Source organism: Ranitomeya imitator, chromosome 4, assembly GCF_032444005.1.
Source record: "Ranitomeya imitator isolate aRanImi1 chromosome 4, aRanImi1.pri, whole genome shotgun sequence".
NCBI lineage: Eukaryota > Metazoa > Chordata > Amphibia > Anura > Dendrobatidae > Ranitomeya > Ranitomeya imitator.
In genome coordinates this window covers 201,856,793-202,145,150 of record NC_091285.1, presented here as the reverse complement: position 1 = coordinate 202,145,150, position 288,358 = coordinate 201,856,793, and the positions used below count along the sequence as shown (strand labels likewise).

Here is a 288,358-nt window from a genome sequence, read left to right as displayed (position 1 = left end):
CTCTAGACGGAAACTCCAGTATCTGGTCAAATGGAAGGGTTATGCTCAGGAAGATAATTCCTGGGTTTTTGCCTCTGATGTCCATGCCCCAGATCTTGTTCGTGCCTTTCATGTGGCTCATCCTGGTCGGCCTGGGGGTTCTGGTGAGGGTTCGGTGACCCCTCCTCAAGGGGGGGGTACTGTTGTGAATTCTGTGGCTGAGTTCACTTCTGTGGTCACAAGTGGTATTGCAGTCTCTGGGCTTCCTCCCTCAGGTGTTTTGGTGAGCTCGTTGGCTGCCTTGCTATTTAGCTCCACCTGAGTCTGTCTTCCTTGCTCCTTGTCAATGTTCCAGTGTTGGATCTGAGCTACTGCATCTTTCCTTGGGCCTGCTGCTCTGCTAGATAAGTGCTTCTAGTTTGTTTTCTGTTTTTTTTCTGTCCAGCTTGCTATTGTCTTTTGCTGGAAGCTCTGAGAAGCAGAGGGGTGCACCGCCGTGCTGTTAGTTCGGCACGGTGGGTCTTTTTGCCCCTTTGCGTGGTTTTTGTTTTAGGGTTTTTTGTAGACTGCATAGTTCTCTTTGCTATCCTCGCTCTGTCTAGAATATCGGGCCTCACTTTGCTGAATCTATTTCATTCCTACGTTTGTCTTTTCATCTTGCTAACAGTCATTATATGTGGGGGGCTGCCTATTCCTTTGGGGTATTTCTCTGAGGTAAGTCAGGCTTGTATTTCTATCTTCAGGCTAGTCAGCTCCTCAGGCAGTGCCGAGTTGCATAGGTAGTTGTTAGGCGCAATCCACTGCTGCTTATAGTTGTGTGAGGATAGATCAGGTACTGCAGTCTACAGAGATTCCACGTCTCAGAGCTCGTCCTATTGTTTTTGGTTATTGCCAGATCTCTGTATGTGCGCTGATTACTGCACGCTGTGTTGCCTGATTGCCAGCCATAACAGTCAGGTCTATTAGCCTGAAATTTTTGCAGCACCCGCCGCAAATCAGGGGAGATGGCAGACAAAATTACCCCCTCTTTGAGAATACCCACCGGCTCAGACAAACCCGGAGAGTCGGGCACAAAACTCCTAGACAGGGCATCCGCCTTCACATTTTTAGAGCCCGGAAGGTACGAAACCACAAAGTCAAAATGGGAGAAAAACAGCGACCAACAAGCCTGTCTAGGATTCAACCGTTTGGCAGACTCGAGATAAGTCAAGTTCTTGTGATCAGTCAAGACCACCACGCGATGCTTAGCTCCTTCAAGCCAATGACGCTACTCCTCGCTACTCCTCGAATGCCCACTTCATGGCCAGCAACTCTCGATTGCCAACATCATAATTACGCTCAGCAGGCGAAAACTTCCTGGAAAAGAAGGCGCATGGTTTCATCACTGAGCCATCAGAACTTCTTTGCGACAAAACAGCCCCTGCTCCAATCTCAGAAGCATCAACCTCGACCTGGAACGGGAGCGAAACATCTGGTTGGCACAACACAGGGGCAGAAGAAAAACGACGCTTCAACTCTTGAAAAGCTTCCACAGCAGCAGAAGACCAATTGACCACATCAGCACCCTTCTTGGTTAACTCAGTCAACGGTTTAGCAATACTAGAAAAATTATTGATGAAGCGACGATAAAAATTAGCAAAGCCCAGGAACTTTTGCAGACTCTTCAGAGATGTCGGCTGAGTCCAATCATAAATGGCATGAACTTTAACAGGGTCCATCTCGATAGTAGAAGGGGAAAAAATGAACCCCAAAAATGAAACCTTCTGAACACCAAAGAGACACTTTGACCCCTTCACAAACAAAGAATTAGCACGCAGAACCTGGAACACCATTCTGACCTGCTTCACGTGAGACTCCCAATCATCCGAGAAGACCAAAATATCATCCAAGTATACAATCAGGAATTTATCCAGGTACTCTCGGAAGATGTCATGCATAAAGGACTGAAACACTGATGGAGCATTAGAAAGCCCGAATGGCATAACCAGGTACTCAAAATGGCCCTCGGGCTTATTAATTGCTGTTTTCCATTCATCGCCCTGTTTAATACGCACAAGATTATACGCACCACGAAGATCTATCTTGGTGAACCAACTAGCCCCCTTAATCCGAGCAAACAAATCAGACAGCAGCGGCAAGGGGTACTGAAATTTGACCGTGATTTTATTTAGAAGGCGGTAATCAATACAAGGTCTCAGCGAACCATCCTTCTTGGCCACAAAAAAGAACCCTGCTCCCAATGGCGACGACGACGGGTGAATATGACCCTTCTCCAAGGATTCCTTTACGTAACTCCGCATAGCGGCGTGCTCAGGCACAGACAAATTAAACAGACGACCTTTAGGAAACTTACTACCAGGAATCAAATCCATAGCACAATCACAATCCCTATGCTGAGGTAGGGCACTGGACTTGGGCTCATCAAATACATCCCGGTAATCCGACAAGAACTCTGGGACCTCAGAAGGGGTGGATGATGAAATAGACAGAAAAGGAACATCACCATGTACCCCCTGACAACCCCAGCTGGACACAGACATTGATTTCCAATCCAATACTGGGTTATGGACTTGTAGCCATGGCAACCCCAACACGACCACATCATGCAGATTATGCAACGCCAAAAAGCGAATATCCTCCTGATGCGCAGGAGCCATGCACATGGTCAGCTGGGTCCAGTACTGAGGCTTATTCTTGGCCAAAGGCGTAGCATCAATTCCTCTCAATGGAATAGGATACTGCAAGGGCTCCAAGAAAAACCCACAGCGCCTAGCATACTCCAAGTCCATCAAATTCAGGGCAGCGCCTGAATCCACAAATGCCATGACAGAATAGGATGACAAAGAGCAGATCAAAGTAACAGACAAAAGAAATTTCGACTGTACCGTACCAATGGTGGCAGACCTAGTGAACCGGTTAGTGCGTTTAGGACAATTGGAGATAGCATGAGTGGAATCACCACAGTAAAAACACAGCCCATTCTGACGTCTGTGTTCTTGCCGTTCAGCTCTGGTCAAAGTCCTATCGCACTGCATAGGCTCAGGTCCATGCTCAGATAATACCGCCAAATGGTGCACAGTTTTACACTCACGCAAGCGTCGACCGATCTGAATGGCCAAAGACATAGACTCACTCAGACCAGCAGGCATAAGAAATCCCACCATGACATCCTTAAGGGCTTCAGAGAGACCTTTTCTGAAAATTGCTGCCAGCGCACATTCATTCCATTGCGTAAGCACAGACCACTTCCTAAACTTCTGACAATATATATCTACCTCATCCTGACCCTGAGACAGAGCCAGCAAATTTTTCTCTGCCTGATCCACTGAATTGGGTTCATCATACAGCAATCCGAGTGCCAGAAAAAACGCATCAATATCACATAATGCAGGATCTCCTGGCACAAGGGAAAATGCCCAGTCTTGAGGGTCGCCACGTAATAAAGAAATAATGATCTTAACTTGTTGAACTGGGTCACCAGAGGAGCGGGGTTTCAAAGCCAGAAACAGTTTACAATTATTCTTAAAACTCAGAAACTTAGCTCTATCTCCAGAAAACAAATCAGGAATAGGAATTCTTGGCTCTAACATAGAATTCTGAACCACAAAGTCTTGAATATTTTGTACTCTTGCAGTGAGATGATCCACACAAGAAGACAGACCTTTAATGTCCATCACTACACCTGTGTCCTGAACCACCCAAATGTCTAGGGGAAAAGAAAGACAAAACACAGTGCAAAGAAAAAAAAAATGGTCTCAGAACTTCTCTTTTCCCTCTATTGAGAAGCATTAGTACTTTGGGCCTCCAGTACTGTTATGAACAGGTGATTCAGAACCACAATGGACCTAGTGGTTAAGAGCACACAAAGTGACCTGATAGTTACTAACATAGGACGAGCTCTGAGACGTGGGAACTCTGCTGACCGCAATCCCTAATCTTATCATACCACACTAGAGGTAGCCGTGGATTGCGCCTAACGCTCCCTATGCAACTCGGCACAGCCTGAGAAACTAGCTAGCCCTGAAGATAGAAGAATAAGCCTACCTTGCCTCAGAGAAATTCCCCAAAGGAAAAGGCAGCCCCCCACATATAATGACTGTGAGTTAAGATGAAAATACAAACACAGAGATGAAATAGACTTTAGCAAAGCGAGGCCCGACTGTTAGGAGTCGAGTTTCCTCTGCTGCACAGGGGGAATCTCGATCCGTCTCCGCTGCGGTCTCCCATTCTTCTCCAGCCGCAGTGGAGTCTGCTCAGCAGGGACGTCGATCCCAGCGTCTCGCTCAGTCTGACTCTGTGCGAAGAGTTACTGCTGCTTTTCCTGCGAATGATTGTTCGCGGAAGGTGTATGTTTGCTATCTAGCCCCCGACTTATCCAACAGCACGTAACACACATTACAGCTACCAATTGCTGTGTCCGCCTGTACGGCGCCGTGCGCTTGCTCTGCGCTTTCCTGACCCAAGCCTGGGTTGTTAGTGGCGTCCGTCAGTGCGGCACCGCACGCACTCTTGTGCCTTTATATTATTATTTAGTTTCCTTACACACCCAGTTGCGGTGTTGTGCCAGCAAGTGTCTAATCGGACTTCAATCCTAGTTGGGGTTGAGTTCGCTGACTTCTTGCTCGCGCTCTATGTGCGGTACCGCGGTCCTGTGACGCAACAGGATCGCTTCCTTCACGCAGGGTGAAGTTAACTCGTGCGTGTATACTTTAGTACCACCATATAGTCCGTCTTACTAGCAGCAGGGTTTTTACCTGCACGGTGGACCTCGGACTGCGAACGCACCTAGTTCCATTTCATCTTGTACTTGGTGCATTCCGCCAGTCCTTAACATAATACTAGCACCAAGGTCTGGCTAGTAAATGATGGACGATCAGCGTTCACAGCGGTACATCCAGCAGCTGGAGGGAAGGTTGGCGGCTCTTGAGCGTTCAACCTCAGCTGTGGATGTCACTGCTATCGCTGTTCAGGCTGCTAGTGTTGCTGCAGTCACCTTGTCCACTGCCGCTCCTGTCCCGACTCTAACTCGCCTCCCGCTTCCAGAGAAATTCTCTCGTGACAGTAAGTCTTGTAGGGGTTTCGTGAGTCAGTGCTCTATCCATCTCGAGCTTCTGGCCTCTCGTTTCCCTACAGAGCGGGCTAAGGTGGGATTTATAGTGTCTCTTCTATCGGACAGGGCGTTGCAGTGGGCTATGCCGCTATGGGAGCGTAGCGATCATGTGGTGCAGAGTGCTCCGTTGTTTCTGAGCATTCTGAAACAGGTCTTTTTAGGACCACGTGTCACCCATGATACGGTGCTCCAATTGTTGCCATTGACTCAGGGCTCGTCCTTGGTCAGTCATTTTGCCGTCCACTTCCGCACCTTAGCATCTGAGCTGGAGTGGTCGGATAAAGCCCTCATTCCAATATTTTGGAGGGGGCTGGCTGACCACGTTAAGGACGCCCTGGCCACTAGGGAGATTCCCGCCACACTGGAGGAATTAATAACTCTATCCACTCGTATTGATCTCCGTTTTCACGAGCGGAGGTTAGAGCGAGCCCAGTGTAGGCAGAGGTTTCGGCTGGCTCCCACCTTCGCCAAACCTTTGGAATCTCCAGACCAGGCTCCTGAGCCCCATGAGCCTGTGGTAGAGTCACGAGCGAGATCTAAGTCCCGGACCGCTCGTGCACTCCAGATTTGTCATCTTTGCCAACAGTCAGGACATCTTGCCTCCAGATGTCTCCAGCGGTCGAGGAAACGTCAGCGTCTAGTGGTAGTTGGTGGAGGTGCACTAGACACGGCGACGTTTGCCTCCAAATTGTCCTTTAAGGGGACAATAATATTGGGCTCATCCTCTTACTCGGTAGAACTCTGTGTGGATTCTGGGGCGCAGGGCAATTTTATGTCTTCAGCCTTCGCCCAACGTCACGCAATTCCTCTGGTCATGCTATCTCAACCAGTAACGGTACGAGTGGTGAATGGGTCGACACTGCCCACACAGATTACACATCAAACTATCCCTTTTACTCTGTCCATGTCACCATCTCATCAGGAGATTATATCTCTACTCGTCATTCCTGAGGGAATTGATGAGGTTCTCTTGGGGATACCTTGGTTACGGTACCACTCTCCTCACATCGAGTGGTCCTCAGGCAGAATTCTGGGATGGGGTGAATCTTGTGGGAACAGGTGTCATCGAGAGTGCGTTCAGGTTGCTACTACAGAGGTACCCGCAGATCTTTCCTCTCTCCCCAAGCAATATTGGTCTTATGCAGACGTGTTCTCCAAAAAGGCAGCGGAGACCCTTCCGCCCCATCGCCCCTATGACTGTCCTATTGATCTCTTGCCTGGTGCTGAGCCTCCCCGGGGTCGAGTCTATCCATTATCTCTCCGGGAAACGGAGGCAATGTCTCAGTACATTCAAGAGAATCTGGCAAGAGGGTTCATCAGGAAGTCAGTGTCACCTGCTGGGGCAGGGTTCTTTTTCGTGCAGAAGAAGAATGGAGAACTATGTCCATGCATAGACTACAGGGGTCTTAATGCTATCACAGTTAAGAACAAGTACCCTTTGCCTTTGATATCTGAGCTTTTCGATAGGCTTCGGGGAGCTAGAGTGTTTACTAAACTAGATCTGCGGGGTGCTTATAACCTGATTAGCATCCGTGAGGGGGACGAATGGAAAACGGCATTTAACACCAGAGATGGGCACTATGAGTATCTGGTGATGCCTTTCGGGCTCTGTAACGCACCTGCCGTTTTCCAAGACTTTGTCAACGACATCTTCCGGGATATGCTTTCCACCTCGGTTGTAGTCTATCTGGATGATATTCTCATCTTTTCTCCAGATATTGACTCCCACCGGAGAGATGTTGGCAGAGTCTTCGACCTCCTACGGGCAAACTCTCTCTTTATGCGAAGTTGGAGAAGTGTGTGTTTGAGCAGGAGTCCTTACCTTTCCTGGGCTATATCATCTCCGCCCAGGGATTGGCTATGGATCCCACCAAACTACAGGCTGTGATGGACTGGCAAGAACCCCATCCACTTAAAGCGGTTCAGCGCTTTATGGGGTTCATTAATTATTACCGCCAGTTCATTCCCCATTTCTCAACTTTGGTAGCTCCCTTGGTAGCCCTCACCAAGAAGGGAGCAAATCCCAAAGTGTAGTCTGAAGAGGTCTCCAGGGCCTTTTCTTCTACTAAGTCTCATTTTGCTAGCGCTCCCATCCTACATCGTCCCGATGTCGATAAGCCGTTTATAATGGAGGTGGATGCCTCTTCCGTTGGTGCTGGAGCAGTCCTCTTCCAAAAGGATGCTCAAGGTTGGAAGCATCCGTGCTTCTTCTTCTCCAAGACCTTCACACCAGCGGAGAGGAATTATTCCATCGGGGATAGGGAGTTGCTAGCGATTAAATTGGCTTTCTCAGAGTGGAGACATCTCTTGGAGGGGGCTCGTTTTCCCTTTCAAGTTTTCACAGACCACAAAAATTTGCTATATTTGCAAACAGCCCAGCGGCTAAATTCTCGCCAGGCCAGATGGTCCTTATTCTTCTCCCGATTCCACTTCACCCTCCATTATCTCGCTGGGGAGAAGAACATTCGAGCTGATGCTCTTTCTCGCTCTGTTGTGTCATCTGAGGAGGAGGAAGGAGAGCCTCGGCTTATTGTTCCTTCTGAGAGCTTGAAAACCGTGGCTCCGATGTCACTTGAGTCTGTGCCTCCGGGCAAGACTTTTGTGCCCATAAATTTGCGAACGGAGGTTCTCTCTTGGGCTCATTCCTCCAGGGTGGGTGGACACTTTGGGACAAAAAGGACATCTGAGCTGCTGGCGAGGACGTACTGGTGGCCGCATATGCTCCGAGATGTCAGAGATTACGTTCTGGCGTGTGTCTCATGTGCCAAAAATAAGTCTCCTCGACAACGGCCGTCTGGGTTACTCTATCCCTTGCCGGTCTCAGACAGGCCATGGGAGATGGTCGGGATGGACTTTGTGGTGGGTTTGCCCAAGTCTCGCGGCTGTACCGTCATTTGAGTCGTTATCGATCATTTCTCGAAAATGGTGCATTTGGTGCCGCTCCCACGGTTACCTTCTGCACGGGCCTTGGCAGCGTTGTTCATAAGACACGTCTTCCGCCTACACGGCATGCCAAACAAAATTGTCAGTGACCGGGGTCCCCAGTTTGCGTCTCGGTTTTGGAGAGAGCTTTGTCGTCTTCTCAGCATTGAGTTAAATCTCTCTTCCACATATCATCCCGAGACGAATGGGTTGGTGGAGAGGGCCAATCAGACTCTGGTCACATATCTGCAACATTTTGTTTCTGCCAGGCAGGATGACTGGGTATCTTTATTACCATGGGCAGAGTTCGCCCTTAATAACGCTGTAGCTGACTCCACCGGTCAGACTCCTTTCCTCCTTAATTACGGCCAGCATCCGCGGGTTCCTGTGCCTATGCCCGTGTCCTCTGCTGACTCCAGGGTGGCAGACTGGGCAGTGGAGGCACGGGACATTTGGGACCGCACTCAGGATGCCATTCGGGCCTCGAAGGAGAGAATGAGGTCCTCCGCCGATGCACATCGGCGCCCTGCCCCGACCTTTGCTCCTGGCGATTTAGTGTGGCTCTCCGCCCGTAACATCAGGCTGCATGTAGAGTCCACTAAGTTTGCACCTCGCTACTTGGGTCCCTTCAAGGTCCTCGAACAGGTTAATCCTGTGGTCTACCGTCTGGCCCTTCCGCCACGCCTGGGTATCACCGAAACCTTTCATGTGTCCCTCTTGAAACCCGTGTATATGTCCCGGTTTTCCGAGTCATCTGCTGGGACATCGGGTTCATCTACGGACGATTATGAGGTGAATGCTATTATGGGGTTCAAGGTGGTACGTGGCAAAAAATTTTATTTGGTAGACTGTAAGGGTTATGGCCCCGAGGACAGGTCCTAGGAACCTGTTGAGCACATTCGGGCCCCGCAGCTCATTGCTGCCTTCGAACATAGCGAGGCCCAAGGAGGGGGGGCCCTAGGAGGGGGGGTAATGTTAGGAGTCGAGATTCCTCTGCTGCGCAGGGGGAATCTCGATCCGTCTCCGCTGCGGTCTCCCATTCTTCTCCAGCCACAGTGGAGTCTGCTCAGCAGGGACGTCGATCCCAGCGTCTCGCTCAGTCTGACTCTGTGCGAAGAGTTACTGCTGCTTTTCCTGCTTCTGCCATTGAAGCCAGTGCTGGGCAGCGGCGAGTGGACGTTTCTGGATCTAAGTCCTGCTTATCTCTGTCTGAGCATGCCCAGGGCAGGATCTCCCGTTGGAGATCGAGGGTCACATGTTCAGGTACTGCAGCACATCCCATTGGTCCTTTTGGCAGGTCCTGAAAGGGCAAAACTTCTGTAGCTGTTTCCTGTGCTGCAGCTATATAAACTGCGCATGACCGCACGGCCATGCGCTAGTATTGTCTTGTAAATATGTGTGTGTGTTGTGAGTGAAAGTCGCTCTTTGAATAACCCTCCCTATTGAATGATTGTTCGCGGAAGGTGTATGTTTGCTATCTAGCTCCCGACTTATCCAACAGCACGTAACACACAATACAGCTACCAATTGCTGTGTCCGCCTGTACGGCGCCGTGCGCTTGCTCTGCGCTTTCCTGACCCAAGCCTGGGTGGTTAGTGGCGTCCGTCAGTGCGGCACTGCACGCACTCTTGTGCCTTTATATTATTATTTAGTTTCCTTACACACCCAGTTGCGGTGTTGTGCCAGCAAGTGTCTAATCGGACTTCAATCCTAGTTGGGGTTGAGTTCGCTGACTTCTTGCTCGCGCTTTATGTGCGGTACCGCGGTCCTGTGACGCAACAGGATCGCTTCCTTCACGCAGGGTGAAGTTAACTCGTGCGTGTATACTTTAGTACCGCCATATAGTCCGTCTTACTAGCAGCAGGGTTTTTACCTGCACGGTGGACCTCGGACTGCGAACGCACCTAGTTCCATTTCATCTTGTACTTGGTGCGTTCCGCCAGTCCTTAACACCGACTTACTGAATAGACCGAGGATAGGAAAAGATAGCTTTGCGGTCAGCACAAAAACCTACAAACAACCACGCAGAGGGGCAAAAAGACCCTCCGCACCGACTAATGGTACGGAGGTGCTCCCTCTGCGTCTCAGAGCTTCCAGCAAGCAAGAAAAACCAATATAGCAAGCTGGACAGAAAATATAGCAAACAAAAGTAACACAAGCAAAACTTAGCTTATGCAGGGTAGACAGGCCATAAGAACGATCCAGGAGAAAGCAAGACCAATACTGGAACATTGACTGGAGGCCAGGAACAAAGAACTAGGTGGAGTTAAATAGAGCAGCACCTAACGACTTAACCTCGTCACCTGAGGAAGGAAACTCAGAAGCCGCAGCCCCACTCTCATCCACCAGAGGAAGCTCATAGACAGAACCAGCCGAAGTACCACTCATGACCACAGGAGGGAGCTTGACCACAGAATTCACAACAGAGGTGAGTTAGAGAGGTTAGATAGGCAGTAGAGGCGGGTGAAAATGAGGTCCAGTGTGTGGCCATCTTTGTGGGTGGCTGTAGAATACCATTGAGTGAGGCCAAAGGAGGAAGTGAGAGATAGAAGTTTAGTGGCAGCTGAGACTTATACATTTTGTCATCTTAACTTTGCCATAATGTTGAGCAATTACTCACTTTTCTACCTTCTGAAACCATTTCTGTTTCTTACCATACATAAAGAAATAAAAAAATGGGCATCACTAATCATATAGACAATTATAAAGGTGCATAACTGTATAATAAAATACATTACAATGACTATGAAGTAGATTTGTCACTAGAATTTATAATGTAAATGGCATTCGTTACTAATTAGAATTTAGCTCTATTACATCTAATAAGGCAACAACATGCTTTTTCACTTTCAAAATGTATAAGTCCATATCAGAAGGACTATTGTACTCCTTTTTGAAAGTTGAACTCAAGCTGCTCCCACCCATCCTGATTGACAGCCCCTTATTTCAATACACTTGAGCTATTGCATTCTATAGCTGAACTCATTTAAAGAGGACTTTTTACCAAATTTTTCATATTGAAGTGGGTGCATAAAAATGAAATTGTGGCTGCAGAGTTGAATAAAATGTTTATTGTATTTGTTTTTTTAAATAATGTTGTCTCTTTGTTGCAAAGATATTAGCAATCAAAGTATTTGGCATTTAATGAGTTAACGCTTGTTAAGTCAAAGAGGGTGTTATCAGAGTTTTCACTAGGGGTGTGTATTTCTCACCCCCCCCCCCCCCCCCCCCCGTATGATGTTACTCAATCATAAGCAGGCATTACCACTTAGGGGAAAGAATATACCACCACCATAGCTTACAGCAAGTTTCAGTGTGTGAGTGTAATTGCACTTTTTTCTGTTGTGCTTAGGCAGTTTGTACTTGCACTACAGGGAAGTCAGGCTGTCATTACATCTCACACAAGAGCAGTTTGTTCTGTGTTTCTCCTCTATGAGATATATTCACACCATGCACTGATCTTGTTTGCAGAGCTAGTACAAGTTGAGAACAGCAGACAAAAGTCTGACACTGATACATCACTGGAAAGAAATAGTGAGGAGGAGGGGTAGTACAGCAGATGTGGCCATACTAGGAGAGGAGGAGAGCTGATAGAAGGGTTTGAAATGTGGCAGAGCTAAACTCAGCTGTGATGCCAATCCCCCACACGGGCTCATGCAGGAGGTTAGACCAGGAGATCAGGGCTGTATCTTTACATATCATATACTGAGAAACCTACTCTAAGCTGTTTAGAGGCTGTGTTCTTTTCAGCTGTGTTGCTGCCTGTTTATGATTGGTCAGCATCATTCAGGGGAAGAAGTACACGCATACTCAGTGAAAAAATATCTGATAACACCCACTTGGACTCAATAAAAGGTAACTCCTTAAGTACCAAATACTTAGATTGTTAACGGAGAGTGAAAATTTTAATAAAAAAAAAAAGTTTTATTCCGCTCTGCAACAACTATTACCCCCATGTGTTCAACATGAGAAATTTGAAGAAAGGTTTTTTCTTAATATCAAGACTCGACATTCAATCTAAGGTTGATTTTTAAAGTAAATACACCTATTCCATCAGAGACACCAAAGGAAAATAGAGCGATACAAGTCCCAGATAAAATGTAACAAGTTTTATTTAAACCAGAAATTTTAAATCATAGCAAAAAAATGTACAAGGTGACACAATGACAAAGTGGGCAATATGGAACAAAGGTGCAAAGGAAGAAAACCCACAGTAATTAAGTGGATGTGCTGTCACAGCTCCCCCCCCCCCCCTTCATGAAGCCCACACGAAACGTGCGCTGGGGTTGCCAGCATCAGACCCTGAGTGGAGAACATGGGTAAGATCTATACTACAATACTTAAAGTGGCACATACCGTTTGATTACTGATCATTTCCCCATCTGTGATCTTTCACATTGGCCTCTGAGTTATTGTTACTTATTCTGAGTCATTTTTATACATGTTTACTGCTGAGGCTTAAATGTTTAAGACACATTGTGGAAATGTATCAGAATCTGGTAGGGACTATATGAAGCACTGACAATATATATGAAATGCTGCTATCTTTATTGGTCTCCCCATTCACTTAATTACTGTGCTTTCCACTTTTGCTCCATACTGTCCACTTTGTCATTGTGTCATCTTGTACATTTTTTATGATTTAAAATTTCTTATTTAAATAAAACCTTCTACTTTTTATCTGGGACTTTTGTCGTTCTAATTTTCTTTGATGATTCTGATGTATATGAGAGTGTCCTATGGTACTTTAGCCATTTTCACCACTCAGTTTAGGGTTTGACTTATTATGTTTTCTGTTCTTGTTTATACCTATTCCATCAAGTCTAAGAGATCTACACTGTTCAACAATAAAACATTAAAATGATCAATGTAAATCAAAATGGTTTACTATCCCTCTCTATCCCCCACCCCCTAAAGATGGCTGGACCATCATTGTAAATACATCATTGTAAATACACTCCTGTACTTTGTAGCTTCCCCACCTCATTGTAGATTGTAAGCTCTCTCGAGCAGGGTCATCTTATTTTGTTTTAATTATTGTATTGCTAACGTTATTTCTTATGACTGTTGTGTTTGAAACTGTTAAGCTGTAAAGCGCTGCAGAATATGTTGGCGCTATATAAATAAAGATTATTACTATCATTATTATTATTATTATTATTATGAATATCCGATGGAGGTCTGGATTTGGAATGATACTCAAAATCAAGTGGAAAATCAAACTACAGGCTGATCTAACTTCAGTGGAAATGCTGCAAGACAAGGAAATGATGCTCAGTAGTGTGTGTGTGGCCTCTATGTGCTGTATGACATCCCAACAATGCCTGAGCATGCTCCTGATGAGGCGGCGGATGTTCTCCTGAGGGATCTCCTCCCAGACTTGGATTAAACCATCAGTCAACCCCTAGACAGTCTGTGGTGCAAAGAGACATGATGTCACAGATGTGCTTGATTGGATTCAGGTCTGGGGAATGGGTAGGCTAGTCCGCACTGCTGACACACATCAGACACATGAGGCCTAGCATTGTCATGCATCAGAAGGAACTCAGGACTCACTGCACCTGCATATGGTCTCACAATGGGTCTGAGAATCCCATCCCTTTATCTAATGGCAGTCTGGGGACCTCTGGCTAGCACATGGAGGTCTGTGCGGCACTCAAAAGAAATGTCTCCCCAACATTATTGACCCACTGACAAACTGGTCATACTGGAGGATGTTGCAGGTAGCAGAACAATCTGCACGGCTGTCACGTCTGTCACATGTGCTCAATGTGAATCTTCTCTCATACGTGAATAGCACAGGGCACCAATGTCGAATCTGCCAATCTTGTTCTCTGCAAATGCCAATCGCCTTGCATGTTGTTGGGCTGTAAGCACAACACCCACTTGTGAAAGTTGGACCTTCATAACACCATCATGTAGTCTGTTTCTTACAGTTTCAGCAGACACATGGATGTTAGTGGCCTGCTGGAGGTCATTTTGCAGGGCTCTGGCACTGCTCCTCTTGTTCCTCCTTGCACAAAGGAGGAGGTAGCGGTCCTGATGCTGGGTTATTGCCCTCCTACGGCCATCTCCACATCTCCTGGTCTACTGGTCTGTCTCCTGGTGTACTGGTCTGTCTCCTGGTATCTGCTCCATGCTCTGGACACTGTGCTGACAAACACAGCTACCCTTCTTGCCACAGCTCGCACTGATGTGCCATCCTGGATGAGCTGCACTATTTGAGAAATTTCTATGGGTTTTAGACACTGCCTCATGCTACTGTACAGTACTTCTAGGGGTCAGAGCAATGACAAAATGCAAAAGTGACCAAAACAGCAGCCAAAAAGGATGAGAACAGAGAAATAGTCTGTGGCCACCCTCTGCAGAACCAGTTCTTTATAAGGGTTGTCTTGCTAATTGCCTATCATTTTTATGTGTTGTCTATTCCAATTGCACAACAGCAGGAGAAATTGATTCACAATTTTTGGAGCAGTGTATTTAATAATATATGCTTTAATTTAGTACTGTGTTGATTGCATGCTAGCAACATTTAAGCATATGTTTCACGTATTTTATGAGCTATTACCTGCTGTGACAGGAAGATTTAGATGCTTGTCTGGCTGCCAGTAGATGGCTCCAAGGCTTTCCGAATCTCAAACTATATTCTTAAAATAACCCGGCAAAGACAAAAAGAGTCAGACTCTGAGCTTGTAATAACAACATCATGATCACATTATACATGAATGCTCCAAGGCCTCATTTGGTCTCATGTTTGTATTGATACTGTTCCATTCTCCTAAGACTATAAGCCTTGCATTGTCTCCAAAGGGAGAATTTATTTTTAGAGGAGGAATCTTGTACCAATAGGGCAGAGAATGTGATTGGGGAAACAGATTATTTAATTTTTGTTTTACTATATGTCTATTATGGTACAGTATTTCTAAAATATATTTTAATTATATTTTGATTCCTTATATCAAGGCAGCAAAAATTGAGACAGAGAGACTCATTGCCAGAGAGAGTAAAAATAATCCCAAAATATTCTTTAACTACATAAATAGTAAGAAACTAAAAAATGATAGTGTTGGCCCCCTTAAAAATAGTCTGGGTGAAATGGTGGATGAGGATGAGGTAAAAGCCAATATGATAAATGACTTTTTTTCATCAGTATTTACAAAAGAAAATCCCATGGCAGACAATATGATCAGTGATAACAAAAATTCCCCATTAAGTGTCACCTGCTTAACCCAGCAGGAAGTACGGTGGCGTCTAAAAATCACTAAAATTGACAAATCTCCGGGCCTGGATGGCATACACCCCCGAGTACTGCAGGAATTAAGTACAGTCATTGATAGACCATTATTTTTAATCTTTAAAGTGTCCATAATAACAGGGTCTGTGCCACAGGACTGGCGTATAGCAAATGTGGTGCCAATATTCAAAAAGGGGACAAAAACTGAACTCGGTAATTATAGGCCAGTAAGCTTAACCTCTACTGTGGGTAAAATCCTGGAGGGCATTCTAAGGGATGCTATACTGGAGTATCTGAAGAGGAATAACCTCATGACCCAATATCAACACGGGTTTACTAGGGACCATTCATGTCAGACTAATCTGATCAATTTCTGTGAAGAGGTAAGTTCTGGACTGGACAAAGGGAACCCAGTGGATGTAGTGTATATGGACACACAAAAGGTTGATACAAAAAATGAGAATAATGGGGATAGGGGAAAATATGTGTAAGTGAGTTGAGAGCTGGCTCAGGGATAGGAAACAAAGGGTGGTTATTAATGGAGCACACTCGCCCTGGGTCGCGGTTAGCAGTGGGGTACCACAGGGGTCAGTATGGGGCCCTCTTCTTTTTAACATATTTATTAATGACCTTGTAGGGGCATTCAGAGTAGAATTTCAATATTTGCAGATGACACTAAACTCTGCAGGGTAATCAATACAGGGGAGGACAATTTTATATTACAGGATGATTTATGTAAACTAGAAGCTTGGGCTGATAAATGGCAAATGAGCTTTAATGGGGATAAATGTAAGGTCATGCACTTGGGTAGAAGTAATAGGATGTATAACTATGTGCTTACTTCTAAAACTCTGGGCAAAACCATCAATGAAAAAGACCTGGGTGTATGGGTGGATGACAAACTCATATTCAGTGGCCAGTGTCAGGCAGCTGCTACATAGGCAAATAAAATAATGGGATGCATTAAAAGAGGCATAGATGCTCATGAGGAGAACATAATTTTACCTCTATACAAGTCTCTAGTTCGACCACACTTAGAATACTGTGCACAGTTCTGGTCTCCGGTGTATAAGAAAGACATAGCTGAACTACAGCGGGTGCAGAGAAGAGCGACCCAGGTTATTAGAGGACTGGGGGGTCTGCAATACCAAGATAGATTATTACACTTGGGGCTATTTAGTTTGGAAAAACGAAGACTAAGGGGTGATCTTATTTTAATGTATAAATATATGAGGGGACAGTACAAAGACCTTTCTAATGATCTTGTTAATCATAGACCTGAGATAGGGACAAGAGGGCATCCTCTACGTCTGGAGGAAAGAAGGTTTAAGCATAATAACAGATGCGGATTCTTTACTGTAAGAGCAGTGAGACTATGGAACTCTCTGCCGTATGATGTTGTAATGAGTGATTCGTTACTTAAATTTAAGAGGGGACTGGATATCTTTCTGGAAACGTATAATTTTACAGGGTATATACACTAGATTCCTTGATAGGGCGTTGATCCAGGGAGCTAGTCTGATTGCCGTATGTGGAGTCGGGAAGGAATTTTTTTCCCCAAGGTGGAGCTTACTCTTTGCCACATGGGTTTTTTTTGCCTTCCTCTGGATCAACATGTTAGGGCATGTTAGGTTAGGCTATGGGTTGAACTAGATGGACTTAAAGTTCTCCTTCAACCTTAATAACTATGTTATAGAAAACACAATATTAGTAAACATTACTTTTAATACAAGTCCAGTTATCAAATTAAGGAATACATTTGTTTCAATGCTTAAAGAGTACAGCCCCGATCAATCAAGACTGGGGATTTCTTTCTTGAGGGGGAATGGTGGAGTTCAGACGTTCTTCATGCAGAGATACATGCCTCTTTATGAATCTGGAGTCTGATGAGTGGTATGTGCTTCCATACGCCTCACCAGAAATCTTGCTCCAGTCAGAGACTGGAGTGAGATTTCTGGTGTATGGAATGCCACAGCTTGTCATCAATTAGATGAGCTGTGGCATCGCACCCCTGCTGTGCTCCAGCCTGTCTACGCCCATTATGGTGGAGCTGAGAGAAACTGTCGTGAAAATGCCAAAAGCCGTTAAATTTTGTGGGGTTGTGCCAAATTTTTCTGAATTTTAAAAGCTTTTATGACACTTTTTGGAGTGAAAGCTTTAATAAATAGGGCCCTATGTATTATTTCTTTTTTTAATGATATGTACTAATTTACATGTTTAGTAGATTAGTGGTGGTCAAGGTCTTGAGACCCTCAGTGCTCCAGTGTGAACATTATAGCAAGCAGCGGTGAAATGATATTTAGCTGTTGCCGGGTATATTTTTGAATTGACGAGTAGTAGAGAAGGGGCAACATTATGATCAGCCGTGGCAACTGTACGATTGGACAGAAAGGGAAGTGAGAGGGGAGGAGAGGTAAGTGGCCACAAGTAGAAGACCCGATCCGACCCTAACTCCATCGATTTTAGGAGAGCTCGGATAAACTGGCAGAAGTGGCAAAATGTAGATGCAGCTACGAGTTAAATCTAAATTTTGCAAATTTTCACAGCTTTTATGCCAAAATTCAGGTGTGAAAGCATTCATGAATTGGGCCCTTAGTTTTCAAAATACAATTTTTTTCCAGGTTTAAGGCTGCACTTCAAAACATTCCCTAGAAGCAGTACTATAAAATAGGAATATAAATGATAAATAGGAGCACTTTAAATGTTGCAGGATACGTGCTCACAATCAAGAATTGCTGCGGTTTTGGCGCTGCATATTTATGCATTTATGGGGAAACTTCACACTAGACCTCAAACAGCTTGGATTGTGTGCCTCTCCACTCTTCCTCCAAACTCTGGGACCTTGATTTCCAAATGAAATGCAAAATTTACTTTAATCTGAAAACAACACCTTGGACCACTGAGCAACAGTCCAGTTCTTTTTCTCCTTGGCCCAGGTAAGACGCTTCTGGCATTGTCTATTGTTCATGAGTGGCTTGACACAAGGAATATGACACTTGTAGCCCATGTCCTGGATACGTCTGTGTGTCGTGGCTCTTGAAGCAATGACTCCAGCAGCAGTCCACTCCTTGTGAATCTCTCCCAATTTTTTGATTGGCCTTTTCTTAACACTCCTTTCAATGCTGCAGTTATCCCGGATGCTTGTGCACCTTTTTCTACCACACTTTTTCCCTCCACTCAACTTTCCATTAATATGCTTGGATACAGCACTCTGTGAACAGCCAGCTTCTTTAGCAACGATATTTTGTGGCTTCCCTCCTTGTGGAGTGTGTCAATGACTACCTTCTGGTCATCTGTCAAGTCAGCAGTCTTCCCCATTATTGTGGAGCCTACTGAAACAGACTTAGGGACCTTATTAAATGCTTAGGAAGCCTTTATTGGTGTTTTTTGTTAACTATTCTAATTTACTAAGATAATGACTTTTGGGTTTTCATTGGCTGTAAGCCATAATCATCAATATTAACAAAAATAAACACTTGAAATAGATCACGCTGTTTGTAATGACCCTATATAATATATGAGTTTCACTTTTTGTATTGAAGAACTGAAGTTAATTAATTTTTTGATGATATTCTAATTTTCTGAAAGGCACCTATATATAGTATGATGGCCCACTTTCCATATATATATATATATATATATATATATATATATATATATATATATATATATATATATATAGTACGATGGCCCCAGTTCCCCCATATATATAGTATGATGGTCCCAGCTCTGCCCATATATGAAGTATGAATGCCCCCTTTTTTCCCATTATATATATAGTATGATGTCCTCATTTCCTTTCCCCCACATACAGTATAAATATGATTGCCCCAGTTCCCCCCATATGTATAGTATGATGGCCCCAGTTTACCCCATATATGTATTGTATGATGGCCCCAGTTCTCCCCACATATATAGTATGATGGCCCCACAGCCCGTTCATGTGAAAAAATAATGAACATTATACTCACCTCATACTGATTCAGTTGTCATGTCAGTCTAGGCCAGATGGGAAAGACGGGAAAAGTGGGCGACCCGAATCAGAAAGAACTTCAGCCGTAAGTTACTTTATATAACCGCAATGTAATCACGAGTATGTTCTGCGGGACTAGAATCTACCAATATACGGATACTGTAAGGTGGCAATATTGCTCTTTTTAGAAGCGTTTTTTTTTCTTTTTTTTCTTTAGTAACAGATTAATGTGTTTCAGTCAGTATGCAGCTGAAGCTGTATGGTGGTATTATTACTCTTTGTATAGAGTATTTTGTTATGTAGAGGTAATGGTCATATATTATGTATTTGCTGTATCGTGGTGATGGTGGTGGGCATTGTGTAGCCATATTGGTCTTTTATAGTAATAATTTTAATAATATTGGTCATTGCATTGTGTGTTTCCACAACGCTTTACAGTTTTTGCACACATTATCATCACTGTCCCCAATGGGGCTCACAATCTAAATTACCTATCAGTCCCTACGAGAGAACCCAGAGGAAACCCATGCAAACAAAGGGAGAACATTCAAACGCCTTGTAGATGTTGTCCTTGGTGGGATTTGAACTCAGGACTTCAGGAATTCTGTTCCCATATCTCTGTAGTAAGCTAAATTCTGTTCCCATATCTCCGGAGTAAGCTCGGTTCTGTTCCCTTATCTTTGTAGTAAGCTCGATTCTGCTCACATATCTCTGTAGTAACCTCAGTTCTGCTCCCTTATCTCTATAGTAAGCTCGGTTCTGCTCCAATATATCTGGCTTCTATACAGAATGTTTACAGATTCTTTAGTAACTGGTACAATGCCAAGTAACTGGCACAAAACTAATGTGTTGCCCATTTTTCAAACACAAGTCTTTGCCAGATAAGTATAAACCATTAAACAGAAAAAAGAAATTAAGCACACCACAGCAAAAACTGGGTACTTGAGAAAGGTCTTCATCCAGGACCGAAACATCACCACATGGGCCAATAAAGAGCACCTTATTATTGCCATATGGAGTGCTGTTTCAGAATTTTTTTACTCTAGAAACCATTACAGTTATATTAAGATAAATACATCCCAAGATGGAAACATTAACCCTCTTATTCATGCTCAACCTCAAGTGTATGAGCTAATGATAGAGAGACCACATCAAAAGACTAGGACACTCCAAATTGCAATACATCATTCTCAGAAAAAATGGAGTAATGATCCAAAATAGTACAAAAATATATATAAATTTATTACAGAATATATCAACCAACACAATTTACATGATACGTCAACAGGAAGAAATAACATGCTCAGCAAGGAAAAACAAGATGGACCAAAGCCATGTGGCCGCCTAACACTGCAAGATATATCAAAAGTAAAGTGCCATGTGCTATATAAGTGAATAGGATAAGGAGACCCTCCAGGACATAGTGATTAATATGTCACGAATATAGATCCATGGAACAACCCACAATCACACAATCACAGCACTTAGGCTGATGAGACATTTGTGATTGTGGGTTGCTTACTTTTTATATATCTTGCAGTGTTAGGTGGCCACATGGCTTTGGTCCATCTTGTTTTTCCTTGCTGAGCATGTTATTTCTTCCTGTTGACGTATCATGTAAATTTCTTTGGTTGATATATTCCGTAATAAATTTATATATATTTTTGTACTATTTTGGATCTGTACTCCATTTTTTCTGAGTATGATGTAAACCATTAAAGTTAACAGTCATTGTGGGAAAAATAATTGAGGACTATATACAGGAGTATGGGGTAGAAAATAATATTATAAGCTATAGCCAGCACCGTTTTACTAAGGACAGACATTGACAAACCGACCTGATAAGTTTTTATGAAGAAGTGAGTAGAAACCAGGAGAAAGGGGCAATTATGGATCCAGGGCCCGATTTGTAAAGACTGGCATTTAATGTATTAGGTGCATTTTACAACTGGCATGCACCTCTGTTGTGAATTCTGTGGCAGAGCTCCCTCCTGTGGTCACAAGTGGTACTTCGGCTGATTCTCTCTGTGAGCTTCTGTTGGTGGAGGGAAGTGGTACTGCGGCTTCTGAGTTTCCTCCCTCAGGTGATCTGGTGAGGTCGTTAGGTGCTTCTCTACTTAACTCCACCTAATGCTTTGATCCTGGCTTCCTGTCAATGTTCCAGTGTTGGACTTGTTTTTCCCTGGATCATTCCTGTGGCCTGCTGCTCTGCATAGCTAAGTTCTTCTTTGCTATTTGTTTGCTATTTTTTCTGTCCAGCTTGTCTAATTGTTTTGCTGGAAGCTCTGGGACGCAAAGGGTGTACCTCCGTGCCGTTAGTTCGGTACGGAGGGTCTTTTTGCCCCCTTTGCGTGGTATTCTTTAGGGTTTTGTGTAGACCGCAAAGTTATCTTTCCTATCCTCGCTCTGTTAAGAAAGTCGGGCCTCACTTTGCTGAATCTATTTCATCCCTACGTTTGTCTTTTCATCTTACTCACAGTCATTATATGTGGGGGGCTGCCTTTTCCTTTGGGGTATTTCTCTGAGGCAAGGTAGGCTTATTTTCTATCTTCAGGCTAGTTAGTTTCTCAGGCTGTGCCGAGTTGCATAGGCAGAGTTAGGCGCAATCCACGGCTGCCTCTAGTGTTGTTTGGAGAGGATTAGGGATTGCGGTCTGCAGAGTTCCCACGTCTCAGAGCTCGTTCTATGATTTTGAGTTATTGTCAGATCACTGTATGTGCTCTGACCGCTATGTCCATTGTGGTACTGAATTGCCTTTCATAACACACCTCTGCCAAAATTGTTTTTCCAGTCTGTGACTGAAGTAACATTCTGGCATAAGTTACACTAGTAAAGTGGTGTAACTTTTGATGAAGTAGATAAGGGGGTGTTGCACCTTCTGGTTCCGCTCCAGCTCTACAAGTTATCCAGCTTACTTTGGTAAAGTTGGCTATCTTTGTGTTACGCTAACAGTTAGCAACATGTGAAGGTGTTTTATGCCAAAATTCTGACAAAAACAACTTCATGAATCAGGCCCACACTTAACGTGACTTTGACTTTGCAAAGGCGTTTGACATTGTCCGACACAGACTTATAATGGGTAAATTAAGGTCTATAGTTTTAGAAAGTAAAAATTGTGAATTAGATGGAAACCTGTCTCAAAGACAGCTCCCAGAATGTTGTGGTGAATGGCTGCTACTGTGAATGCTCTCCCGTTCAGAGCTGGGTCCATGGTTCAGTGCTTGGTCATCTATTCATCTATTTATTAATTACCGTATGTAGAAGACTATATTAATAGTGTTGTTTCTATTTTTGTAGATGATATCAATCTAGTATTGTACAGTATATGGATGATGTTCACAACCTGACTTGGACAAACTACAGTAAATGTTTGGTCATCCACTTGACAAATGAAGTTTAATCAGTGGATATATATAGCACTGTATCTGTGCACTATAACCTGGGAGCACCATATGTTCAAGGGAGAGCAAAACTATGGGAGTCACTTAAAGAGAAGGATCAGGGTGTACTTGCAGATCACATACTAAATAGCACAATACAATGTTAATTAGGCCAGCAGGATATTGTCATGTATTAAAAGAGGTATGGTCTCATGGGACAGAAACGTAATACTACCAGTGTGACCGCCGACCTCACTTGGAATATGTAGTTCAGGACTGGGCACCAATTAATAGAAAAATTGCCAGGGTTAGAGAAGGTTCAAAGAAGAGCAGCAGAACTGATCTAGTGCATGGAGGATCTTAGTTATCTTACCTCCTTCGCCCCAAAGCCTGTTGTCCCCTTCCTGACCAGGCCAAGTTCTACAATTCTGACCACTGTCGCTTTATGAGGTTGTACGGTACTAGCAGGAACGCGGGATGCAGTGACGGACGGGGAGACAGAGCAAGGGTAAACAGATTTGTTAACAAGGGAATACTCCACACGGGGAGGTAATGGGTTAAACGGTATAAATGGTAACGGATGGTGGGGGGTAAAGGGTACACAGGGGAATAAACAGTGTAAATGGCAAAGGATATGTGAGTAGAAGAACGATGGTTCAGATAACAACAGTTTCTTGTGAAACACTATTGTCAGGAGTTCCGCAAACTGTAACTACTGCTGGGAATGCAATAGCATCGGCAACGGCTGGCGCGGTGTCTTTTCCAAGATGGTCCTGATGATGACGGTGGTCTGACCTCTGGCAGCAGTGGTCGGTCTCCGGTACCTTCCTCTGGGCCTAATCCATGAATTGCAGCGGCCGACAGAGGCACGGGCCACAGTCCTGTAAAAGCCCAATGTGGCTCTGCAATTATATTCAATGGTGAAGTCAGGTCACAAGTGTCTGGGCAAATAGTCACTGGAAACATCAGGGCGCAAGTATCAGTCCCATATGAGGTCACTCTTATATGGCACGTGTACTGTACTCACAGTCATGAAGCACACAGCACCTCGATCTCTGTCTGCTATCGGGCGTGCTGCCTGGTCCCACCAAGACTGAAGCACCGACAACCACTGGCACGCTGCTTCTCTGGCGGTGTACTGCACCCGATCTCTCTCTGGCAACACGCTCTTAGTACTCACTGGTTCCTGCTGTGCACTATCTGGCTCTGCATGGCTTTGCTCTGCACGGCTCTGCTCTCTGTGCATGGCTCTGCTCTGTGTGCATGGCTCTGCTCTGCAGCGGTCCCTCTCCCCTGCTTGCTGTAGGGCACAAAACTTCCCTCAATGCAGCAGACCCCATCCTGCTCTGCACGCTGCTCTCCGTTCTGCCCTCCGCACTGCTCTGCAGCACCAGACTCTGCTGCTTAGCGCGCTTTCTCCTCTTATGCCTCCGATGCTGCGTGCCCTTTTTAGGCTCTCCCTGCCCCCCTTCGTCAGGATAAAGGTCCGGCTCACTCAGGTTTCCCTCAGGCAGCAGAGGAAGGTCCGCCCCCTTCAAGCTTCCCCCCGGAAACAGAGGATGCAGTCTTTTTAGTTCTGTATCCGGTATGCAGGTATCCACTGACCATATGGCGGTAGCATGGTCCTACAGTGCTACAGTCCTACAGAACATGTAAGAGATCACAGCACAGTTATAGATGGTGACTGTTAGGGCTAGCGGAACGCACAAAATAATAAGAAAGATAGAATAAGGTGCGTTCGCAGCCCAGGGTCCACCATGCAGAGATGGAACCAGCTGCTGAGTAATGACGGACTATATGGCAGTACAAAATGGATTCACACACGGGTTAACTTCACCCTGTATGAAGACAGTGAACCCTGTTGTGTCACAGGGCTGCGGTACTGCACAAAAGAGCGCAAGCAAGGAGTCACAGAACTCAATCCCAAGACTCTGGATTAGAGTTTATCTAGACCTCTTGCACTCGACACCGCAACTGGGGTGTCAGAGTGAATGAAATAATAATAATTATTTAGATGCACGAGAGTGCGTGCGTTGCGGCTCTGGTGGACGCCACTAACCACCCAGGGGTGGGTAAGGAAAGCGCTGTGAAAATGCACAGTGCCGCACTGGCGGTCACAGCAATTTGATGCTGTTTTGTGTGTCACGTGCTGATAGCTAAGTCGGGCGCTAGATAGCAATCATCCACCTTACGCGAGCAGTCATACAAAAGGGAGGGGATAATTAATGAACGACTTTCACACGTCAAGACACACACATTTACAAGTGTACACTAGCGCATGGCCAAGCGGCAGTGCTACAAGACCTTCCAGATGGTCCAATAGGAGCCGCAACAGGACCTGAGCATGTGACCCTCGACCTCCAATGGGAGGTCGACCTGTGGGCATGCTCAATATAGGAAAAGCAGGACTTAGTCCCAGAAAGATCTGCTCGCTGCTGATCAGTTCTGGCTACAAAGGCAGAGCCTGGAAGGACAGTAGTAACCAGTCGCCCAGTATCAGCCAGAGCTAAACGCTGGGACCGACGTCTCTGCTGAGCAGGCTCCACTGTGGCTGGAGAAGAATGGGAGACCGCAGCGAAGATGGTTCAAGATTCCCCCTGTGCAGAGGCGGGAACTTGACACCTTACATTACGGCCCCTCCTTGGACCTCGCTACGCTCGAAGGCAGCAATGAGCTGTGGAGCTTGAATGTGCTCAGCAGGCTCCCAGGACCTGTCCTCTGGGCGGCAACCCTTCCAATCCACCAAATAAAATTTTGTACCACGTACCACCTTACACCCAAGATAGCATTCACCTCGTAATCGTCCGTAGATGAACCCGATGTACTGGCAGATGACTCGGAAAATTGGGACATGTGTACAGGCTTTAAGAGGGACACATGAAAGGTATCGGTGATACCAAGACGTGGAGGAAGGGCCAGACGGTAGACCACAGGGTTAACCTGCTCGAGGACCTTGAAAGGACCCAAGTATCGAGGTGCAAACTTAGTGGACTCAACTCACAGCCTGATGTTACGGGTGGAGAGCCACACTAAGTCGCCAGGAGCAAAGGTCGGAGCGGGGTGCCGATGTGCATCGGCAGAAGACCTCATTCTCTCCTTGGAGGCCCGGATGGCATCCTGAGTGCAGTCCCGAATGTCCCATGCCTCCACAGCCCAGTCTGCCACCCTGGAATCAGTGGAAGACACGAGCATAGGCACAGGAACCCGCGGATGCTGGCCGTAATTAAGGAGGAATGGGGTCTGACCAGTGGAGTCGGCTACGGCGTTGTTTAGCGCATATTCCACCCACGGTAGCAAAGATGCCCAGTCATCCTGCCTGGCTGAAACAAAATGTTGCAGATATGTGACCAGGGTCTGGTTGGCCCTCTCTACCATCCCATTCGTCTTGGGATGATATGCTGAAGAGAGATTCAACTCAATGCTGAGTAGACGACAAAGCTCTCTTCAGAACCGAGAAGCAAACTGGGGACCCCGATCACTGACAATTTTGTCCGGCATACCGTGTAGGCGAAAGATATGTTTAATAAACAACGCTGCCAGAGCCCGTGCAGAAGGTAGCCGTGGAAGAGGCACCAAGTGCACCATTTTGGTAAAATGGTCGGTGATCACCCAAATAATGGTGCAGCTACAAGACTTGGGTAAGCCCACCACAAAATCCATCCCGACCATCTCCCAGGGCCTGTCTGCCACCGGTAGGGGGTAAAGCAACCCAGCTGGCCATTGTCGAGGGGACTTGTTCTTGGCGCAGGAGACACATGCCCGAACATAGTCTCCGACGTCATGGGCCATATGCGGCCACCAGTATGTCCTCGCCAGCAGCTCAGATGTCCTTTTGGTCCCAAAATGTCCACCCACCCTGGACGAGTGAGCCCAAGAGAGAACCTCTGGACACAAATTTGATGGTACAAAAGTCTTGCCCGGAGGCACAGACTCTAGTGAAACCGGAGCCACGGTTCTCAGGCTCTCAGAACTCAGACTCTCAGGGACAATAAGCAGAGGCTCCTCTTCCTCCTCAGATGATACAACGGAGCGAGAGAGAGTGTCGGCACGAATGTTCTTCTCCCCTGAGAGAAAATGCAGGGTGAAATGGAACGGGAGAAGAACAGGGACCATCTGGCCTGGCGAGAATTTAGCCGATGGGCTGTCTGTAAGTAGGCCAAATTTTGTGGTTTGTGAATACTTGGAAGGGAAAGCGAGCCCCCTCCAAAAGATGTCTCCATTCTGAGAAAGCCAACTTCATTGCTAGCAACTCCCTGTCCCCGATGGAATACTTCCGCTCTGCTGGTGTGAAGGTCTTGGAAAAGAAGAAGCAAGGATGCTTCTGACCTTGAGCATCCTTTTGGAAGAGGTCTGCTCCAGCACCAACAGATGAGGCATCCACCTCCATTATAAACGGCTTATCTACATCGGGTCGATGTAGGATGGGAGCGCTAGCAAAATGAGACTTAATAGAAGTGAAGGCCTTGGAGACCTCCTCAGACCACAATTTGGGATTTGCTCCCTTCTTGGTGAGGGCTACCAAGGGAGCTACCAAAATTGAGAAATGAGGGATGAACTGGCGATAATAGTTAATGAACCCCATAAAGCGCTGCACCGCTTTAAGAGAATGGGGTTCTTGCCAGTCCATCACAGTCTGTAGTTTGGCAGGATCCAAGGCCAATCCCTGAGCAGAGATGATATAACCCAGGAAATGTAAGGACTCCTGCTCAAACACACATTTCTCCAACTTGGCGTAGAGGGAATTTGCCCGTAAGAGGTCGAAAACACTGCATACATCTCTTCGGTGGTAGTCAATATCTGGAGAGTAGATGAGAATATCATCCAGATAGACTACGACCGAGGTGGAGAGCATATCCCGGGAGATATCATTTACAAAGTCTTGGAAAATGGCTGGAGCATTACAGAGCCCAAAGGGAATCACTAGATATTCATATTGCCCATCCCTGGTGTTAGAAGCCGTCTTGCATTCATCCCCCTCACGGATGCGAATCAGGTTGTAGGCTCCCCGCAGAACCAGTTTAGTAAATACCCTTGCTCCCCAAAGCCTATCAAATAGCTCAGATATCAGGGGCAGTGGGTACTTATTCTTAACGGTGATGGCTTTAAGACCCCTGTAGTCTATGCATGGACGTAGTTCCCCGTTCTTCTTCTGCACGAAGAAGAACCCAGCCCCCGCAGGTGACACTGACTTCCTAATGAATCCTCTTGCCAGATTCTCCTGGATGTACTGTGACATTGCCTCCATCTCCGTGAGAGATAACGGATAGACTCAACCCCGGGGAGGCTCAGCACCAGGCAAAAAGTCAATAGGACAGTCATAGGGGCAGTGAGGCGGAAGGGTCTCCGCAACCCTTTTGGAGAACACGTACGCATAGGTCCAATATTGCTTGGGGAGAGAGGAAACATCTGCGGGTACCTCAGTAGTAGCAACCTTGAACACATTCCCTCTGACATCTACCCCCACAAGATTCACTCCATCCCAAAATTTTGCCTGTGGACCACTCAATATGTGGAGAGTGGTACCGTAGCCAAGGTATCGCCAACAGGACCTCATCAATTCCCTCAGGAATGACAAGCAGAGATATAATCTCCTGATGAGATGGCGACATGGATAGAGTAAAAGGGATAGTCTGGTGTGTTATCTGTGAGGGCAAAGTTCACCCATTCACCACTCGTACGGTTACAGGTTGAGCAAGCATCACCAGGGATATTGCGTGTCGTTGGGCGAAGGCAGAAGACATAAAATTGCCCTCCGCCCCAAAATCCACGCAAAGCTCTACCGAATGAGTGGATGAGCCAATAGTAATTGTCCCCTTAAAGGACAATTTGGAGGCAAACGTCTCCGTGTCTAGTGTACCTCCACCTACTACCACTAGACGCTGACGTTTCCCCAACAGCTGGGAACATCTGGTGGCAAGAGGTCCTGACTTCCAGCAGACATGACAGACCTTCAGTGCACGAGCAGTCTGGACTTAGATCCCGCTCGTGACACATCCACGGCCTCATGTGACTCAGGCACCTGGCCTGGAGATTCCAAAGGTTTGGCAAAGGTGGGAGCCAGCTGAAACCTCTGCCTACACTGGGCTCGCTCTAACCTCCACTCGTTAAAACGGAGGTCAATACAAGTGGATATAGCTATTAGTTCCTCCAGTGTGGCACGATGTACCACAAGGATTGCTGTTTGTCCGTCATTACTAGCCAGACCCTGGTGTATGTGTAATGTTAGGGCTAGCGGAACGCACTAAATAATAAGATAGATAGAATAAGGTGCGTTCGCAGCCCGGGGTCCACCGTGCAGATATGGAACCTGCTGCTGAGTAATGATGGACTATATGGCGGTACAAAATGGATTCACACACGGGTTAATCTCAAGACCCTGGATTAGGGCTCATTTCCACTTGAAAGCCAAAAAAAGGTCCGTAATCTGGACCGAAAAAACGGATGAAAACTGTGCGATTGTCATGCGAGTTCAATGCGATTTTTAATCGCACCATCCGTTTTACATCCGTATGACATTCGTATGCAATCCGTTTTTTTTCTCGACAACAATTTTTATACAGTCATTTACAGGACTACTTACAGTGTGCTAGGCCACAGGATGGTAAGGTATCCGTAAAAAAAAATGGATGGAATACGGATGGTCCGTATTCCATGCGTTTTTTTTCTCGCACCCATTGACTTGCATTGGTGTGTCTCGTCCGAGACTCGCAGCAAATCACAGCATGCTGCGATTTTTTTCTCAGTCCGATTTCGGCTGAGAAAAAAATCGCAAATGAAAAGACACCTATTGAATAACATTGGTCTGAGTGCAATCCGATTTTTTATCGGATTGCACTCGTCAATTTTCCTCGCAAGTGGAAATGAGCCCTTAGAGTTCATCTAGACCTCTTGCGCTCGACACCACAATAGGAGCCGCAACAGGACCTGAGCATGTGACCCTCGACCTCCAATGGGAGGTCGTCCTGTGGGCATGCTCAGTATGGGAAAAGCAGGACTTAGTCACAGAAATATCTGCTCGCTTCTGATCAGTGCTGGCTACAAAGGCAGAGCCTGGAATGACAGTAGTAACCAGTCACCCAGTATCAGCCTGAGCTAGATGCTGGGACCAACGTCTCTGCTGAGGAGGCTACACTGTGGCTGGAGAAGAATGGGAGACCGCAGCGGAGATGGTTCAAGATTCCCCCTGTGCAGAGGCGGAAACTTGACAGCTAACAGTGATTTACAGAGGAAAATCTTTCTGATGGAATTGTTCACTTTTCCCGATTTTTCCATCTGGCCCAGACAGACATGACAACTTCTTCCAGCCAGGATTCGGCTGTAGACATTACAGCAAAGACATGTTTCACTTCTCATATTCCAGCCCCATCACCATCTATTCCCAACCTACACAAACTCCTCATCCTGCTGATATCCCAAATACTGAGCTGCTGCTGCTATATGTGACCCTATTACTGGACGTTGACTGTGGAACAGTGTGCCTCTAGATGGTAAAAAAAACCTCTGGAATATAGTCATGCTGGGTGCAAGTGTCCTAGAAAACAGTGCCCATACTTTGTCCCCTATTAACCTAGAAAGTAATAATGCCCTCTCTGTGCCCCTTTGACAGTCACAGTAACCCGAGTTCTCTATAACAATAAGTGCCCACTTTACATTTAATAATGTCTCAAGTTTCCCCCTATATAGTATAATGACCCCCACCGTATAGTACCACCCACACAGTATACTGGCCACTTAGTAGCCACCAAACTGTTTAATGGCTTCAAAACTGAATGCTGGCCCCTCACTGTAATCTCCACACTGTATGATGGCCTCCTAGATAGCCTCCATATAGTATAATGCACAAGATAGTTCTCAATATAGTATAATGAACTCCTCATATGCCTCTATAGCATAATGTACTCTCCATAGGCCTCCATATAGCATAATGCATTCCCCATGGGCATACCATTTAGTATAATGCACTCTCCATAGATAGACTCTTAAGTATGATGCACCCCCAAAGGCAGACTCTATAGTATAATGTACCCCCCACATAGGCAGACGCTATAGTATACTGCACTTCCTATAGGCAGCCTCTATAGTATAATCCACCCACCCATAGGTAAACTCTATAGTATAATGCAGCCCCCATAGGCAGACTGTAAAGTATAATGCACCCCCATAGGCAGATTCCATAGTATAATGCACCCCTCATAGGCAGACTCTATTTGCTGGCGTAATTAGCGGATGCCATGTCATTTTTGGAGAGCCCCTGATGTGCCTAAACAAGGGAAACCCCCAACAAGTGACACCATTTTGGAAATTAGACCCCTTAGGGAACTTATCTAGATGTGTACTGAGCACCTTGAACCCACAGGTGCTTCACAGAACTTTATAATGTTAAGTTGTGAAAATAAAAAAATCAAATTTTTCCCAGATAAATGTTTTTTAGCTCTAAATTTTGCATTTTCATAAGGGTAACAAGAGAAATTGCTTCATACAATTTGTTTTTGCCATTTCTCCTGAGTACAATGATACCCAATATGTGAAGTAAAACAACTGTTTCGGTGCACGGCAGGGCTTGAAAGGGAAGGAGCGCCACTTGCCTTTTTGAATGTAAAATATGCTGGAATAATTAGCAGTTCCCATGTCACGTTTGGAGAGCCCCTGATGTGCCAAAACACTGGAAACTCCCCACAAGTGACACCATTTTGGAAACTAGACACCTTTGGGAATTTATCTAGATGTATATTGAGCACCTTGAACCCACAGGTGCTTCACAAAAGTTTATAACGTTAAGCCGTGAAAATAAAAAAAAACACATTTTTCCCACAAAAATCTTTTGTAGCTACAAATTTTACACAAGGGCAAAAATAGAAAATGGACCCCAATGTTTGCTGTGCAATTTCTTGGGAGTACACTGATACTCTATATGTGGTCAAAAACTACTTTTGAGGCATAGTGCAAAGCTCAGAAGGGAAGTAAAGCCATATTATAGTGCAGATTTTGCTGCACTTGTTTGAGGGTGCCATGTTACATTGGCAGAGCAGCTGAGGTGCCAGAACAGCAGAAGCCCCTATAAATGACCCCATTTTACCAATTAAACCTCTCAATGAATTCATCTAGGGGTGTACTGATTATACAGGTGTGTCACATTATACCATTGGACAGTGAAGAAAAAATAATTTACATTTGTACCACCGAGATTTTGTTAGTCCCAAGTGTTACATTTTCACACTGGGAAATGGGTAAAAATGGCACCAAAATTTGTCCCACAATTTCTGCTGAATGTACAAATACCCCATATGTGGCTGTACTACCTTGGCATACGGAGTTACTCGGGAGGGACGGAGTGCTATGGATAGCACTCATTTGATTCTTACGGTTGTCCGCAAAAGCCCTAAGAACTAATCTACTACTGTATCTGTGGAATAGTCTACCTCAATGATCAATTAAAAAACTGACTCGGAAACATTTTTAGAAATAAAATAACTTAAATGGTTATGTAATTGAGTAAAGTTATTTTCTGAATGTTTGGTCCAGCGGGTTAAATGCCGCTGTCAAACGCTGACAGCGGCATCTAACAAGCGCTTCCGGCCATCCGGACGGAAATGCACGCATCGGTGACCCCCGTCACATGATTGGGGGTCATCGGTGCATTGGCATGACAACGAGAGGTCTTCTTGAGACCTCTGTGGTTGTTGATGCCGGATTGCTGTGAGCACCACCCTGTGGTCGGCGCTCATAGCATGTCTGCAATTCAGTTACATAGAGGCGATATGAGCCTCTATGTAGAAGAGCCAATCAAGTTGTGGCAGCATTTAGACTCCCATGGAGGCCATTGAAGCATGCCAAAAGTAAAAAAAAATGTTTTTAAAAATATGAAAAAAATAAAAAAATAGTAAAGTCCAAATCACCCCCCTTTCGCCCCATTCAAAGTAAAACAATTAAAAAAAAAATCAAACCTACACATATTTGGTATCGCCACGTTCAGAATCGCCCGATCTATCAATAAAAAAAGGATTAACCTGATCGCTAAATGGCATAGCGATAAAAAAAAGTCAAAATGCCAGAATTAAGTTTTTTTGGTTGCCGCAACATTGCATTAAAATGCAATAACGGGCAATCAAAAGAATTTATCTGCACCAAAATGGTATCATTGAAAATGTCAGCTTGGCACGCAAAAATAAGCCCTCACCCAACCCCAGATCATGAAAAATGGAGACACTATGGGTATCAGAAAATTGCGCAATTTTTTTTTTTTTTTTAGCAAAGTTTGGAATTTTTTTTCACCACTTAGATAAAAAGAACCTAGACATGTTTGGTGTATTTGAACTCGTAATGACCTGCAGAATCACAATAGCAGGTCAGTTTTAGCATTTAGCGAACCTAGCAAAAAAGCCAAACTAAAAACAAGTGTGGGATTGCACTTTTTTTGCAATTTCACCGCACTTGGAATTTTTTCCCCATTTTTCAGTACACAACATGCTAAAACCAATGGTGTTGTTCAAAAGTACAACTCATCTCACAAAAAATAAGCCCTCACTTACTCACATGGCCATATTGACAGAAAAATAAAAAAGTTATGGCTCTGGGAAGGAGGGGAGCGAAAAACGAAAATGTAAAACTGAAAAACTGAAAAACACTAAGGGGGTTAAGGGGCTAAAAACTATTGATTTTTATTTATCAATTATTTTAAAAAAGGACATAATTAAAAAAAGAGATAGCAACACTTACAAACAGAAAACAAAAAATACACTGTGCAAAGGTTATATTTATCCCTTCATGACCTTGGGATTTTCTGTTTTTCCATGCTCGTTTTTCTCTCCCCTCCTTCCCAGAGCCATAACTTTTTTATTTTTCCGTCAATTTGGCCATGTGAGGGCTTATTTTTTGCGGGATGAGTTGTACTTTTCAACGACATCATTGGTTTTACCATGATGTATACTAGAAAATGGGAACAAAATTCCAAGTGAGGTGAAATTGCAAAAAAAGTGCAATCCCATGCCTGTTTTTTGTTTTGCTTTTTTGCTAGGTTCTCTAAATGCTAAAACTGACCTGCCATTATGATTCTCCAGGTCATTATGAGTTAATAGACACCAAACATGTTTAGGTTATTTTTCATCTAAGTAGTGAAAAAAAATTCCAAACTTTGCTAAAAAAAAAATTGTGCCATTTTCCGATACCCGTAGCGTCTCCATTTTTGTGATCTGGGGTGAGGTGAGGGCTTATATTTTTCGTGCCAAGCTGACGTTTTTAGTGATACCATTTTGGTGCAGATAGGTTCTTTTGATCGCCCGTTATTGCATTTTAATGCAATGTCGCGGCGACCAAAAAAACATAATTTTGGCGTTTCGAATATTTTTCTCGCTATGCCGTTTAGCAATCAGGTTAATCCTTTTTTTATTGATAGATCGGGTGATTATAAACACGGCAATACCAAATATGTGTATGTTTGATTTTATTTCTATTGTTTTTTTAAACATTTGCTTTTGATCGGCTCTGCTACATAGGAGTGATGCTCAGATGGCTCCTATGTAGCAGATTTACTGCATTGCTATTAGCGCCATCCACAGGGTGGTGCTCACAGCAAGCCGGCATCAGCAACCATAGAGGTCTCAAGGAGACCTCTGGTTACCTTGCCGACGCATCGCTGACCCCGATCATGTGACGGGGGTCGGTGATGAGCGCATTTCCGGCCGCGCGGCCGGAAGCAGTAGTTAAATGCCGCCGTCAGCGTTTGACAGCGGCATTTAACTAGTTAATAGCGGCGGGTGGATCGCGATTCCACTCGCCGCTATTGCATTCACATGTCAGCTTTTCAAAACAGCTGACATGTCACAGCTGTGATGTGAGCTCACCGCAGGAGCCCACATCAAAGCAGGGGATCTGACCTCGGACGTACTATCCAGTCCGAGGCCAGAAAGCGGTTAAGAATCACTCCCTTTAAAGGAGTTTATACATGTAGAGCCTGTAAACTAGTAAGTACCTAATACTGATGATGGAAATATATGCTGCTTTCCTAATCACACTAAAAATGCAATATACATCATAATGAACATTCAAGACAGTAAGGGTTATTACGCAAGAAACAAAGTGTTGAGTGCTTACTTCATCATATACATGATGCTGGAAGATGCTGGAGACTGTCCCAGGTGTGTGGTGCAGGCGAGATGGCTTGGATATTAGAAATAGTGCTGTAATAGTCTGATTCCAAACCATCTGTTAGCAGACAGACCAGGGACAGTGAATCAAATATGGTTTACTAAGCATATACCTAAGCAACACTCAGTATAAGCATACAGATAGACATATTTACCAGAGCACTTAAGAGGGTCCACTGTTGCAGGTTGGAGCTCTGGTAAACATGCCTCTGGAAGGAAAATATGAACATTTTACTTTTTTCATAAAAAATTTACTTTTGAACCAATTTTTTTATTTTCACAAGGGTATCAGGAGTAAATGGACCACAAAATTTGTTGTGCAATTTCTCCTGAGTACGCTGATTCCCCATATGTGGGGGAAAGACACTGCTTGGGTGCATGGCAGGGCTCAGAAGGGAAGGAGCATCGTTTGAATTTTTGAACGCAAAATTGGCTGGAGTCAGTGATGGTGCCATGTCATGTTTGGAGACCCCCTGATGTACCTAAACAGTGGAACCCCTCCCAAATTCTAGCCACAAACCTAACCCAACAAACCCCTAACCCTAATCCCAACCCTAACCATAAGCCTAACTACAACCGTAACCCCAACACACCCCTAACCCTAATCCCAACCCTAACCATAACCCTAACCACAAACCTAACCCTAACACACCCCTAACCCTAATCCCATCCCTAACCATAATCCAAACTATAACCACAACTCTAACTCTAGCCCAACACTAACTTTAGCCCAACGCTAAACTAGCCCCAACCCTAACCCTAGCCCAACCCTAACCCTAACTTTAGCCCAACCCTAACTTTAGCCCAACCCTAATCCTAAGTTTTGCCCAGCCCTAGCTCTAACTTTAGCCCAAACCTAACCCTAATGGAAAAATGGAAATAAATACTTTTTTAAATTTTATTATTTTTGCCTAACTAAGGGGGTGATAAAGGGGGGTTTGATTTACTATTTTTTTTTATTTTGATCACTGTGATAGACCCTATCAAAATTAACCAATAGGAAGAATTTCCTATTGTTGCCGGGTGCCGGCCAACAGATCTCATTGGGTGCACTGCGCATGCACCCACCATTTTCTCCCAGATGAAGACGCCGGCGGCCCGGGGACTTCACGGGGGTTGCAGGGACTCCGGAGGTAGCGGGGGGATCGGGGGACCCCATTAAATGGGAAATCAGACTTTTTTTGTGGTCACCGTTATACCATTAGTAACGGCGATCGCAACACTGGGGTCAGTACAAACTGACCCAAATCATGTTCTATGGAGTCTCAGCTACCCCCAGTAGCCGAGAATTTCTGACCCTGACACTTATTTCTCAGCGTTGTTAAAAGGCGGCGCTGAGTCATAAGTACCCTTAACTGCTGCCTTTAAAAGGCATATCGGCGGTCTGTAATGGGTTAAAATAATTATTAAATAAAAATCCATACTCTTTAGACACTATTTTGCATTTAGAGGATCCCTTATTTTCCATGTCAGTTCTACCTCTGCTAAATAGCCTTAAACTGAATGTTCTGCCAAGTCATCAGTTCAGTGGACATTACATTATTGCTTTGGTATCAAGAGCTTTGTTCTTGGCATAAGCTAGAGTTCATTATACAAGATGAGGTCTCAGCTGTCAGCACCTGGACCAAGATCTCTTGTATCACAATTGTGTAATACAGTTAGGGCCAGAAATATTTGGACAGTGACACAAGTTTTGTTATTTTAGCTGTTTACAAAAACATGTTCAGAAATACAATTATATATATAATATGGGCTGAAAGTGCACACTCCCAGCTGCAATATGATAGTTTCCACATCCAAATCGGAGAAAGGGTTTAGGAATCATAGCTCTGTAATGCACAGCGTCCTCTTTTTCAAGGGACCAAAAGTAATTGGACAATGGACTCTAAGGGCTGCAATTAACTCTGAAGGCGTCTCCCTCGCTAACCTGTAATCAATGAAGTAGTTAAAAGGTCAGGGGTGGATTCCAGGTGTGTGGTTTTGCATTTGGAAGCTGTTGCTGTGAGCAGACAACATGCGGTCAAAGGAACTCTCAATTGAGGTGAAGCAGAACATCCTGAGGCTGAAAAAAAAGAAAAAATCCATCAGAGAGATAGCAGACATGCTTGGAGTAGCAAAATCAACAGTTGGGTACATTCTGAGAAAAAAGGAATTGACTGGTGAGCTTGGGAACTCAAAAAGGCCTGGGCGTCCACGGATGACAACAGTGGTGGATGATCGCCGCATACTTAATTTGGTGAAGAAGAACCCGTTCACAACATCAACTGAAGTCCAGAACACTCTCAGTGAAGTAGGTGTATCTGTCTCTAAGTCAACAGTAAAGAGAAGACTCCATGACAGTAAATACAAAGGGTTCACATCTAGATGCAAACCATTCATCAATACCAAAAATAGACAGGCCAGAGTTAAATTTGCAGAAAAACACCTCAAGAAGCCAGCTCAGTTCTGGAAAAGTATTCTATGGACAGATGAGACAAAGATCAACCTGTACCAGAATGATGGGAAGAAAAAAGTTTGGAGAAGAAAGGGAACGGCACATGATCCAAGGCACACCACATCCTCTGTAAAACATGGTGGAGGCAACGTGATGGCATGGGCATGCATGGCTTTCAATGGCACTGGGTCACTTGTGTTTATTGATGACATAAGAGCAGACAAGAGTAGCCGGATGAATTCTGAAGTGTACCGGGATATACTTTCAGCCCAGATTCAGCCAAATGCTGCAAAGTTGATTGGACGGCGCTTCATAGTACAGATGGACAATGACCCCAAGCATACAGCCAAAGCTACCCAGGAGTTCATGAGTGCCAAAAAGTGGAACATTCTGCAATGGCCAAGTCAATCTCCAGATCTAAACCCAATTGAGCATGCATTTCACTTGCTCAAATCCAGACTTAAGACAGAAAGACCCACAAACAAGCAAGACCTGAAGGCTGCGGCTGTAAAGGCCTGGCAAAGCATTAAGAAGGAGGAAACCCAGCGTTTGGTGATGTCCATGGGTTCCAGACTTAAGGCAGTGATTGCCTCCAAAGGATTTGCAACAAAATATTGAAAATAAAAATATTTTGTTTGGGTTATGTTTATTTGTCCAATTACTTTTGACCTCCTAAAATGTGGAGTGTTTGTAAAGAAATGTGTACAATTCCTACATTTTCTATCAGATATTTTTGTTCAACCCTTCAAATTAAACGTTACAATCTGCACTTGAATTCTGTTGTAGAGGTTTCATTTCAAATCCAATGTGGTGGCATGCAGAGCCCAACTCGCGAAAATTGTGTCACTGTCCAAATATTTCTGGCCCTAACTGTAGGTGCAAATCAAAACCATGGTGTACTATACTGTTTTCTAACTGTCCTTATATACAGTTTATTAACTTGTCTGAATTTTGATGATCGAATTTTAAATCATGAGGCCCCAAAATGTAACAAAAAAATACATATTTTGCTAAGGGCTAAGGGATATAACTATACATTCATACAATTAAACATTCTATTGATAGCCAGATTATTGCATTGCTTCTAAACGAACACAAAAGTTGAAAGTGACACCGCTCAATTACGGCAACCTGAAACAATGGAAAGTTGTATCACAACCATAGTTTACTCTAAGCTGTGAGCTCTAGAAATGATGGAATCAGAAAATATAACATTTTGCAGACAAGCATATGAGTAATTGGATTCATTTAACTAATCAGTATTGAATTTTAACTATTTCCATATTGCTCACTTTAGAGGGAACCCTGCTTACAACCATTTATATGTAACAATTTTTATCAACCCGTTGGTGAACGATCACTAGTTTACAAAACTGTTGCAAGTAGTCATAAGGGGAGTATAATGTGGGCAATCTGGGCTGCTGCCTGGGCCTCAAGGATTGAAGGGTTGCAGCCATGGTCAGATTGACCCCCATTCTAATTGTAAGGGAAATGTATTTGCATGGAATTGAGTCTGCCATAAGCAAATTGCTCCTACACCAAATGGAGGAACTGGATTTACGAATATTGCAAGAACTGTTTCAAAGAGTTAGCAAATGGTCATTATAACCAGGCTGACTATTTCCTATGTACTGTATAAAGGGAGTAGATAGAGACACAGGTATTTCAAATGCAAGGTCTGGCCGCTAAATTAGCCCACTATCCAGTCACAGACATCAATTTTTAAATAGTCCAATCCAGACTGTCCTGGAAACCCGAGCCAGGCTCAAGCAAATAAAAGAGAAAGTAAGCAAAAACCCTGAGGTAACAAAGCAAAAGTGCATTTAAATAACAGAGTTTTTAGTAATACTGTTTTTTGATCAAAAAGTAGCACAAAAGCCATCCCACCGCGTCAAGGTAACTCTGATTGGGACAGTCCTACACAACATTGACACATGGTAAGGTTTTAATATTAGAAAGTGTAGGACTGTCCCGATCAGAGTTACCTTGATGCGGTGGGATGGCTTTTGTGCTATTTTTTGATCAAAAAACAGTATTACTAAAAACTTTGTTATTTAAATGCACTTTTGCTTTTTTACTTAGTTACATCAGGGTTTTTGCTTACTTTTTCTCTTGTAGGATTTAATGTTTTGTGGCCAATGTGAACATGCATTTAACTTCTGCATGTGTACCAACTCAAGTTAAGCTCAGTTTTGTTTGTTTTTTTTCAAGCATATAAAAGCTGGGTGTCATGCTCCTGGATTCAATCACTTGAGCTTAAATTCTGTGCTTGGCTTCTCTTTCCGCCGAGCCACATGAAACACACCATTTCTCTGGCTATTTGGGTTCTGCTATTCTGACTGCAGCCTGTCTAGCTTAACATAGGTGTTTTCATTCATCTGACTTTCACTTTTTGGGTGCAGCTATATATTGCGCCCCTACTGGCATTTCCTGACGGTGATAGATTCATTTGAATGTTCTGACATTCTTTTGATGTTTGGAGCCAGTCTGAGAGTCCAGCCAAGGGTTTTTGCTTTTGCTTTTTCTTTATTATACTTTGCACCTATCTTTAAAAGGATAGTGAAGCAACTCAATGTCCGTTAAGGTGAATTAGGTCCAAGATGTCATCCTCTAGTCTGTGGTTAGGTCTATCTCTGCACCCGCAGGCACCACTAGGGACAGCTGAATCAGGATATCTAGTCTGTACAAGAACCAGCAGAGTCAGTGGCAATTTTTAGTGTATAACCTATTTTCCCAAGTGAGTTACTACACAGACATAAAACTGCATTGCACAAAAGAAAGTTGTTCACATGTGGGGGCCTGCCTGTGCTGGTTGTGATCTCTAATTAATTTCTCCTTCCCTCAAGGAAGCAGAAGATAACTAGATGGAAACATTTAGATATTTCTGTTTTTGATCCCTTTTTATTTTATAACTGTTGTGCATATTTGTATGTCTTTTATTTTTACCTTTTTATTTATTTTCTTGCAAACACTGTATTTTTATATTAACGCCTCTCTGACATCAAACATACTATCCCGTCCATGTGACCTGGGCCTGTCTGACCATGGACGGGATAGTATGTCATCGCGATCGGCAGCGCACACGGCGTTGCGCGGCCAATCGCCACCAGGTGTCAGCTGATTCTCACAGCTGACACCCGGCACTAGGTGCCAGGAGCGGACATAGACCGCTCCTGGCACTTTAACCCGTGAAATGCTGCTATCGAACACGATCGCAGCATTCCGGGAGCAGGCAGAGGCCTGACGCGGGGTCCTGAATGTCATGGTAACCTGATGTTGTCAAGATGACATCTGGGTCACCACAGCTAAAAAACTTCCTGTCATGAGTAGTGCATAATCAGGAAGTCTCTCAGTGTCAGTGCACTAAGTACAGCACTGACAGCTTCTATAGCATGCAGATGCTACTTCATCTGCATGCTGTAGAAGCAATCAGCTTGCAAAAAATGATTGGCTCATAGTGCGACAAAGTAAAAAAGTCAGAAAAAAGTTAAAAACATTTTTAAATAATTGTAGAAATATAAAAAAAATAAAATAAAAAATAATTATAAAAAAATCTATATATATTCTATCACTAAATAGTTGAATGAAAAAAAAAATCAAAACAATAAAAGTACACATATTTGGTATCACCGTGTCTGCAACAACCCGACATATAGAACTTTCCCACTGTTTAACTCCTTTAGTGAACACCATAAAAAATAGCAAAAACCAATGCTTTATCATGATACCGCTGAACAAAAAGTGGAATAGCACGCGATCAAAACTACAGATATAAATAAACATGTTACCGCTGAAAACATCATCTTGTCCCACAAAAAACGAGCCACCATACAGCTCCATCAGCGGAAAAATAAAAAAGTTATAGCTCTTAGAATAAAAGGATGCAAAAAAATTATTTTTTTAAAATAGTTTTTATTGTATAAAAGAGCCAAAACATGAAAAAAAATGATATAAATGAGGTATTGCTGTAATCGTACTAACCCAAGGAATAAAGCTGCTTTAACAATTTTACCACACATGGAACGGTTTTAACCCCCCCCCAAAAAAAAATAAATTCATGAATTGCCGGTTTTTGTTCATTCTGCCTCCCAAAAATCGGAATAGAAAGTGATCAAAAATGTCATGTGCCTGAAAGTGGCGCCAATAAAAACATCAACTCGTCCTGCAAAAATCGAGACCTCACATGACTCAGTCGGCAGAAATATGAAAACATTATAGCTCTCAAAATATGGCGATGCAAAAAGTATTTTTTGCAATAATAATCATCTTTTAGTGTGTGACAGCACCCAAACATAAAAACCCACTGTAAGGTCTCTTTTACATGTCCTAATATTTCCGGTACCGGAGATGCCAGTGTCCATGTGTGTAATACTTGCGGCACACGTGTGGCATGCGTGTGCCGCATCAGTAACACAAGGACTGGCGCCCGGGAAGAAGCATTTCATTAAGCGCTGTTCCCCAGTGTCGAGTGCTGAACGCAGCTCTCCTCATTCTCCCCTGCTCTGCCGGTGATCAGCTCAAGCAGGGGAAAATTATGAGAGTTACATTTAAGTAATAAAAGAGACAACAGGCGGTGGCTGATGGGACTATAACTCCCATCAGCCTTCCCCTGCTGCTGCTGCTGATAATAACAGTAACAGCAGGAGTGGTGGATGAGAGTATTCATCTGTCGTTCCTGCTCTGTAAATAAAAACGGTAATTAAGAAAAAAACGGTGTGGGTTCCCCCTATTTTTGATAACCAGCCAGACAAAACTCACAACTGTCAGCTTCAGCAAGGTTGGATATCAAGAATAGAGGGGTACCCATGCGATATTTTTTAATTATTTAAATAAATATTTTTTTTTAAAAAATACAGCGTGACGTCTCCCCCATTTTTGAAAACCAGCCTTGCTATAGCTCACAGCTGGGGGCTGGTATTCTCAGGCTGGTAAGGAGCCATGGATTTTGACCCCCCAGCCTAAAGTAGCAGGCACATCTATTAGATGCGTCAATTTTGGCAATTTGCCCAGCTTTTCCCACTTGCCCTGTAGCGGTGGCAAGTGGGGTAATAGTTGTGGGGTTGTCACCGGTGACATCAAGCCCATGGCTTAGTAATGGAGAAGCATCTATAAGACACTTATCCATTACTAATCCTATAGTTAAATATTTAGAATTGAGAGTCCTCAGTGGTTGATACCTTTTAATGGCTAACTGAAAACATGGTAACAAATTGCAAGCTTTCGAGGCTACACAGGTCTCTTCATTAGGCTAAGACTAAAACAAATTCTGAAGAATCACATATTTAGTATAATCCTTTAGTTGTATGGTAAATAATGACTCAGCAAGAATAAAGTCTATTATTTGAAATAACACTAAACACAGCTTTCCATTTTTATTACTTCTAATTCCAGCGAAGCCCTCAATCTCCTGTAGTAAAATAATAAAACAACAATATATCATACCTGTCGATCGTTGTGTCCCACGCAGTAATCCAAGTCTGGGGGATAATTTGTTTTCAACCTGGATGGTGATGTACTGTAACTCTCATCATTTTCCCCTGCTTGAGCCAATCACCAGCAGAGCAGGGAAGAATGAGGAGAGCCTTGTTCAGCGCCTGACGCCGGGGAACAGCGCTTACTGTAATGCTTCTTCCCCGGCGCCAATGCGTGTCACGTGGATGTCATCCATGTGTGTTATGCGTATACACATGTGCAGGATGTTTTATGGCCCGTTCTGACATTAAAAAATGGACATATCAATGCTTTTTGCCCATGGGCACACGGTCCGTGGAAACACACTGACATGTGCACAGACCCATTTATTTGAATAGGCAAATAGTGCTCTGTTCCTCTCAAGTCTCTTTGCATGGCTAAGTAATACTGTACAGCCACATGTGCGGTATTGCCACATTCAGTAGAAATTGTGGGACACATTTTGATGCCATTTTTATCCACTTCTTGTGTGAAAATGTAAAATCTTTGGCTAAAACAACATTTTGGTGGTAATAATGTAGTTATTTTGTCCTCACTGCCCAATGGTATAAAATTCTGTGACACACCCATGGTGTCATTGGAGCGCCCCCAGACGCATGGCTGCAGGTTACTCGGTACCGGTCCTCTCTGGCTCAGTTCTGGGGTTGTCACGGTGGCTGGACCCGGTCCGTGGCCCTGCTAAAGGGCGTCCAATGAAAGATGATGAATAAAGTCAGCTAAGGTTTCGACCGACGCTGCTTGGGGTCCACTGCGGTGATGTGATGGCATCTAGATGGTATACCTTCCCACAGGTGAAGTATGTCCCCAGGGCTTCCCGGTAGTGTAGGTGGCAATGGTGTGAGGCGCAGTCAATAACGAGGACACAGGGTTGCAGTCTCTTTATCTTTTACTGAAGGCTTCGGGATCCTCAATCCAGAGGACTGTCAACTGGGCTGTCTGAGACCGGCCGGTCCAAAGGCACATCCAGAGTTCCCTTTGCAGGTGGAAATCGTTGCCTACCACTAGCGCCTGTGTGTTGTAGTTCTTCCCTGCTGAGCATTCGGGATAGTCCTCACAACTTCTGTTCTCATTCCTTCTCGTTCTCTCTTTCTCTCCGTCCCCCAAGTTTATCTGGATAGGACGCACCCGTTTGACGGGAAGGCTTGGAGCTATTCTGGGACCCTAGAGACGCCCCTCTCCACGCTTGCCCCCTATGTCTGCTTAGGTGATGTATGGTAGACAGCAAACCTATAATTAACTGTCCTGCGGTATTTGAAGTAAGGCATAAAGTCAGTTACTTCCTCGGTGTTCCGGTCACCGGCTACGCGCCTCAGTAGGAAGTTGCCATTCTCGGGGGAACGACTCCTACTGGCTCTCCTTTGTGCTTGATCTCGTTTCTCACTTTCCACAATATCCTTCTCTTCTTGTCCTTTCTTAGGATACCGCCGCAAGGTAGTGCAGGCGTGGTTCCATTGCTCTCTAATCGTTCTGCTAGGCCCCTGTCAGGAGCCCACCCCTGACAGGTCCTCCCTGGACTCTCCCCAGGCTGCGTTCTGTTCTAACTTCCTATCCGACCCCTAGTTTTACCAGTGTGAGGAATGGCCTAATACATAGTGCCTTTTGCTCCCCCTAGTGGCCAGAGTGTGAAGTGTAAAGTGTGCTTGTGATACCTGGTCAGGAGAACTCCTTTAGTGCAATCAGACATACAGTTAGGGCCAGAAATATTTGGACAGTGACACAAGTTTTGTTATTTTAGCTGTTTACAAAAACATGTTCAGAAATACAATTATATATATAATATGGGCTGAAAGTGCACACTCCCAGCTGCAATATGATAGTTTCCACATCCAAATCGGAGAAAGGGTTTAGGAATCATAGCTCTGTAATGCATAGCGTCCTCTTTTTCAAGGGACCAAAAGTAATTGGACAATGGACTCTAAGGGCTGCAATTAACTCTGAAGGCGTCTCCCTCGTTAACCTGTAATCAATGAAGTAGTTAAAAGGTCAGGGGTGGATTCCAGGTGTGTGGTTTTGCATTTGGAAGCTGTTGCTGTGAGCAGACAACATGCGGTCAAAGGAACTCTCAATTGAGGTGAAGCAGAACATCCTGAGGCTGAAAAAAAAGAAAAAATCCATCAGAGAGATAGCAGACATGCTTGGAGTAGCAAAATCAACAGTTGGGTACATTCTGAGAAAAAAGGAATTGACTGGTGAGCTTGGGAACTCAAAAAGGCCTGGGCGTCCACGGATGACAACAGTGGTGGATGATCGCCGCATACTTAATTTGGTGAAGAAGAACCCGTTCACAACATCAACTGAAGTCCAGAACACTCTCAGTGAAGTAGGTGTATCTGTCTCTAAGTCAACAGTAAAGAGAAGACTCCATGACAGTAAATACAAAGGGTTCACATCTAGATGCAAACCATTCATCAATACCAAAAATAGACAGGCCAGAGTTAAATTTGCAGAAAAACACCTCAAGAAGCCAGCTCAGTTCTGGAAAAGTATTCTATGGACAGATGAGAGAAAGATCAACCTGTACCAGAATGATGGGAAGAAAAAAGTTTGGAGAAGAAAGGGAACGGCACATGATCCAAGGCACACCACATCCTCTGTAAAACATGGTGGAGGCAACGTGATGGCATGGGCATGCATGGCTTTCAATGGCACTGGGTCACTTGTGTTTATTGATGACATAAGAGCAGACAAGAGTAGCTGGATGAATTCTGAAGTGTACCGGGATATACTTTCAGCCCAGATTCAGCCAAATGCTGCAAAGTTGATTGGACGGCGCTTCATAGTACAGATGGACAATGACCCCAAGCATACATCCAAAGCTACCCAGGAGTTCATGAGTGCCAAAAAGTGGAACATTCTGCAATGGCCAAGTCAATCTCCAGATCTAAACCCAATTGAGCATGCATTTCACTTGCTCAAATCCAGACTTAAGACGGAAAGACCCACAAACAAGCAAGACCTGAAGGCTGCGGCTGTAAAGGCCTGGCAAAGCATTAAGAAGGAGGAAACCCAGCGTTTGGTGATGTCCATGGGTTCCAGACTTAAGGCAGTGATTGCCTCCAAAGGATTTGCAACAAAATATTGAAAATAAAAATATTTTGTTTGGGTTATGTTTATTTGTCCAATTACTTTTGACCTCCTAAAATGTGGAGTGTTTGTAAAGAAATGTGTACAATTCCTACATTTTCTATCAGATATTTTTGTTCAACCCTTCAAATTAAACGTTACAATCTGCACTTGAATTCTGTTGTAGAGGTTTCATTTCAAATCCAATGTGGTGGCATGCAGAGCCCAACTCGCGAAAATTGTGTCACTGTCCAAATATTTCTGGCCCTAACTGTAACATCACCCTCCTTAGCGGCAGAGCGACATTACCGCAACGACCAGGTCTCTGGGGCGCTGCATCAATATGATCACTGCACCACTAGGTGAATTCATTGAGAGGTTTAGTTCATAAAATGGGGTTAGATATGGGGGGTTCTGCTATTTTGGCACCTCATGGGCTCTCCCAGTGGGTCATGGCACCTGGAAACCATAACAGTAAAATCTGGCGCTACTTCCCTTCTGAGCTCTGACATGCGCACAAACAGTGGTTTATCTGCACATATGAGGTATCAGCGTGCTCAGGACAAACTGCACAAAAACGTTTGGGGTCCAATTCCTTCTGTTACCCTTGGGAAAATAAAAAATTGGGGGCGAGAAGATCATTTTTGTGAAAAAATATGATTTTTTTTTCAGCTCTATGTTATAAACTTCTGTGAAGCACTTGGGGGTTCAAAGTGCTCACCACACATCTATATAAATTCCTAAGGGGGTCTAGTTTCCAAAATAGTGTCACTTGTGGGGGGTTTCCACTGTCTAGGCACATCAGGGGCTCTCCAAATGCGACATGGCGTCCAATCTTCATTCCAGCCAATTTTGCATTGAAAAAGTAAAACGGCGCTCCTTCCCTTCCGAGCTCTGCCTTGCGCTCAAACAGTGGTTTACCCCCACATATGGGATATCAGCGTACTCAGGACAAATTGCACAACAACTTTTGGGGTCTAATTTCTCCTGTTGCCCTTGGGAAAATAAAAAATTGAGAGCGAAAAGATCATTTTTATTTTACCCTTGGTAAAATAAAAAAAATTTAGTCTGAATTAAATTTTTTGCGAAAAAAAGTTAGATATTCATTTTTTTAAAACATTCCAAAAATTCCTGTGACGCACCTGAAGGGTTAATAAACATCTTGAAGGTGGTTTTCAGAACCTTGAGGGGTGCAGTTTTTAGAATAGTCACTTTTGGGTAGTTTCTATCATACAGACCCCTCAAAGTGACTTCAAATGTGAGGTGGTCCCTAAAAAAAATGGTGTTGTAAAAATGAGAAATCGCTGTTTAACTTTTGACCCTTATAACTTCCTAACAAAAACAAAAATTTAAAAAATTGCAAAATTTGAAAACTTTTCACCAAATTTCCGTTTTTTTCACAAATAATCACAAGTCATATCACAGAAATTTTACCGCTACCATGAAGTACAGTATGTCACAAAAAACAGTGTCAGAATCATCGGGATCCATTAAAGCATTCCAGAGTTATTACCACATAAAGGGACAATGGTCAGAATTGTAATAATCGGCTTGGTCATTAAGGCTAGGTTCACATTGCGTTAGGGCAATCCGTTAAGCCCATAGCGCTAGCGGGTTGCGCTAACGCAATGTTTATTTTGGGGCCGCGTTCGCCGTCCCCGCTAGCGCAGATCCCCGAACGGCACATCGCTAGTGCGTGTGCATGCCGAAAATGGCATGCGCTAGCGATGTGCTACAGGCACAAATCACATTGCTGTCAATAGGTGCACTAACGGACCCGTTGCACGGTGTTAATTGCGACATTTTCGCCGTGCAACGCAGTCCGTTAGCGTTAACCCATTAACGCAATGTGAACCTAGACCAACAGGCAAACCACCCTCGGGGGTAAAGAGTTAATAAATAGGTGAGCCAGAGAAAGTGTTTGTCGAGTGGGTTTTTTGCATGAATAAGCATTTTATATAACCTTGTGGTGGTCAGGGCAGCATTTCCGCGGCAGTTGGTGTGCATAGTGATTTCAGTTAGTGCCAGTGGTAATTAGATAAATTCTAAAAACACAAGTTGCTATTGGGTCTGGTGAAATAATGGAAAATAAACTCTCAGTGATATTGATTCCTATCTAAATGAATCCCAGTAGAATAATATTATTATTTGCTGTTGCTATACAGTGCGACTGCAGTCCTACACTATATTGAATAGTTATATAGATATACCCTCGCACATGCCAACTTTAAAAATTGTCAGCTATTAACCTCCATAACATGTTTCACCACAATGGCATTATCAGGGGAATGAGGTTTATAATCCTCATTATACCATTGATATTTTCTGTCTCTTCAAATTGTGATCAATTTGTCTTTTGTGGCTGCAGCGCCCCAGGGTCCTGGTCGTTGCAGTAATGTTATTTTCCTCTAGGGGGGAGTGATATTACCTTTGGAGGCAAAGAAGGACAACCGAATCCATGTATCACAAACATGCAACACATTTCGCACTCCAGGCCACCAGGGGGAGCTATGCTCCTATTTAATAGGGCACTCTTCACACTTAGGTAAAACTGGTTGCCTGGGTAGGAAGTTAGACAGTTGCTGGTTGAGCTTCGCTCAGGTAGTTGGTCCCTGACAGGGGTGGGAGCCTGTCAGAGGCCGAGGCAGAAGGACACGGAGCTGTGCCTGCCCTAAGTGCGTCAGCTTCTAAGAAAGTACACTGAAAGAGAATTGTATTGTAGAGAGGGTGAAGAAGTCATAGCAAAGGAGTGGATACCAGGAGGATTTTTGCCCTACACAGGCTTCCTCCTTCTGAGGCTCAGGATCCCGGTAGCCGGAACACCGAGGGAGCAACAGTCCTTTATGCCTTGCTCCAGAGACCGGCAGGACAGCTAATTTCACATTACTTATCCAACCCTACACCCAGGAGGCAAGGTGGCACCGCTTAGAGGCTGGGGCATGATAGAGTCCCTGTAAAACGCCTCAAGCCACCGGTCATACGGGTTTGTCCTATCCATCTGGGGGACAGAGAGAGAGACATAACATCTACAACATATGTGAGGACCTTATGAGATGCTTAGCAGTAAGGTACTACAACACCACGGCGCTAGAGGAAGGCTACTGATTTCTACCTGGACAAGGGGACTCTTGATTTGCCTCCAAACTGGCCGGACTCTGCCTTCCCTGTGATCTGGTGCTCTGGACTGTGGATGCTGAAGCCTTCAGTAAACGTTAAAGAGACTGCAACCTTGTGTCCTCGTTCTTCACTGCGCCTCACACCATCCACCATCTACACACTCCCAGTGTGTACATGGGAAGGTATACCATCCTTCCTATGGGAAGGTATACCATCTAGCTGCCATAACATCACCCCAGTGGATCCCTTAAAGCAGCGTCGGTCACCCTGACCGAATACCACAGGTGGCGTCACGAACATATCCCTTTAAAGACCTTTCCCTTTTACACGGACGTCCCAAGGGCCACGGACCGAGTCAGCCACCGTGACGTCCCCCTGAGAACCGAACGACCCGGTACCGAGTACCCCTTGCCCACGGGGGCGCTCCATGGCCATATACAGGGAGGCTGGGTATCTCAAGCTATTTAGAGATGGTCTTATAACCTTTAATTTTAATCATGCTTGCCTATAATGTTCTTTATTATCTCCAGAGACAGCTCTCTACTTACCTTTCTTTGGTCAATGTAAAGTGTGTGATGCACATCATGATACCAAACAGCACAGTGACTGCTTTTTAGGCCGGCATCACACTAGAGAGAAATACGAACGAGTGAGAGGCACAAAAACAACGCATTGCACTTGGACCAATGTTTCTCTATGGGGCAGCTCCCATCAGCCATATATTTCTCGGCCGTATTTTTCGGGATGAGAAAATCGCAGCATGCTGCGATTGTCAGCATATTACTCCAAAAATACGACAATGCAAGTCTATGGGGGCGAGAGAAATACGGATTACACACGGACCACATGTGTGACTTGTGAAAAATACGCAAGACTTTTTCAGGTGACAGGAAATGGGCCAAGTCATTATAAGGAAGCTTAGACATGCTAATTAGCTCAAAAACCACTCCAGACATCCCAGAAGAATGCCTCCACGAAGTCCTGCAGCATGTCTACCTATATAAATGTAGAGATGCTTATAGTTCAGGTCCAAGAAAGGCCAGAACTTTGGGACCAGAGGGATGCACATTATTGCGACGGGGCCAGAAAAGAGGAGGATCTGGGTCCAAATGTTTCCAGATTTTGTGTACTGTCCACGTGAGGGACAGCAGCAAATTAGTAAGTTCTCTCATGTTTTCTAAATCATATTAACTGCACTAAATAACATGTTTTCACAGTATCCCCTTAAATCCTGCTATGTGGATTTGGTGCTAATTATGTGTAATCTAGATTATGTTTATAACTGACACCTTACTAGGCCAAATGACTATGTAAAATGTCTGTAAACTTGTTGATCCAATGTTCGCAATGTCCTAATTCATTCTTTAAGTCCCCCTTGTTCACATCTGGCAGCTGTCAATTTGCCTCCAACACTTTTCCTTTCACTTTTTCCCATTATGTAGATAGGGGCAAAATTGTTTGGTGAATTGAAACGTGCGGGTTAAAATTTCGCCTCACAACATAGTCTATGACACTCTCGTGGTCCAGGCGTGTGACTGTGCAAAATTTTGTGGCTGTAGCTGCGACGGTGCAGATACCCTGTCCTTGCGGACTTACATTCTATGGGATAGTGGGGAAGAGACAGAAGGTAGGGGCGAGGCGGCGGCTCTGGCGATGGAGAGGCAGTGGCTCTGGCGATGGTGAGGCGGCAGAATGGTTATTGCAGACTGTAGGCTTTCTTGAAGAGATGGGTTTTCAGGTTCTGTCTGAAGGAGCCGAGGGTGGCGGATAGTCGGACATGTTGAGGCATGGAATTCCAGAGGATGGGGGATATTCGGGAGAAATCTTGGAGGCGGTTGTGTGAGGAACGAATAAGTGTGGAGGAGAGTAGGACGTCTTGGGAGGATCGGAGATTACGTGAAGGAAGATATTGGGAGATTAGTTCAGAGATATAGGGAGGGGACAGGTTGTGGATGGCTTTGTAGATCAGTGTTAGTAGTTTGAACTGGATTCGTTGGGGAATGGGGAGCCAGTGGAGGGATTTGCAGAGGGGAGAAGCAGGGGAGTAGCGAGGAGAGAGGTGGATTAGCCGGGCAGCAGAGTTGAGGACAGACTGGAGTGGTGCAAGAGAATTAGCGGGGAGGCCACACAGGAGGGTGTTGCAGTAGTCGAGGCGGGAGATGATGAGGGCATGCACAAGAGTTTTAGTAGATTGTGGGATGAGGAAGGAACGGATTCTGCCAATATTTTTGAGTTGGAGGCGACAGGAGGTGGCAAGAGTTTGGACGTGCGGTTTGAAGGACAGGGCAGAGTCGAGAGTTACCCCGAGGCAGCGGATTTCAGGTGCAGGAGAGAGCGTGATGCCGTTTACCATAATAGATAGTTCAGGTAGGGGGGATACGTGAGATGGGGGAAAGATGATGAGTTCGGTTTTGTCTACATTGAGTTTTAGGAAGCGAGAGGTGAAAAAGGAGGATATGGCTGACAGACACTTTGGGATTCTGGACAGCAGAGAGGTGACATCTGGGCCAGAGACGTAGATCTGAGTGTCGTCCGCATACAGGTGGTACTGGAAGCCATGGGACTTTATGAGTTGTCCTAGGCCAAGAGTATAGATGGAAAAAAGTAGGGGCCCTAGGACAGAGCCTTGAGGGACTCCAACAGAGAGAGAGAGGGATGAGGAGGTGGTGTGTGAGTGGGAAACGCTAAATGTGCGGTCGGAAAGGTATGAAGCAATCCAGGACAGGGCAAGGTCTTTGATGCCAAGGGAAGAAAGAATCTGTAGCAGTAGGCAGTGATCGACTGTGTCGAAAGCAGAGGACAGGTCAAGAAGGAGGAGGATGGAGAACTGTCTGTTAGCTTTGGCTGTGAGTAAGTCATTAGTAATTTTTGTCAGGGCAGTTTCGGTGGAGTGGTGGAGGCGGAAGCCAGATTGGAGGTTGTCAAGGAGAGAGTTAGATGAGAGGTGGGAGGAAATTTGAGCAAGGACATGCTGCTCAAGGAGTTTTGAAGCAAACGGGAGCAGTGATATGGGACGGTAGCTGGGCATAGCAGTTGGGTCAAGGTTAGTTTTTTTGAGGATGGGTGTGATGGTGGCATGTTTGAAGGCTGAGGGGAAGGTACCAGAAGAGAGCGATAGATTGAAGAGATGGGTTAGGGTTGGAATGAGCATGTTAGTGACGTTGGGGAGCAGGTGGGAGGGGATGGGGTCAAGTGCACAAGTGGTGAGGTGCGATTTGGAGAAGAGGCGAGTAAGCTCTCCTTCAGTGATGTTGGAGAGGGAGGATATTAGGGAAGGGCAGAGGTCTGGTATATGGAGTGGTTGGGGTGATGGAGCTGTAAAGGTTAGTCTTGTTTGGTCGATCTTGTTTTTGAAGTAGGTGGCAAAGTCCTTGGAGGAGATGAGGGGAGTTGGAGGAGGCAGTGGTGGGCCGAGGAGGGAGGTAAATGTGCTCAATAGTTGATTTGGGTTGTAGGATAGTGAAGATACAAGGTTAGTGAAATAGGTCAGTTTAGCGGAGGTGAGGGCAGACTTGAAGTCAAATGTAGCTTGTTTGAAAGCAGTGAAGTCGTCTGGCAGGCGTGTTTTCTTCCACCCTGGATGCTTGTCGAAGTTTTTTTGTGAGATTGTTATGCCAAGGTTGCCCGGTGGTCGGTATATGACAGCCATTTGGAGATTAGAGGGAGAGTAGATACGGACAGCGTGAACCTCAAAAGAAGGGAGGATAAGGGAGGGTGGGGGTTGGATAGGGTTGAAGGAACAGTTTTTAGAAAGAAGGATACCCACTCCTCCACCATGTCTGTTGCCAGAGCGAGAAGTGTGGGTAAATTGGAGGCCACCGTAGCTCAGCGCTGCAGGCGAGGCCGTGTCAGGGGGTGTCAGCCAGGTCTCAGTGAGGGCCAGGAAGGAAAGGTTGTGGGAAGTAAAGAGATCGTGGATCACATGTTCCCAAATACATGCACTATTATGTTGCCACAGCCATCACACAGTATAATGCCCCCACAGACTTCTGTCTACAGCATGCTACTATGGGCCTTCCACAAACAGAAGTCCCAAACAGCCCCTCACATGCAGATTGATACTCTCACAGTATTTTCCCCTACTCATGTACAGTATGATGACCCCTCAGTCTCCCTCATACAGTTTAATGTCCCCTTAGTCCCCCACACACAATATTACAGCTACCACAGCCCCACAAACAGTATGATAGACATCACAGCCCCCCACACAGTATGATACCCCCACAATTCCTCACACACAATAAGATGTCCCCACTGCCCCTAACACAGCATATTGGCCCCCACATAACATGATTCCATTCCTCCATTCCCACAATGCACTGGTCAAGTTTTTGCAGCATGTGCTCCGCAAAACAGATGCTATTTATTGATGTCAGCTTGGCTGATGTACTGAGTCTCAGACACAAGCTGAATGGTGGATGACGTCTCCCAGTTTCACCTTTGTATTGAAATGTATCTATATCCTAAGAATGCAGATACTGTTGATATCACCGGCCACATGGTGTGATATGCCACTATTTCTGCAGGCCAGACAGGAACAGCCAAAGAGCTGGACGTGGTCCACAGGCCACATGTTGCCCAGGTCGGCTCTATATTTGGTAGTTTACTTAACTATTCTTCAGCAAGCTCCACAGGAGCTGAAGTTGTGTAATGACAGTGGAATATATAGGTCAGTGTTTCCTAAATTCTAGTCCTTACGGCCTCCAACAAAATAGGATTTCCTTAGCATTGCACAAGTTATGGAATTATTATCAAGGCATTAGAAATTACCACAGGTTTCCCCCATCCTGTGTAATAACAAGGAAAGTCTGAAAACATGATAAGTTGGAGGCCCTGAGGACTGCAGTTTGGGAAACCTTTATACAGAGAGATGTTCCTCTCAAGCATTAGGATAGCTGGGAAAAAAACAGGTTAGAGTTCTGTCAGTCACATGCTTGTTCTTCTTGGGGCTGTTGAATACTAATAACTTGCTAAGAATCTGACTTGAGTGATGTACTTTCCTACTTCAGTCAATGTGAACAAACTGTATTGTTCATGTAGGAACAAGCAATAAGCTGGAGAGACAGTGCATTACCGAGTACCATAAACCGGCATACCGAGCTCAAGATTCAGAGTGATGCTGTAAATGCTGAACATTTGGAGTATGCAAGAGCTAAGATATGTAAATTGTATTGTAATCCCTATGATGAAAGGAATTAAGTGAAGGGTTAATTTATACAATTTGATCAATTTCCCAAACAACTTCGTAACACTCTACTCCCTATAACAAGGTAAGTGAACGAATAAAGCAAAAAATCTGAAGCACAAAAAATCCAATAATAATAAAATACAAATCAAAACCTCAGATGTTAGAGACACCTCGCTAACGAATCCCTTATACACATGCCATCAAATATCATGTTACTGATCTGCAACACAGGACTAAGGTAGAAGGGGAAAACCTGACCCTGTACTATGACTAGGCTGAAACCCTACGATGGAGTGGGTGACCCATTCCTTGCGAATAGACCCACCTACGATCCTAGGTTAATCTCAAGTAAAGACCTATAGATAAGGGGAAGGGGTACCCTCAAGTGAACTAAGGACTGGGTACAAAAACGGTACACCTCCTAGTAGAAAACACAGAGAAGGCTACAGAAACCAATAGAAAACAGAAACTAAGGCTAACAGAACCAGAGGTACCAGTACTGCACAAATAACAAACACCGAACACAAAGCGCTCAGCTGATTAACACTGTTGTCCAGCAAGGACTGGGAGGCAGGTGCTGGTTAATAAAGAATGAAACAAATACCTGACCCAAGACAAACCAAGCACCAGAGGAAAAAGACCAGCAGCCAGAACTCCACAAGAAAATGGCGGATAGTTTAAAACTAAACAGATTCTAGCAGTACATCCCCTTTAACGAGGATCCCCCGGATCCTCTAGGCCGGGCCTTATTCGGAAATCTCCTGTGAAAAGCCTTAATTAACCTTGAGGCAGAGACGTCCACAGCTTTCACCCCGGAATTGTCCTCGGGACCGAAACCCTTCGAGGACACAAGATACTGTAACCCTCCTCTATGCCACCTGGAATAAAGAATGCATGAAATCTCAAACTCGCAGTCCTGATCAATTGGAGGAGCAGACGACATAGCCACCTTATCTGGCGTGTCAACCTTCTTCAGCAAAGATACTGTACATGAAAAACTGAATTAATTTCCCAGGACGAAGGAATGTCTAATCTCACCGCTGCCGAATTGACAATGTGCACAACTTTGAAATGTCCTACAAACTTCGGCCCCAACTTTTTAGAAGGGATCTTCAAATGCAGATTCCTAGAGGACAACCAAACCATGTCCCCAACAACAAACCTCGCCTCCCTTCTTCTCTTGTCAAAAAATTTCTTAGACATCCTATTAGCCTGTTTACGATTATGGCGCACACTGGTCCAAACCCTTTCCAAATTTCCAGAAAAACTCTCCTCCTCTGGCACCGCCGCCCCAATCCTAGAAAAAGGACCGAAAGATCGAGTCTTCCCAGTACAACAAAAGAAAGGAGAACACTCAGCCGAAGAAGACGTACCGAATGATTATTGAGAGCAAACTCAGCTAGTGGTAGATATTCCAACCACATCTCATGATTGTCCGCTACAAAACATCTCAAAAACTGCTCAACGTCCTGGTTCTTCCTCTCGGTCTGTCCATTGGACTGTGGATGATAGCCCGATGAAAATGACAAATGAACCTTAAGTCTGTCACAAAAGGCACGCTGTTGTGAATTCTGTGGCTGAATTCACTCCTGTGGTCACAAGTGGTACTGCAGCTTCTGAGCTTCCTCCCTCAGGTGTTCTGGTGAGCTCGTTGGCTGCTTTGTTATTTAACTCCACCTGATTCTGTCTTCCTTGCTCCTTGTCTATGTTCCAGCGTTGGATCTGAGCTTCTGGATCTTTCCTGTGGCCTGCTGCTCTGCTTAGATAAGTGCTTCTTTGCTTTTGTTGCTACTTTTTCTGTCCAGCTTGTTAATTCGTTTTTGCTGGAAGCTCTGAGATGCAAAGGGTGTACCGCCGTGCCGTTAGTTCGGCACGGTGGGTCTTTTTGCCCCCTTTGCGTGGTTTTTTGCTTTAGGGTTTTTTGTAGACTGCAAAGTTCTCTTTGCTATCCTCGCTCTATCTAGAATATCGGGCCTCACTTTGCTGAATCTATTTCATCCCTACGTTTGTCTTTTCATCTTGCTAACAGTCATTATATGTGGGGGGCTGCCTTTTCCTTTGGGGTATTTCTCTGAGGCAAGTCAGGCTTGTTTTTCTATCTTAAGGCTAGTCAGCTCCTCAGGCTGTGCCGAGTTGCATAGGTAGTGTCAGGCGCAATCCACAGCTGCCTTTAGTTGTGTTTAGGATAGGTTCAGGTATTGCGGTCTACAGAGATTCCACGTCTCAGAGCTCGTTCTATTGTTTTTGGGTTATTGTCAGATCACTGTATGTGCTCTGATTGCTGGCACACTGTGTCACTGGATTGCCTACATAACATTACAAGGAGCCAACCTAATGATTCTCAATAGAGGGAAAAAAGAAGTTCTGACATCATTTTTTTTTCTCAGCTCTGTGTTCAGTCTTTTTTTTCCCCTAGACATTTGGGTGTTTCAGGACACAGGTGTGGACATGGATATTCAGGGTCTGTGCTCTTCAATGGATAATCTCGTTACAAATGTACAAAGGATTCAAGATACTATTGATCAGAAATCTATGTTAGAACCAAGAATTCCAATTCCTGATTTGTTTTTTGGTGGAGAACTAAGTTTCTTAATTTCAAAAATAATTGTAAGCTATTTCTGGCCTTGAAACCTCATTCTTCTGGTAATCCTATTCAACAGGTTTTGATTATTATTTCTTTTTTGCGCGGCGACCATCAGGACTGGGCATTTTCTCTTGCGCCAGGAGACCCTGCATTGAGTAATGTCAATGCGTTTTTCCTGGCGCTCGGATAACTTTACGATGAGCCTAATTCAGTGGATCAGGCTGAGAAAAATTTGCTGGCTTTGTGCCAGGGCCAGGATGATATAGAAGTATATTGTCAGAAATTTAGGAAGTGGTCAGTACTCACTCTGTGGAATGAATCTGCGCTGGCAGCTTTGTTCAGAAAGGGTCTCTCTGAGGCTCTTAAGGATGTCATGGTGGGTTTTCCTATGCCTACTGGTTTGAATGAGTCTATGTCTTTGGCCATTCAGATCGGTCGACGCTTGCGCGAGCGTAAATCTGTGCACCATTTGGCGGTATTGTCTAAGATTAAACCTGAGCCTATGCAGTGCGATAGGACTATGACCAGAGTTGAACGGCAAGAACACAGACGTCTGAATGGTCTGTGTTTCTACTGTGGTGATTCCACTCATGCTATTTCTGATTGTCCTAAGCGCACTAAGCGGTTCGATAGGTCTGCCGTCATTGGTACTGTACAATCCAAATTCCTTCTGTCCATTACCTTGATATGCTCTTTGTCATCGTATTCTGTCATGGCGTTTGTGGATTCAGGCGCTGCCCTGAATCTGATGGATTTGGATTATGCTAAACGTTGTGGGTTTTTCTTGGAGCCTTTGCAGTGTCCTATTCCGTTGAGAGGAATTGATGCTACTCCGAAGACATACTGATAGGGATTCTAGATTGTGAGCCCCATCGGGGACAGCGATGATAATGTGTGCAAAACTGTAAAGCGCTGCGGAATATGTTAGCGCTATAAAAAAATAAAGATTATTATTATTATTATTATTACACCTTTGGCCAAGAATAAACCTCAGTACTGGACCCAGCTGACCATGTGCATGGCTCCTGCACATCAGGAAGTTATTCGCTTTCTGGTGCTACATAATCTGCATGATGTGGTCGTGTTGGGGTTGCCATGGCTGCAAACCCATAATCCAGTATTGGATTGGAACTCTATGTCGGTATCCAGCTGGGGTTGTCAGGGGGTACATGGTGATGTTTCATTTTTGTCTATTTCGTCATCCAGTCCTTCTGAGGTCCCAGAGTTCTTGTCTGATTATCAGGATGTATTTGAAGAGCCCAAGTGCAATGCCCTACCTCCGCATAGGGATTGTGATTGTGCTATCAATTTGATTCCTGGTAGTAAAATCCCAAAAGGTCGATTATTTAATTTATCCGTGCCTGAACACGCCGCTATGCGCAGTTATGTGAAGGAATCCCTGGAGAAGGGACATATTCGCCCATCGTCATCACCACTGGGAGCAGGGTTCTTTTTTGTAGCCAAGAAGGATGGTTCGCTGAGACCGTGTATTGATTACCGCCTTCTTAATAAAATCACTGTTAAATTTCAGTATCCCTTGCCATTGTTATCTGACTTGTTTGCTCGGATTAAGGGGGCTAGTTGGTTCACTAAGATAGATCTTCGTGGTGCGTATAATCTGGTGAGAATCAGGCAAGGAGATGAATGGAAAACTGCATTTAATACGCCCGAGGGTCATTTTGAGTATCTAGTGATGCCGTTCGGACTTGCCAATGCTCCATCTGTGTTTCAGTCTTTTATGCATGACATCTTCCGTGAGTATCTGGATAAATTCCTGATTGTTTACTTGGATGACATTTTGATCTTCTCAGATGATTGGGACTCTCATGTGAAGCAGGTCAGAATGGTTTTCCAGGTCCTGCGTGCTAATTCTTTGTTTGTGAAGGGATCAAAGTGTCTCTTCGGTGTGCAGAAAGTTTCATTTTTGGGGTTCATCTTTTCCCCTTCTACTATCGAGATGGATCCGGTTAAGGTCCAAGCCATCCAGGATTGGACTCAGCCGACATCTCTGAAAAGTCTGCAAAAGTTCTTGGGCTTTGCTAATTTTTATCGTCGCTACATCTGTAATTTTTCTAGCATTGCCAAACCATTGACCGATTTGACCAAGAAGGGTGCTGATTTGGTTAATTGGTCTTCTGCTGCTGTGGAAGCTTTTCAGGAGTTGAAGCGTCATTTTTGTTCTGCCCCTGTGTTGTGTCAACCAGATGTTTCTCTTCTGTTCCAGGTCGAGGTTGATGCTTCTGAGATTGGAGCAGGGGCGGTTTTGTCACAGAGAGGTTCTGGTTGCTCAGTGTTGAAACCATGTGCTTTCTTTTCCAGGAAGTTTTCGGCTGCTGAGCGTAATTATGATGTGGGCAACCGAGAGTTGCTGGCCATGAAGTGGGCATTCGAGGAATGGCGTCATTGGCTTGAAGGAGCTAAGCATCGCGTGGTGGTATTGACTGATCATAAGAACCTTACTTATCTCGAGTCTGCCAAGCGCTTGAATCCTAGACAGGCCCGTTGATCGTTATTTTTTGCCCGCTTCGATTTTGTGATTTCGTACCTTCCGGGCTCTAAAAATGTGAAGGCGGATGCTCTGTCTAGGAGTTTTGTGCCCGACTCTCCGGGTTCATCTGAGCCGGCGAGTATCCTCAAGGAAGGAGTCATTGTGTCTGCCATCTCCCCTGATTTGCGGCGAGTGTTGCAAAAATTTCAGGCGAATAAACCTGATCGTTGTCCGGCGGAGAAACTGTTCGTCCCTGATAGGTGGACTAGTAAAGTTATCTCTGAACTTCATTGTTCGGTGTTGGCTGGTCATCCTGGAATCTTTGGTACCAGAGAGTTAGTGGCTAGATCCTTCTGGTGGCCATCTCTGTCACGGGATGTACGTACTTTTGTGCAGTCCTGTGGGATTTGTGCTAGGGCTAAGCCCTGCTGTTCACGTGCCAGTGGGTTGCTTTTGCCCTTGCCGGTCCCAAAGAGGCCTTGGACACATATTTCGATGGATTTCATTTCTGACCTTCCCGTTTCTCAAAAGATGTCAGTCATTTGGGTGGTCTGTGATCGCTTTTCTAAAATGGTCCATCTGGTGCCCTTGGTTAAATTGCCTTCCTCCTCTGATTTGGTGCCTTTGTTCTTCCAGCATGTGGTTCGTTTGCATGGCATTCCTGAGAATATTGTTTTTGACAGAGGTTCCCAGTTTGTTTCAAGGTTTTGGCGAGCTTTTTGTGGTAGGATGGGCATTGACCTATCTTTTTCCTCGGCTTTCCATCCTCAGACTAATGGCCATACCGATAGAACCAATCAGACCTTGGAAACATATCTGAGATGTTTTGTTTCTGCAGACCAGGATGATTGGGTGTCCTTTTTGCCGTTGGCTGAGTTCGCCCTTAATAATCGGGCCAGCTCGGCTACCTTGGTCTCTCCATTTTTCTGCAATTCTGGGTTCCATCCTCGTTTCTCTTCAGGACAGGTTGAGTCTTCGGACTGTCCTGGTGTGGATTCTGTGGTGGACAGGTTGCAGCAGATCTGGACTCAGGTAGTGGACAATTTGACCTTGTCCCAGGAGAAGGCTCAACTTTTCGCTAATCGCAGACGCCGTGTGGGTCCCCGACTTCGTGTTGGGGATCTGGTTTGGTTATCTTCTCGTCATATTCCTATGAAGGTTTCCTCTCCTAAATTTAAACCTCGTTTTATTGGTCCGTATAGGATTTCTGAGATTCTCAATCCTGTGTCTTTTCGTCTGACCCTCCCAGACTCCTTTTCCATACATAATGTATTCCATAGGTCGTTGTTGCGGAGATACGTGGCACCTATGGTTCCATCTGTTGAGCCTCCTGCCCCGGTTTTGGTGGAGGGGGAATTGGAGTATATTGTGGAGAAAATTTGGGATTCTTGTGTTTCTAGACAGAAACTCCAGTATCTGGTTAAATGGAAGGGTTATGCTCAGGAAGATAATTCCTGGGTTTTTGCCTCTGATGTCCATGCTCCAGATCTTGTTCGTGCCTTTCATGTGGCTCATCCTGGTCGGCCTGGGGGCTCTGGTGAGGGTTCGGTGACCCCTCCTCAAGGGGGGGGTACTGTTGTGAATTCTGTGGCTGAATTCACTCCTGTGGTCACAAGTGGTACTGCAGCTTCTGAGCTTCCTCCCTCAGGTGTTCTGGTGAGCTCGTTGGCTGCTTTGTTATTTAACTCCACCTGATTCTGTCTTCCTTGCTCCTTGTCTATGTTCCAGTGTTGGATCTGAGCTTCTGGATCTTTCCTGTGGCCTGCTGCTCTGCTTAGATAAGTGCTTCTTTGCTTTTGTTGCTACTTTTTCTGTCCAGCTTGTTAATTCGTTTTTGCTGGAAGCTCTGAGATGCAAAGGGTGTACCGCCGTGCCGTTAGTTCGGCACGGTGGGTCTTTTTGCCCCCTTTGCGTGGTTTTTTGCTTTAGGGTTTTTTGTAGACTGCAAAGTTCTCTTTGCTATCCTCGCTCTATCTAGAATATCGGGCCTCACTTTGCTGAATCTATTTCATCCCTACATTTGCCTTTTCATCTTGCTAACAGTCATTATATGTGGGGGGCTGCCTTTTCCTTTGGCGTATTTCTCTGAGGCAAGTCAGGCTTGTTTTTCTATCTTCAGGCTAGTCAGCTCCTCAGGCTGTGCCGAGTTGCATAGGTAGTGTCAGGCGCAATCCACAGCTGCCTTTAGTTGTGTTTAGGATAGGTTCAGGTATTGCGGTCTACAGAGATTCCACGTCTCAGAGCTCGTTCTATTGTTTTTGGGTTATTGTCAGATCACTGTATGTGCTCTGATTGCTGGCACACTGTGTCACTGGATTGCCTACATAACAGCACACCAAAAGTGAGCCACAAAATGTGGTCCCCTATTGGCGACAATATCCGTGGGAACACCATGGAGTCTGACAATCTCTTTCATAAATGCCCTGGCAAGTGTCTTACCGCAGGGTAAGTTATTGAACAGGACCAGATGACACATCTTACTAAACCAGTCCACAACGACCCAGATAACAGAAAAACCCCCAAGAGATCGGCAGGTCGGTGATAAAATCCATTGCAAGATGCGTCCATGGAGAACTAGGAACCTCTAGCGGGCAAAGCAACCCTGCCGCCGGAGCATGACAAGCCTTAGACCTAGTGCCCACGGTACACTGACGCACCCACTTGACAATTTCTCTTAGCCACCCTGGCCACCAGAAACTTCGACTGATCGACTTTCTTGTTTCGGCAATCCCTGGATGACCCACCAAACAAGACTCATGACATTCCGTAAACGAAACTCTCCTCAGGGCTTTAGGCGCAAATAATTTCCCAGAGAGTTAATAGGTGCCGCATCCTGGGCTTTAAGAATGTTATTTTCCAACTCAGAACCTAATGCTGCCACCACCACCCCACTTTGCAGAATAGATTCTTCCTTTTCAGTATTAACCGCTGGGGAGATGGGGAGAAACTTCAAGACAAAGCATCAGCTTTAACATTTTTTGTCCCAAGGATATATGTCACAGAGAAATAGAACCGGGCAAAAAACAATTTCCACCTAGCTTGACGGGCATTCAAACGTTTAGCAGCATCCAGGTAGATCAGGTTCTTATGATCAGTAAAGACTTGTATAGGATGTCTAGCACCCTCCAAAACATGTTGCCAATGCTCAAACGCAAGCTTAATAGCCAGAAATTCTCGGTTCCCAACATCATAGTTGAGCTTCGCCTCTGAAAATTTTTTAGAAAAGAAAGCACAGGGATGCACCCCATCCTCCCCCTCCTGGGACAGAGCAGCCCCCACTCATACTGATGAGGCATCCACCTCTACCAGAAAGGGTTTAGTCTCATCTGTCTGGATCAAAACAGGAGCAGAGCTAAACCTCTCCTTGAGATGCTCAAAAGCCTTAACAGCTTCAGGGGACCATTGGACAGTATTGGAACCCTTCTTAGTAAGATCAGTAAGGGGTTTTGCGATAACAGAAAAACTCTTTATGAATTTTCTATAATAATTAGCAAACCCCAAAAATCTCTGAATCGACTTCAAGCATTCAGGTCTAGGCCACTCCAATACCACCTGAACCTTCACCGGGTCCATCTCAAAACCATCACTGGAAACAAAGTACCCCAAAAAGCTAATTTTCTGTATCGCAAACTCGCTTTTCTCCAGTAGAGCAAAGAGTGTGTTTTCTCTCAGAATCTGCAGAACCTCACGGACTCTCTGCCAATGCGACTCCAGATCGGGCGAATAGATCAAAATATCATCCAAATAAACAATCACACTCCTACCGATCAATGGCCTCAGGATGTCGTTACTGAAATTTTGAAAGAACGCCGGAGCATTTGTAAGGCCGAAAGGCATAACGAGACACTCAAAATGACCTTCCGGGGTATTAAAGGCTGTCTTCCATTCATCGCCTTCTTTAACACGCAGCAAATTATATGCCCCACGGAGATCGATCTTAGAGAACCACTTGGCTCCAACTAATTGGTTAAACAAATCCAGAATTAGAGGCAGGGGGTAAGGATTGCGCACAGTGATCTTATTAATCTCCCTGAAATTCAGACATGGCCTAAAAAGCCCATCTTTTTTTTTACAAAAAAGAACCCCACTACCACTGGGGACTTAGAGGGTCTTATATGACCTGCAGCAAGACTAGTCTGCAGGTATTCCTTTAAGGCCTCCCTCTCAGGAATCGTCAGATTAAATAAACGACTCTTAGGGAGAGTAGCACCTGGGACGAACTCAATAGCGCATTCGTAATCTCTATGAGGTGGGAGAGCTTGTGACTCCACTTCTGAAAATACTTTCCAGAATTCCTGAATGGCTTCAGGTAGCTCATTTTTTCACAACAGCAGCAATGTGTACATCACAACATTTCCCATAACACTCCTGACCCCAGGATCTTATCGTACTTGATGACCAGTCCAGTACAGGATTGTGTATTTTTAACCAGGGTAATCCCAGGACAACTGGAAAAGGCAATTTATCAAGTACAAACAAATCTAAAGATTCCTGGTCTTCCATATTCACAGTGAGTGGAAACCCGGTGACCTTTCGAGAAACGCACCCATGCTCTAGAGAAGTGTTATCAATCGCCACTACAGGAAAAGGGCATGATAAAGGTACAGAATCAATCTTATACTTGTCTAGAAATTGTTGATCAATCAAATTAAGTGCAGAACCACAGTCCACCATCACTTGAAAATTAATCGAATGACCACGACAGGTAGAACTACCAGAAAAAGAAACTCCTGCCGATCGTAAAAATGCAATGCGAAAGGGAGGGTTATTCTGTTTTACCTTTTTTTTCTCTTTTCCTTGTCTATGCATCCTTCACATTGCTTAATAAAATGGTCAGCCTTACCACAATAAAGACATAGCGCCTCAGAGAATCTTCTCTGCCTTTCTTGGGAACGAGAGGACATCGCCCCAAGTTGCATTGGCTCCCCACAGTCAACGGGGCTCTCCAGCAAAATTGAAACCTTCTCCTCATTCTGTCTAATTTTTAATCTTCTATCCACCCGAATAGCTAATTTCATAGCAGCCTAAGCTATGCAGGTGCAGGATATGCAATGAGCAAATCTTTAACCCTTTTATTCAAAGCTGCTAAAAACTGACTCTTGAGTGCTGGATCATTCCAGCTGACCTCTGCAGACCATCGTCTGAACTGGGTACAATATCTCTCAGCGTCACCAGAACCCTGTTTCAGCCGCCTGATTTCTGCCTCGGCTGTAGTGACCAGATCAGGATCATCATATAATACCCCCATAGCAAAAAAAGCTTCTACAGACATCAAACAAGGGTCATCCGGATCCCCAAACTTGGGGCTCACCTCGCAATAACGACATAATAATCCCCACACGCTGTAATTCAGCCCCTGAAGACCTGGGTCTAAGCCAAAAATAAAGTAAACATGAATTTTTAAATGAAAAAAATTCCTGCCGTTTACCAGAAAAACATGCAGGCAAACCCACCTTAGGTTCTTCAGAGTGGATTCCAGGGCAATTATTCACGTGCTGCTGTAAGCTGACAACTTCCAACGTTAACCCTTGCAGACACTGAGCAAGATCTTGAATGCTGTTCATGTTGCAGAAATCCGGGAGGGTTTTTTTTTATACTTCTTTCTGGCTGGACAAACTCTTACGGATCTGCAACACAGGAATAAGGTGGAAAACTCACCGACCCTGCACTATGACTCGGCTGAAACCCTACGATGGAGTGGGTGACCCATTCCTTGCGAATAGACCCACCGACGATCCTAGGTTAATCTCAAGCGAAGACCTATAGATAAGGGCAAGGGGTACCCCAAAAGAACTAAGGACTGGGTACAAAAACGGGTCACCTCCTAGTAGAAAACACAGAGAAGGCTGCAGAAACCAATAGAAAACAGAAACTAAGGCTAGCAGAACCAGAGGTACCAGTACTGCACAAATAACACACACAGAACACAAAGCAAAGCACCAAGCTAGAGCTCAAGCAGATTAAGGCTAGGTTCACATTGCGTTAGTGGGTATCCGCTAACGGAATCCGTTACATAGCACCACTAACGCAATCTAATGGATACGTTAGCGCACCCATTGACCGCAATGTAACTAATGCATCCCTAACGCATGCCATTTTTGGCATGCGTTAGCGATGTTCCGTTAATTTGTGACGGACCTTGAACGCTGCTTGCAGCGTTTTTGGGTCCGTTCTTGATAGCGCAGATCGGGCATCTGCACTAGCGCGATCGCTAAACGCGATCCCTTTTTGTACATTGCGTTAACGCAGTCCGTTAGTGTATGTGCTAAACGGACTGCGCTAACGCAATGTGAACCTAGCCTAGCACTGTTGTCCAGCAAGGACTGAGAGGCAGGTGCTGGTTAATAAAGAGCGTTTCGTACAAACTTCTTCAGGGGGCGTGTTGGAGAAGAGGAAAACAGGGCTTTAAGAATTCCCGTGTGGCCAATGCGCTGTTAGGCTTGTATCACGTGATACAAGTCGGAAAATGACTCGTCATGTCCGGCTTATGAACCGCAAACAAGCAGGCAGCTATGGCAATGGCCACTGTGCGTGTCACCCGAGTCCTGTGTGCGGGAAAAGCAGAGTACAGGAGCAAGCAGTGGGAACAGCGCGCACTGTAACTGTTCTTAATGTTGCTATGTGGTCTAACATCTGAGGTCTTGATTTGTATTTTATTATTATTGGATTTTTTGTAAGAAATTTGTAATAAAAAATGGTACGTTTATACTTGAGATTTTGTTCTTTATTCGTTCACTTCCCTTGTTATAGGGAGTAGAGTGTTACGAAGTTGTTTGGGATATATGTGTTTGGCACATGATACTTTTGGATTTTTCAGTGATTTAATCTGATCAATTTCTAGATTTTTCTTGTATATAATAATTGAGTAGAATAAATATAAATATAGAAGTAAAATATTATTGAAATATAAATAAAAAATAAAAGATGGAAGGGCTGCAGAAGGAGCGCTCAGAGCTAGGGATGCTTTGTACCTTATAATACCGTCCCTGATTCCTATCTGTTTAAGTGAGCAGCTGAATATAGAAGCTCAGAGATGTTCTCATCAGCCACATGAGATGCAACAAAGATTCTTTCCAAAAGCCGAAAGAGCAGACCGTTCAGACAACAGATGGGAGAGTTCCCATAACTGTCAATTTTCTAAATATTTGCATAGTAAAACAGAGGAGGTGCCATGAGATTGATATGTCAATGCGGTATATAAAGTGGAGGAATTCCTCTCCCCCTCTGCTCAGTCTGCCCTTCCTCTCTCTCGTGTGTCTACCTGGCTGCTGGTGAACTGGTTATTGTTTTGTGGAAAGTTCAATACTCTTTGGGAAAGAGTCATTGATAGAATGCCAGAGCCGACCCAGAAAACGGGTGAGTATCTGTGGAATCATTGCACTATTTTAACATTTTCACGGCTTTAACCCATTATACAAAAACTAAATTGCAAACTACAACCATTGATGTTGTAGATGCATTTAATACATAGATCCATCAGCTCAACCATTAATACCATTACTATGTTTCTGTTTCCAGTCCCATCCATTATTAACTACAGCTGAACTGCAGGATAACGTAGTAACCCTCAGCATCCTATGGCAAAGCACAATGATGAGTACTACAAATTAGTGTTAGTGCCAATAATTTTTCCAACTCCCTAGAGCCATGTGTTGGAGCATGGACGGTTAGCAAAGCCCCTATGGCCTTAAGCCATTAGTATAAGTCATAAGCATTACATAGGTTATCTCCATCCAAAGAATCTCATCCTACTGACACTTCCATACTGGCCACTAAATACCCAACTAGTAATTGTGTGTACAATGTAGCGAGGACTGGGAATTTTGTAACGTGATAAACCAGTCATTCCAGTATTTAACTACATTGTACGAATGTGTAAGAAGAAATGTGTAACTATCCATTTAGCATTATATGTGGTCAGAATGTTACGGACCATTTCCTTTTATTATTTTTGTAAGTTTAGTTGCTTGGGTGCACAGTAGTAGGGCGTCACATCATTGAAAAGTTGTGTTTGCTATTAGCAATAAAGACTAGCGCTATTACAAAATATAAAGCAAAAGTTTACTGTAAACTCTTGGAGTCCAGAAATTTTATTTTGCACTTTTAATTTATATACTAATATTCCAAATTAGGGTTAGTTAGGGTTAATTGTTGAAATTGCTTAAAGCAAATCAGTAAAGATGACATCTTTATCTATCTATCCAAAAAAGATGAAGGTAACATTCCAAAGATCCAAAAAATAATAGTTTATTGACCCATCATGTCAGGGCTATCTATCTATCTATCTATCTATCTATCTATCTATCTATCGATCACATATCTATCGTATCTATCCCATATCTATCTATTCCGTATATATCTATCTACCCCATATCTATCTATCTATCTATCTATCTACCTATCTATCTATATATCTATTATCTATCTATCTATCTATCTATCTATCTATCTATCTATCCCATATCTATCTATCTATCTACCCCATATCTATCTATCTATCTACCTATCTATCTATATATCTATTATCTATCTATTTATCTATCTATCTATCTATCTATCTATCTATCTATCCCATATCTATCTATCTATCTACCCCATATCTATCTATCTATCTATCCCATATCTATCTATGTATCTATCTATCTATCTATCTATCTATCTATCTATCTATCTATCTATCTATCTATCCCATATCTATCTATCTATCTACCCCATATCTATCTATCTATCTATCTATCTATCTATCTATATATCCCATATCTATCTATCTATCTATCTATCTATCTATCTATCTATCTATCTATCTATCGATCACATATCTATCGTATCTATCCCATATCTATCTATTCCATATCTATCTATCTATCTACCTATCTATCTATATATCTATTATCTATCTATCTATCTATCTATCTATCTATCTATCTATCTATCTATCCCATATCTATCTATCTATCTATCTACCCCATATCTATCTATCTATCTATCCCATATCTATCTATCTATCTATCTATCTATCTATCTATCACATATCTATCGTATCTATCCCATATCTATCTATTCCATATCTATCTATCTATCTATCTATCTATCTATCTACCTATCTATCTATCTATTATCTATCTATCTATCTATCTATCTATCCCATATCTATCTATCTATCTATCTATCTATCTATCTACCCCATATCTATCTATCTATCTATCTATCCCATATCTATCTATGTATCTATCTATCTATCTATCTATCTATCTATCCCATATCTATCTATCTATCTACCCCATATCTATCTATCTATCTATCTATCTATCTATCTATATATCCCATATCTATCTATCTATCTATCTATCTATCTATCTATCTATCTATCTATCGATCACATATCTATCGTATCTATCCCATATCTATCTATTCCATATCTATCTATCTATCTATCTACCTATCTATCTATATATCTATTATCTATCTATCTATCTATCTATCTATCCCATATCTATCTATCTATCTATCTACCCCATATCTATCTATCTATCTATCTATCCCATATCTATCTATCTATCTATCTATCACATATCTATCGTATCTATCCCATATCTATCTATTCCATATCTATCTATCTATCTATCTATCTATCTATCTATCTACCTATCTATCTATCTATTATCTATCTATCTATCTATCTATCTATCCCATATCTATCTATCTATCTATCTATCTATCTATCTATCTATCTATCTATCTATCTATCTATCTATCTATCTATCTACCCCATATCTATCTATCTATCTATCTATCTATCCCATATCTATCTATCTATCTATCTATCTATCTATCTATCTATCTATCTATCTATCTATCATCTATCTTTCTATCCCATATCTATCTATCCCACATCTATCTATCTATCTATCTATCTATCTATCTATCTATCTATCTATCTATCCATCTATCACATATCTATCTATCTATTTCATATCTATCTATCTATTTCATATCTATCTATCTATCTATCCCACATCTATCTATAGATCTATCTATCTATCTCATATCTATCTATCTATCTATCTATCTGTTTTTCTATTCAACATCTATCTATCTATCTTATCCATCCATCCATCAGCTATCTTCCCATCTATTTCAGTTCTAGATAAGGTAGGGTTTCTATAGAATCTATATAGATTTCTTATCTGCATATTTATTTTAAACAAAGCCAAAGCATTGTGATCTGAGTGATCTTTCAGAACATGCCACTGGGAGTATCTTCCACTGCAAAGCATTCCAGGAGATTATTTCAGAATCCTTATATCCCACACTGGAACTTTAAATATTCAGCTCCAGCTTTATGACTCTGAAAATATCTGTAACAGGCAATCTCTTGGCTCACAATTCTTACCAAACATAGCCAGGTTGATCACTATTATAAATGTCGCCACATTGTTCATCACATACACCCTGTGGCCGCATTGTATTCATGTCTTGGTGTTAAGGATAGCAGTGATTCCGATTACTTGATGCTTTGTGGTCGATGTAATGCATGATACTTCTCATCTGTATGAATGCATTCTTTAGTCTGTCATTTGTTTTAGCACAGAATTATAAAATAATGTGAAATTCACAACTTGAAAATTAAGAAAACTCAAGTTAAAAACAGTTACGGTATATTAATGTTTGTATCTTAATATTAAGGCTAGCTTCATAAAAGTTCTCTGGACCAAGGAATCAGCTTCAGATACAATTATATGACTGATAATTCAGCATATCTGACCATGTAGTCAATGTAGTCAGGCATTCTTTGTCTATTATTACTCTATAATTTACTCTCATATAACTATCACATAGCTGTTTAGAGTTTATTGTCCAGTTTGTTATTTCGTTTGTTCACTTTTAGATTTTGCTATGGGACTTACTCAGCTTAAAATGTCTTTAAAATATTTAATGAATGGATTATTTTGTGACAAACAATGACAAACTGCAATTATTAAAATATATTTTACGGAAAATAAGAGGCCTTATAATAAACTGATGGGACGGTCCTACTTCGGTGTTCTAATTCATATAGTGTAATTAGGAAATAAGGAAATACAATATCACAGTACATGCATAGATTGCGAAATGGAGTTGACCTTTGAAAGTCTTCAGACTGTTGACATAGCAAGGTGTGGGTATACTTTCTATCATCTTGCTATATATAGTATATGCATGTTATATAGGCTAAAGATTAGCTATACAACTATTGATTTTATTCATATCTAAAAAGTACTATTTTAAGAGTTGAAAGGAAGAAACCTATCGCAAGCAGGAGTCAGGAAGTACACAATGAAGCTGTATAATATGGGACACACTGAGACTCTGCAGTGGTAGGGAAAAGCAGTTCCAAGTTGCAGATGTATCAATGCTGCTGTTAAGACTCAGAGCAAGTGCCAAAGGTCACATTCAGCATTTGGTCAATATTTTACATCAGTATTTGTAAGCCAATATCAGGCGTGGGTGAAAAATGCAAAAGTGGCACACATATTTCTATAATACTTTTCCTCTGGTTGTTCCACTCTTCGTTTTGGCTTTCAAATACTGATGTAAAATGCTGACCAAATACTGAATGTGTGAAGGTGCTTTAATGAGAGTTTGTATCCTCTGCAAACCTAGAGGCATCATAGGAAATCTAGCCTGCATTATGAGAACTATATCTGAGATCAGAGGGGAGGAAGTAATCAAAATAGCAGAAAATCAAGAAATTAAAAATCAAATGAAAAACGTATGCACAAAACACATTGACCTTCACATTATTATTTACTAATTAGCCTATTGTGAATGATTACAGCAAAACATATGATGAAGTGCTCAGGCTTAACACTAAGTTCTCTGTAAGGAAAAGTGAATAATATTTATTAACCTACAGACGTGGTCAAAATAGTTGGTACACCTCGTTTAATGACAGAAAAACCCAACAATTGTCACAGAAATAAATTGAATCTGACAAAAGTAATAATAAATAAAAGATCTATGAAAACAAACAAATGAAAGTCAGACATTGCTTTTCAACCATGGTTCCACAGAATTAAAAAAATAAAACTTATGAAATAGGCCTGGACATAAATGATGGTACCCTTAACTTAATATTTTGTTGCACAACCTTTTGAGGCAATCAATGCAAACGATTCCTGTAGCTGTAAATGAGACTTCTGCACCTCTCGACAGGTATTTTGTCCCACTCCTCAAGAGCAAACTGCTCCAGTTGTCTCGTGTTTGAAGGTTGCCTTTTCCAGACGGCATGTTGCAGATCTCAAAGATGCTCAATAAGATTTAGGTCAGGGCTCATAGAAGGCCACTTCAGAATAGTCCAAAGTTTTCCTTTTAGCCATTCTTGGGTGTTTTTAGCTGTGTGTTTTGGGTCATTAACCTGTTACAAGACCCATGACCTGCGACTGAGACCAAGCTTTCTGACACTGGGCAGCACATTTCTCTCTAGAATCCCTTGATAGAGATTTCTTTGTACCCTACACAGATTCTAGACACCTTGTCTCAGATGCAGCAAAGCAGCTCCAGAACATAACAGAGCCTCCTCCATGTTTCACAGTAGGGACTGTGTTCTTTTCTTGATATGCTTCATTTTTCCATCTGTGAATATAGAGCTGATGTGCCTTGCCAAAAAGTTCCATTTTTGTCTCATCTGTCCATAGGACATTCTCCCAGAAGCTATGTGGTTTATCAACATGTAGTTTGGCAAATTCCAGTTTAGCTTTTTTATGATTTTTTTTCAACAATGGTGTCCTCCTTGGTCATCTCTCATGAAGTCTACTTTGGCTCAAATAAAGACGGATGGTGTGATCTGACACTGATGTTCCTTTAGCTTGAAGTTCCCCTTTAATCTGTTTAGAAGTTTTTCTGGGCTCTTTTGTTACCATTCATATTATCCGTCTCTTTGATTTGTCATGAATTTTCCTTATGCTGCCACTTCCAGGAAGGTGGGCTACAGTCCCATGGATCTTAAATTTCTGAATAATATGTGCAACTGTAGTCACAGGAACATCAAGCTGCTTGGAGATGGTCTTATAACTTTTACCTTTAACATGTTTGTCTTTAATTTTCTTTTTAATCTCCTGAGAAAACTCTTTCTTTGCTTCCTCCGGTCCATGTTGAGTGTGATATACACCATGTCACCAAACAGCACAGTGAGTATCTGTAGCCGTATATACAGGCCCACTCACTCATTCCAAGATTGTAGACACCTGTGATGCTAGTTAGTGGACACACCTTTATTTAACATGTCCCTTTTGTCACATTATTTTCAGTGGTACAATCATTTCTGTCCAGGCCTATTTCATGAGTTTTATTTATTTTTTTAATTCTGTGGAAGCATGGTTGAAAAGTAATGTCTGACTTCCATTTGTTCATTTTCATAGATCTTTTATTTATTATTAGTTTTGTCATATTCAATTTATTTCTGTGACCATTGGGGTTTTTTCTGTCATTAAACAAGGTGTACTAACAATTTTGACCATGTGTGTATGACAATGGGACCACTCAATTTATGGGATCTATTGGGTAGTGAGTGGTAAGGTCTAAAAGTTGATGTGTTGCGAGCAGGAAAAATGGGACATCCGATACTAGTTCCCATAGCAGCAATCGGAGCTAGCTCTAGCTCTAATCGCTGCTGTTAAACCACGTCGTTGCTGCTGTCAATCTCTGACAGCTCCATTTAAGCTGTTCAATCCTGGGTATGGGTCACTTAAGTTGCCCTTTGGCCTCCGTATCTCAATTGTGATGTGCCGTTGGGGATGCCATTGCACTCAGGTGACTATTTCAAGCTGTGGCTGAGCTTCATAGGAAATTGTCATATAAACACTTAACTTCAAAGTATGTTATTCAATCAATATTGGGTTCAATAAATCATGGGAAATAAAATATGTAAACTATATTTGTTTTTATACATTACTTAAAAAATAAAAAACAATAATAAAAAGCAATAAAAAGTCATAATTATCCAAAATGGTACTAATAAAACAGCAGTTCTCTTATTTAGAACCTCTCACACAGCTCTATTAACAATATAACTTGAAAAGTTACAGGACAAACCAGATTTCAGAAAAAAACTCGATTTTTTTTTTTAAAAGCAATAAAATGGAAAAAAGCTCTATTAATTTGGTACCACCACAATAGTACTGATATTCAGTATCAAGTTTCCAGTTCATTTTAACCGCACAGTGAATGCTTTTTAAAACTTTTTAAAACTAAATCCTAAAATCAATGGATGAAGTGCTGTTCTTTCATCATTCCACATCACTTGTAAAAACTACAATTTGTCCTGCACAAAAGGCCTCATATGGCTAAAACTAAAATTATTAAAATAATAATTAAAGGTCTTACAAGAAGGTGTCTGAAAAACAAAATTATAAGAATTAAAACTATCTCAGACAGGAAGGGGTTATTGTACTGCAATTTATTCCCTTTCACCTACATAAATTAACCAACTATAGAATAAATTGTAAAGTGCATGTATTGTGCTGAAATTTGGGGAAGTTAGACAGTTCTGGGCTTTACAACTGGACAGATTTCATAGACAGTATAGCAGTACCCAATACCAAACCAAGCAGCTGTGGATACTTGACCTCTCGGCAGCTTGAGAGGCCAAGTATCCACACAAAAGCTTACACATGTAGGGTCTTTCATTACTTCCACTAATTCATTCAGTCATGAGATATGACAGCTGCTGAATGTCTCTACAGTCAGATTAGTTAAAGCATGATTAGTGCATTTAGATTACTAGGGAATTATGTTTGGTGGTCACACCAATATCAGAGGTCTTTTCTCCCAATGTCTTCTCAAAAATGTAACAAAATTGTTCATATTTAATGGGGACAGCTTTCAATGTAATTATTCAGTACAGTAGAAATGCTATTCTGCATGACCCCCACATTGAAATATCCTCTACCTCAAAGAACATGGTTTGGCCTCAATTTATAAAAGCAATTATTTCAGAATCATAAACTGCTTTGAAAAGTCACAACATTTTGGCACAACGTGTAGTTGTGCATAAATTGTGTGAATATTTGCTGTTTTCAAGCCAAAAAGTTGAGGCACAATGGGGGGGGTGATGCAACAGTTCGTCTAATTCATGACAAGCTGTAGCAAACTTGTCATGCACAGTGTAGGAAAGACTAAGTGCAACATGGAGGGATGAGGGGAAGGGAGCCCAACACTAGGGAAGGGGTGAGTGGAGACCCATAGGCAGATCTAAAGTCACCCGGTCTGCCCTAACTGTCCCTATATAGGTTCTGCACCTATCACCGAGCAGGAACCTAATCCCTGCCTGACCCTGGCAATAAGGCCTGCATGGGGAAGGACAGGATGAGCACTAGTCAATCCCTACTACCACTACAGATAGCTGGGATAGACAAACAAGGGGAACAATTATCTTGAGTAGACTCAGATGCAACACAGATGTCCTCCAGAAACACGATCGAGGAAGATAGCCAACTGCTATAACTCAAAGACTCAACAGGGGGAAATTGAAATATCACCGGCGATTCCCAGCAGCAGGTTGGGAGTCTATAAACTACCAGGTCGAGGTGTGTCAATTAGAGCTGTAGAAAGGTTGCCACTGGGTCAAGAGTCAGAAGGGTTAAGAAGGCATCTGCAAGGCCAAATGCAGAGACCTTCTGCTGCTAGATGCAGTGCGACTGTCTGCAGCTTCTGACATACCAGTGACAAAACTACCATGATTGACTGGAGTAAGATTTTTGACCAGGCCCACCTCACTTATTGAATCAGAAGCATCTGACTCCAACACACTGCATCATGAATACCAGAGTTGTTCAATCCGGTCTTGATGAATCGGGGTCTAAATGTGCACCCTTTTTTGAAGAAAGATGCTCTTCTAAACAATCCAATGTTGTTTCAGTAGTGTGACATTCTCTCGTAAAGCGCACATGGCAGTATTCATGGTCAAAGGGTTGCGTTCCTACGCCCTGGCACCCCACAAATAAACATTTTCCCTGCCATCAATGTTGTGCTGTGTGTTGTGCTGTGTACTCACTTTCAAATCCTATTGCAGAGATGACACAACTAACCCCTTGCATTAAGTAGCGCTAACTGAGCCCTGACACAGTTTGCCAGTAACAGTCCCACCCAGCAGTGCTCAAAGTTAGCACAATAGTCAGTAGTACTTTAGCTGGATAGATAGTAGAATACCTTCTTCCAGAGCTAAGAGCTGTCTCAGCCTCAGATTGACAACCAGTGCAGGGGCAGCAGCCAGTCTGTGCCCTATGCCATTACTAAGTCACCACTGGCTACTGTGCTGACAATGAGCGCTGGTGGGCAGGGCAGTTACTGGTTTCTCTCTATTAGTAGAGAATCGGGATAGCTGGTTCAGGACTCGGTCTGCTACAAGTTATAAAGCAGCGATGGGCACCACTTACACAAAACATTAGACAGTGATGAGTCCTCCTGTTTACTGGTAGGGATAAGTGATGGGCAGATTCAGAACTCAGCACTGCTTTATAATAATCTCACCCTTATAGTATGAAAAAAAAATATTCCCAGATTAAATCATTTACCCTCCAACAGTAATCGCACCCCTGATTCCCCGCACACAACATCCCCTGTCATATTGTAATATTCATAGCACCCTCAGCATCTCCCTTCCTTCAAGGATCAGTCAAATACCCCATTGAAATAATTATACCTCCCCACATAGAATAATAATCATAGCCCACCACCATTCCAATTCCCCATTGCAGCAATCACCCTCCAACCCCATAGAATTGTAATCTCATACAACACAGCATAAATAAATATAATCGGTCACCCTCTGGCACAACCAAGTAACGATAACATCACAAAATATTGTGGACATTATGTTTTCGGCATTGGCATCTCCATTACGATAACAACCATATCTGGCATATTGATCCAAAACTTGTTGGAAGAAGTGAGTATTACTCATAAAATCCAATCATATGACTGGTTTTATTAGTCCAAGGGTTCTATAAAATGAGGTCTGGTATCTAGTTAGCTTTTATGGGTACCTGCCCAGCTCTTCTCTTGTTTTACTTTTCCCCTTTGTATTTCTCAAAAACCCCCTGGTACCATGGAAGGAAATGTATCCCAATTCCAAGTCTGGCAGCAGATGCTAGTTAGTCTTAACACTTATTATTGCATTATCAACCATACTACATGCCTCACCTTATTGAATTGTTTTGTTAATCTTTTCAGAATCTCTAAGAATACTGCAATAAAGTCCTCTTATATAGTGCAATTATAATGGATAAGAGAAGAGATTAACTGTTACAAGACAAACCATTTTTTGAAGAACTATGAATAGCAGTACCAGCAGTACTTTGGCACACTTAATAGACTTGACACAATATTTCATACCATTAATTTGAAAAGTGTATATCAATTACAGTGTCTGCGATCCTGTCCGTGTTGCACAGTTAATGTTTTTTTTTCCTCCACCCTGTTCTACAGTTTTCTTTCTATGCAAAGATCATAACAGTCCCCAGAACTTTCTTTGGCTTTGCAATTTTTACATGTACATATACTGTATGTATTGCATTGCCAGACAAAATTCCAACCACAGTGCGTCCCCAAATACAATGCCATAAACAGTGTCAGCCATCTAATGGCAGGCATATTGCGTAGCCATAAAATATAAACTATATCATACTCCTGTGTAGTATAAGCCACAGTATGCCACCCCAAATCTAACCTCAATACTATTTCTAGTCACAATGCTTCAAGTATCATCCCCTCGGAATGTGCCACCGAACAGTGGTGGCCGTAACGTTGCTCCCATACATTGTCCATACAGTGTGCATCAATGGCTTCTGACATTGTATACCCATTTCCTGCCTCAATGTCCCTCCCTAAGCTTTCAGACAGTACCTCTCTACCCAAGCCAAGGGCATACAAAGAAATCATGAGGCCAAGCAAAAATTCTAATTAATCCATCCTCTCTCCCCCTCCCAAAAATACATAAACAAATGATTTGTCAGGTTCACAGCCCATATGCGCAGTCACAGAGAAGCATACCTCTCAACATTTTAAAGTAATGGAGAGGGACATGTTGTGGCACGTAAACTGTAATTTTGTCCCTACTGAAACCACTGAAGTGTTCTCATCCATTATTATATATTCCTTTAATGGGCCCCATAGAGTATGTTGACCACAAAAATATTTCCACACACAGTATGATACCACTACAGTGAATTTCCCCACAGTACCCCCACAAGCAGTTATGATGACCCTGCAGTGCACCTAGCAAACTAAGATGCCTCACATTGCCCCAACATGTTATGATACTGCCACATTGTCCCAACAAAACATGATGACCTCATAGTGCCCCAAAAACGCATGATGTTCCCAAAACAGTATGATGTATCCACAGTGCCCCAAGCAAAGTATGATGCCTCTACAAGTCCATAGTATGAAGCCCCTAGAATGCCCCGGCAGAGTATGATGTCCCCAGTTCCCACACACACATTATTAGTCCCACACATTGACTTCATTTCTTCACAGTATAATACCCCCAACACAAAGTATTATATATGGTATGATGCCGCCCCAGAGCACCCCCCACAGAGTATGATGGCCCTCACAGCCACCACACAGAATGATAGCCCAAAAGCCCCTTATATGGTGCAATGTCCTCACAGCCTTCCAGATAGTATGATAGCCTCACAACACCCAACACAGTATGATAGTCCCCACAGCTCTAAATACAATACTATGGTCACCCCACAGAAGTCCATAGTTTGTTGGCCCCTACAGCCTCCCACACACAGTAAATTGCCATTTCAGTGCACCCCAGTATTATGCCCCACACACAGTATGATCCCCTTATACAGTAGGATCACTCCCCACACAGTATGATGCCCTCATTGCCCCTCCCACATATACTTTGATAGTCCTCACAAACCCCCATAACATCCCGGCACTGTAGGATGTCTGACAAAATAAAATAAAAAATAATTCCAAAGCCCCATTTATCCAATGCACCATTCGGCTCTGTGCTGTGTGAGGACATAGGATCCACTCAGCAGGCATGATCTAGTGACATCATTAATTCTGCTATGCTGAGACTCAGACATGCAGAACGAATGGTTGAACAAGGAACCTATGGATCCCTGTTCCACCGTAATGTTGAACTGTATCCGCATCCTGCAGATATTTTTGAAATTGTAATGCCAGATGGGGGTGCGGAGCTGTTCGGCACAAGGCCACCCCCTCCTTTAACTCACAGGTCCCTTAGCGGCAACAAGATCTACCCATCTATTTACCTTTGGATCTGTGCACAAACAGCCCAACTCTGCACTCTTGAGGCTCATTTAGGTAATTCAATAAGAAGGAATCAAAGTTTATTAGAATGTTCATTCGATGATTATCAGCTTGTATAGACACGCAAGGAATCCCCTACAAAGGAGCAAAACAAACTTTATTGGGAGATTGGATCATTCGTGCCAGCATTAAAATCATCATTATTGGCTGCACATCATCCTGCTTAAATAACAGAATGGTATTCTATTCTCGGAGAATGCTCATATTAATGATCGTTCTGTGTGCATATAATTCTGGACAGCCATTAAGTGACAACTAATTGGCTTGTTTATTCTGTAGCCAATCAATGATCATTTATCCACGGTCAGTAGATGTAAATGCACCTATATTTTATAGATGATAGATCATCCATGTATCCAGGTTTCTGATTCCTGCTATAAGCCATAAGGTTCATAAGTGGAATCATATCTTTTATTGCTTACCTTAATATATAATGTACTAGATGGTGGATATTGCCCAGCCACATAGTATATTGCCCAGCCACGTAGTATATTGCCCAGCCACGTAGTATATTGACCAGCCACGTAGTATATTGCCCAGCCATGTAGTATATTGCCCAGTCACGTAGTTTATTGCCCAGCCACGTAGTATATTGCCCAGCCACATAGTATATTGCCCAGCCACGTAGTATATTGTCCAGCCACGTAGTATATTGCCCAGCCACATAGTATATTGCCCAGCCACGTAGTATATTGCCCAGCCACGTAGTATATTGCCCAGCCACGTAGTATATTGCCCAGTCACGTAGTATATTGCCTAGCCACGTAGTATATTGCCCAGTGACGTAGTATACAGCACAGAGCCACGTAGTATAGTGCACAGCCCATGTAGTATATTGCCCAGCCACGTAGTATATTGCCCAGCCACGTAGTATATTGCCCAGTGATGTAGTATACAGCACAGAGCCATGTAGTATATTGCACAGCCCACGTAGTATATTGCCAAGCCACATAGTATAATGCCCAGCCACATAGTATATTGCCCAGTCACATAGTATATTGCCCAGCCACATAGTATATTGCCTAGCCACATAGTATATTGCCCAGCCACATACTATATTGCCCAGTCACGTAGTACATTGCCCAGTCACATAGTATATTGCCCAGTCACGTAGTATATTGCCCAGTCACGTAGTGTATTGCCCAGCCACATAGTATATTGCTCAGCCACATAGTATATTGCCCAGTCACATAGTATATTGCCCAGTCACGTAGTATATTGCCCAGTCCTGTAGTATACAGCACAGAGCCACGTAGTATACAGCACATACACGTAGTATACTGCCCAGCCACATAGTATATTGCCCAGCCACAAAGTATATTGCCCAGCCACACAGTATATTGCCCAGTCACGTAGTATATTGGCCAGTCACGTAGTATGCACCATATCCCTGTTAAAAAGAAGAATTAAAATAAAAAATAGTTACATACTTACCTTCCGGAGCCTCCCGATCGAAGCGGCCGCTTACCGATGGTCCTCGTGCGCTCTGGTCTGAAGAGTGCATTGCGGTCTTGCGAGATGATGACGTAGCGGTCTCGCGAGACCACTACATCATCATCTCACAAGATCGCAGCATGGACCGTTACCGGAGCATCGCGAGCGGGAAAGGCCTGTTGTGGATCCGAGGGGCCGATTGACGGTGAGTATATAACGATTTTTTTTTTAATTATTATTTTTAACATTAGATCTTTTTACTATTGATGCCGCATAGGCAGCATCAATAGTAAAACATTGGTCACACAGGGTTAATAGCAGCGGTAACCGAGTGCGTTACACCGCGGCATAGCGCGATCGGTTAACGCTGCCATTAACCATGTGTGAGCGGTGACCGGAGGGGAGTATGGAGGGAGCACTGACTGCAGGGAGGAAGGAGCAGCCATGTTGCCGCCGGACTGTGCCCGTCACTGATAGGTCGTGGCTGTTTTGTCGCGACCAATCAGCGACTTGGATTTCCATGATAGACAGAGGCCGCGACAAATGAATATCTGTGACAGACAGACAGACAGACGGAAGTGACCCTTAGACTAGTAAACTAGATGGTGGCTCGATTCTAACGCATCGGGTATTCTAGGATATGCATGTCCACGTAGTATATTGCCCAGCCACATTGTATATTGCCCAGCCACATAGTATATTGCCCAGTCACGTACTATATTGCCCAGCTATGTACTATATTGCCCAGCGATGTAGTATATTGCCCAGTCACATAGTATATTGCCCAGTCACGTAGTATATTGCCCAGCCACGTAGTATATTGCCCAGTCACGTAGTATATTGCCCAGCCACATAGTTTATTGCCGAGCCACGTAGTATATTGCCCAGCCACATAGTATATTGCCCAGTCACGTAGTATAATGCCCAGCCACGCAGTATATTGCCCAGCCACGTAGTATATTGCCCAGCCACGTAGTATATTGCCCAGTCACGTAGTATATTGCCCAGCCATGTAGTATATTGCCCAGTCATGTAGTATATTGCCCAGTTACGTAGTGTATTGCCCAGTTACGTAGTGTATTGCCCAGCCATGTAGTATATTTCCCAGCCACGTAGTATATTGCCCAGCCACGTAGTATATTGCCCAGCCACGTAGTATATTGCCCAGCCACGTAGTATATTGCCCATTCACGTAGTATATTGCCCAGCGACGTAGTATATTGTCAAGTTACGTAGTATATTGCCCAGTGACATAGTATACAGCACAGACACGTATATTGCACAGCGACGTAGTATACAGCACAGTGACGTAGTATACAGCACAGAGCCACGTAGTATATTGCCCAGCCACGTAGTATATTGCCCAGTCACGTAGTATATTGCCCAGTCAAGTAGTATACAGCACAGAGCCACGTAGTATATTGCCCAGCTACGTAGTATATTGGCCAGTCTCATAGTATATTGCCCAGCTACATAGTATATTGCCCAGCCACGTATGTCACAGGTTAAAAAATAAAAAATAAACATATACTCACCTTCCGAGGGAGCCCTTGTGTTCGGTGCACTCGGCAGCTTCCGGTCCCAGGGTTGGTAGCGCAGGAACTGTGATGAGGTCGCGGTCACATGACCGTGACGTCATGGCAGGTCTTTGTCGCATACCATCCTTGCCACTGGAGAGGTTACCGGAGTGTCGCGATAAGTGGAACAGGCGGCGAAAGGTGAGTATATAATGATTTTTTGTTTTTTTAAATTATTTTTAACATTAGATCTTTTTTTGCTGCATAGGCAGCATCAATAGTAAAAAGTTGGGGACACACAGGGTTAATAGCAGCGGTAACAGAGTGCGTTACCTCCGGCATTAACCCTATGTAAGCGGTGACTGGAGGGGAGTATGCGGGCGCCGGGCAGTGACTGCGGGGAGTAAGGAGTGGCCATTTTTCCGCCAGACTGTGCTCGTCGCTGATTGGTCGTGGCTGTTTTGCCGCGACCAATCAGCGACTTGGATTCCATGACAGACAGAGGCCGCGACCAATGACAGACAGACAGACGGAAGTGACCCTTAGACAATTATATAGTAGATGTTACATTTTCATCAAAGTATAAACATTTCACTTATCAGCATAAAATATAGCTGATGTGTATATGTAGATAATTATGTGGACCATGTAGGGCTATTTCACAAAAAAAAATATAACGTGGTTTTGAGAGCTCATAAAAGTTATATAAAAGTTCCAATTTCTAATGGACGCTCACTGGTTAATGCCACCATAGCTCAGAAACAGTTATTTTCTATACACATTATATACCTAGCTCTGTGCAGCACAGTAGCTTTGATGCAGTCAGGGCTTTGGTGGCTGAGATTGCCATACAAAGATTCCAAGTACCAATGAGTCCTCTGCCCTCTTACAGTCATTTCCGCTATTTACTACTGTGTGAATGTCCCTCTGTTTCCTGTAAGGTAGCGTTATGATTGTTTTCACACATAAGCACCTCAGATCTGCTACAGAGAGATACCTGTGCTAATTAGAGGACAGGATGCACAATGTCCTGTGCCTCAGGGATGAGTAGATGACCACAAGTCCAAAGTATGGATGTCCAAATTGCAGGAGATAAACACCATGATTATGTATGTATATGTGAGGCTGGCTTGTAGAAACGTTTTACTATTTTGTTTTTGAAGATATAAAAACTCTTTCACCCCTGAAAGGCGTTATCATCCATCCACCTCTCGTGTCTCCCCTTTTCCCCATAGTTTGTAAGCTTGCGAGCAGGGCCCTCATTCCTCCTGGTATCTGTTTTGAACTGTATTTCTGTTATGCTGTAATGTCTATTGTCTGTACAAGTCCCCTCTATAATTTGTAAAGCGCTGCGGAATATGTTGGCGCTATATAAATAAAAATTATTATTATTATTATTATTATCTGGGACTTTAAGACTTTTTTGTGATGATGCTAAGGACTTATAGGCAGTTAGTTGCCTTGTGACGATCTATTCAGAACATTAATGGATCTCTCCTCCTGATGATTCTTCTGCTTTTCGGTGACATCGCATCAACAGAGTAACTTCTTCTCTTACGCTCTGCTCTGTTGATGGGGCATCATTGCTGACGTCATGCTGATGGGGCATCTGCTCTGTTGATGGGGCATCATTGCTGACGTCATGCTGAGTGACAGGTGGCTCCCCACTGCCTAATTGCGGGGATGCGGCTGTCAATCAGCAGGATGTTGGCAGTGATGACTTATCAACAGGGCAAACCAGAAGAGAAAGAGCTGCCCCACTGATGTGATGTAAAATAAGGCCAGAGAATCACCTCCTGAACCAAGAGAGATGTTGCGGGGTAGAACAGGCAGGTATTTCACAACTACCTTCTGGTATGTTCTTAGCCCCATCACAAAAAAAAACTCCTAACAACCCCCTTAAGGAGCTATTTTCTACCTTCAGGACAATTGTTTTCATTATTTTGCTTTAAGACCCATAGCTGTTTAATTTTTCAGTCTACATAGCCATATCAAGACTTAGTTGCATCTTTAATGATATCATGTTGGCTTACAAGATGTGTTGAAGGAGTTTTATTATTTGTTTGGGGGTTAGGGTTATTATTTGCATGATGAGTTGATGTTTCATTAATACCATTTTTAATATGATTTTTTTTTTCTATGTAAAATTTTGCAATAATGAATTTATATTACAAACTTCTAGTTCATAAATTGATGGCTTTACTTGGCACTGGTCAGTCTTGAAAAGTAAATAGAAGGATATGGTTCACTAATATTGTATGCTGGCACTGTAGGTGTGGTTTAGTAGTAGTGGGAACGGCCTGCAACTTTTTGACAGATGTATTAATATTAAAGTCATAAAACAGTACAAATCTGTGCTCGCACATAGAAGACATAGATTTTTTTTGGTGACTTTAGAATAGTCTAAAATATAAATGGTTAATTAAGACGTATAAACCGTAAACCAAATTTTAGGCTGTGGTTTGAAAGTCAGTCTTAATAAACGTGGGAAAAAAATGCACGTGGGCCATTCATCATGGAGTTTTTTTATTACATATTCCATAGAGATGAAATAGATTGACACTTAAATGGTTTACTGTTCCACGCAAATTGTCCTTGCATAACAATGAAAAAGACAAGCTAAAATTAATACATCCATATAAATGCATACTAACAACTCTCATTATAACAATCCGCTATTTATGTCACAAAGATCACAAGACAAGGAGCGTGTATATAGAACAGCCCTGTCTGAGCTACCCGGTAATTACATCAGGGTATCTATCAGAATAGCCGTCATGAAAAAGTGAATTTGGCACTTGTCTATGCTGCACCTGTCATAAAGACTAATAGACCAGACAATCCTTTTGACGCTTAAATCATCTAAATATAGCACTGAAAAAAAGCTTGTGAAAACACAGCTCTGTCCCTTCTGTAGGCAAGACAAGGTCTTTCTTTTTATATTTCAGGATCTACTTTCACTGACCAACAAAAGAATGTTCATGTAGCAGGTGGAAGTAGAACTGAGATCACAAGCCAGACGGTCAAGACTGGGGTGCAACTGAAATGGCAGCAGGACGGAAAAACAGAAAAAACAGTCAGCCAAACCGAGCACACAAAGCGTACAGTAATCGTTGATAATAAAGTCACCCATCAGGAGGAGTTTTCAGTTGTGAGAGGAGACGCTAAAGCAAAAGCTGGCTTTAAAGAAGGTATGGAATGGATACAATCCAAAACACATATTTGCTCAATAAAAGGACACTTTTTGTGGTTATATCTGCAAAAAAAACTCCCCAGCCTTCTTAAGGAGGTTGTCCTGGGAAATAAGAAAGGATGGTTTACCTAAAGAACTGAGCCAGAGAGCCAGCCACCTCTATCACGTGCCGACACAAAGAAAGGGTATAGAAGCCCCCTAGCTGTCTCAGCAGCAGTGGAGCTGCCAAAAGTTGGTGAGAAAAGGGGGTCTGAATTTGGGACATCAGTGTCAATTTTATTATGTAAATATAGTTGTACGTTCAAATATGTTTATTTTCAATTTCCATCATAAGAGCAGAAAACAAAAAATGATAGTAGGGTTCCATGGTATTGATCAAAATTTTGGCATTAAGAACGGCTCTTCATGCTGTTCTATTTTTTCCATCAAATATGACTGAATCTGATGGAGACCTCAAAGAAGATCATTCAACACAATAGATAGATAGATAGATAGATAGATAGATATGGGATAGATAGATAGACAGATAGATAGATAGATAGATAGATAGATAGATAGATACATAGATAGATAGATAGATAGATAGATAGATAGATAGATAGATAGATAGATAGATAGATAGATACAGTTATATGAAAAAGATAGATACAGTTATATGAAAAAGTTTGGGCACCCCTATTAATCTTAAGCTTTATGTTTTATAAAAATTGTTTTTTTTGCAACAGCTATTTCAGTTTCATATATCTAATAACTGTTGGACACAGTAATGTTTCTGCCTTGAAATGAGGTTTATTGTACTAACAGAAAATGTGCAATCTACATTCAAACTAAATTTGACAGGTGCATAAGTATGGGCACCCCACCAGAAAAGTGACATTAATATTTAGTAGATCCTCCTTTTGCAAAAACAACAGCCTCTAGTTGCTTCCTGTAGCTTTTAATGAGTTCCTGGATCCTGGATGAAGGTATGTTTGACCATTCCGCTTTACAAAACAATTCCAGTTCAGTTAAGTTTGATGGTCGCCGAGCATGGACAGCCCTTTACAAATGATCCCACAAATGTTCAATGATATTCCGGTCTGGGGACTGGGATGGCCATTCCAGAACAGTGTAATTGTTTCTCTGCATGAATTCCTGAGTAGATTTGGAGCGGTGTTTTGGATCATTGTCTTGCTGAAAGATCCATCCCCTGCGTAACTTCAACTTTGTCACTGATTCATGAACATTATTGTCAAGAATCTGCTGATACTGAGAGGAATCCATTCGCCCCTTAGCTTTAACAAGATTCCCGGTGCCGGCATTGGCCACACAGCCCCAAAGCATGATGGAACCTCCACCAAATTTTACTGTGGGTAGCAAATGTTTTTCTTGGAATGCTGTGTTTTTTGGCAGACCATGCATAACGCCTTTTTGTATGACCAAACAACTCAATCTTGGTTTCATCAGTCCACAGGACCTTCTTCCAAAAAGAAATTGGCTTCTCCAAATGTGCTTTTGCATACCTCAGCTGACTCTGTTTGTGGCGTGCTTGCAGAAACGGCTTCTTTCGTATCACTCTCCCATACAGCTTCTCCTTGTGCAAAGTGTGTTGTATAGTTGACCGATGCACAGTGACACCATCTGCAGCAAGTTGATGCTGCAGCTCTCTGGAGGTGGTGTGAGGATTGTCCTTGACTGATCTCACCATTCTTCTTCTCTGCCTTTCTGATGTTTTTCTTGGCCTGCCACTTCTGGCCTTAACAAGAACTGTACCTGTGTTCTTCCATTTCCTTACTATGTTCCTCACAGTGGAAATTGACAGGTTAAATCTCTGAGACAGCTTTTTGTATCCTTCCCCTGAACAACTATGTTGAATAATCTTTGTTTTCACATCATTAGACAGTTGTTTTGAGGAGCCCATGATACCAATCTTCAGAGGAGATTCAAACAGGAGAACAACTTGCAAGTGGCCACTTTAAGTAGCTTTTGTCATGATTGCATACACCTGGCTATGAAGTTCAAAGCTCAATGAGGTTAGAAAACCCAAAAAAGTGCTTTAGTAAGTCAGTAAAAAGTAGGTAGGAGTATTTAAAACAAGAAAATGACAAAGGTGCTCATACTTATGCACCTGTCAAATTTTGTTTGAATGCAGATTGCACATTTTCTGTTAGTACAATAAACCTCATTTCAAGGCAGAAACATTACTGTGTCCAACAGTTATTAGATATATGAAACTGAAATAGCTGTTGCAAAAAAAACAATTTTTATAAAACATTAAGCTTAAGATTAATAGGGGTGCCCAAACTTTTTCATATAACTGTAGATATGGGATAGATAGATAGATATGGGATAGATAGATAGATAGATAGATAGATAGATAGATAGATAGATAGATAGATAGATAGATAGATATGGGATAGATTGGTCCTGCCAATAAAGCTTCTTTGAATCTTGAATCTTGATAGATAGATATTGGATAGATAGATAGATAGATAGATAGATAGATAGATAGATAGATAGATAGATAGATAGATAGATATGGGATAGATAGATAGATAGATAGATAGATAGATAGATAGATAGATAGATATGGGATAGATAGATAGATAGATAGATAGATATGGGATGGATAGATAGATAGATAGATAGATAGATAGATAGTTTTTTGGACAGACACAACCCTTTTATTAGCGTTCTTAAAATTACCATCCAACTGTTATTCCATGAATGCCTTCTAAAGATCTTAAGGTAGCAGTTGCTGAGAAGCTTTTTAGACAGGGACCATAATATGATTTACTAAATATCCACATCATCTTTGGCCCCGAGGGTCGTATGATTTCTGACTTACCAGCGGTGAATTCTCTGATCAGCACCATTAGCTGTAGGTCAGAATGGAGAACTTTGGCAAAGACTATATCTCTGTGTAGCTATTGATTTTAACAGATACTTTGTAATACTTCATTTTGCCTGTGGAGGCACTGCAGAGAAAATGAGCACATAATTTTCGAGCAGCAGGAAACCCTTTAGTTAGGTTCTTAAGCATTACAATATAGTATGCAAAAGCATCAGATATAATAATATAACAAAACTAATATACATATTATAATGGAAACAAACAAAATGGCAAAGCTTTATATAGCACGGAGTAATGTAAGGTCAGGTTACAAAGTGTAGGTATAGCGCTGAAAATGAATACCAGATTTGTAACATTTAGGCTGGGGCTAGACTATGACTTTCACAATGTTACGTGTTACGGAACCACTCAGCACCCAGAATATGTTGTGCAGTTATATGTATGTATAATAGGTTCCATGTGAGATGCATGTCCCTAATGCATCAGCCCACAGGCTGAGCCCCTGGGCAGAGGGGACACGATATTCCCCTTTTGTCCGCCCCCCACCTTTGCAATTCCCACAGTAAATATCGGCAGGCTCCGGCCACCTGCGGCTATGTATGTCTGGCCTGCCGCTTTTCTATTGGCCTGCCCTCTGTATATGTGTGATATATTCTGTGTCCTGTGAGTAAAGTGTTGTCAGACTGGAAAGCAGTGAGATTTTATATGCGCCCATGTAACCATGCAATTCCAGCCAGCGTCCTTCATTCAGACTCCAGCCAAAGCAGAGTGGACCTCCGGAAACACGGGGTGGTACTGAAAGAGGTACCCCAGCTTGGTAGACCCCGTTACAGACAAGTCTCTGCACTGGGACCCACACCACACTGACAGTTATCACCTACCTTGCGAAATTGTATTTTGCAAATTGTTTTTTCTCCATTGTGGATTATGTTGTGTGCCCACCCTGTGTGAAGTTCTGATTTTGCAGTAGGTTAACAAAAAGTCAAATCTGTGGCAAATTTATGTAAGCTTGTGTAATTTTTAAGTTCTAAGATTTGGTGCAAAATTTTAAAGCGGTTTTCCAGTATCAAGTTTTATCTTCCGCACCTCTAAAACAACAAACATAGATGTGCTCATCCTTCCTGGGTTCAGCACCGCCTCTCCGCTGCGGCTTCAGTCTCTGTTTACTAGCTGTAACGGTGGCATGTATTTTGAGGAAAGTCTCATGACAACAAGGAGCAACCATGGCTCAACCTCCTACCCAGCCAAAGAAGCAATGTTACATACAACTGGATTGTGGAAACCCCCTTTAAGCTTGGAAAAAAAAGGGCATAGCCATAAATTCCTCCAAATAATAGTGTGGAGATTCCAAGATGCTGTGCCATTATGAAGACATAAATGTAACAATGTGTTCGCATTACTGGGAGACTGCTGCAGGAGACGTGTGGACACAAAATCATGCCTTACCCTGCCATTATGCCATGGCATATGTAGCGTTGCTGTAAGTTGCCAATATGCTGACAGCAGTAAGGTTTAGGTAAGCGTGTTCACAGTGTCACCATGGATTAACTAACACATCTGCTGTCAGCAGCACGCTGTCAGTACTTGTCACACCTTGTTACCACATGGCAGCTCATGACAGCACATTCTTTACTGTCAAGCCAGGAAGTAATCGCTATTTCCTTAGTTATTACCTGAAATAATCAAAAACATAAAAGACGAAATTACAGAAATGCACAAAAATGTAAAACTATTGTGAAAAACGTAAAAATATTCTGCTACAAACTACTGCTGTTATTGAGCCCTTTTCAATCAATGGAAACATTAGGAAATTTTAGTCACAAGAGCGTGGCAAGTCCTTAAGAAAATTAATGAAGCAGTGGTGCGCATGCACGGACAATGTTCTATTCAAAAGGAGCATTTAACCCCTTAGTGTCCGGGCCAAATTTTTCAAATCTGACCAGTGTCCCTTTGTTTGGTAATAACTCTGGAACACCTCAACCATTCCCAGTGATTTTGAGACTGCTTTTTTTTCTGTGATCTGATAACTAATCTGGGCATTTTATTTCATGATAAGCAGATCAATTGGCATAAATAACTTTTCAGCGATGACACTACAAAGCAGTAAAAAAAAATCCAACACAGCCTAATGACTTTTCTGCCGATATCTGCCTTCAGCTGGCACCCCTCAAAATCATTCTGGTCATAAAATAGCATTAACGGTTGCCTGAAAATGGACAAAAATCACCTTTTCACCAGATTTACTCCTTAACACACTACGTAATGTAGTACAGTTGTGGGCAATCATGTATTAGTGCGTTCAGTGTGCAAGTCAGGGCTATAGTGTGGCGTGTACTGGATTTATCAGCCCTCTCTACAACTGTTAAAGAGGTTGGTTGGCAAACGAGATACATTACCAAGCTACAGGTTGGTGATACTTGTTCTCATTGCTGGGTTCCATATCATCTCAAGAATGAAGGTCTGCACACCCCCATTTGAGTAGTGTGGTGGTCACGCATGTGTAATACCACACTATTCAAAGACTGAAGCTCTGTAGTCGGTTATCTCCATCAGTCCCATACTGTAGATATTAAATGAAGTTATAATCTGCATGTGTGATCTTACCACTGTTGCATTCACACAGGAGACACAAGCTACTCATTCTTGTGATATTGGGGTCCCACCACTGGGTCCACCAAAGAGCATAAATTTATCACCCATTGTGTGGCTAAGTGATAAATGTTGACTAATGGGCCTACCTCATTAATTTAACATTAATTTAACAGTGTATCACTAAATATAATTACTGTTGTATTAGATTACATTGTCCTACGACTTTACACAATTGGTATATTTTGCCTGATATAAGCTACAAACGACAGTGCTATTTCAATATTAAATACAATGTGTCATAAGAATTTTATACCTCAAACTAATGATGTATGTGCAGATGATTTCATGCTGAATAAATCCATACCTTGAAGGAGTATAACAGTTTCTGAGAAATCCAGCACTGAAATCCCATGAAAAAGAGCTGCAAGTGCTTCAGGGTAGGACACCTTCTCTCTCCAGCGCTGTCGGAGGCTGGGGTGATGCATGTGCAGTAATGTCCTCACGACATCGCAAGACTCAGTGTATCGATCTGCCCATGCAGTGCCCTAGGAGCTGACAGCACTGGCCAGAGATCTCAGTAGGGAGAGTAGGTCACCGAAACAAGAGTGATTTGCCAGTTTAACCCAGGAGGCAGGACACCTGCAAGTGCATTATCTGACCACAAAGCACTTGCAGCTCATTTGCATATTATGTCTCAAAAACGGCAAAATTAATTTCTAAAAGCATGGTAGCAATTTAATCAGCATGAAAGTCCCTGCCATTAGTTTGAGATATAAAATCCTCATGTCAGGTTCCCTTTAGAGGATTAAGTATTGGTTTTGAGAGTGGTTTACCAAATGACATTACACCTATCACATGAATTTTATTATATTTTATGTCACATATAGAAAATGAGAGAAATGTATCTAGTTTGATCTTTGGACTATGAATTGAAACAGTTTCTGTTTTTCTAAAGATAATAGTTATTAGTTATGTATAAAATGCTTTGTCATAATATAATCTTATGAAATCACGATAACATATTTTGCTGAATATAAGAGCATTTCTATGGTTTAAGATGATAAACTTTCATTTGTTACAGAGGGAAAACTTAAAGAGAGCACTGTGATTCCACCACCTCCTGGAGAAGGTCAGTGTGCGTGAAAAATGCTGTTGAAATCAGTTGCTTTTCAACAAGTGGTTTGGAGACTTTACTGCATTACACAGCCCCATCGCTCCTACAATACATTCAATGATTTTATTGGGAAAAACTGGTTGATTTTTTCTCCTTTAGTAATTATTTCAGAATTTGCACATCAGATATATTAACACTGCAAAAGCAAGGTTTGCCGTGAACTAGTAAAGGACTATAGATTTTTTTGTTTCAAAAGATTAACTTCCTCCATGTGTTTTTAAAGAATTTAGTTCATAAAATGGTTATTGAACTTCCTCACTGTTCGCCTTTGTACAGGCTTAAAGGGGTTATCCAGGACTTTTATTACTTACTAGATGGCAGCCCGATTCTAAAGAATCGGGAGTCTAGAATCCATATATACTTGAAATTCGGCAGGAGCTTGAAGAGCAACGTCACTGGGCCCGCCTCCACGCAGTAGATACTTGCTGTGAGGTAAAAATTCAAAAATCACACCAAAATGGCGGGCGGAGTGTGTCACAGTACGGCACGTTTCTGATTGGTCGCTCGCAGCAGGCGGCAACCAATCAGACACTGGACACTGTTGACGTCACTTATCTCCGGACATTAGCTCCGGACATTATCTCCGGACATTAGCTCCGGACATTAGCTCTGGACAAAGCCACGGAAGTTGGCACAAATTGCAGGAAGTAGTATTCTAGGCAATTATATATAAGATGTGTATGTGGATGAGAACTGATTATTAACTACCTGTCTGTTCTTCACTGGGACAATCTCTCCCAGCTCAGCCGGTGATTTCCTTCCTTCACTTCAACTCTCATCAACAGAGAAGCTCTTCCTCTTCTGTTCTGCTCTGTTGAAGGGATGTGACTGCTGGCTTCATGTTGATTGACACCTTGCTCCCTGCTGCCTACCTGCAGGGAGTCGGCTGTTAATCAGCATGACACTGGCAAAGACCTCCGATCAACAGAGCAGATGGGAAGAGAAGACCCTGTTCTGTTAACGTAACATCAGTGGAAGCTGCAAAATTGCCGGCAGCAGCGGTAGGTGACTGCTCTGAGCCAGCACATATCAGCTGATGGAAAGAACAGGCAAGTAGGTAGCCCAATATGCAAAAGTAATAAAAAGTAATGAGTTCCACATAACTGCTTAAAGAATTTTCTTGCTCAAGAACCTAGGATTCATAGATTCATGTTTACATTTATCTCTTTACCTAAACTTGATATCCTCATAATTATATATGGAGCTCCGGAGACCCATGTCTGGTCCATGCATCATGATCTGTACTCAGACCCCAGAACAGAGATGTGTGAACCTGGCCTAAAGTTGATAAAAGAGTTTTGGAACAGTTTTAATAATTTGAGGATTTTTGATCAACTTCGTAATGGTTATATTTGATTAAATCTCACATTGTTCATTGGAGTTCTATTGACATTTTCTCATGGTGTTAGACAGTGTTTCCTAGGTGTGTTTTCAGGGTGTGCACGTAGGCTGACATACCACTTCATCAGTAGCAGCCATGTTGACCGCTGTTGAGCTTATGGTCTTTCTGGATTAAGCAACCTGGGTTCTTCCTGAGACAATGGTTAATCATTTATTTTGGATTCAAAACTATATAGCACAAAAAGAGGATTTAAAGATTGTGAGTGGTTGCCTCATCGGCATTCTTGCCCATGTGTTACTGCCATCTTAACTACATGGGTCCACTGCATCGCGTTAGTGCATTTGTTTGGAGGCCTGGTCAGGTAAGGATCTCTGCCTTTTTTCTAGTATTCTTTAGAATTTTTGGAGGATCTTTTAAATCCTCTTTTTGTGCTATAGTTGTTAGTGTTAGGACTCGTAAACGTGGAGATCCGTGACGTGGGTTACGAGCTTGCGTATTTTGGCCAAAATATTATCTAATACCTCACATTTTTTTATGTGTTTTTTGCACTTTTTTGGGTGGTGCAGTTGGGCCCAATTGGTCTTGTAAATTGTGGTGTCTGTTCATATGGGATGCATTTTGATATCGCTGGGCAGCCCGCCTGATCTAATAGAAGGGCATAACTACTAGGCTGTTAACCTGGATGCTGTGCATTTCCATTGTGTGAACAGCGCCACATATAAGTCTCTTATGTGCAGTAATATACCAAGCAGCCACCCCCTCCATTGGATTGTTAGGCTGTGAGTGGTTGCCTCATCGGTATTTCTGCACCAGTGTTGCTGCCATCATAACTATATGGGTCCATCACTGCATCCTGCATTTGTTTGGAGGCCTAGGTAGGTAAACATCTCTGTAATTTTTTTTGTTCAAGAAGAGGGCCTATAAAAAAGTTAAGTATAGTTCCATGCATTACATCATTCCTGCGTAACTTCTTTTTACACCTTTGCAACCATTATTTGAAATTGTTTCATTGCGCCTAAAATGAATGAGAGGTCTTTCCAAATAGTCTTAATTAAAAATGTCCTATTCTTTGTCTATGCAAACAAATATGTTTCCATAGTAACAGACTACAAACAAACTTCATGTAGTCTGAACCTGCAATCATACCCCACTCCACCTTTTCTGGATTTCTTACTAACTCCCATTAAGTTGGTTAGCAAAAAGTATAGGGCAGCCAAATATCAACATAACTCCTGTATCCATTTGTTCGAAGTCAGAAACCATAGTGACAGAAACGTCTACATTGAGGCTTTCTGAGGGATGTTATTCTGGATTATCTCAATGAGAATAACTGTTTAACTCCATATCAGCATGGGTTTATGAGAAATCGCTCCTGTCAAACCAATCTAATCAGTTTTTATGAAGAGGTAAGCTATAGGCTGGACCACGGTGAGTCATTGGACATGGTATATCTCGATTTTTCCAAAGCGTTTGATACCGTGCCGCACAAGAGGTTGGTACACAAAATGAGAATGCTTGGTCTGGGGGAAAATGTGTGTAAATGGGTTAGTAACTGGCTTAGTGATAGAAAGCAGAGGGTGGTTATAAATGGTGTAGTCTCTAACTGGGTCGCTGTGACCAGTGGGGTACCGCAGGGGTCGGTATTGGGACCTGTTCTCTTCAACATATTCATTAATGATCTGGTAGAAGGTTTACACAGTAAAATATCGATATTTGCAGATGATACAAAACTATGTAAAGCAGTTAATACAAGAGAAGATAGTATTCTGCTACAGATGGATCTGGATAAGTTGGAAACTTGGGCTGAAAGGTGGCAGATGAGGTTTAACAATGATAAATGTAAGGTTATACACATGGGAAGAAGGAATCAATATCACCATTACACACTGAACGGGAAACCACTGGGTAAATCTGACAGGGAGAAGACTTGGGGATCCTAGTTAATGATAAACTTACCTGGAGCAGCCAGTGCCAGGCAGCAGCTGCCAAGGCAAACAGGATCATGGGGTGCATTAAAAGAGGTCTGGATACACATGATGAGAGCATTATACTGCCTCTGTACAAATCCCTAGTTAGACCGCACATGGAGTACTGTATCCAGTTTTGGGCACCGGTGCTCAGGAAGGATATAATGGAACTAGAGAGAGTACAAAGGAGGGCAACAAAATTAATAAAGGGGATGGGAGAACTACAATACCCAGATAGATTAGCGAAATTAGGATTATTTAGTCTAGAAAAAAGACGACTGAGGGGCGATCTAATAACCATGTATAAGTATATAAGGGGACAATACAAATATCTCGCTGAGGATCTGTTTATACCAAGGAAGGTGACGGGCACAAGGGGGCATTCTTTGTGTCTGGAGGAGAGAAGGTTTTTCCACCAACATAGAAGAGGATTCTTTACTGTTAGGGCGGTGAGAATCTGGAATTGCTTGCCTGAGGAGGTGGTGATGGCGAACTCAGTCGAGGGGTTCAAGAGAGGCCTGGATGTCTTCCTGGAGCAGAACAATATTGTATCATACAATTATTAGGTTCTGTAGAAGGATGTAGATCTGGGGATTTATTATAATGGAATATAGGCTGAACTGGATGGACAAATGTCTTTTTTCGGCCTTACTATGTTACTATGTTACTATGAGGCTGTAGACAAGAACTCTTTGAAAATTATTTCTTTTATATGATTTTGAGTAAATTACATTATATAACATTCAGTAAAAATATATTTTTTTACATTTTTCTATGGTTGACGCTTATACAGGAAAAAATGTCAGAGTATATATCAGCAAATGACGGAAGGCTCAAATGCAATGTGAACAGAGTCTTACCTGGTAATTTAGGTGGTTCATTCATTTGCTATATTAATCACATTTTAAAATAGTTAAAATACAAAATCAGAAAATGCAAATACAATACAAATACATGGGGCTAATGCATTAAGCTTGAAATACGTGTGTTAGCTGCACTTTAATAATGTTGCTCATAATACTTTCTTGGAAAAGCCTTTCCGCCCTTTTGTGTAAAATTAGAAGCCACTATAAGTTATCTGCGTCTAAGCCAGAAGCATTCAAACACGTGAATGACCTGAGTTCCTAGAAAACAATTGAATTAGCGCTTCTGTGAATGGCATTGTTGGTAATTGACATGTTAACAAACTTCACAGAGGAACATTAATAATGATTTTTCTGTTAAAACCTGCAAGATTATCTGCAAGAGTAGGCATAATAAAAGTTTAGCATCACATGTCTGCCGGTTACTCGTGGAACAAACCTATTAATCCCATCTAAGAAATTGTATGACACATGAAAGCATATTTGTTGGCATAATCCAAGTTCCAGTTGTCTTATTGGAGACTAGTATCTTATATTAATCAATTTATTTCACTGTTTGATGTGACAGATTGAATGATCCCGAGACCGAACATGTAAAAATGGCAGCTTTTTGTCTTTACGCATACAGTACTGCTGTCAGAATATACCAAGGCATAATAAATTATAAATTCAGCTGGGATCTGAGACTAAGTCAGGTCTGCTTCAAGTAGCAAATACTGCATCCTTAGATTTCCCAAAAGCTTTTAACACCGTAGCACTTGAGAGAGTGCCACATTCATTGGAATGTGTGACTGAAGACTGGTAAGCAATGTACCCGCTATTAGCACGACACATTGGCAGTGACAGCAGCGGCTTGCAGTGTAAAGGTGATGAAGCTAAAATATTCCAGTCTACTCCGACATAAAGCAGATGGGGTGATGAGCGGTGAAAAATCACTCACTTAAAGGGAATCTGTCAGCAGGTTTTTGCTACCTCATCTGAGAGCAACATGATGTAGGCAAATAGACCGTGAATCCAAGGATATAACATTTAGATCACTAGGTACAGCAGTTCTGACACAATCAGAGTTTTTAGATGCAGCATGAAGCAGATCTGAGAAAACTAACTCCGCCCACACCAGGCTCTCTGTGTACATTGTCTATAGACAGCTGCTTATCACAGAAGGGGCGGAGTCAGACCAGGTCTCACGCACTGATGTATTCCGGTCAATGATAATCACCAGGTGATAAAGCATTCATTGAAAGTAAACCACAGCACACAGCCTAACATGTGACACATAGTTGAGTTCAATGTTTTAACTCCTACCTCATGCTGTCGTCAGATTAAATAGCAAAAACCTGTTGTCAGATTCCCTTTAAGTAACAATATGGTACTGACCGATTGTCTTCTGGATGTTTTTGAACTTTCTGCAACCATTACATGCAACCAATAACATTCTATATATTCAATACAAAACAGCACCATTGTGAAAAAATTCATAGGACCAAAAGCAGAAGAGCCATAATCATAAATGTAAAAAAATTCCTCTGACTAAGGGGCCATTCACATTGCATTTTGCACCTTCCTTACATCTAAGTACCTGAAAAAAACAGATTCACGCAGAACTCCTGAAGGATCCATAGAGTACAATGACTGAAACAGAGTTAAAATGGAATTTTGTTCTGGTAGTATCCATCTTTTTAGAAGGGCACAAGTATGTAGTAGATGTAATAAGCACTACATTCTTTCCCATTAATCACCAATAATATTGAATATTTGATATTCTGATCCCTGCCTGGTATTCCAGCGCTCACAAAAACTTATATATAGGATGTAAAGTTTTAATCACCTAGGTTAAAATCGCAATATTGTTGTTAAAAACTGCAGTGATTATGTTATTAGAAATGCACTGGGACCACCATGCAATCTTGTCAAACGGCATCCTACAAATAAATATGAGTAAGGAGAAAAGTAAGAAAGTCAGGCAAGTCTGCGAAGAAAAGCGTGTGTCTGGGATTCTGGGCTGGATTTTGCTCTATATAGGCAAATTAGGGAAAACTTTGGTATAAATAGAACTACTAATATCATCTTAGGCTACTTTCACACATCCGGTTTTTGCCATCAGGATGGTTTTTGCCATCAAACGTTGTGATGGATCGCCAGATCCGTTGAAAATAGTGAAAAACCTGATGCGACGGATCAGGTTTTCTGCTGGATCCAAGTAGCTGTTCTGGCTGATTGGAACAGGTATGTTTCTGGAGCAAGAGAGAGAGAGAGAAACACCAGAATGGAAAATTCTAAAAATTGGGCATGTTCAGTTTCAAAACCGGAATCCGTAGCCGGATTCCTGCATTTGACGGATCCAGCGCCATAGGCTTTCATTATAGGAAAAGCCGGACGGAGCAGGATCAGGCGCTGTCTGATTTTTTGCCGGACACAAAAAAGTTCCTCTGTCTGTTTTGTCCAGCTGCCGGAACCACAATCTTGCCAGATCCGATGAAAAACGGACGAAACGTAAGGCCATCCGGCGCTAATACAAGTCTATGGGAAAAAAAGTTGTTTTTTTTTTCAAAATTCGCCTGATGGCGAAAAACGGATGTGTGAAAGTAGCCTTAGAAGATAAGGCTTCCTAATCCTAGTTCTAGTGAGGTCTCTTGTTGGTTTTGGGGTTTCCTCCTGACCTGGAAAAGCTTGTAAACCATAGATTGTAGGATTTATAGTAGCAATCTGGGAGGAAGTATTTAGGCAAATTGCAGAAACTGGGGTTCCATAACATTACTGATGAAGATAGAACCAGAACAGATTGCATAACAGAGCAGAGTTAGCTGGCAGAAACTTTAGCGTAGGTGACTCCTGTTCCTAATGAAGACAAATCATTTTTATGCAGTTCCCTATTTTTTTCCAAAATGGACATTATAAAGAGGAAGTATTTAAATATCTGATGTTTCCTGATGCCTATTCCCTTTGTATCTATGCAGTCGCTTCTTGGTATGCAGGCGATGATTTTTTGTTTGCCGTCTTCTTGTCAATCTCATTAATACATATCACCTTCAACCCTGCCTGTAAGATGAGCTAGTGTTTGTGTGCTTGAGACTGTGGCAAGCTGGACACTTGACAGCTACTTCAAGGCCGAAGAAGAAAGAATACACATGGCAATTAGAACTATGATTGACAAGCATGTTACCACATTGATTTAAACATCATAATAACTCCTTAGTGCAAAAAAATGGGTCCAATTCAACAAGGTGTTTTTGGCGAAATACTGGGATAAAAAACATGAAATGTCACAAGTGAAAGACTTTTTAGCATTTTTACAGCAGTCCTGGCCAAGCTTTGCCCACTTTTAGAAGTGGTTGGAGCTGGGGTAGTCCAGGGGTGACCACGCACTCCCCACTAATGATAATTTATGCCACTAAAGTTGCATACATGATCCAAAATATGTACTCCAGTCCATGGCTGTAGGAACATTCCTGTCAGTGGTGCAAGGCAGCTGAAGGATGTGCCAAATTCATTAAGAGGCACATTAAATTCATTATGTGCTGCGTCTTACCGCAATGCACAGTTATTTAAGACTTGCCTACAAAATGCCAGGTTTGATTATATATCTAAATAAGTCTCTTCCTAGCCTTGCGGATTTACATTTTTTATTTTCTTATAAAACCCTCTTTTACTAGAAAATGGTATACAGTACATTAAGGAAGGCAACTCCTGCCTACATGCTCTACAAGAGCTGTGGACAATCCTCATCAAGCCTGAATGCCGAGCTGCTATGTAAGAGCTGCTTCCGATCTAGCATATTCAAGTCATCCATATGTGAATGGCCATCAGGCTAAACTACATTTCTTCTGCAGTTGTCGCTCATAGAAGAAAGCTTCTCCTTAGCTAAATTGGATTTTTGCTTGGGGAGGAGTGAGCCAGATCTAAGAGACAACTCCTTCATTGAAGACCATGGCATACTTTAAAGGGTTATTCCCATCCCCAAGCGCCTATCCCAATATTTAGTAGGCGTAGTAATAACAATAATATTAGCAAATACCTTCAATTAAAAATGTAGTATAATTCTTGCTGATAGCATTGAGACGTATATATCCCAGTGAGGTTAAATAAAGTAGCGGTTTATTCAACGCATTTCAAAGTACAGAGTGACTTCTTCTTCAGGAAAGGCCACAAGTATTCACTTGTATTGCGAAATAGCGGCGACACCTACCACATTTTTGTCACGCAACAGATGGGCACTGCCAAAGTCATTGTGTAACACTGGCCTAAGTGTTGTTTTTATAATATTGTCTAGTCTTGTAAAATACACAGACACCATCAGTTCAAAAAATTAGTATAAAAGTCGCAAATCCAGATTTATTTTTTCTAAATCTGGAAAAATAATTTCATCTCAGCAGAGGAAATGAAAGCTAATGATGAAGTCCCTGAGAATGATAAAGGTAGGCCAGTAGTAGAGGACAGTAGTAGACTAGTTTGTATTTTGCACAATTTTTGATGCATGATGTCACAAAGTTTTAGTGAATGTTGTGCATTCTTTAGGCATTATCATTTTTTTTTTCTTTAAACTCTCATCTCAAACATAAAGAACTAGAGCATTTAAAGGGGTATTCCCATCTTAAACCTTTATGCCATATTAATTCATGATTACGCACTAAAAGGTGATAGGGTCCAGTGACCTCTGTTCACCAATTCTGCTGTCCCCACAAACTCCAATAAAGTTGTGGCAGCACATGCAAAAGGTTTGGAGACAAGATACCCTTTTAATGTTTTTCTAAATGGACCAGTTAGATTCAAAAAAAGCATGTGAAAAAATGCATGTTTTTTTCTTTTGACTCATATACTGATATCACTCAGTGGCATTTGGCACATGTAACAGCGCCGTAAGGACAGAATCACATGCGATATGAACAGACTACACTGTGTGCACAATTATAAGGCAATTTGTATTTTTAATGAATAATTTTATTATTGAAAAACTATGGTGCTGTGGGTCAGACAAAAAGGTTAATGTACCTATATATTTAAGAAAGTAAAAGTAAGATTTTGTCTTTCTTAGGAGAATATCTGCTTGTGCATAATTATTGGGCAACTATTTGTGTGCAGAATTATTATGCAAGTAAATCGGAAATGCAAATTTCTCATCTCAATTGTTTATTGTCATCCGATAAAGCGAGAATAATAACCATGCAACTCAAAATGTACAAAAATACACATAAAAAAATAAATAAATCAGTGACCCTAATATAGCAATATTAGTCACTGATTTATTTTTTTTAATGTATTTTTGTATATTTTGAGTTGTGTGGTTGTTAATCTCGCTTTATCAGATGACAATAAGCAATTGAGATGAGAAAAATGCAAATGCCTTATTTGCACATTATTGAAATAGCAGTCATAAGTTCCATCCATAGAGTTTGTCATTTCTTTATTGGCAATCAACTTTTTGGTCAACACTAACCACAGCCTCCCAGACACTGTTTAGAAGTCTACTGTTTCCTTTCACTGGAAATCTTCCATTTAGGAAGGGCCCACAAGTTCTCAATAGGGTTTAGGTCAGGGGAAGAGGGAGCCATGTAATTATTACTTCATGTTTAAGGACTTTTACTGGCTAGCCAAGCAGTGGAGAACTTCGATGTATGCTAGGAATCATTGTCCTGCATAAAAAAATCATGGTTTTCTTGAAAGATGCAGCCTTTTTCCTATACAACTGCTTGAAGAAAGTGTCTACAAAATCTGGCAGTAGGTTTGGGAGTTGATTTTGAGTCCATCTTCAAATATAAAAGAAGATCCAACTTGCTCATCTTTAATAATACCAGTCCATCTCAGTATCCAACCTCCATCTTACTGGCATCTGAGTCAAAGTGAAGGTATGTGCCTGTTACACATCTAGCCATGGGCCTATCTGTCTGGTCCATCAAGAGTCGCTCTCATCTCATCAGTCCATAAAACCTTTGAAAAATCTGTCTTCACATATGCCTTTGGCCGTGTCTCTGAGCACTGAACATCTTGTACTTCTGTGTCTTGTTCAGTAGTGGTGGGGTTTCAGCCGTCCTCACCTTGGCCATGTCTCTGAGCACTGAACACCTTGTACTTCTGTGTCTTGTTCAGTGGTGGTGGGGTTTCAGCCTTCCGTACTTTGGCCCTATCTCTAAGCACTGTACACCTTGTACTTCTGTCTTGTTCAGTGGTGGTGGGGTTTCAGCCTTCCTTACCTTGGCCATGTCTCTGAGCACTGAACATCTTGTACTTCTTCTGTGTCTTGTTCAGTGGTGGTGGGGTTTCAGCCTTCCTCACCTTGGCCATGTCTCTGAGCATTGAACACCTTGTACTTCTGTGCCTTCTTTAGTGGTGGTGGGGTTTCAGCCTTCCTTACCTTGGCCGTGTCTCTGAGCACTGAACACCTTGTACTTCAGTGTCTTGTTCAGTGGTGGTGGGGTTTCAGCCTTCCTTACCTTGGCCGTGTCTCTGAGCACTGAACACCTTGTACTTCAGTGTCTTGTTCAGTGGTGGTGGGGTTTCAGCCTTCCTTACCTTGGCATGTCTGTGAGCACTGAACACTTTGTACTTCTGTGTCTTGCTCAGTGGTGGTGGGGTTTCAGCCTTCCGTACTTTGGCCCTATCTCTGAGCACTGAACACCTTGTACTTCTGTCTTGTTCAGTGGTGGTGGGGTTTCAGCCTTCCTCATCTTGGCCATGTCTCTGAGCACTGAACACTTTGTACTTCTGTGCCTTCTTTAGCGGTGGTGGGGTTTCAGCCTTCCTCACCTTGGCCATGTCTCTGAGCACTGAACATCTTGTACTTCTGTGTCTTGTTCAGTGGTGGTGGGGTTTCAGCCTTCTTTACCTTGGCCATGTCTCTGAGCACTGAACATCTTGTACTTCTGTGCCTTCTTTAGTGGTGGTGGGGTTTCAGCCTTCCTTACCTTGGCCGTGTCTCTGAGCACTGAACACCTTGTACTTCAGTGTCTTGTTCAGTGGTGGTGGGGTTTCAGCCTTCCTTACTTTGGCCCTATCTCTGAGCACTGGACACCTTGTACTTCTGTGTTCTGTTCAGTAATGGTGGGGTTTCAGCCTTCCTTACCTTGGCCGTGTCTCTGAGCACTGAACACCTTGTACTTCTGTGTCTTGTTCAGTGGTGGTGGGGTTTCAGCCTTCTTTACCTTGGCCATGTCTCTGAGCACTGAACATCTTGTACTTCTGTGTCTTGTTCAGTAGTGGTGGGGTTTCAGCCTTCCTCACCTTGGCCATGTCTCTGAGCACTGAACACCTTGTACTTCTGTGTCTTGTTCAGTGGTGGTGGGGTTTCAGCCTTCCGTACTTTGGCCCTATCTCTGAGCACTGAACACCTTGTACTTCTGTCTTGTTCAGTGGTGGTGGGGTTTCAGCCTTCCTTACCTTGGCCTTGTCTCTGAGCACTGAACATCTTGTACTTCTTCTGTGTCTTGTTCAGTGGTGGTGGGGTTTCAGCCTTCCTCACCTTGGCCATGTCCCTGAGCACTGAACACCTTGTACTTCTGTGTCTTGTTCAGTGGTGGTGGGGTTTCAGCCTTCCTTACCTTGGCCATGTCTCTGAGCACTGAACATCTTGTACTTCTGTGTCTTGTTCAGTAGTGGTGGGGTTTCAGCCTTCTTCACCTTGGCCATGTCTCTGAGCACTGAACATCTTGTACTTCTGTGTCTTGTTCAGTGGTGGTGGGGTTTCAGCCTTCTTCACCTTGGCTATGTCTCTGAGCACTGAACATCTTGTACTTCTGTGTCTTGTTCAGTGGTGGTGGGGTTTCAGCCTTCCTTACCTTGGCATGTCTGTGAGCACTGAACACTTTGTACTTCTGTGTCTTGCTCAGTGGTGGTGGGGTTTCAGCCTTCCGTACTTTGGCCCTATCTCTGAGCACTGAACACCTTGTACTTCTGTCTTGTTCAGTGGTGGTGGGGTTTCAGCCTTCCTCATCTTGGCCATGTCTCTGAGCACTGAACACTTTGTACTTCTGTGCCTTCTTTAGCGGTGGTGGGGTTTCAGCCTTCCTCACCTTGGCCATGTCTCTGAGCACTGAACATCTTGTACTTCTGTGTCTTGTTCAGTGGTGGTGGGGTTTCAGCCTTCTTTACCTTGGCCATGTCTCTGAGCACTGAACATCTTGTACTTCTGTGCCTTCTTTAGTGGTGGTGGGGTTTCAGCCTTCCTTACCTTGGCCGTGTCTCTGAGCACTGAACACCTTGTACTTCAGTGTCTTGTTCAGTGGTGGTGGGGTTTCAGCCTTCCTTACTTTGGCCCTATCTCTGAGCACTGGACACCTTGTACTTCTGTGTTCTGTTCAGTGGTGGTGGGGTTTCAGCCTTCCTTACCTTGGCCGTGTCTCTGAGCACTGAACACCTTGTACTTCTGTGTCTTGTTCAGTGGTGGTGGGGTTTCAGCCTTCTTTACCTTGGCCATGTCTCTGAGCACTGAACATCTTGTACTTCTGTGTCTTGTTCAGTAGTGGTGGGGTTTCAGCCTTCCTCACCTTGGCCATGTCTCTGAGCACTGAACACCTTGTACTTCTGTGTCTTGTTCAGTGGTGGTGGGGTTTCAGCCTTCCGTACTTTGGCCCTATCTCTGAGCACTGAACACCTTGTACTTCTGTCTTGTTCAGTGGTGGTGGGGTTTCAGCCTTCCTTACCTTGGCCTTGTCTCTGAGCACTGAACATCTTGTACTTCTTCTGTGTCTTGTTCAGTGGTGGTGGGGTTTCAGCCTTCCTCACCTTGGCCATGTCCCTGAGCACTGAACACCTTGTACTTCTGTGTCTTGTTCAGTGGTGGTGGGGTTTCAGCCTTCCTTACCTTGGCCATGTCTCTGAGCACTGAACATCTTGTACTTCTGTGTCTTGTTCAGTAGTGGTGGGGTTTCAGCCTTCTTCACCTTGGCCATGTCTCTGAGCACTGAACATCTTGTACTTCTGTGTCTTGTTCAGTGGTGGTGGGGTTTCAGCCTTCTTCACCTTGGCCATGTCTCTGAGCACTGAACATCTTGTACTTCTGTGTCTTGTTCAGTGGTGGTGGGGTTTCAGCCTTCCTTACCTTGGCCGTGTCTCTGAGCACTGAACACCTTATACTTCTGTGTCTTGTTCAGTGGTGGTGGGGTTTCAGCCTTCCTTACCTTGGCCGTGTCTCTGAGCACTGAACACCTTGTACTTCTGTCTTGTTCAGTGGTGGTGGGGTTTCAGCCTTCCTTATCTTGGCCATGTCTCTGAGCACTGAACATCTTGTACTTCTGTGTCTTGCTCAGTGGTGGTGGGGTTTCAGCCTTCCTCACCTTGGCTGTGTCTCTGAGCACTGAACACCTTGTACTTCTGTCTTGTTCAGTGGTGGTGGGGTTTCAGCCTTCCTTATCTTGGCCATGTCTCTGAGCACTGAACACCTTGTACTTCTGTGTCTTGTTCAGTGGTGGTGGGGTTTCAGCCTTCCTTACCCTGGCCATGTCTGTGAGCACTGAACACCTTGTAGTTCTGTGTCTTGTTCAGTGGTGGTGGGGTTTCAGCCCTTCTTACCTTGGCCGTGTCTCTGAGCACTGAACATCTTGTACTTCTGTGTCTTGTTCAGTGGTGGTGGGGTTTCAGCCTTCCTTACCTTGGCCGTGTCTCTGAGCACTGAACACCTTGTACTTCTGAGCATTCCAGGGAGGTTGTAGTTCTGGAATATGACTGCATTGGAGGATAATGAGTCTCTGGACGTTTCCCATTTGATTCTTCTCAAATATTTGGCTGTTAACATACATTTTTTTTGGTCAACACATTTTTTGCAACCGTTGTCTATTTTCAATAAAACTTATCAATTTCAAGAAAGCTGCCTTCCCCTGTAAGATTTAAGAATATTTTACTTTCAGAGTCTGTTAAATTTCTTTTTTGGCCCATTTTGCCTGAGGAAAACAGGCTGCCTAATAATTCTGTACACCTTGATAAAGAGTGTTGATATTATTAGGCCACACAGCCCTCATTGCTAAAAAAAACACATCACCTGAACGGCATCATCCAATAAGCGTTCAAGTTTATACAGTTGGAAAATCTGCGTAAAATGATGACCTGGTCAATAATTGTGCACACGGTGTACTGTCAATCATGAAGTGTCTATTTCAGAAATACTTGCATCCCCACTGAAATAACAGTTCTTGAGCATCATTTCTCATAACTCTGCATTGTGCCTTCCTGATTTGTAGCGTTTAACTACATTTTGTGGGATTACCGTACACCCACTGGAAAAATTTTTGTCACCTAATCTGAGAACATCATAATGTAGGGCAAGATACCCTGATTCCAGTGATGTGTCACTTACAGTAGTTTTGATAAAATCATTGTTTTATCAGCAAGAGTTTATAGAGGACTATAGGTAGTCCTCCATATTCATGAGCTCTGTATAAACCCACCCTCCCACTAATTAGCTGGCTTCTGCCTATGTACAGTGTACCCAGAAAGCTATCAGTCTGTGACATGGGTGAGGTTATAGAGAGCTCAGCATTCAGAGAACTGTCAGATCTGCCACAAATAATACTGTTATGTTATCAAAACTTTTGCAATCAGCCCAGGAATCAGTGTCTCTTCTCGTACATCATGCTGCTCATACATGGGGTAGCAAAAATTTGGTGACTGATCCCTTTAAAGGGGTGCTTAAAGAACTCTTCGAATAATCACCAAAAAGGCACAAACACTTTCACCTCCTCCTCCACTTAAATGGTATTTATGTGGCCACAGTGATGACAGAGCCACATCAATCACAGCCACGCATCAAGGAGGACATGTTATTGCTGCAGTAAAGCAAAGAAGACATATTGCTGCTGAGGATGTGGGGGATTCAAAGGGTATTTGTTATTTTTAATCATTAGTACATAATAAGAGGAGACTTGTGCAGCTGAGTTGGGTGGGCAGAAACCAATTAGGACCCACCCAGATAATTGTTCTTTCTATTCCTAGCTGTTTTCTAATCTATGGTTTCTTTGAAAAGCATAAAACATGGATGCCCTCAGTGAGGGAGGCTGTCAGTGTACATGCGGCCTGTGGTTTAGGCATGAATCACTGCACATTTTCTCTTTAGGGTATGTACACACGTTGAGTATTTTCAGCAGATATTTTTCGCACCAAATACCAGGATATTGACAGAAAAACGCTGGCATTTTTCACGTTTTTTTATATCTTTTTGTATGCATTTTTTCCCGTTCTGACATGCTGCAGCTCCAAAAAAAATTATTTAATGGTTCAATGGTTCAAATAAGCAGCGTGTACATGAGAATTCAGAAATCTCAATCAGTTTGCTGGTATTGTAAAGTGTTGTGTTTTTTATTTGTTTTATCTTTAAAAATGTGCCGAAAATTGACGGTGAAAATGGAGCGTGTGAACAAGCCCTCATGTTCTAGTGTTACACTGGTATACTAGGAATCACCCATTTGAAAACAAGCAGCAGTGATTTCATTAATTTGTAGGAAAACTTACATTTTTGGTAACATAAAAATAATTGTACTTCCTGCACAGAACAAAGCAAGCCTAATGATGTTGTGCCTGGACAAGAGAAAGGTGAGTGGACTGAGGGATGTCTGTGTACAGCAATAGTGCCTGCCTGACGCTTCATACATCATTCTGAACGGAGTAGTCACAGAGTTTGCAATGTCTGAATGTTCTATACTTTTTGCACGCATGACCTCTATTAGATCACGTGCACACATTCAGTATTTGGTCAGTATTTTACCTCAGTATTTGTAAGCCAAAACCAGGAGAGGGTGATAATACAGAAGTGGTAACGTGTTTCTATTTTACTTTTCCTCTGACTGTTCCTCTCTTAGTTTTGGCTCACAAATACTGAGGTAAAGTACTGACCATACACTAAAGCAGGGGCGGACACAAGCAGCAATGGGCCCCTGTGCAGGAAATACATTTGGGCCCCCCCCCTCATGCATGTACACTGTATATAAAATACCTATAATAACATATGTGTACACACAGCAGTATACACACACATACTAGCCCTATATATACACACACAGCAGTATACATACACATACTAGCCCTATATATACACACACAGCAGTATACATACACATACTAGCCCTATATATACACACACACAGCAGTATACACACACAGCAGTATACACACATAGACTAGCCCTATATATATATATATATATATATATATATACACACACACAGCAGTGTACACACATATACTAGCCCTATATATACACACACATACTAGCCCTATATATACACACACACACAGCATTATACACACTAGCCCTATATACACACACAACAATATACACACACTAACTCTATATATACACACACACACAGCAGTATACACACTAGCCGTATACACACACAGCAGTATACACACACATACTAGCACTATATATACACACACAGCAGTATACACACACATACTAGCCCTATATATACACACACAGCAGTATACACACACATACTAGCCCTATATATACACACACAGCAGTATACATACACACTAGCTATATATACACACACACTAGCAATATATATATACACACAGCAGTATACACACACATACACACACTAGCTATATATACACACACACTAGCAATATATATACACACTGCAGTATACACACACTAGCTATACACACACACTAGCAATATACATACACACTGCAGTATACACACACACACACACTAGCTATATATACACACACACTAGCAATATATATACACACTGCAGTATACACACACACACACACACTAGCTATATATATATACACACACACTAGCAATATACATACACACTGCAGTATACACACACACACACACACACTAGCTATATATACACACACACTAGCAATATATATACACACTGCAGTATACACACACACACACACTAGCTATATATACACACACACTAGCAATATATATACACACTGCAGTATACACACACACACACTAGCTATATATATATACACACACACTAGCAATATATATACACACACTGCAGTATACACACACTAGCTATACACACACACTAGCAATATACATACACACTGCAGTATACACACACACACTAGCTATATATACAAACACACTAGCAATATATATACACACTGCAGTATACACACACACACACACACACACACTAGCTATATATATATACACACACACTAGCAATATACATACACACTGCAGTATACACACACACACACACACTAGCTATATATACACACACACTAGCAATATATATACACACTGCAGTATACACACACACACACACACACACTAGCTATATATATATACACACACACTAGCAATATACATACACACTGCAGTATACACACACACACACACTAGCTATATATACACACACACTAGCAATATATATACACACTGCAGTATACACACACACACACACACACACTAGCTATATATATATACACACACACTAGCAATATACATACACACTGCAGTATACACACACACACACTAGCTATATATACACACACACTAGCAATATATATACACACTGCAGTATACACACACACACACACACACACACACTAGCTATATATATATACACACACACTAGCAATATACATACACACTGCAGTATACACACACACACACACTAGCTATATATACACACACACTAGCAATATATATACACACTGCAGTATACACACACACACACACACACACTAGCTATATATATATACACACACACTAGCAATATACATACACACTGCAGTATACACACACACACACTAGCTATATATACACACACACTAGCAATATATATACACACTGCAGTACACACACACACACACACACTAGCTATATATATATACACACACACTAGCAATATATATACACACTGCAGTATACACACACACACACACACTAGATAGATCAACATACATCACATGGAATATGTACAGTACCTACAGAGAGTGCAGTTGCAGGGAGCTGGTCAGGCCCAGAACACAGGAAATGAGCAGGGGAGACATGGAGCCTGTCAGCTCTCATCCCTGCAGACTCCCGGCGGGCCAGGCCTTCTCCTATCTCCTCCCCTCCCCCTATTTTCACGTGTATCCACTATCCCAGTCCTGCCGATCACTGGGGCTCTGGGAACTGGGAAGAATGTGTACCTGCACAGCAGCGAGTTGCATCATTCTTCAGTGACTCCCTCAGCCCTCTCTTCCAGCGTCTGCCGCCCCTGCCCCCTCACCACACTTCACCAGTGACAGCCGGACAGCAGCGTAATGTCGGCTAACAGGAGAGGTCAGGCAGGGGACCCTTTTGACTGTCATATCACGTGTGCAGTAGAGCGGGCCCCCTGCTTCTCCTGTTAGCAGTAATCCTGCCGCCGGCTGTCATTCACCGCCCTGCTTTCTCGGTCCTTCAGGGGCCCCCTCCGGCTCTGGGCCCCGGTGCAGTTGCACAGGTTGAACCGGCGGTATGTCCGCCCATGCACTAAAGGGGAGAACGGGGCCTTACTAGAAGAAATTCTACTTTAAAGGGACTCTGTCAGCTCAAATTGGCTGAATATTAAAATGATTTCTTACTGGTCAGATGGGCGACGTATCCTCTTTATTTCTCCACGCCGTCCATCCCTGTTTTTCTGCATTATTTTTGGGACTAAGAGTATGTGTGCGCCATAGTTGGCGCGTGCGTCATGCAGTCTTTGGTGGAACACGCGCAGTGTGCTTTGCCCCACTGCGGGCAATGCTCAAAAGCATTACTGTGCATGCGCCCGCGCACTATGTCCCGGAACACAGCCAAATACTTCCGGGACATAGTGTGCGGGCGCATGCGCAGTAATGCTTTTTGGCTTTGGTCGCAGTAGGGCAAAGCATACTGCGCGTGCGCCACCGAAGACTGCATGGCGCACGCGCCAACTATGGCACACGCATACTCTTATTCCTGAAAATAATGCGGAAAACAGGGACGGACGGGGTGGAGAAATAAAGAGGATACGCTGCCCATCTGACGGGTAAGAAATTATTTTAATATCCCGCCAATTTGAGCTGACCGAGTCCCTTTAATGTTTGTAATTTTGTAAAACTTTGTTTTGCTACTTTGTGTCATCTCCTCAATTTTCATAGTGAAGGTCCAATATTACTTAAAGGGAAACTTTCATATCTAAAAACATTATTTACCTGCAGATAACAAGTAAATCTACAAGTAAATAGCGTTAAAATGTTGCCTGCCCGCCAAACTGAAGGCACAGCTTCCGAGAGAGAAGACTAATTGTTTCCTCTTGGTGGCTGCCTACTGTCAGACATAGGGGCAGTGCAGGGAGCGGTTTCTTGTCATTGCTCACTATAGTGTGAGTGGTGGCTGGAATCGATCACCAGCACTTTCATTGACAGCACACTCTGCAGCACATTTCTGCTGTCAATCAAAGTGCTAGTGTTTGATTACAGCCGCGTACACAGTTTAGTGAGTGATTACAGTAACTGCTCCCTGCACAACCCCATAAAACTGAAAGCAATCGGCTCCCAGGAGGACATGAGTACATTTTCTTCTAGTAGACACACTTTTAGGGCAGAGACAGACTGCCGTATTTGTCGTGCAAGAATCGCATCACACTGCACGGACTGGCCTGGCACCTCTCCTGACCTTAGCAAGACAGCATGATGTATTTCTATGCAGCTGTCAAGCTCCGGTCAGGAGAGCCGACAGCCAGTACGAGTTTTGCGATGCGATTCTCGCATGAGAAATATGGCAGTCTGTCTCTGCTTTTAGTAACTCGACCAGGCAGCATTTCAATGCTTCTTTATCTGCAGATTAACCCTATAGCTTCATGTTAATGGCATTTTTGGACATGACAGGTTCTCTTTAGTTTTAGTTCAACATTCAAATGACTCCATCGAGAGCGGTTGCTGAGTTACCATTGACACCAGGGATCTGTGGATGTCGCCAATGTCCTCATGTAAAGCCTAGCTTGAGCATATTATTTTAGCTGTATGCTGCAATATATGCTGCCATACAGTTGTATTTCAGTACAGGGCATAAGCGATCGGACAATCAATGGTTCAAGTTTCCGAGAAGGATTAAAAAATAATAATTATGGTTTTAAAAAAATATATAAGGAAAACATATTTGGTATCTAAATGTCCTTAAAAATCTGATGTATCAACAAATAAAATTAATCAAATTGTACAGCAAATAGCATAATGATAAAAAAAAAATACTGCCAGAGTTCTGCTATAAATGTTACCCTATCTTCTTAAAAATTTTGCAATTAAAATGTTGTATCCACCCAAGAAATGATCAATAAAAAAAATCAGCTTGTCACTCGAAAAAACAAGCCCTCACAAAGCTGTATCAACAGGAAAATAAAAAAATGACAAATCTCAAAATATGGCTACGTAAACCAATTTTTTCCCCACTGTAAAAAGAAAACCAAAGCACAATTGTGGAATCATGTTTTTTTTTTCACAATTTTACTACACTTTGATTTTTTTGCCGTTTTCAAGTACATTGCATGGTTGGATACATGGTTTCATTCAAATCTTCAACTTGTCCCACAAAGTTCTTTTATGGATACGTTGACAGAAAAATAAAAAAAAGTTATGACTTTTCGAAGAAAAGGATAAAAAAAAGTAAAAGTGCAAAAACAAAAAATTGGTTACGACAGGGTTAAAAATAAGTTATCCAAAAAATTAAAGAAATATATCTAGGGTAATGTAAATAATTAATTTCATGATTTAAATAAAACTATTTAAATTGCAATAAACAAACTGTTTGAAATGTCATTTTTACCCCTTTCAGCCTCTTTATTCAATCCTGTACAATTTTGGTCTTGTCTCTCCATGTGGGCAAGTAGCAGCTTGTGTCACTTGCAAAGGAGGCAACAGTTTTCCAGGACTGCATTGCAGTCATCTTCTGCTACCTCCTCATCTCCTGTCCTCCTCACTAATGAATTGCCTACAGTGGCATGTACAAGTTTAGGCACCCCTGGACAAAATTACTGTTAAAGAAGTTGAAAATGAAATGATCTCTAAAAGGGCTTATGCTAAAGATGAAATATTTCCTTTGTTTTTTAGGCAATTTTTTTTTTATCTTACATTTTAAAAATGAATAAAAAAATGGGCGAATGCAAAAGTTTCTGCACCCTGCATGGTTAGTACATTTTGAAAGTATCATGCTTGTAGAAAATAAAGATTATTATTATTAGCTTGCAAACGCTTTTTGTAGCCATCCAAGAGTCTTTCAACTCTTGTTTGAGGGATTTTCCTCAGAAAATTCTTCCAGTTCTGTGAGATTCCTGGGTCATCTTGCATGCACTGCTATTTTGGATCTAGCCACAGATTTTCATTGATGTTCAGATCAGGGGACTGTGAGGACCATTGTAAGACTTTCAGCTTGCACCTTTTGAGGTAGTGTATTGCAGATATTGATGTGTGTTTAGGATCATTATCCATTGTTTAAAACATCCTCTTTTCAACTTCACCTTTTTTAATAATAATAATCTTTATTTTTATATAGCGCTAACATATTCCGCAGCGCTTTACAGTTTGCACACATTATCAACGGTGTCCCCGTTAGGGCTCACAATCTAGATTCCCTATCAGTATGTCTTTGGAATGTGGGAGGAAACCGGAGAACCCGGAAGAAACCCACGCAAACATGAAGAGAACATACAAACTCTTTGCAGATGTTATCATAGGTGGGATTAGAACCCAGGACCCCAGCGCTGCAAGGCTGCAGTGCTAACCACTGCACCACCATGCTGCCCAGATGGTGTTATGTTTGCATCAAGAATTTGTTCAAATGTAATTGAATCCATTCTTCCCTCTACCCGTGAAATGTTCCCCCATGCCATTGGCTACAACACAACCTCAAAACATGATTGATCCACCCCCATGCTTAATGGTTAGTGAGATGCTCTTTTCCTGAAATTCTGTGCACTTTTTTCACCACACATAATTTTGATCATTGTGGCCAAAAAGTTCTATTTTAACCTTATTGGTCCATAGAACTTGTTTCCAAAATGCATCTGACTTGTTTAGATGTTCTTTTGCATACTTCTGATGCTGAATTTTATGGTGAAGATGCAGGAGAGGTTTTCTTCTGATAACTCTTCCATGAAGGCCATATTTGTGCAGGTGTGTCTGAACATTAGAACAATGTGCCACAACTCTGGAGTATGCTAAATCTTTATGAAGGTCTTTTGCAGTCGAGCTGGGGTTCTGATTTACCAGTGTAGCAATTCTACGATCATCTCAAGGAAATTTTGCTTGGTATTCCAGACCCTATCTTGACCTCCACTGATCCTGTTAATTGCCATTTCTTAACTATATTTCAAACTAAGGAAAGGACAACTTTAAAACGCTTTGCTATCTTAAAGCCTTCTTCTGCTTTGTGGGCCTCCACCATTTTCATTTACAGAGTGCTAGGCAGCTGCTTAGAAGAACCCATGGCTGCTGCTTTTTGGCACAAGGTTAGAGGAGGCCGGGTTTTAATAAAGCTTGGAAATTTGCATCTCCTGGCCTTTCCAAACGACAAGCCATAACCATAACAGTCTAATTAAGGTCTGAAAAATTCACCACTTGAAGTTATCAGTGATCTAATCTCCTAGGGTGCCAAAACTTTTCCCTCAGCCCATTTTCCTTTTTGTAATTTTTAAAATGTAAAAAAATAACAATATTATTTTTCCTAAAACACAAAGGAAATGTGTCATCTTTAACTTTACGCCTTTTAGAGATCATTTTATCTTTACCGTGCTTAACTGTTCACAATAACAGTAATTTTGACCAGGGGTGCACAAACCTTTACATACCACTCTATCTATCTATCTATCTATCTATCTATCTATGATATAACAGTGTTGAATGATCTTCCTGGAGGTCTCCATCAGATTGAGTCATGTAACCTTTTCTATCTCTCCACCAAGCACCATGTTCCTCAAACTACCTTATGTCTGCACCTGTCTTTTATCTCTCTCTCCTCTCGTCCTCGCTTGTGACATCTACCTTACATGGGGCAATTCACCTGTCATCACCTCTTCTCTGTCAGATCGCTATGCCACATGAGCAGTACTAATGTCAGTTCACCACTGACGGTTGACCTATAACAAAGCCACGGTAGAAGGGTGAACATGAAATGTACTTACAAAACTGCACACTATTTTTGATTTGTATTGCATATGTATTCATGCCCTCCGCTGAGTTTTGACCAATACTGTTTGTGGGACAATCTTTTTGTTTTTTAATGCTGGGTTAGAGCCTTTTCTGAGTTAATAAGTGTTTTCCTGGAACACTCTCGATTCATCAAAAAAAGATTTAAAAAAAAGCATCCATTAAATAATTTTAGGAGAAAAAATAGAATAATAAGAATAAATGTTTTGTAAGTTGGAAAATAATTTCATTTCCTGTGCAGAGCAAATCAAACCTAATGATGTTGAGCCTGAGAAAGCAAAAGGTGAGTGGACTGTAGCTGTGGATTCCAATGTAGACTAGTGCCTGCCTGACGTTTCCTGCATCACTGAGTAGTACTACCATAGGGCATGTGTTGTCTGGATTATCCGTATTTTTTGCATGCATGACTTAGTAGCCAATATTCTAGTTCACTGTTGGTATTTAATAAAATATGCACAGTACTTGGCTATAGTTCTTTTTGTTGTAATCACTTCTCTTAAATGATGCTATTGTGTAGCAAAATTGAATGAATTTATTTTCGCATCATGAATTAGAATTGTAAATCATTGATACATGTTAATTACAATCATCAAATATAAAATTGATGACTAAATACAATGCTCTAGTCATTTTGGGCAGTAATTATACAAATAAGCACATATAAGAACATTTCAGGTTGTAACAGGGCTGAGGAATCAACAGTTTACATTACGTTTGTATAGTTTGGGGTTTATATTAGGGTGTTGATATTTTGGAAAGGAACTCTTAGATGACAGAACTTAGACGTCCATGTTTCATGGTTAGTATATGCACAGCAGCATCCAGATTGATTACGGGTTAACTGGAATTTAGGCTGTTGGTTTGGGGTAGTAGACCCATGATCGGTCCTGGCATTGAGGTTTATGAGAGGACTATTAAACATGGTGTTCAATTCAGTCTAAATTGCAGTTCTCTTCCAGACTGCAGTGGGTCTTCATCTAAGACTTTCTTGTTTTTCATTTTTGCTGAATTCATATATCTCTCTGTCTTCACAAGATTCGGGACCTGGTGCAGCAACAATATTTCAGCATGCTTTACAGTGGTGATGATTTCTTTTTGGTGATGCATAGTTCTTGACAAAATTTATATGATTAAAAAGATGCAGTTTCTCCCATATGACCTGCAATAATCTTGTCCTCCTTTTTTTCCTTGAGTATTTGCTTTTTAGTAAGAGTAAGGAGACATAATGACACCTCACTGCATATGTTGCGCCATACTGCACAATGTGATACTTTTTACTATGCCTGTGTGTTGTATTGCAGCCTTTTCCCATTCAAGTGAAATGGACCTGGAAAACCATTAATACATTACCTTAAAGAATGTAAGAAAAGGGGGTCATTTAGTAGTACACCAAACAGAAAAAAGAGAGAAAGGAGGAAGGGAATTTCCAGCACGTCCATCCAGTGTAGGTAAAATTTCCAAGTCCTATGACTAAAGGCGCCGTGGTGCGCCAGAAAAGTGTCAGGCAGAGAGTCTTTCTCTCTTCTTTTTTAATAACTGTTTTTAAAAATGTTCTAATAAACTTGGAAATTTTACCTACACTGGATGGATGTGCTGGAAATTCCCTTCCTCCTTTCTCACTTCAGCTGAAATCACCAGCAGGTACGGCATTCACCAGTTATATTCATTTGCAATGGCTCACAAATGCATGTCTCAGCGTGTCTAGCTCCAACTTTTTCCCTTCCCCTCCTCTCTCCCTCAGACAAACAGAAAAAAACCCTTAAAAAATGAAATTTTATTATTTGTCAAGTTAAAATCATGGTAGAAACCCAAGTGTGGTGAGTATGCCACATTCAATAAAGGGGTAGAAAATCGTGTGAGGCTAATCTTGCACAAATAAGATCAAAATGATCAAAAAATATAAAATAATATGGAAGATAATGTTTTTTTTTCTTACCCTCAGTAATACTACCTAGGCTCTGAGGTTGGCACCCTAATGAGTCGATGTGACGTCCCGGTTCATCGTGGCCTAGCCCTAAGTGACCCTATTGTGGCCTCCCTTACAAAAGTGAAAATACTGTTGTCAAGTTATAAACAGCCTTAGTCAAGTTAGCCCATTCACGAACTAGGATGTGTAAGTACATCATAGGTTGTATCCTCATACTCTATGTGGGCTCCGGAAAAGGCCTGCATGTTTTCTGGCACATGTCAGCTGATTTTATCAGCTGACATGTGCCCCTAACAGCTGTGGGTGGAATTGCGATCCACCCGTGACTGTTAACATGTAAAATGTTGCTGTCAATCTCTGACATCGGCATTTGACATGCTCGCGCCGGAAGCGCGTCACATGGTGTCATCACAAAGATGGGCATGTGTCACATGACCATAGTTCACCGATGGGTTAGCATGACAACCCGTGGTCTGCTGGAGACCCTTGTAGTTGCCCTTGCCAGATTGCTATGAGTGCCACCCTGTGGCCTGTGCTCATAGCAGATGAGCATTTTAGCTACACTTAGCATAAGTCCTCACCGAACCCCAGATCCCGAAAAATGGAGACACTTTGGGTCTCCAAAAATGGCACCTTTTTTGAAAGCTTTGGATTTTTTTACCACTTAAACAAAACAGAACTTATACATGTTTGGTATCTGTGAACTTGCACTGACCTGGAAAATCATAATGGCAGGTCTGTTTTAGCATTTAATGAACATGGTAAAAAAAAAAATACTATTTTGGTCTTGCACTTTTTCTTGCAATTTCACCGCACTTTGAATTCTTTTCCCATTTTCCAGTACACACTATGGTCAATGGTATCATTCAAAAGGACAACTCAGTCTGCACAAAACAAGCTTTCACATGGCCATATTGACATGAAAATAAAAAAGTTATGGCTCTGGGAAGACAGGGAGAAAAAATGGAAATGCAAAAACTGAAAACCACAAAGTCGTGAAGGGGTCAAAGGACATAGCAATTTTATGTCTATGTAGCCTAGACAGTTATTGGTCTATTCAAGTAGGTAAACACTGCGTCCATCTTACGTGGCTTTCCATCTTACATGCGGTCTGGAGGGCAGGAGGCGCATTGTTAGCTCTTCTCTCTATCCTTCATCACGAACGATCCCCTGATGAACCCCTTGACTTGATACATAGGGAGAAATGCATCGGGGTGGGATTAAGGATACTTACAATAGGATAAGTCAATCTTTTTCCAATGACTTGTTATGTAGGGCTGTTTATTTAGCATTTGGTCTTTAGGTTTCTATAGGTCATGCATAATAATCTGACCTCATATACATCCTAGAATAGGCTCATTGTTTAGCTGAGTGTTCTCATTGTTAGATTTCTGTTTTCAATAACTGTCTAGGTTATATATACATAGAATTGCTGCCTCCTTTAACTTGACTAAGGCTGTGTATAACTCAACAGTATTGATACTTCAGCCCCAATACCTTGTGAAAACTGAAAAGACTATTAAGATTCTACTAGCTTGGAAAAGGGTACAAATTATTTGTCTAGATAACTATCTTAATCTGCACACTTTTGTCACTAATTTATGCATAAAGGAACATTGTGTTTTTGGTAAACTTTGAAGGGAACCTGTCATGTTGAAAATGGCATCTGATCTGCAGGCATGATATTATAGAGCAGGAGGAACTGATCAGATTGGTATACTTTTTTGTGGGAAAATTATTTGTAAAACTTTTTGTAAAAATTTGCAAAAATTTGATTCATTGAACTCCTGGTGTTTGTATAGATATGAGTTCAGTGGGCGGTCCTACTAGTGATTGACAGTCTCCCCTCTGACAGTGCTTGAAGCGACAGCTGTCCATCACTAGTAAAACCACCCACTGGACTCATACATACAAACACCAGAAATTCAACAAATAGAGTACAAATCATTTCCTGCAAACCTATATAACATCCTGCTCAGGTTCTCCTTCTCTTTACCATGCTGTTCACAGATCAAACTGATTGTACAACATGAAGAGTTCCCTTTAATTATAATGCTTGCATTATTTTTCTCTGCTAGAGACATAGATATTTTTTAACTAATTTTTACCCAAGACTTTATACTTCGTATAATTGAGGGACGGCAGCATCAACAAGAAGTTGTCATATGGAGGCTGATTTGCGATGACATTTTGTAATAGATGGGTAACATGATAGATTAGTTTTGTTGGCACCTTCTTAAGGGGCATAAATCACTGACCTTTGGTTCAGCCTTTCACTAACATTCCAAAATATCGCTTACAGTCAGTCACCGCTTTGGGTTTGTGTGTTTGCTGGTGACACACTAGTCAGACTATGTGTCCCTTAATGCAACCTCTCAGTTCAAGGTTAATCTGTTTGTATTGCATTGTACCAATAATAGTCCCATAAAAATCTTGGGCACTTGTGGCATGGAAGTAAAAACTGCTGGTAAGTTCAAGTAGGTTTTGGCTTTCTTTTCAGTCATGAAATGTGATTCTTTCTAGGGAATGTAGAGAGAACATGTGAAGATATCTGGTAGAAGTGTGTTCATCATCTTGTAATTTAACTTCCTGCAGGCTATGACATGCTTAATTGGTCTTCTGTATGATACCATTAATGCTAGGTAATTCAGGCCTCCTACCTCATCAGGTTTCTTGATTTGAATTGCTACTTACAAAAAGAGTATGCACAAACGCTAGAAGTTGTAAAAAGGAATATGCTTTTACCTGAGAATAAGAATTGTGCAAGCCTATGCCTCAATTTTATCATATGTCTATCACAGTTAGGGCTCGTGCACATGACCAGTTATCTTGGACAAGTGCTAGCTGGGGTTTTCACGGATAGCATGCATACCCATGATTTTCTATGGGGCTATGTACATGTCCAATTTTTTCCTTGGACCAAGTGGTCATAGGAAACAAATTGAAGGCATGTCCAATTTTGATCCACGTGTTGGATCAAAATCAGCAATGTACATCTAAGGGTCCATAAAAAACATCTGATCACACTCGGATGACATCCCGGCATGGTTCGATTCTCATGGACTGATATAATGGAGAAAGAGAAGACATTTTTTTTCTCTCTCCATATCCAAGAAAAAACTATTCAACTCTCATCAAGGTCTAATTAGGGTCTGATAAGCATAACAGGACCGTTTTTCTCAGATGGCGAATAAACGATCATGTGACTCTGTCCCTTGGGTGCATTCACCCGTCTGTGTGAACGTTGGTGTGCTGCCTGAATTATTTTCGGATGTACACACACCCACTGAGTATGTCCCATGATCTGAGTTTCATGGATCTCATTTTCAGATTCATAATTTTCACAGACGTGTGAATGAATCTGCGAGACTCTATGGGAAAAAAAAATCAGACAGCACTCGGACATTTTACATGGATGTGTGAATGAACCCTAACACAGTTTACAGAAGAGCTATCTGGATATTCATGAAACTGTGTATAGAGCTTCCACTTGATATAATAATGGCAGTTCTTCCAAAAACTACTATCCACATTATACTGTATATGCCTCTTTACCACGCACCATGGGTATGATCACACATCAAACTGATTCAGACATTTTTTACAAGAGAAACTGCTGGCAGAAAACTAACTTTTTCTTTAGCAATGCATTTGAAAATCTTCACGTCATTTTCCATGTGCTGTCAGTGTGCTGTTCGTGTCCATGCTGTCAGTGTGCATTCAGTGTGACACATGCATACAGAATGAAATGCAGCATAGAAATAAAAGAGTTTTAGGTATTAAAGATGCCCAAAGATAGAGATAGATAGTGATGAGGAACATGATAGATAGATAGATAGATAGATAGATAGATAGATAGATAGAAAGAAATATGTCAGTGTGATTTCTAATCATTGCTTTGCGTGCTTATTTTTTGTACTTATAATTATTTTTTAAATAAATAATTAAAAAAAAAAACGTTGTGGGGTCCCCCTTAACTTTCATAACCAGCTGAGGAAAAGCTGACAGCTGGGGCTGATGTTAATATTCTGGGAAGGGGGCAATAGCCATAAAGGTTTCCAGCCTATTAATATGTTTGCTTAGCCTATACTGGTTATTATAGGCAAGACCCCTAAAAAATGATATTAATAGCCTAGGAAGGGGCCATGGATATTGGCGTCCTCCCGATTTAAGAACATCAGCCTTCAGTGTGGAGTACATTTGCACACGTACATAAGATGTAGGTTTTCACATGTACACACGCACACCCATTTTAATCTAAGGAATGGGCACATATCCGTGTATGTTCACACTGTTCTCTGCGGGATCCAGCGATTGTGAAGAATGGTTAACAGACAGAACTACGGCAAGCTGTACCTTCCAGAACTGACAAATGACCAAAACCCAAACTCTGATTTATATTAGATCAAGGTTATGCCTACATAGCTCCCCTTGGTGAGCTCATATGAGGGCTGGTCATGGGATGTGCTTTCAGAAGTTTATGAGATCCCCAACTTTTAGGATATCTTCATCCCTGGAGGTCCCAAGTGGGAGATATGGTTGTCACGTTTCCTATCATGATTTTATGTTTCTATGCTATGAGATGAAACATGGCATGGATAGCATCAACCATCACACCCCTTGTGATTATAACTTTTTTGGCTGATTCTCATATAGATTACTTGTTATAGTTTCCTGTTGTGAGTTCTGTTGTCGGGCTCCCTCCTGTGGTCATGAATGGTACTTCGGCTGGATCTGTCCATGGACTTTCTCTGGTGGCTGTGGGTGTTTCTGAGTTTCCTTCCTCAGGTGACGAGGTTAATTCGTTAGCTGGCTGCTCTATTTAACTCCACTTAGATCTTTGCTCCAGGCCACCTGTCAGTGTTCCAGTATTGGTATAGTTCACTTCTGGATCGTTCTTGTGACCAGCCTTCCCAGCAGAAGCTAAGTGACTGCTTGTTTTTCTCTGGTTTGCTATTTTTCTGTCCAGCTTGCTATTTCGATTGTTCTTGCTTGCTGGAAGCTCTGGGACGCAGAGGGAGCGCCTCCGCACCGTGAGTCGGTGCGGAGGGTCTTTTTGCGCCCTCTGCGTGGTCTTTTTGTAGGGTTTTTGTGCTGACCGCAAAGTAACCTTTCCTATCCTCGGTCTGTTCAGTAAGTCGGGCCTCACTTTGCTAAATCTATTTCATCTCTGTGTTTGCATTTTCATCTTTACTCACGGTCATTATATGTGGGGGGCTGCCTTTTCCTTTGAGGAATTTCTCTGAGGCAAGGTAGGCTTTATTTTTCTATCTTCAGGGCTAGCTAGTTTCTTAGGCTGTGCCGAGTTGCATAGGGAGCGTTAGGCGCAATCCACGGCTATTTCTAGTGTGGTTGATAGGATTAGGGATTGCGGTCAGCAGAGTTCCCACGTCCCAGAGCACGTCCTATATTATCAGTAACTATCAAGTCATTCCGTGTGCTCTTATCCACCAGGTCCATTATTGTCCTGACCACCAGGTCATAACAGTTTCCTGTTCACGGCAGGAGGCCCTACTTCAATGGAGGTTGAATCATCAGCTCTTTCTTACTTCCCCAGTTAATCCCATATGTTCAATATGAGGATGATATGTCCCCTCTCCGGAAATGTTTTTATGAATTTTTCAATTATCTATGACACCCATCAAAATTTTTATCCTCTTAATATATTGCTATTATCATATTATATAACAATGAGTACATACAATTGCTCAGTTGCCTTTCTACCCACTTAATTTTTCTGTTTTCCATTAGGTCTATAACATCATGTGGTAAAAAACGGACTAGCTGAATGTAATATGCAAATTGCCTATTAAGAGAGGAAGAAGACTAGAACTATATAGCGCCACCTGTTGGGAGAGCGATCCTACAAGTGACTTTCCACCCTTTTACTAGCCTTGCAATATGACTTTGGAAAAAAGCCAAATCAGAATCTCAATTTGCAGACACAGTGTTTTGGGATATTGCCCCTAGTCAGTGCAAAGTATGAGATCTGATTTGGCTAGGTGAGAGGCTCTGGACTGAGGCCTAAGATGTAATATTTCTCCTTGTGGAGAGTGACATGCCAGCCATGGTATGCCAATGTAGGGAGGCTTACACCTGCCTGTGCAGTATTCATGGTATATGTATATAATATGTGCTCAATGATTTTTTTTTTTTTTTCCTTTTGTACCTGTCCTAATGACTGCATGTTCTGGATGTCCAATGGGATTTGTCGGGGTGGAGTTAATTATTCTCATGGCTATTCACCTGTTAAATCTGTTTTTATATGTCTTGTTGGGCTATTCAAGCTTATGCTGTGGACAAAGAGCACCATGCGTGCTCGAAACGCATTCAGCTAACTTATGGCTTCTTTTCTGGAATAGTTGTGCAGCTACTTGTAAGCAGCTTTTTCCGAATTTTAAATTTGTGGAAATAAAATTGATGACTTTTACTCCGGAGCTGGATTTTTTTCTTACTTACTCAGGGAGGCTTATTCGCAGCATTGCACAGCAAAATAGCCTCCTTACCTTGGTATGCCAGGGCCGGTATGTCACTCTCCACAAGAAAGAACGTTACTCCTTAGACCTATGCGATGTATAGTAACAGGAGGTCAATTTTGTCTGCACAAGTCATGACTCACTACAAACATCTATGGCAGGAAGGAGGACCAGAGCAGCTGGGTCAGAAATTGAAGAGGGGTATGATAAATGCGGCGACAAGAGACATCTTGTTTCTACATAGAGCAGAGAAAACAGAATAATTATCTGGGTACAAAGGATAAATGAGCAATTGTAAGTACACAGTGCTATATAAAATATCATTGCAATATATTAAGAGAATAAAAACTTTGATGGGAAGAGGAATGCTTCTTTGAGCTAAAATATCCTATATTTATTTCCGCCTCATCCGTACAGTGAAAGAATTAGCGTGTTAGAATAATTGGTATCCTACAGCGTAGATGTGTAACAGATGGGGCTGAAAACCTCCAGCCGTAAAAGATATCCTGGCAGATATGGCTGTCCAGTTTGTGGCCTGTCAATAAAGATCAGGGAGGTTTAGTTCTAGATTATCACATGGCATCTTTGCCTTTGTGAAATACTTGTATGTACCACTTCTGAATCTGTGGTGACATCATACAAGTATCTACACCAGTATAAAGTAAGTTTACTAAGGTAACTTTATTACAATATGTCATTTAAAAACTATGACAATTATTATGTATTATGGGGAATGAACTATAAACACAAGTTAACAAAAATCAGATTTACTGAACTGTTAGTAGTAATATACAGGTGCTTCTCTCAAAATTAGAATATCATCAAAAAGTTATTTTTTTCAGTTCTTCAATACAAAAAATGAAACTCATATATTATATAGAGTCATTACAAACAGAGTGATCTATTTCAAGTGTTTATTTCTGTTAATGTTGATGATTATGGCTTACAGCACTTCATGCTTCCCTCTGCCGACACGCTTTTTGGAAATGGACATTTCATTCTCCAGCAGGACTTGGCACCTCTCCACACTGCCCAAAGTACCAATACCTGGTTTAAAAACAACACTATCGCTGTGCTTGATTGACCAGCAAACGCGCCTGACCTTAACCCCACAGAGAATCTATAGGGTATTGTCAAGAAGAAGATGAGAGACACCAGACCCAACAATGCAGAGAGCTGAACGCTGCTATCAAAGCAACCTGGGCTTCCATAACACCTCAGCAGTGCCACAGGCTGATCACCTCCATGCCACGCCGCATTGATGCAGTAATTGATGCAAAAGGAGCCCTGACCAAGTATTGAGTGCATTTACTAAACATACATTTCAGTAGGCCAACATTTTGGATTTTAAAATCATTTTTCAAGCTATTGTTATAAAGTATTCTAATTAACTGAGATAATGACTTTTGAGTTTTCAGTAGCTGTAAGTCATCAACATTAACAGAAATAAACACTTCAAATAGATCACTCTGTAATGACTATATAATATATGAGTTTCACTTTTTGAATTGAAGAACTGAAATAAATGAACTTTTTGATGATATTCTAATTTTGTGAGAAGCACCTGTGTATATACTGTAGATGTATATGTAAAATATAGTGAAAATATTTCATTTTTTTAATCTTTATACATCTTGGTGCCTGTTAATGAAGAAAAGGAGACTAGAAAGACATGGCAGCTTTCTTGTAGAAATAGTGCCACTTCTGTTCATGGACAATTATATTGCACTTTAGTCCCATTCACTCAAATGTGGATAATCTGCAGTACTAGATAATACTCGTTGCTGTTTCACAGTCACATTTTTTTTCTAAACTTCTTTAACTCTTAACTGTAGCTGGTAACATATGTAAAACCTCTGACGTGTTCAACACTTCTTTCTTTCAAAAACTCAAAATATCTCTTTTTCCTTTGCTTTGCAGATTTCTACAATTTTAAAGTCAAATTTTCTATCTCTATCATGTTTTTGCTTTAGATGTAAAAAAAAATAGCATTGTTTATAGTATGGGATAGCTTTACTGAATTAAAAGTATGCAGAAGCCTTTCCAACATGTGGTCGATCCAAATCTTGGTTAAAATTACCACATGCCGTATAGTAATATTTGTATATTTTTATATAGTGACATTACATACAAATTAGTTAAAGGGGTTGTCTGGTCTTCTGCAAAACATCTGAGATCTCTATGTGACTATGGACTTCTGAACCCTGACAGCATGTTAGATTCTCTGGTGTTGCGGGTGAGATTGGGCAGTTATGTGAACGCAAGTATGCGATGTTCATACATGCAGCCATGTCCTGACAAGTCGAACTCATTGTCTCGTAATTCACTTGTGTTGAGAGAAGGCAGGCACCTCTAGTCGGAATGTGGCGGGAAGTATGCAAATTTTATACTTGTGGTCATGTGATCGCATGCTCTTGCCGGCAATATTGGTGACATCTAACAATGCGCACAGCGGATTCATAAGTCTGCAGTGACATAGAGTGACTATACTTTTGTGTCAAGCCCTTTAATAGACCTTCAATCCAAATACATCTAATGCTCAATTACCAAAAGGAATACACAAACCACTTATCCCTTAGGCCGTGTTCGCAAGTTCAGTATTTGGTCAGTATTTTACCTCAGTATTTGTAATAATAATACACAAGTGGTGACGTGTTTCTATTATACTTTTCCTTTCATCGTTCCACTCCTGGTTTTGGTTTACACATACTGAGGTAAAAACTCACCAAATACTGAAAAAGTTTGAAAAAATATCATCAATGATCACCCCTACTATAATCACCCATGTAATGTACCACTGACATGTTTGCCTGTGATTAATACAAGGAAGACCAATTCACTGTGTATATGGTGCGCATTTACTTGCAGACATGGAAGACAGTGATGTGACATCGTCCTCAGAAGGTTAGATGTGTGGTTGACCATTATTCCAATGTGTTTCCTTTTCCTTGCTGTTGTGTACATTCCTAACATTTCCCAGGCTCTTGAAAGCTCTCCGTGTTTCCATTTAATACCAGGTCTCTTGCTGTACTTTTCATTTTTTTTGTCTTCATTTCCTCTTTACTGACAGTTGGTTTCTCATTTCAGCTACTGAAAATTGAAAGCTTTTGTACCCATAATTTGCAGCTTTTTGCGTGTTTCAGGCTTCCGCTACAACTTCTTTTTGCAGGATTTTTTACAACCGTTTGCACCACTACGGAAATGCACAATGTTTGGCCTAAAGGTATGCGTTGATTATTAACTGTATTTTATGTTTGCAGATGAAGATGAGTCTTCTTCAACTAGTACTCCTCCTCCAGGTAGAATTTGCTTTCATTACACCAATATTTTTTTTTTCTTTTTGCCAACAGTGGATAAAGGGACAATGATTGTATGATAGTAATAGAAAAATACTGTTTATAAGCAGCTGATATAACAGAAGCTATTCTTCCTTCTAAGTTCCCATTAATGGTGTTGGCATGGGCATTTATTGACACCATTGAGAGAAGTGGCAAAGAAAGCGATTGGCATGTGACCACAATTATGTGAATCATATACAGTATGGATGGTCACTGGATGACCAGCAGAATCCTATAACAGAGCACTGATAGGACTTTACATGTTAGACTCCCTGCAAATTATGTCACGTGAGCCCTGCAGTCAATCAGCGCTGGCTTCAATTACACCACTTTAGGCTCTCTCAGGGCTCGCATCACATAGTTGCCAATGAGTGCGGCCTTCATTCTCTCTACCTTTGAAGGAATCAGACATCCAGTGGAAGTGAGAGCTGCAGCTGGCCGCTCACTTCCTCTTGATGCTTGATTTGTTCTAAGGTGGTGTAAGTGAAGCCAGCGCTGATTGGCTGCAGGGCTCTCAAGACATAACAATGTGACGCGAGCCCCGGGAGACCCTAAAGTGGTGTAATTGAAGCCAGCCCTGATTGGCTGCAGGGCTCTCATGACATAACAATGTGATGCGAGCCCCGGGAGAGCCTAAATTGGTGTAATTGAAGCCAGCGCTGAATGGCTGCAGGGCTCGCGTGACATAACAATGTGATATGAGCCCCAGGAGAGCCTAAAGTGGTGTAATTGAAGCCAGCGCTGATTGGCTGCAGGGCTCTCACGACATAACAATGTGACGCGAGCCCCAGGAGAGCCTAAAGTGGTGTAATTGAAGCAAGCACCAATTGGCTGCAGGACTTGCATGACATAACAATGTGATATGAGCCCCAGGAGAGCCTAAAGTGGTGTTATTGAAGCAAGCGCTGATTGGCTGCAGTTCTCGCGTGACATAACAATGTGATGCGAGCCCCAGAAGAGCGAGGGCTGACACCATTGGAACAGCGCTGGCCCTGGAGGTGAGTATAAGTGTGATCATTTTGTTCTCAAGGAAGATAAGCCACTGAAACTGTGGTCTGGCAGTGGCTTGCTATCGTCTTCCACATGCTCACTTGGCCAAACTTACTGTGTAGGGGAAGTTCACTATCTGTACAATATGAGACTGTCCAACAGATATTATAGTATATTTCCAGCTTCGGCTGATACAGATTTCCTCATGTCTAGGAGGTTCTTGCCTTTTGATTTAATTGACTTTTTTTCACAAACTTACAATACTCATTAGAAAGGCATTTGCTTTATGTTTTCCTTATTTGTCAAATTAGAAAAAAATGATTGTGACGAGACAGATTTTATGCCGTGTTCTTTAATATTAGAATGGTGTTGTTTGAGGACAAGTTCTGTAAAAACACTAAGAGACAAACATGCCTATGGAAAACATGTGATGCCTAAGGAAGTTTAGATCCAAGGTATTAACACCCGAGTGCACTAGAGAAAGGATTAAAGCTGTGTTACGTAAACCTCCCATTAGAACAGCAGGAAATATGGTCCCTGTTATGGCACATCCTATCTAGTCAGCTTTGTATGAACAGTTGCTAAGAGCCAGAACATTGATTAATTAACTTTTCCATCTGCCTTTTGGAAATATTCCATTTACCTGATATACTATTTCTTTAGTGTGTTACCACTTACAGATATCACTTAGCAGGACACCAGAAGAACTTAATTACATCAAATTTGAATTTTAATTAACAAAATTGAATTTACTTTCCAATAAACTATTGTACACATAATTGTACACATTGCACACATATTGTACACATTGTAAACTATTGTACACATAATATTCTTTTATGTTTTCACTTGTTACTGGTTTACACTGTCTACTTTTATTACTCATAGGATATCTTACATTGTCTAGACTCCAGTACAAGATAGCTTTATTTATGATTGATTTTTTTTTCTTCACTATTCCGACTCCACCAGACTATTTGGCCACAGTGGCTAACAACACTATTTAAAGGGAATCTGTCAGCAATTTTTTTTTCTATGTAATCTGAGGACAGCATGGGGTAGGGGTTAAAACACTGAATTCAAGAATGTGTTTCTTATCAAGCTGTGTGCTGTTTAGTTACAATAAATGTTTTATCACTAGGATGTGGTCATTGCTTAGACTAGCTGGCACACACTTGCTAGTCCTCCTGTAATAAGCAGCTCATTGTCAATAGAGTATACTAAATCTTAAAGCTCTGATTGTGTCACAACTGCTGCACCCAGTAAACTAAATGATACACTGCTGGATTCAGGGTCTCTTTCCTACATCATGCTGTTCTCAAAAGAAGTATCTAAAACCTGCTGACAGATTCCCTTTAAACTTAAAATTGCTGTATGGTTGCTGTTACCTAGAAATATTTCCACTTTTGCCCACTAGCATATTTGTGAGTGTTGTAGCTCATTCCCATTCAATTAAAAGAAGCTGAGCTTGACTACACACCGCCCAAGGATAAAAGTGGTGCATTTTGTGGTTGACAGCATCCATTGATCTTCCATCTTAAATAACCCCTTGAAATGATGTAAACAAATATAGTACAAAAAGTGTTTAATTCCTCTTAGATAAAGGCATGATTATTAATAACACTGTAAATCAGTTTCTGGTTATCATACAGAACTTTGATGGACGTATCTACTTATGCTTTATACAATTTACATTCCCATTTCAGCACTTTCTATAACTTAATATTCATTTTTATCACTGCCAACATATGTTTTTTCCAGATGATTCTCGTTCTTCGGACCGGAAAGGCTCTGGTAAGTCACCACGGTATCTTCACACCATATAGAATTTCTACTTTACAAGCCATTCAAGTAAAATATAGGCAAAATCTATTACAATAATAAAATCTTCCTAACAGTGCATAAACTAATTTGTAAAAATTTACATAGGTGAGTGTCAAACATCCGATCTTAAAGAGGCTTTCGTCTTTGGAAAACCAATTTTTAAATATTTTTTTTTAAATTCTAAGGAAAAAAAAGAAAGTCCCTCTTCAGGACCTATTAGCCAGAATGGAGGGCAACTACTGTCATTGGAATATATTTAACATTCAATTGTAACTTAAAGGGAGCCACAATTCTGGCATACTGCCATTAGCCCCATGCACTAACAGTTTTTGATGCCTATTTGACAGGAGACATGGCTTTGTACGGAAGTGGAATGGCTTTGTGGTGACTGTGTGATTACAGCTACATTTATACCATAAGATAATTGTGAACGGACATTGCTTAAAACACTCATTTCACAATTATCTTGCTGTATAAAATGGTTGCTGATCACCCGATAAATGAAGAACCACTCATTCATCAGGTAAAATTATATTTTATGCAGCTCAAAAAAATCATTGTTCATGACAGTGCATCATCCTGTGTAAACAGGAATCATACTACCAAGAACTATGGCAGCCTATGTGCACTGAGCGATCTAGTATAGATTTCTCAGTGCGAATCCTTTACTTTTGTGTGCCTGTGTAAACAAGTATTTAAACGGCCGCCAATAGATAAAAGTTTGCTATTGTACTACTGGTGGGTCCATGTAAACAGACCCTTCGAAGTCATCACTTTGCTCCAGAATTTGGTGACAATCTGATCTAAATTGATCAAATTAAGAGGAGGTACAAAGTTATGCAAAAGTGTATAAATATGCCCCGAATTTATCATCCATCATGAGCCACTTTGATAAATTTGGTGCATGTAGTGTAATTCTGATCTGTTTATTTTTAATACAGTGTAAGATTGTTTGTGGTCTGGCACCCTGCAACTCCACCAGTCAGCTATAAAATGCTTTTGCACAGGCCAAATGTAAACAGTATGTGTGTCATGCTGCTGCAGTACATTACAGCGCAACCTCCACCTGGGGAACTTGAGGGGGAAGTGAGACTGCACACACAGAGCAGCAGAACAGACGCCACCAAGTGGCGAGAGAATGGTCTGACAAGCTGAGTCAAAGCACAAGATAGCACGACAGTACAAAAGGGATTAGACACAATGGATAGTCAGGACATAGCAAGAGATCAGTAAACCAGAACGGGTAATACATGGTACAATAGCGACAAACAGTAACGGAGTCAATAGCCAAGCCAGGAGGTCAAAACCAGAGAATCAAGCAGATAAACAGAGAATCGATGGGAAAAGGGCAGACAGAGGGAGAAAACAGACACGGGACAAGTTACAGCAGGACAAATCAAGAGATACCAGAGTCGGGTTCACACGCCTAAGACAGAACTATAGCTGACACCGCCATCAGGATACCTGGGAGCTAAATAGAAAAGCTGAGCCCAGAATGAGGCAGAGCAAAGTTAACCCTTGACATGATCCGCTAGGAAAAAAGAGCAGACAGGACTAAACTCTGGAACAGATCATGACAATATGGAGTTGAACAACACCGCTTCATCAATTAAATTGGAGCTGATCTGCAACACCTAAAAAAAGTCTACATTGTTTACATCGGAGTTGCTAAAAGGTGCTAGGTGGCGGATCGAATATTGATGACCTATTCTAATAAAAGTATGATCAATATCATAGTATCGAAAATCCTTATAATTAAGAGCTAGCAAATGAAATTGTCTGATACATTAGTTGCACATTCTTAAAAAGAAAAATTTAGGTAAAATGAAATGTTGTGGAATAAAAACAGATTATTTGGTAGCACACATAGAAGACTTGTGCAGGTTTACATCTGTTTTCAATTTTGATTGGTAGACTTCAGGGAGATGCCATATAGTTTTCTTCCAGTGTCCTAACTATAGACTAGTATTAAATAGTAAATATTCAAGCCTTACTATGGTCGACAGGCCAACCTCTATGTTTACATTCTAATGGTCTTCATTTGTATGCAACAAGGAAACTGGAAAATAATACATCATTTTTTTCATTGAGTTTGCAGATATTTTTTCCACATCTATAGAAAGAAAAATTACGTCTTGAAGATAATTTCATTTGAACCCCTTTTTTCCAGCAGTATTCTCAGTTATTACCTTCACTGACTGTGATGGCTATTGGATAAAAATTCTATATCCCCAAGTCAATTATTAACAACTTATGATTTTGTTAATTTTGCATAGCTTGGTCTCTTGGAGATGGACAACCAGATGATGCAGATAAGAGGGACAATTCTCAACGATCAACATTATTTATTGATAAACCAAATAGTGGAACAGTGAGTGTGGGTAAGTAGTTATCACATGTTTGTATTCTCTTTGATTTATATATATAACACAAAAAAATATTTCATGAGCTGTTTTTTCCTTATTTTCAAATGTATTCCTTATGGGTCCTTGATGAGAAAGCGAAAAAACCTTATACTGCTGTATATCACAATTTTCAGATTAATATTTTTAAAATATATAGAAAACCATGTATCATTTCCTTTACACTTCATAAATACTCCCTACTTCGTGTTGGTACATGAATTTCTAAATGAGATACTTTTTTTCAAATGAAATTGAAAAATGTCTGACTTTCACCTTCTGATCTGTGTTCTATGTTCTAAGAGATTTCCAAATCATTGTATTCTTGTTTGGTTTATATTTTACACAGCATCCCAAGTATTTTATAATTCGGGTTGTATTCTCCATGAAGCTCCTATCTTAATCTTATTTCATTTTGTATACAACTGAGAAATATATAAATAAATATTCTCTGTGTGTCCCAGAAGGTCAGCTCTTCCCTTTCTCACGTACCTGTATGTGGCTGTTTGACAATTTTTGTTGCAGTTGCCTGTGTCGAGCCCGCACTAGCCATTGCTTCACCGGCCATTTTCAAAACAAATGGAACAGTACAAAACTGTTTATATAAGCATTATATGAAATATAAACTATTTATGACTTTAGATGTAAACGTTAACCTTTACGTGAACGTAGCGCGGGCATGAAAGAGGGTTTATAAGTACCGTGTTTTCCCTGAACCCTGAAATTAAGCCCTTGCATGATTTTTCAGGGTTTTTTGAATATGCTTGAATTATAAGCCATGCTCCAAAAATAAACCCTAGTTACGGTCAGGATCAGCGTTTGAGAGGGAAGGGGGGGACTGGTCACATGACCATGATGCCAGCAAAGGTCCATTGTTAGTGTTAGTTCAAGATTAAAATAATGGACACAGAATGTAAGTGCCTAATAACAATGTAGCAAAGAATAAAAGAATTACATACCGTATACAGTACACAACATAAACAGATGCATGTTGTACATTTTAATAAAGGTGGCGATATAAAGTTTGTTGCAAAAGTAGAGGCAAAAGATCTGCTTCGTAAACCAATTGTAAAATGGCTGAAAGGCAAATGGATGGACTTAGCAAGTAAAGCTGGAAAGCATCTTCAACTGAAAGACACCTTTGATCGTATTAACAAGGTATGACTCATTGTTATTGCTCCATATTTCCAGTAATAAGAGACTAAAATTTTTGCTTGTTATGTCTGACAATAAACTTGTATATGAATCTTTAATTATATTTACTGCAAATAATTTTTTTTCAGTATTTCAAAAGACGAATTTGCAGTTATTCACTAGTCAATCCTATTTTATTTTTGTATTCTGTTGTTGGTATTAGGAAAATCAGCATATGTTAGGATATTTTTTATCTTGACCTTATAGACGTTACTTCATGATCACCAATGGGTAAAATTACAAAGTGTTACTAAAAAAAGGAACTTTGCAATTTAACTATTAGGCCACTTCAGATGTTCAGTATTTGATCAGTATTTCCACTCAGTATTTCTACACTAAAATTAGGAGTGGAACAGTCTGAGGAAAAGTATAAGGCCGGGATCACACATGAGAGAAATACGGTCGAGTCTCGCATGTTGATACCCAGCATTGCACCCGTCACTCAGGAGCGGAGCGTGCAGCTCCATGTATTGCTATGCGGCCGCACGCTCCGCTCCTGAGTGACGGTGGCAATGCCGGGTATTAACATGCAAGACTCGGCCGTATTTCTAGCATGTGTGATCTCGGCCTAATAGAAACACGTGCCCCACTTCTGCATTTTTCACCCAGTCCTGGTTTTGGCTTACAAATACTAATATAAATTACTGACCAAATACTGAACGTGTGAAAGTGGCCTTATTATGAAAAATTCTCTCTGTCATCTGGTGACCTGCCACAGTTATAGTCTATCAGAGGGTGCCAGATTCCTAGGTATGGAGCATGCGCTTGCGAATCTTGCTGGACAGCTTGATCTAGCTAGCTTCAGTTCCCCAACGCTCAATCATGCTGATGGCCTGAATTACCAATCTTCAGGAGTGCCCCACCCAATAACAAGCAGGAAGCAAGGTTATTCTTGACTTTTATCCTGAAGATAGTCAAGAATAACCTTTTAAGTGGACAAGTTTGTAAATAATTCTGCAGTCTCTTTTGGACACATCTCACGTAGATGGGACTACTATCTTCTCCACGTATGTTTTATGGGGCAGAACATTAACCAACGCTTCTGCTATTGTTGCATTAGGCAATCATATGATGAAGACTACACATAAAGAGAGGGAAGCCATTTGTACATACAGCATGGGCCAGCTGGGAGAGAGAATGTAAGAATTAATGTAGGGCTGCCCTACTTGTGCCAGATCGCATTTTATGGTTACTTACCATATTTTTATGGAGGACTACTTTCCCAGCTCCTCTATTTCCTAGATTTTTCCCCTATCTTTTCTCTATTGAACCACTTGTTTCCCAGCTATCTCATGTGTCACCCCATCCTTTGCCAAGATTCCCAATGGGCTAGACCTATGCTTCTTAATCTGTGAGTCTGGCCTCTCCAGTAAAGTACCAGTTAGTTGTTGAGCGAGGAATAAGTGGGGGATGCAAATTACATAGTGACTTTTTATGGCTGTAACAATCTCTAGTTAAACAACTTAATTCACTCATTCTGCGCTTATTATGATATATTGACAAAAGGAGAACATTTGCGCCCCAAATATATAAAAATAAATAACTAAACACAGGTTCAACAATATATAACACATGTCACTATATAACAAGAAATTGTAAAGAAAAATAACGATCCCAGAACAATACTCAGTTGCACAAGGTAAAGCAGACAAGAAAACATGGAAATCATTAATTTTCATTCATAGTAAACACATTCTAAGATATCACAGGTCACTACAAAGGAAATATAGTTGTTCCTGGATACACCCGTTAGTCTATATCCACGTATTTAAAAAAATATATATAGTGAATGTATAGAAAAGTTATTTGCATTGACATATGTCTTACCATAAACTTATCATGGAACAATGAACATGTTCTTTTCAGACATACACATTTGAAATGCAAATCATAAAAGCAAAAGAGAACTATGCTGGGAACTACAGATGTGAAGTGACTTATAAAGATAAATTTGACAGCTGCTCATTTGATCTTGAAGTTATTGGTAAGTACTAACACCGTTATGGCTAGGTTCACATAATATTGTAGCCACCTGTCAGATGTATTTGTATGCAAAAATATATAAAACAAAAAAGTACATAAAGAATTGTTTTATCTAAGTATTAGTCAAGTATTTTACAAGTCATGTTCTTTTTGTACTGTTACATTGTATATAATCTTAAAGGGATTGCCTGGGACAAGACAATATTCACCTATCAAATAAATGAATAAAGTACAATCTTTTGGGATATATTGGCCCATAGAAACATGGTTTTCTGACTGCCTATTATCTTTTGCTATGAAAACTTTTTGGTAGTAATTAGTGATGATAAGGTGTTACTTGTGCGTTAATGGGGTATCTTCAGCGTGCTTCAATAATATGTTTGAGTCCCTGTGGCTGCATGTCTCGCGGCAGTTCGACAGCTACAACACATGCAGATATTACCTAACAGCCATGAGATATGCAGCCGTGGCGACTCGAGCTGTTGTGAATTCAGCTTTTGGGCTCCCTCCGGTGGTTGTAGAGGGTAATGCAGTTGTGCCTGGACTGCAGGAGTGGACAGGTGTATCTACTAATTGCAAAACTGACTGGGGTATATAGCTTTGCAGGATCCTTTAGTCAGTGCCAGTTGTCCATTGTTTTTGAAGGATTCACTTCCCTGGTGGTCTCTCCAGTTTGCTGTGCTTTTCTACAAAGATAAGTCCTGGCTTTGTTTTTGCTGTCCACCTGCTGTGGACCTTATAGTCTGTGCAATTTCTTGTTTTGTCTTGTCCAGCTTAGTTTGTGAAGGATTTTTTTTGCAGCCTAGCTATTTCTCTGGAGATGCAGATATACCTCCCATGTCTTTAGTCAGATGTGGTGATTCGTATTTTCTGTGGTGGATATTTTCTAGTGTTTTTATACTGACCGCATAGTACTCTGTTCTATCCTTTCTTTTTAGCTAGTATGGCCTCCTATGCTAAAATCTGATTTCATATCTGCATATGTTATTTCCCTCTCCTCTCACAATCAATATTTGTGGGGGGCTATCTATCCTTTGGGGATTTTATCTGAGGCAAGATAGGTTTCCTGTTTCTGTCTTTAGGGGTAGTTAGATCTTAGGCTGTGCCGAGGTGTCTAGGGAGTGTTAGGTACCCCCCACGGCTACTTCTAGTTGCGCTGCTAGGTTCAGGGTTTGCGGTCAGAACAGGGACCACCTTCTCCAGAGTCCGTTTCATGCTGCTCCTAGGCCACCAGATCATAACAGTACAACTGGCCAACAATGAGATAATTGCATCTCAGAAGAAGGGTGGGAAGCTTTTGAGCCATTTTTTTTTCCTTAGCCTGTTTGGTATTTTCCTCCCTCTTTACCTCTGGGTGGCGACGGAATCTAGTATTAAGATTAATGTTTAGGAGTTAGTTTCTCGGGTGGATCACCTTGCTGCTAGGGTACAGGGTATTTCAGATTTCATTGTTCAGACTCCTGCCTTAGAACCTAAGATTCCCACTCCTGATTTATTCTTTGGTGACAGATCCAAATTTTTGAGTTTCAAAAATAACTGTAAACTGTTTTTTACATTAAGAACCCGGTCTTCTGGTGATCCTATTCAGCAGGTTAAAATCATCATATCTCTGCTGCGTGGTGACCCACAGGATTGGGCATTTTCCCTGGAATCTGGCAATCCTGCTTTGCTTAATGTTGATTCGTTCTTTCAGGCATTGGGGTTGTTGTATGATGAGCCTAATTCTGTGGATCAGGCTGAGAAAATCTTGTTGGCCCTGTGTCAAGGTCAAGAAGCAGCAGAATCGTATTGCCAGAAATTTAGAAAATGGTCTGTACTGACTAAATGGAATGAGGATGCCTTGGCGGCAATTTTCAGAAAGGGTCTTTCTGAATCCGTTAAAGATGTTATGGTGGGGTTCCCCACGCCTGCTGGTCTGAGTGATTCTATGTCTCTGGCCATTCAGATTGATCGGCGCTTGCGGGAGCGCAGAACTGTACGCGCTGTGGCGTTATCCTCAGAGCAAATTTCTGAGCCTATGCAATGTGATAGAATTCTGTCTAGAGCTGAACGTCAAGCATTCAGGCGTCAGAATAGGTTGTGTTTTTACTGCGGCGATTCTGCTCATGTTATTTCTGATTGCCCTAAGCGTACAAAGATAAACGCTAGTTCTGTTACTATCAGTACTATACAACCTAAATTTCTGTTATCTGTGACCTTGATCTGCTCATTATCATCATTTTCTGTCATGGCGTTTGTGGATTCAGGCTCCGCTCTGAACTTAATGGACTTAGAATTTGCCAGACGTTGTGGTTTTCCCTTGCAGCTTTTGCGGAACCTTATTCCTTTGAGGGGCATTGATGCTACACCGTTGGCTAAAAATAAACCTCAGTTTTGGACACAGCTGACCATGCGCATGGCGCCAGCCCATCAGGAAGATTGTCGTTTTCTGGTGTTGCATAATTTGCATGATGATATTGTGCTGGGTTTTCCATGGTTGCAGCTACATAATCCGGTGTTAGATTGGAAATCCATGTCTGTGACTAGTTGGGGTTGTCAGGGGGTTCATGATCAGATTCCTTTTATGTCAATTTCCTCTTCCCCCTCTTCTGAAGTTCCTGAGTTTTTTTCTGACTTCCAGGATGTATTCGATGAGCCCAAGTCCAGTTCCCTTCCACCGCATAGGGACTGTGATTGTGCTATTGACTTGATTCCAGGTTGTAAGTTCCCTAAGGGCCGACTTTTCAACCTGTCTGTCCCTGAACATACCGCCATGCGGAGCTATATTAAGGAGTCTTTGGAGAAAGGGCATATTCGGCCATCTTCTTCACCGTTGGGAGCGGGGTTCTTTTTTGTTGCTAAGAAGGATGGCTCCTTGAGACCCTGTATTGATTATCGCCTCTTGAATAAGATCACGGTCAAATTTCAATACCCCTTGCCTTTGCTTACTGATTTGTTTGCTAGGATTAAGGGGACTAGCTGGTTTACTAAGATTGACCTTCGAGGGGCATATAATCTTATTCGTATCAAGCAGGTGTTGTGAATTCTGTGGCAGAGCTCCCTCCTGTGGTCACAAGTGGTACTTCGGCTGATTCTCTCTGTGAGCTTCTGTTGGTGGAGGGAAGTGGTACTGCGGCTTCTGAGTTTCCTCCCTCAGGTGATCTGGTGAGGTCGTTAGGTGCTTCTCTACTTAACTCCACCTAATGCTTTGATCCTGGCTTCCTGTCAATGTTCCAGTGTTGGACTTGCTTTTCCCTGGATCATTCCTGTGGCCTGCTGCTCTGCATAGCTAAGTTCTTCTTTGCTATTTGTTTGCTATTTTTTCTGTCCAGCTTGTCTAATTTGTTGCTGGAAGCTCTGGGACGCAAAGGGTGTACCTCCGTGCCGTTAGTTCGGTACGGAGGGTCTTTTTGCCCCCTTTACGTGGTTTTCTTTAGGGTTTTGTGTAGACCGCAAAGTTACCTTTTCTATCCTCGATCTGTTAAGAAAGTCGGGTCTCACTTTGCTGAATCTATTTCATCTCTACGTTTGTCTTTTCATCTTAACTCACAGTCATTATATGTGGGGGGCTGCCTTTTCCTTTGGGGTATTTCTCTGAGGCAAGGTAGGCTTATTTTCTGTCTTCAGGCTAGTTAGTTTCTCAGGCTGTGCCGAGTTGCATAGGCAGAGTTAGGCGCAATCCACGGCTGCCTCTAGTGTTGTTTGGAGAGGATTAGGGATTGCGGTCTGCAGAGTTCCCACATCTCAGAGCTCGTTCTATGATTTTGGGTTATTGTCAGATCACTGTATGTGCTCTGACCGCTATGTCCATTGTAGTACTGAATTGCCTTTCATAACAGTACAGGAAGCCAAAAGTACTAATGATTCTCAATAGAGGGAAAAAAGAAGTTCTGAGACCATTTTTTTTTCTTTGCACTGTGTTTTGCCTTTTTGTTCCCCTAGACATTTGGGTGGTTCAGTACACAGGTGTAGCGATGGACATTAGAAGTCTGTCTTCATTTGTGGATCAGCTCTCGGCAAGAGTACAAAAGATTCAAGACACTATTGATCAGAAATCTATGTTGGAACCAAGAATTCCTATTCCTGATTTGTTTTTTGGAGATAGAACTAAGTTTCTGAGTTTCAAAAATAATTGTAAATTATTTCTGGCCTTGAAACCTCGCTCCTCTGGTGATCCAGTTCAACAGGTTTTGATTGTTATTTCTTTTTTGCGCGGCGACCCTCAGGACTGGGCATTTTCTCTTGCGCCAGGAGATCCTGCATTGAGTAATATCGATGCGTTTTTCCTGGCGCTCGGATTGCTGTATGATGAACCTAATTCAGTGGATCAGGCAGAGAAAAATTTGCTGGCTCTGTGTCAGGGTCAGGATGAGATAGAGGTATAATGTCAGAAATTTAGAAAGTGGTCCGTGCTCACTCAATGGAATGAATCTGCGCTGGCAGCTATGTTCAGAAAGGGTCTCTCTGAAGCCCTTAAGGATGTCATGGTGGGATTTCCTATGCCTGCTGGTTTGAATGAGTCTATGTCTTTGGCCATTCAGATCGGTCGACGCTTGCGTGAGCGTAAATCTGTGCACCATTTGGCGGTATTACCTGAGCTTAAACCTGAGCCTATGCAGTGCGATAGGACTTTGACCAGAGTTAAACGGCAAGAACACAGACGTCTGAATGGGCTGTGTTTCTACTGTGGTGATTCCACTCATGCTATCTCTGATTGTCCTAAGCGCACTAAGCGGTTCGCTAGGTCTGCCACCATTGGTACGGTACAGTCAAAATTTCTTCTGTCCGTTACCTTGATCTGCTCTTTGTCATCGTATTCTGTCATGGCATTTGTGGATTCAGGCGCTGCCCTGAATTTGATGGACTTGGAGTATGCTTAGCGTTGTGGGTTTCTCTTAGAGCCCTTGCAGTGTCCTATTCCATTGAGAGGAATTGATGCCACGCCTTTGGCCAAGAATAAGCCTCAATACTGGACCCAGCTGACCATGTGCATGGCTCCTGCACATCAGGAGGTTATTCGCTTTCTGGTGTTGCATAATCTGCATGATGTGGTCGTGTTGGGGTTGCCATGGCTACAAGCCCATAATCCAGTATTAGATTGGAAATCCATGTCGGTGTCCAGCTGGGGTTGTCAGGGGGTACATGGTGATGTTCCATTTCTGTCAATTTCGTCATCCACCCCTTCTGAGGTTCCAGAGTTCTTGTCTGATTACCGGGATGTATTTGATGAGCCTAAGTCCGATGCCCTACCTCCGCATAGGGATTGTGATTGTGCTATCAATTTGATTCCTGGTAGTAAATTCCCAAAAGGTCGACTGTTTAATTTATCCGTGCCTGAGCACGCCGCTATGCGCAGTTATGTGAAGGAATCCCTGGAGAAGGGGCATATTCGCCCGTCATCGTCACCATTAGGAGCAGGGTTCTTTTTTGTAGCCAAGAAGGATGGTTCGCTGAGACCTTGTATAGATTACCGCCTTCTAAATAAGATCATGGTTAAATTTCAGTACCCCTTGCCATTGTTATCTGATTTGTTTGCTCGGATTAAGGGGGCTTGTTGGTTCACCAAGATAGATCTTCGTAGTGCGTATAATCTGGTGCGAATCAGGCGAGGAGATGAATGGAAAACTGCATTTAATACGCCCGAGGGTCATTTTGAGTATCTAGTGATGCCATTCGGACTTGCCAATGCTCCATCAGTGTTTCAGTCCTTTATGCATGACATCTTCCGAGAGTACCTGGATAAATTCCTGATTGTGTACTTGGATGACATTTTGATCTTCTCGGATGATTGGGAGTCTCATGTGAAGCAGGTCAGAACAGTTTTTCAATTCCTGCGTGCTAATTCTTTGTTTGTGAAGGGATCAAAGTGTCTCTTTGGTGTGCAGAAGGTTTCATTTTTGGGGTTCATCTTTTCCCCTTCTACTATCGAGATGGATCCTGTTAAGGTCCAAGCCATCCATGATTGGACTCAGCCGACATCTCTGAAAAGTCTCCAAAAGTTCCTAGGCTTTGCTAATTTTTATTGTCGCTTCATCTGCAATTTTTCTAGTATTGCCAAACCATTGACCGATTTGACCAAGAAGGGTGCTGATTTGGTCAATTGGTCTTCTGCTGCTGTGGAAGCTTTTCAAGACTTGAAGCGTCGTTTTTCTTCTGCCCCTGTGTTGTGTCAACCAGATGTTTCTCTTCCGTTCCAGGTCGAGGTTGATGCTTCTGAGATTGGAGCAGGGGCTGTTTTGTCGCAGAGAGGTTCTGATTGCTCAGTGATGAAACCATGCGCTTTTTTTTACAGGAAGTTTTCGCCTGCTGAGCGAAATTATGATGTGGGCAACCGAGAGTTGCTGGCCATGAAGTGGGCATTCGAGGAGTGGCGTCATTGGCTTGAAGGAGCTAAGCACCGCGTGGTGGTATTGACTGATCATAAGAACTTGACTTATCTTGAGTCTGCTAAGCGGTTGAATCCTAGACAGGCTCGTTGGTCGTTGTTTTTTGCCCGTTTTGACTTTGTGATTTCGTACCTTCCGGGCTCTAAAAATGTGAAGGCGGATGCTCTGTCTAGGAGTTTTGTGCCCGACTCTCCGGGTTTGTCTGAGCCGGCGGGTATCCTCAAGGAAGGAGTAATTGTGTCTGCCATCTCCCCTGATTTGCGGCGGGTGCTGCAAAAATTTCAGGCTAATAAACCTGATCGTTGTCCAGCGGAGAGACTGTTTGTCCCTGATAGGTGGACCAATAAAGTTATCTCTGAGGTTCATTGTTCGGTGTTGGCTGGTCATCCTGGAATCTTTGGTACCAGAGAGTTGGTGGCTAGATCCTTTTGGTGGCCGTCTCTGTCGCGGGATGTGCGTGTTTTTGTGCAGTCCTGTGGGATTTGTGCTCGGGCTAAGCCCTGCTGTTCTCGTGCCAGTGGGTTGCTTTTGCCCTTGCCGGTCCCGAAGAGGCCTTGGACACATATCTCTATGGATTTTATTTCTGATCTTCCCGTTTCTCAAAAGATGTCAGTCATTTGGGTGGTCTGTGATCGCTTTTCTAAGATGGTCCATCTGGTACCCTTGTCTAAATTGCCTTCCTCCTCTGATTTGGTGCCATTGTTCTTCCAGCATGTGGTTCGTTTACATGGCATTCCAGAGAATATCGTTTCTGACAGAGGTTCCCAGTTTGTTTCAAGGTTTTGGCGAGCCTTTTGTGGTAGGATGGGCATTGACTTGTCTTTTTCCTCGGCTTTCCATCCTCAGACTAATGGCCAGACCGAACGAACCAATCAGACCTTGGAAACATATCTGAGATGCTTTGTTTCTGCCGATCAGGATGACTGGGTGTCCTTTTTGCCTTTGGCTGAGTTCGCCCTTAATAATCGGGCCAGCTCGGCTGCCTTGGTTTCGCCATTTTTCTGCAATTCTGGGTTCCATCCTCGTTTCTCTTCAGGGCAGGTTGAGTCTTCGGACTGTCCTGGTGTGGATACTGTGGTGGACAGGTTGCAGCAGATTTGGACTCATGTAGTGGACAATTTGACCTTGTCCCAGGAGAAGGCTCAACGTTTCGCTAATCGCAGACGCCGTGTGGGTCCCCGACTTCGTGTTGGGGATCTGGTTTGGTTATCTTCTCGTCATATTCCTATGAAGGTTTCCTCTCCTAAGTTTAAACCTCGTTTCATTGGTCCGTATAGGATTTCTGAGGTTCTTAATCCTGTGTCTTTTCGTCTGACCCTTCCAGATTCTTTTTCCATACATAACGTATTCCATAGGTCATTGTTGCGGAGATACGTGGCACCTATGGTTCCATCTGTTGATCCTCCTGCCCCGGTTTTGGTGGAGGGGGAATTGGAGTATATTGTGGAGAAGATTTTGGATTCTCGTGTTTCTAGACGGAAACTCCATTATCTGGTTAAATGGAAGGGTTATGCTCAGGAAGATAATTCCTGGGTTTTTGCCTCTGATGTCCATGCTCCCGATCTTGTTCGTGCCTTTCATGTGGCTCATCCTGGTCGGCCTGGGGGCTCTGGTGAGGGTTCGGTGACCCCTCCTCAAGGGGGGGTACTGTTGTGAATTCTGTGGCAGAGCTCCCTCCTGTGATCACAAGTGGTACTTCGGCTGATTCTCTCTGTGAGCTTCTGTTGGTGGAGGGAAGTGGTACTGCGGCTTCTGAGTTTCCTCCCTCAGGTGATCTGGTGAGGTCGTTAGGTGCTTCTCTACTTAACTCCACCTAATGCTTTGATCCTGGCTTCCTGTCAATGTTCCAGTGTTGGACTTGCTTTTCCCTGGATCATTCCTGTGGCCTGCTGCTCTGCATAGCTAAGTTCTTCTTTGCTATTTGTTTGCTATTTTTTCTGTCCAGCTTGTCTAATTTGTTGCTGGAAGCTCTGGGATGCAAAGGGTGTACCTCCGTGCCGTTAGTTCGGTACGGAGGGTCTTTTTGCCCCCTTTGCGTGGTTTTCTTTAGGGTTTTGTGTAGACCGCAAAGTTGCCTTTTCTATCCTCGATCTGTTAAGAAAGTCGGGTCTCACTTTGCTGAATCTATTTCATCTCTACGTTTGTCTTTTCATCTTAACTCACAGTCATTATATGTGGGGGGCTGCCTTTTCCTTTGGGGTATTTCTCTGAGGCAAGGTAGGCTTATTTTCTGTCTTCAGGCTAGTTAGTTTCTCAGGCTGTGCCGAGTTGCATAGGCAGAGTTAGGCGCAATCCACGGCTGCCTCTAGTGTTGTTTGGAGAGGATTAGGGATTGCGGTCTGCAGAGTTCCCACGTCTCAGAGCTCATTCTATGATTTTGGGTTATTGTCAGATCACTGTATGTGCTCTGACCGCTATGTCCATTGTAGTACTGAATTGCCTTTCATAACAAGCAGGGTGACGAATGGAAAACTGCATTTAATACGCCCGAAGGCCATTTTGAATACCTTGTGATGCCATTCGGACTCTCTAATGCCCCATCTGTGTTCCAATCCTTCATGCAAGATATCTTTCGGAGTTATCTTGATAAATTCATGGTTGTATATTTGGATGACATTTTGTTTTTTTCCAATGATTGGGAGTATCATGTGAAACAGGTCAGGATGGTATTTCAGATCCTCCGTAATAATGCTTTATTTGTGAAGGGGTCAAAGTGCCTCTTTGGAGTGCAGAAGGTTTCTTATTTGGGTTTCATTTTTTCTCCCTCATCTATAGAAATGGATCCGGTTAAGGTTCAGGCCATTCATGATTGGATTCAGCCCACATCTGTGAAGAGCCTTCAGAAATTCTTGGGCTTTGCTAATTTTTATCGTCGTTTCATTGCCAACTTCTCCAGTGTGGTTAAACCTCTGACCGATTTGACGAAGAAAGGCGCTGATGTGACGAATTGGTCCTCTGCGGCTGTTTCTGCCTTTCAGGAGCTTAAACGCCGATTTACTTCTGCCCCTGTGTTGCGTCAGCCGGATGTTTCTCTTCCATTTCAGGTTGAGGTTGACGCGTCTGAGATTGGGGCAGGGGCCATTTTGTCTCAGAGGAATTCTGATGGTTCCTTGATGAAACCGTGTGCCTTCTTTTCTCGGAAGTTTTCGCCTGCGGAACGCAATTATGATGTCGGCAATCGGGAGTTGTTGGCTATGAAGTGGGCATTTGAGGAGTGGCGACATTGGCTTGAGGGGGCCAAGCACCGTATTGTGGTCCTGACCGATCATAAGAATCTGATTTACCTCGAGTCTGCCAAACGGCTGAATCCTAGAAAGGCTCGATGGTCCCTGTTTTTCTCCCGTTTTGATTTTGTGGTCTCGTACATTCCTGGTACTAAGAATGTTAAGGCGGATGCCCTCTCTAGGAGTTTTTTTCCTGATTCCCCTGAAGTTCTTGAGCCGGTCGGCATTTTGAAGGAAGGGGTGATTCTTTCTGCCATCTCCCCTGATTTGCGACTGGTTCTTCAGGAATTTCAGGCTGATAAGCCTGACCGCTGTCCTGTGGGGAAACTGTTTGTTCCTGATAGATGAACTAGTAAAGTGATTTCTGAGGTTCATTGTTCTGTGTTGGCTGGCCATCCTGGGATTTTTGGTACCAGAGATTTGGTTAGTAGGTCCTTTTGGTGGCCTTCTTTGTCACGGGATGTGCGTTCTTTTGTGCAGTCCTGTGGGATTTGTGCGCGGGCTAAGCCTTGCTGTTCCCGCGCTAGTGGGTTGCTTTTACCATTGCCGGTCCCTGAGAGACCTTGGACGCATATTTCTATGGATTTTATTTCCGATCTTCCTGTTTCCCAAAGAATGTCGGTTATCTGGGTTGTCTGTGACCGATTTTCTAAGATGGTTCATTTGGTGCCTTTGCCTAAATTGCCTTCTTCTTCTGATTTGGTTCCGTTGTTTTTTCAGCATGTGGTACGTTTGCATGGTATTCCGGAGAATATTGTGTCCGACAGAGGTTCCCAGTTTGTTTCTAGGTTTTGGCGGGCCTTTTGTGCCAAGCTGGGCATTGATTTGTCTTTTTCTTCTGCATTTCATCCTCAGACAAATGGCCAGACTGAGCGAACTAATCAGACCTTGGAGACCTATTTGAGATGCTTTGTGTCTGCTGATCAGGATGATTGGGTGGCTTTTTTGCCATTGGCCGAGTTTGCCCTTAATAATCGGGCTAGTTCGGCTACTTTGGTTTCGCCTTTTTTTGTAATTTTGGTTTTCATCCTCGTTTTTCTTCTGGGCAGGTTGAGCCTTCTGACCTTCCTTGTGTGGATTCTGTGGTCGACAGGTTGCAGCAGATTTGGGCTTGTGTGGTGGACAATTTGGTGCTGTCTCAGGAGGAGGCTCAGCGTTTTGCTAATCGTAGTCGGTGTGTTGGTTCCCGGCTTCGGGTTGGTGATCTGGTTTGGTTATCTTCCCGTCATGTTCCTATGAAGGTCTCTTCCCCTAAGTTTAAGCCTCGATTTATTGGTCCTTATAGGATTACTGAGATTATTAATCCGGTGTCCTTTCGCCTGGCGCTTCCGGCCTCTTTTGCTATTCATAATGTCTTCCATAGATCTTTGTTGCGGAAATATGTGGAGCCCGTTGTTCCCTCTGTTGATCCTCCGGCCCCTGTGTTGGTCGATGGGGAGTTGGAATATGTTGTTGAGAAGATTTTGGATTCTCGTTTTTCGAGGCAAAAGCTTCAGTACCTTGTCAAGTGGAAGGGTTATGGCCAGGAGGATAATTCTTGGGTTTCTGCCTCTGAAGTCCATGCCGTTGATTTGGTTCGTGCCTTTCATCGGGCTCATCCTGATCGGCCTGGGGGCTCTGGTGAGGGTTCGGTGACCCCTCCTCAAGGGGGGGTACTGTTGTGAATTCAGTTTTTGGGCTCCCTCTGGTGGTTGTAGAGGGTAATGCAGTTGTGCTTGGACTGCAGGAGTGGACAGGTGTATCTACTAATTGCAAAACTGACTGGGGTATATAGCTTTGCAGGATCCTTTAGTCAGTGCCAGTTGTCCATTGTTTTTGAAGGATTCACTTCCCTGGTGGTCTCTCCAGTTTGCTGTGCTTTTCTACAAAGATAAGTCCTGGCTTTGTTTTTGCTGTCCACCTGCTGTGGACCTTTATAGTCTGTGCAATTTCTTGTTTTGTCTTGTCCAGCTTAGTCTGTGAGGGATTTTTTTTGCAGCCTAGCTATTTCTCTGGAGATGCAGATATACCTCCCATGTCATTAGTCAGATGTGGTGATTCGTATTTTCTGTGGTGGATATTTTCTAGTGTTTTTATACTGACCGCATAGTACTCTGTTCTATCCTTTCTTTTTAGCTAGTATGGCCTCCTATGCTAAAATCTGATTTCATATCTGCGTATGTTATTTCCCTCTCCTCTCACAGTCAATATTTGTGGGGGGCTATCTATCCTTTGGGGATTTTATCTGAGGCAAGATAGGTTTCCTGTTTCTGTCTTTAGGGGTAGTTAGATCTTAGGCTGTGCCGAGGGGTCTAGGGAGTGTTAGGTACCCCCCACGGCTACTTCTAGTTGCGCTGCTAGGTTCAGGGTTTGCGGTCAGTACAGGGACCACCTTCTCCAGAGTCAGTCTCATGCTGCTCCTAGGCCACCAGATCATAACACGAGCATAGTATTCGAGTACGCTGAAGATACTCTATTAGCACACGAGCAAGCTCGGATAACACCTTATTCGAGCATGTTCGCTCATCACTAGACATAATAGCTCAAAATCCTCTGCTAAGTCCTACGAATAGAAAGAGGAATAATCAGTCTAGGAAATAATTTTGGGTATGTAGTAACAATCTAAAAGTCAGCATGAGTTTTTGGGTTTCGTAAGAATTGATCGGCTCCACTCAACAGCCATGCTCACTAATGATTATATGATATTTAGCATTTCAGAGATACATAAGCTATTTTTTTTTCCACTTAGCTTCCTCTGATTCATCTCAAGCTTTGGACATCCGGTCTGCTTTCAAAAGAAGGTAAATTATTGTACTGGTCAGTTACGTCCTTAAAATTTAAAATGCTATATCCGAAAATAAGGGGTTGAGTAGATTGGGAAAAGTAAACTCTAGTTTCCCAAATGCATTCAGTTTCTGGACACAAGAAATATAAATAGATCTTATTTGCATGAAAGAAAAATCCAATCCTTATCAAATAATGCCTAAAAAGCCTAGAAAATAGTTATTGGAATATAAAAATAATTCTAAGAATAAATCGTGAAAGTCATCAGAAACAAACCACCAGAAAAAAAAACATTTCACCCACCTATGAGCTTTCTATACTATGGAGCCAACACTGCAGACACAATTTTAATGGCCTCTACCCTGTTGTGAATAAACTCAACAAAACTTAGAGTTGCTTTAAACACAAGTAAAGATGGAGTACAAATGCAATAAAAATGTATTTTCGTACTTTGCCTGCTTTTCTCCATATGTTCCTATCTGGTGTCAAATGAAAACTTTACAGTATGTTCTTTCCAGTCTTTTTTAATAGCATGTTGCACTGACAATGAAAAACTCAGGTTCAGCTCAAACTGTTGCTGTTTTTTTCATTGTTTTAGGTGACTTCCCCCCAATATTTGCACCACAAATGGGGAAGAAATATTTCTACATGCAAAATCTATGTAAATATTGTCTTGTGATAGTATCTGGAATAGCCACAATATAGAAGAGCTTATTTATGTAGAGCAAAGAGAAAACATGTTTTGCAACAGAGTTAGGATATTAGGTTTATCGATATCTTATCTAGAAAGCTAATATCTGTCTGTTTGCTATGGATTAAAACATGTCTTCTGCTTGCACTATTTCGATGAATAAGCCATATTGTGCTTGCCTTTCACAAGCAACAGAGATGGGGCACAACTTTTATGCTGACATCTCTGTGTGGTCATATGTTATTGTTGGGTGTTGTGATTGTTCCAATATTGATATCTTTATATTAATAACAGTGGTGAAGGACAAGAAGATGCAGGAGAACTTGACTTTAGTGGTCTCCTGAAACGTAGGTGAGGAACCAAGTCATGCAGTTCCCAGCGGCAGCTCTTACCTACCACCCATTACAATCCTTTCCTAATTCCCTTTCTAGAATGTAACTAAAGTTAATAAGGTGACACTATAAGGTTCCCGAGATGCATCTAAAATGCATGAAATTGCATGTGAAACTTAATGAACTCTCGTTAATCATTTCTGCGTATTAATACACACGTGTGTGCCTATAAATGTGTGTGCCTATAAATGAGTGTGCCTATAAATACACATGTGCATATACAGTGGGGCAAAAAAGTATTTAGCCAGTCAGCAATAGTGCAAGTTCCACCACTTAAAAAGATGAGAGGCGTCTGTAATTTACATCGTAGGTAGACCTCAACTATGGGAGACAAACTGAGAAAAAAAAATCCAGAAAATCACATTGTCTGTTTTTTTATAAAATTTTTTGCATATTATGGTGGAAAATAAGTATTTGGTCAGAAACAAACAATCAAGATTTCTGGCTCTCACAGACCTGTAACTTCTTCTTTAAGAGTCTCCTCTTTCCTCCACTCATTACCTGTAGTAATGACACCTGTTTAAACTTGTTATCAGTATAAAAAGACACCTGTGCACACCCTCAAACAGTCTGACTCCAAACTCCACTATGGTGAAGACCAAAGAGCTTTCAAAGGACACCAGAAACAAAATTGTAGCCCTGCACCAGGCTGGGAAGACTGAATCTGCAATAGCCAACCAGCTTGGAGTGAAGAAATCAACAGTGGGAGCAATAATTAGAAAATGGAAGACATACAAGACCACTGATAATCTCCCTCGATCTGGAGCTCCAAGCAAAATCCCACCCCGTGGGGTCAGAATGATCACAAGAACGGTGAGCAAAAATCCCAGAACCACGCGGGGGGACCTAGTGAATGAACTGCAGAGAGCTGGGACCAATGTAACAAGGCCTACCATAAGTAACACACTACGCCACCATGGACTCAGATCCTGCAGTGCCAGACGTGTCCCACTGCTTAAGCCAGTACATGTCCGGGCCCGTCTGAAGTTTGCTAGAGAGCATTTGGATGATCCAGAGGAGTTTTGGGAGAATGTCCTATGGTCTGATGAAACCAAACTGGAACTGTTTGGTAGAAACACAACTTGTCGTGTTTGGAGGAAAAAGAATACTGAGTTGCATCCATCAAACACCATACCCACTGTAAAGCATGGTGGTGGAAACATCATGCTTTGGGGCTGATTCTCTGCAAAGGGGCCAGGACGACTGATCCGGGTACATGAAAGAATGAATGGGGCCATGTATCGTGAGATTTTGAGTGCAAACCTCCTTCCATCAGCAAGGGCATTGAAGATGAAACGTGGCTGGGTCTTTCAACATGACAATGATCCAAAGCACACCGCCAGGGCAATGAAGGAGTGGCTTCGTAAGAAGCATTTCAAGGTCCTGGAGTGGCCTAGCCAGTCTCCAGATCTCAACCCTATAGAAAACCTTTGGAGGGAGTTGAAAGTCCGTGTTGCCAAGCAAAAAGCCAAAAACATCACTGCTCTAGAGGAGATCTGCATGGAGGAATGGGCCAACATACCAACAACAGTGTGTGGCAACCTTGTGAAGACTTACAGAAAACGTTTGACCTCTGTCATTGCCAACAAAGGATATATTACAAAGTATTGAGATGAAATTTTGTTTCTGACCAAATACTTATTTTCCACCATAATATGCAAATAAAATGTTAAAAAATCAGACAATGTGATTTTCTGGATTTTTTTTTCTCAGTTTGTCTCCCATAGTTGAGGTTCACCTATGATGTAAATTACAGACGCCTCTCATCTTTTTAAGTGGTGAAACTTGCACTATTGCTGACTGACTAAATACTTTTTTGCCCCACTGTAAATTCTACATTCAATTTAAGCTATGGACAGCAGCAGTAATACTGTACAGAAACTTACCTTAACTGATGTAGTAAAGGTAAAGGGTCAAGCACTGTTGTATCGCGCCTCCATGCAACCTTCAAATTGTACAGAACTGTAAAGCAACAGTCAAAGTCTATGAGACTCCACTGTTCCTCTGTATGGATCACATTTACAAAATCTCTATAATCTCATGGTTCATGAAAGTAACACATGGCAGCATATAGAGATCCATATTCCATTAGTTACTGTGTGATGGAGCTATTCTACCTTTGAGCCAAGGGGCGTAATTACAATAGATGTTGGGGTTGCAATCGCACCCTGGCATTGAAGCCTAGGGGGCCCAAAACCTCCCATTGGCCTACAAAAAAGACCAATGCTAATAAAGATTTGCAAGAATTGGGGGCCCTGTGGGAGCTTTTTCATTGGGGCCCATGAGGTTCAAGTTACACTATTGCTCTGAGGCATAACCACTAGCGGAACATACCTCTATAGTACAGTACCATTCAATACTATAAGAGCCATGTGATACTGACATTGAAATACAATGGCCCTGATTCATCATTGCCTCTGGGCCTGTTTTTGTCTAGGTTTCTGTGTTTTGTGCCTTTTTTTACTTGCACCCAATTCATTACTGTATTTGTGTCTTTTTTAAGCCCATTTTATATGTGCTTGCTTGTGTTTTTTTTGTTTTCTGCTTTGTGGATGGAGTCTACCGATCGTTTAGCTTGATTCCTCAATTGTGACTTTTTTTTTTAAAAAAAATTGCACAATTTTTTGCAACTTTTGTGTATTTTTGAGTGTCACATTTTTTGCAAACTTTTTTCTGACTTTTAGCGCCAATGTGAAAAAGTCACAAAAACATCTCAAGACGGGAAGAAAGCACTTTTTTTTTTATTATTATGTGCCAGCTTCGTGAATGGCGTGCATAATTTTGATGAATTTAGCTCCAAAAAGAACAACTAATACCGCAACACAAAAAAAGGAAAGTGACTTTAAAAAAAAATCCTCAAATGATGAATTGGGAGCAATGTGATTATTGTAAACCTAGACTTTAACTTACGATTGATAATCAGAGGCTCTCTAATATGTTGCACTGTACGAAAACTTTATCATATTAACAAATGAATTCAGTATATGTGATATGTCTATCTAGTTACATACTACTCTTTTAAATGTATGTTATTTCTTTAGATCTGCAATTAAAATGACACCAAGCAGACAATAAATTATAGATGGAGTTTTAGTTTATGAATTTTTTCCACATACCGTACATTAAATGATTGTTGTTTTTGTTCATATTGGGTAACAATTTATTTTAAACTTATTTATTTTCTATACTATTTTACTTAATATACCAAAATTAAGAAACAAAAAATGTGGATATTTTTTCGTTAAAGAGTTTTTTTATTAACATGATGTAAAAATATATTGGTTACTAAGGGTCCATTTAAACAGACCAACCAATGCAACGGCTGAACGGTAAACCTTTAAGAGTGCTCATTCACGATTATTTTTCTGTGTAAATGCAATTTTAATGAACAGGACAGGACACATCTGTGATGCCTCCAAATGCCAGCTGCTGCATTTTTTATACTGTTAATTGACAATAAACATCTTTTTCCCCCAATTTTGACATATCTCTCAACATGTTGCATGCACTTTTTATTCGTGATGTTAGAGAAGTTAAACCTGAAGAAGGTCCAGAGATAGATGTGTGGGAGATCCTGAAAAACGCAAGTCCCAATGAGTATGAGAAGATTGCTTTTCAGTATGGAATCACTGATCTAAGGGGCATGCTGAAGAGACTGAAACGCATGCGACGGGAAGAGAAGAAGAGTGCAGGTAACCTGAATAGTTTCTACAGGAATTACTAATAATGTGATAAGGATTGTGTAAAATGTTTAGGAGCCTGATAAACAAAGTAGCATACAATAATTAACTATGATTGCACCTGGGTTTTTTTTATCACCACTTGCTAAGCTACACTTGGCTTAAAGGGAATCTGTCAGCAGGTTTTTGCTAATAATCTGAAAACAAGGTCATGTAGGGCCTGATTTCAGGGATGTGTCACTTCCTCAGCAGCTTGAGAAACCAAAAAACACCAAGCGCACAACTAGTACTGCATTTTACTATTGCCCGCTCCATGCTCATTGGCGCCTCTTGCCACACTGCGCCTGCGCACTGTTATTGCCAGGCTCTCTCTCTGCTCTGCAGGGAGGTACGTCTGTTCTATATGCCGCATGTGCAATGGTGAACACAGCTTATTGCCGTCCACTCCATGCTCCTGCTCACCTGATCTTCATCAGGTCTGTATCATTAGTTGCTATATTAACAGGACTTGGTATCCACACCACATCTTCCCCTGACGAAGCCCTATTCAGAGGGCGATACGCGTGGGGTCGCGTTGCCTTGGTTCCGGTGTGCCTGCACATGGGGATTTTGTCCTCTGTTACTCCTCTGGATAATACTGCACCTCTTGGCTCTATTATGAGTTATTTAACCCGCTAATCGTACTGGGCACTGTCTTACTGCCTATATCTTGTTTGGGGTTTTTCCCCCATGCGTCCGTTATGAGTGATCGCTTGTAGGTCACTATGTTATTGTGCAGTTAGCTACTGTTTTCCGCTCTTTTGCATGCACTTTTCCATCAGTTTGGTGGCTCAGGGCAGTCAGTATTTGTGTCCAGGTTTTGGGTATGTCCCCATTTTGACCTCATGAGCCAGGGGATAGGTTTTCCCTTTACATTGTTTTGCAGGCATATGATTGTGTACTATAACACTATATGTTTATAATAACGGAGGGACCAAGTTGTTTATATGCATTGTTTTTAATTATGTTTTAAATTTTCTTTGTGTGGTTTGCCAATAAAATTCTTGTTACTTTATATGAGTTATTGTTGTTTCATATGTCCGTGGTGTGCATATATATATAGTGGCTCCTTTTTCTCTTTTTTTCCACTTCCTCAGCAGCTCTCTGTAGTTTCAATACAATCAGTGTTTTATCAGCTGGAGATTATCACTGCAGGACTAGGTGTCCTGTGCAGGCCAGTCCAGCTAATCTGTGTAACAACACCCCAACCACTGATTGGCAGTTTACTGACCATGCACAGTGTACATAGGAAGCTGCCAATCAGTGGTGTGGGACGGGTTACACAGGGCTCAACATTCTTACCAATGATACATCTACAAGAGAGAAAATAGGGATTTTATCAAAACTGCACCAAGCAGTCCAGTAAGTGACATCGCTGGAAACAGGCTTTCTGCCCCTACATCATAGTGATCCCACATTACATAGCAAAAACCTGCTGAGAGGTTACATTTTATTTGCAAAGTCACATTTATTTACCTGTGTAACGAAAGAGAAGCAAGCACCACAGAAGGGCTCTCATACTCACACGAAGCCTTACTGACAAACAAACTTTATACATTAATTTGGCATTTTTAGTTTTTAGTTCACAACAATTCTATGCTTGCTTATAATTTTATGCATATTGTATATCTGGAGTTATTTGGGACAGGACCTCACTTAAATGGGATATCCGGGACTTTAAAAAAAAGACATGTAGTTGCTAACAGAGGAAACTACCTACCTGTTGTACTGCTTGTGTCATGCTGATTGACAGTCAACTTGCCCAAATTAGGCAGTGGAAACCGGCTGTCAATCAGCATGACATCAGTAGTCCTGCCCTGTCTACAAGAAGAGAAACTGCTGATCTGTTGACAGGGAGTAGCTCAATCTCTGGCAGGAGCGGTCAATAACAACTGTATGTATTCTTCAGTGGTTGTGTAGTAAAGAGTCAAAGGGCTTGGAGTTCTATATGAACCTTTCAGTTCATCTATCCCATATCTATCTATCTATCTATCTATCTATCTATCTATCTATCTATCTATCTACCCCATATCTATCTATCTATCTATCCCATATCTATCTATCCCATATCTATCTCTATTTATCTATCCCATATCTATCTATCTATCTATCTATCTATCTATCTATCTATCTATCTATCTATCTATCTATCTATCTACCCCATATCTATCTATCTATCTATCTATCTATCTATCTATCTATCAATCTATCTACCCCATATCTATCTATCTATCTATCTATCTATCTATCTATCTATCTATCTATCTATCTATCTATCCCATATCTATCTATCTATCCCATATCTATCTATCCCATATCTATCTCTATTTATCTATCCCATATCTATCTATCTATCCCATATCTATCTATCTATCTATCTATCTATCCCATATCTTTCTATCTAACTATCTATCTATTTATCTATCGTTCACGCTGTCTTCTGTCTATCTGTCTCACATTTATCTGTTTTAAATTCTTTAAATGTGCTAGACTCTTGATACATCAATTTCAAGTCCATTAATTTTATTTCACAAAATCCATGTTTTCTGTCTTATTTCAGTATATAATAGAGTATATGTGTACTGACAAAATATTTTATTTTGTTTTCTATTGATTTATTCTGTGCCTTAAGCATTTTCCAAGATATTAGACCCTGCTTATCAGATTGACAAAGGAGGACGAGTGAGGTTTGTTGTTGAACTCGCTGATCCAACAGTTGAACTCAAGTGGTATAAAAATGGTCAGGAAATCCGTCCAAGTGCCAAGTAAGTAGAGATTTTAATTTCATAAAGAAAGAAACTCATTATATTTTATGGTGATGTTGGATGTACACAATGATTCTGATAGAACAAGAGAAGCTTCAAGCAATAGAATAAACATTTACCGTAATTTATCCATTGCACATAATGGCAGATAAAATGGATGAATTCATGATTATGATTGTGGCATTTATTGTTTAGGACCCTGCTACAAAACAAACAAATGCGCTTTTAATTCCAAGTTGCCATATAAACTCTGATATCTTTTATAATTGCATTCATATTTAATTTCATATAAATTATCACAAAATGTTTCTTTCAGATACATATTTGAGCATAAGGGAAATCAAAGGATATTATTTATCAACAACTGCACATTAGCTGATGATGCGGCTTACCAAGTGTGTGCCGGAGATGAGAAGTGCTCTACTGAGCTGTTTGTCAGAGGTACGTTCTGATCTAATATCTTAAGGCCGGTTCTCATCAAAAGTCATAAAAAGTCAGTGGCTAGGTTTTTATATTCAATCACTGTAATTTAAAAAATGAAATTAGAATCTATTTTTGTCACTTGTAATGATAATAATACAATGAGAATCTATTTTTGTCACTTGTAATGATAATAATACAATAAAATAATACTCTTGTAGCTGAAATAATGCAAACTTCCAAATGGGATCCATCTGAAATAGATGCCGGGAAAGGAAGTTGTTCGGCTTTCTCCAGAGTCACAACAAAACGGAAGCAAGGATAAAATGTAGGTTTATTTGTCTGCGAGGTTGCAGAGTCCACCGACTCCTTCCTCAGGACCACCATGCAGTCTGTGGACTGTGAAACGCGTGGACAGGTTATGTATGGTTGTCCTGAGGAAGGAGTCGCTGGACTCTGAAACACGCAGACAAATAAACCTACCGGTACATTTTATCCTTACTTCCGGTTTGTTGTGGCTCCAGAGAGAACAGAACAACTCTCCCGGCATCTATTTCTGACAAATCTCCAGGAAACTGCAGCATCTGGATTCCAAGCTTTATTGGTGTTGTGTCTCACACAACCGTATTAGGTGAGCAGTTCTAATTCTTCTCTACCAATTATTTACATTAGACAAGATCCTTTTACGGTCTTGCATTTTTTCGTAGCTCATCTGGGTCCATGGTAGCAATGAATAATACTTAGCATTAATTAAATCAAACAATTAGATAAGACAGATGGGAAATAAGCAGATATAGTATAAGATTCCCTGTTAGGTGTTCATGTTTTACAAAATATTAGTTACATATTAGGTACAGAAGTGTAAAATAATTTGTATGAAAGGTCCATAATGTATTGCTGCCTTGCTTTGCTCTCCATGGAAGAATCCAGAGATAACTGACTTCACTAACTGATTGTTATTGTTTTTGGCCTTTTGGCTAAAATCAAGTGTAGTATCTATTCTTAATAGTTTTTTAAATGGGCCAAGCAGATACTGTTCTTGGCCTTAAGACCTCTTTCACACTTCCGTCTTTTCAGATCCGTCGCAATGCCTCGTTTTGGAAAAAAATGGATCCTGCAAATGTGCCCGCAGGATCCGTTTTTTTCCCCATAGACTTGTATGGCCACACGTCACATCCGTCGTGCGATGGATCCATCGTGTTTTCGCAGACCGTCGTCTGGAAAAAACTTTCAATGTAACGTTTTTTGTCTGCGTCGGGAAAACGTGTAGCAACGGATCCTGCGGCATATGTCATTGAATAGAATGGAAGTCTATGGACGCAGGATCCGTCGCACACTGGAATCCAGCGACGGATACCATTTTTCCCCTCTGAGCATGCCCGGAAGGATTTTCAGATCTGGAAAAAGTCTCTCTTTCTCTCTCTCTTTCTCTCTCTCTCTCTCGTCCCCAGATACTTCAATTCTGGAAATTTTTCCATTGACAAATACAAACGACGCATCCGTCATTTCACAGGATTCGTCACACACGTTTTTACTATTTTCATGGCGTCCGTCGATACGTCATTTCACTGCACAACGACGGAAACCAGAAAACAGAAGTGTGAAAGTAGTCTTATAGCTAGACCAAAACTGTAGAAAAAAGACCTGGACCACACTTATAAATATATATTGAACTCCTATGTAACAGAACGCAAAGTTTTTAGGCCAAAATGAGCAATTGTAAACGTACAAAGTGCCAGATAATATGATTGTAGTACTGTATATTAAGATGATAAAAACTGTGATGGGAGGAGAAGGAGTGCTTCTTTAATAACTATGTTGCACTTTCACTCAATTAGGCTCATTTATCTATATTTCTGCCTTGTATTCTGGCTAAACTGTAGGGCCTAAGCTCCAGTAAAAGTAGATCACTGATCCTCAGCCCTCACAGGGTCTTCTGACTTGAAGAATTGGGGTACATCTTGTCCGCCTTTTGGAGAGGGCTTGCAACGGACCACCTCCAGAGTGAGCACTTTTATGTGCAGCGTCAGGAAAGCATTATCTCATGTAACTGTAGAACAGACCACTGCAGTCCGAATATATCGGTGCTGACTAGAAGAAAAGGTTGTACCCTGAAGGAAATAACTGCAAGGCAACGACACTAAATAAACATTTACATAAATCTAATCACATCAACTTTTCTTTTACAATTCTCTGTGTATGTCCTAATGTTATGTAAAGACTTCCACTTTCAGTACTGTCTATTCACCTAGCTGTTAGATAAATCTCATAGCAGAGGCACTCGTGCTTGTAAAGCCACGTTCCCACTAGCAGTATTTGGTCAGTATTTTACCTCAGGATGTGTAAGCCAAAACCAGGAGTGGGTGATAAATACAGAAGTGGTGAAGTGTTTCGATTATACTGTTGCTTTGACTGTTCCATTCCTGATTTTGGCTTACACATACTGAGGTAAAATACTGACCAAATACTGCTAGTGTGAACATGGCCTTAAGATATGTTTCAAGCTGTTAAAGATTGACAAGTATTGTCTGGTTTTAAAGTAAAATCTTGTTTCTTTGGCAGAGCCGCCAGTGCTGGTTACAAAAGAACTGGAAAATATTAGCACATACTGTGGAGAGAGAGTGGAAATGGAGTGTGAAGTATCTGACGAAGATGCAAATGTAAAATGGTAATGTTTATGTCAACCACATTAAACATGTACAATGGCACTTAGAATTGTTTTTAACCCCTTCATGACCCAGCCTATTTTGACCTTAAAGACCTTGCCGTTTTTTGCAATTCTGACCAGTGTCCCTTCATGAGGTAATAACTCAGGAACGCTTCAATGGATCCTAGCGGTTCTGAGATTGTTTTTTCGTGACATATTGGGCTTCATGATAGTGGTAAATTTAGGTCAATAAATTCTGTGTTTATTTGTGATAAAAACGGAAATTTGGCGAAAATTTTGAAAATTTCGCAATTTTCACATTTTGAATTTTTATTCTGTTAAACCAGAGAGTTATGTGACACAAAATAGTTAATAAATAACATTTCCCACACGTCTACTTTACATCAGCACAATTTTGGAAACAAAATTTTTTTTTGCTAGGAAGTTATAAGGGTTAAAATTTGACCAGCGATTTCTCATTTTTACAACGAAATTTACAAAACCATTTTTTTTAGGGACCACCTCACATTTGAAGTCAGTTTGAGGGGTCTATATGGCTGAAAATACCCAAAAGTGACAACATTCTAAAAACTGCACCCCTCAAGGTGCACAAAACCACATTCAAGAAGTTTATTAACCCTTCAGGTGCTTCACAGCAGCAGAAGCAACATGGAAGGAAAAAATGAACATTTAACTTTTTAGTCACAAAAATGATTTTTCAGCAACAATTTTTTTATTTTCCCAATGGTAAAAGGAGAAACTGAACCACGTAAGTTGTTGTCCAATTTGTCCTGAGTATGCTGATACCTCATATGTGGGGGTAAACCACTGTTTGGGCGCACGGCAGGGCTTGGAAGGGAAGGAGCGCCATTTGACTTTTTGAATGAAAAATTGGCTGCACTCTTTAGCGGACACCATGTCACATTTGGAGAGCCCCCGTGTGCCTAACAATTGGAGCTCCCCCACAAGTGACCCCATTTTGGAAACTAGACGCCCCAAGGAACTTATCTAGATGCATAGTGAGCCCTTTAAACCCCCAGGTGCTTCACAAATTGATCCGTAAAAATGAAAAAGTACTTTTTTTTCACAAAAAAATTCTTTTAGCCTCAATTTTTTCATTTTCACATGGACAACAGGATAAAATGGATCCTAAAATTTGTTTGGCAATTTCTCCTGAGTACACCGATACTTCACATGTGGGGGTAAACCACTGTTTGGGCACATGGTAAGGCTCGGAAGGGAAGGAGCGCCATTTGACTTTTTGAATGAAAAATTATCTCCATCGTTAGCGGACACCATGTCGCGTTTGGAGAGACCCTGTGTGCTTAAACATTGGAGCTCCCCCACAAGTGACCCCATTTTGGAAACTGGACCCCCCAAGGAACTTATCTAGATGCCTAGTGAGCACTTTAAACCCTCAGGTGCTTCACAAATTGATCCGTAAAAATGAAAAAGTACTTTTTTTTCACAAAAAATTTATTTTCGCCTCAATTTTTTCATTTTCACATGGGCAATAGGATAAAATGGATCCTAAAATTTGTTGAGCAATTTCTCCCGAGTAAGCCGATACCTCATATGTGGGGGTAAACCACTGTTTGGGCACACGGCAGGGCTCGGAAGGGAAGGCGCGCCTTTTAACTTTTTGAATGGAAAATTAGCTCCAATTGTTAGCGGACACCATGTCGCATTTGGAGAGCCCCTGTGTGCCTATGCAATGGAGCTCCCCCACAAGTGACCCCATTTTGGAAACTAGACCCCCAAGGAACTTATCTAGATGCATACTGAGCACTTTAAACCCCCAGGTGCTTCACAGAAGTTTATAATGCAGAGCCATGAAAATTAAAAATAATTTTTCTTTTCTCAAAAATGATTTTTTAGCCTGGAATTTCCTATTTTGCCAATGGTAATAGGAGAAATTGGACCACAAATGTTGTTGTCCAGTTTGTCCTGAGTATGCAGATACCCCATATGTGGGGGTAAACCACTGTTTGGGCGCACGGCAGGGCTCAGAAGGGAAGGCACGCCATTTGGCTTTTTAAATGGAAAATTATCTCCAATCATTAGCGGACACCATGTCGCGTTTGGAGAGCCCCTGTGTGCCTAAACATTGGAGATCCCCCACAAATTACCCCATTTTGGAAACTAGACCCCCAAAGGAACTAATCTAGATGTGTAGTGAGCACTTTGAACCCTCAAGTGCTTCACAGAAGTTTATAACGCAGAGCCATGAAAATAAAAAATAAAAATTATTTTCTCAAAAATGAATTTTATCCCGCAATTTTTTATTTTCCCAAGGGTAACAGGAGAAATTTGACCCCAAAAGTTGTTGTCCAGTTTCTCCTGAGTACGCTGATACCCCATATGTGGGGGTAAACCACTGTTTAGGCACATGCTGGGGCTCGGAAGTAAAGTAGTGACGTTTTGAAATGCAGACTTTGATGGAATGCTCTGTGGGCGTCACGTTGCGTTTGCAGAGCCCCTGATGTGGCTAAACAGTAGAAACCCCCCACAAGTGACCCCATTTTGGAAACTAGACCCCGAAAGGAACTTATCTAGATGTGAGGTGAGCACTTTGAACCCCCAAGTGCTTCACAGAAGTTCATAACACAGAGCAGTGAAAATAATAAATACGTTTTCTTTCCTCAAAAATAATTTTTTAGCCCAGAATTTTTTATTTTCCCAAGGGTTACAGGAGAAATTGGACCACAAAAGTTGTTGTCCAGTTTCTCCTGAGTACGCTGATGCCCCATGTGTGGGGGTAAACCACTGTTTGGGCACACGTGGGGGCTCAGAAGGGAAGTAGTGACTTTTGAAATGCAGACTTTGATGGAATGGTCTGCGGGCGTCACGTTGCGTTTGCAGAGCCCCTGGTGTGCCTAAACAGTAGAAACCCCCCACAAGTGACCCCATTTTGGAAACTAGACCCCCCAAGGAACTTATCTAGATATGTGGTGAGCACTTTGAACCCCCAAGTGCTTCACAGACGTTTACAACGCACAGCCGTGAAAATAAAAAATCATTTTTCTTTCCTCAAAAATGATGTTTTAGCAAGCAATTTTTTATTTTCTCAAGGGTAACAGGAGAAATTGGACCCCAGTAATTGTTGCGCAGTTTGTCCTGAGTATGCTGGTACCCCATATGTGGGGGTAAACCACTGTTTGGGCACACGTCGGGGTTCGGAAGTGAGGGAGCACCATTTGAATTTTTGAATACAAGATTGGCTGGAATCAATGGTGGCGCCATGTTGCGTTTGGAGACCCCCTGAAGTGCCTAAATAGTGGAAACCCCTCAATTCTACCTCCAACACTAACCCCCCCACACCCCTAACCCTAATCCCAACTGTAGCCGTAACCCTAATCACAATCCTAACCCCAACACACCCCTAACCACAACCCTAACCCCAACACACCCCTAACCCTAACCACAACCCTAATTCCAACCGAACCCTAAGGCTATGTGCCAACGTTGCGGATTCGTATGAGATTTTTCAGCATCATTTTTGAAAAATCCGCGGGTAAAAGGCACTGCGTTTTACCTGTGGATTTACCGCGGATTTCCAGTGTTTTTTGTGCGGATTTCACCTGTGGATTCCTATTGAGGAACAGGTGTAAAACGCTGCGGAATCCGCACAAAGAATTGGCATGCTGCGGAAAATACAACGCAGCGTTCCCGCGCGGTATTTTCTGCACCATGGGCACAGCGGATTTGGTTTTCCATATGCTTACATGGTACTGTAAACCTGATGGAACACTGCTGCGGATCCGCAGCCAAATCCGCACCGTGTGCACATAGCCTAATTCTAAAGGTATGTGCACACGCTGCGGAAAACGCTGCGGATCCGCAGCAGTTTCCCATGAGTTTACAGTTCAATGTGAACCTATGGGAACCAAAAATCGCTGTACACATGCTGCGGAAAAACTGCACGGAAACGCAGCGGTTTACATTCCGCAGCATGTCACTTCTTTCTGCGGATTCCGCAGCGGTTTTACAACTGCTCCAATAGAAAATCGCAGTTGTAAAACCGCAGTGAAATGCGCAGAAAAAACGTGGTAAATCTACGATAAATCGGCAGCGGTTTAGCACTGTGGATTTTTCAAATCCGCTGCGGAAAAATCCGCATAGGACCAGAATACGTGTGCACATACCGAAATCCTAACCCTAGCCCTAACCCTAGCCCTAACCCTACCCCTAACCCTAACCCTAACCCTAGCCCTAACCCTACCCCTACCCCTAACCCTACCCCTAACCCTACCCCTAACCCTAACCCTAGTTCTTACCCCAACCTTCGTGAAAAAAAAAAAATTCTTTATTTTTTTTATTGTCCCTATCTATGGGGGTGACAAAGGGGGGGGTCATTTACTATTTTTTTAATTTTGATCACTGAGATAGGTTATATCTCAGTGATCAAAATTCACTCTGGAACGAATCTGCCGGCCGGCAGATTCGGCGGGCGCACTGCACATGCGCCCGCCATTTTGGAAGATGGCGGCGCCCAGGAAAGAAGACGGACGGACCTCGGGCGGCCAGGTAAGTATAAGGGGGGGAGATCAGGGCACGGGGGGGGCGTCGGAGCACGGGGGTGTGGATCGGAGCATGGGGGGGGGTGGATCGGAACACGGGAGGGAGGATTGGAGCACGGGGGAGGATTGGAGCACGGGGTGAGGGATCGCTGTGCGGGGGGGTGGATCGGAGCACGGGGGGGGTCGCTGTGTGCGGGGGGGGATCGGAGTGCGGGGGGGTTTGATTGGAGCGCGGGGGGTGTGATTGGTGCACGGGGGAAGCGGACAGGAGGACGGGGGAGCGGAGCACAGGACGGAGGGGAGCGGACCACAGATCGGGGGGCTGGGGGGGCGATCGGAGGGGTGGGGTGGGTGCACATAAGTGTTTCCAGCCATGGCCGATGATATTGCAGCATCGGCCATGGCTGGATTGTAATATTTCACCAGTTTTTTAGGTGAAATATTACAAATCGCTCTGATTGGCAGTTTCACTTTCAACAGCCAATCAGAGCGATCGTAGCCACGAGGGGGTGAAGCCACCCCCCCTGGGCTAAACTACCACTCCCCCTGTCCCTGCAGATCGGGTGAAATGGGAGTTAACCCTTTCACCCGGCCTGCAGGGACGCGATCTTTCCATGACGCATATGCTGCGTCATGGGTCGGAATGGCACCGACTTTCATGACGCAGCGTATGCGTCAAAGGTCGGGAAGGGGTTAAGTTATTGTTTGTGGACATTTATAGTCATATCAGTGGTTCTATGTTAAAAAAAAACAGTTTGTGCTAAATGTGGGAAATGACAGTAAGCAGTGTTGCATAATGTAGTACTTTCTGCAGTGCCTTGCAAATACCCATTGAAGAACCTCCTAATTTTTTCAGAAGAGAATTGGAAAGTAATAACATTGTGTTTCTAAAAGAGTATGTAAAATATATGTGATATGGTATAGGTTTTTGAAATATTAAAGCCTATGGGACAGCATGTAATACTTAAAGTGGTTGTCCCGCAAACAAAGTAAAAATTTTTCCTGTGCTGATATAACAATAGTAGAAAGAACGCGGCAACACTCACCGGACCTGTGATCAAGTCTTGTCTTTATTAGAAAGCAGACACATTGTGGCGTACATTCTTTGCCCCCTGACGAAGGTTTTCTACCGAAACGCGCGTTGGGGCGGAGACGCGTGCCAGGAGTGTCCAGTCGGATTGCGGTGGGTAATCATTTATTATGCGCTTTGTTCTCCTTGCACTGTTCTCTGTGGCGCTGTGCCTGTGTTCTATCATGTAGCTACCGATCATTAGACTCTCGCAGGCGGCAGCGCCCAGCACTTATACTGGAGTCTATTAGACGATGTGTGTGAGCCGATTACTCTGTGCGGCTAATATTTAGGTCACACCGTCCGTATACCCCACCAGTTTATATTAACTATCTGACCTCCTGTCACACGTCTCCTGCCATGATTGTGCAGCACTACTTTTAGACCCTTATCTGTATTTTATCGCTTTACACCTGTTGTTATTTTAATAATAAAGTTTATTGATGGTTTCTACAATCTGACTAAACATCATCTTTTTTCGGAGATATATATATGCTATATGATGATAGGTCATGCTATTGTCCTACTGCTTGGCACTAATTATCTATTAGTATCAATGTACCATGCAGTTTAATACTATAAGTGGGTATTTATTAGAAAGCATGTAGAACCATCTTCACGGCATGGGGGAGTGGACCCGTAGAAGCGCCGGTTTGGCGTGAAACGGCCGTCGTCCTTTCCCCGCTCACCTCCTTTGCTCCTCCACTCCCCCGTGCCGTGCAGATGGTTCTACATGCTTTCTAATAAAGACAAGACTTGATCACAGGTCCGGTGAGTGTTGCCGCGTTCTTTCTACTATTGTTAAATGGTATGTTCCTGTTTTTCTACGCGAGCACCTCCCGAGATTGTCAGTGTTCCATTATTAAGGACTGAGTGTGTACCGAACCTCGCTTCAGGCTGTGCTGCTGCATTTTTCCTTTTTCCTATGCTGAGATAACCTTATAAATGTGCCCCTGCTGTGTACTGTGTAATGGGTGCGTCTTACCATACAGATATATGGTCTGAAGATACCATTTCTCCTGGGCAGGGGAGGAAGCAAGAGAGAGTACACAGATATAACAACATGGGATCACAGCTCACAGCGCCACTTGAAGTGGGGCACAGGGCCAGTTTGCTGTGGGCCAGAGCTGAGTTCTGGTTGCCCAGAAACCCCTCTTCTAAACAGTAGTCAGTCATGAGTGTGTGGTGCGGTGGAGTTGGTTCTTTAGTCACTGTTCCTTCAGGAGTACCTTCTACCTCCCTGTCCATGAGATAGAGTTCGTCTGTAGCTTTAGACAAGACAGGAGACCTTGGTGTCGGGTAAACAGCTACAGCTTTGCTGTGCAATTCGGTTACACATGGCTGCTGCATACAGAATAAGACATTGTCCCATTTTAGTAAAGTTTCCTGGCCTGTCAGTCTTTGGTTCCTTTCTGCCTGACTTGTCCCTAGCCCAACTGTCCTAGCTGGCCCTAGAAACTTTTCTCCTGGCATAATCCTTTCCTTTTCCTGCAACTCAGCTGACATCTTCCTCACAGAGGGGACAGGAGTATGGCTCTCAATACTGGGCAGCACGGTGGCTCGGTGGTTAGCACTGCAGCACTGGGGTCCTGGGTTCCAATCCCACCAAGGACAACATCTGCAAGGAGTTTGTATGTTCTCCCCGTGTTTGCGTGGGATTCCTCTGGGTTCTCTGGTTTCCTCCCACACTCCGAAGACATACTGGAATTTAGATTTTGAGCCCCATCAGGGACAGTGATGATAATATGTGCAAACTGCAAAGCGCTGCGGAATATGTTAGCGCTATATAAATAAAGAGATTATTATTAATACTTCTGGACCTTAAGCCCAAGATTGTACTGGTGCCCAGACAAACCTTAGAATGAATCCTCATGCTGTGGGGAAACCTAAACTGACTGCACCCGATCAGCTCTGCTGCATCTGCCTCGTCTTGTTCCTACTAACACTGTCTTGTCCAGCTTTACTCTCCGCTCAGTTCACTGACAAGACTCCTCTCCAAGCTTGTACTTGACTGAATTCTAGACTCTAACTGAACTCCTTGTTCCCCAAAAAGCTTTTATATAAAACCTGGTCTAACCCCTCCCAAACTGTGGGCTAATCCTAACTCTAGTAAAGGGAACCTGTCACCCCCAAAATCGATGGTGAGGTAAGCTCACCGTCATCAGGGGCTTATCTACAGCATTCTGTAATGCTGTAGATAAGCCCCCGATGTAACCTGAAAGAGGAGAAAAAGAGGTTAGATTATACTCACCCAGGGGCGGTCCCGCTGCCAGTCCGGTCAAATGGGTGTCTCAGGTCTGCCCTCAACAGGGCAGACAAAGTACGCCTGCACCGGGGCCGCGGCGTGAAGACCAGAAGAGGACGTCATGGAATGAAGATGGGAGGCGCTGTTCCGGACCTGAGACACCCATCGGAATAGGACCGCCCCTGGGTGAGTATAATCTAACCTCTTTTTCTCCTCTTTCAGGTAACATCGGCGGCTTATCTACAGCATTACAGAATGCTGTAGATAAGCCCCTGATGACGGTGAGCTTACCTCACCATCGATTTTGGGGGTGACAGGTTCCCTTTAACTATCTAATCCCTAGTGTAGTCTAAACTATATCCCTATACTTAATGTGGTCTTCCTAGTGGACAGACCTCCTGCATTCCCAGGGAGGACCTTAGGCATAGCCTATAGGTGAACCGAACACACAACACCAGCCATAGGCATAACACATAACATTCAATATTAATATTAATATTAATCAAACATAATAACCCTTCTGTTGCCACTGTGTCTTAATTACCCAGCCCCCCCCCCCCTACATGGGGGACTCCATATAAATTAGTGCGTCAGCCAGACCCACTGTCATAAAAAAAAACTTTGGTCAACCTTAAAGGGATTCTGTCAGCAGGTTTTTGCTATGTAACCTGAGGACAGCATGAAGTAGGGGTTAAAATACTGAACTCAACAATGTGTCACATTTCTGGCTGTGTGGTGGTGTTTACTTAGACTGAAGGTTTAATCATATTGCGATTAACATTGCTGAGACTATCTAGTCATGAGCAGTCTGACTCCGCCCCCTACTATGATAAGCACCTCATGGTCTGTTGCTATGTACCCAGAGAGCCTGGTGTGGGCGGGGTTAGCTTTCTTAGCTCTGCTGCATTGCTAAGGCTACGTTCACATTCGCGTTGTGCGGTGCAGCGTCGGAGACACAACGCACAACGCAAATGTAAACGCATGCACAACGCAGCGTTTTGTGACGCATGCATTCACTTTTGCATGATTTTTGGCGAAGAAAAAACTGCATCATGCAGCGTCCTCTGCGCCCTGACAGTTGCGCCACAGTGATGCATGCGTCACAAAATGCAAGAGCAACCCATGTCCATGCGCCCCCTATGTTAAATATAGGGGCGCATGACGCATGCGTCGCCGCGGCTGCCCCCGACGCAACGCTAATGTGAACGTAGCCTAAGTCTAAAAACTCTGATTCTGTCAGAATGGCTGCACCCAGTAAATAAAGTGATACATCATTGAATTCAGGGTCTCTTTGCCCACATCATGCTGCTCTTAGATGAGGTAGCAAAATCCTGGTGACAAGATTTTCTTTAACCTGTGTCCTGTGTATGGGATCCTTAAGTATTGCACTCAATCCACTAGTTATGAAAACAGTGATATACATGTTTAAATGAAAATATTATTTCTGTTATTCTAGGTTTAAAAATGGTGTGGAGATAACAAATGAGCCCAGGTCAAGATATAGGCTAAAGGTGGATGGTAAAAAGCACACACTGATTATAGATGAGGCAGACAGAGGAGATTCCGCCACCTATTCCGTGATGACCACCGGAGGTCAATCAGCAGCACAACTTCAAGTGGACTGTAAGGGGTTTTCTTAGATGTCTCATTTGTCTTCTGCTTTACAAAACGGTAGCCCTCTTGTATCTCTGATGTCTTTTTCAGTGCCTTTATGTTACTTTATTATTGATATAACCGATTATACACGGGTAATAATATTAAGAGATAGAGCTGAACTCTGTTATCACTATTTGTAAGCAGAAACCAGCAGTGAAAACTAATACCTCATAATGTGGATCTGTTTCTTATTAAAGTGCGACCACTCAAGATATTGCAGCCCCTGACTGATATGACTATCAATCTTGGCAAGGAGATCCATCTGAAGTGTGAAATCTCTGAGCATGTGCCTGGAAGATGGTATAGAAATGGACAGCTGATCCATGGCAGTGACCGTGTGAAAATATTTCATAAGGGAAGGTGAGATCACTCTAGCAAAACTGAACAATTCCTTGTATGATTGACACATAATTATCTTTCATGATATTATTTTTTTCCCTTCCCCCATGACGGCACACCTGAGAGAGGGGATCCGCCAAGCCAGGACAGGAAACCCTACTGAAAATAAAAGGACGGTACCTCTCGGTCGCTTCAGTTAGGTTTCCTGTCCTGACAGGGACCCTTGTGCTGAACACGGCGGTTTCACTTACCCAGGTCCCGCCCCGGCGTGGAAGAACAGGCAGCGCCTGTGCGTCGGAGTTCGGGTCCTGGATGCGCCGTCCGCGGGTCCCCCGGGTCTCTGCGTCCGAGCGGGCATTGGGCAGCATGGTCAGAGGGCCGGGTTCCCTTCCATGGCTGCCACCCCACCCTCCCATCTCTGCCGGCGTCCAGGTGCGGTGGCAGCTTCCGGGTCGCTCGTCTGACGTCACGCGCAAGGCACGCTGGGAATGGGCGTGCCCGCGTGACGTCGGGGGCGGGCGCCGGATCCAAGATGGTGGCGCCCATGAAGAAAACGCCGGCCGGTGAGAGGGAACTCCGGCGGCACGGCAGAGAGTGGGAGGGGTCATTAGTGGGCACCGAAGGAGGCGGGGAGTGCAGTGGTCCCCCCATAAAAGGGGGTTGGACCACAGAAGACGCGCTCATGTCCAAAAACTTCACCATGGAAGTAGGACAACAGGAGCAGCAGCAGCAGCCGCCTTCACAGCAGCAGCAGCAGCAAATGGAGCTCTCACCAGATGTCTTGCTGAGCCACCAGCATACCAGGAGCAGCCGCTCAAGTGGTAGGAACAGCAGTCGTCCTGTCCGGCAAGATTCGTCGGTGTCCAGGAGGGACGCTTCACGTGCATCTGTCCAGCCTCCAAAATCGGTACCCTTGATTGTCGGTGGTGGTGAGTGATCTACGTGAATGTCACCCTTATGGTAACAGGGTCCATTTTTGTCTGTTTTGATCACTAGGGGTCCAGGAAAGTTGGTGTTAAAACAAAGAACCGAGAGTGTGCCCTTTGTAAAAACCCGCTTGCAGTTCAGTGGCAGAAGGATCTCTGTGCTGACTGCATTAGTAAAACTATACAAGAAGAGACCCCTAATTTTGCCACTAGCCTAAAAGCCATAATACAGGCTGAAATAAAAGACTCCTTGAAATTGGCCCTTAGCGAACCAAGAAGGAGAAGCCGTAAGGCGTCCACAGAGTCAGATGCCACTCAGAGACAGGGGAGTCATAAAACATCCCGGTCTCCCTCTACCTCCTCGGCCTCTGTCCAGTCTTCAGATTCCTCCTCGGACAGTGATTCAGGAGGTCGTCCATGTTTCCCAACTGAGGACGTAGATAAATTGGTTAAAGCAGTTAGATCTGCAATAGGGCTTAAAGAGGAGAAGACACCTAGGTCACTAGAAGATGTTATGTTTGGTGGCCTAGAAGAGAAAAGGAAACGCACGTTTCCGGTTAATGCAAAAATAAAAGCGTTAATTGAGAAAGAGTGGAAAAAGCCTGAAAAAATGGGTTCTTTGCCCTCTTCATCCAAAAGGAGATATCCTTTTGAGGATAAAGACTCTTGAGTCCTGGGAGAAGATCCCTAAGATTGACGGGGCAGTAGCCAAATGTTTAAAAAGATCATCCCTTCCGTTAGAAGACTCTGGTGTTCTCAAAGACCCGCTTGACAAAAAAGCAGATAGTTTTCTGAGACACATCTGGGAAGCCTCAGCGGGGGGCCTAAAGCCGGCAATTGCTGGAACATGTACGGCCCGTGCTCTAATAGTCTGGCTACAACAGATAGAGGATCAGCTAAGAAACAAAGTACCCAGAACTGACATCCTTGCAAATATATCTTTAGTGCAAGGAGCAGCAGCTTTTTTGGCAGACTCTTCTGCGGATTCCGCAAGACTAAAAGCAAGAGCAGCGGGCTTGTCAAACACGGCAAGAAGAGCCCTTTGGCTCAAAGGTTGCCCGGGGGATTTGCCATCTAAACTCAAGCTGTGTTCTATTCCATGTGACGGCCAACTTCTCTTCGGGAAAAAACTTGAAGACATCCTGGAACATGCAGGAGATAAAAAGAAGGTTTTTCCCAACATCCCTAAAGATCCTAAAAAACCTTTTTTTCGGAGGAGAAGATATAATAGAGGTCGCCCCCCAGGGGAGAGAAAAAATTGGGACTTTAGAGATAAGAGAGGATCGGGCTATATGTTTAAAGGGCCCTCCACATCGGCAAAAAAATCCCCCCAATGACGTTACGCCAGAAGTGGGAGGAAGACTCTCCCTCTTCTTTCCGGCCTGGGTAAATATCTCCCCCAGTATCTGGGTCATGAACATCATCAAAGACGGCCTAAAAATAAAATTCGTCTGTCCACCCAGACGAAACTTTATAATAACTCCCCGACGGAAGTCCCAGCAGGAACAATCTGCCCTAGAAACCGAGATCTTGGGACTTATCCACAAAAAGGTTCTTCAAGAAGTCCCGGTTCAGGAGGAGGGAGACGGGTTTTACTCCCCCCTCTTCTTGATCCAAAAACCGGATGGTTCTTGGAGAACTATTATAAATCTAAGGAAGCTCAACCAATCTATAGAGAACTACACTTTCAAGATGAAGTCTATAAACACGACCATAAAACTTCTTTTCCAACACTGCTTCATGGCAGTAATAGACTTAAAGGATGCATACTACCATATACCAATCAGGAATATCGGAAATACTTGAGAGTAGCTCTCTATATTCAGAATCAGGTAAAGCATTATCAATATACAGCCCTTCCATTCGGCCTGTCTACAGCCCCCAGAGTTTTCACCAAAGTGATGGTGGAAGTAATGTCATACCTCCGGTCCCGGTCCCGGGATGTAGTAATTGTCCCATATCTGGACGATTTCCTGGTAATAGGGAGGTCAGAGTCCCACTGCACTCATCAAGTTTCAGTGGTAACATCAACTCTAATGGAGCTGGGTTGGTTAATAAACATCCCCAAGTCCAGACTACTGCCAGTAAAAATACAGTCCTTCCTGGGGTTAGTACTGGACTCCGAGCGTCAGCTCTGCCTCCTTCCAGAAAACAAAGTGGACAAGATAATAAACCTGCCCAGTACAGCAATACGTCAACCCGCAATTACTCTCAGAAAGGCGATGTCCCTTCTAGGCTCGTTAACATCGTGTATTCAGGCAGTAGAATGGGCACAATTCCACCTAAGACCACTACAGTGGGAAGTTCTCTCAGCTCAAAGACTATTAAGAGGGCATTTAGAAGGAAATCTATGTCTCTCCCTGGGCGTAAAGGATTCCCTAGTTTGGTGGACTGTAGAACACCACCTGACAATGGGGGTCCGGTGGAAAAATCCGGTCAAAGACATCATCATGACCGACGCAAGTGGTACAGGTTGGGGAGCTCATCTGAGGTCTCACTCTGTACAAGGTACCTGGTCCATACGAGAAAAAAACTATGGGTCAAACGAAAAAGAGCTATGGGCAGTGGAGAAAGCCCTAAGACATTTTCTTCCTTTACTCCAGGGTCGCCATACTCGAATCCTGACAGACAATCGAGCAGTGGTGGCGTATGTCAATCATCAGGGGGGACGAGGTCCAAAGGCCTCATGAATGCGTCAAAACTACTCTTCCAATTAGCAGAACAACACCTGTTATCTCTGTCGGCACTACACATCAGGGGCATAGAAAACACTCAAGCAGACTTCCTGAGTCGCAGAGGCTTAAGACAGGGGGAATGGTCCTTAAACCCCCAGATATTTCAACAAATAGTCCAAGCCTGGGGCTCACCAGAAATAGACTTGTTTGCCAACTCACACAACAAAAAAGTCAGAAAATTCTGCTCCTTGAATCCAAGAGAACATCCCTTCGCAGTAGATGCCCTACTAATACCTTGGAAGTTTTCTCTGGCCTACGCATTCCCCCCGATAGTGATGATCCCAGCTGTGATCCGGAAGATCAGAGAGGATCAGGCAAAAATTATCCTCATAGCTCCATTTTGGCCAAGGAGACCATGGTTCTCCCTTCTAAGGCAGATGTTGGTAACAGATCCATGGATTTTGCCAGAAATTCCGGACCTACTAACCCAGGGCCCAGTAACCCACTCTCAGGTGAAGGGCTTCCATCTGGCAGCCTGGAATTTGAGAGGGCGTTACTAAGTCGCCAAGGATTCTCACCAGGTTTAATCTCCACCCTGTTGAAAAGCAGAAAACCTATAACTTCTAGAATCTATGGTAGGACATGGAAAAAATTTCTTGACTTCCTGGGTGAACCATTGGGGGAGGTGGCTCCAGTGGGTCCTATCCTGGAATTTCTGCAAGCAGGATTACATCTTGGGTTAGCAACCAGCACCCTTAAAGTTCAGGTTTCAGCCTTGGGGGCACTATATAACTGTAATCTTGCCTCGAATAGATGGGTTTCATGATTTATAAAATCTTGCAGTAGATCTCGGCCGGTCGTTATCCCAAAAATCCCTCCTTGGGATCTAAATTTGGTGTTAGAAGCTCTAACTAAACACCCTTTTGAGCCCTTACAGGAGTTATCACCTAAGTTACTTACCCTTAAAACAGTTCTTCTAGTAGCCTTAACATCGGCACGTAGGGTAAGTGATTTGCAAGCCCTGTCAATATCCCCTCCTTATACTCAGGTTTTTGATGACAGGATCGTTCTAAGACCAGACCCGGCTTATCTCCCCAAGGTGGTTCAAAAGTTCCATAGGAGTCAAGAGATTACCTTACCATCTTTCTGTAGTAATCCCAAAAATCCAGGGGAACAAAAGTTCCACATGCTAGATGTGAGAAGATCTATGTTACAATACATATCTATGACTAGTCAGTGGAGGAAAGACCAAACCCTATTCATAGCCTTTTAGGGTAGCAAAAGAGGGTGTGGGGTAGCTAAAAGTACTATTGCTAGATGGATTAGGGAGGCCATTAGTTTATCCTACTCTGCGGGTGGCACTCCGGTTCCTGAAGGCATCAAGGCTCACTCTACCAGAGCCATGGCTACCTCCTGGGCGGAAAAGGCTGAGGTATCAATTGATCACATTTGCAAGGCTGCTACCTGGTCCTCACCCTCAACTTTATTCAAGCACTACCGGCTAGACCTTTCCTCCTCTGCTGACCTAACCTTTGGTAGAAGGGTACTACAAGCGGTGGTCCCTCCCTAAGGTTTCATTCTACAAAAGTCTCTCAGGTGTGCCGTCATGGGGAAGGGAAAACACCAAGGTTACTTACTGGTAGCCGGTTTTTCCGGAACCCATGACGGCACCCGTATATTCCCCCCCTTTATCACCCTTTCGGTGTGCACTATTGTTTTGGGTGCTTTTTTAGTTAATATGATGTGTTGTTGGATTGCCATGTGTACTAACCAGGGGGGCCTCTCATGCTCTGAAAACCAACTGAAGCGACCGAGAGGTACCGCCCTTTTATTTTCAGTAGGGTTTCCTGTCCTGGCTGGGCGGATCCCCTCTCTCAGGTGTGCCGTCATGGGTTCCGGAAAAACCGGCTACCAGTAAGTAACCTTGGTGTATTTTTATTACTATGCCGAAGTGCATAAACATATATGATATAATATTTGTTTAAAGCCAATCTGTCACGACATTTCACAATACAAACTGTTTACTTAAATTAGATCCATAGGTCCTACTTACTTTGAAAATCCAAGTCAGAATGGCTGTATAAATCTAAATTTGAAATAGCCATCATAAAAAGCTCAGTTTAATAGTGGGCAAGGAAAGCATGGAAACATCTAAAAATGATCATAACATACAATCATTCTGACACAGATTTTCAAAGTAATCACATGGTCTCATTAGATCTAAGAGATCTACTTCATAATGCATATAGCTTGTACTAACATCAGAGTCTGTCATCTGTCAAAGCAAGAGGACAGGTCCAATCTCTTGATAGCCCACAAAGCCCTTGGCTACTACGAGATAACAAAGAATACAGATGGCTCATAGTTATGTCCATTGAATTTATAAGTGGAGAGTTTTTCTGTTTTTCTGTTTTCCCACCTACAAAGAATGGAGAGGTCTGCCATTTTTATTGTAGGTACACTTCAATTGTTATAGACAGGGTCTAAATTAAAAAAATTAAAAAAACAGAAAATCACCTTGTATGATTTTTATATAATTAAATTGCATTTTATTGCACGAAATAAGTAATTGACCACCTACCAACCAGCAAGGATTCTGTCTCTCACAGACCTGTTAGTTTTTCTTTAAGAAGCCTCATACTCTGCACTCATTACCTGTATTAATTGTACCTGTTTGAACTAGTCACCTGTATAAAAGTCACCTGTCCACACAATCAAACACACACCAACCTCTTCACCCTGACCAAGACTAAAGAGCTGTCTAAGGACACCAGGGACAAAATTGTACACCTGCATAAGGCTGGGATGGGCTACAGGATAGTAGGCAAGCAGTTTGGTGAGAAGGCAATTATTAGAAAATGGAAGACAAGCAAGATGACTGTCAATATTCCTCGGTTTAGGGCTACATGCAAGATCTCGCCTCATGGGGTAAGGATGGTTCTTAGAAAGGTCAGGAATCATCCAAGAACTACATGGGAGGACCTAGTCAATGACCTGAAGAGAGCTGGGACCACAGTCTCAAACAATACACACTACACCATCATGGATTAGAATCCTGCAGGGCACGTAAGGATCCCCTGCTCACACTTGCACATGTCAGACCCGTTCGAAGTTTTCCAGTGACTATCTGGATGATTCAGAGGAGGCATGGGAGAAGGTCATGTGGTCAGAGGAGACTAAAATAAAACTTTTTGGTATCAACTCCACTCACCATGTTTGGAGGAAAAAGATGGAGGAGTACAACTGCAAGAACACCGTCCCAACCATGAAGCATGTTGCGGGAACATCATACTTTGGGGTTGCTTTTCTGCAAAAGGGACTGGATGAATGACCCATATTGAAGGGAGGATAGATGTATGATGCCCCAGGGTCCTGGTCGTCACAGTGGCATTGCTTTCCTCATGGGGAGAGTGATGTCACGCTTGGAAGCGATGAAGGATAACTCTCACCAGGTAACACAAACATGCAACATGTTCACACTCCAGGCCACAAGGGGGAGCTTTTGATCCTATTTCTAGGTGACTCCCCTGCATATAGAGATATATTGTGGTTTGGAGGGAAAGTTAGTCAGATGGTGCCAGACAGCAGACTGGAGCAGTCAGAGGCAGGAAGAACCTATGAAGGGCCGTGCAGCCACGAGAAAGTGCTGCAGCTCCTGGATAGAGATAATACTGAAAGCCGAACAGATTGTAGTGAGCGTGAAGGAGAGCGAAGCATAGGAGAAGGAACACCAGTGGAGCAGAGCAGTGAAGTAGCTACCTCCCTGGCTGGTGCAGATTACCAGTAGCCGGAACACCGAGGTTGTGAGGCACTCTAAGACTGACAGCAGAAACCAGCAGGACAGCTAGATTATCACCTGTCCACCCTAACACCAAGGAGGCATGGTGACACATAGAGCCCGGGTCATGATAGAGATCCTGTAAAAAGGCTTGAGTCACCTGCCATAAGGGTTTATGTCCCACCTTTATGGAGGACAGAGAGCTGTGAGGACCTTATCAGAAGCCAAAGGCAGTAAGGGACTGCAACACCACCACGCTATGAGGAAGGCTTTTAACTCCACCTGGTAAAGGGGACTCTGAATTCGCTTCCAAGCCGGCCAGACCCTGCCTGTCCTCTGATCTGGTGCCCTGGACTGTGGCTGCCTGAAGTCTTCAGTAAACAAGGTAAAGAGACTGCAACCCTGTGTCCTTGTTCTTTACTGTACCATTCACCATCTTCCATCTACACACCAGGAGCCCTGTGGGAAGTTATACCATCTAGCTGCCATAACATCACCCCAGAAGACCCCTTAAAGCAGCGTCGGTCCCCACTGACCGAATACCACAGGTGGGGTCACGAACATAAACTTTATTCAATTTTCCTTTTACATGGGTGCCCACGGCCACGGACTGGGTCGCCACTGTGACATCCCCCTGTGAACACTGGACCCGGTGGGGCGCTCCAGATGCAGTCATGTATCATGAGATTTTGGCCAACAATGTCATTTTCTCAGTAAGATCATTGCAGATGGGTCATGGCTGGGTCTTCCAGCATGACAATGACGCAAAACACACAGCCAGGGCAACTAGGGAGTGGCTCCATAAGAAGCATTTCAAGGTCTTGGAATGGCCTAGTCAGTCTCCAGACCTGAATCTGTTACAAAATCTTTGGATGGAGCAGAAACTCAATGTCGCCTAGCAACAGCCCCGACACCTGAAAGATTTGTATGGAAGAGTGGGCCAAAACCTCTGCTGCAATGTGTGCAACCTGGTCAAGAACTACAGGAAACATCTGATCTAAGTGCAAACAAAGGTTTCTGCACCAAATATTAAGTTCTGTTTTTCTATTGTAGCAAATACTTATTTCATGCAATAAAATGCAAATTAATTATGTGAAAATCATACAATTTGATCACGTGCTTCAAACAACTTTGGAAACTGCCAAAATTTTTGTCTGGACCATTTTGGGGTTTTGTGTGAAATTATGTCCAATTAGTCATTTTTCCTCACACAAAAGGAAATAAACATATGTTTAACAAAACATGTATAATTGCAATTTTCTGGAAAAAATACTTCATTTTGTGTAACAATTTCATGAATGCCAATACTTTCGGTCATCACTGTATATACAGTATATATAGGAGCCCTTCAATCACTGTTTAGCATCAAGATAGGAAGGGGGGAGACTGTTCGCATCATGTAGTGGTATAACATGAATGTTTTGTGTCGCAATGCAAAATCTCCAGCAGAGCCGCCAACTGTAACAGATCTTTAATGGTATTGGTCTCCTATGGGCCAACAAAAAACTTTTAATACCAACAGGGCTTCAAGGCATAGATGCAACTGCAACCCTTGTATCTACACTGCCCTCATGAAAAGAGTGGACTTATGACAATGATTCTGTATTTATTAATAGCTCCAATTAGCCAAAGGGTGCAATTTTTTTTTGTTTTAATTGAGCAAATAGGTGTTTCCTTCAGTTTAAAACGCAGAGTTTTGATCATCAGGGCCATGCCCCTATTGATGAATCTGCCATAGTCTGAGCCAAGCTTGACATGACTTTGAAGTGTCATCCATTGTCCCCTACTTATTTGTAGAGTCTAAGGCAAAGCATCCCACATATGGTGCTTACCCCAAACAATATATTGCTCAATTACTTATGCCAAAGACATTAACTACATTGAGACTTCTGCCAAAATAGGTTTAAATAGATGCTCAACAATCCCACACTACAATCCCAAACATGTAAGTAAAAAAAATCCAACAATTGCTCCCTAATACAAGGAGGCAATCAATAACCAAAAGAGAAATGTAACCATAATGAAAGGTTTGTTTTATCTCTTCATAGGAATCACAGATTAATTATAGCAAATTGTTTAGTGGAAGATGAAGGCGACTATGCATTCGTTCCAGATCTTTATTTAATCAATATTCCGGCAAATGTACATGTTATAGGTGAGAAAAAAAAATAATTACGGTATTACAAGGTTTATAAACATTTTTAAACTTTTACAGTTTTCAAAGTCATGGTTCTTAACTTGTACTTTTTTTCCGCAGATCCTCCCAAAATCCATTTTGATTCTCTAAATTACCCTGATAACACTGTTGTGGTAGTAGCAGGAACAAAGCTGAGACTTGAAGTGCCAGTTACTGGGGAACCTGCCCCCAAAATTATTTGGAGTAGAGGAGACAAGGTATATTTTGTGTGCACCTTTTGTCTGATGAGTGATGACTTATAACAATATGCACAGCAGTAAAGCCTTTACCATGCCTTATTTTATCCCTTCAGTGGATCACAGATCTGAGTGGTCGCATCAGGGCGGAGTCATACCCTGATCATGGGCTCCTAGTCATTGACTCTGCTGAGAAAGATGATACTGGAACATACAGAATTATGGTAAAAAATGAGGCCGGAGAAGCTGTAGCTCACATCAAAATTAAAGTTGTTGGTAAGCTAAGTAATTGCAAGTGATTTTCTTATGTACATGTCCTGTCTGTAGACTGTTGGATTTTATCTTTACTAATCAACTACAGAAAACACCAAAAAACATGGCTCCCTTTTTGGAACCAAGATTCCTTTAAGATCAAGTATGAACATTTTTGTAATACAACAGATAAAGTAGATGCATTTTTTCAGTTGTAAATTTGGAGAATAAATGGAAAGTATATATGATATGTATTGTCATGGTTGCACTGTTCATGGAAGCATGATAACTTAATAGGTCTCCATGGACAGGCTTAGCGTAAGCCATTTTGTTTACCAGATTCCAGGGGTTGCCCTGGCTTTCCCCCTCTACCCACTGAACAGAGATCAGGTCATTCTCAGGGACTGCTGGGATGGGGCCATAGAGTCAGATGCCATCTGATGGAGCAAGTTGGCAGCAAGAAGCGTCTTCATGTAGGGTCAATATCAAGAGGTCACGTCAGAGACAAAAACAGAAAAAAGTAGGTGGTGATAATACAAGGCAAGGTTAAAGAAAGGGATAAATCAGGAAACCACATCAAAAGTAAAGAATAGGGTTATGCCAGATAAGCAGACCTTATTGCCTGGCAGTGGGAATTGATTGTCAGGGGTTTAAATAGCAAGCAGCCCCACCCAGTGCTGACATCAGGAAAGAAACACAAACTAAAAGAATTTAACCCCAAAGCTTCTAAACTGGCTTGAAGCCACAAGTCCTAGGAATAGAACAGGACTGCTGAATAATCACTTTGCTTTGATCGATTGGTGAAGCAGGAGTAGAGTGGACAGGCACCGCCATGGATCTCACAGTTATATTGTGCTTGGAATAATACAATGTTTGTCTTTTTTTAGACATCCCCGATGCCCCATTAGCACCCGATGTGACCGAGGTTGGAGAGGATTGGTGTACTATGAAATGGGAGCCACCAATATATGATGGAGGATGCCCCATTCTAGGTGTGTAAATATGATCCCAATTCTCATTTGTAACTCAGTTCAGATTGAGGCATATTAACATGTATCTAGATTTGATCGTATATGACATAACACGTGACAAAATCTGCTCTTTATCAGTGAACATTTTTAGTGTGAGGGATGCAACAGTGAATTGTACATTATTTCAGAATATTTTCAATGTGTTAAGTGGAAAACAACTAATAACAATTTATTTCATAGGATACTTTATTGAAAGAAAGAAGAAACAAAGCTCCAGGTGGATGAGGCTCAATTTTGAACTATGCAAAGAAACAAACTTTGAACCCAAAAAAATGATTGAAGGTGTTGCATATGAAGTCCGTGTCTTTGCAGTCAACTCAATAGGAATTTCTAAACCAAGCATGCCCTCCAAGCCCTTCGTCCCACTGGGTGGGTGTCTGTATGAAAGAAATAGCATAACATGTTATGCACCAATAGCAATTTTGGGGATCTGCATGAAAGTTAGAAGTTGTAGATTCCCTCTTCTCCCCCTCCCCCCACAAAAATAGCAGCATAGTTAGATATTAATGAGTTAACCTTTGGAATCGCTCCTTTTATGAGTGGCAGTGTAAAGATAATAGAGCAGTACTGTGATGATAACATACAATGTCTCATTGTTTCTCTGATAAATCTTCTTAGCCTCTACTTGCTATCAGGATGGCCGGTGATAGCAGTCTTCTCTCTCTCTCTCTTTCTCTTTTCTGTAGTGTATGATCCCTTAAGGTACCGTCACACTAGACGATATCGCTAGCGATCAGTGACGTTGCAGCGTCCTCGCTAGCGATATCGTCCAGTGTGAAAGGCAGCAGCGATCAGGCCCCTGCTGTGCTGTCGCTGGTTGGGGAAGAAAGTCCAGAACTTTGTTTCGTCGCTGGACTCCCCGCAGACATCGCTGAATCGGCGTGTGTGACACCGATTCAGCGATGTCTTCGCTGTTAACCAGGGTAAACATCGGGTTACTAAGCGCAGGGCCGGACGTCACCGCTCTGCTTTCCGGCTGCCCGGCGCTCACAGCCAGACCAGAGAAGCAGAGCGCCGAGGACAGACAGCGGTAGGTAAGTATGTAGCGGTTGTTTTTTTTACTTTAACGCTGGTAACCAGGGTAAACATCGGGTTACTAAGCGCGGCCCTGCGCTTAGTAACCCGATGTTTACCCTGGTTACTGGGGACCTCGGGATCGTTGGTCGCTGGAGAGCTGTCTGCGTGACAGCTCTCCAGCGACAAAACAGCGACGCTGCAGCGATCCGGATCGTTGTCGGTATCGCTGCAGCGTCGCTTAGTGTGACGGTACCTTTATTGTCAGTGAGATCCTATCTATCTCTCTTGCCTGTAGTGCATATGTTTTTATGGTCAGTGGGGTCCTCTTTCTTTTGCCTATAGAGTGTAAGCCCTTATGATCAGCGAGGTCCTCTCTCACTCTTTTGCCTGTATAGTGTAAGCCCTTATGGTCAGCGTGGTCTCTCTTCTGTAGTGTATATCCCCTTACGTTCAGCGGGGTCCTCTCTCTCATCTGTAGAGTGTAAGCCCTTATGATCAGCGTGGTCCTGTCTCTGTTGTCTGGAGAGTTTAAGCCCTTATGGTCAGCAGGGTCCTCTCTCTCTCTCGTCTGTAGAGTGTAAGCCCTTATGGTCAGCGGGGTCCTCTGTCTCTCGTCTGTAGAGTGTAAGCCCTTATGGTCAGCAGGGTCCTCTCTCTCTCTTGTATGTAGAGTGTAAGCTGTTATGTTCAGCAGGGTCCTTTCTCTCTCTTTCTTTTTGTCTGTAATGTGTAACCCCTTATGGTCAGTGGGGTGTTTTCTCATCTGTAGAATGTAAACCCTTACGTTCAACGGGGTCCTCTCTCACTCTCTTGCCTGTATAGTGCAAGCCCATACGGTCAGCAGAGTCCTCTCTCTCTTGTATGTAGAGTTTAAGCTCTTATGGTCAGCAGGGGTATAGGGGTATAGGGGTATAGTGAAGGGGTAGAGCTATCCCATAGCCCTATTCCTAAAGGAAATGAACGGGTAGAGCTATCCAACAGCGCTATTCCTCAATATTCCTGAGTGTAAGCAAGTTCACATGGTTGAGCGCACTTGGGATCTGCCCCCAAGGCCCTGCCCATGCCCAATGTTTGGTCCGTAGACCGTGACTAGGAGTTAGTCCCGCTTTTGTGTACAAAATTTTTTGGCTTTTACAATTGTTAAAAAGCTTAATAAAAGACTTCTTTGTACACACAGTTGACAGTAAACCATTTGTCAACGTTAGGAATAAGTTTACCCTGCTTCTGTGTCTCAAATATTTTTTGTTGGCTTTTCCTTCCCATGGAGAAAGACACATATAACTACCCGTGTGAAAACACTGTGAGAGGCAAATAAATTCCTACAATATCCAAGGACTGTCCCTGAGATTTATTGATGGTCATTGCAAAAGCCAACATGACAGGAAACTGACACCATGGCATCTGGACTGGCAAGTTTTTATCTTTGGAAATCAGGTCAATTCTTGGAATAAGAACTTTCTGACCCTTTGCTTTTCCATTTAAAGCAACGGCATGAATAACGTTTGCTTTTAAGCTTTTCACATAAAGCCTTGTGCCATTACAAAGGCCATGCTTTCTGATTACGCAGGAGCATAATTACAGCTCCTGATTTCAGCTTTAGTTCATGAGGAGGCATCCCAGTGGGATTCAAAGAGTTAAGAAACTCTACAAAGTAATCTGTGAGAATCACACCCTCCTCTTCAGGAATTGTGTCAATGGAGCAATATGTTGAGTGTTCACCTTGAACTTGACTAAGAATTTTGTCACTTAAGGCGTGAACGTCATAATTCAATGGCGTAAGAATTGCTTTATTGGCATTTGCTTCTACCGCTGGATCGGTAATCTCAATTGAGTTGCCAAAAAGAGCTGTAATTAAATCACCCTCTTCAATAAAAGAATTCGGGATTTCAATTGTGTCTTCTGGTAGACCATATACATTTGACAACTCTCCATTGCCAAGTTTCAGTAACCATGAGTTGTACTCAACTTCATCCTGAGACGTTCTCATATTCTGTTGTAACTGGAACCGTGAAAACTGATTCCAGGATTTGAGTAGTTAATGGTGGACTGTACAATTTGGGCTCTTTTTCCACCTTCCACTATTATTAGGGTTTGACGAAAGTCACCACTGTTTATGAAAACTTTTCCACCAAATGGTCTTTTTTTTCCACATATGTCTTGGAACAAATTATCCACAGCGTTCATATTAAAACAGGGAGTCATTGTTACTTCATCCCAAATAACGACAGACGACTCCCTAAGCTCCTTTGCTTGAAGTGAGGTTGGCTTAATTTTTGACACTGTGGTCTCATTTGTTGTAATTCCAAGGCCAAACTTGGAATGGTAGGTGCTACCATTTTGTAGTAATGTAGCCGCCAATCCAGCGGAGTCTACTGAGCAAATAGACTTCTTTTCTGCTTGTAGTGTCTTGTGCAAGCAGTTGTACAAAAATGTCTTTCCACTGTTTCCTGGGCCGTCCAGAAAAAAAACAGTGTGAGATAGAGTCATCTGGCTGTGATACAGCATTGACTGCTTGCATAATTGCATCGAAAGCTGATTTCTGAGATTCATTAAGCAGCATCGAAAGCTGATTTCTGAGATTCATTAAGCATAGCTTTCAATTGCTCAGCATAATTCAGTTGGTCCAGTATTTCATCTGGAACATTTACTGGAGTTGGCAATCCATAGTCAGCACAGGACTTTTTATTGCTTAAGAGCACTTCATTAATATCACGAAGAGCCAGTTGCTCAGCAATTTCTGGAGTATACCGCCTGGTGTAATCCTCCATAAATTCAGTTTTATATTTTTGCCATAATGCCAATGGTTTAGCTGGTTCCCCATATACACAAATTAGAGAAAATAATTTGCAAAATTGGTAGGGGATTTGGAAAGCGATTGCATCCGTTATACCATCTTCCAATTGGGAATCGCCTTCCAAAAAATGAAGATCAATGCACACATTTTTATACGCGTCATGTACGACTCCATTGACAGTCCTTAAGTCAGCATAAGACTTTGCTCCTCTTACATGAAGTAAAAGGAGTCTTAGATAATACAGCTCACCATCTGTTAAAGAGACTGTATACATTCGGGTAATTGTTTTCCCCAATTGAGCCCGTAGTTTTTTCAATCCTTCTAGTACAGCTTTTCTATCCCAGATATAGTGTTCAGGGATTTCACTGTACAAATACTGACTGGCGGAAGCGTCAACTCTGTTTAGCTCAAAATAAGCCTGCGGAGTAGAGGCTTTTGAGTCTGAAATAACCATATCCACATTACCATCTTCGAAAAACACTTGCTGTTTTCAAGGTGAACAGCAAGCCTTTTAATGGTATGTGAAGCATCATGCATTTTATTTTTTCTGATTCTCCACATGCTCTGGCACTTATATGCTGAGAATCTAGGTACATGGCTGGTTCATTCTAGTTTAATGTATCAAACTTGATATTGGCACAGTCATGTCCTTTGTATACATATTTACATATTTGAAAGGATATTTAACACTTTTTATTGAAGCACATATCTCAACATTGATATGGCAATTGTACTTGAGTAATAAATAAGGGTTGTATGGAACTACCCGTCTATTGTCGATTTCTCTCGTTCCTCGTCTGGTTTTCCTAGTATTGCATCGACGGTACTGTGGATAACCATCAACATTGGGGTTTATCTCTGTATTAAATTCCTTTGGGAATTTTTTTGCACATTGACCATCTGTCATGCATATAGCCCCAGGTTGATATTTGCCACATGGGCCATGAATCATGTGCTTCATCGCTGCCTCATGCAGTTTGGGATTTGCTGTCTCATTTGGGATTTCAGCAGAGACCAATTTGTCAATTATTTCTTTGTCCCTTGGTTTATCTTCCACTCCGAGGATTAAGAGCATGTGAATGTGTGGTAGTCCACGCTTTTGAAATTCTATTACATGCACATAGGCAACTATGCGGCCAAAAATGTTTTTTTTTTCAAAATCTCGTTAAGCACGGCTTGGAGTTTGATTTTAAATACTCATGCAACCAAATCTCGTCTGAACTCTGGCCTTGGCCATGGTTCTAAATTTTCAGTAATTTCTTTCCACTTTGGGTTACATTTCATCGTAACAAAAAGATCTGGCTTTCCGAATTTTCAGACAATTGTCATGGCGTCTTGGTAATTTTGCTGCATAGCTCTTGGGCATTCAATGAAAGTGGACTGTAAAATTACTGGTGTCCCTGCTTTTAGCCCTTGGTGTAATGCAGCATTATGGATGTGATCCGTAACACCCGCATAACTATCAACGTGTAATGCCTTTTGATTTTGTTTTATATATTTGATCCTGTCGGATTCAATTTGACGTAATTGTCAATGATAAATTGTTGCGTCAACTTTCCAGCATTTAAAAGGGGATTGAACTCGTCACGAATGGCAAGCCTGTATGCATAGTACTGCAACAGGGTGATTTTTTCTTGTCGATCGTGATCCACTGGTATGGATGGTAAATGAATGTCACCAATTCCTTGATGTTGCACACTTAGGGCAATTGGAGTTGTCAAATTTATTGTCCATCCACTGTCCCCACATGGGAATAGAAGTGGATATGTCATTGCATCACACTTTCTGTGAAGAAAGCTGATTTGAACACTTTGGTTTTCACTTTTGAGGTGAACTCTGATGTCCCTATTAAAAGGGGGTTCACCCATTGCATTTTGATAAATTATAGCTACGCATCTTGGTGCATTGTAGTGCCTCTGGTCATCGTTGTAGTCATTTATAATTGACATTGTTATTTCGAGTGGATCGCGATTTTCTAATTCAGCAATCCTCTCTTACTCTACTTCAAATTCCCTCATCATTGTGAAGGCTCTTGCGAGTGGGTTAATTGCTTTCATTTTCTCTCCAAGAGATGATAGCAGTGCTGGGAGGCACTTTTTATTTGCTTGACTTCTTGTACTTAATGCTTCTTCACTGTCCAATATATAAATCTGGGCAAACTTGGGAGTACTACCCACAGCGGGATGTAATGGGGCGGTTCTGTGGTAAATTTGTCCATGAATTCGAAAATAGTGTGGACCATGCCCAGGAGATGACACTACTTGTGCTCCCATTGATGCCAAAGCAAGCAAGCTATTGTATTGTCTTGTATTAGCCATAAAGTTGTTGGAGTGCTGATACTCTCCTTTCATCAACTTGACTAATTGATCATCCATACGAATGGGACATAATTGGATGCGCCCTCTCTTGCAGCAGGAAGAGAATGTTTTGTCCTGCGCCATTTCGTCTTTGAAATTTTTAGATTGGCAGAACTGACATCGAAATGTCAGTTTCTCTACGTGCAGCAGCGCGCTCAATTTGATCCATCTTTGCAATCTTGCCTCACAGTGTTGCCTCACAGGCTAACATTCAAAAAAGGCTTATGCCTTAACTCGCCACCAAGGGGAGCTCCTCTCCTTAGGTATCCATGGTTACGCCCAACTGTGGATGACTCATTGTAATTAGTGAGTTATTCCATTATTAGGTATAACTAGGTAATTAGGTATACTGATGTCATACGTATTAATTGAATTGACGGTTTATGCTAAAACTGGAGAATAGGGTTACTGCTTACTGGTTACTAGGCAGATATATGAGTCTCTAACAGCTCGACAGCATAATGTTTTTTCATATATTAGACTGTCCTAATCTATTCTTTTTTGCTTCCTTCTAGCTGTCACAAGTGCTCCAACCATGTTAACACTAGATGGAGTAACTGACAACACAGTGACGATGAAGTGGCGTCCCCCAGACCACATTGGTGCTGCAGGTTTGGATGGCTATGTCATTGAGTACTGTTTTGAAGGGGGTGAGTATACAACAGTTGCATTATCTATGTAGTTTATAGTCCACAAAAAAAAACTAAAATTAATACCAAAAGAATATCTCCATGGATATATCCCTACATGCCTACTATACAGTACATGGTTCCAAACAGATTAATATTATTTTAACTTTAAGCATAGTCCAGCACTGTCTTGGGTTTTAATATGTGCATTAATTGGAATGTTCTTACATTGGGTGATACATTTATATTATTATATCCATCCTATGTCAGGTAAGTACATTGAATAGACTGCAAGAAAATTAAACGCAAGTGAGTTGGAAAAGCAACACTGCCAGTGATTGCAAGCATGCTGTGAAAAGCATCTTTTATTCTTTAGTCATCTTTGATCATTGTACACTTCTTGCTTATGGATCAAATAGTCACTTTCGCTTACATGATTTTCTAAACTGCATAATATTATTCATCCAAAAATATGAAACTAGTGTAAGTGCCTGGTTTGATGCTTGCATAGATTAATTGCGTTTGGTGTGTAACTCCAAAGTAAAAAAAAACTAATGCACGAAGTCAGACCCAATTGCAGGCCCAAGGCTTAACCCTAAAAACAGTATTTCTGAGGTTGGTGCCTCTTTACCAGGAGGAGATGAGAAGCAGGAGAAGCCAGAATTTACAAATCAGGAGTTGGATTTGTTAGTGGATTGTGTGTCTAAGAATGGGCCAAATATATGTGGTGCATTGTCTGCAAAAACCACCAAAGCAGAGAAGAGTAAGATATGGGCAGACATCCAAGCCAAGGTCAACGCCAAGGGTGGCAAAAACAGGTCCATTGCAGACTTGAAAAAAAGGTGGAACGCTCTCAAAAAACAAACCAAGAATAAATTGTTGCAAAGCAAAAAAGAAAGTAATGTGGAGAATACAGTAGTGCCTGAGCCTACAAAGGATCTGTCTGTTTTGGAGAAACGTGTGGAGGCTATGCTACAGCTTGAGGAACTGGAAGGAACCCCTGACATTGAAGATGATCTACAAAATGATATATCTGGAGGTAAAACAAACATTAAAACTGACTTTTTGCCATGTGTGTTTTCAATTGTTGTTTATACTAATGAATGTGTTTAAGGTTTCCACCTCATATAGTGGAATTTGTTTTATATAGTAGTTGCTATATTCTTCCAGCTTGAAGCTGTCTTTTTAAATTGTGTCCCATAATATTATTGAAAACTGTATTCTCATTGAGCTACTGTGGATTAAACACATTCCCTTATGTTTCTAAATGCAGTCATCCCAATTACCATGCACTGGAATGATTTTAACATGAATCTGTCTGAATCATTAGCCCTTTTAAGCCATCTATATGGGCTTTCAGGTCATAGTAATAAAGTGCTACCTTGATATCTGTGATCCAAAGTCGTATTACAGACAAATCCATATTTTTCTTAATATGTAAATGAGCTGTTACGAATAGGGATGAGCAAGCGACCCCCACATGTATTCAGGCTGTCTAGCAGTCGCAAATCATGCAGCTGCGGCGATGAAAACTACATTTCCGAGCACACCAAAATACTCAGAGACCACCCGAGCATGCTCAGGGAAACCAGAGTAACGAGCATACTTTCTCAACACTAGTTACGAACTATGAGCTCTCCCTGAGAATTTGCCTACAAGTCTTATTTAAAATAAAAGGGGGCGTAATACCAGTGTGAGACATGTAATAACTGACAGTCTGCTCTCATGATCTTATAACTAATACAGTACAACAAACCTGAGCTTTGTATCATTACAAACACATCTCTACTTGCAGCTTTCCTCTCATAGCACTGTCAACTCAGCTGTACTGCTCTTCCCTTCACACAGGTTGCCTGTGAGATGGAATATAAAAATGTATTAGTTGTAATGAGGCTCAGTTGTGCAGCAGTGCAGAGGAAAGCTACAAATGCAGATGTGTTTGTAATGAGACTAAGCTCAACTTTGCTGTACTGTGTCAGTTATAAACACATACAGCTCTGCAGTGAGATCAGGAGAGCAGACTGTCAGTCATTATATGTCTCACAATGGTTGCATCCACTTTCATTCAAAATAAGTTCCGGAGGCAGATGTATGATTGGTCCACCGATCTTACCATGCATTTCTCTGGAATAATACATTGGATGGCATATATTAAGGTATAATTTTATTCAGCTTCCTATGACTTGCATGCCCATATACACAGCTTAGGAGGATTGATCCAACAGACAGATTCACTTTAAGAACATATCGGAATTCAAATTATTTCAATTTAGTGCCCTTGTACGTTATCAATGAATATAAAAGTAAAACATTTTCTTCAGAAGTTTTCACTGTGATACAACTTACATTGTGATCCACAAAATTTCACTTTCTTCGAGGGGTAAAAAAAGAAGGAATGAAAGTTATTGTGGAAGCTGCCTATATAAAATTGAATAAACATATTAATATACTTTTATTCAAAGACTGTCCTGAGATTCTGATTTAATACTCCTTCTACTGGTCTCAGTACCTCTGCTTCGACCTTTGCTGCCTCGACCTCCTTGTGTCAGCACATTACCAGTGATGTGTAAGAAGCAGGCTGGCTCATTTCAAATAAGCACTCTTCTCTATGCATGGATCAGCTGTGATAGAAAAAACGACGATCTTACTATTGAAAAGAGTGAGATAGCCAGTCCTCTTCATACTGTCACTGACACAGACAGGGGAGAGAAAGCTATCTGCCTGTGTCAGAACAAAGCAAAAGTGTAGGTGGAGGATCTAAAATCAGAATATCAGAGAAGTTTTCAAAATGAAAGTATAGCAGCAAGTTGTATTATTTGGGCAACAGTTTCTCTACCTGGGCAAGCCCTTAATGTACAAGTCCATTCAAGAAAGTAAACTTCAGCTTTTCCCAGAATTATGGACGTCTAACAAGTTTCACTTATCTGAAATCCCAACCTATGAAAATCAATGCTTTCCTTTTTCCTTGCAATTGATGCCTGCTAGCCATTGTTACTCTAGCTCAAGCTCTAACACAAGCAACTTGGCAAGAAATACTTCACTTGTCTATTGCATTAGCTTGCCCAAAAAATAAAACAAACTTATATTTGGCAACTAATTGAAAAAAATATGAAAATCCCATAAAGTAAATTAATCCTAATTTGAATTCAATGAAAAATGGAGACACATGCTCTTTAGCGGTTTATAGGCAGTATGGATAAAATTATTGCATTGCATAAAAAAATGTGCATACTGTCATTTTGTTAGTAGTTAAATTATCCTGTTAAAGCAAAGTTTTATAGCCTGGAGAATATTTGTATCAAGGAGTATGTCTGAGGTTGCCCCATCTTTACCAGGAACTCCAGAAAAGCCAACACTTACTGATGAGGAGCTGAACACTTTAGTGGATAACATTGGCAAACTAGGGCCCCAACTATTTGGAGCCCAAACAACCCCAGCAGATAAGGATAAAGTGTGGGCGAACATCCAAGAGAAGCTAAGTGCTGTGGGGGGCAAAAAAAGGTCAATTGACGATATTAAAAGAGCTTGGAATACCCTTAAAAAACAGACAAAGAAAAAAATAGATCACAACAAGAAGATAATGGAAAACAAAGAACAAAAAGCCAACTTCATTGAGCTAACGCCCATAGAGAAGAGGGTGGAAGTTATGTTACAAGACAAACAAAACTTCTCTGAGGATTTCCGGGAGGAGCCTGATGAAGGTAAAACTCATTCCCCAACTTCTTGTTGGGCTATGTATGCATGCTTCACTAGTCTTACATTCTTACTTTGGTTAATGTACACTACCGTTCAAAATTTTAGGGTCACCCAGACAATTTTGTGTTTTCCATGAAAACTCATACTTTTATTAATCAAATGAGTTGCCAAATGAATTTAAAATCTAGTCCAGACATTGACAAGGTTCGAAAAAAAGATTTTTATTTCAAATAATAATTTTCTCATTCAAACGTTGCTTTCGTCAAAGAATGCTCCCTTTGCAGCCATTATAGCATTGCAGACCTTTGGCATTCTAGCAGTTAAATAGCTACGTAGTATACAGCACAGAGCCACGTAGTAAACAGCACAGAGCCACGTAGTATACAGCACAGAGCTACGTAGTATACAGCACAGAGCCACGTAATATATAGCACAGACACGTAGTATATTGGCCAGTCATGTAGTATATTGCCCAGCCACGTATGAAGCAGATTAAAAAATAAAAAATAAACATACTCACCTTCTGAACGGCCCTTGTAGTCCTGTCGCTTGTGTGCGGTGCACGCGGCAACTGCCGGTCCCAGGTTCGGTATGAGCGCAGGACCTGTGATGACGTTGCGGTCAAATGACCGTGACGTCATGGAAGGTCCTTCTCGCATAGCATCCTTAGCACTGGAACCTGTCGCTTGCACTGTCGAGGACAGGACGACATGTCAGAGGGTGAGAATAACATTTTTTTTTATTATTATTATTTGTAACAGTAGATCTTTTTACTATTGATGCTGCATACGCATCATCAATAGTAAAAAGTTGGTCACACAGGGTTAATAGCTGCATAACCGGAGTGCGTTACACCGCGCTCTGGTAACGCTGGCATTAACCCTGTGTGAGGGCTGACTGGATGACTGGAGGGGAGTATGGAGCGGGCACTGACTGCGGGGAGGAAAGAGTGGCCATATTGCCGCCAGACTGTGGCCATCGCTGACTGGTCGTGGCAATGGTCGTGGGCGTTTTGCCACGACCAATCAGCGACTTGGATTCCATGACAGACAGAGGCCACGACAAATGAATATCCGTGACAGAAGGACAGACAGACAGAAAGACGGAAGTGACCCTTAGACAATTATATAGTAGATCCCTTTTACCTCGTACAAATATCCCACTTTACCAGTACCAAAGCAACCCCAGACCATCACATTACCTCCACCATGCTTGACAGATGGCGTCAGGCACTCTGCCATCATCTTTTCAGTTGTTCTGCGTCTCACAAATGTTCTTCTGTGTGATCCAAACACCTCAAACTTGGATTCATCTGTCCATCACACTCTTTTCCAATCTTCCTTTGTCAAATGTCTGTGTTCTTTCGCCCATATTAATCTTTTCCTTTTATTAGCCAGTCTCAGATATGGCTTTTTCTTTGCCACTCTGCCCTGAAGGCCAGCATCCTACAGTCACATCTTCACTGTAGACGTTGACACTAGCGTTTTGCCTGTACTATTTAATGAAGCTGCCAGTTGAGGACCTGTGAGGCGTCGATTTCTCAAACTACAGACTCTAATGTACTTGTCTTGTTGCTCAGTTGTGCAGCGGGGCCACCCACTTCTCTTTCTACTCTGGTTAGAGCCTGTTTGTGCTCTCCTCTGAAGGGAGTAGTACATCTTCAGTTTCTTGGAAATTTCTCGCTTGGAATAGCCTTCATTTCTAAGAACAAGAATAGACTGTCAAGTTTCACATGAAAGTTCTTTTTTTCTGGCCATTTTGAGAGTTTAATGGAACCAATAAATGTAATGCTCCAGATTCTCAACTAGCTCAAAGGAAGGTCAGGTTTATAGCTTCTCTAATCAGCCAAACTGTTTTCAGCTATGCTAACATACTTTTTCAAGGGTATTCTAACCAACCATTAGCCTTCTAACACAGTTACCAAACACAAATTACCATAAGAACACTGGAGTGATGGTTGTTGGAAATGGGCCTCTAAACCCCTATGAAGATTGTTATGAATTCTGTGGCAGAGCTCCCTCCTGTGGGCACAAGTGGTACTTCGGCTGATTCTCTCTGTGAGCTTCCGTTGGTGGAGGAAAGTGGTACTGCGGCTTCTGAGTTTCCTTCCTCAGGTGATGTGGTGAAGTCGTTAGGTGCTGCTCTATTTAACTCCACCTAGTGCTTTGATCCTGGCCTCCAGGCAATGTTCTAGTATTGGACCTGTTTCCTCCTGGATCGTTCCTGTGGCCTGCTGCTCTGCATAGCTAAGTTCCGCTTTGCTATTTTGTTTGCTGTTTTTTCTGTCCAGCTTGTCTATTTGTTTTTTCCTGCTTGCTGGAAGCTCTGGGACGCAGAGGGTGTACCTCTGTGCCGTTAGTTCGGTACGGAGGGTCTTTTTGCCCCCTTTGCGTGGTTTTTGTAGGGTTTTGTGTTGACCGCAAAGTTACCTTTCCTATCCTCGCTCTGTTCAGAAAGTCGGGCCTCACTTTGCTAAATCTATTTAATCTCTACGTTTGTCTTTTCATCTTACCTCACAGTCATTATATGTGGGGGCTGCCTTTTCCTTTGGGGTATTTCTCTGAGGCAAGGTAGGCTTATTTTCTATCTTCAGGCTAGCTAGTTTCTCAGGCTGTGCCGAGTTGCATAGGGAGCGTTAGGCGCAATCCACGGCTGCCTCTAGTGTGGTTGGAGAGGATTAGGGATTGCGGTCAGCAGAGTTCCCACGTCTCAGAGCTCGTTCTATGTTTTTGGGTTATTGTCAGGTCACTGTATGTGCACTGACCTCTATGTCCATTGTGGTACTGAATTACCTTATCATAACAGTACTGGAGGCCCAAAGTACTAATGATTCTCAATAGGGGGAAAAAAGAAGTTCTGAGACCATTTTTTTTTCTCTGCACTGTGTTTTGCCTTTTTTTTCCCCTAGACATTTGGGTGGTTCAGGACACAGGTGTAGCGATGGACATTAAAGGTCTGTCTTCATGTGTGGATCAGCTCACGGCAAGAGTACATAATATTCAAGACTTTGTGGTTCAGAATTCTATGTTAGAACCGAGAATTCCTATTCCTGATTTGTTTTTTGGAGATAGAACTAAATTTCTGAGTTTCAAAAATAATTGTAAATTATTTCTGGCTTTGAAACCTCGCTCCTCTGGTGACCCAGTTCAACAAGTTAGGATTATTATTTCTTTTTTACGTGGCGACCCTCAGGACTGGGCATTTTCTCTTGCGTCAGGAGATCCTGCATTAAGTAATATCGATGCGTTTTTCCTGGCGCTCGGATTGCTGTACGATGAACCTAATTCAGTGGATCAGGCAGAGAAAAATTTGCTGGCTCTGTGTCAGGGTCAGGATGAGATAGAGGTACCGTATATACTCGAGTATAAGCCGACCCGAGTATAAGCCGACCCCCCTAATTTTGCCACAAAAAACTGGGAAAACTTATTGACTCGAGTATAAGCCTAGGGTGGAAATGCAGCATTTACCGGTGAATTTCAAAAATAAAAATAGATCATTATTTCCCCATAGCTGTGCCATATAGTGCTCTGCACCATTCATATTTCCCCATAGGTGTGAACCATATAGTGCTCTGCACCGTTCATTGTGCCCCCTAGCTGTGCCATATACGGTGCTCTGCACCGTTCATTGTGCCCCATAGATGTGCCATATACGGTGCTCTGCACCGTTCACTGTGCCCCATAGCTGTGCCATATACGGTGCTCTGCACCGTTCACTGTGCCGCATAGCTGTGCTGTGCCATATACGGTGCTCTGCACCGTTCACTGTGCCCCATAGCTGTGCCATATACGGTGCTCTGCACCGTTCACTGTGCCCCATAGCTGTGCTGTGCCATATACGGTGCCCTGCACCGTTCACTGTGCACCATAGCTGTGCCATATACGGTGCTCTGCACCGTTCACTGTGCACCATAGCTGTGCCATATACGGTGCTCTGCACCGTTCACTGTGCCCCATAGCTGTGCTGTGCCATATACGGTGCTCTGCACCGTTCACTGTGCCCCATACATAGCTGTGCTGTGCCATATACGGTGCTCTGCACCGTTCACTATGCCCCATAGCTGTGCTGTGCCATATACGGTGCTCTGCACCGTTCACTGTGCCCCATAGCTGTGCTGTGCCATATACGGTGCTCTGCACCGTTCACTGTGCCCCATAGCTGTGCTGTGCCATATACGGTGCTCTGCACCGTTCACTGTGCCCCATAGCTGTGCTGTGCCATATACGGTGCTCTTCACCGTTCACTGTGCCCCATAGCTGTGCTGTGCCATATACGGTGCTCTGCACCGTTCACTGTGCCCCATAGATGTTCCACATAAATTTGTGCCGCCGCTGCCGCAATAAAGAAAAAAAAACACATACTCACCTCCCTTGATTGCAGCTCCCGGCGTCTCGTTCCGGCGCCTCCATCTTCCCGGCGTCTCTGCTCTGACTGATCAGGCAGAGGGCGCCGCGCACACTATATGCGTCATCGCGCCCTCTGCCTGAACAATCAGAGCGCAGACGCCGGGAAGATGGAGGCGCCGGCCGGGAAGATGGATCGGCGCCCGGCGGCTGGAACGAGGACAGGTGAATATAACATACTCACCTAGTCCTGGCGATCCTCGCGCTGTCCCCTCCTGTCTTCGGTGCCGCAGCTTCTTTCTCTATCAGCGGTCACCGGCACCGCTGATTAGAGAAATGAATAAGCGGCTCCGCCCCTATGGGAGGTGGAGCCGCTTATTCATTTCTGTAATGAGCGGTCCCACGTGACCGCTGAAGAGAGGAAGAAACTGCAGCGCCGAAGCCCGTGGGACGGCAGGGACAGCGCGAGGATCGCTGGGACTAGGTAAGTATACCTCAGCGCCCTCACCCCCTCACCCGCCGACCCCACCGCTACCGTGACTCGAGTATAAGCCGAGGGGGGCACTTTCAGCCCAAAAATTTGGGCTGAAAATCTCGGCTTATACTCGAGTATATACGGTATATTGTCAGAAATTTAGAAAGTGGTCCGTACTCACTCAATGGAATGAAGGTGCGCTCGCAGCTATTTTCAGAAAAGGTCTCTCTGAAGCCCTTAAGGATGTCATGGTGGGATTTCCTATGCCTGCTGGTCTGAATGAGTCTGTCTTTGGCCATTCAGATCGGTCGACGCTTGCGTGAGCGTAAATCTGTGCACCATTTGGCGGTATTACCTGAGCTTAAACCTGAGCCTATGCAGTGCGATAGGACTTTGACCAGAGTTGAACGGCAAGAACACAGACGTCTGAATGGGCTGTGTTTCTACTGTGGTGATTCCACTCATGCTATCTCTGATTGTCCTAAGCGCACTAAGCGGTTCGCTAGGTCTGCCACCATTGGTACGGTACAGTCAAAATTTCTTCTGTCCGTTACCTTGATCTGCTCTTTGTCATCATATTCTGTCATGGCATTTGTGGATTCAGGCGCTGCCCTGAATTTGATGGACTTGGAGTATGCTAGGCGTTGTGGGTTTTTCTTGGAGCCCTTGCAGTGTCCTATTCCATTGAGAGGAATTGATGCTACGCCTTTGGCCAAGAATAAGCCTCAGTACTGGACCCAGCTGACCATGTGCATGGCTCCTGCACATCAGGAGGTTATTCGCTTTCTGGTGTTGCATAATCTGCATGATGTGGTCGTGTTGGGGTTGCCATGGCTACAAGTCCATAATCCAGTATTAGATTGGAAATCCATGTCTGTGTCCAGCTGGGGTTGTCAGGGGGTACATGGTGATGTTCCATTTCTGACTATTTCGTCATCCACCCCTTCTGAGGTTCCAGAGTTCTTGTCTGATTACCGGGATGTATTTGATGAGCCCAAGTCCGATACCCTACCTCCGCATAGGGATTGTGATTGTGCTATCGATTTGATTCCTGGTAGTAAATTCCCAAAAGGTCGACTGTTTAATTTATCTGTGCCTGAGCACGCCGCTATGCGGAGTTATGTGAAGGAGTCCTTGGAGAAGGGGCATATTCACCCGTCATCGTCGCCATTAGGAGCAGGGTTCTTTTTTGTAGCCAAGAAGGATGGTTCACTGAGACCTTGTATAGATTACCGCCTTCTAAATAAGATCACGGTTAAATTTCAGTACCCCTTGCCATTGTTATCTGATTTGTTTGCTCGGATTAAGGGGGCTAGTTGGTTCACCAAGATAGATCTTCGTGGTGCGTATAATCTTGTGCGTATTAAGCGAGGCGATGAATGGAAAACTGCATTTAATACGCCCGAGGGCCATTTTGAGTATCTAGTAATGCCATTCGGACTTGCCAATGCTCCATCAGTGTTTCAGTCCTTTATGCATGACATCTTCCGAGAGTACCTGGATAAATTCCTGATTGTGTACTTGGATGACATTTTGATCTTCTCGGATGATTGGGAGTCTCATGTGAAGCAGGTCAGAACGGTGTTTCAGGTCCTGCGTGCTAATTCTTTGTTTGTGAAGGGATCAAAGTGTCTCTTTGGTGTTCAGAAGGTTTCATTTTTGGGGTTCATCTTTTCCCCTTCTACTATCGAGATGGACCCTGTTAAGGTCCAAGCCATCGATGATTGGACTCAGCCGACATCTCTGAAAAGTCTGCAAAAGTTCCTGGGCTTTGCTAATTTTTATCGTCGCTTCATCTGCAATTTTTCTAGTATTGCTAAACCATTGACCGATTTGACCAAGAAGGGTGTTGATGTGGTCAATTGGTCTTCTGCTGCTGTGGAAGCTTTTCAGGAGTTGAAGCGTCGTTTTTCTTCTGCCCCTGTGTTGTGTCAACCAGATGTTTCGCTTCCGTTCCAGGTCGAGGTTGATGCTTCTGAGATTGGAGCGGGGGCTGTTTTGTTGCAGAGAAGTTCTGATTGCTTGGTGATGAAACCATGCGCCTTCTTTTCCAGGAAGTTTTCGCCTGCTGAGCGAAATTATGATGTGGGCAATCGAGAGTTGCTGGCCATGAAGTGGGCATTCGAGGAGTGGCGTCATTGGCTTGAAGGAGCTAAGCATCGCGTGGTGGTCTTGACTGATCATAAGAACTTGACTTATCTCGAGTCTGCCAAGCGGTTGAATCCTAGACAGGCTCGTTGGTCGCTATTTTTTGCCCGTTTTGACTTTGTGATTTCGTACCTTCCGGGCTCTAAAAATGTGAAGGCGGATGCTCTGTCTAGGAGTTTTGTGCCCGACTCTCCGGGTTTATCTGAGCCGGCGGGTATCCTCAAAGAGGGAGTAATTGTGTCTGCCATCTCCCCTGATTTGCGGCGGGTGCTGCAAAAATTTCAGGCTAATAAACCTGATCGTTGCCCAGCGGAGAAACTGTTTGTCCCTGATAGGTGGACGAATAAAGTTATCTCTGAGGTTCATTGTTCGGTGTTGGCTGGTCATCCTGGAATCTTTGGTACCAGAGAGTTAGTGGCTAGATCCTTTTGGTGGTCATCTCTGTCGCGGGATGTGCGTACTTTTGTGCAGTCCTGTGGGATTTGTGCTCGGGCTAAGCCCTGCTGTTCTCGTGCCAGTGGGTTGCTTTTGCCCTTGCCGGTCCCGAAGAGGCCTTGGACACATATCTCTATGGATTTTATTTCAGATCTTCCCGTCTCTCAAAAGATGTCAGTCATTTGGGTGGTCTGTGATCGCTTCTCTAAGATGGTCCATTTGGTACCCTTGTCTAAATTACCTTCCTCCTCTGATTTGGTGCCATTGTTCTTCCAGCATGTGGTTCGTTTACATGGCATTCCAGAGAATATCATTTCTGACAGAGGTTCCCAGTTTGTTTCGAGGTTTTGGCGAGCCTTTTGTGGTAGGATGGGCATTGACTTGTCTTTTTCCTCGGCTTTCCATCCTCAGAATAATGGCCAGACCGAACGAACCAATCAGACCTTGGAAACATATCTGAGATGCTTTGTTTCTGCTGATCAGGATGACTGGGTGTCCTTTTTGCCTTTGGCTGAGTTCGCCCTTAATAATCGGGCCAGCTCGGCTACCTTGGTTTCGCCGTTTTTCTGCAACTCTGGGTTCCATCCTCGTTTCTCTTCAGGGCAGGTTGAGTCTTCGTACTGTCCTGGTGTGGACACTGTGGTGGACAGGTTGCAGCAGATTTGGACTCATGTAGTGGACAATTTGACCTTGTCCCAGGAGAAGGCTCAACGTTTCGCTAATCGTAGATGCTGTGTGGGTCCCCGACTTTGTGTTGGGGATTTGGTTTGGTTATCTTCTCGTCATATTCCTATGAAGGTTTCCTCTCCTAAGTTTAAACCTCGTTTCAATGGTCCGTATAGGATTTCTGAGGTTCTTAATCCTGTGTCTTTTCGTCTGACCCTTCCAGATTCTTTTTCCATACATAACGTATTCCATAGGTCATTGTTGCGGAGATACGTGGCACCTATGGTTCCATCTGTTGATCCTCCTGCCCCGGTTTTGGTGGAGGGGGAGTTGGAGTATATTGTGGAGAAGATTTTGGATTCTCGTGTTTCTAGACGGAAACTCCAGTATCTGGTTAAGTGGAAGGGTTATGCTCAGGAAGATAATTCCTGGGTCTTTGCCTCTGATGTCCATGCTCCCGATCTTGTTCGTGCCTTTCATATGGCTCATCCTGGTCGTCCTGGGGGCTCTGGTGAGGGTTCGGTGACCCCTCCTCAAGGGGGGGTACTGTTGTGAATTCTGTGGCAGAGCTCCCTCCTGTGGTCACAAGTGGTACTTCGGCTGATTCTCTCTGTGAGCTTCCGTTGGTGGAGGAAAGTGGTACTGCGGCTTCTGAGTTTCCTTCCTCAGGTGATGTGGTGAAGTCGTTAGGTGCTGCTCTATTTAACTCCACCTAGTGCTTTGATCCTGGCCTCCAGGCAATGTTCTAGTATTGGACCTGTTTCCTCCTGGATCGTTCCTGTGGCCTGCTGCTCTGCATAGCTAAGTTCCGCTTTGCTATTTTGTTTGCTGTTTTTTCTGTCCAGCTTGTCTATTTGTTTTTTCCTGCTTGCTGGAAGCTCTGGGACGCAGAGGGTGTACCTCCGTGCCGTTAGTTCGGTACGGAGGGTCTTTTTGCCCCCTTTGCGTGGTTCTTGTAGGGTTTTGTGTTGACCGCAAAGTTACCTTTCCTATCCTCGCTCTGTTCAGAAAGTCGGGCCTCACTTTGCTAAATCTATTTCATCTCTACGTTTGTCTTTTCATCTTACCTCACAGTCATTATATGTGGGGGCTGCCTTTTCCTTTGGGGGTATTTCTCTGAGGCAAGGTAGACTTATTTTCTATCTTCAGGCTAGCTAGTTTCTCAGGCTATGCCGAGTTGCATAGGGAGCGTTAGGCGCAATCCATGGCTGCCTCTAGTGTGGTTGGAGAGGATTAGGGATTGCGGTCAGCAGAGTTCCCACGTCTCAGAGCTCGTTCTATGTTTTTGGGTTATTGTCAGGTCACTGTATGTGCACTGACCTCTATGTCCATTGTGGTACTGAATTACCTTATCATAACAGTACTGGAGGCCCAAAGTACTAATGATTCTCAATAGGGGGAAAAAAGAAGTTCTGAGACCATTTTTTTTTCTCTGCACTGTGTTTTGCCTTTTTTTTCCCCTAGACATTTGGGTGGTTCAGGACACAGGTGTAGCGATGGACATTAAAGGTCTGTCTTCATGTGTGGATCAGCTCACGGCAAGAGTACATAATATTCAAGACTTTGTGGTTCAGAATTCTATGTTAGAACCGAGAATTCCTATTCCTGATTTGTTTTTTGGAGATAGAACTAAATTTCTGAGTTTCAAAAATAATTGTAAATTATTTCTGGCTTTGAAACCTCGCTCCTCTGGTGACCCAGTTCAACAAGTTAGGATTATTATTTCTTTTTTACGTGGCGACCCTCAGGACTGGGCATTTTCTCTTGCGTCAGGAGATCCTGCATTAAGTAATATCGATGCGTTTTTCCTGGCGCTCGGATTGCTGTACGATGAACCTAATTCAGTGGATCAGGCAGAGAAAAATTTGCTGGCTCTGTGTCAGGGTCAGGATGAGATAGAGGTATATTGTCAGAAATTTAGAAAGTGGTCCGTACTCACTCAATGGAATGAAGGTGCGCTCGCAGCTATTTTCAGAAAAGGTCTCTCTGAAGCCCTTAAGGATGTCATGGTAGGATTTCCTATGCCTGCTGGTCTGAATGAGTCTATGTCTTTGGCCATTCAGATCGGTCGACGCTTGCGTGAGCGTAAATCTGTGCACCATTTGGCGGTATTACCTGAGCTTAAACCTGAGCCTATGCAGTGCGATAGGACTTTGACCAGAGTTGAACGGCAAGAACACAGACGTCTGAATGGGCTGTGTTTCTACTGTGGTGATTCCACTCATGCTATCTCTGATTGTCCTAAGCGCACTAAGCGGTTCGCTAGGTCTGCCACCATTGGTACGGTACAGTCAAAATTTCTTCTGTCCGTTACCTTGATCTGCTCTTTGTCATCGTATTCTGTCATGGCATTTGTGGATTCAGGCGCTGCCCTGAATTTGATGGACTTGGAGTATGCTAGGCGTTGTGGGTTTTTCTTGGAGCCCTTGCAGTGTCCTATTCCATTGAGAGGAATTGATGCTACGCCTTTGGCCAAGAATAAGCCTCAGTACTGGACCCAGCTGACCATGTGCATGGCTCCTGCACATCAGGAGGTTATTCGCTTTCTGGTGTTGCATAATCTGCATGATGTGGTCGTGTTGGGGTTGCCATGGCTACAAGTCCATAATCCAGTATTAGATTGGAAATCCATGTCTGTGTCTAGCTGGGGTTGTCAGGGGGTACATGGTGATGTTCCATTTCTGACTATTTCGTCATCCACCCCTTCTGAGGTTCCAGAGTTCTTGTCTGATTACCGGGATGTATTTGATGAGCCCAAGTCCGATACCCTACCTCCGCATAGGGATTGTGATTGTGCTATTGATTTGATTCCTGGTAGTAAATTCCCAAAAGGTCGACTGTTTAATTTATCTGTGCCTGAGCACGCCGCTATGCGGAGTTATGTGAAGGAGTCCTTGGAGAAGGGGCATATTCACCCGTCATCGTCGCCATTAGGAGCAGGGTTCTTTTTTGTAGCCAAGAAGGATGGTTCACTGAGACCTTGTATAGATTACCGCCTTCTAAATAAGATCACGGTTAAATTTCAGTACCCCTTGCCATTGTTATCTGATTTGTTTGCTCGGATTAAGGGGGCTAGTTGGTTCACCAAGATAGATCTTCGTGGTGCGTATAATCTTGTGCGTATTAAGCGAGGCGATGAATGGAAAACTGCATTTAATACGCCCGAGGGCCATTTTGAGTATCTAGTAATGCCATTCGGACTTGCCAATGCTCCATCAGTGTTTCAGTCCTTTATGCATGACATCTTCCGAGAGTACCTGGATAAATTCCTGATTGTGTACTTGGATGACATTTTGATCTTCTCGGATGATTGGGAGTCTCATGTGAAGCAGGTCAGAACGGTGTTTCAGGTCCTGCGTGCTAATTCTTTGTTTGTGAAGGGATCAAAGTGTCTCTTTGGTGTTCAGAAGGTTTCATTTTTGGGGTTCATCTTTTCCCCTTCTACTATCGAGATGGACCCTGTTAAGGTCCAAGCCATCGATGATTGGACTCAGCCGACATCTCTGAAAAGTCTGCAAAAGTTCCTGGGCTTTGCTAATTTTTATCGTCGCTTCATCTGCAATTTTTCTAGTATTGCTAAACCATTGACCGATTTGACCAAGAAGGGTGTTGATGTGGTCAATTGGTCTTCTGCTGCTGTGGAAGCTTTTCAGGAGTTGAAGCGTCATTTTCCTTCTGCCCCTGTGTTGTGTCAACCAGATGTTTCGCTTCCGTTCCAGGTCGAGGTTGATGCTTCTGAGATTGGAGCGGGGGCTGTTTTGTTGCAGAGAAGTTCTGATTGCTTGGTGATGAAACCATGCGCCTTCTTTTCCAGGAAGTTTTCGCCTGCTGAGCGAAATTATGATGTGGGCAATCGAGAGTTGCTGGCCATGAAGTGGGCATTCGAGGAGTGGCGTCATTGGCTTGAAGGAGCTAAGCATCGCGTGGTGGTCTTGACTGATCATAAGAACTTGACTTATCTCGAGTCTGCCAAGCGGTTGAATCCTAGACAGGCTCGTTGGTCGCTGTTTTTTGCCCGTTTTGACTTTGTGATTTCGTACCTTCCGGGCTCTAAAAATGTGAAGGCGGATGCTCTGTCTAGGAGTTTTGTGCCCGACTCTCCGGGTTTATCTGAGCCGGCGGGTATCCTCAAAGAGGGAGTAATTGTGTCTGCCATCTCCCCTGATTTGCGGCGGGTGCTGCAAAAATTTCAGGCTAATAAACCTGATCGTTGCCCAGCGGAGAAACTGTTTGTCCCTGATAGGTGGACGAATAAAGTTATCTCTGAGGTTCATTGTTCGGTGTTGGCTGGTCATCCTGGAATCTTTGGTACCAGAGAGTTAGTGGCTAGATCCTTTTGGTGGTCATCTCTGTCACGGGATGTGCGTACTTTTGTGCAGTCCTGTGGGATTTGTGCTCGGGCTAAGCCCTGCTGTTCTCGTGCCAGTGGGTTGCTTTTGCCCTTGCCGGTCCCGAAGAGGCCTTGGACACATATCTCTATGGATTTTATTTCAGATCTTCCCGTCTCTCAAAAGATGTCAGTCATTTGGGTGGTCTGTGATCGCTTCTCTAAGATGGTCCATTTGGTACCCTTGTCTAAATTACCTTCCTCCTCTGATTTGGTGCCATTGTTCTTCCAGCATGTGGTTCGTTTACATGGTATTCCAGAGAATATCATTTCTGACAGAGGTTCCCAGTTTGTTTCAAGGTTTTGGCGAGCCTTTTGTGGTAGGATGGGCATTGACTTGTCTTTTTCCTCGGCTTTCCATCCTCAGAATAATGGCCAGACCGAACGAACCAATCAGACCTTGGAAACATATCTGAGATGCTTTGTTTCTGCTGATCAGGATGACTGGGTGTCCTTTTTGCCTTTGGCTGAGTTCGCCCTTAATAATCGGGCCAGCTCGGCTACCTTGGTTTCGCCGTTTTTCTGCAACTCTGGGTTCCATCCTCGTTTCTCTTCAGGGCAGGTTGAGTCTTCGTACTGTCCTGGTGTGGACACTGTGGTGGACAGGTTGCAGCAGATTTGGACTCATGTAGTGGACAATTTGACCTTGTCCCAGGAGAAGGCTCAACGTTTCGCTAATCGTAGATGCTGTGTGGGTCCCCGACTTTGTGTTGGGGATTTGGTTTGGTTATCTTCTCGTCATATTCCTATGAAGGTTTCCTCTCCTAAGTTTAAACCTCGTTTCAATGGTCCGTATAGGATTTCTGAGGTTCTTAATCCTGTGTCTTTTCGTCTGACCCTTCCAGATTCTTTTTCCATACATAACGTATTCCATAGGTCATTGTTGCGGAGATACGTGGCACCTATGGTTCCATCTGTTGATCCTCCTGCCCCGGTTTTGGTGGAGGGGGAGTTGGAGTATATTGTGGAGAAGATTTTGGATTCTCGTGTTTCTAGACGGAAACTCCAGTATCTGGTTAAGTGGAAGGGTTATGCTCAGGAAGATAATTCCTGGGTCTTTGCCTCTGATGTCCATGCTCCCGATCTTGTTCGTGCCTTTCATATGGCTCATCCTGGTCGTCCTGGGGGCTCTGGTGAGGGTTCGGTGACCCCTCCTCAAGGGGGGGTACTGTTGTGAATTCTGTGGCAGAGCTCCCTCCTGTGGTCACAAGTGGTACTTCGGCTGATTCTCTCTGTGAGCTTCCGTTGGTGGAGGAAAGTGGTACTGCGGCTTCTGAGTTTCCTTCCTCAGGTGATGTGGTGAAGTCGTTAGGTGCTGCTCTATTTAACTCCACCTAGTGCTTTGATCCTGGCCTCCAGGCAATGTTCTAGTATTGGACCTGTTTCCTCCTGGATCGTTCCTGTGGCCTGCTGCTCTGCATAGCTAAGTTCCGCTTTGCTATTTTGTTTGCTGTTTTTTCTGTCCAGCTTGTCTATTTGTTTTTTCCTGCTTGCTGGAAGCTCTGGGACGCAGAGGGTGTACCTCCGTGCCGTTAGTTCGGTACGGAGGGTCTTTTTGCCCCCTTTGCGTGGTTCTTGTAGGGTTTTGTGTTGACCGCAAAGTTACCTTTCCTATCCTCGCTCTGTTCAGAAAGTCGGGCCTCACTTTGCTAAATCTATTTCATCTCTACGTTTGTCTTTTCATCTTACCTCACAGTCATTATATGTGGGGGCTGCCTTTTCCTTTGGGGGTATTTCTCTGAGGCAAGGTAGACTTATTTTCTATCTTCAGGCTAGCTAGTTTCTCAGGCTATGCCGAGTTGCATAGGGAGCGTTAGGCGCAATCCATGGCTGCCTCTAGTGTGGTTGGAGAGGATTAGGGATTGCGGTCAGCAGAGTTCCCACGTCTCAGAGCTCGTTCTATGTTTTTGGGTTATTGTCAGGTCACTGTATGTGCACTGACCTCTATGTCCATTGTGGTACTGAATTACCTTATCATAACAGTACTGGAGGCCCAAAGTACTAATGATTCTCAATAGGGGGAAAAAAGAAGTTCTGAGACCATTTTTTTTTCTCTGCACTGTGTTTTGCCTTTTTTTTCCCCTAGACATTTGGGTGGTTCAGGACACAGGTGTAGCGATGGACATTAAAGGTCTGTCTTCATGTGTGGATCAGCTCACGGCAAGAGTACATAATATTCAAGACTTTGTGGTTCAGAATTCTATGTTAGAACCGAGAATTCCTATTCCTGATTTGTTTTTTGGAGATAGAACTAAATTTCTGAGTTTCAAAAATAATTGTAAATTATTTCTGGCTTTGAAACCTCGCTCCTCTGGTGACCCAGTTCAACAAGTTAGGATTATTATTTCTTTTTTACGTGGCGACCCTCAGGACTGGGCATTTTCTCTTGCGTCAGGAGATCCTGCATTAAGTAATATCGATGCGTTTTTCCTGGCGCTCGGATTGCTGTACGATGAACCTAATTCAGTGGATCAGGCAGAGAAAAATTTGCTGGCTCTGTGTCAGGGTCAGGATGAGATAGAGGTATATTGTCAGAAATTTAGAAAGTGGTCCGTACTCACTCAATGGAATGAAGGTGCGCTCGCAGCTATTTTCAGAAAAGGTCTCTCTGAAGCCCTTAAGGATGTCATGGTAGGATTTCCTATGCCTGCTGGTCTGAATGAGTCTATGTCTTTGGCCATTCAGATCGGTCGACGCTTGCGTGAGCGTAAATCTGTGCACCATTTGGCGGTATTACCTGAGCTTAAACCTGAGCCTATGCAGTGCGATAGGACTTTGACCAGAGTTGAACGGCAAGAACACAGACGTCTGAATGGGCTGTGTTTCTACTGTGGTGATTCCACTCATGCTATCTCTGATTGTCCTAAGCGCACTAAGCGGTTCGCTAGGTCTGCCACCATTGGTACGGTACAGTCAAAATTTCTTCTGTCCGTTACCTTGATCTGCTCTTTGTCATCGTATTCTGTCATGGCATTTGTGGATTCAGGCGCTGCCCTGAATTTGATGGACTTGGAGTATGCTAGGCGTTGTGGGTTTTTCTTGGAGCCCTTGCAGTGTCCTATTCCATTGAGAGGAATTGATGCTACGCCTTTGGCCAAGAATAAGCCTCAGTACTGGACCCAGCTGACCATGTGCATGGCTCCTGCACATCAGGAGGTTATTCGCTTTCTGGTGTTGCATAATCTGCATGATGTGGTCGTGTTGGGGTTGCCATGGCTACAAGTCCATAATCCAGTATTAGATTGGAAATCCATGTCTGTGTCTAGCTGGGGTTGTCAGGGGGTACATGGTGATGTTCCATTTCTGACTATTTCGTCATCCACCCCTTCTGAGGTTCCAGAGTTCTTGTCTGATTACCGGGATGTATTTGATGAGCCCAAGTCCGATACCCTACCTCCGCATAGGGATTGTGATTGTGCTATTGATTTGATTCCTGGTAGTAAATTCCCAAAAGGTCGACTGTTTAATTTATCTGTGCCTGAGCACGCCGCTATGCGGAGTTATGTGAAGGAGTCCTTGGAGAAGGGGCATATTCACCCGTCATCGTCGCCATTAGGAGCAGGGTTCTTTTTTGTAGCCAAGAAGGATGGTTCACTGAGACCTTGTATAGATTACCGCCTTCTAAATAAGATCACGGTTAAATTTCAGTACCCCTTGCCATTGTTATCTGATTTGTTTGCTCGGATTAAGGGGGCTAGTTGGTTCACCAAGATAGATCTTCGTGGTGCGTATAATCTTGTGCGTATTAAGCGAGGCGATGAATGGAAAACTGCATTTAATACGCCCGAGGGCCATTTTGAGTATCTAGTAATGCCATTCGGACTTGCCAATGCTCCATCAGTGTTTCAGTCCTTTATGCATGACATCTTCCGAGAGTACCTGGATAAATTCCTGATTGTGTACTTGGATGACATTTTGATCTTCTCGGATGATTGGGAGTCTCATGTGAAGCAGGTCAGAACGGTGTTTCAGGTCCTGCGTGCTAATTCTTTGTTTGTGAAGGGATCAAAGTGTCTCTTTGGTGTTCAGAAGGTTTCATTTTTGGGGTTCATCTTTTCCCCTTCTACTATCGAGATGGACCCTGTTAAGGTCCAAGCCATCGATGATTGGACTCAGCCGACATCTCTGAAAAGTCTGCAAAAGTTCCTGGGCTTTGCTAATTTTTATCGTCGCTTCATCTGCAATTTTTCTAGTATTGCTAAACCATTGACCGATTTGACCAAGAAGGGTGTTGATGTGGTCAATTGGTCTTCTGCTGCTGTGGAAGCTTTTCAGGAGTTGAAGCGTCATTTTCCTTCTGCCCCTGTGTTGTGTCAACCAGATGTTTCGCTTCCGTTCCAGGTCGAGGTTGATGCTTCTGAGATTGGAGCGGGGGCTGTTTTGTTGCAGAGAAGTTCTGATTGCTTGGTGATGAAACCATGCGCCTTCTTTTCCAGGAAGTTTTCGCCTGCTGAGCGAAATTATGATGTGGGCAATCGAGAGTTGCTGGCCATGAAGTGGGCATTCGAGGAGTGGCGTCATTGGCTTGAAGGAGCTAAGCATCGCGTGGTGGTCTTGACTGATCATAAGAACTTGACTTATCTCGAGTCTGCCAAGCGGTTGAATCCTAGACAGGCTCGTTGGTCGCTGTTTTTTGCCCGTTTTGACTTTGTGATTTCGTACCTTCCGGGCTCTAAAAATGTGAAGGCGGATGCTCTGTCTAGGAGTTTTGTGCCCGACTCTCCGGGTTTATCTGAGCCGGCGGGTATCCTCAAAGAGGGAGTAATTGTGTCTGCCATCTCCCCTGATTTGCGGCGGGTGCTGCAAAAATTTCAGGCTAATAAACCTGATCGTTGCCCAGCGGAGAAACTGTTTGTCCCTGATAGGTGGACGAATAAAGTTATCTCTGAGGTTCATTGTTCGGTGTTGGCTGGTCATCCTGGAATCTTTGGTACCAGAGAGTTAGTGGCTAGATCCTTTTGGTGGTCATCTCTGTCACGGGATGTGCGTACTTTTGTGCAGTCCTGTGGGATTTGTGCTCGGGCTAAGCCCTGCTGTTCTCGTGCCAGTGGGTTGCTTTTGCCCTTGCCGGTCCCGAAGAGGCCTTGGACACATATCTCTATGGATTTTATTTCAGATCTTCCCGTCTCTCAAAAGATGTCAGTCATTTGGGTGGTCTGTGATCGCTTCTCTAAGATGGTCCATTTGGTACCCTTGTCTAAATTACCTTCCTCCTCTGATTTGGTGCCATTGTTCTTCCAGCATGTGGTTCGTTTACATGGTATTCCAGAGAATATCATTTCTGACAGAGGTTCCCAGTTTGTTTCAAGGTTTTGGCGAGCCTTTTGTGGTAGGATGGGCATTGACTTGTCTTTTTCCTCGGCTTTCCATCCTCAGAATAATGGCCAGACCGAACGAACCAATCAGACCTTGGAAACATATCTGAGATGCTTTGTTTCTGCTGATCAGGATGACTGGGTGTCCTTTTTGCCTTTGGCTGAGTTCGCCCTTAATAATCGGGCCAGCTCGGCTACCTTGGTTTCGCCGTTTTTCTGCAACTCTGGGTTCCATCCTCGTTTCTCTTCAGGGCAGGTTGAGTCTTCGTACTGTCCTGGTGTGGACACTGTGGTGGACAGGTTGCAGCAGATTTGGACTCATGTAGTGGACAATTTGACCTTGTCCCAGGAGAAGGCTCAACGTTTCGCTAATCGTAGATGCTGTGTGGGTCCCCGACTTTGTGTTGGGGATTTGGTTTGGTTATCTTCTCGTCATATTCCTATGAAGGTTTCCTCTCCTAAGTTTAAACCTCGTTTCATTGGTCCGTATAGGATTTCTGAGGTTCTTAATCCTGTGTCTTTTCGTCTGACCCTTCCAGATTCTTTTTCCATACATAACGTATTCCATAGGTCATTGTTGCGGAGATACGTGGCACCTATGGTTCCATCTGTTGATCCTCCTGCCCCGGTTTTGGTGGAGGGGGAGTTGGAGTATATTGTGGAGAAGATTTTGGATTCTCGTGTTTCTAGACGGAAACTCCAGTATCTGGTTAAGTGGAAGGGTTATGCTCAGGAAGATAATTCCTGGGTCTTTGCCTCTGATGTCCATGCTCCCGATCTTGTTCGTGCCTTTCATATGGCTCATCCTGGTCGTCCTGGGGGCTCTGGTGAGGGTTCGGTGACCCCTCCTCAAGGGGGGGTACTGTTGTGAATTCTGTGGCAGAGCTCCCTCCTGTGGTCACAAGTGGTACTTCGGCTGATTCTCTCTGTGAGCTTCCGTTGGTGGAGGAAAGTGGTACTGCGGCTTCTGAGTTTCCTTCCTCAGGTGATGTGGTGAAGTCGTTAGGTGCTGCTCTATTTAACTCCACCTAGTGCTTTGATCCTGGCCTCCAGGCAATGTTCTAGTATTGGACCTGTTTCCTCCTGGATCGTTCCTGTGGCCTGCTGCTCTGCATAGCTAAGTTCCGCTTTGCTATTTTGTTTGCTGTTTTTTCTGTCCAGCTTGTCTATTTGTTTTTTCCTGCTTGCTGGAAGCTCTGGGACGCAGAGGGTGTACCTCCGTGCCGTTAGTTCGGTACGGAGGGTCTTTTTGCCCCCTTTGCGTGGTTTTTGCAGGGTTTTGTGTTGACCGCAAAGTTACCTTTCCTATCCTCGCTCTGTTCAGAAAGTCGGGCCTCACTTTGCTAAATCTATTTCATCTCTACGTTTGTCTTTTCATCTTACCTCACAGTCATTATATGTGGGGGCTGCCTTTTCCTTTGGGGTATTTCTCTGAGGCAAGGTAGACTTATTTTCTATCTTCAGGCTAGCTAGTTTCTCAGGCTATGCCGAGTTGCATAGGGAGCGTTAGGCGCAATCCACGGCTGCCTCTAGTGTGGTTGGAGAGGATTAGGGATTGCGGTCAGCAGAGTTCCCACGTCTCAGAGCTCGTTCTATGTTTTTGGGTTATTGTCAGGTCACTGTATGTGCACTGACCTCTATGTCCATTGTGGTACTGAATTACCTTATCATAACAGTACTGGAGGCCCAAAGTACTAATGATTCTCAATAGGGGGAAAAAAGAAGTTCTGAGACCATTTTTTTTTCTCTGCACTGTGTTTTGCCTTTTTTTTCCCCTAGACATTTGGGTGGTTCAGGACACAGGTGTAGCGATGGACATTAAAGGTCTGTCTTCATGTGTGGATCAGCTCACGGCAAGAGTACATAATATTCAAGACTTTGTGGTTCAGAATTCTATGTTAGAACCGAGAATTCCTATTCCTGATTTGTTTTTTGGAGATAGAACTAAATTTCTGAGTTTCAAAAATAATTGTAAATTATTTCTGGCTTTGAAACCTCGCTCCTCTGGTGACCCAGTTCAACAAGTTAGGATTATTATTTCTTTTTTACGTGGCGACCCTCAGGACTGGGCATTTTCTCTTGCGTCAGGAGATCCTGCATTAAGTAATATCGATGCGTTTTTCCTGGCGCTCGGATTGCTGTACGATGAACCTAATTCAGTGGATCAGGCAGAGAAAAATTTGCTGGCTCTGTGTCAGGGTCAGGATGAGATAGAGGTATATTGTCAGAAATTTAGAAAGTGGTCCGTACTCACTCAATGGAATGAAGGTGCGCTCGCAGCTATTTTCAGAAAAGGTCTCTCTGAAGCCCTTAAGGATGTCATGGTGGGATTTCCTATGCCTGCTGGTCTGAATGAGTCTATGTGTTTGGCCATTCAGATCGGTCGACGCTTGCGTGAGCGTAAATCTGTGCACCATTTGGCGGTATTACCTGAGCTTAAACCTGAGCCTATGCAGTGCGATAGGACTTTGACCAGAGTTGAACGGCAAGAACACAGACGTCTGAATGGGCTGTGTTTCTACTGTGGTGATTCCACTCATGCTATCTCTGATTGTCCTAAGCGCACTAAGCGGTTCGCTAGGTCTGCCACCATTGGTACGGTACAGTCAAAATTTCTTCTGTCCGTTACCTTGATCTGCTCTTTGTCATCGTATTCTGTCATGGCATTTGTGGATTCAGGCGCTGCCCTGAATTTGATGGACTTGGAGTATGCTAGGCGTTGTGGGTTTTTCTTGGAGCCCTTGCAGTGTCCTATTCCATTGAGAGGAATTGATGCTACGCCTTTGGCCAAGAATAAGCCTCAGTACTGGACCCAGCTGACCATGTGCATGGCTCCTGCACATCAGGAGGTTATTCGCTTTCTGGTGTTGCATAATCTGCATGATGTGGTCGTGTTGGGGTTGCCATGGCTACAAGTCCATAATCCAGTATTAGATTGGAAATCCATGTCTGTGTCCAGCTGGGGTTGTCAGGGGGTACATGGTGATGTTCCATTTCTGACTATTTCGTCATCCACCCCTTCTGAGGTTCCAGAGTTCTTGTCTGATTACCGGGATGTATTTGATGAGCCCAAGTCCGATACCCTACCTCCGCATAGGGATTGTGATTGTGCTATCGATTTGATTCCTGGTAGTAAATTCCCAAAAGGTCGACTGTTTAATTTATCTGTGCCTGAGCACGCCGCTATGTGGAGTTATGTGAAGGAGTCCTTGGAGAAGGGGCATATTCACCCGTCATCGTCGCCATTAGGAGCAGGGTTCTTTTTTGTAGCCAAGAAGGATGGTTCACTGAGACCTTGTATAGATTACCGCCTTCTAAATAAGATCACGGTTAAATTTCAGTACCCCTTGCCATTGTTATCTGATTTGTTTGCTCGGATTAAGGGGGCTAGTTGGTTCACCAAGATAGATCTTCGTGGTGCGTATAATCTTGTGCGTATTAAGCGAGGCGATGAATGGAAAACTGCATTTAATACGCCCGAGGGCCATTTTGAGTATCTAGTAATGCCATTCGGACTTGCCAATGCTCCATCAGTGTTTCAGTCCTTTATGCATGACATCTTCCGAGAGTACCTGGATAAATTCCTGATTGTGTACTTGGATGACATTTTGATCTTCTCGGATGATTGGGAGTCTCATGTGAAGCAGGTCAGAACGGTGTTTCAGGTCCTGCGTGCTAATTCTTTGTTTGTGAAGGGATCAAAGTGTCTCTTTGGTGTTCAGAAGGTTTCATTTTTGGGGTTCATCTTTTCCCCTTCTACTATCGAGATGGACCCTGTTAAGGTCCAAGCCATCGATGATTGGACTCAGCCGACATCTCTGAAAAGTCTGCAAAAGTTCCTGGGCTTTGCTAATTTTTATCGTCGCTTCATCTGCAATTTTTCTAGTATTGCTAAACCATTGACCGATTTGACCAAGAAGGGTGTTGATGTGGTCAATTGGTCTTCTGCTGCTGTGGAAGCTTTTCAGGAGTTGAAGCGTCGTTTTTCTTCTGCCCCTGTGTTGTGTCAACCAGATGTTTCGCTTCCGTTCCAGGTCGAGGTTGATGCTTCTGAGATTGGAGCGGGGGCTGTTTTGTTGCAGAGAAGTTCTGATTGCTTGGTGATGAAACCATGCGCCTTCTTTTCCAGGAAGTTTTCGCCTGCTGAGCGAAATTATGATGTGGGCAATCGAGAGTTGCTGGCCATGAAGTGGGCATTCGAGGAGTGGCGTCATTGGCTTGAAGGAGCTAAGCATCGCGTGGTGGTCTTGACTGATCATAAGAACTTGACTTATCTCGAGTCTGCCAAGCGGTTGAATCCTAGACAGGCTCGTTGGTCGCTGTTTTTTGCCCGTTTTGACTTTGTGATTTCGTACCTTCCGGGCTCTAAAAATGTGAAGGCGGATGCTCTGTCTAGGAGTTTTGTGCCCGACTCTCCGGGTTTATCTGAGCCGGCGGGTATCCTCAAAGAGGGAGTAATTGTGTCTGCCATCTCCCCTGATTTGCGGCGGGTGCTGCAAAAATTTCAGGCTAATAAACCTGATCGTTGCCCAGCGGAGAAACTGTTTGTCCCTGATAGGTGGACGAATAAAGTTATCTCTGAGGTTCATTGTTCGGTGTTGGCTGGTCATCCTGGAATCTTTGGTACCAGAGAGTTAGTGGCTAGATCCTTTTGGTGGTCATCTCTGTCACGGGATGTGCGTACTTTTGTGCAGTCCTGTGGGATTTGTGCTCGGGCTAAGCCCTGCTGTTCTCGTGCCAGTGGGTTGCTTTTGCCCTTGCCGGTCCCGAAGAGGCCTTGGACACATATCTCTATGGATTTTATTTCAGATCTTCCCGTCTCTCAAAAGATGTCAGTCATTTGGGTGGTCTGTGATCGCTTCTCTAAGATGGTCCATTTGGTACCCTTGTCTAAATTACCTTCCTCCTCTGATTTGGTGCCATTGTTCTTCCAGCATGTGGTTCGTTTACATGGCATTCCAGAGAATATCATCTCTGACAGAGGTTCCCAGTTTGTTTCGAGGTTTTGGCGAGCCTTTTGTGGTAGGATGGGCATTGACTTGTCTTTTTCCTCGGCTTTCCATCCTCAGAATAATGGCCAGACCGAACGAACCAATCAGACCTTGGAAACATATCTGAGATGCTTTGTTTCTGCTGATCAGGATGACTGGGTGTCCTTTTTGCCTTTGGCTGAGTTCGCCCTTAATAATCGGGCCAGCTCGGCTACCTTGGTTTCGCCGTTTTTCTGCAACTCTGGGTTCCATCCTCGTTTCTCTTCAGGGCAGGTTGAGTCTTCGTACTGTCCTGGTGTGGACACTGTGGTGGACAGGTTGCAGCAGATTTGGACTCATGTAGTGGACAATTTGACCTTGTCCCAGGAGAAGGCTCAACGTTTCGCTAATCGTAGATGCTGTGTGGGTCCCCGACTTTGTGTTGGGGATTTGGTTTGGTTATCTTCTCGTCATATTCCTATGAAGGTTTCCTCTCCTAAGTTTAAACCTCGTTTCATTGGTCCGTATAGGATTTCTGAGGTTCTTAATCCTGTGTCTTTTCGTCTGACCCTTCCAGATTCTTTTTCCATACATAACGTATTCCATAGGTCATTGTTGCGGAGATACGTGGCACCTATGGTTCCATCTGTTGATCCTCCTGCCCCGGTTTTGGTGGAGGGGGAGTTGGAGTATATTGTGGAGAAGATTTTGGATTCTCGTGTTTCTAGACGGAAACTCCAGTATCTGGTTAAGTGGAAGGGTTATGCTCAGGAAGATAATTCCTGGGTCTTTGCCTCTGATGTCCATGCTCCCGATCTTGTTCGTGCCTTTCATATGGCTCATCCTGGTCGTCCTGGGGGCTCTGGTGAGGGTTCGGTGACCCCTCCTCAAGGGGGGGTACTGTTGTGAATTCTGTGGCAGAGCTCCCTCCTGTGGTCACAAGTGGTACTTCGGCTGATTCTCTCTGTGAGCTTCCGTTGGTGGAGGAAAGTGGTACTGCGGCTTCTGAGTTTCCTTCCTCAGGTGATGTGGTGAAGTCGTTAGGTGCTGTTCTATTTAACTCCACCTAGTGCTTTGATCCTGGCCTCCAGTCAATGTTCTAGTATTGGACCTGTTTCCTCCTGGATCGTTCCTGTGGCCTGCTGCTCTGCATAGCTAAGTTCCGCTTTGCTATTTTGTTTGCTGTTTTTTCTGTCCAGCTTGTCTATTTGTTTTTTCCTGCTTGCTGGAAGCTCTGGGACGCAGAGGGTGTACCTCCGTGCCGTTAGTTCGGTACGGAGGGTCTTTTTGCCCCCTTTGCGTGGTTTTTGTAGGGTTTTGTGTTGACCGCAAAGTTACCTTTCCTATCCTCGCTCTGTTCAGAAAGTCGGGCCTCACTTTGCTAAATCTATTTCATCTCTACGTTTGTCTTTTCATCTTACCTCACAGTCATTATATGTGGGGGCTGCCTTTTCCTTTGGGGTATTTCTCTGAGGCAAGGTAGGCTTATTTTCTATCTTCAGGCTAGCTAGTTTCTCAGGCTGTGCCGAGTTGCATAGGGAGCGTTAGGCGCAATCCACGGCTGCCTCTAGTGTGGTTGGAGAGGATTAGGGATTGCGGTCAGCAGAGTTCCCACGTCTCAGAGCTCGTTCTATGTTTTTGGGTTATTGTCAGGTCACTGTATGTGCACTGACCTCTATGTCCATTGTGGTACTGAATTACCTTATCATAACAGAAGATATTGCATTACAAACCAAATGTTTGCAGCTATAATAGTCATTTACCATATTAACAATGTATACAGTGTATTTCTGAATCATTTAATGTTAGCTTCATTGGAAAAATATGCTTTTCTTTAAAAAATGGAAAGGACATTTCTAAGTGACCCTAAACTTTTGAACGGTAGTGTACCTGCAGCCAGCTTTGCAGCTGTTTATCTCTAATGCAAATTGCAGAATTTCTAATTGAATTCTAGGATTTGTTATAACATTTGCTTTAGAGAAATGCTAATGAACTTGAAGAGGAGCGCTGGGGAATCAGTGAATTGAGTTTACCTTATATTTTTCTTCAGCATGGTGTTTGATTTTTTTAAACAAATTTAGTAGTGGAAATCCTTTTAAAGCATATGTAAGGCTGGGGCCACAATGCAATTTTGGCCACAACACCTGTATTCCCATCTTCAAGGTCCTATCCCAATATGTAGTAGGTGTAGTAATAATATTAGCAAATACTTCCAATTAGAAACGTAGTATAGTTATCTGATTCACTATGTTGTTTACCCTATCTGCAGGGCATTCCAGTAGCTTAGGTATCCATGGTTACAGCCAATCATATTGTAACAGTTTGTTAGTTAGATGTTAGTGGTTGTAACCATGGATACCTAAGCTACTACAATGCCCTGTCCATGAGGTAAGAGACATAGGTTATTTCAAATTAGAGGTATATTATTACACCTACTATATATTGGGATAGGACCTTGGAGATAGGAATACCTCTTTAATGTCGCCCAGAGCTAGCTTCCTATATTCTGGAGAAATGCTTTTGAATACCAGGCAATGTAGAGTTAGATAAAAAGTGACTGACTGCATTGTTAAAGAAGTTGATCATTTTCTGCTAAGAAAAATATAAAATATCATAAACTAATGTGTAGTAACATAGAAAACTAGAATTTTCTGTATCTGCGCTTCTGCTAAATGCTATAAAAGCTTCAGCAGAAGAGAACGCAACTGGGAAAGCGGTCACATCACTAAGGCTGTGATCACACATACGCGAGACACGGCCGAGTCTCGCAGGTGAAAACCCTGCTCTGGCGCCGGCACTCCGGAGCAGAGTGTGCAGCCGCACAGCAACACATGGAGCTGCACGCTCCGCTCCGGAGTGCTGGCGCCAGAGCTTGCTTTTCACCTGCGAGACTCAGCCGTATCTCGCGTATGTGTGATCCTGGCCTAAATCACATGAACACCGCCATCTTTAAGGCTCTGAACAGGCCGAACGCCAAGCCCAGTGTTTACACACCTCATACATGGGCACCAGTCGGGGGATGTACTAAGCTATGCAGTTGGGAAAGACAGAACTCAGCATTTTCTATGCCAGATACATTGGTTTATGGCACCTTAGGAATGTTACCTGACAGTGGCCAGCTCCTCTAACGATGTGCAAAACAACAAGTTTATCAACAGTTTCAAATGCAAATTAATATAACCGGTAACAGAGCTATGGCATATTATACAAACTTTAATTTAAAGGGAACCTGATAGTAGATTCATGCTGCCTGAACCACAGCCAGCATGGATAAGGGGTTGGCTCCGTTCTTGCAGCTTGATATGTTTTATTATTAAAAACATATTTTTAAAAGCTGGCCAGGGTCTATGTTTCGTGGATGAGGCAGGTCCCCGGTGGCTTCTCCCCACCCTGCTCTTTTACACTGACAGGTCTTTCCCTGTGCACCCACATAGGGAAAGACCTGTCAATCTGAGGGAAAGGGGTGGGGAGAAGACAGCAGGGACCTGCCCTCTGGTCTGCTGGTCAAGTTTTTTAAACACTGCAGCATTACAGAGTAAACCATCTATGATCCAATAACGGAGCCAGTCTCTGACTCATACTGCCTGTGATTTAGGCAAAATGAATCAACTGTAATTTTCCCTTTAAGATCAATGAAAGATAACAAAAACACTGTATTTACAAAAGTTACCAAACATCTTATATAGCTAATATTTCTAAATATTTTTTTAATTGTTCTTAGGACTGTATAGGCTTTACATAGCTGAAATGGATTTAAAACTATTCTTATTGATATCACTTCAACTGTAATTTGTTATACTAATATGTAATATGCAGCCTTTGATGAGTAACCACCATTATCATTTTTATATCACAAATCAATAGTACACATAAAAAGAAGCAACTTTGTAATATATTTTTATCAGAGAAATCTGCTTCTTTCCCTGGCAGAATGGTACTTTATTTTTCTTCTTATTCAGAATTCTCAATTTACAGTAACATGCGTATTTAGTGAAGCCAGCTTTCTAAATTAGTGAGTTAGGAGATGGCGGTTTCTACCAATAAGATGTAGGCGGGACAGGGAGGAGCTCTGACTCTCTCCTCCTCCTACTTCTCTCTAGAAAGAATCATATCAGCAGCAGCCGCCATCTCCTGATGGGAAAGTATCTTCATTGAATTCACATTTTACTCCTGAATTGAGAATTTTGAAAATAAATGATCAGTCCAGGAGGAGAAAGCAACAGAGTTCTAAAATAAGATACATTATAAAGATTCTTATTTTCGCATGCACTATTGATTTATGAAATAGAATTTAAAACAATGGTTACAGCTAGGAAGTGAGTGATGAAACTATGTGCCATCGCTACAAGATTTGATTTATCAAATCAGTAATGTTTACCAGGATAAAAATGCATGATTATTACTGTTCATGGGTTATTTGCATGCCTCATATATTGCCTCTATACTATCAGCTGGCTATATTTCTTAAAATGTGTTTTTTTTTTTTGCAATAAGTTAACATCATCATTCTGGTTACACATCACATTTATTTGTACATAACCCTCCCTGAGGTCAGTCTGGGAAGTAGTAAGTATTATAAGATGCTGATTTATGAAACGTGAAATTTGTAGCTAATGTTTTCAAGTTAATAACTAACAAGATATAATGAATTTTCGGTGGTATCATAATGGAGAAAGGTTGTTAGACATTCTTAGATACAGTATAATCACCACTGTCCAACAAGATTTAAGTCTTCATCTTTCTAAAGAGATGCGAAATAACCAAATTGCGAGATGCTTACTTCTCAGGATACTGAAAAAAACATTATCCATTATTTCCACTGCTCAAAATGTTATAGCCACTGCTCAAAAAATTTCAACTCCTCTTGGGTCTTTTACTAATGGAGTTTAGTAAATTATTAAAAAAACAAATGTACCTTACAGGTAGAAACCAGAAAAAAAACACATTTGCCAATTTGAACATGTTTAGTTTTTTGCAGCAGATTTGGCAGGAAAAACACTGCGTAAAATACGTGTATGTTGTCATGTTTTTTATGTGTTTTTACTTTCATTTTTTTCTCATTCATTTGCTCCAGATTTGTAAAAACATTTTGAAGGTTCAAATCTGCAAGGAAAAAATAACTAGTACGTGTGTGACATTTCAGAAATCTCATTCACTTCTCTGAAACTGTAAAATGCTGTTTGTTCTCCCGTGGCAAAAACACAACGTACGAACAAACAGTTTAATCAGAATCAGATCATGGCACCAAAACCAGTTTGTCATTAACTATATTTTATTAGAAGTAAAGACTCCCCAACCATAGTAAACATTTAAAGGGGTTTTCCCCATGGACAAAGTTCATTTTAATCAACATTTTATTCAATAGATCTTGGAATAATAATAATTTCCACAATTGGATGTGTTTAAAAAAAAATGGTCTTGTGCTGAGATAATCTTAGAAATGTGCCCCTGCAGTGTACTGTGTCATAGCTGTGTCTGACCGTGCAGGAGCATGGTCTGATCATACCACAGCTCCTGGGCAGGGGATGGAGGGGTAAATGAGTATACAGACAGGACAGCATGGGGCACAGCTAATTGTTTTTTTCAGGTAAAACATTGCTTAAAAACAGGCAGCAAAATGTTTTACCTCAAAAAAAGAGTAATATGTGATCCCCATGCTGTCCTGTATGTATTTTGCTTCCTCTCCTGCCTAGGTGTTATGATCAGACCATGTTCCTGCACGGTCAGACATGGCCATTACACAGTACACAGCAGGGGCACATTTATAAGATTATCTCAGTACAGGAACATTTTTTATTAACACATCCAATTGTGGAAATTATTTTTACTCCAAGATCAATTAATTAAACTGAATTTTGCTCTTGGGAAAATCCTTTTAAATGATAATTTTCCAGAAGTTAAGATTGTACAGCAGACTATGTATGCATTTTATTACTGTGCAAATGTAACAAGGTGGTCGTGGGCGAGTCTATTAAACAACAGTCAGTGAACACCCCGGCACCTTGCACATAGAGAAGGGTACTCACTGTGTTTGCTGGAATTCTGGTCCCAGGAAGCCCCACAGAGTCACAATTCTTTCCCAACAGTAGAACTTTAATAACAGTGAAAAGAGAGAAGATAACAGTTCCTGAGCTGTCCATATCCAGATACTCTGCTTCAGCAGCTCCTGTCCGGTTCCGGGGAGTAGTCCTTTTGGTAGAACTTTTTCACCCTCCGGGAAATGTTATGCTACCATAGCTGGAGCACGTCCTGCCAGTGGCAAACCTGCCCGGGCTCTGCTGCAGAAGCTGGAAATTGCTGCTTCTTCTAGGCTGCTAACCCAGCCCCTTTTTTTTATTAACCCTTACTGTCCCTGAACTACTAGTCATGTTCAATACAGTGCAATATAATACAAAGACATGAAATCAAGTAAACATCACACAGTACACGTACAGCAGCAGTACACGTACAGCAGTAAAACAGTATTTCATAACAGTAATGCATTGATGCATAGTCAAACTATCAGAGAACAGCATGGGGGACACGTGCCCGACATAATGGAGAGAGGAAGCAACTGAGGATCCCTGCCACTTCCTTACACATACAACATATATATTTTCACATATATTCTAAATATTGAATATCTAATTTTGTCAGCTTTGGAAAAAGTAACTTCAATAAATTAAATTCAAATAATGTGATGTATAAAACAGAAGAAGTCCACAAGTAGTGCCTTATGGCAAAATTCGACTAGAAAGCTGCTTCACCATCTCACATAACAGCTCATACATCAGCCTTCATTTCTATCACTGCTTCAAGTTGCCGTAGGCTTTCGCTTGCTTCTATGTCACTTATGTACATTTGAGTGATTTTTCCATAAGCGACATTTGGATGAAGCAAATTAAGAAGATTCTCACCCTGCAAAATAGAAGAAGATATTATGGAAGACATTATGTAAGAAGACCATTGCTTTTGCCATCTGAACGTTGGAATTTCATTATAATTATATGATCGTGATGCTAATTCTCCTGTTCTTCGATGAATTAATAGCTCAAATTATGGAATCTATAACAGAAAAGCTGATGAGAAAAACCTCATGAAAGTTGGAAGAAGACCACGAGAATGGAAATGCCTCACAGATGACATCTCATCGGTGTTCTTTTCAGGCTTGGTTTGGAAGGAAATGCAATAGAAAAATGTAGAGCTATATGGGTATAATGATATGATAAGATCAAGCTACGTTCATCTTGTAGTATCCACTTAGACGGAAACAACAGATCACTTGGGGAATGAATAAAGAACTACACTAGCATGTCACAACCATATTTATTAAGATGCCATGTCTGGTTACAGGCAATACAGGTGGCTCTCTTACTGCTGCCTGCTAGGGCAGGGATGGAACTGCAAAATAATGTAACAGGATGAGCTTGCCATGTGCAATTTTTAATACTGGACCCTTATGTATGACATAGGATAGTTGCCATTTTGCAAGCTTAACCAACAGAAGCCAAATACAATTAGCATTGTTACAGCACTGGGCAAGTCTTCATTTTTTGCCATATTACAACGTTTAGACAATGAAAATAGATATTTAATTTGTAAACAATAATAGCACTAACATGCCTATTAATACAACTTGCAAGATGCTGATTATCACAAATTGTTTATGTAGTAATTAGCATTCATACACAGCGTAAAGCCCCCCATACAATTAGACTAATGTTGGTCAAACCCGCCAATACCGACAGGTTTGGCCAACACTCTAATCTATTTGTCCGCCCCAGACAGATAATTCTCGTGAAAGTTAAAAGGAACCCGTCACACATCTCTGGGAGAACAAAAGGATGGACAGTCTGAATTTGGGCATATCGGATCCTTAAAGGGAACCTGTCACCAGGAATAACGCTGTAAACCTGAGATATGGAGTTAATCTGCAGGTTAACAATGTTATTATGCTGTCTGGTGCCTGCACACACCTGAATGCAGCGGGGAGAAAATGATCTTTAAAGTCCCGCCAGCATTCGGTATTCAGTCATAGGGCCACTGCCGTTCAGTCTCCGCTCTGAGTATACAGAGCCGTCGCTGTAACTGTACCCCGTCCTTGACTGACACTGGCTTTGCATTAGGCCAGAGGTCACAGTTACAGTGGCCGCTCTGTATACTCAGAGCGGAGACTGAACCGGCAGCGCCCCCTGCCCCTATGACTGAATAGATAGATGATAGCTAGATAGATGATAGATTGAATAAATAGATGATAGATAGGTAGATAGATGATAGATAGATAGATGATAGATTGATAGATAGATGATAGATAGATAGATAGATAGATAGATAGATAGATAGATAGATAGATAGATAGATTGATAATAAATAGATGATAGATAGATGATTGATAGATAGATGATAGATAGATAGATAGATAGATAGATAGATAGATAGATAGATAATAGATAGATTGATAGATAGATAATAGATAGATTGATAGATAGATTGATTTATAGATAGATAGATAGATAGATAGATAGATAGATAGATAGATAGATAATTGATAGATCGATATGGGATAGATAGATAGATAGATAGATATGGACATATATAGATAGATAGATAGATAGATAGATAGATAGATGAGAGATAGATAGATAGATATGGGAGAGATAGATAGATAGATATGGGATAGGTAGATAGATAGATAGATTGATAGATAGATGATAGATAGATAGATAGATAGATAGATAGATAGATAGATAGATAATTGATAGATAGATGATAGATTGATAGATAGATATGGGGCAGATAGATAGATAGATAGATAGATAGATAGATAGATAGATAGATAGATAGATAGATAGATATGGGGCAGATAGATAGATAGATAGATAGATAGATAGATATGGGATAGATAGATAGATAGATAGATAGATAGATAGATAGATAGATAGATAGATAGATAGATAGATGTGGTTGGGTGCTGTAGGCTATACTTTTTGCCTACATTACGTGCTATACCTGTTGTGATTTATGTTTTATTTTGATTATTTACAACTCAAGCACAAGACAATATTAGAATTTGGTGGAAAAGTCATATATTTAGTGGCAAATATTAGATGAATTTAAATCCTGAATTATCAGAATGGTCTTTCTTGGAGACAGTAATGGCCTTCTTGATCTACCATGACTGGATCGGATCCTGTTCTCTGCGCTATATATACAGTTCACGCACACAACTATAATACAGTAAAGAAATTCAAGCAACACTTTGCTCACTGTTCACAAGATAAAAGTTGTGTGTGAACATTGGCAAATATACATTGTTTATGTGCTTTCTAGAAAGCTATCATTACCCAACACTAACAATACAGGCTTGAAATGTGGAACTAAGCTTCGTTACAATTGCATTTTGAATCTGCATGGATACTATGTCACATTACATCTTTTATACAACTTTTTATTAGCGGAAGCGTGGATTACTGCCAATTCAGAACTCACTGACAAAACAAGGTTTACCATTACCGGGCTTCCTACTGGATCGAAAATACTTGTAAGAGTGAAAGCGGTGAATGCTGCCGGTCAAAGTGATAATAAATTACATCCCAATCCAATCCTGGTAAAGGAAGTTATAGGTAACGACCCAATTTAATGATCTAAATTACAGACAATGATTCATTTGCTAGATATGTTGCGTGCAATTTTCCACTTGTCAAATTAGGAAGCTACAACTTATAAATAAGTCTTTATTGCATAGAAAATAGAAACTATTTCTAAAGAAAGTCATCTTAATGAAGCACCAAAAGTAGCTATGTGCAAGCCTTCTTTCAAGGGAATCTGTCAGCAGGTTTTTGTTATGTAATCTGAGAACACCATGATGTATGGTCTGAGACACTGATTTCAGTGATGGGTCACTTATTAGGCTGTGTACTGCTGTTTCAACACAGTCACTGTTTTATCGGCAGGAGATTGTCACTGACAGACTAGCTGACCACCTCAGTGCCTTCTGGTCCAACTCTGCCCCCAGTACTGATAAGCAGCTTACTGTCAATATACAATGTTCCCAAAAAGCTATGACTCAGGGGGTTTGCGGGGGCAGCTTTCTGAGCTCTACTACATTCTACATCAAAAAACTCTGATTGCATCACAACTGCTGCACCCAGTAAACTAAGTAATACTTCAATGGAATCAGGGTTTCTTTTCGTACATTTTACAACTCTCAGATGAGATTAAAACAAAATACCTGGTGACAGATTCCCTTTTACCTGTTTCTAAACCCAACATATCCTGAAGTGCTGTGAGATCTTAGACTAATGTGAGTCATCCTTCATTAACAGGCGGAAAAAATAAGCATTACCATATACATTACTTTTCTTGATTGGTGCAACAGATGCCACTGATGGTAGCCATAAGTCAGCCATCTATCACCTATAGGCCCTTATGTGTGTGTTTTTTAAGTATACGTTACATATGTTGACGTATACATGTTTTACTTGGTGTTGAAAAATTGTCCTATGTGAGAAAAGAGACAAATCAGCTCTTACATTTGTGAATAATTTTCCCCAGTATATTATTATATCCTTAAAATACTTATTTAAAAATATTTCTGCCTATGTCAATTTGTAGATTGTTACACATATCACCATGTGAGGAGTTAACATAGGGAAAAAACACACAATTTGGGTTTGCATTTTTCTCATTGAGAACCACAATATCTTGTGAAATACACCTTACGATCCTAAAATAAAGTTTGAGCTTTAAACATGAAAATGCTATTTTTTTTCTTTTTTTTACAAAACTTTCTGTATTTTAATAGTATATCAAACCTTTTTTTCTTAGTTCCTCCAAAGATTCGCCTTCCACGTCATCTTAAACAAACCTACATCCGAAAAGTAGGAGAAGCTGTAAATCTTGTAATACCTTTCCAGGCAAGTTAGGATCACCTACACTCATACATCTTATTTCTTGTTATATGTCTGTATCAAATAAAAACCTTAAGGATAAATGTTTCATGTAGTTTATTTCCTGCCAAACTGCACCTAGAACTAGAGCAATCAGGTTTGACTTAAAGAAGCACTTCTAGCTACATTTAGATTCCTTAACACCTTCCCAACCTTAAACGTATCCATGCACTCTGGTTGGGAAGAACTTCCCGATCTTGGATGTATGGATACGTCATACAATTTTACTTGCACAAAAGCTGACACCCAGCTCTCAATGCCAGTAGTGGTGCCCTCTCCGTTCCCTGCTGTTTAATTCCCTAAATGCTGCAATATTGTGATATCGATCACAACATTTAGAAGGCAGGGAGAGGGCTTCCTCTCCCCTCCAGTCGGTACCCCCGCAATGTCGTCACGAGGGCCCGATCGTTTTCTTGGTGACCCAAAGTCGTCATGATGACATCCAGGTCACCGAGGCTAGCAAACCTGTTAGGCCATGCACTAGGTCTAACAATCTTATGTGTCAGTGCAGCACTGACAGTTTATAAAGCTGTCACAAAGTGTCAAGGGACAATGGGCACCTACCCAATCCCTTATGGTAGGGGCACCCTAGACTATCACTGTCCCCTGGATTACCCCAGTTGGCGGAGACGCTATAATATTAAGTAAATAAATAAAAAGAATTCTTGACCTGCTGTTGATTTGTTCATTCTGCCTCCCAAAGATCGCAGCAAGGCTCAGCTCACATTTATCCTGCACTCTATGTTGAGTGTTTACACTGGTGTTTCCGTGTAAATCTCTGAAATACGTGATTCAGATGTAACCCCAGATGGAATATTCCCTATATTGAAGCAGATGGAGTCACTTTGGAAGTTGTCTGGCCTATGATCCGGCGGTGTCTGTCTTCTTAGGATTGCATAAAAGTGCTGTCGGCCACAGTTTTGTGCACTTCTGAAAGGAACACCACTAAAGAGAGGCCAGACGGAGTCCAGAGTACCTCTGCCTCATTATAGTGAATGGATCACTCGGACGTTTCATCTGAATCATGTCAATCGGAGAATTAAATGGAAACCCCGATGTACGTGCTCGACGCAAAGTGTCGGATAAATGTGATCCCAAATGTTTTGTAAAATGTTCCCAATAAAAGCTTCAACTCAGTCCATAAAAAAGCAAGTCCCCACTCAGGTCCATCACCTGTCAATGGAAACATAGGAGGCTTCCGCATCACTAGTAATAGAAAGGCTCTGGAACAGCACTATGGCTTTATACCCCCCTAAAGAAATCCAGAAAATAATGCAATCCCAAATCGATATGCCCCCTTGCCTTCTGAGCCCCAGTGTGCCTTAACCACATTTAGCGTCCACATGTTTGGCATTTCTGTGGGAAAAAATAAAAATTTCTGATCAACTTAACTCTTCTAACTTATTTATTATTATGCATTGCTTATATAGCGCTATTATATTCCACAGTACTTTACATACAGTACATTATTCTTGCTTTCTCCAATGGGGCTAACAATCTAGTTCACTGGCTGAACCACACGTGACTCGGGGTAATATGATATTTATAATTTTATTACTAGGGTAAACCCAGACCTAAGGTATCTTGGAAAAAGAATGGCTCACATGTGGACAAGACACAAATAAGTATTCGCAATAGTGAGTGCGATACAATTCTTTTCATCCGGAAAGCGGAGAGAAGTCATTCTGGAAAATATGACTTAAAGGTGAAAGTTGAGAACCTCCAAGATAAGGCATCAATTTACATTCAGATTGTTGGTACGTTTTATCAGAAATTTATCCTAAATATTACAAAATGATTACACATGGGAACATTTTTCCAAGTCTTTTTATGGCTATGACTAATATTACCATCCTAATTGTGATTCTCAAGCCTGTTTGTGCTATACACATCTCTGATGTCTTGAATGAACACAGAAATTACCATGTGCCTCCTGATGAAGTTGCATCATGGGAGGGAAACGCGTCGAGGCTGAATTTATATTTTTTTGGTTTCAAACTTTATTTGCTGATTTACTCTGGGCATGGTATAATTATTATGAGGTCTGTGAACACTGCCTCTCGTAGGATTTCTACTGCGACATGCCCTTTGGGCTTCGGTTAATGATATGATAATGTGCAGTCTAACAATATTACTCCAAATTTCTTGTGTATTTATTAAGGAGGTTTTTTTTTAGCAGTTCCAACAATGTGTGCCCTGGCACTACCGCTCGCACTTTGTGGAGGGAGATATTTAGGGGTTTGTAAGGGACAGTCTTCGTGGAACGGGGGCGCCATTTGCGTCTGATTTTAGGGTACCAACCTCCGCAGCCAGGGTAGTTAATACCCTTAAAATATCTCCTTACCTGGTGATTAACTAAGAATAAAACGCAATTTATTGTCTCTATAATTGCTCTTTAGTGTGGTAATAATGCTGTGATTATTGCTGCTATTGGTATCCTTCTTATACTGCTGGCAATTTTTTTTAGCTTTGGTTGCCCCAATTTAATATCCTATCCCTGTCCCTCTCCCATTTATGTTGGACTGCCATTCCGTTTCAGTCTGATTAATGAGATTTGAAAATAGGTGCTTTTTCAATTTGAGCAATTATTTGCCCAATTTGGTGTGGTTTTCTTTTCTGTGACCCATAGAGTAGGGATATTCAGGGACATCAGGGTGAGCCGCCGTGGAGCGGGAGCGCCATTTTACGCTCAAGGGACGGTGGAAAACTTCCACTGATAAGCAGGGTTCTAGCAGGGGTTAATAGGGTGAACTAGATACACCAAGCACCCCGGATGTGAGATATTTCATGTTTGTAAGTCAGCAATTTAGCTGCTTGGTTATGTTTATCTTGCTTTGATGGTTTTTAATCATTCTTAATAAAATTTTATTTTTTAATGGTATTAGTCTTTCGGTGAGCACTGTACCACGATTTGATAGCTTTGTACAATGTGACATACAACAATGAAAAAAATCTTGACTTTTTGTGAAAGTATCTTTTATTGATGAATTTAACTGATGATTTAATTTCTCATAATTGCCATTCTTTAAGAAAGACAAGAAAACAATGTTAATCAGTTACGCATTAAAAGGTGTTTTAGCAGGTTTTTACTATGAAATCTGACAGCATTGTGAAGCAGGGACAGAGATCCATATTCCAGCGATGTCTCGCTTAGTTTACTTGGTTCAGCAGTTATGATAGAATCACAGTTTTCTCTGCTGATGATCTAGCAGAACTCAGAACGTTGAGCCCTGTGTAATCCTGCCCACACTACTGATTGGAAGGTTTCTGTGTACAATGTATATTGACAGAAAGCTGACAATCAGTGGTGGGTTCACGGTTTAATTAGGAGGCATGACTGCAGTGGTAATCTCCTGGTGATAAAACACTCAATGTTTTTAACAGAAAGCACAGCCTAGTAAGTGACACATTACTGTAACCAGAGTCTCTACCTCTACATCATGGTGCACTCAGATTACCTAGCAAAAACCTGCTGACAGATTCCCTCTAAATTGAAAAAGTATTATTTGTTGATTTTTCCAGAACGACCTGGACCTCCAGAATCAGTAGTAATTGAAGAAGTCTGGGGAGATAATGTTGCATTAGAATGGAAACCACCAACGGACAATGGCAATGCTGCCATCACAGGATACACCATTCAGAAGGCTGATAAGAAAACAATGGTTTGAGTTTTTTTAAGCTATTTTAATTTTGCAACTAATATTACATAACATTTTACAAATTTCTAAATGCTGGAAATAAAATATTTTAACGTGGTGTAAAATGTGTATACAGCTTCTCTAAATATGGCAGTTAATAAACCAGTCATTGACAAATTATATGACATAATTGAAGGCATTAGATGAGGGCAAAATTGGAAATTTAGACCTGGCGGTAGTAGGCATCTACGAGGTAAGGGGATTTTCTTTATGCAAAGAGTAATATACCCAAAGAACTAAATTGAAATGCAAACCATAATTGAAATGGAAATGATGGAAGTCATCAACAGCAGCTAGTGTTTTCCATAGAGTAGAGAAAATATCATGAAAAAATATTAAAGATGTTACATTGGCATGCTTATTCTGACTCTTCAAGGCAGTATGAGCCTCTAAATCCTTAGCCATCTATCCCGTAGATAACTGTATGATTGTTGTACTCACATGCCAGGCTTCCTTAGACAGTGCTAACTCAGCCGTACTGACTTGTAATAAGAGTCCAGGAGAAACAGAGTTGATATTTTCTGAAATCTTGTATTAAGTACAATGCAGCAGGTGGAAAGAGTAATCCGAAACAGAGGAGTATACATGTAAATCCAAAGATGGCTACAGTAAACTGATAATAAAGAAGGGAGGGGCAAGGGCTAACATCATCAACTACAGGAGAGACAAAGGGACAAACTTAGAGGGCAGAGCGTCTCCATAGCAACAACAGAATGCACTGCATAATACAGAAAATACACAGTTGTTCCCATTCATGGGACACAACAATGCTGCTACATGACAGTAATCAAAGGTGAAGCTTCAGTTCAAATGGGGGGATTTCTCATCCTATGTATGCAAGAAAATTGGCATAAAAAAGTAGCAAAATTTAGTGCAGGTGGTAATCGCAGTATATTTTGTGACTTTTTGCTATTCTGTTCCCATCCCAGCAAAGTATTTTGAAAACTGAGTGGGGCTTTCTTCAGATCAGTCGGGGCTACTGATGTTCACTAATAGAATAGCAATTATTTTTAGTGTACTTTAAAAACAAAAACTTACTTCTACCATTATAGAATTTTTTATTGATGCTGTTCCTCATAATTACAGTATTTGACAATGCTGTTGTGCATTTTCAGGAATGGTTTACAGTTTTGGAGCATTACCACAGAACAAGTGCAACCATTTCTGAACTTGTGATAGGAAATGAATACTACTTTCGAGTATTCTCGGAAAATATGTGTGGCCTCAGCGAGATGGCAACAAAGACACCAAACGGCGCACTTATTGAGAAGGAAGGTCAGATATTTGGTTGTTCTCAATATATATTGCTTCTGCAAATGGAGTATAACTCAGATTTTGCTTTGTAGGGTATATTCATATGCTGTGCTCAAAATGCGTTTGTTCTTTTTCACGAGTACCACAAATATGTGGTAAAATGCTCTGCCTTTTGCAAACTCATGCTGTGGTTCTCCAAGTATTCTGCAAGAATTGTAGTTTGTTGCAGATATTGAGCTCAAAGGGGAAAATCTGCAAGTAATCTGTATCATAAGTTGACCAACTGTGCATGGAAAATTTCCACAAGATCTGTGGATGAGATTTCTTTAGATATTATCCAATTTTCTAAAACTGTAGATTTTTCCATATAAAAATATGTTAGGAAAATCTACTGCAATTCTGGTACGTGTGAACTTGCCCTAAAGCGTTAGTTATTAGTTATGAGCGAGTATACTCGTTGCTCGGGTTTTTCCGAGCACGCTCGGGTGGTCTCCAAGTATTTATGACAGCTCGGAGATTAAGTTTTCTTTGCCGCAGCTGGATTATTTAAGGCTGCTATCCAGCCTGAGTACATGTGGGGGTTGCCTGGTTGCTAGGGTATCCCCACATGTAATCAAGCTGCCTAGTAGCCGCAAATCATCGAGCCGCGGCAAGGAAAATTAAATCTCCGAGCAGTCATAAATACTCGGAGACCACCTGAGCGTGCTCTGGAAAACCCGAGCAACGAGTATACTCGCTCATCACTATTAGTTATACATCTGTTCTTGTTCTGCAACAGAAAAAAAATCACTGTTTCTCATCGGTCCCTTTTCCATCAGTTTGTGTTCTATGTGTTTATTCTCATATAGGAAAAAAAATGGAAGCCATTTGCTGTCTTCCTTTTAACTGACCCAAGCATTTTTAACTACCGCTCATATTTCCACCCTTCTGTGTTGTGTAATATATCTTTATATCTTGGCAGGATTTGTGGACTCAGTTCATGTGACCCTGATGGCATCATCACAGATCCTTTTGCCCATCTATGTTGCTGCCTTCTTATGATTGGTCAGCGTCATACAGTAGGCAGAAGTAAAGTAACAATGGAAGAAAAGAACATGAAGGGATCAGCCACAAAATAAGCATGTTTATTAACATATAAGTCAAGACAAACATTAAAAACAATTCAAATGCCCAAAGGCTGCATATAATAATGACGAGACAAACCTTTAATAGAGTTTGAATCTGTATCTGTGTGCTGGAAAAATGTTTCCCTGAGAAAGCCACGCTCCCATTGGCGATACACATGGGGATACTTTTTCTGTCCTATCTGTGTATTCTCACTTAACAGGTTACCCTAGCATGATTTATATTTGACTCTTTGTCTATTATTTTTCATAAACTTGTACCATCCATTTATGGTATATTCATTTCCATTTTGGAACCTTTTCCCTCTTTTATTACGTGCTTAATTTTCCACTTTATGCATATTTATGCATAAATATATATAATTCTTTGAATTTCACTGGGTATATACTGTTTATACTCTTTGAAGTGTCAGTCACATTTGACCTGGTTGTGGTGTACAATATTCTTTTTATTGTTTTCATATTTATTCATTCTAGCTGTAATGTCTCCCAAGACTTACTTCATTTTGCAGAGCTAGTTCTTTCAATATTGTGACTCATTTTTGGAGGTCCAGTGCCTGGAACACATCTTTATTTTGGTGTTTGCCCCATCTTATGTGTGTATCTGTTTATTTCATTAACAGATAGGGCAGACTCAAGCTCTATTAACGGTTTGTCTCGCTATTATCATATACAGCCTTTGGGCTTTATAATTGTTTTTAACGTTTGTCTTGGCTTATATGTTAATAAACATTGTTACTTTATGGGTGATCCCTTCATGTGCATCCTTCTTTTCATTCATTGTTACTTGCTTTACGTTGATCCCCTTGTACATTGGTGGTGCCCTCTAGCTTGTTTTCATAGGGGAAAGGAGTACACACCCTCAGTGAAAACTAATACCACCCACTTGTACATACCTAAAGTTAACTCATTAGGTGCAAAATAACAGAGAAGAAATTAAAAAAAAACAACATGCTTTATTCCGATCTGCAGCCACCATTACATCATGTTACATTTTGTTACAGGTCCGTTTTTGTGGACAGACTCCAGTAAAAAAAAAAAAAAACATTGCAGCTCTTTCATGAATATATTTTACTTACTCTACTAGGTAAACCTTATAAGCGTCCGGAGTACACAGATTTTGACTTCAAAGAAGCACCACAATTCACTCACCCATTAATCAATACAGTAGCCATTGCTGGATACAATGCTACATTGAACTGCAGCGTACGTGGAAATCCAAAGGTAAGTTATAAATAATGAGCGTTTGATCAGAGTACCAGTATTTACCATCAGAGTTTGTTCAGAGTACCAGTATTTACCATCAGAGTTTGATCAGAGTACCAGTATTTACCATCAGAGTTTGTTCAGAGTACCAGTATTTACCATCAGAGTTTGATCAGAGTACCAGTATTTACCATCAGAGTTTGATCAGAGTACCAGTATTTACCATCAGAGTTTGATCAGAGTACCAGTATTTACCATCAGAGTTAGATCAGAGTACCAGTATTTACCATCAGAGTTTGATCAGACTACCAGTATTTACCATCAGAGTTTGGTCAGAGTACCAGTATTTACCATCAGAGTTTGGTCAGAGTACCAGTATTTACCATCAGAGTTTGATCAGAGTACCAGTATTTACCATCAGAGTTTGATCAGACTACCAGTATTTACCATCAGAGTTTGGTCAGAGTACCAGTATTTACCATCAGAGTTTGATCAGAGTACCAGTATTTACCATCAGAGTTTGATCAGAGCACCAGTATTTACCATCAGAGTTTGATCAGACTACCAGTATTTACCATCAGAGTTTGGTCAGAGTACCAGTATTTACCATCAGAGTTTGATCAGAGTACCAGTATTTACCATCAGAGTTAGATCAGAGTACCAGTATTTACCATCAGAGTTTGATCAGACTACCAGTATTTACCATCAGAGTTTGGTCAGAGTACCAGTATTTACCATCAGAGTTTGGTCAGAGTACCAGTATTTACCATCAGAGTTTGATCAGAGTACCAGTGTTTACCATCAGAGTTTGATCAGAGCACCAGTATTTACCATCAGAGTTTGATCAGAGCACCAGTATTTACCATCAGAGTTTGTTCAGAGTACCAGTATTTACCATCAGAGTTTGGTCAGAGTACCAGTATTTACCATCAGAGTTTGGTCAGAGTACCAGTATTTACCATCAGAGTTTGGTCAGAATACCAGTATTTACCATCAGAGTTTGTTCAGAGTACCAGTATTTACCATCAGAGTTTGTTCAGAGTACCAGTATTTACCATCAGAGTTTGGTCAGAATACCAGTATTTACCATCAGAGTTTGTTCAGAGTACCAGTGTTTACCATCAGAGTTTGATCAGAGTGTCATTAGAAAATATGGATGGAGGTTTCTCAATCATCTCCAGACCGTGAAATACGGACAGCATAAGGATGGCATCTGAGTGCTTTATTTTTTCACAGACTCATAGACTTGCAATGGCGAGTAGGTCCATGACACGGATCAGACATATCTCTATGATTTTGTGCGGACCACTTGGTCCACAAAACATACCTGGACATCTGACTATTATAGTCTATAAAAATTTAATAGTTCATTCTGTAAAAGAAAAATGACTAGAACAAATGCAAAAAACTGACGTCTGAATGGGCCCTAAATCAATCTGTCCATTCTCCATGGTGCACTGGGAACTTGCACTCTCTGTCCAGTGCTTGTTTTACCACATTATTGTACTCTGTTCCTGTGACAGAAGGCACAAAGGTGATATGAACAAAGCTTTATATCTAAGCTGTGCAGAAATTCTATGAAAATAAGAGATCAGCCAGTTATCTCTCACAAAAAAAAAATCAATGGTCAAAGTCAATCAGTTGACATTTCGTACCCGATATCTTTAACTGCGAGCCGGGTTGATTCCATTACTAAGCGTGTGTAAAGGCTCATTCAGATATCAGTTTTACTCACGTACAAGAAAAATGATCATGTTTCATCAGCAACTACGGTCAGCGTTTCATCAGAGTTTTATGAGCGTTTTGCTCCAGTCCCATCTGAAAAAGACATTGTATTCACATACCCTTAATTGTGTGTTTTCTATTAAAGTTACTAAGCAGACCTGCTTCAAAATCCACATAAAAAACTCATAAAAAATTCATTTGGAACATACCCCGACCGCAGATCCTGTTAAACAGCTTTTCATTATATTTATGAGACCACTTCTACACTAAGTTCACAGTATTACACCATGCTTCTTATGTCATAATTACATATATGTGTTTTTTTATAGAGGAAAGATAAATATCTTTGTACCATGTTAGCCAGTAGTTAGAAAAATATTAAGAATTGAGAGTCCTCAGTGGTTGATACCTTTTATTGGCTAACTGAGAATATGGTAACAAATTGCAAGCTTTCGAGATTATGCCTGATGAAGAGACCGGAGTAGTCTCGAAAGCTTGCAATTTGTTACCATCTTCTCAGTCAGCCATTAAAAGGTATCATCCACTGAGGACTCTCAGTTTAGTAATATTTTTGTTTTTTTTAGGTCTTTTATGTTTAATGACTTTGTTAACAGTTAGACTATAAATATGTTAAGAAACTGCATTATATCAGTTGTAGCTACAAACTTCCTCTGACACTTCTACTAATAAAGGCTTGGTAAAAAAAAGGGTAGTTTAGGGTCCATTAGGCTTTTTCACATTATAAAGCATAAAGTTTATTGATAATAAATAAAAACATTATTTAAAAAGTGCATATGATAAAGGAATGCATGGTGACGACAGTGCTTGCTCAGAACAGAAAAGGTACCACAGCCTGCAGGATAATAAGACTTAACCAATGCAACAAAGATGCACAAATAAATAGAAAATAATGTAACATTGTGCACATATGTGTAAGAAACTATACCCAATTTAATACTGGTGAGTATATACTCTAAGTACCAGGGGGAACTAACACATAAACACTAGTGATAAGCGAGTGTACTCGTTGCTCGGGTTTTCCCGGGCATGCTTGGGTGGTCTCCGAGTATTTGTGACTGCTCTGAGATTTAGTTTGTGTCGATGCAGCTGCATGATTTGTGGCTGCTAGACAGCCTGAGTACATGTGGTGGTTGCCTGGTTGCTAGGGAATCCCCACATGTATTCAGGCTGTCTAGCAGTCACAAATCATCCAGCTGCGTCAACAAAAACTAAATCTCAGAGCAGTCACAAATTCTCCGAGATCACCCGAGCGTGCTCGGAGAAACCTGAGCAACGAGTATACTCGCTCATCACTAATAAACATGAACAAAGTGGGCAATAACAATAATATAGATTGTGCAGAGCTTAGATGACCTGAAATGCGTGTTTCTGCTACAGTGTCTTCTTCCGGGGGAAGAAGAAGGCACTGTACCTGATTGGGTATAGTTTCTTACACATGTGTGCACAATATTACATCATTTTCTATTTATTTGTGCATCTTTATTGCATTGGTTACATCTCATTATCCTGCCAGCTGTGGCGCCTTTTCTGTTCTGACCAAGCACTTTCTTCACCACGCATTCCTTTGTCATACGCACTTTTTACATAATTTTGTATTTATTATCAATAAACTTTATGTTTTATATTTAAATGCTTTTCTGTGCATCTCTTTTTCTACTAAGTTCAGCTTTGCTATCTTTGCACTATAACCTTTACCTAGTATCCTTACTTGAGACAGGGTCACTTCACTGTTTATGATTCTCCTGTCCCTTTAGCCTAGATATATGGTTATTTTTTTCACATTATGTTTGGGGCAAGCATTTGACACAATAGGAAGTAAGCTTGTATAGGTGCCGTGAACTAAAACATAATGTTCTTTTAATTTATTTTTTTTCTATTACTTGCAGCCTAAAATTACCTGGATGAAAAATAAAGTGGTTATAATGAATGACCCCCGATACAGAATGTTTGGCAACCAAAGTGTATGCACATTGGAGATACGTAAGCCAAGCCCGTATGACGGTGGTACATACACATGCAAGGCAGTCAATGATCTGGGTGAGGCTGAGGTTGACTGCAAACTTGAAGTGAAAGGTAAAATGTTTCATGTGCATTTAAGCTTCATACAAATGCAATGTAAGGTAACATTAACGTCATTTAGCACCGACAAATCCTGTAGTGCTGTATTCTCCGGCTTAATATTATCTTTTTATGTCAGGCAAATACACATACAAATACAGCTAGCATTGTACTTTCTGGTTAATCTTTTTATGACATACTATATTAATGTTACTTCTTAGCTGAACATTTAAAGGGAACCTGTCATGTTGGATAGCACTATCAACCTGCAGATAGAGAGTTAATCTAAAGTATAGCACCTGGGAGAAAATTAACTTTATTTCTCCTGGGAGCAGCCGGCTTTCAGTTATTCAGGTGTGCCAGCATAGCTACAGACACCACTAACAGCACTGTAAGCGGCTGGTGTAAGCATGTCCCAGCAGTTTGACTGACAACCATCTTTGCATTGATGTACTGCAATGCTGGCTGTCAATCAAAGTACCAGGGTTTGGTTACAGTTACCGCTCACAGGCACGCCTGTATAACTGAAAGCCGGCGGCTCCCAGGAGTTAATTTTCTCCTGGGTGCTGGACTTTCAGTATTGCGGCCAGGTACCTTCCTAATTCTATTAACCTGCAGATTAACCCTATATCTGCAGGTTAATAATGTTACCGACCTAATAAGTTCTCTTTAATGCAGAAAATTATTAAAAAGAAGGTAACTTAGTAATTGTAATTGTTTATGCATATACTGAAGGATGGCTTTCTTCCTGATCTCTATTAGCACATCACGTGGTGCACTATACTGTAGACTCCAATTGTCACTTAGACAACAAGCATACTTTTCTACTTGACAAAAGCTAAAGTTTTTTGCATAGATTTACTCCTTACATGACAAAAAAAATCGAGCAAGCTCCTGTGAGAATGTTTATAGGATACACATTTGATTGGCATCTAGAAAAATGACGAGCTAAGCTTCCAATAACAGGTAAGAATGGGAATGTATTCTAGATGGAAATATGGATGTAGTAGTGATAAGTCAGTATTAATGGGGTTTATTTTGGAATCTTATTGGGGTTGTCTACTCACATGATATTGATGACTTATTCAAGAGCGACAGTGGCAGCAAACCATTGAATAGAGCTGTGCTGTTCTGCCCTGTTCCATGTACACATCTGACCACCACCGGAGCTAATCACAGCTGATCTGTAGAAATGCCTGGTGTCGCATCCCCTCGATAACTGATCACCTATCCTGAGGAAAGGTCATCAACATCATATGTCCCAATTCAACTTAATAATTTATCCTCATAATTTATCTTAATCCAATTAAAAAATCGTAGAAGAGAAATTACAATCTATTTTAAAAACTCAATCACATCATCTACACATGTCAAAAACATTTCTAACACATTTCTGCTAATTCCTTTGCCAATCCACTGGTAAGAGATCTCTCATCAGAGCGAAAGGTAGTGTCCCAGATTACATAAATTAACCATAAAGCAAATGACCGTACCGAAAATGAATGAAACAATACCATATATATCATTTGACATGTTCTAATTCTACAGGCTCAATAGGCGGAGAACCATTCGACTTGTGGAAACAGAAGCAGGTTTACCACACAAATATTACACTCAGTGATACCACATCATGAAATAATCCGTGCTCACATTAAACCTGACTTTGCATGCAAAACTGGTATTTGTAATCTGAGGCCAGATTGCAAATCTTGCTTCATGGTAAAACATGCCCATATTCATTTTACCATGAATGAAATAAATAACACTCAGTATAATCTCTAATAGAAAATAAAAACACAAAATCTATATCTTAAAATGTTTAAATATTAAAAATTCCATATTCAAAATTATGGATGATACATTATGGAGCTCATGTATCAAGACTGGTACAGAAGCATCATACTCATAGCAACCATATGGAGTCCAAACTAAAGTCTCAATGGTTACCATGGGTAACATGGATTTTGTTACATGAGGCCCAAAATGATATAATTTAAAGGGGTATTTCCAGCTTATATGTGATGGCTTTGGGACCCTCATCAGCTCTCAGACTGAAGGGGCTTGCAGCCACCCGGTTGAGCAGTTGGCTTCTTTCACTTTAATGGATATGTTATGCAGTTTCCATGCATAGCTGGAGTCTATGATGCTACTCTTCAAGGATAAACAGTGAAGGGGTGACAGTGCTACACTAACACTGGGGTCCCTTCAGTCTAGCGCTGGGGCTCCTAGAGACTGTACCTCCACAGGTCAGGGTGTCACAACATTTTGATATGCCATTACTTTTGAAGTTGGCAATACCCTTTTAACTACTGATTAGCATAAATTGATCTATTACATAGTATAGCATCTGAATTTGGAAAATAATAGGGTCCATTCACAAACAATTTATTTAGCTGCTTTTAATAAATTTAACACCTATGTTTTCATGGTGTCTTATGTCAGTCCGAGAACAGAACAGCTTCAAATACACACATGGACAAAACTGTTGGTAGTCTACTGTTAAAGTAAGAAAAACCCCACAGTGGTCACTGAAATAACTTGAAACTGCCAAAAGTATTTTCAATGTAAATTTACTGAATATCAACTAATGAACATCAGACATTGCTTCTGAATTATGTTTCGACAGAAAATAAAAAAAAAAAATGTCATTGATAAAAGTGATGATACCCTTAACTTAATATCTCGTTGCTCAACATTTTGAGGCAATCACTGCAATCAAATGATTTCTGTAACTCTCAATGAGACTTCTGCCCCTGTCCACGTGTATTTTAGCCAACTTCATGTGATCAAACTGCTCCAGCTGTCTCAGGTTTGAAGGCGCCTTCTCCAGGCCGCAGGTTTCAGCTCCTTCCACAGATGTTTAATAGAGATTAACTGTGTATTTTGGGTCACTATTCTGTTGGAGGACCCATGACCTGCAACTCAAACCAAGCTTTCTGACACTGGGCAGCACATTTTACTCAACAATTTTTTGATAGTCTTGAGATTTCATTGAAGCCTGCACAGATTCAAGACACCCTGCGCTAGATGCAGCAAATTGTCCCCAAAACAAAACTGAGCTCCATGTTTGACAGGAGGTGCAAAGTTCTTTTTTTTGCATGTTTCTTTTTTTGTCTGCGAACATGGAGCTGAGGTGACTTGCCAAAAAGCTCCAGCTTGGTCTCATTCTACCTGACATTCTAACAGAAGTATCGTGGCTTGTAAAGATGCACTTTGACAAATTCCAGCCTCGTTTTTTTATGATTTGCTTTCAACAGTGGTTTCTTCTTTGGTCGTCTTCCACGAAGTCCAGTTTAGCCAAGACTGTGACGAATGGTGCGATCTGACACTGATATACCTTGACTTTGGGGATTCATCTCTAATCTATTTGGATCTTATTCTGGGCTCCTTGGTTACCATTTGCAAAATCTGTCTCCTCAATTTGTCATTAATTTTCTTCTTGTGGCCACATCCAGTGAGGTTGGCTACAGGCTACTTCTGAAGAATATGTGCAACTCTGTTAACAGGACCACCAAGCTGTTTGGAGATGGTCTTATAGCTTTTACCTTTAACATGTTTGTCTATCATTTTATTTCTAATCTCCTGATACAACTGTTTGTTTAGTTCATTTTTAGTGTAGTGCACAATGATACAAAACAGTACAGTGACTACTTTTCACCCTTCTAATAGGCAGCCTGATGGAACATACCATAAGTTTGTACACATCTGTGATGCTAATTAGAGGACACACTTTAGTTTAACATGTCAAATTATTTTCAATCTTTTCTAGGGGCTATCATCTTTTTTGTCCAGGATATTTTCATTAGTTTTTTTCTGTTGAACCACAACTCAAAATCAATTTCTTATTTTTATAAGTTGATATTCAGTACATTTTAATCGAAAATTACTTTTGTCAGTTTCAAGTTATTTCTGTGACCATTATGCTTTTTTTTACTTTACCAGAAGGGTACCAACAATTTTGTCCATGTGTGTCTGACCAATAGGCTGTTGATTTGAGGTTAGGAGACGAGCACATGGTCCAGACATTCTTGTCCGTACTCAGACCATGAATGTCGGATGTGAGAAACCGATCTTGGACAGCGGCAGCAGGTCTCTGGTCATCTTAATGCCAATTTGGCTTCTAAAAGCAATCTTTGTTAATGAACCCTAATATCTATTTACATTATCAATCAATATTTAAAGTATACACATATACATTATTTCTATAAAATAATCTATATACAGTATGTATATGTTTATATATTATATTAGGTGTGATGTGTGTGTCTATAAATATATATGTATGTGTGTATATATTTATATATTCTTTTAATTAAACTGACCTTTTCCAGAAAGGTTAACCTGGTAAAGTGCTTTCATTTGAAACATCTGTGTGCATTAATATGATGTTATTAATTCATTTATGAAATATTCTTGGGTTCCATTTTCCATATGCTTTATCCACATTTACTAAGCTCTCATGACATCTCAGCGTGCTCCATTCAGTAATCACTATGTTCTTTCTTAGCTTCTAAATGTTCATTACTTCTCTTTCTCTCTCCCTTAGTTGCACAATAAGGATTATTGAATGTGTATTGTCACCTAAGGTAAGCTTTCATATGGTCATGTCATATGAAGCTTATGTCTTTCCATGCAGTCCATTACTGACTGACATTTCCATATCTAATGGTAGTTTGCATTATGTGCTAACACACTATTTTTGTTGCTTCACAGTTTAAAAAAAAAATGGTAGAACATTTTACTAATAATATTGGTTGATTCTGGTTTTCTTAATCACAAGGTTCAGATTTTTTGTAAACCACCTAGGCGTTTTTATAATCTGTGGAAACTCGGCTTGGCTTTTTGTATTTATACACCACAAAGTCACATTATAACAGTTGAATATCAATATGTTGGAGAAGATATTGGAAATCAATCTGCAATAACCAATGATGCCAATATCTTTACATTTCAGAGAATAATTGGGGTCAAATAAAATTCCAGACTTCTCATATCCTATTATTCCTATTCTTCAGCATGTCCATCCTGCAGGCTTGATAACTATGGACAAGAATACTATGGACCCAATTCATTATTGCATTTGCACCTTTTTTGTGTTATTTTTGGTGTTTTTCACTTACTTTTCATGTGTACCTAATTGTTAATCTAACCCCTTGACGACATGTGACATATAGGTACGTCATAGGTCGTTTATCCCACTTTCATGTGGGCTCAGATGTTGAGCCTGCATCTTTTCCGGCACATGACAGCTGATCTGATTTGCTGTCATGTGTCCCTAACAGCAGCAGGTGGAATCGCAATCCACCCGTGGCTATTAACATGTTAAAGGCCATTGTCAATCTCTGATAGCGGCATTTAACATGATTGTGCAGGAAACACATGACAAACTCAGCACATCAGCACCCCTGTCACATGATCGTGGGGCGCCGATGGGTTGACATGACAACCTGGGGTCTGCAAGAGACCCCTGTGGTTGTTATTGCTGATCCATTATGAGCTCCGCCCCGTGGCCGGCATTCATAGGAGATGATCATTTCTGCTGCACAATGTAGGACAAGCGATTAGACAATTGCAGCTTCAAGTCTTCTAATCAGACTATTGAAGCAGGTAAAAAGTAGAAAAAAATGTTTTTGAAAATATTAAATAAAAAAACTTAAAAAATATAAAAACTCAAATCACCCCCCTTTTGCCACATTCGAAATATAAAAATAACACAAAAAAATACACATATTTGGTATTGCCGCTCTCAGAAACGCCCCATCCAAAATATAAAAAATAGTGATTTTGATAAACAGCGTAATGAGAAAAAAAATCAAAACGCCAGAATTAAGCTTTTTTGGTAACTGCAGCGTTGCAATAAAATGCAACGTTGCAATAAAATGCAATAACAGGTGATCAAAGCATTATATCTACCCCAAATTACATCAATAAAAGTGTCAGTTTGGCACGCAAAAAATAGGTCCCCACCTGGCCCCAGATCCCAAAAAATGGAGACGCTTCGGGTTTCGGACAATGGTGCTTTTTTATTTTTTTGTATTTATTTATTCATTTGTTTACAAACTTACTTTGGAATTTTTTTCACCACTTAAATAAAAAAGAACTTAGACATGTTTGGTATCTACAAACTCGTACTGACCTGGAGAATCATATTGGCAGGTCAGTTTTACCATTTAGTGAACATGGCACACACAAAAAAACAATTGAATTGCACTTTTTTTTGCAATTTCACCTCACTTGGATTTTTTTTCCTGTTTTCCAGTACACGATATGGTAAAATCAACTAAAAAGCAATTTTATTTTGCACAAAAAAATCATGAGCTCTATTTTCACAAATTTAACACGAAAAATGTAAGTGAATACAACAAGATAAGGAAAAGAAAAGTGACTTAAAGGGAACCTGTCACCCCCCTCAGTCGTTTGTAACTAAAAGAGCCACCTTGTGCAGCACTAATGCTGCCTTCTGACAAGGCTCTTTTAGTTATGATGCCTGCACAAGCTGAAATAAACATTTATAAAATGTGCCCCCTCATACCCTGAAATCGCCAGGGAGGTGGGACTTTCCTTCCTAATCAGATGCAGCACAGCCGCCACTCTGGGCCTATGCGCGCCGGGCGCCACCTCCTCTTGCTGCATTATCGTCCCCGGCGCCTGCGCTGTAAGTACAAAGGGCAGCGCAACTGTACACGCCCGAAAAAAAAAAACTTAATGCACAGGCGCTGGGGACGATAATGCAGCAAGAGGAGGCGGCGCCCGGCGTGCACAGCCCCGGAGTGACGACTGTGCTGCGTCTGATTAGGAAGGAAAGTCCCACCTCCCTGGCGATTTCAGGGTATGAGGGGGCACATTTTATAAATGTTTATTTCAGCTTGTGCAGGCATCATAACTAAAAGAGCCATCTTGTCAGAAGGCAGCATTAGTGCTGCACAAGGTGGCTCTTTTAGTTACAAACGTCTGGGGGAGTGACCGGTTCCCTTTAAAGAAAAATTGGAAATGATGTATTGGGTCCTATGTGTTATACTGATATTTTCCCTGCTTTAATAATTTATTTCTTTACTTGTGAACTAAAAGTCATCTTCATATGTACTGTTCATTTCAATTTACATATGAAAATGATGCAACTGTCAGCTACTATATGTGGAATTAAGGCATGATAGCAAAGCTAGATGTCATATCTACAGTAGCAGATTAATCTACACATCATGTGGACATGACCACTGATACATCTACATGTATCTACATGGGTATGCGGTGTCATTCTCATGGTATTTTGATGGGAGATTAATCTTCGTGTGATGTTATATACAATTGATCACCAATTCTTATGCAAATATGACATTACAAAACACAGCAGTTACACTTATTATGAATCCTAAATACAAGCACTTTATATATATATATGTCAGTTTGCTGGGCTCTAATGACAGTATTGAAGTTACACAGGTAATTATTTTAGTCAAGCTACATTTTCAACTCACTCCTATTCAGTTATGACTGACTACTTGGTTACAAATATTAATTAAGAATTAAATTATATTTTATTGTTGGTGGCAATTGTAAAGACCTCTTTTCCCCAAAAAACAAACTCACTTCTGAATCACTAAATACAATGGTCTCTGCCGTTGCATTACTTACTAAACTGGTTCAGTTTGTATCCTCTTAATATATTGTAGTCACCATATTATAAAGCACTGTGTACTTACAATTGCTCATTTTGCCTTTCTACCCAGAAGATTTTCCTCTTTTCTCTGCTCTATGTAGAAACAGGAAGTCTCTTGTTCCTGCAGAAATCATTCCCCTCTTCAGCTTCTGACCCAGCTGCCCACTTCCCACTGCCAAGGACTTTTGCAATGACTTATGACTCATACAGGGATACGAGACTTCCTGTTTCTACATAGACCTTAGAAGGATTCAGCTAATCAGTTTTTAACCCCTTTTATCCACAAGGGTGGTTTGCACGTTAATGACTGGGCCAATATTTACAATTCTGACCACTGTCCCTTTACGAGGTTATAACTCTGGAACGCTTCAACGGATCCTGATGATTCTGACATTGTTTTCTCATGACGTATTGTACTTCATGATAGTGGTAAACTTTCTTTGATATTACCTGCATTTATTTGTGAAAAAAATGGAAATTTGGTGAAAATTTTGAAAATTTAGCAATTTTACAACTTTGAATTTTTATGCCCTTAAATCACAGAGATATGTCACACAAAATACTTAATAAGTAACATTTCCCACATATCTACTTTACATTAGCACAATTTTGGAACCAATTTTTTTTTTGTTAGGGAGTTATATGGGTTGACCAGCAATTTCTCGTTTTTACAACACCATTTTTTTAGGGGCCACATCACATTTGAAGTCATTTTGAGGGGTCTATATAATAGAAAATAACCAAGTGTGACACCATTCTAAAAACTGCACCCCTCAAGGTGCTCAAAACCACATTCAAGAAGTTTATTAACCCTTCAGGTGTTTCACAGGAATTTTTGGAATGTTTAAAAAAAAATGAACATTTAACTTTTTTTCACAAAAAATTTACTTCTGCTCCAATTTATTTTATTCTACCAAGGTTAACAGGAGAAAATTTACCTCAACAGTTGTTGTACCATTTGTCCTGAGTATGTCAATACCCCATATGTGGGGGTAAACCACTGTTTGGGCGCATGGCAGAGCTCGGAAGGAAAGGAGTGCCGTTTGACTTTTCAATGCAAAATTGACTGGAATTGAGATGAGACGCCATGTTGCTTTTGGAGAGCCCATGATGTGCCTAAACAGTGAAACCCCCCACAAGTGACACCATTTTTGAAAGTAGACCCCCTAAGGAACTTATTTAGATGTGTGGTGAGCACTTTGACCCACCAAGTGCTTCACAAAAGTTTATAATGAAGAGCCGTAAAAATAAAAAATCATATTTTTTCACAAAAATGATCTTTTTGCCCCCAATTTTTTATTTTCCCAAGGGTAACAGAAGAAATTGGACCCCAAAAGTTGTTGTTCAATTTGTCCTGATTACGCTGATAGCCAATGTGTGGGGGTAAACCACTGTTTGGGCGCATGGCAGAGCTCGGAAGGGAAGGAGCGCCGCTTGACTTTTCAATGCAAAATTGACTGGAACTGAGATGGGACGCCATGTTACATTTGGAGAGCCCCTGATGAGCCTAAACATTGAAACCCCCCACAAGTGGCACCATTTTGGAAAGTAGACCCCCTAAGGAACTTATCTGGATGTGTTGTGAGAGCTTTGAACCCCCAAGTGTTTCACTACAGTTTATAACGCAGAGCCGTGAAAATAAAAATTCTTTTTTTTTCACAAAAATAAATTTTTAGCCCCCAATTTTGTATTTTCCCAAGAGTAACAGGAGAAACTGGACCACAAAAGTCGTCCAATTTGTCCTGAGTACGCTGTTTGTTTGTTTGTACGCTGGGAAGGAGCGCTGTTTGGAATGCAGACTTAGATGGATTGGTTTGCAGGCGTCACATTGCATTTGCAGAGCCCCTTATATACCTAAACAATAGAAACCCCCCACAAGTAACCCCATATTGGAAACTAGACCCCCCAAGGAACTTATCTAGATGTGTTGTGAGAACTTTGAACCCCCAAGTGTTTCACTACAGTTTATAACGAAGAGCCATGAAAATAAAAAAATAATTTTTTTCCCACTAAAAGGGTTTTAGCCCCCCAAATTTTTATTTTCCCAAGGGTAACAAGAGAAATTGGACTCCAAAAGTTGTTGTCCAATTTGTCCTGAGTATGCTGATACCCCATATGTTGGGGTAAACCACTGTTTGGGCGTACGGGAGAGCTCGGAAGGGAAGGAGCGCTGTTTTATTTTTTCAACGCAGAATTGGCTGGAATTGAGATCGGACGCCATGTCGCATTTGGAGAGCCCTTGATGTGCCTAAACAGTGGAAACCCCCCCAATTCTAACTGAAACCCTAACCCAAACACACCCCTAACCCAAACACACCCCTAACCCTAATCCCAACTCTAACCATAACCCTAACCACACCCCTAACCCAAACATGCCCCTAACCCTAATCCCAACCACACCCCTAGCCCCAACCCTAGCCCTAACCCTAGCCCCAACCCTAACCCTAGCCCCAACCCTAGCCCTAACCCTAACTTTAGCCCCAACCCTAACCCTAACCCTAGCCCCAACCCTAACCCCAACTCTAGCCCCAACCCTAACCCTAGCCTCAAACCTAACTCTAGCCCCAACCCTAGCCCTAACCCTAATGGGAAAATGGAAATATCTACTTTTTTAATTTTATTATTTTTCCCTAATTAAGGGGGTGATGAAGGGGGCTTTGATTTATTTTTATAGTGGGTTTTTTAGCGGATTTTTATGATTGGCAGCCGTCACACGCTAAAAGACGCTTTTTATTGCAAAAAACAGTTTTTGCGTCTCCATATTTTGAGAGCTATAACCTTTCCATACTTTGGTCCACAGAGTCATGTGAGGTCTTGTTTTTTGCGGGACAAGTTGACGTTTTTATTGGTACCATTTTTGGGCATGTGACATTTTTGAACACTTTTATTCTGATTTTTGTGAGGCAGAATGACCAAAAACCAGCTATTCAAGAATTTCTTTTGGGGGGGGGGGGGGTGTTTATACCGTTCCGCGTTTGGTAAAATTGATAAAGCAGTTTTATTCTTTGGGTTAGTACGATTACAGCGATACCTCATTTATATCATTTTTTATGTTTTGGCGCTTTTATACGATAATAACTATTTTATAGAAAAAATAATTATGTTTGCATCGCTTTATTCTGAGGACTATAACTGTTTTATTTTTTTGCTGATGATGCTGTATGGCGGTTTTATTTTGCGGGACAAGATGACGTTTTCAGCGGTACCATGGTTATTTATATCGGTATTTTTGATCACGTGTTATTCCACTTTTTGCTTGGCGGTATGATAATAAAGCGTTGTTTTTTGCCTCTGTGTTTTTGTTTTTTTTACAGTGTTCACTGAAGGGGTTAACTAGTGGTCGGGTCGTTACGGACGCAGCAATACTAAATATATGTACTTTTATTGTTTTGTTTTTTATTTGAATAAAGAAATGTATTTATGGGAACAATGTTTTATTCTTTTTTCTTTATTTAGGAATATTTTTTTTTACACATCTGAATATTTTTTTTTAACACTATAACATTGCCCCAGGGGGGGACATCACATTATAGTTACAGATCGCTGATCTGACACTTTGCACAACACTGTGTCAGATCAGTGATCTGACAGGCAGGGCTGCAGGCTTATCAGCGCTTGCTCTGAGCAGGCGCTAGTAAGCCACCTCCCTGCAGGACCCGGAAGGCCCACCGTGGCCATTTTGGATCCGGGGCCTGCAGGGAGAAGGAGGTAGGAGACTCTCGGAGCAACATGAGCCCTCTCCCTGCGCGATGCTTCCCTGTGCCGCCGGAATGCTGTGATCATGTTTGATCGTGGTGTTTCGGGGGTTAATTTGCCGGGAGCGGTCCGTGACTGCTCCTGGCACATAGTGCCAGATGTCAGCTGCGATAGTCAGCTGACACCCGGCCACGATCGGCCGCGCTCCACCCGTGAGCGCGGCCGATCGCATATGACGTACCGTCCCGTTGGTGGTCATACGGGCCCGCCCCACCTCGACGGGATAGTACGTCATATGTCAGAAAGGGGTTAATGACGGGATGTCATAGACCTAACTGAAAAGAAAAGAATTAGCTGGGTAGAAAGGCAGAATGAGTAATTGTAAGTCCACAGTGCTATATAATATGATTGCAATATATTAAGAGGAAAAAATTTGGATGAGAGTGCTTCTTTAAGGAAGGAGTAGTGTTACTCAGAGCATTAAAGTGTACCCTCAGCCAAGGATGAAAGCTTGACCATGCACTTGAATTACTAAGCTTCCCATATACTTAGGATAGCTGTCAACCCACTGCTTATGTGGCTGATATTTATTGCTCCAAACTCCACCATAGACACTGGGTTCGGCCAACCATGTATGTGTTTTGAATAGGAGGTGGAAAATAGCCACTCGAAGATTAATCTGACAATCTTCTCTCTTTGATGGGAAAGTTAATAACCAACATAGCTTTCTGTGCCATTCATGTAGAGTCAGGATACCCCTTTATATATTAGATGGCCATGCTGATTCACCCGACAAACATGCTTATGGGCAGCCATGTTTAAAGTCATTATGTGTAACAGCTTAGTTTGCTTTGATTCTAGATGGCCCATGGTTTAGATTCGAGGACAGGAAGTAACTATATGACCGCTAACATTGACAGCCATATTACCTAGTATGGTGGCTAGTTTCTTTATCACCTAATAATTCCCTTCCACTTTCAGTTCATTTTTACAATAAATCATAGTAAGTCAACTCAATGCTTTCCACCCCTTAGTACTTTAAGACAATTCTCTAAAGAAATTCAACTACTAATATGTTTCTAATAATATAGATCACTGTTATAGAGGACATTGTCACCAAGTCAAAAGTATGCAGTTTTTGCTGTTATTTTATTACCGCTGCTCCTCTGAGTATTACGTTTGTTTTTAGTTGTTTTTTAAAACCCTCCATACAGTCCCAGAGATATGGGTCTTTATATTTAGTGCTAATTTTGATGGTGTTTACAAAGGGGCATGGCTCACGGGAATCTCTGGGGAACTACACATAAAGGTCCTCAAAGGAATACTCAGGGAAGCCACAGGAAACATATGAGAGCAAATATGATCACTACAGTATAAATGAGCCTTCCTTGTTTTTGCAAGTAATATGTCTAAACATAGTATTTTATGACTGATATCCTCAGCATGGCTGTACTTTGCATAGGATATTGGAGTACAGTTTGTATTTTCAGTAATATTACTGTTACATATCTGAAGCTCATTTTTGCTATTGAAAGAAAATTGCAGCTCAATAAATCTGCTGCCAGAAATATTAATATATTAGGAAAGTAAAATACAGTATTCAAACATTTACCATCATTAAACACTTTCCTTTCAATTCAATAGTAAAATTAATTTCTGTGTTTCTCAAATTGTTCATTGTTGTTATTTAGTGTTTGTTTTACCTACCGTAAATCTTTTTCTGCAATCCTGAGTGACAACTATTACAGCCAATGACGTAACTTGAAGCTTATAGACCCCATTGCAAAATATCCTACAGGTCCCCCATTAGCACTGGTCTTTAATAGTATTGGTATTCTCCTATGGTCCAAAGAGTCCCCCCTGAGGTTCAATGGCACAGGTTAGTCTTCAGTCCCCACATATATTATAGATTTGCTCCTGATTACAGTTTTTACAGGGCTTATCATCTAGTTTCCAAGAGACATTCTAATGAATCTTCACTCTTGAGAACAGTTTCCTGTTTTTCTTCTTTTCATTCTGATTAGCTCCAATATTATACGATGATGAATTTCATAACATATCTTTATTGAGGCCTGAGTTTTCTACTTTTCTTCCTTCCTTTTTAATTTAATGCTTTTAGTATACAACAGGGATCAAAGACACAATGAAGAAGGTAAATGGTTTACAATATAACAAACAAAAGGCAAACCGGTCCATAAGAAAATATACCATTGTATAAATTTTTCCAACAGACTTTTTGGTAAATATTCACCATTGAGCACAGTTTCCTGTTTTATTCTGATTAGCTACAATATTATACATTGATGAATTTCATAACATATCTTTATTGGGGCAGCAGTTTTACTTTTCTCTCTTCTTTTTATTTGACTGCTTTTACTCTAAAAAATGGATCAAAGACTCGGTGAAGAAGGTAAAGGTAAATAGTTGGAGGTGGAAGCAATAGGAGACTCTTGTAGTTCTAATGGTGGCCCTGAATGTTCGTGGGTACTAAAATCAAATGATACGTTGGCTGCTTCTGAATTAACAGACGGTCTAATATTAACCTGATTCCTATTACCAATGGAAACAGGTGTATACTGGGTGGAATTTGTGTTAGTATAAGTTGAAAAAATTTCCGAACGATCTAGCGTATTGTGTGTTGGAGTTTCATTGTATTCATCTAGGACTACGAGGTCCATAGAAGCTTGATGTATACTAGCAGAAGGCGAATGCGTTTCTCGGCAGTACGCCATATTATCAGAGAGTGCATTAGGCACCCTATCTCTGTGAAATTTCCTCACTTTTTTGGCTATGATTTCTTTCTCTTTTTCTTTTAATCTGATCAGTATGCTATCAGTGAGAGTTTGGAAGTCAGCCAAGTTTTCATATTCATCGAGCTGTTCAAAAAGCGCAATAATTTGTTGGCTCGTATGATTCAATTTTATCCTCCGTTTTTCTATGATAAATTGCAAAGTTTGCTTTGAAAAATTATTGAACATATCATCCCAGTCTTGCTGTATTATTGCTTCCACCTCCAACTATTATGCCCCACTATCTCTAATTGATGATACGGATGACACCTTTAGGAGCAATGAATTACCTGGATCAAGCCAGAGCGCAAGTACGGCACCTAGTCTAGGAACTCATAATGGCTATTCAGATAAAAATAAAAGATTGATGGAAGTAAAATATGGCACTAATACCCCCATTACTCAAAAACGACAACAAAAAAGACCAGAAGGGGTTACTAATAATAATAATAAAATTAAAAATAACCCCAAAAAAATCTCCAGCCTTATACCAAACAGAGGTAGAGGATTTAAAACACAGACTAAAATCACTCGGGATTGGGGGCGTGGCCTGAACGTCCATGTAAGCGGACGCGTGACAGAGCGCTCCCGCTGCTAACGCTGAGTTTATCCTGATAAGCCGCAGCTGAGCGGCGATTCAAAGCGCTTACCGGCTGCAGGAGAGTCCCGGGAGTGCGGCGGTGAATAGCGGCGGCCCCGAGATCGGCAAACATGACCAGGAGGAGACAAAGAGACGCCGGAGCCGGCGAGGCAGGGACCGGCCAAGATGGCGCCGACGCCAGGGAGAAGGCGGAGAAGGACAACGCGGCATGCCAGAAAAGAATGGCGGTGGCGGCAAAGCTCCAGCAGTTTGCTAGAGTGGAAGCCGCAGGGAACACAGGAAAAGCAGAGGAGGACGCCGGAGGGGACACAGACACAGAAGGAGAGGAGGAAAGCCCAGCAGAGGAGCAGGAGGTACAACAGGAGAGTGGGGATGGTGACATGGCGGTGGTAGCGGGGGGACCTGAAGATAAGGAGTCAGGAGCAGAGCCCACCCTTAGAGATGTCTTTGCACTGGTATCATCCTGCAAACAATCCCTGACCCAGCAGCTACAGGAGGTTAAAGGGGATACAGCCCAGATAAATGCAGCCCTGCAAAAGATTGACAAACGTGTGGGGGCTGTGGAGGAAAGAGTGAGCACTGCAGAAGACCATATAGTGCAGCTGCAGAAAGCGGAGAGGAAGTTTGCTCAAACAATATCGGAGCTAGCTGCAAAAAATGAGGATCTGGAGAATAGGTCCAGAAGAAATAACATTCGTATAGTGGGTGTCCCTGAAAAAACTGAGGGGAGGAATCCCACGGAGTATATTGAAAGCTGGCTCCTTGAGACCTTTGGTGATGCAGCACTGACAAAAGTATTTGCGGTAGAGAGAGCCCACAGGGTCCCACCGAAACCACCTGTCCCTGGAGCAAGTCCCCGTACCGTGCTTGCCAAAATCCTAAACTACAGAGACAGAGACATTATCCTGAGGAAGGCTAGAGACATGACGGATCTGACAATTGGAGGTCAAAGAATTGCTATTTACCCTGACTATTCCGCCCTGGTACAGAAACAACGGATGATGTTCACGGGTATCAAGAGACGGCTGAGAGAACTGGGAGTGCAATACTCCATGATGTTTCCGGCACGACTGAGAGTGGTAGCGTTGGATAAGATTCATTTTTTCCAGACGCCGGAGGACGCTACCCAGTGGATAGATCTTAACGCTAAAAAACTTAAAGGGAAAGGAGATTGAAAATGTGAGGCGGGTTGGTCGGGAGATATCTTAAATCTTTCAAAAAGGGGGGAAAAAAAGAGATTGATTGACAGTACACTGGTAATTGAAATGTGAAGGTTGGAGGGTGGAGTTGGATATTACTCAGGGAAAGCACTGGGAGTGCTGATGCGGCGGAGAAGTACGAGGGAGGAAGGGTGTGCAGCGTACTAAAAGTTTATTTAGTTTCTTGCAGTTGTAATACAATACAGGTTCAATTATATTGTTCTTCTAAGAATTGCGCCGAATTCTGTTATAAACGGTAGCGGGAGGCGGAAGGAGAAGGTTACGTTAACAAGAGTGTTCGCAATGGGTGATGGTGCCCCACTCTTGATAAGAGGCAGAATGTATAGTATTGGGGGGTGTGGGGGAGGGGGGAGTGGGGTGAGGGTGGGAAGGGAAGTTAGACAGCTCAGAACCGGGAGTAACGACACAACTAAAGATGATGAGTCACATAATAGGGGACCGCTTTAAGATATTGAGCTGGAATGTGAGAGGCCTGGCGGATAAGTCTAGGAGAGCTGCGAGCTTGCAATATGCGAAGGATCAACGGGCTTCTATGATATGCTTGCTAGAGACGCACTTGATACAGGAGAAAGTGGACGTACTGAATAGACGTTGGATACAGAAGGGGTATCATTCTACCTTTTCGACGTACTCAAGAGGTGTGTCAGTGTTGGTGCCGGTGGGAGTGCAATATGAAGAGGTGAAAGTATGCGTGGATGCTGAGGGTCAGTATGTGGTGATACAATGTATATTGTATGGAGTGAGATTGTGTGTTGCGGCAATGTATATTCCACCTCCATATTCAAGTAAGAAGATCAGGGAGGTATTGGAGAGGGTGGGACGATGGGAACCACTGCCAATCTTAATTATTGGGGATTTGAACAATATATGTGATGACTTTTGGGATAAAAATAAGAACACCCAGAATAGGTCGGAGGGGCACACTACAACATTTGGAACCTATGTGCGTGAATTAGGCATGATTGATCTATGGAGAGTCAGACATCTTGGGGAGAGAGGATACTCGTGCTATTCACCGGCTCATGCTATGCTATCCAGAATTGATATGGCACTGGGTAATCGCCTGTTGGACACAATGGTGGGGGAGGTGCGTTATCTGCCGAGGGCCCTTTCGGATCATAGTCCAATTGAGGTAGAGGTTAGGTTGTTGGGGACACGGACCGCAAGCGGGAGAGAATGGAAGATCCATCCTAACTGGTTACAGAGCATTGACTTGGACGGTATAGGGAAGGAGGTGACGGAATTCTTTGCGTTAAATGATGGGAGTACAGATGCTCTAACCGTTTGGGATGCAATGAAAGCGTACCTGAGAGGGTTACTATTTAGAGACATTAGTAGGTGTAAGAGGAAGACGAGGGAAGCGGAGAGAGTGGCGTTGGAGGAGCTGAAAGCCGCGGAGGACGAGATGGTTGTGCTGGGGACTTCCGAGGCAGAGAAAAGATTGAGAACAGCGCAAAATTGTATGGAAAAGATTCTGCTGGGGAAAGCTGAAAGGAAGCGGGAGTTTCAGAGGGTGGCTTATTTTCAGGAGGGAGAGACAGTTGGACACATGCTATCGGTGGTAGCCGCGGCTCAGCGTAGTACCTCGTATGTACACTCGTTGGTTTCGGATGGGGGGAGCAGGGTATCTGAAACACCGGATATTATAAAGGTCTTTGCGGACTTTTACGCGGACTTATATTCCTCCAAGGTCAATGAGTCAGCCGGAGAAAGGGAGACTTTCCTTGAGAGTCTGGGTCTTCCGAAATTGAGTGAGGAGGATAGGGTGAGCCTCGATGCCCCTATCACCGAGGAGGAACTGAGTCGGGCGCTGAAGTCTATGGCCAATGGGAAGGCACCTGGGGTTGATGGGTTACCAGCCGAAATCTATAAAAGTTTGGAGGAAGTGCTGATTCCCAGATTAAAGTTAGTACTGGAGGAGGCTGGATGCCAAGGGTTTCTCCCAGCATCTATGAGGGAGGCTAATATAGTGGTTATTCCGAAGGAGGATAAGGATCTGGGGAAGCCTGAGTCATATCGGCCAATCTCTCTGTTAACCATCGATGTCAAGCTCTTGGCCAAGGTGTTAGCTACCCGTTTGTCCAGCGTCATTGCTAACCTTGTACATCCGGATCAATCTGGTTTTATGCCTGACAGATCTACAGCGGTTAATCTGCGGAGGCTGCATATGAACCTGCAGCTGAAGTCTGACAATTGTGGCCGAAGGGTTATTGCATCCTTGGATGCCCATAAGGCGTTTGACAGTGTGGAGTGGGGATATCTCTGGCGGGTGTTGAAATGTATGGGTATTGGCCCGCAATTTGTGGCGTGGACTCAACTGTTATACTCACTACCAACAGCTAGAATTAGAGTGAATGGGGAGCTTTCTCAGCCTATAAAGCTGGCCAGAGGTACGAGGCAGGGTTGCCCACTGTCGCCCCTTCTGTTTGCCTTAGCTGTGGAGCCACTGGCCGCCAAGATCCGGCAATCGGATGAGGTCCCTGGGTTCAGATATGGGAGTGTGGAGGAGAAGATTGCATTATATGCAGATGACATCTTACTGTTCCTGGCGGACCCGGATGAAGCCTTGAAGGGGGCTATCGAGATCGTTGGGAAATTTGGAGACTTATCGGGATTGAGGATAAACTGGGATAAATCGGTCCTCTTTGAGGTGGATGAGGTGGAGGAGAGTAGAAGTGAGCCATTGGGAGAGGGGCGGCTTAAGGTAGTATCCCTTTTCAAATACCTGGGAATATGGATCTCGATGCCAGTTACAGAGTTTTTATATAGGAATTTGACACCTCTCATGGGCGCTCTTAAAGCAAAAGTGGATGCGTGGAATAAATTACACTTATCGGTGGTAGGTAGGGTTAATCTCATTAAAATGGTTGTGATGCCCAAATTACTCTACGTCCTACATAATGCGCCAGTTTGGATTCCACGTGGGAAATTCCGGCAGATTAATGCTCTATTTAGAAGTCTGATATGGGGGAGGCGGTGCCCACGTATTCGCCTGGAGACGCTTCAGCGACCCAAGGAAGATGGAGGATTGGCTTTACCTAATCCTGAGTTATATTTTCTTGCAGCCCAGAGCCAACATTTGAAGGGCTGGGCGCGGGAGGCGTCTTCCAGTGCGGTACAGCACTTGATGGAGGGGATGACGGACCGACGACCGGTAGCGCAGTGTCTGGAGGATGGTTCCTTGGATGCATTGGGGAAATTATACCCAACTATGTTTTTGATATATAAATTATGGACCAGACTGCGACAGATTCGGGGGGTCACGGGGCTGACTAAATTTACACCGATATGGTTTAATAATAATTTGGTTGAGTTTGCGGCCCTTGGAGTGCTGGCGGAGTGGCAGGCTAAAGGAATCCACTTGGTGGCTCAGATAATTCAACAACAAGGATTAAAGTCCTTTTCGCAGCTGCAAGGGGAGTTTGGACTGAGACCGACTGGGGAATATCAATATGCTCAGATGAAACATGCTTTTAAAGCTCAGAACAAGGGTGGTGGTATTGAGATCCAGGAGGACATAGTTCTGGAATACGTGTGTGGGGAAGGGTCCACAAGGGGAGTCATTACCACCCTTTATAAGGACCTTCTACATGCACATCTGCTAGACTTCCCTTTAAAAGCGAGAGCGAAATGGGAAAGAGATTTAGGCCCAATGGAGGATGAAACCTGGGAGTCGGTGTTGGAGTGGGTTCCACGAGTGTCACTGAGTGAGCCGTACAGACTATCGCAGCTGTACATCTTACACAGAGTCTATAAATCACCGGAAGTGTTGCACAGAGCGGGGTTGCGTGCTGACTCCGAATGCCCGAGATGTGGGACTGAGAATGCAGGAATATACCACATGATGTGGACATGTCCAAGACTGGTTGCTTTCTGGTTGGTGGTAATGAGCCGTGTGGAAGGGGCGTATAAATGCAGAGTGCCGAGGGATCCGATAGTGTGTATACTGGGACATGTAGAGGAAATCAGAGTGGATAACACCTGGAAGATAGCAATAGTTAGGCTATTATATATGGCAAGGAAGGTAATAGCAAGGAACTGGATCAAAGAGGAACCGCCTACAAGGGGTGAATTCCTGAATTATGTTAAATATGGTCTCAATTTGGAAAAGGGGGTCTATAAAAGACGTGGGAAAATAGAAACATTTGACAAAATGTGGTCTCCGTGGCTCGAGCTGGGATGAGTAGTTATGGGAAATGGGAGGATAAGGGCCTCTGAAAGGAAGAGAGTGCTAGAGGAACAAGCGGACATAAGTGAGTCAAATGGCTCAAAGAACCATCAATACTGGTAACAAAAGTATAACTGGGTATGAGCTGTCAGGGGAGGGGGGGGTTGGGTTTTGTTGGGATTGTTGGGGGCTTGGAAAATGTTAAAATTTTGCAAAATACTGGAAAATGCATAAATTGTATTGTTCACATTTACTTTCAATAAAAAACTATTTAAACAAAAAAAATAAAATCACTCGGGATTTTTTTCGGTCACATACTCTAAAACCAAAAGAGGTAGGAGGGGGGGAAACTCTCCAAAAAGAAAATAAAAAATTCCCTCCCCTCCACCCAAAAAAAATATTTAACCTGAGTTCGCATGTACTTTCAGATAATGAAAAGTCCCTCCTACAAAAGGGACTGAAATTCGCACCAACCACAACAGCAAAACCTTTTAACCTATTCATCAGTATGAAGCAGTTTTTGCGCAATTTGGCCATTAAGAAATATTTCCTCAAAAAAGCACCACAAGTCCCTAATCCTGTTTCTCATGAGTACATACAGACTTCGCTATCTAATCCCTCTACATTTCATCCCGTACAAGAATACTCAAATGCCTTTCGGTCTTTTGAAACTGCGGTCACACAGGATATTAGGAAAATGAGGAGAAAGAATCCCAAATATATATCCCAAAATTTAAATAACTCTGAACGAAAGGCACTACTGGACCTTCAAGTAAACCATGATATTATTATACGTCCAGCGGATAAAGGGGGTGGGATTGTTATCCTCAACAAAACCACATATCAGGAGGAATCTGATAGACTCCTGAATGATGAGACTACCTATAGGAAATTAAATAGTGACCCTACTGAACGGTATACCAAAAATTTGAATATTTTAATATCACGAGGTAAATCTTCAGGTATTGTAAATAAAAAAGAATCTTTATTCATCATGAACAAAACCCCCAGTGTGGCAGTGTTCTACTACCTCCCTAAAGTCCATAAAGATGCAATGCGCCCACCTGGGAGGCCTATTATTTCGGGGATCAATTGCCTGACAGCTAATCTGTCACGCTACATAGACACACACCTCCAAAAATGCATGCCTATTATCCCCGCATATCTTAAAGATACTAGTCAAGTGCTCCAAATATTGGAAAAAATCGAATGGGAAAGTGGCTTCACACTGGGGACATTAGACATAAAATCTCTGTATACAGTAATAGACCACTCAAAAGGATGTGAAGCGGCAGAACACTACCTTAATAAACTGGCCACCCACAAGAAACCACAGATCCAGTTCATTGTGGAAAGTATTTTATTTATTTTGGAACATAATTATTTCACCCATGATGGCCAATTTTACCTCCAAACACGGGGCACGGCTATGGGCACTTGTTTCGCTCCCAGCTACGCAAACATCTATGTAGCCAAGTGGGAGGAGCTACATATTTTGCTCACAAAAAGCCCCAATACTGGCTTGATTATGTGGAGGTGTTTTATCGATGATATACTATTCATCTGGAATGGCCCCCAAAGAGAATTAGATGTATTTATTGCCAATCTCAATTCTAATGACTTTGGGTTGGAATTTACGGCCACTACCAGCAAATCGGAAATACATTTTTTAGACCTAAACATCTTTATTGAAAATAATCGGATACTAACTAAATGCCACCATAAACCAGTATACTCTAATGGATTTATTGATATTAATAACTGTCATCTACCGATTTGGTTGACTAATATCCCCAAAAGCCAATTTACCCGGGTAAGACGTAATTGCACTAAAAAACGAGACTATATAATAGAAGCAGAACAACTCACCAAGAAATTTCTGGAAAAAGGATACCCCAAAGACCTGCTAGATGTGGCTAATCAGGAGGTCTATGAAACATCGAGGGATACCCTAGTACAGAGAACAACTAGGGATAAATTTACTCCAACTGATATCCCTACACAAATTCATCAGTTACCTATTATTACGCAGTTCCATTATGGATACAAACAGTTTACTAAAATCATCTATAAACACTGGTCAATCCTCCAGACGGACAAAGTAATAGGGGAACTGCTACCAAAACGTCCCAAATTTGTTTTTAGAAAATCACAAACAATAGGTAACATTATAACTCCAACTACCAACAAGGGTCCTGCCAAGAGTATATCCTCAAAAAATCCAGGCTTTGTACCCTGCGGCACTTGTTCCTGTTGTGTGCGTACAAATTTTAAAAAAATAAAACAGCTTAAATTTTCTAACTCTAACGCCACTCAGGAATTTACTATTAAAGACCAAATTTCATGCTGGTCGTCAGGAGTTATTTACTTAATCAAATGCCCCTGTGGTAAAATTTACGTGGGTCGCACTAAACGTAAATTGAGGGACCGTTTGAAAGAACATTTCAATAATATAGAAAAAGGCTTCATTGGCCACCCCCTTTCCAGGCATTTTAGGGAATACCACGGTAGATCCACTAAGGGATTAATATTTTGCGGCATCCAAGTAGTTAAAAAAAACTGGAGGGGAGGTGACTACATAAAACTAATGTCACGTACCGAATCTAGGTGGATTTTTATGCTGGATAGCCTGGCCCCTAAGGGTCTTAATCATGAATTGGAGCTTTATGCTTTCAAATAGTTATCTATTTATGTATGACTTTTTATCAGTATTCTTGTTTTTTTCTCTTCCCCCCCCCCTTTTTTTAATAAATTATATATAATAATTCCCCCCTCCTTCTTTTATATATTTTTATAATAATTGTCTCTCTTAAATATAGATTTCTTAATGTATTTTTTAATGTATTTATTAAATAATAAAAAAATTTTTTAACATTAGTACATAGTTACATTGATCACCTATTATTCTGAGGTATGCCATCAGGTCCATGGACTTATAAGACTACAGCCTCTTCCTGTAGCCTAGCGACACTCTCATGCACATACATGCATTCAGTTTTTTGTATAGTGGGCGGCGCTTTTATATCCTATATAGAGCAGCAGACAGCCAGGGACCTCTAGCCCTGACGAAGAAGGTCCGGTGACCTTCGAAACGCGTAGGCAATAGAGGCCCTGTTCGGCACTTGTCTCCTGCTCCATTTTCTTGTAGCTCCGGGTGACGTCACCCAGACCACGCCCCCCTATTCCCCATCGCAGTGTAGCGGCGCCCCTGGCCAGGACGCCGCTTGTCTACACTCTCGGCGTGCGCGTGGCAGCCAGGCGCCAATAGGGAGGACGCTCCCCTCGGGCCTGTCGCTTCACGCTGCCGTCCGGACCTCCTTACCTCGGACTCACCTCGAGCTCACGGAGGAGCGGCTGTCTTCATCACTTCAGCGCTCCATCTAGCTTCCGCAGTCCAAGTCCTGGCACTTTAACCACTCAGTAAGTGCTTTATGTTAACCCTTTTGTGGGTACTTTTTAGTTCATTATATTTATTATCTAGGAGATAGGTAGCGTGGTGGCCTAACTTTTAGTTTTACTCCTAAGAATAAAAATGTGGTAGTCAGTAATGGTTACTTTTTTAACCAAGCATAGGGGAAAAAATATGGAATCACTCAATTCTGAGGAAAAAATTAAGGAATCACCCTGTAAATTTTCATACCCAAAAATAACACCTGCATCAAATTAGATCTGCTCGTTATTCTGCATCTAAAAAGGAGTGATCACACCTTGGAGAGCCGTTGCAGCAAGTGGACTGACATGAATCATGGCTCCAACATGAGAGATGTCAATTGAAAGAAAGGAGAGGATTATCAAATCTTAAAAGAGGGTAAATCATCACGCAATGTTGCAAAAGATGTTGGTTGTTCACAATCAGCTGTGTCTAAAATCTGGACCAAATACAAACAACATGGGAAGGTTGTTAAAGGCAAACATACTGGGAGACCAAGGAAAATATCAAAGCATCAAGACTACAAACTTAAAGCAATATGTCATGTTGGAGCCATGATTCATGTCAGTCCACTTGGTGCAACAGCTCTCCAAGGTGTGATCACTCCTTTTTAGATGCAGAATAACGAGCATATCTAATTTGATGCAGGTGTTATTTTGGGGTGTGAAAATTTACAGGGTGATTCCATAATTTTTTCCTCAGAATTGAGTGATTCCATAACTTTTTCCCTATGCTTGGTTAAAAAAGTAACCATTACTGACTACCACATTTTTGTTCTTGATTTCTTTTAGTGTTTCTTAAAGCCAGAAAGTTGCCATTTGAAATGACTGTAGTTTTGTGCCATGTCTGTGATCTGCTTTTTTTTCTACAAAATTAAGCAACTGAATGAACATCCTCCAAGGCTGGTGATTCCATAATTTTTGCCAGGGGTTGTAGAACAAAAAAAGAAAGGAGAAAAAAGAAAGAAAAACATATAGATAAAGGTTGGATGGAGGATTTCTCAAGTCACCCACCATCCCCTTTCTGAGGTTAGGCCATCAGTACTTAGGAGGAGCTTTGTGCTTTTGATAAAGAGCTCCACATTCTCTGATTAGACATAAAGTTCAATGATAAAATTCTAGCTGCCTTTCATCACTAGTGGCAGGTGAAAAGCTACTTAATAAGAGTTATACATTGAACTCAATAATAAAATTGTGTGCAGCATGGATCTAAATTATATTCTATTACTTAAAAAGGTTATCCAGTTTGAAAAAAACGTCTTTAGATGGGTGTCAAGTAGCAAGATATACAGTTTAATCAAATACTTTAATTAACATATTCCAATATCAGCGCTAGTCTCAGGTTCTAACAGCTCAAATTCCGGCTTGTGTACAGTATCAGTGTTTTTTTGTGTCAGCAAGTGAGCAGTGCCATGTGTAATGGGGCCTGACTAGCTAAGTCAGTCCCACTATTTGTCATGGACTATCCATAGATGGAGCAGGGGACTAGCTTAACTCTCTTCTGTGTTGAACCCAAGTCTCAAGTGAAGTTGCCAGCAGTCAGACCAGCGACAATGCTTATATCGGGAGATCAGGGCACCTTTGTTAATTTCAGTAAATAATATATGTGATTAATCTTGCTATTTTCCACCTAAACAAACCTAACTTCATTGTCCCAAACTAACATCATAGTGATCTATGATGGTCTTAGTCTGGGTCATTAAATGAAGCCTGTCACATTCCCTAAGTATAGGAAACCTTTACTTCATGGCAGGACCCTTAGAAATTGCATGCATGAGGTGGGGCTTGATTGACATCCCTTAAACAATCCACTTCATGGTTAGACCACCAACACCTCAAGCGCATGTGCAGGAGTTCTGGTGGTTCTGCTATAAAGTTTAGTATATGGAATATGTCAATCATGCCTAAGGGGGTTTGGTTAGGTGATCAGAGCCAGGACTAACTTGGCATGAGGGATGCCCTGCTCAACTAGTTCTGGCATATTTACATATGACTAGCTGTAAGATAAAAGTGCTTTCATGAAACACAAACACTTGACTGTAACTTTTAAAGCTTTATTGTAAAGCTGTTATCAGCATATATACAGAATATATATAGAATAGCTCTATGTGCTAATGAAGCATCTCACAGTCCGCTGTAATATTTCTCTGCACTTTGGAGTCTTTGAGATGCATTACAGTGCAGAACACAGAATTTTTCCTCCCTCAGTGTGCACAGTGCACCAATGAAGCCAGGGTGCATACTACGGGCTTCGGTCCGCATTGTCAGGGAGGCAGAGATTTGCAAAGAGCCAAATGTGATGTGCTCTTGCAAATTATCTTACTAGAGCGTGATAACATGATTGGTGGAATAAATACATGATGGCACTATAGGGGACCAGAGGAAGCTATCAGATTCCCTTTAATCATTGGAGTTGCATATCTAGTCAGATATATTGATTGAAACCAAACTCTGTAGAAAGAAATCTAACAAGCAATAGTAGACAATGATCTTTGACAGTTTAAGATTGGTCCACAATCCCTAACATGTATGCTAAGTTTGCCACATTATAAACCGTATTTCCGCTGTACAAGGTAATTGGACCAATTTATGAATATGGAAAAATGTTATTGGACAAGAACAAAAGTTGAACTCCTTTTTATGTACAGAAGATCAATTAAATGGCAAAACAAGAAAAGTTTTAATTGAACAGTTAGTTGATTAGGCTTCTTTCACACTTGCATCGGTACGCGGCCGTCGTTAAGCGTCGGCGCGATGTACCGGCGAACGTTGTGAAAATTCGGCACGTGGGCAGCGGATGCAGTTTTTCAACGCATCCGCTGCCCATTGTAAAGTCCCAGGGAGGAGGGGGCGGAGTTCCGGCCGCGTATGCGCGGTAGGAAATGCAGGATGCGACGTACGAAAAAATGTTCCCTTTAACATTTTTTCGTGATGACGGTCCGCCAAAACACGGCTGATCCAGTACACGACGGACACGACGTATGGCCATGCGTCGCGATCCGTCGGCAATACAAGTCTATGGGAAAAAAACACATCCTGCGCGCACATTTGCAGGATGCATTTTTTTCCCAAAACGACGCATTGCGATGGAGGCCAAACGACGCAAGTGTGAAAGTAGCCTTTGTCATTGACAGTATGCCAATGGATAGATGAATACATACTGTATGTGACTATTACCTGTGTCTTCCTTGGACTTTTTTCCCAAGAAATGCCTATGCTAATTCAGCATGGTCATATGTTGTTTTTAACTGCATGAACTGGATGCAACAGTTAGTAGAAGGTACATAACAATAAAGTGTGGTAAGATTAAAGTATTCAATGACAACAGCAGAACTGTACAATGCACAGAGATTACCAGGAGGATGCTAATCCTTTCTGTACTCTGGTTTCAGGTGGAGTGACATTTTACCGCCTTCTAATGCAAGGTGTGCCTCTGTCTATCATCGACTCCTATATACGAGAGCTGGATGCCAGTAAGCAGGAGGCAGCATGAGCAAGTCGAGACAGTCCGCTGCTTTTTCAACTGTTTTAGTCTGGACATCAGTGTGAACATGTTTGATGGTGAAGCCACATCTGTAGAAGTTTAGTCAATTTCTGCCTTCCGTCTTTCTGTGTTAGATATATACAAATATTGCATGAGTTGGTCTATGGAGGAAGGGGTGGATGACCATAAAGTTTGGTTTGGGACTTTTTACCTCCAGAATCAGTATAGATCATTGGTATCCTTACTTAGAGCAGCAAAACACTTGACTTGATGGCAATGAACTGAACGGCTTGGGTAACACTAATAGATCATAAAAATGTTTTTCTTCTCTGATAAATTACTGCAACATTTAATTCAATATAACATGCTAGTACCTGCTTATTAAATTTACCCTGGAAAGCTGGAAAACATTGTGTAATTCAATCAATGTACAATAAATAAGAACATTTTTCCATGTTTGATTTATAGTTTTATTTTTAAATACAATTTCCTACTTATTTTATAAAATTGATGCCATATTGCTAGAATGTAACAGTACAAAATGGAAGGACACTGTGCAATCAATAGGTATATGACCTAAAAGATTTTCGCTCTTGTTCATCAAGAATTGCAAAAAACAGAATTTCACAAATAGAGTGTAATAGAGGCAAACATGTCCATTGCTTTGTAAATAAATTCTTTATTATATATTTGGAAACGCACACATTTAAAAGTACTAAAAAACTGGTCCCAATCAAAATAAATTGGAACCACCCCATTACTGTACCAATATACATAAAGTATTAATACCAGCACTGGAAATATCACAAGGTAAGGGTGGTCAACAAGTGGAACATCTGGGTAAGAAGAATAAATAAAGCATATAAAAATGTGAGGAATAGTGCTAAGGAATAGCACAGGTGAAAAAGACCTGTGTAGTGTGTATATTAATACATCACAGACTGCACATGAGTCAACAGTGTGATGCAGCAGCAAAAAAAAGCAAATATATTCTGGGTTGCATTAACAGAAGCATACAGTCTAGATCACGTGAAGTCATTATTGCCCTCTACTCCTCTTTGGTAAGACCTCATCTGGAATACTATGTCCAGTTCTCAGCACCACATTTTAAAAAGACATGAACAATCTGGAGAAAGTTCAGAGAAGAGCAACCAGACTGGTGACCGGTCTGCAAACAATGTCCTATGAGGAATGGTTAGAGGATTTGGGAATGTTTAGCTTTCAAAATAGAATACTGAGAGGAGACTTAACAGCTGTCTTCAAGTATCTCAAGGCTATCACACTGTAGAGAAATAAGCTTTATTCTGATTTGCACGAAGAAAGACTAGAAGTAATGGGATGAAACTGAAAGGGAAAGGGAAAAAAAAGATTAGATATTAGAAAAAACTTTTTGACAGTGAGGGTTATCAATGAGTGGAACAGGCTGCCATGAGAGGTGATGAGTTCTCCTTCATTGAAGTCTTCAAACAGAGGCAGGACAGACATCTGTCTGAGATGGTTTAGTGAATCCAGCATTGAGCAGGGGGTTTGACCAAATGACTCTGGAGGTCCCTTCCAACTCTACCTTTCTATGATTCTATGAAATATACTTGTGAAGTATGATACCAGAGAGATCACACAGAATCCTTCCGCTGCCACAACATGCGATGAACCCGCATCTCTCCACCCCACCTGATGTCACTATTATGTCAGTGAGATCACATGGTATGGTTTCCTCATTTGCACCAATGTGAAATTCTTCAACCCCTGGGGAAATATAAGGTCAGCTTAGCGCAGTTTTACACACACACCCCATCTACACGGGTCCAGGGAGGCACGGGGAGTGAGAGGATGTGGCCCATGCAGTCACTGACATGGCTCAACAGTTGTTCACAACCCTGACAGGCTGAGAGGCCCCTTTCACTGGCACTGCCAGTTCGGTAGGACTGCCACCAGTTCCTCGTTAGATATAAGCCTGATTCATTAACGGGATTATATCGGGCCAGAAACCTGACCTAGCAGCATAGGAAATTAAATCGGGAAACGGATGTGTGGATTCGTGGATCAAGATAAAAGAGCAGACCAAGGTTAAATTATATATTTAATCCTCTTAAGGGCACACTAGACAATACGATATATATACGATGGTTACACATATACAATGGTCAGATACGCAAATACAGATAGTGTTAGGACACTAGACATAATCAGAATATATGTCAATTACCGGGTGATGTTAGATCATGGGTGTCCTGGGCCACAGGGGGCATGGGCTGTCTCCTTGGTCCCTTCTCAGCACGTTGCTCAACGCGGCCTCCACTTCCGAAGTGGACCGCATGCATAACAGAGAGAGAGACAACTGTACACTAGCCTTTATGTCCTTTGAGTCATTCCCATCCTCTGGACTGAACTTAAATCCCCTCCCCTTGCCTCTGCAGCTGCAAACTCCAAAACCTATGAAAGATCATAACTCATTTCTGGATGGTCCTGAGCTGGCGGTTCTGACTCCATCGGATCTAGCCTGGCCCCTGCTACACATTAAAACCAAACACAGCTTTGCTATCTGGTTTCTACTGGCTGTATTATGTTCTCCATACTCCTGGGTGCTAGAACGGGTCGATACCAAGCCGGGTGCTCGCAACTTCATATCTGCACCAGAAATGCATCAAATAGAGGGGAGAAGAATGTTATTGTGTAGTTTGGTGAGGACATCTACAGAAACCAAAAACAAAGAATTTCTGCAACATGTGAAAACGGCCTTACAGACACAAAAAAGACAAATGTCATCTAGTGAGGCTACATAAAAATTAGAAAGTTCTGGGGCTACGACTGTAAATGAGTGAACAAAAAAAAAATCTACATGTCCAAGCTAAAGATGAGCAGGATGCACAGATGATGTTCCGAAAGCATTATATAATCAAAAGCTGAGCTAGGGATGCTGGAAGGCTAGAGTTTTGCAAACCCCTCTGTCAAGCTGCCAGGTAGCACTGACCTGGATCCTGAACCAGAGACCCATTGTCATGCACAGTGTGGGAAGACTAAGTGCAACATGAGGGGATGAGGGGAAGGAACCCAAACGCTAGGGAAAGGGGAAGTGGAGATCCTTAGGCAGACCTTATAGCATCCTGCCTGCCCTACCATCCCTATATTGATTCCACACCAATTGCAGAGCAGGAAACCTAAGCCCTGTATTCCCTAGAGCTAGGCCCTGAATAGGGATGGGGGATGAGCACTGGTCAGTCCCCACTGTACACTACACCATGTTCCAATTCATGCAAATGACATTTTTCTCGGATTTACCTAAATGGTCGGTGCAAATGACAGTCAGTCTAATAAAAGTCATCGCCAGTTAGAGTATACATCGAATTTTATTGAAGAAACCTCCCAATGATAACAGTATAATCTCCAAAATGAATAAAAACTCAAAATGCACTGTCCCAAATTATTAGGCACGGTATATGTTCTAAACATTTGATATGTTTTAAAGAACTGAAAATGCTCATTTGTGGGATTTGCAGCATTAGCAGGTCACATTCACTGAACAAAAAAAAGCTATTTAACGCCAAAACATCCTAAGGCCATGTTCACACAGTGCGTTTTTTACTGCGGAACCGCAGCGGTTTTGCCGCTGCGGTTCCGCAGCTGTTTTCCATGCAGGGTACATAACAATGTAACCCTATGGAAAACAGTCACTGCTGTGCACATGATCCGGAATTTCGTTTAAAAAGACGCGCAGAATAGCTGCGGCAAAAAAGAAGGAGCATGTCACTTCTTTTTCCTGAACCGCAGCGGTTCTGCACCCATAGACCTCCATTGTGAGGTCAAAACCGCAGTAAAACCCGCAGATCAAAAATATATCTGCGGGTTTTACTGCGATTTGATGTGCAGAACCGCTGCAGCAGGAAGTGCGGGGGAGCGGGCGGAAGTGCGTGGGCGGAGTGTGGCTGCCCCCCCGTGCTCCGATCCCGCCCCCCGTGCTCCGATGCCCCCCCCCGTGCCCTAATCTCCCCCCCTTATACTTACCCGGCGTCCCGGTGTCCGTCCGGCCGTCTTCTCCCTGGGCGCCGCCATCTTGCAAAATGGCGGGCGCATGCGCAGTGCGCCCGCCGAATCTGCCGGCCGGCAGATTCGCTCCAAAGTGCATTTTGATCACTGAGATATAACCTATCTCAGTGATCAAAATAAAAAAATAGTAAATGACACCCCCCCCCCACTTTGTCACCCCCATTGGTAGGGACAATAAAAAAATTAAGATTTTTTTTTTTTTTTTTTTCACTAAGGTTAGAATAGGGGTAGGGGTAGGGTTAGGGTTAGGGTTAGGGGTAGGGTTAGGGGTAGGGTTAGGGTTAGGGTTAGAAAACTGCATAAAAAAAAAGGATCAAAAAACGCATCAAAAAACGCATCAAAAAAGGACAAAAAAGGACCTGCGTTTTCTGCCAAGAGCTGCAGTTTTTTAAAAAAACAGTCCTGAAAAAAAAAGGATGGAAATCCTGAACGTGTGAACATACCCTAACAGGCCAAGTTACATGTTAACATAGGACTCCTTCTTTGATATCATCTTCACTATTCTTGCATCCATTGAACTTGTGAGTTTTTGGAGAGTTTCTGCTTGTATTTCTTTGCATGAAGTCAGAATAGCCTCCCAGAGCTGCTGTTTTGATGTGAACTGCCTCCCACCCTCATAGATCTTTTGCTTGATGATAATCCAAAGGTTCTCTATAGGGTTGAAGTGAGGGGAAGATGGTGGCCACACCATGAGTTTATCTCTTTTTATAGCCCATAACTGCCAATGACTCAGAGGTATTCTTTGCAGCAATAGATGGTGCATTGTCATGCATGAAGATGATTTTGCTCCTGAAGGCACGTTTCTGCTTTTTATTCCATGGAAGAAAGTTGTCAGTCAGAAACTCTATATATTTTGCAGAGGTCATGTTCACACCTTCAGGAATCTTAAAGGGCCCTATCAGCTGTTTTGCCATGATTCTGGCCCAAAACATGACTCCTCCACCTCCTTGCTGACGTCGCAGCCTTGTTGGGACATGGTGGCCATCCACCAACCATCCATCTGGACCATCCAGGGTTGCTCGACACTCATCAGTAAACAAGACAGTTTGAAAATTAGTCTTCATGTATGTCTGGGCCCACTGCAACCGTTTCTGCTTGTGAACACTGTTTAGGTTTGGCCGAATAGTAGGTTTATGCACCACAGCAAGCCTTTGAAGGATCCTACACCCTGCACCAGCAGCTTCAAATAACTGTTTGCTGCTTCGTAATTGTATTTTGTATTTTGGCAGCTACTCTCTTAATCCAATGAATTTGTCTGTCAGAAACCTTCCTCATTATGGCTTTATCTGCATGAACTCTGTCGGTGCTCTGTTTCAGTCACAAATCTCTTCACACTATGATGTTCACTCTTAAGTTTTCATGAAATATCTAATGTTTTCATACCTTCTCTAGGGCATTGCACTATTTAACGCTTTTCAGCAGCAGAGAGATCCTTTTTATTTCCCATATTGCTTGAAACCTGTGGCCTGCTTAATACTGTGGAACATCATTTTTAAGTAGTTTTCCTTTAATTAGAATCACCTGGAAAACTAATTATCATGTGTTTAAGATTGATTTCAGTGAACCATTGAGACACAATACCATCCACGAGTTTATTTGAAAAACAAAACAATTACATCTTTATGACACTTAAATCCAATTTGCATAATAATATGGAACATGGTGTAAAGACAAGAAGAGAGACAAACAAGGGTAGGAAACTTAGCTTGAGCAGACTCCTGAAAGGTAACACCAAACATCATCCAAAAACACGAGAGAGGAAGTAAGCCTATTGCTATAGTTCTAATCCTTCACAAAGGAAAATGTGACTATCAACTGCGGCTCCATGAAGCAGACTGAGAATCTATAAACACCCAGGTCCAGGTGTGTCAATTAAAGCTGGAAGGAGGTTGCCACGGGATCCAAAAGTCAGATGGATTAAGAAGGCGTCTGCAATACCAAATGCAGAGACCTTCTGTAGCCAGATGCAGAGCGACTGTCTGTTGCATCTAACAACCCGTGACACCCATGAATTGATCCAACTGTCCCAGATAAAGCAGAAAATCCCGGATTAGGGTCTACCCTTGCGCAGATTAATCTAACTTGAGAAAATTCTGAAAACAAGTCATGTAATGACCAGATATAGCATTATTATGCATGTACACACTGTGAGACAGTGACCAGCATTGTTGTAAATGGCCGGTATGTATCGCAGAGGAGATCCTCTGCGCTGTAAGCCTGAAAAGTTGCTCTGGGACCTGTAGTTCCACGAGCCTTGTTTTTGTTTATACTAGGGGGGCTTACAGGGTTAGCCAGAGAGCTGGGTGGGACTGGCTAACCACACAGCTCCCACCGATGGGGTGGTTCCAGCTACATAATGTGCCCTTGGTTGGGTCACATGTTCGAGGTTGTAAGGTCCTGTATGAGGTCAGGCCTGTGTGTCGGAAGGTCCTATGAGTGGAGAGACTTCCTGAAGAGCACATGGTGAGTCCGTGTACCTGGAAGGTCTCTATGTTGGAAAGTCCTCTGAGTGGACCAGATTCCTGAATAGCTGGAAGCGTATTGGAGACGTACAGTACCCAGAGAGGTACGGGGACCTGAGAAACCTAAGAGGACCTGGAGGAGGCACAGATAGGCACAATAACAATCAGGCGCTTCCTCTAGCAGGAAGCGACCTGATATACCCGGAGGCCGCTGCCCAGGCAGGACAGCGCTTCCGGGTCAGTAAAACCCAGCATCATTTAGAAGTCGGGAGTGCGCGCAACCGTGACCTAAGCGGCCTAGCGCGCATGCATGGGGAACAGGATCTGGACTTAATACCCGGAAGAGCAGATGGGATGCGGTGAGGGACCGGGGAAGCAAGGAGAGTATCACCAGAGGCCGTAACAAATACACTCTTCAACAACGAAATCCATGGGAATTATTGAAATTAGAGGATCGATAGGTATGTTGTTAATGATATGCAAATGATGAAAACATGGAAACAACTTTTTTAAAACATATTGAATTATTTAGTGTACGAGTACCTTATGCAGATATGCACGCATTTACACATCTTAGTATTCTATCAATGAGGTTATTATTCCGGTTTCATCACACAGGTTGCTCACAGCAGCTCAAGCAACATGCGTTCTATCGTTGTGTTGAAAAAATGCTCCTGGAACACTTTGGAGACATGCTGTGATGCTGAAATACTAGTGTACCTGGAATAAAGACTACAGGGGTCCATACAATGTGCCTCCCCACACAATATTCCAGAGAATCAAATAGAAAGCGCTCCTTATGCGGATCAACAGATATTTGGATAGGGTTAGTGACTGCTACTCACCTCGATCAGTTGTGCAGCTTCAGGCACAACCCTAATGTTGACATGAATGATCCTCCATGACTGCAGCTATGCCTTCTAAACCTCCACCACATGTCCAGAGCGGGAGATTCAGGAGAGAAAAAAATAAATAAAAGTGGGCTTCCAAAAGAGCTGCCAATGATCAAGGGAGAGTTTTCCTTACTTTTAAAAAATTTTTTTTATTGAGCTACACGTTATGGAGCCGGTCCAGCTCCTTCATCAGGCTAATTCAAACTGAATAATGCATGCCATCAATTACACTATCCCTAATGACATCACAGTCAAATTACATTAATTAGTTCTATGCTATTGTCATTGTAAATACATTTTTAACATGGGTGAACTAATTAGTGTGATTTGAGACTAACCAACCATTAGGTCAAACTGTGAGGGTCTTCAGTAAGGAAGAGGGTCCTCAAACTGTCTCTGGAACAGGACCCTAACTATTCCTGTCCTGGGGGTACTCTGGAAGGTAGAGAGGCCCGAGTCTCTGATGATTGAATATTTAATTCTTTCTTTTATATTTATTTATTATTTTTTAATATTTTTACAATTATTTTAAAAATTTTTAAAATTCATTCTTATTTGTACACCTTGTCCCACTATGGGACACTCATTTTTTGCAGGCTGATCACTTCTATAGCATGCAGATCTGCATGCTACAGAAGCTGTCAGCACTGCACTCTGCACACTGACCTTAGAGTCACTTCCTTAGGAACGTAGCGATCATGTTTGATCGCAGTGTTAACCAATGAAAAAATGAATATGAAACCCTATTGTAGACTCACAAACCAGAAAAAACAGGATTCATAAAATATAAAACTTTTAATAGTAATTTTAAACTAGAACTCTATTCATTTAAATATAAAAAACAGGGATGTGCCTAGGAAGTCACTAAACTTTGTCCTACCTGGCAGCGGGGGTTGGCACCCTAAATAACGCTTGACACCCGCTCCTCGAAGGCTCGCCCTCAGAATCCCTAAAAATCCCTACAATGCAGGAAAACTGATACGACCTAACTAGAGTTGAGCGACCTTGACCTTTTTAGAGTCGAGCCGGGTTTTGCGAAACCCGACTATGTCCAAAGTCGGGTCGAGTGAAATCGGCCGATTATGACGTAAAGTCGGGATCGACCGAAACACGAAACCCAATGCAAGTCAATGGGGCAGCATAGTCGGCAGTGAGTGGGGGCCAGGAAAACACCTAGAGTGCCCATTTTAATGTCAAAACCATCCATTCTTCTTAATGAAGCTTGTCAAGCGTAATTTACCTTATAATAATTGGAAGGCATTTGAAATTGGGGGTCATTTGGCTAAAGTTGTGGGGGGTAGGGCTGGTTCAAGTAATTAGTGGGCCCAGGAAATCTGGACCACGTCACGGCAGTGGAGCAGGGAGAGGTAAGTATTTCAACTTTGCAAGTGCTGTGAACCTGAGCAAGCAGGGGGGGCCCACTCGTTGGCATTGGCACTGGCACAGGGCCCCTCAAAGTACAGCGGTGTGTTTGCACGGCGGGGGCGCCTCCCACCGGCAGCAACACTTTTGCGTACTATGAGAGGCCCTGTGCCAGTGACGTCGCCAACTAGTATTCCTCCCCCCACCTGATGAAGGAACCTGCACTTTCATCTGCACCTTCCTCTTTGTCCCCGTGTAAGGTGGTATGGTATGCGGGAAGAGCAACCTGACTTTCAGCAGGGTCACAATGTTGTTGTGTAGCGTGCACGGGGAATGTTGCGTTATGGGTCAATGTACCAGCAGACTCATCTATCACTGGCTGGGCAATGGGCACGATGAAGTGGAAACACAGATATAGGCCCAAAGAAGAAAGTGGGCTAAATGCAGTTCAAAATTGGTAACACAGGAATAACCAGGGGGCATTGCAGTGGAGGACAACTGGAATGAGAGGCTGACACAGAGAGTAGGGCCAAATCAGTAAGTAGTCGAAATGCAGTTCAAAATTGGCAACCGTAGTAAACAGGCGGCACAGCTTTGTTCAGTGGAGGAGAACAGCAAGGAGTGGCAGACACCGATAGTAGGCCCCAAACCAACTAGTACGCCAAATGCAGTTGTTCCATTTAACCACAATTTAATGAGAGCCTGAAGATAGAAGCTCAGGAAAGGCAACCTGGGGAACACCTTGGAGTGTAACACACCATCTCTCTCCACCCCATACCCATTTTGTATGGCCTAATGCAGTGTACTTTTCTACAACTACTAAACGAGAGTCGGAAGACCGAAGCAATGGCAAGGAAACCTGGGGAACACCTTAGAGTGTAACACACCCTCTCTCTACACCCCATACCCAATTTGAAGGTCTAATGCAGTGTAGTTTCCAAGAACTACTAAACGAGAGCCGGAAGATCGAAGCTCAGGAAAGGCAACCTGGGGAACACCTTGGAGTGTAACACACCCTCTCGCTACACCCCATACCCAATTTGAAGGCCTAATGCAGCGTAGTTTCCAACAACTACTAAACGAGAGCCGGAATTTCGAAGCTCAGGAAAGGCAACCTGGGGAACACCTTGGAGTGTAACACACCCTCTCTCTACACCCCATACCCAATTTGAAGGCCTAATGCAGTGTAGTTTCCAACAACTACTAAACGAGAGCCGGAATATCGAAGCTCAGGAAAGGCAACCTGGGGAACACCTTGGAGTGTAACACACCCTCTCTCTACACCCCATACCCAATTTGAAGGCCTAATGCAGTGTAGTTTCCAAGAACTACTAAACGAGAGCCGGAAGATCGAAGCTCAGGAAAGGCAACCTGGGGAACACCTTGGAGTGTAACACAACGTCTCTCTACACGACGGAAGGGCTGATTCTTAGGAAGGAAGGCTGTTGGAAATAAGCATTGCGCGTCCGAGGGTGATTAGATTCTTATTAGGTATATACTCACCCTCGGACGCGCCCTGCTTCTTTATTTGGAATGAATGTTTATTTGCAATGTGGTGTTGACTTTCTCTATTATTTTGGTAATTAATGATTTTATTATTTTCATTATTTTGCATCTTCTCGGCAATAATATAAAGAAGACGCGACAGGACAACACTCGGTGGATGCCATATGTGTGTTTTCAATTTAAAAAACCTTTCAGTTAACTACTTGCAGGAGAAAGTAATTGTAGCTGGTGGCCATTTTTAGTACTGTACCAGATTTTAGTTTTGTGTTTGTTTTTAATGTTAAAATGTCTGCATTTGATATCTCACCAGTATTTTCTTTTTTATAAGCAAAATCCTTTTTTTTTTATTTTATGATGTTGGTTCAAGGGGTACACGGGCAGCAGTAGACAGGTCAGTGGAGGCCTAGTGGAAGGAGGGACCGCAGACAGGCTTCGAAGCCCTAACATAATAAATTGGGCTGCCTGTAGGCAATTTAAAATTGGTTCCAGGGGAACACGGGCAGCAGTAGACAGGTCAGTGGAGGCCTAGAGGAAGGAGGGACCGCAGATGCGCCAATGTTTCCCCCATACCAAATTTGTAGGCCTAATGCAGTGTAGTTTCCAACAACTACTAAACGAGAGCCGGAATTTCGAAGCTCAGGAAAGGCAACCTGGGGAACACCTTGGAGTGTAACACACCCTCTCTCTACACCCCATACCCAATTTGAAGGCCTAATGCAGTGTAGTTTCCAACAACTACTAAACGAGAGCCGGAATATCGAAGCTCAGGAAAGGCAACCTGGGGAACACCTTGGAGTGTAACACACCCTCTCTCTACACCCCATACCCAATTTGAAGGCCTAATGCAGTGTAGTTTCCAAGAACTACTAAACGAGAGCCGGAAGATCGAAGCTCAGGAAAGGCAACCTGGGGAACACCTTGGAGTGTAACACAACGTCTCTCTACACGACGGAAGGGCTGATTCTTAGGAAGGAAGGCTGTTGGAAATAAGCATTGCGCGTCCGAGGGTGATTAGATTCTTATTAGGTATATACTCACCCTCGGACGCGCCCTGCTTCTTTATTTGGAATGAATGTTTATTTGCAATGTGGTGTTGACTTTCTCTATTATTTTGGTAATTAATGATTTTATTATTTTCATTATTTTGCATCTTCTTGGCAATAATATAAAGAAGACGCGACAGGACAACACTCGGTGGATGCCATATGTGTGTTTTCAATTTAAAAAAACTTTCAGTTAACTACTTGCAGGAGAAAGTAATTGTAGCTGGTGGCCATTTTTAGTACTGTACCAGATTTTAGTTGTGTGTTTGTTTTTAATGTTAAAATGTCTGCATTTGATATCTCACCAGTATTTTCTTTTTTAGAAGCAAAATACTTATTTTTATATTTTCTGATGTTGGTTCCAGGGGTACACGGCCAGCAGTGCCCTGGTCAGTGTAGTAGTAGTTGAAAGAATGGACCGCAGACAGGCATCGAAGGCCTAAAATAAAAACACATGGCTGTAGGCAATTTTAAATTGGTTCCAGGGGTACACGGACAGCAGTGGTGTGGTCAGTGGAGGCCTAGTGGAAGGAGTGACCGCAGACAGGCATCGAAGGCCTAAAATAATAACACATGGCTGTAGGCAATTTTAAATTGGTTCCAGGGGTACACGGGCAGCAGTGGTCTGGTCAGTGGAAGTCTAGTGGAAGGAGTGACCGCAGACAGGCTTCCAAGGCCTAACATAACAAACTTGGGCTGGCTGTAGGCACTTTTAAATTGGTTCCAGGGGTACACGGGCAGCAGTGGTCTGGTCAGTGGAAGTCTAGTGGAAGGAGTGACCGCAGACAGGCTTCGAAGGCCTAACATAACAAAATTGGGCTGGCTGTAGGCACTTTAAATTGGTTCCAGGGGTACATGGGCAGCAGTGTATGGTCAGTGGAAGTCTAGTGGAAGGAGTGACGGCAGACAGTCTTCGAAGGCCTAACATAACAAAATTGGGCTGACTGTAGGCACTTTTAAATTGGTTCCAGGGTAACACGGCCAGCAGTGCCCTGGTCAGTGTAGTAGTAGTTGAAAGAATGGACCGCAGACAGGCATCGAAGGCCTAAAATAATAACACATGGCTGTAGGCAATTTTAAATTGGTTCCAGGGGTACACGGGCAGCAGTGACCTGGTCAGTGTAGTAGTAGTTGAAAGAATGGACCGCAGACAGGCATCGAAGGCCTAAAATAAAAAAATTGGGCTGGCTGTAGGCAATTTTAAATTGGTTCCAGGGGTACACGGGCAGCAGTGGTCTGGTCAGTGGAAGTCTAGTGGAAGGAGTGACCGCAGACAGGCTTCCAAGGCGTAACATAACAAACTTGGGCTGGCTGTAGGCACTTTTAAATTGGTTCCAGGGGTACATGGGCAGCAGTGTATGGTCAGTGGAAGTCTAGTGGAAGGAGTGACGGCAGACAGTCTTCGAAGGCCTAACATAACAAAATTGGGCTGACTGTAGGCACTTTTAAATTGGTTCCAGGGTAACACGGCCAGCAGTGGCCTGGTCAGTGTAGTAGTTGTAGAAAGAAGGGACCGCAGACAGGCTTCGAAGGCCTAACATAACAAAAATGTCAAAACAATGGTATTGTCAGTGCCAGGCATTGAAGGATGTCAGCGCCTAGACTACACATTGGTGAAGCTGTGAGAGATAATTTTGCTAGTGGTAGAGCACTGTTTGAGCTGGGGGGGGGAACTGTCTTGTGGCCGGCGTTACAGGCACAGGGCCCCTCATATTACAACGGTGTGTCTGACGTTGGGTGCGCACCACCACCGCCAGAGACACTTTATTGTACTATGAGGGACCCAGTGGCAGTGCCGTCGACCAAAAGCGGCCACACCCACCTCTTCAGACAAACAGCACTCTCAAGGGTCCAAGCGCAAAGTGGCGATAGCACGGGCCCGTGTGGGGAGTTTGGCCATTTCGTGAGGTGGAAACATGTCGTATGCTGGACAATCAGGTGAAGAAAATTACGAGATTGGAAAAGTCATTCAGAATAGTCCACAGGCAAGACCTTTTCATAGGAAAGCTAGGTGTCAGCCGGGCAGGGTGGGGCAAAAGATTTTGAAATCCAGTTGTGGTTCATTTTAATGAAGGTTAGATCATCTACATTTTGGGTAGCCAGACGAGTCCTTTTTTCTGTTAGTATTGAACCTGCAGCACTGAATACTCTTTCTGATAGGACACTAGCTGCCGGGCAAGCAAGCTCCTGCAATGCATATTCTGCCAATTCTGGCCAGGTGTCTAATTTGGATGCCCAGTAATCAAATGGGAATGACGGTTGAGGGAGAACGTCGATAAGGGATGAAAAATAGTTTGTAACCATACTGGACAAATGTTGTCTCCTGTCACTTTGAATTGATGCTGCAGTACCTGTCCTGTCTGCGGTCATAGAAAAATCACTCCACAACCTGGTCAGAAAACCCCTCTGGCCAACGCCACTTCTGATTTCTGCCCCTCTAACACCTCTGGTCTGCTGGCCCCTGGAGCTCGTGTGAGAACGATCACGGGCGCTGTGTGCAGGGAATGCCAGAAGCAAACGGTCAACAAGAGTTGATTGTTTTGTTGCTAATATTAGTTCCAAGTTCTCATGTGGCATAATATTTTGCAATTTGCCTTTATAGCGAGGATCAAGGAGGCAGGCCAACCAGTAATCGTCATCGTTCATCATTTTTGTAATGCGTGTGTCCCTTTTGAGGATACGCAAGGCATAATCCGCCATGTGGGCCAAAGTTCCCGTTGTCAAATCTGCGGTTGTGCTTGGTTGAGGGGCAGTTGCAGGCAAATCTACGTCACTTGTGTCCCTCAAAAAACCAGAACCCGGCCTTGCCACGCCACCAATTTCCCGTGCCCCCGGGAAAGCTTCCTCATTAAAAATATACTCATCCCCATCATCCTCCTCATCCTCCACCTCCTCTTCGCCCGGTACCTCGTCATGTACACTGCCCTGACCAGACAATCGCTGACTGTCATCAAGGCTTTCCTCTTCCTCTGGTGCAGACGCCTGATCCTTTATGTGCGTCAAACTTTGCATCAGCAGACGCATTAGGGGGATGCTCATGCTTATTATGGCGTTGTCTGCACTAACCAGCCGTGTGCATTCCTCAAAACACTGAAGGACTTGACACATGTCTTGAATCTTCGACCACTGCACACCTGACAACTCCATGTCTGCCATCCTACTGCCTGCCCGTGTATGTGTATCCTCCCACAAAAACATAACAGCCCGCCTCTGTTCGCACAGTCTCTGAAGCATGTGCAGTGTTGAGTTCCACCTTGTTGCAACGTCTATGATTAGGCGATGCTGGGGAAGGTTCAAAGAACGCTGATAGGTCTGCATACGGCTGGAGTGTACAGGCGAACGGCGGATATGTGCGCAAAGTCCACGCACTTTGAGGAGCAGGTCGGATAACCCCGGATAACTTTTCAGGAAGCACTGCAGCACCAGGTTTAAGGTGTGAGCCAGGCAAGGAATGTGTTTCAGTTGGGAAAGGGAGATGGCAGCCATGAAATTCCTTCCGTTATCACTCACTACCTTGCCTGCCTCAAGATCTACAGTGCCCAGCCACGACTGCGTTTCTTGCTGCAAGAACTCGGACAGAACTTCCGCGGTGTGTCTATTGTCGCCCAAACACTTCATAGCCAATACAGCCTGCTGACGTATGCCAGTAGCTGCCCCATAATGGGAGACCTGGTGTGCAACAGTGGCAGGTGCGGATGGAGTGTTTGTGCGACTGCGGTCTGTGGACGAGCTCTTGCTTCTGCAGGAGGACGAGGAGGAGGAGGAGGAGGGGGTGCGAACGGCTACAGACAACTGTTTACTAGACCGTGGGCTAGGCAGAACTGTCCCAAACTTGCTGTCCCCTGTGGACCCTGAATCCACCACATTTACCCAGTGTGCCGTGATGGACACGTAACGTCCCTGGCCATGCCTACTGGTCCATGCATCTGTTGTCAGGTGCACCTTTGTGCTCACAGATTGCCTGAGTGCATGGACGATGCGCTCTTTAACATGCTGGTGGAGGGCTGGGATGGCTTTTCTGGAAAAAAAGTGTCGACTGGGTAGCTCGTAGCGTGGTACAGCGTAGTCCATCAGGTCTTTGAAAGCTTCGCTTTCAACTAACCGGTAGGGCATCATCTCTAACGAGATTAGTCTAGCTATGTGGGCGTTCAAACCCTGTGTACGCGGATGCGAGGCTAAGTATTTCCTTTTTCTAACCATAGTCTCATGTAGGGTGAGCTGGACTGGAGAGCTGGAGATCGTGGAACTAGCGGGGGTGCCGGTGGACATGGCAGACTGAGAGACGGTGGGAGATGGTATTGTTGCCGCCGGTGCCCTAGATGCAGTGTTTCCTACTACGAAACTGGTGATTCCCTGACCCTGACTGCTTTGGCCTGGCAAAGATACCTGCACAGATACAGCAGGTGGTGCGCTAAATGGTGGTCCTACACTGCCGGAAGGGATGTTGCGTTGATGACTAGCTTCATTGGCCGAGGGTGCAACAACCTTAAGGGACGTTTGGTAGTTAGTCCAAGCTTTCAAATGCATGGTGGTTAAATGTCTATGCATGCAACTAGTATTGAGACTTTTCAGATTCTGACCTCTGCTTAAGGAAGTAGAACATTTTTGACAGATGACTTTGCGCTGATCAATTGGATGTTGTTTAAAAAAATGCCAGACTGCACTCTTTCTAGCATCGGATACCTTTTCAGGCATTGCAGACTGAGCTTTAACCGGATGGCCACGCTGTCCTCCACCAGGTTTTGGCTTTGCCACGCGTTTTGGGCAAGATACGGGCCCGGCAGATGGAACCTGTGGCGATGTTGATGCCTGCTGCGGCCCCTCCTCCTCCTCTGCTTCAGAACTGCTGCCGCCTGCACCCTGTTCCCCCAATGGCTGCCAATCGGGGTCAAGAACTGGGTCATCTAATAACTCTTCTTGTACCTCCTGCGCAACTTCGTCTGTGTCACCGTGTCGTTCGGTGGTATAGCGTTCGTGATGGGGCAACATAGTCTCATCAGGGTCTGATTCTTGATCAGCACCCTGCGAGGGCAATGTTGTGGTCTGAGTCAAAGGACCAGCATAGTAGTCTGGCTGTGGCTGTGCGTCAGTGCACTCCATGTCAGATTCAATTTGTAATGGGCATGGACTGTTAACTGCTTCACTTTCTAAGCCAGGGACGGTATGTGTAAAGAGCTCCATGGAGTAACCCGTTGTGTCGCCTGCTGCATTCTTCTCTGTTGTTGTTTTTGCTGAAGAGGACAAGGAAGTGACTTGTCCCTGACCGTGAACATCCACTAACGACGCGCTGCTTTTACTTTTACCAGTTTCACGAGATGAGGCAAAAGAGCTAGAGGCTGAGTCAGCAAGATAAGCCAAAACTTGCTCTTGCTGCTCCGGCTTTAAAAGCGGTTTTCCTAATCCCAGAAAAGGGAGCGTTCGAGGCCTTGTGTAGCCGGACGACGAACCTGGCTCCACAGCTCCAGACTTAGGTGCAATATTTTTTCCCCCACGACCACCTGATGCTCCACCACTACCACTACCCTCATTACCAGCTGACAATGAACGCCCCCGGCCACGACCTCTTCCACTAGACTTCCTCATTGTTTTAAAAACGTAACCAAACTAACGTTATTTGTTGCAGTCACACAACTTACACGGTGAGCTATAACTTCAGTATGATTTAGCTACCCCTTTACAGGTTGGTGAGACCACAGCGAAAATCAGGCCCAATGTTACACACTCTTTTTTTGGTGGCTGCAAATTAGAGAGATGCCCCACACGCAGGACTGTCACTGAAGCACAAATGTTAATATTAATGTCACACTATTATTTTTTTTTTATTTTTATTTTTTTCAGGAACACTTTAGAAACCCCCCAAAAAAAAAAAAAAAGATTTTTGCAGGGAGAATTTAGAAAACAAATGTAACAAACTATATGCTTTCTATGGGCCACTGAGTGAGAGATGACGCACACAGGAATCAGGAGTGGCACACAAGCCCAGAGGCCAATATTTTTCTACCAATGATTGATGGAGTTATTTTCTCTGGTAGATTTTGGAACCCAAATCAAGGAAAAAAAATGTAGGCTTTCTATGGACCACAATTGGAGAGAGAGAGAGAGAGAGAGAGAGATGGCACACCCAGGAGTCAAGACTGGCACACAAGCAGAAAGGCCAATATTAATCTCCCACTGTTTTTTTTTTTTTTTTTTTTTTTTTTTTCAGGGAGACTTTAGAAAAAAAAATAATAAAAAAAATATGATTTTATCAGGAAGAATTTAGAAACCAAATAAAATAAAATGATTTTTTCAGGGAGAATTTATAAAACAAATAAAAACAAAAATAGGCGTTCTATGGCCCACTGACTGAGAGATGACGCACACAGGAGTCAGGAGTGGCACACAAACCCAGAGGCCAATATTTTTCTACCAATGATTGATGTAGTTATTTTCTCTGGTAGATTTTAGAACCCAAATCAAGGAAAAAAAATATAGGCTTTCTATGGACCACAATTGGAGAGAGAGAGAGAGAGAGAGAGAGAGAGAGAGAGAGAGAGAGATGGCACACCCAGGAGTCAAGACTGGCACACAAGCAGAAAGGCCAATATTAATCTCCCACTGTTTTTTTTGGTTGTTTTTTTTTTTTTTTTTTCAGGGAGACTTTAGAAAAAAAAATAATAAAAAAAATATGATTTTATCAGGAAGAATTTAGAAACCAAATAAAATAAAATGATTTTTTCTGGGAGAATTTATAAAACAAATAAAACCAAAAATAGGCGTTCTATGGCCCACTGACTGAGAGATGACGCACCCAGGAGTCAAGACTGGCACACAAGCAGAAAGGCCAATATTAATCTCCCACTGTTTTTTTTTTTTTTTTTCAGGGAGACTTTAGAAAAAAAAATAATAAAAAAAATGTGATTTTATCAGGAAGAATTTAGAAACCAAATAAAATAAAATGATTTTTTCAGGGAGAATTTAGAAAACAAATAAAACCAAAAATAGGCGTTCTATGGCCCACTGACTGAGAGATGACGCACCCAGGAGTCAAGACTGGCACACAAGCAGAAAGGCCAATATTAATCTCCCACTGTTTTTTTTTTTTTTTTTCAGGGAGACTTTAGAAAAAAAAATAATAAAAAAAATGTGATTTTATCAGGAAGAATTTAGAAACCAAATAAAATAAAATGATTTTTTCTGGGAGAATTTATAAAACAAATAAAACCAAAAATAGGCGTTCTATGGCCCACTGACTGAGAGATGACGCACCCAGGAGTCAAGACTGGCACACAAGCAGAAAGGCCAATATTAATCTCCCACTGTTTTTTTTTTTTTTTTTCAGGGAGACTTTAGAAAAAAAAATAATAAAAAAAATGTGATTTTATCAGGAAGAATTTAGAAACCAAATAAAATAAAATGATTTTTTCTGGGAGAATTTATAAAACAAATAAAACCAAAAATAGGCGTTCTATGGCCCACTGACTGAGAGATGACGCACCCAGGAGTCAAGACTGGCACACAAGCAGAAAGGCCAATATTAATCTCCCACTGTTTTTTTTTTTTTTTTCAGGGAGACTTTAGAAAAAAAAATAATAAAAAAAATGTGATTTTATCAGGAAGAATTTAGAAACCAAATAAAATAAAATGATTTTTTCAGGGAGAATTTAGAAAACAAATAAAACCAAAAATAGGCGTTCTATGGCCCACTGACTGAGAGAGAGAGAGAGAGAGAGAGATGGAACGCTTAGTACTGGCACACAAGCCCAAAGGGCAATATTAATCTCCCTTTTTTTTCCAGGGAGAATTTCTAAAACCCAAAAAAAAAAAAAAATAGGCCTTCTATGGCCCACTATTTGTGAGAGAGATGGGACGCTCAGGACTGGCACAGATGGCACGCTCAGGACTGGCACAGAAGCCCAGAGGCCAATATTAATCTCCCTTTTTTTCTGGTAGAATTTATAAAACCAAAAAATACATACATGCTAGCCACCTTAGGGAGAGACCCAAGTTGGGCTAAATGTAGCGGGACGAAAGAGACCGAAAAGCCCTCTACTTGCTGCTTGCAAGTACTTTCCGTTTCAGGAAAGCATCCACTATGTATTTCCTTTAAGTAGAGGGCTTTTCGGTCTCTTTCGTCCCGCTACATTTAGCCCAACTTGGGTCTCTCCCTAAGGTGGCTAGCATGTATGTATCGCTTGCTCACCGAGCCTCACTCCATACAGCCAACCAATTCCAGCCCTGTGCTGATGAGGGCCTAAAGCCCGAAACACGTGTCCACAGGTAGGAATTGGTTGGCTGTGTAAATTTATAAACTAATCCGCAGCATTGCACACTTGGCGGTTCCAAGCGCTGTGGATTAGACAGGGGTGGAAAGAGATGATTTGCATAGCTCCGCCTACTGCAAAGGATTCTGGGTAAACCTGCTATTCTTTGTATTATGCTGCTTGCAAGTACTTTCCGTTTCAGGAAAGCATCCACTATGTATTTCCTTTAAGTAGAGGGCTTTTCGGTCTCTTTCGTCCCGCTACATTTAGCCCAACTTGGGTCTCTCCCTAAGGTGGCTAGCATGTATGTATCGCTTGCTCACCGAGCCTCACTCCATACAGCCAACCAATTCCAGCCCTGTGCTGATGAGGGCCTAAAGCCCGAAACACGTGTCCACAGGTAGGAATTGGTTGGCTGTGTAAATTTATAAACTAATCCGCAGCATTGCACACTTGGCGGTTCCAAGCGCTGTGGATTAGACAGGGGTGGAAAGAGATGATTTGCATAGCTCCGCCTACTGCAAAGGATTCTGGGTAAACCTGCTATTCTTTGTATTATGCTGCTTGCAAGTACTTTCCGTTTCAGGAAAGCATCCACTATGTATTTCCTTTAAGTAGAGGGCTTTTCGGTCTCTTTCGTCCCGCTACATTTAGCCCAACTTGGGTCTCTCCCTAAGGTGGCTAGCATGTATGTATCGCTTGCTCACCGAGCCTCACTCCATACAGCCAACCAATTCCAGCCCTGTGCTGATGAGGGCCTAAAGCCCGAAACACGTGTCCACAGGTAGGAATTGGTTGGCTGTGTAAATTTATAAACTAATCCGCAGCATTGCACACTTGGCGGTTCCAAGCGCTGTGGATTAGACAGGGGTGGAAAGAGATGATTTGCATAGCTCCGCCTACTGCAAAGGATTCTGGGTAAACCTGCTATTCTTTGTATTATGCTGCTTGCAAGTACTTTCCGTTTCAGGAAAGCATCCACTATGTAAAACCAAAAAAAAATTTAAATAGGCTTTCTATGGCCCACTATTTGTGAGAGAGATGGCACGCTCAGGACTGGCACAGATGGCACGCTCACAACTGGCACACAAGCCCAGAGGCCAATATTAATCTCCCTTTTTTCAGGGAAAATTTATAAAACAAAAAAAAAAAATAAATAGGCTTTCTATGGCCCACTATTTGTGAGAGAGATGGCACGCTCAGGGCTGGCACAGATGGCACGCTCAGGACTGGCACACAAGCCCAGAGGCCAATATTAATCTCCCTTTTTTTCAGGGAGAATTTATAAAACCCCCAAAAAAAATAAAATAGGCTTTCTATGGCCCACTATTTGTGAGAGAGATGGGACGCTCAGGACTGGCACAGATGGCACGCTCAGGACTGGCACAGATGGCACGCTCACAACTGGCACACAAGCCCAGAGGCCAATATTAATCTCCCTTTTTTCAGGGAAAATTTATAAAACAAAAAAAAAAATTAAATAGGCTTTCTATGGCCCACTATTTGTGAGAGAGATGGCACGCTCAGGGCTGGCACAGATGGCACGCTCAGGACTGGCACACAAGCCCAGAGGCCAATATTAATCTCCCTTTTTTTCAGGGAGAATTTATAAAACCAAAAAAAAAAATTAATAGGCTTTCTATGGCCCACTATTTGTGAGAGAGATGGCACGCTCAGGGCTGGCACAGATGGCACGCTCAGGACTGGCACACAAGCCCAGAGGCCAATATTAATCTCCCTTTTTTTCAGGGAGAATTTATAAAACCCCAAAAAAAATAAAATAGGCTTTCTATGGCCCACTATTTGTGAGAGAGATGGCACACTCAGGACTGGCACACAAGCCCAAAGGCCAATATTAATCTCCCACTGTATTTTTATCAGGGAGAATTTATACACCCCACAAAAAAAAATACAGAAAAATGAAAAGGCTTTCTATGGCCCACTATGTGAGAGAGATGGCACACACAGGGATGGCACTCTAGCAGAAATGCCAAATTGCCAATCTTAATCTCCCACCAAAAAAAAAAAACAAAAAAAAACAGGGAATGTCCTACAATTACTATCTCCCTGCCTGCAGTAATCTCAGCCAGGTATGGCAGGCAGCTACTATCTCCCTGCCTGCAGTAATCTCAGCCAGGTATGGCAGGCAGCAATAAGGAGTGGACTGATGCACAAATGAAATAAAAAGTGTGGACAAACAAAAAAGATAGCTGTGCAGAAAGGAAGGAACAAGAGGATTTGTGCTTTGAAAAAAGCAGTTGGTTTGCACAGCGGCGTACACACAGCAATGCAGCTATCAGGGAGCCTTCTAGGGCAGCCCAATGAGCTACAGCGCTGAGGGGAAAAAAAAAAAAAAAAAAAAACTTCCACTGTCCCTGCACACCGAGGGTGGTGTTGGACAGTGCAAATCGCTGCAGCACAAGCGGTTTTGTGGTTAATGGACCCTGCCTAACGCTATCCCTGCTTCTGACAAAGCGGCAGCAACCTCTCCCTAAGCTCAGATCAGCAGCAGTAAGATGGCGGTCGGCGGGAACGCCTCTTTATAGCCCCTGTGACGTCGCAGACAGCAAGCCAATCACTGCAATGCCCTTCTCTAAGATGGTGGGGACCAGGACCTATGTCATCACGCTGCCCACACTCTGCGTTTACCTTCATTGGCTGAGAAATGGCGCTTTTCGCGTCATTGAAACGCGACTTTGGCGCGAAAGTCGCGTACCGCATGGCCGACCCCGCACAGGGGTCGGATCGGGTTTCATGAAACCCCGACTTAGCCAAAAGTCGGCGACTTTTGAAAATGTTCGACCCGTTTCGCTCAACCCTAGACCTAACTCATACCTAACGGACAAACACTACCTAGCAGTGGAGGTTGGCATCCTACTTTGAAACGGTTGGCGCCCCCACTCAACGTCGACTAGCTCTAGGATCCCTCAAAAATCCCTACAATGGAGATGAAAGGATAGAATAATGTCCCAATACACCCTGACACCCACAAGAAAAAAATCAGGAAAATATGAAACAAAAACCTAAAAAATAAACAAAATAAAATAATGTGTAGATGCTGTCACAGAAGTATCAGTGTATCAAATATTGGGCCTCTAAAGACAGAATCAGATATGCCCAACTAATAGAGGGTACATCAGGATGCAATAAATCTCACATGATCCAAATAGGACCAAACAAGGTATCTATAAAGAGGAAGATAGGGCACATTACAATCTCGAGATTCAAAACAAAACAAAAGAGCATATAGTATCCTATATTCATTAGTAGATATTTATGATACCAAGACACAATCGTCTCTATAGGCCGGACAGTATTATGACAGTCACAGCATATAAATCATGGGTAAACTGCCTAATAATGCCCAAAAAGCCCCCTTGTATGGACACAAAAAGTATAAAAGCGCTAATCATCAGTCTCAATACACAGTATCTGCAATGAAAACGGCAATATTAAAGTGCATAGTGCCAGAATAATCCATTACCCATTGATAGCAGGCATGGAACTATCAATCATGACAGCATGGATATAATAATCCTAACAGCCACCAGGCTAATGTCACATCAGCATTAGTGATACTCATCTGTGAGCTGCGGCACCATGTCCCAATATCCGGATAACACCGTTGAAGATGATCTCAGAAGGTGAAGAAAGCGCCAAATCAATATCTTATCCCCAAAACAATGCCCGACGCGTTTCCCCCCCATAGTTGTAAAGGGGGTTCATCAGGGGTTCAGCAGCACGTGCATTTATATTTAAATGAATAGAGTTCTAGTTTAAAATTACTATTAAAAGTTATATTTTATGAATCCTGTTTTTTTCTGGTTTGTGAGTTGATCGCAGTGTTCCATGGGATAAAGTGTCGGGAGCGGTCCGTGACCACTCCTAGTACATAGTGCCAGGTGTCAGCTGTGAGAATCTGTGTGTGGGGTCGATCGGTAATGACGTACTATTCCGTTCACATGAAGTAAGTCCCAGGTCACATGGATGGAATAGTACGTCCAATGCCAGAAAGGGGTTAAGTGGTGAAAAAAAATCCAAAGTTTGGTATAAAAAAAAAAGACACCATATTTAGAGACCTGTAGCTTGTCCATTTTTCTAGATGTAGGGCTTAATGAGGGCTTATTTTTTGCGCGACGAGCTGCTGCTTTTGATCACCTGTTATTGCATTTTATTGCAATGTTGCTATGACCAAAAAAATACATAATTCTGACGTTTTAAATTTTTTTCTCATTACGTCATTTACCGATCAGATTCTTTTTTATATTAATAGATCGGGTGATTCTGAAGGCAGCGATACCAAATATGTGTATGTTTGAATTTCTTTATATTGCTTTAATTTTAATGGGGCAAAAAGGGGGCAATTTGAACTTTTATATATATATTTTTATTTTTTGCATGCTCCTAGATCAGATCGCCTGTGTGTAGCATAAATGCTCACTTGCTATGAGCGCCGACCACCTGGCGGTGCTCATAGCAATACAGAAATGACAACCATAGTGGTCTGCTGGAAACCTCTGGTTGTCTTGCTGACCCAACGGTAACCGCTATCATGTGACGGGGTCACTGATGAGCGGGATATACAAAGTGCTTCCGGTCAGGGCCAGCGTCAGCACCCGGGCAAGTGTCGGGGCCCTGGCGAGACAGGGGGACCCACTCACTGACATAGATCCATCTGGCCGCTTGCCCGCTGTTATTCCTGCTGCTTACCCTTTCAATTTGCAGGCACGGCGGTCTTACAGGTGCGGGCAGTGGGAGCTGGCACAAGCATCTTCAGTGCAGGCAGGCACATAGGGGTTCAGAACGCAGCCAGCGTGACATTGTATGTGGGCGGAGAGAGCACATTCTCCTGCTCTGCTCTCCCGCCCCTGGCTGCAGTGCTGAACTTATCAGGATGATTACGAAGGAGCTCCTACCCACTCCTGAGTGAGTGCAATGATATCGCTGTATTCTAAAAGTCTGGGTGAGCTGGGGCAGCCATGGGCTGTGCGGCTGCAGCTGATATATATATTATATACTTTAGCAGCCGCCCAGCCCAGGCCCCAGCACCTGTCCTGTACATGCTGTATCTATACAGCCTGTATAGATACAGTATATATAATATGTACAGGACAGGTGCTAGATGCTTGGGCCGGGCGGCTGCTGAAGTATATACAGTACACTGCACAGTACCAGTCCCCCTGTATATATTCACTGCACAGTACCACTCCTCCTGTGTATATACACTGCACAGTACCACTCCCCTGTATATATACACTGCACAGTACCACTCCCCCTGTATATATACACTGCACAGTACCACTCCCCTGTATATATACACTGCACAGTACCACTCCCCCTGTATATATACACTGCACAGTACCACTCCCCTGTATATACACTGCACAGTAACACGTCTCCTGTCCTGTATATATACACTGCACAGTACCACTCCTCCTGTATATATACACTGCACATTACCACTCCTCCTGTATACACTGCACAGTACCACTCCCCCTGTATATATACACTGCACAGTACCACTCCCCCTGTATATATACACTGCACAGTACCACTCCCCTGTATATACACTGCACAGTAACAAGTCTCCTGTGCTGTATATATACACTGCACAGTACCACTCCTCCTGTATATATACACTGCACATTACCACTCCTCCTGTATACACTGCACAGTACCACTCCCCTGTATATATACACTGCACAGTACCACTCCCCTGTATACACTGCACAGTACCACTCCCCTGTATATATACACTGTACAGTACCACTCCCCCTGTATATATACACTGCACAGTACCAATCCCCCTGTCCTGTATATATATATACACTGCACAGTACCACTCCCCCTGTCCTGTATATATGCACTGCATAGTACCACTCCTCCTGTCCTGTATATATATACACTGCACAGTACCACTCCTCCTGTCCTGTATATATACACTGCAGAATTTACAATAGCTATCACTCATGTAAGAAGTGAAACCTGGCATTGTACTATACCTATAATTCTCTGCTGTATCTGTGCATCATGAATCGTGGTGTGTTAAGGGGGGGGAGCCCACTGAGACTCTTTCGCCCGGGGCCCTGAAAAAACCTGGAGCCGGTCCTGCTTCCAGTAAGTGCGAGTTAAATGCCGCGGTTGTTGCTGGCACATGACAGCTGTATATATCAGCTAACATATGCCAGGAAGGCTATGGGCTCAGCGCCGGAGCCAATTTCCAAACAGGGGGAGTCCAACATCGGCGTACTATTACGCCTGTTATAGCTGTTTTCGTTCTGACCAATGTCAGCTGACAGATCACCAGTGAGGGCCAAATTGTAGAATTACGCCCGTCATTTTACAAGCGCGCTTGGAGACAAAAAGACACCTCACACATATCCTGTGAGCAAGTCACTTTTATCTGAAGTAATAGAGCAAGAAGCAATATTTTATACCATTTACAACAAATGTAATTCTCAATGCAATTCATGTAGCCCCCACCATCACCCAGGGTCATACTGACCTTTATTTTCTCACGTACCAAATAACATGTTGTGACTGACTATTGAGAACATACATGATAAGAAGGGTAGTCTCCTTGAAGTGGAGACCATCAGACTACTGCATCAACAGATTCTAGTAATTCTAACAATTAAAGGCAAAAGGCACTTAAAGGCAAACTATTAACCCTTCTATATCAATTTCCCTCTTTTGTAAATGGTATAACCTCTGCTATGGGGTCAGCTGATGTCCACAAAGGAGCTACTGTCTCATGGGTCTAGTACCCACAAGGGGACTTCCTACCTGCTTCGCCCATCCACCCTCAGTGTGGACACTCACCTCCCCCGTCAGCAGTGGCTACACGGGGCCTATGATACACTACAGAAGGTTCAGCCTTAGATTTTTTTCTACACCTACATTATTCCATAGCTTAGGTAATATATATATTAGCGCTTTTACGGCTACATAAAACAATAAGCAAAGCAACAAAATTTGCATACAAGTCTGTAAAATACCAAAAATAATCCATCCCGCTAGGCCGCTAAGCCAATTGGCTGGATTTAAAAAGGAGTCTCTATATTGTATTAGTCTCATTAAGAGCCTTAAGGAACCAAGAAAATCTGAGTCCAAGTCTCATTGTATATGTGGTGTGGTGTTAATTAGTGTTGAGCGATACCGTCCGATACTTGAAAGTATCGGTATCGGATAGTATCGGCCGATACCCGAAAAATATCGGATATCGCCGATACCGATATCCGATACCAATACAAGTCAATGGGACATCAAGTATCGGAATGTATCCTCATGGATCCCAGGGTCTGAAGGAGAGGAAACGGCCGTCGTCACATCCTGCTCACCTCCCCCTTCGTTTGTATCCCGACGCCGTGAAGATACGATGGTTGTAATCTTCTAAATAAAGACTCAGACCACACAGGACCGGTGAGTGTTGCCGCTTCTTTCTACACAGTACCAGTGTCTTTCTATTTGGAGTGTGTCTGACTGACATGAGTGCAAGAGACAAGCACTCTACCCCGCTCTTTCCTATATCTGCCATGGCCTTTGATTTTTCAGTTTAAGTGTCCCGTTTAGTCTCTCCACTTTCCCACTACTTTGTGGTCTATATGGTGCATGATATGTTTGCTGTACTCCCAGGACCTGCATGACTTCCCTCATTATTTCTCCCGTGAAGTGTGTGCCCCTATCGCTATGGTTTCTAGGACACCATACCTGCAGATCAGTTCTTTCAACAGTTTGTCTGCAGTCGCTTTAGTATTTGCACATTTTACCAAATAGGCTTCCAGCCAACCAGAGAAGAGATCTACACATACTAGGACATTTTCCACACACTCCTACCTTGGGTAGCTGTATGTACCCAGTCTGCAGTCTCTGAAACGGGTAGAGAGGCCTGGGTGTCACTTTCTTAGGGATTTTTACTGTTTTTCCTGGGTTGCGCTGTGCACAGATGAGGCATTACTGTACGAGCTTTGCGGCTGCGTAACTGAAACCAGGAGCGATCCAGAAGGCATCTTGTGTTGCTTGCGCCATGATTGGGAGCAGGGATCTTGGTATATACAATTTATCCTTATTCTCCCATACTCTTTCTGAGTTCA

General features: G+C 42.5%; 1 protein-coding gene and 1 non-coding gene across 12 annotated transcripts; both read left to right on the top strand.

Moving 5' to 3' along the window:
• Nucleotides 1-66,319: 66,319 nt before the first annotated feature.
• MYBPC1 (myosin binding protein C1) lies at nt 66,320-261,173 on the top strand. 11 transcript variants are annotated; one of them, XM_069764281.1, is made up of 35 exons: nt 66,320-66,443; nt 84,322-84,564; nt 91,073-91,120; nt 125,710-125,745; nt 126,102-126,140; nt 128,931-128,963; nt 131,270-131,374; nt 132,405-132,553; nt 134,456-134,573; nt 146,890-146,941; nt 147,910-147,966; nt 151,536-151,699; nt 154,359-154,491; nt 154,808-154,932; nt 157,474-157,579; nt 166,849-167,015; nt 167,246-167,408; nt 176,815-176,921; nt 177,024-177,160; nt 177,256-177,415; nt 178,279-178,383; nt 178,603-178,791; nt 185,106-185,240; nt 185,854-186,258; nt 188,555-188,920; nt 221,089-221,256; nt 222,461-222,549; nt 224,144-224,339; nt 226,105-226,244; nt 227,396-227,555; nt 229,746-229,882; nt 233,497-233,683; nt 235,217-235,260; nt 238,215-238,254; nt 260,621-260,741. In XM_069764281.1, exons 1-34 carry the CDS (start codon nt 66,419-66,421, stop codon nt 238,233-238,235), a joined length of 4,509 nt encoding a protein of 1,502 aa, XP_069620382.1. In that variant the 5' UTR covers nt 66,320-66,418; the 3' UTR covers nt 238,236-238,254; nt 260,621-260,741. The 11 variants fall into 11 exon arrangements, with proteins under 11 accessions (XP_069620382.1, XP_069620388.1, XP_069620384.1 ...); XM_069764287.1 differs by lacking the exon at nt 188,555-188,920 and having other exon boundaries at nt 260,621-261,173; XM_069764283.1 differs by lacking the exon at nt 235,217-235,260 and having other exon boundaries at nt 260,621-260,728.
• On the top strand, nt 155,870-156,059 carry LOC138678070 (U2 spliceosomal RNA). The gene has a single exon (XR_011321450.1). It is a non-coding gene; the product is annotated as a U2 spliceosomal RNA (small nuclear RNA).
• Nucleotides 261,174-288,358: the final 27,185 nt, after the last annotated feature.

Coding starts and splice junctions, on each gene's coding strand:
- MYBPC1 (XM_069764280.1), top strand. CDS start 66,419: ATGCCAGAGCCGACCCAGAAAACGG. Junction 177,161..177,255: donor TTTGGAGTAGAGGAGACAAG/GTATATTTTGTG, acceptor TTATCCCTTCAG/TGGATCACAGATCTGAGTGG. Junction 178,792..185,105: donor CAAGCCCTTCGTCCCACTGG/GTGGGTGTCTGT, acceptor GCTTCCTTCTAG/CTGTCACAAGTGCTCCAACC.